Source organism: Chrysemys picta, chromosome 18 (assembly GCF_011386835.1).
Source record: "Chrysemys picta bellii isolate R12L10 chromosome 18, ASM1138683v2, whole genome shotgun sequence".
Classification (NCBI taxonomy): domain Eukaryota; kingdom Metazoa; phylum Chordata; order Testudines; family Emydidae; genus Chrysemys; species Chrysemys picta.
This window is the reverse complement of record NC_088808.1, coordinates 16,735,729-16,962,810: the sequence shown is the minus strand read 5'-3', so window position 1 is coordinate 16,962,810 and position 227,082 is coordinate 16,735,729. Positions and strand designations below refer to the sequence as shown.

Below are 227,082 nucleotides of genomic sequence, written 5' to 3'. Positions count from 1 at the left end.
ACTCAGGTCTTGGATGTGCTGTGAAGCCCGGTGGGTTGGCCTGAAACGCACGGCTGTGCTTAGAACGCTGGTTATTTCGTTGTAGCTGTGACTCAAGATTCCCCACCCCCGTCCCCCTGATCTCATAACCCCATGCAGTTTGGAGACCTGGTTGGGTAACTGGATCCCTTCCTCAAGAGGAGCCATGTTATGAGATAAGAGCAACTTACATGTTGACCCCAGTCTGGGGCCTCTCAGACCCCTTCTCACAGGGATGAGCCTAGATTCTCAGGGATCTTGTGAGGAAAGACCTGCAGGGCTCTGCCCAGTTTCCTCCAGGCCTGTGATTAAGCTCTCCCCTCAAACTCCACATACCTATGAAACCTCCTTGGCCTCCACCCAAGAACAAAGGCTTTAGGGAAGTGTAGAAGCCAGGAGCACAACACGCAAAGCGGGGATGGGAACCAGTTTGGAAAAGGTCCCCTGCACTCATTGCATGGAATGGAGGCCGAACAGGAATCAGGGAATGCAGGATACGGAGGAAATGGTCAGTGTCATTAGAGCTGTCTACTGTTTGGCGACAGGGAGCAGTGCCTGGCCCTACCCCAGGTATACTGTTACCCTAGGTGAAGAATAGCTGTGGTATCTCAGCCCCCAACCCAACAAGTTCTATCTCCTCCCCCTTTCCCAGGTCACCTTCCATTTCTTCCCTTCCGTTTCTGCCAGCTGGCCTCATTCCACCACCCATGCTCCTAGAGATGTGCTCCGAGACTTCTGGGCATGGGGAGGCTTCTGGGTGAGGCGGACCCTTCTCCTGTTGCATTTGATCTGCAGCTGAGCTCTCAGTGCATCTTTCTGCAGTGAGTAAAGGAACAGAAGTGGAATCTTCTGGCCACATTGCTGCTTTCAGTAGTGGAACCCCTGAGTGTCATAGTACCCCTAAAAGGTGTTTCTCTAGAGGCTGCCTGTCCAGCCTGTGCCTAAGTCAGCCTTGTATGATATGAGACTCTAAGATATACAGGGCTCATGTGACCACATAATTAGCATAAATGTAGGGCTGCCATTGCTTACTCCAGTCTAACAACTCTTCAGTTATCCAGTCAGCTCAGTGATCCCAGGGCTCCTGCCGTCACCATGTACCCTAGGGTACAAGGCAAAAGAAATGACTGAAGCGGGTGAGTGGCTCTTTGGTTCGAAGGAAAGAAGTTGTCTGCAGAGGCAGGGATTCAGGAGAGGAGATACCGGCCCCCTCCCCCAAGCAGCGACTCTGCCATCCCATGGAAATCAGTGATAACAATGGAAATGTCCCAGACACAGCAGCTGTTGTTTGCTAGCGCTTGGAAGAACCAGCTGTCTGATTTGTTTTTATGAGTGGTTTTACAGGTGCTCTTGGTGTAGCTTCTATTCAGGCCACGCCAGCATTGCAGTGACCAGCTCTGCCCGTAACTCAGTCCTAAACACCTGCTGCCACAGAGCATAAGGACGGGAAGTTGGGAGTGGGAAGCAGTTGAGAGGTTCAGATACCTGGGAACTCGTTACATATTTTTTTATTGATTTTAGGGGTGCAAAATAAACAAACAAATCACAATCAATATTTGGATTCTTGGCAGCACTTCTAGTAATATTAAAATGACTTTTTACCCTGCAGAGAGGCGGGGGCGGGGGAGTGCACGCGCTGTGTGTCCCTGTGTATGTGTGAGTTTGTGTGCGTCCCATTCGTAATCCTGAGAGTGATTCCTCAGCCCCATTTCCCCCCACTTGTTTATACCCAACCTTTGAAGCCCTGCCATTGACCTGGATCCTAACTTGAGCTGTGATCTATTAAAAGAGTTGACGAGTCTCTCTCAGTGTATTACCTGCTGATGGTAACTGTACTCTGCCGATATGTGGCTCTCTGTATGTATCACGCTGTGAACAGGACCAAAACCTGACCCAAGCGTTCTTTGCTGGTCTGCGTGTGGGCTCTGAGTAGAGGACGCTCTGTAGCAGCTGAGTGTGTCTTAGCCACTAGGTTATGCTGGCTAAGGCACACTTATACTTTTCAGGTACCTAAAAGGGTGTCCTAAGGAGGAGGGAGAAAACTTGTTCACCTTAGCCTCTAAGGATAGAACAAGAAGCAATGGGATTAAACTACAGCAAGGGAGGTCTAGGTTGGACATTAGGAAAAAGTTCCTAACTGTCAGGGTGGTTAAACACTGGAATAAACTGCCTAGGGAGGTTGTGGAATCTCCATCTCTGGAGATATTTAAGAGTAGGTTAGATAAATGTCTATCCGGGATGGTCTAGACAGTATTTGGTCCTGCCATGCGGGCAGGGGACTGGTCTCGATGACCTCTCGAGGTCCCTTCCAGTCCTAGAATCTATGAATTTCCCCCCTAAGTGACACTTCAGTCCATGGTGTGGACTAGGCCCCTGTGATATTTAAGAGAGAGACTAGTAAATCAGACAGGCTATTGCAAATCCAGAGCTGGGCATGGCCAAACCTTTCTTGAAATGGGTGTCTTTAGTTCACAGAGCGTTGTGATAGTCTACCTCTACCTGAGAAGAAACATAGCGTTTATCTGGGAAATCTAACAGGCCTGTACAGGTTGTTACAGTCTGGTTTATTACAGTAAAAATATACATTACAATAAGTATAAATACATATGTAAATGTACACGCAAAGGAGGGGAGAGTGTTTTGAGTCACTAGATTGCATGTTAGTGGAAAGTAGCCTAGAGCCAGCACAAACACGGAGGCATTTATGCTTCACATCCTGGGCCAGAGCCATTTGGATTTACACTGGGGTAACTGAGAGCAGGATTTGGCCCTTTTCCTCCTGGCAGTAAATGAATTCTCCACTTGCATCATGTCTTTCCTATCTGTAGGAGAGTCACTGCAGGGCTTTTGTTTCATTCATCAGTGCTGGGGTAAAGAGAGGGACAAAGGAACCGATGCTGCATCCCAGCGACAGGCTAAACACAGTGATGTCACTGTTGGACACAGTGTCCGAGGCTGACTTGGTTGGGGCTTCATTGCCCCTCTCATTTAAAGGCACTTCTCTCCCTAACATAGCACTTTGCCCTTCTCTAGTGTCTTCCAGCTGAGGATCTCGAAGCACTTGACAAACCTGGTACATTAATCTTTATGACACCCCAGTGAGGTGAAGTATCATCTCCATTTTACAGATGGGGAAACTGAGTCAGAGGGAGGGGAAGTGCCCTGCCTAAGGTCACATAGTCAGGATGTAGCAGCACCAAGGAGAGAACCCATGGCTCTTGTTCTCAGCCCTGTGCTTTAACCGCTTGACCAGAGAGAGAAGGAAATACACCTCTACCCCGATATAATGCTGTCCTCGGGAGCCAAAAAATCTTACTGTGTTATAGGTGAAACCGCGTTATATCGAACTTGCTTTGATCCGCCGGAGTGTGCAGCCCCGCCCCCCCGGAGCACTGCTTTACCGCGTTCTATCCGAATTCATGTTATATCAGGTCACGTTATATCGGAGTAGAGGTGTATTGCTACTTTGCCTTGCTAATACTTGTAGGGTACTCACATACTAATGTGATGGGTGCAAGATGGATAGATCAGCTTCTTCTTTTATAAGAGTGACAGGGAAACAAAATTCCCCGTGGTCCTGAATACCACGTAGCTCAGAAGTCCACGTAGGTAGCCAGGTGGTACTAATATGGGCATGTAGGGTCTGATTTTTTACTGCCCTGCCCTCCAACTCTATTGTAAGATAAACGTGCAGTGCTACATATTTTTCACCTGATAACAAAAAGACTCCTGTTGAAAGAATGTGAGTCTAGGTGTATGTGCCCCAAATTTATGCCCTCTATGGGAACCCTGTCTTAGCTGAGCGGAGCTCATTGAATGCAAATTATTTGCATGCCCAGGCCTTATCTTCCTAACCATCGAAGTAGAGCGTGATTAGGGAGCCTGGCACAGATCGCTAGTCAGTTGGTGTCATCAACCCAGGAGTCCCTCTGTGTCGCCAGGGGATGAGATTAGCCCGATCCTGCACTCATTGTAAATCCAGAGTAATGACAACTCCAGGGGATTTACACTGGAGTAACTGAGATCAGAGCCTGGCCCAATGCCTGTGATAAAACCAGACAGTGAGTGATCCCGGCAGTGCCATTCTTGGTCACGCACAGGGGGATGTGGGGTAACACCAGGGAAGATAGTATCAGAGGGATAGCCGTGTTAGTCTGGATCTGTAAAAAGCAAGAGAGAGTCCTGTGGCACCTTTAAGACTAACAGATGTATTGGAGCATAAGCTTTCGTGGGTGAATGCCCACTTCGTCGGATGCAGGGAAGATGACGTTGCTGTGCCAGTCCCACAGGGAATCCGGGCAGAGATAAGCATTTAACAAAGTGGGTGCCCCAAGCCAAGCAGAGGGAGAAACGAGGCCAGAATACTGGTGGGATTCCATGTGGCTGGGAGTGGGGGCTCCAGGACAGAGCTGGGGGTGTGCTCTCACTTCAAGCTGTGCTGGGTCTCCCTGTGCCGCCGCAGGTCCACCTTGCGCTGGAAGCCCTTGGCGCAGAGTTCACAGCTGAAGGGCTTGAAGCCGGTGTGCTTGCGGCTGTGGGTGATGAGATTGGAGCTCTGGCTGAAGGCTTTGCCGCACACTTGGCACTTGTGGGGCTTCTCCCCTGTGGGACAGAAACAAACCATCACGGATCCAAACTGAGGCAGCTGTTTGTGCTGGGCCGACGGGCTTGGGCAGTGCGGGTCTGTTAGCCACACACTGCCCTGCTGATGTGCCACCACGCGGCCCTGGAGGGAACACCTGTAGGGCTGAGAGGGGAGCTCGGCCTGCAAAGCCCATTTAGTCCCTGGCCTCTCTGCCGCGGCTGCTCAGTCAGTGCCCCCTCTGCTCTTTTTCACCCTCTTTTTGTCACTGCATCTTTTTTCTCGTTCCCTGTCTCTGATCCCTGCACCCCTTCCCCAACTCTCCCATGCAGAACACAAACTCAAGCCCTCTACACTAGGGAAATTGGGCTCATCCCTCCCTCTTGGCATTATGGACTGGGTCACCAAGGGGAACATACAACCCCTCCAGGGGGCCAGTGGGACTTCATTGGTGCCGAGACCTTGTGCTGCCCCCCCTGCACAGGTGTGACTGCATCGATCAGACCCTCTGGCATACATGCAACATTAAAAACACATATGCTGAGCCCACAATTGGGCTCACCATCAGCATCTTCCTGTACATCATCTCGGTGCATTTGCACAAGTGTGTGCATGAACACCGGGCTCACGTGTCTGTGTGCGTGTGTGCACATGTGTGGGCATGAATGTTGTGGGCTCAGGGGCACATGTACACGTGTGCGTGTTAGTGTTGTCAGCTCAGGTGCATGTATGCATGCATATGTGTGACTGGTGTGTGTGTGAGTGCATCTGTATGCATGACTGCTGTGGGCTCAGGGGTGTGTGTGTGTGTTTCGTGTCAGAAAGGTTTCTCACCGGTATGAATGTAGGTGTGTTTCTTCATGTCTGATTTCTGGTGGAAGCGCTTGCCGCAGTACTGGCAGGGGTAGGGCCGCGTGTCTGAATGGATCAGGAGGTGGGTGGACAATGTGGACGAGCGCTTAAAAGTCTTTCCACACATCTTACACTCAAAGCTTCTCTCCTGTTGGGGGAAATGAAATTTTGGGGATCAGATTTGTCATTCACAGGTGAAGTGATGGAGTCCAAAGCTAGTAGAAAACTAGGCAGGCTAGCAAGTTAAACAAGACAAATCAGGTAATCCTCTCCTAGGAATACTATTATTATTATTCATTTGTATTGCAGTAGCACACAGGAGCAACTAGTCATGGACCAGGAGGACCCCATTGTACTAGGTGCTGTCCAAACACAGGATAAAAAAGTCTCTGCCCCAAACAGCTTACAGGAGTCTGAGCCACTAGATTGTGTCATGCAGGAGGAGGTGAATCACAGGAGGAAACTATTGCAAATGAACCTCTGACATGTAGAGGGATTTACCAAGGAGAGCATTGAGATTTGTGAGAACAGAGAGCCAAGAATGAGGTCCATTGTCCTCAGTCCTCCAGGCCGTTGTGGCTATATAAATGTACTTGGCACTGGTGTTGCTCTGTTGGTGTGTCTGCAGGAAGGCTGTTGCGTTTCCCTGTCGGGGATTCCCTCTTTGTTATAACAGATGGATGTCAGCCAAATCCCTGTATCCAAATACTCTCAAACTCTGGGGAGGCTCAGACCTGAATGTCACAGGGCGCCCGTCTTGCTATAGTGGACTGAGCCAAACCCCTGGTTATCCAGACAACCCCTTAACTCTTAGGACATTTGGATCTGGCTCCAGATCTGAATGTTGTGGCTCAGGCCCATCTCTAGTTATGTCTCTTCCCTCCCAAACTCCCTGCTATTTTTCAGGAGGGCCTGCCAATTAAAATCCAGCAAATCGTATCACGTCACGTGAGGTGTACCACCTAACCTAACAAGGAGGACTCAGCACGAGCTGTGATTTGCCCAGACTCTGCTTCGAGGTATCAGAGGAGCCAACCCCCGTGGGAATTCAGTGCCACGGGTGACTCTGCAATTCCATCGGCTCCCTGTTGGCTACCAACCTGGGAGTGGACGTTCGTGTGCTGCTCCAGGCTCACAGCATGGCCAAAGGTTTTGCCGCACACATCACAAGCAAAGGGCCGCGTCCCACTGTGAGATCTTCGGACATGGACCTCCAGCCCATGTGGGGTGGAGAATACCTAGAAGAGGAAATCTGCCAATGAGGATCCCGGGAGCCAGCCATGTCTCCAACTCTATTTTCCAGTTCCCTCTCTTTGTCAGATGTTTCCCTCCAGCTGCCCATATTAGCTGAGCCCAATCACAGAACTATTTCCCCAGCCAGGAGAGTGAATGGCCGGCTGTCTCTGCTAGTTCTACTTCTGGGCTAGTCAAAATGAGGTGCTCTTATTTACCAGCAGAGAGGGGCTCAAACCAAACCCCTACACGCCCGCTCTTCCCAAACTTTCACGCTGGCTCTGAACATGGCAGCTAGCCTTACTCTCCCAGTGGGCTGAGCCAAAACTCTAGATCCAAACTCTGATGATGTTCAGATTCAGATCCATATCCAACTCTGTGGCTTATGCCAATCTCTGCTCAGCAGAGCCAGGTTCTTGTTTACAGAGACCTTCTGCTATCATCTTGATAGTGGTTGGTAGTGTAGGTACCAGTGCAGGCGCTATATTTTTGGTGTGGCATGGGTGGGGGAGCACTGAGCACCAAGTACATATATTGCCTGCATAGGCTCCCGGTGCCCTTGGCCATATCGGACCCCTGGTATCCATCCTCCAGCTGGGTCCCTTGTACCTTAAATCAAGCCTGTGGGACACTGGTGTATGTATGTGATGAAAATCACCCCAGACTCCTCCCCAGCCCTATGGCTTCAGTGGGTGATGCACCTTGTTGCACTTCACACAGTGGTACGTCTCCATGTCCGGTGAGTAACGCATGCTGTAATCAATAGGCGGCTCAGAGCCTGGCAGGAGGTGGCTGCCATACAGACTAACTGAGCGCTCCAGGAGGGCTGACTGCATGCTGGAAGACATCTGTCTGTAGCTGTATGGAGAATGGAAGGCGTCCCAAGAGAAACTGGGCTTGTAGAAGGTGGGGGTGCTTGTGGAATTGCTGCAGCCCTTAACTTGCAGAGCTGGGACGGATGTCTCTGAGGTGGCAAAGGAGAAGGAGAACAGATTGGCAGGCTGTCTGCTTTGCCTGGGTACTCATGCAAATGCTCCCAGACCTGCTCAGCACAGTCATTTTATTACTGCTTCATATCTGTAATGAGAATACCTGACTCAGGAAAGCTACAGGGAAAGATGAGTAACCAGTGCGCTGCATTTCAAACGCTGATCTCATCTACAGATGGGCCTAAGCCACAGGACTCAGTCCCTTTCATGGATGCCCAGGCCAGGCCAGGGCTTTGGGGGAACCAGTGCAACGACACCAGTGCAGTCTGGGAGCAAGAGCCTCAGAGAGAACTGCGGGATGTGGCTGTGCCTCGGTCATAAGTCCCCTTTGCATTGGTCACTGTCTCTTCTCTCTTGTGGGGGAAACTACAGAACAAGCTCACGGTTAGGAGGGTTTGACACGTTTCTAGTCTCAGTCTGAAATTTATGGCCGTGCTGTCGGGCATGAAACACGTCTATCCCAGAAGCGCAGAGGGAAATGCTGCCTGTGGGAAATACAATAAAGCCTTCTCATAACTCTGGTAGGTGGGCAGGGCTGTCTTACTTCTGCTGTATGTGGTCTAGAAGCCACCCTAGACACAAATCTGTCCCAGCATACTCTGGCTGGATTAGCTTCATGTTGCTGATACTCCAGGCAGGGCAGTTAGTACTTCCCAACAGTTCAGCTTGTACTTCCTAGTTTGGTGCAGTGCCTGTCAATGGCCTGCTACGTACAAGCAGACTGGGCAACCTACCGCAGACCGAGAACAAAGTAGTTCGGGTACTAGTGGAGACTGTCATCATGTGGTGCTGTAAGAGTGTGGTGGTATGGACGTGTGTGCACATGTGGGGCCATATACAACCATGACAGTAATAACCTCGGTCTATCTCTCAATCACCAACATCTCTAAGGTGCCCATACTGTAGTAACCATATGCCAAGCTCATCAGATTTAAAGGCCACCAGGGCCTGTGAGCTAGGGAAGAGATGCTTCCAGCACTCATGTGACCTTGGCTGATATGAGACTTCCCTTTAACATGGGGCTAGTGGTGCTGGTGCTGATGGGCCATGACATTCCTACATTCAGATGTTGGCTGTGAAGGCGAGCTAGTGGCTGAAACCCTCTCAGAATCACTAGGCCTTTAATTGGCCAATACCTCCTATAATGTGGAAGAATATCTCTTGATCCCTATTTATTCTGAGGGCCTCGTTACCAAAGCAACAACCATCATACAATTCTTCGATTCATGAACCATTTAGGGCCAGGTTTTCAAAAGGGCTCAGCTCTGCCATAAACAGTGTGATCAGAGGTGTCACAAGGGGAGCCAGCTGGGCACTGAAGTCTTTTGAAAATCTGGCCCCAATTGTAGGTGCCGAGCATGTGACAATCAGGCCCCGAGCTCTTTGGAGAGCCTGGCCTTGTATAGCTAACCTTGAGCTGGAGGCCCTGACAATGTCCTGTTCAGATACAGGGCAGGCGCACCTTCTTCCTTCAGTCCAGCATGGTCCTTTTCTTGTTTTGGAACAAGGCATTCTGGGTACTCACTTTTGAACTCTGCGCTGAAGGGCCTGACTTCTTCTGACGACTTGTCACATGGGGCTGTGATCAGAATGGCATCAGGGTTAATTTAGTCTAGCTGGCAAAATATCAATATTGTAATGAGTTAGCGAGTGTGTATGAATGAGTGTGTCTGTGTATGTGCATGTGCAACATTGCCCTCTGGTGGATGGAATCAGAACTGCTTAACTGTGTGTCATAAGCCCTGTAGTGCTAATGGCTAATGGAGATTATTCTTAGCTTCAGAGTCAGGGCCTGTGCATGCTGGAGAAGAAGAATCTGAATTCTATCATTGCCTTGACGGTCCAAGTGGTAAACCATGGACTGGGAAGAGGGAAGCAGGGAGGAAGGAGTGGGGCACTTGGTATGCAGCAGGCTGACAGCCATGAAATCCTAAGTGCCCAGAGGTTTGTTACAGTAAGTTGCACATAAATAACATCTTTCATCCACATGCTTAACAATCATTAACAAATTCAGCCTCGCCACCCTTCCTGCAGAGAGTTCAGGATTATTATTCCCATTTTCTAGGCAGATAAACTGAGGTTAAAGGGCTTGTCACATTGTGGCAGAGCTGGAAACAGAGCCCAGAAGTCTCCTCCCTACTCCAGTGTTTAGTGACCCTCACATTTCTCTACACCTGGCCAGGCCATCTCTAAAACAGATCCACCACCTTTTGCTGGTTAGCAATAGGAGATGTAATGGGCCTGTTCCAAGTGTCTGAATTGGTCTGAAGCCCAGTATTGGTTTCACCTCTCTCCTTGCTCAGCAGTGTGTTGACCTTGGAAATGGGAGGAGTTGGACTATCTGAAAAGGGAGAGTGTCGTAGATTTCAGAAAGGGCTGGGGTTTCTTGAGGGTAATAGACATCAGAGAAAGGGCCGAACCCTTCCTTGGTACTGAACTGGACAATACGACTCTCCAAAGGATGGGGATTTACCATGCTGTCTCTTTACTTCTTCCCGTGAGGGTATGACAGGGCTAGACTATAGTTTCACAGACATGGCCAAAACAAACTGTAAATTGAGCCTGAATTTGAATAAAGTAAATTTGAATGGTGCCTGAGGGGTGCAGATAACTGCCCCATCTGTCCTGCTCCAGTGACAGCTGTAGGAGAATGCATGAGGGTGGGGATGGGTTGGTAGGAGCGGGAAATCCATCCACAAAAGAAGGCTGGGTTAAGTGCAGGCAACACACATCAGCTTGCCCCTCGAGTTCCCCACTGTGAAATAGTCAGGGGGCAATTCCTTTCACAGTCATGACTACACTGGTATCCTGTCACCCCTCCATCCTGCTGTGAAATTCCTTGCAACTCACCAGCAGTTGGTAACACACAGACAGTGGGGTATAGACATAGGGTACACTGAAGCTGGGGGTGTGATTTGCAGCTCAGGTAGACATATCTGTGCTCACTGCACCCTAGCTTAGAAGTGAGGATGCTGTGAGGCAGGCCTCAGCACCACCAGTGCAAGCTAGTGTGCACCTCAACGTGTACCTAGTCCCCACGGAAGCCCATGCCATAGTGTCCTTGCTTCTATTTTTAGTGAGCTAGCTAGTGCGGGTATATCTACTAGACATGCCCACTGCGACAGTGTATGCATGGGGCATAGACAAAGAGTGTATGTGTGGCAAATAGGTATCCAGGCAGCATGGTTAGGAGCCAAGGAAAATTCAGCCACCACCTCCAAACATTTCTGATCGCTAGTGGATGTTTGCTGGAGTCAGCTGCCTTTGCTGAACATAAGTGCAGCGAGAGCCACACCGGTTTCATTGCATGTACTAAAACTGCCCTCTGGGGGAAAATGGGAATAAATATTTATATTTAAAATGAAAGAAAGCAGAAGAAGGGAGGGTTTTTTGCAGTGATTCCCAGGCAAGCAAGGCAGAGATCTGGAAATCAATAGAAACACATTTATTCAAACTTTTAAATTCATATGTGTGAGCAAAGCCCTCCAATATAATCTAGTGTCTCTGCACTGCCCCTGGAATCACTAAACCATGAAGCCAAAGGGGAGATACAGACAGAGGCCAAATGCAGTTTCTGGGGGAAAAAAGGTGCAATTCCATTTTCAACAGGGTTGTACCTATTTATGCCAGCAGCAGATTTGGTCTAGAGGGAGTGCAAGAGAGAAAGCGTGCAGAGGGGAAGCCAATGTCTTTGTATTGGGGCCCTTCACTCACTGTTTAATCAGTTCAAACTCACTATTTACTCACGCTAAACTCCCATTCACTTCAATAGGCAAGCTACTTAAAGAGGTCCCAGCTGGTTATCACAGCTCTGTGTTATATTGCCAGCCTGGCTTTCCGACTGCTGTTTGCCTTGGTGTACTTCAGCGAGCCCAGAGGATGGATCTGACTCACCAAGGCAGAGTGATGGTATGGGATCCCATGTGGAAACAGGCAGGTTCTCTTCCACAGAGTGGTGCTGGTGGTAGGTATGGGCCTTCTTACTCTTCACCAAAAAAGAACGTGGCATTTTCCAGGCACTTCCTGGGCAGAAACACTGAAGGATGGGATAAATAATGGTGAGGGACAGAAATGTTTTCTATCACTCCCCACTTTACTACCCCCCAGCTCCTGGTGCTTTGATGACTAGAAATAAAACCCATATGTCATGTTTATGGATGAGCAAACTATACTGAGACAGAGCATTCGGTTGAAAGATTCTGCTCCCCCTATCCCTAGCCAGTCAAAGAGGAGTGGCTGCAGGGAATTAGGAGCTGGGATGGATTCCTCAACTCCAGGGCAGGAGACTGAAACCCATGGACAGGGCAAGAGGAGCACCATGTCATTTTCAGACACTGTTTGTCACTGGCTGCAGAGATGACAGCAAATCTCAAAGTGCTTTAATATAGATTTAAGGTTTATAAGCCCCTTCCTCAACCCCGCCCCCCCAAGGCAAAGAAATATTGTTATCTTTATTTTACAGAGGGAGAACGTTGAGGTTAAATGATTTGCCCAAGGCCACACAGTGAGTCAGTGGCAAAGTCAGGAACTGACCGCAGAACTCCTACTCCCCAGCTCTAGCCACTAAACAATGCTGCATCTCTGATTCTATTCTTTTGAATGTACAATGAAGTGGGAGAGCTGGCAGGAAAACATTTCTTTGGGCCAGGGGCTGGCTTTCTGTTCTGTGTCTCTACAGTGCCTAGCACAATGGGGTCCTATTCCATGACGGGACTCCTAGGTGCTGCCACAATACAAACGCTAATGATGATAATAACAACAAAACGACGTGAAAGACATTATGAATAATGGCAGAGAGGGAGCCTTGATCTGATGTGGGGTGAAGCTCTTTAATGTACATGAAATTTCTTTAACAGCGCTGCATGATGATTTGGCTTTTTAGCTGACAAATGACAGTCAAAGCAATGGCATAGCAGAAGTGCTGAGTGGGAAAGGGTTACACGCTGTCTCTGAAACAAACACTATGAGGCTGTTGAAATGCATGCGTTAGAAACAAACATAAAATGCTGAAATTTAATCATATGAAATTCCCTTGCAATGCATCTGTTATCTTTAGTACCCAGGCCTACTCCCTCCCCACTTCCCAAGGGCTAATAACCGGCCTTGTGCTAGAGAACACGGGAAAGTGTTCAACGTTAGACACTACAAGGAGATCAGCTGATCTCTTATTTGCATGCACATTTGCATTTTTTCCCTATACTTGTTCAGTACAGTGGCAGTAAAAGCAAAGCCTGGTATATTTTACCCTGGAAAGCTTGTAGTAAATCCTGGGTCTATGTTGACAGGGAAGTGTTCCTCTCCCGCTTTCCCTCTCACCCCACCCCCGCAGGAGAACAGTTGAAGCGTAATGTACATATTTACTAAAAAAAGAAAAAAGCCCAGCACCTGTAGAGCAAGAATGACCTGAAATGTCTCAGTGAGGCAGCATAAGGCAGCCAGGGAAAGTTGTGAATGGATCATGGAAACACAGCAACTAGAGATGGGAAAGATCTCTGAGTTCAGCTAGTCCATTCTCCAGGGCCCAGTGCAGAAACTGACCTTGAGTATTCGAAATACAATTGTATAGGCTAGTGCTTTGTCCAGTGTTGTCTTAAGTGTCCCAAGGGACAGGGGAACAGATTTCCAAAAGCATTTAGGTGCCAGAAGATGCAAATAGAGCGTCTAGTGTGATTTACAAAAGTGCCTATGTAGGTTAGGTGCCTACGTCCCATTTAAGTCAATGAGAGTTAGGCACCTAACTAGTTTAGGTGCTTTTGTAAATCATATTAGTCACCCCATCCTCATCTTTAGGCACCTAAATACCTTTGTAAATCTGGCCCAGGGCTCCTATCACTTGATAATCCATCTTTGGGCCAAATCTTGAACTCCCTAGTCAGGTTTTACTCTGAAATAGGTTCATCTGGTTTTCTTCATATTTTACCAAGAAAATTGCAAGTGACTTGCGATTAACATGTGAAAGTTTGTGTCACAAAGAGAATTTTTTTTATGTTAGAAAGTTAGAAGGGGGCCCAATATAGGGCTGAAAATGGACAGCGTGTTTGCAAGCAATGACTCCATATTACCTAGTTCTATTTACTTTCCCGTAACTCCCTACTGAGGCTTCTTTTAAGCACCACAATGTTACAGGGCCCAATCCTGCAAGTCAGTGTGTGTAGAACTTCCACTGAAGTCAATAGGAGTTTCCAGGTGGGGTGTTTGCCGGATTGGGCCCACAGTGTTTCATTTAGATACACTGGGCCAAATTCTGCTCTCAGTTCACTAGAGTAAATCTGGAATAGCTCCAGAGAAATCAATGGAATTACTCCAGATTTACACCAGTATAACTGACAGCCAAATTTGGCTCCGTGTCTCTATGGCAGATAATGGCCTGTGCCTAGTTCAACGATCTTTGATGCACTACTGAACGTTGCAAAAGGAAGTCCCCCTCCCCCCCCCACCCCACATTACAGAGAAAACAGGAACTGGGAACCCAGAGTGTAGTTAATTAACTGCATCAGATTATATTTGTGATTCACACGACCAAATGTGAGGAAAGCTGGAAGCACAGATTGTGAGAGAAAAATATTATCTCCCTCTGAAACAGAGATTATCAGTAGCAAGCGGTCAACTGCTACTAATATCTAACCATGATATCAAGGGAAACCAGCACTACGGACCCCACCTTTAACAGACAACACCTTGTCTTATTTTATAGAATTGCCAGCCCTCCAGGATTGTCCTGGAGTCGCCAGGAATCGAAGATTAATTTTTAATTAAAGATTGTCATTTGATGAATCCCCCAGGCATATGTACAACCAAAATTGGCAGCCCTATGTCTTAAGCAACCACTGAGTCTTCCAGACAGTTTTGTTCAACCTTTAGTTTAAAATCCATCTTTTAGGGAGCCGGTTTTTGCTGGTCTCTTTGGTGACAATCCCTTCCTTGGATGGTGATCATATAAGAAAGGTTTCACTGATTAGCCAAGGATGATTACCCAAAATGTGGCTGTTTTGGCTTCTTCTTGGTTCAAAAGAGAATGTAAAATTCAAAGTCAGACTCATCAGAGTTACTTGTTTACTGCTCAGTTACAGAACGTGCAACTGGCTACTATATTTTCCAGGCAGCCAGAGGAAGCCCCAGGGAGAGTGGCCAAGTTACAGTTTTGGCTTTCAGCATGGAAAAAATATTCTTAGATTTTTCAAAAGTGGCTAGTGATGTAGTGATTTTGGACTTTTTGATTTTTGGGTGCCTAACTGAAGACCCCTTAAAGGTCCTGATTTACAAAGGGTGGATGGTCAGCAATGTCTGAAAATCAGGCCCCGTTAATGCATCTTTGGTGCCCGCAAAACTGAGGCACCCAAAGTTACTAGCCCCTTTTGAAAATCTAGGCCAATGTTCACAATAATATCTTTGCAGCGCACCTTCCATCCCAAAGGTTCCTAGATCCTTTAGGACACTGTTGATAGGAGGTCAATAGAATGTATAGGGAACATCTCATCAAAAATGTGTAAGATGTACTACAGTCACATTGTTACACTCAATGTACAAGAACTTCTATTAGAATGTCTTATTTTCAGGGGTTTCTGGCTTCTGTTTGAGCTGAGACATAGGGCCTGATCCTGCATTCCTTGTGCATCCCTGACATGCACTGAAATGAATGGGAGTTTGCAGTGCACAAAAAATGCAGGATCAGGCCCTTTGTTGGTGCTGTAAAGGGCTCCTGTGCTTGTCAGAAGATTGCTGTTATGGAGAGACGAATATAGTCTTTATAGCTTAGACCCTGATCCTGCAAACACTTACTACCGAGTGAAGCACTTACATCTGTGAGTAGTTCCATTGACTTCAATGGGAATACTCACAACAATAAGCAAATATTTGATAGCAGGTGTTTGCAGGATTGCACCCTACGGACCTAATCCGGAACACCGTCCAGAATCAGGTCTTAAATTTGTAACATATGTTCCATTATAAGACAGACTTTCATCCCCTTGTAACTCCTGAAATTCAAATCTCTCTATCTCCGAATTTGGAAAGTGAACTCTCAAGATGAAGGAAGCTTTTTTCACTAGGTTTGAAGGAAATTCACAACAGACTTTCAGAGTTACAAATAAAATACATTTTCAGATGGGTTGATCACTGTACGAGGGCTCAGCCAGGGGGAAATATTTTCTTCTTCCTACAAACTTTATTTGCTATTATAATTTTTTTCCCAGTATTCCCGTGCAAAACAAAACAAAAACAAAAAACAAACAATCAAAACCAAACCAAAGCACAAACCTTCTAAAAATAAAGAACTCTCTGTCTTACAGAAGATTCTACATTATGAAAAAACCTCACTACCATCCGCATGTATTTTAATTTTTTTGAGTGCTAACAAAATAAGAGGTTTTACAGACTCCTGACACTGGATCTAAAGTAGCATTCAAAAAGACTTTCAGTCTTTTAAACCAAAATTTAAACTCACTAGTCCAGCCTTATAAAATTCTACTCACCAGGGATAAGTAATTTGTACTTGTTTTTAGTGGAGAGGTAAACATATAATTAGTTCTTCATTATCATGGTAAGGTTGGGCAAATGGATGTTGTGCCAGGGCTGGCAATTTTTTATCATAATTTTGCCCATGATGTGGATGGAAATACTTGCCCATCTGGAATAAATACATTTTTAAAAAATAAAGTGATTTAAAAAGTGATTTCAGGATTGTTCATTAGGAGCCGGATTCATTGACTTCAATGGGCACTGGATCGGGTGACAAAGGATAAATAGCTTTGACAAGGTACTGTAAAACAAATCCTATATTCCTTTAATTTACAGGCTCACCCATCGTGTGGGCTTGTCATTTGTCCATTCACCTGCCCAGTGCATTGAACCGATCTGGCTGTATGTCAGGCGGGAGTTCAGACTTATTCCATATGCTAAAAATTAGGCCACATTAATCAGCATATTTAAGAGGGGGGAAAACAAGTTAAATCAACTGATAAACTGGAGCCAAAAATACTAAATAATATGGGCCAAATCCTCAACTGGTGTAAACTGGCATTGCTTCATTGAAGTGAATGGAGCTTTGCAAATGTACTTAAGGTGAAGATCTGGCCCCATGAAAATATCAATTAAAAGAAAAAATATAATATGTCCTCATTGCCGAGATACAAAGGGGCACATCTGGAAATTAGTTCTGCTTATAGGTACTTGTTGTGACCTAGGTGTTGAAGGGCATAGTAATATCTTATCTGTACCTTTTTTTGCTGTTATCATTCTCTGTTACTACTTACTTTAGTGTGTGTGCATGCACATGCCCGTGTGCACGTGTTTAAGTTAAATAAATGTACAGTTTTTAAAAGGTTTGATCATTTTATCTAAGCACCTTATTATACTAAAACAATCCCCAGCACATGTAACTGACTTGTGTGGTGGAATATATCTGCAAACGCAAGAAAAGAAAAAAGAAAAGCTTATGAAGACACATCATAGGAATGAATTCAACAAAGTTAGTAAATGTGTAAAAAAAATCACCTGTTTTGGGGACTGTGGTTTGCAGGAATCAAGCTCTGCCTTGAAATCTCCCCAGACAAACCCCCCAGCAAGAGGTCTTCTCTTTCTCTTTCTGTGGCTCTTTCTTCCACTTTTTCACTTGGTAGCTGTCTTCTGAAATAGATACTTCTCCTTTTTTCTTTCTGTTTTTTGCCCCTGTTCCCCTCCCTGATTTTTCAATCAGATTATTTGTGTCAAAATCTGGCGGTGAAGAAACAACCAATGGAGAAGCAGAGCCTGGACAGTATTTGCTTATCAAAACTTTCCAGGACTTTGAAAAGTTGAAGAGAATTCATGTTGCTCAACTATGCTCCGTAGAAGCAGTGCCCTTAACACAGTGGGGCTTTCTGCTGGAATAGTCTTTTGTGATACTGACAAAGTGCATGACACAGGGAAATAATGTACCAAACAGACTTTACAAAAAAAGAAATGGCTGTTAAGGAAGCTGTATTTGTACACACACTCATTTACACATCACAGCTCTCACAGACATCTCACCACTCTCTCTCATGCACACACTCACACACTTCAGTCTCATGCACAAAACCATTTAATGCACATACACAAGATTTTTTTTATTTCAAAGTGTATTTTTACCTCTGCAGTCTACATGGAAAAAAGGATTAGATACTTCCATCTAATAGCTGCAAAAGATGCTTGTTAATGATCTTGTATTTTTGCCAAATGTATGCATGTAATGTATATACTTATTTATTTTTGTTGCATGTATGTCCAACTATAAATATGTATATAAATGCAGATTTTTGTATATGCGTGTACACAGACTTCATCATTAATGTATGTATTATATAAATATATATTTAGAAAAATGCAAGTTAATTAATAGACATCTTTCCAATATGCTTTTCAAGAGTAAAGATAAGAATTTATACTTCTGTAGCTTCCTTCACCCAAGAATCACAAAGGAATTTACCAATATGAAACAACTGAACATCACAACACCTTTGTGAGGCACTTTGCAAATGGGGAAATCTAGTCACATAGAGGTAAACTGACTTGCCCAAAACCCCACAGTGAGTCTGTAGAGAGCTGGGAACAGAATCTATGAGTTTTGAACACCAGCAACTTGCAATAATCACTAGACAGTGCTCTCACTTGCTGCACTGATAGTAATGTGATCTCCCCAAATGACATGCCAATAAAAACTTGCCCTCCACTTTCTCCTGTTCTCTCTGATCTTCCCTATCCAAGACACACTCGTATTATGGCATGTGCAAAGTGTTGTGCTCTATCAGCATGCTCAGCAATGTACAGAGCATGGAGTAGACAAGGTGTCTGCCCAAGGAGTTTACAATTTAAGAAGTGTAATCTTAGATCAGATACATAGCCATGTGTGGAGTACAGAACATGCTCATGGATGCCATCAAAGAAATGCTTTCACTTAGTGGAGTTTTGCTGCTCAGTAGGAACCTTTTCAAATATACTTTATTTTTTGGAGAACCAGTGGAGTTATACCAGGAATTAACTTGTCCCTTTGTCCTATACAGTTTGTGGTGCAGGTATAAGGAAGCAATACCATTTCTTTTGCAGTTAAATGAGATCCTGTTGCAATGTTGCAATCATCCTGAAGAAGTAAAACTACTACATACATATAAGTGACAGGTATTTTATACTCTACTCATAATATGCAGTGTTGTTATAGCCATAGTGGTCCCAGGGTATTCGAGAGACAAGATGGGTGAAGTAATATATTTTATTGGGACAACTTTTGTTGGTGCGAGAAACAAACTTTCAAGCGACACAGAGGAAGAGCTCTGTGTCGCTTGAAAACTTGTCTCTCCCACCAACAGAAGTTCCACTGAAAGATAATGTTTTCACCCCTCTGGTCACTACTACACTTGATCTTAGCTCATAGAGAGCCAACCTCATCCACCTTGTCTCTTTAGTAATGACAGTTCTTGTGAGGTTTTCTGTTTATGGTGCCACCTACTGGTGCTATCTCAAATCACAATACACAGCCAGCCCCCAGCCCTTCAGACTCCTTACTTCCCCACGATACTAGACAAGGTTAGGGCCGTTGCTACAGGTTTTGTTGCACCATTTAGCTCTAGATCTAGACTTCTCCAAAGTTCCGAAAGGTTCAGATCTTAAGTTTTTGATTCTGTCACATCTGTGATTTTGTTGAATGATAATTAACTCTTGTTGTTTATAGAAGCAGCATCTCCTCTACCTCCTCCCTCCTATTCCCCCTTTGATTTTTATTTATCTAGCAGAGTTTTGCATGAAAGAAACTGTTCACAAAGCATTGTGCTGGAAAACTGATTTGCATCCTCTTAAACACAGACATTTGTGGGATTATATTTCCCCCTACACAAACATGCATTGTGAAAGAAAACCAATAAGTGAACTGGAACTTCAGGGGTTTTATGTGAAGAAAATTGCAGAAATTAAACAAAAGGGAAAGATGACAGGCTAGTGAAAGGGCTGACATGTTATTTCATGAAACACTTGGGGCCAGAATCTGGTTCTGGGACTGCAGTTGGAGAAAAGAGCCACCCAATTGGGCCTGACTCTATTAGGCTTTGTTTGCTGGGCAAACTGTGTAGGGAACCCAACAATGTACTCAATAAAATCTCACCAAACCCAGCTGGCTGAATCAGGTGTCACAGGCTCCAAAGGGTGTAGTGCCCAGGTCTCACTAGAAGGATGACAATTAGATTTCTGGGCCTCAGTGACCAATGGGGAGGAGCACAGCTGGAAATATGACATTTATACCAGCCAATCCACTGGTATATCCAGTTTGCCATAATCTCCCAAAGCAGAGATGTCCTTGCACACAATCGGATCATTAACATAATAGGTACAGTTGTTTTATTAATTATTATTTGTAGCCCAATACAGCCTAGAGACCCCAACCAAGATCAGGGCCCCATTGTGCTAGGCACGGTACATCCAATCTAAATAGACAACACAGACAAAGGGCAGGAGGAAGGAAGGATGATTATTATCCCTATTACACCACATGGGAAGTTGAGGATCAGACCGTGACTATTACCACCTTTCCTTCGATGGAGCCACAGCTGTCTTTACTGCATAGTAACTCAAGTTTATGTACACTTGCGTTAGTCCCCCTGAGTTAGCCAACCTTGAGTGAGAGCGGTCACGCTGAAATAACACTTGAGCTGCTGTGTCCACACTAGAGCTCAATTCACTTGTGTGTGGCACTAAGAGTTCAGGGGGCACATCCCATGGGTTTTAGTGCTGCATTAAGCTGAGGCACACTATGAATTCTTTCCTTGTGAAGTATGAGAGTTGTCTGTCCTTTCTGGACACACAGGGCATTGTGGCAAGACATTGGGAGATGAGAAGCACTCAAGTGGCACTAGCCTGTGTCCATCCTACAGAGTGGTTGTGTCAGTAGCTGACGAGTTGTGATCACTTGGGTTTTACCCTATACGCTAGGGTGACCAGATGTCCCGATTTTATAGGGACAGTCTGGATTTTGGGGTCTGTTTCTTATATAGGCTCCTATTACCCCCCCCACTCCCATCCCGATTTTTCACATTTGCTGTCTGGTCACCCTACTATATGCCCTGATGGGCTGCACAACTTGTGTTGAAGGATTTTGTGCGTGGATAGGACAACTCTCCTGTCATAACTCCAGTTAACCTTGCAGTGAAGAGAAGCCCATTGAGAGAGCTCCCACAGCAGCAGCTGCCCCAGAGACACACCCTTTGCGGGGGATCCCCTCTGTGGATCAAGTTGGGGCTGTATTTTCTTTCTGCCCTGATCTCCACTGGGCTGCTGTGGGCACAATACATATCCGTCTGGCCCTGCCTCCAGCTGATTCACTCCCCATCTCATCTGTTCCCCCTTGAAATTTCCAGGATGAGTAGAGCACCCTCTGCAGGACCTAGGAGGAAGGAAGAAAGACTGCCATGGAGGGCTTAAGTGGGACTGCTTAGGCGTGTGCTGGCTCCTTGCACAAGGATGAATTTCACCCATGGTGCACAGGGAGCATACTGGAGGCAGAGCTATTTGTGCTGTCTACTGAGGACAATTTAATTCCATGTATTGCCACCTGCTCTTAATACACCTCAGATGCCTCATTAAATAAATCATTGAAGTATGTAGGTAAATAAGAATAAACAAGGTTAATTATATCACACAAAAGCCACTTTTTACGCACTATTCTTTCCTTTTTGTGTCTATCCAGCAATAAGAATCATGTGCAAACCCCTCCCAGCTTGTCTGGGTTTCCTTTTGTGCTTGTAGTACTATGGTAATTAAGTCAACGCGGAATAACACCACTAATTGCTTCCATTTCTTTTCTGAAACTCAGCCTAATTTGAGATCTTTTTTCGAGGAAGATTAAATAAACATGTCCCCAGCTCAGCAGGGAGAAAAAAAGCCCACTCAGCCCAGACTGAAATAAAAATTAATTGTAATGCACAAAGCAGGACTAGAGATGTGCTCACATCAAGAAACTCTTTCTCACCTTATAATAGGATGACCTGTTACAGGTGCAACATCAAGGGAAACAAGCTCTGAGGGATCTCAGTTCCACAGGGAGAGCGATCAGAGCTGTGACATATGCCAGCTAGTGCTGAAGTAGTTAAAGAGCCACTGATACCTCACTGGTAGCATTTTAATCCTGCTTTTATTTTCTTTGAACCTAGGCTCTATCTTGCCATCCTTATGAGAAAATTCTCATTAGCTTCAAAGGGACTATTAGTATGAGTTGCAGAATCAGGTCAGAGGTTCACAATCTGTAGCCTGTGGCTCACCAGAGAGCCACAGAACTCTTCCTGCTAGCCCACAGAATGAAAAATTTTTGAGAACCAACCTGTATAGAGACTGGGGTGTGGGAACAAGAGATGGTTGGTGAGAGGTCCATGAATGGTCTACAAAATTAAAAGGCAGGAGAACCCCATCTTATATACTTTCATTCTTCCTCAAATTCTTCTTGCACTTTTAACTGGCTAATATATACTTAATCTCCAAACCTAAAGGGGTGAAATGTTATGCATCTTCCCACAGTTGCTGCATTTCAGCAAGGGGTGAAGTGATCCCTGTGCAAGGTTTGTACATCAGCTCATGAAGAATTTTGCAATCCATCACTATATAAATAGATCATTAAAAATATAAAGAATGGCATGAGCTTTTGCAACACCCACACACCCTGGTCCTCAGCAGGCAGGATCAAACTTGGGACCTCTGGAGCTTAGTGTATGAGCCTCTACCACATGAGCAAAAAACCACCAGGCTGTTAGCTAAGGCTGGAGAGCTGACTCATTTTCTCTCTCTAAGTGGTCTCAGTGCCACTAGATGGGCCAGAACACCACCCCCAAGAGGTGTGTGGGTTACACTTTGCTAACTCAAAGTAAAAAGTAGATCACATTTTGAGTGTACCAGACTTCAGAGTTTTCCTGTAAAGTTTCTGCAACAATGCTGCATGCCTCCATACTGTCTTGTAAATATTATTTCACATAAACGTAAATCAGTTATCCTCAGTCATTTTTTTCATGCTGTTTGGCACAACCCTGAGCCTAGAAACTTTTTTAAAATGAAAGCTTAGATTCTCACAGCATCCCATGACTCTGGCTACCGTGGCACTAATCACGTGTCTATTGTATCTTTGCCTTAATCTGGCCTGTGCAAGGATGTATCACTGCTGGTGGGGAGCTGAACTTGAGGAGTCCAGTTGAACCCATGTGATCACATTTTGAACATCTGCACAATCTGCTATGAGTCTAATCTCATTCTGGTATCTTGAGTGGGCAGAGCTTGGTGTGGCAGAACTTGATGGGACCACCACTGTTCCCACCTCCTGCAATTCAAATCCGGAGCTTGTATAACTCTGGTGAAGGCAGTGGAGTTACAGCAGTGTGGAACTTGGCCAGCTTTGTAAGGATGTTTATTTTCAGATATGCAGTACTATTATTTTTACACATGGTGGTGCTGCAACACATTTTTGGTCCCAGGTTAAAAGTACACTGACAACCTTAGTCTATAAGGTGCCACAGGACTCTTTGCTTTTTACAGATCCAGACTAACACGGCTACCCCTCTGATACTGACAACCACAGCAATCGATAGCCTAAAAGAACTGAATATTTTGATAGCTGTATGTCAGTTTTCAATAGTGCCCTCTGACATGCAGCCATATGCTTTCTTACACCTTCCACGTACTTTTACAAGTAAGGTAATTATGTTCTTTGTGCGCTATTAAGGGGCTTGTTCATTATAATGTAAATTTGAAATGGCACTCTTTCTGATAGATTCTAGGACAGCCCATTTTGTACATTTGCAATGGTAAGATTAAAAATTACAGAGCTAATTAGCTATGGCTAAAAAAAATTTCAGGAGTTTCCAGAAATGAAGTTCACCATGGCTTAGATAAGACAAAAGGAGGACAAAAATGGGGCTCTATTAGATCCCTGTTTTAAACTGGTAACAGTATGATTTGTGGATAAATGGAAAGTGCATAGGTGCGTTACACAAGAAAACTCAGAGATGTGCTGCTTGTTCGAGCAGTACTTCACCAAAACAGTACTGCCAACCTCAAGCATTCAAAAATCATGAGTCAGGGCCCCCTAAAACCACAAGTGGCAAAAATCTTCAGATTTTTAAAAATAAATAATAGTGCTGAGGTTCTTTTCATTTACTTTTCAGTTTCTGAGCCTTGCTTCATGTTTTCAAGCTTTCCTCTGCAAGCACGAGGATTAGAAATTTCCTTTTTTTAAAATGACGTCTGAGAGCCAATTGATTCCAGGAGCTGGGGCTTTCCAAAAAAGCACATATATTGCGAGACTTGTGATAAAATCTTGAGAGTTGGCAACACTGCATAGGAGCACATCCTGGTTGAGAGGATCAGGGGGAGGTCCACATGGGTCACATTTATATCTAGTGTAACTGCACTGATTTCAGTGGCATCACCATCTTATGTCACCCTGGCAACATAGTGTCAGAGTATTGCATTGAGGTGCTGCAATATTGCCGTGGTGTCGCTGGGGCTTGTCATTGCAGATGTCAACGCGAAGGTGGCTTCATGGCATGTTGCTTGGAGTAACTGTGTGTCCACCATGGCATCACGTTGCATGTCACCATGGTGGTGCCACAACCAGCTGCCGAGTGCCACTCTGTGTGGCACCTCCTGTGTGCGGCTGCGTGTGTCAGCATGCTGCACCCTTGGCAGTGTAACATGACAGCCAGACAGCCTGCCTGGGAAGCTGCCTGAGCTCAGCACTCAGACTCCCCCGGGGTGCTAGGCGCTGAGGCTGCAGCAGGTCCAGGCCCACTACAAGAGCCAGCCTGCCTCGCCCCCAGAGGCAGCAGGCCTTGTTTACCTCCCAGCCTGCCTCGCCCCGCCCACTCCCTCCCGGAGACTCCAAATCACGTGATCCTCAGCCGGCGCTTCTTGCGGCCCTCTCCAGAATCACGAGACCGCTCTGGAGCCGCATCGCTCCCGCTTGAGATAGCTCCGCGCCACTCCGGCGCGGGGCATCCCAAGCCTGGAACGCGGACCGCCGAGAGACAGAGGCCGCTCAGAGGAAACAGCGAGGACGGGGCGCGGGCAGGCGGCGGCGTATCGCGCAGACGGGGCTGGTCCCGCGCACTACTTTCTTCAGCGGAGGGATTCGAGGAGTCGCTGGTTGGACTGGAGGTGGAGAGGGGAGGAGGGAGGCAGGGCCAAGATGGCGGCGCCCTGTGGGCTAGAGGAGCCCCGAGTGGTAAACAGCTGAGTTGGAGAGAAGGAGGGGTGAGTATCCCGGACCCCCACGTATGAGGGAGATGGGGAAGAGTGAGAGAGAGAAAGGAGGGGGAGAGGATAGAAAGAAAAGGGCGTCGGGGAAACCAGGAGTGAGGAGGGGGAGTAAGAGGAGGAGGGAATAGATGGGGGAGGGGGAAGAAGGGGATGGGAGATGTTAGGAGTGAGGAGGGGGAGTGAAGAGAAGAGGGAATAGATGGGGGAGAGGAGGGGAAAGAAGGCGATGGGAGATTTAGGAGTGAGGAGGGGGAGTGAGGAGAAGAGGGAATAGATGGGGGAGAGGGAAGAAGGGGATGGGAGATTTAGGAGGGGGAGTGAGGAGAAGAGGGAATAGATGGGGGAGAGGGAAGAAGGGGATGGGAGATTTAGGAGTGAGGAGGGGGAGTGAGGAGAAGAGGGAATAGATGGGGGAGAGGAGATGAGGAGAGGGAAGAAGGGGATGGGAGATTTAGGAATGGGGAGGGAAGAGAAGAGGGAATAGATGGGGGAGAGGAGATGAGGGGGAAGAAGGGGATGGGAGATTTAGGAATGAGGAGGGGGAGTGAGGAGAAGAGAGGGAATAGATGGAGGAGAGGGAAAAGGAGGAGGAGAGGGAGGAAAGAAGCTGTGAGAGGGGAAAGAGAGAGGCTGAATAATGTGTAAACCTTCCCCCCCCCCAGTTGTTTGTGTCCCCCAGTTAAACCTGGTCTTTGTCAGCAGCTCCCCCATATGACTCTGCCCAGACATAGCTCCTCTGGGCATCTCCTTTAAGATGGTTTCTCTCTTTATTTTATTTTAATAATCTGGTGCATTGACTGTGGAAGCAGACTCTGCACCTTCCTTTCAAATGCTGAGTGTCAATTTCCAGACCTGACCCCAAGGTCTCTCTCTCATTTGCAAGGGGGATGCGTTTATTTGAAATTAATTTTAAAGCAGTTTTTAAAAGTCTCTCCCTCTGGTGATAAAGGATTTTCTCTTTCTCTTTTGGAACGGCAGTTGTGTCAAGTCAATGGAAAAATTGCTTGGATACTATTAACTTTTTTTAAAAATTACATTTTTGCTTGAAAATATTTTGTTAGTGTTACAAGTAACATCTGAAAGGACTATATATAAGAGGGCAGAGACACACATTATTTTTTTCTTTCTGTCTTTGTTTACTTTGTATGTAATTTGTACTGGGGAAGCAGAGTAATACAGTCAGTCTCTTTCTCTTACTGTTTGTGAGAGTCTCATACAAGTCAACAAGGGAGAGAAACACAGGTCTGTAAGGAGCATGTGGCTCTGAAATCACACAAATTGGTAGGGAGACTTGGGAGCAGCTGTAGCATCTAAAACCACTTCTCACTCTTGAAATTGGATGCTGAGCGCCTCCTAGTAGATGCTAGAATTGAAGATTTTCAGGATGCCATAGGATCAGACTGACAATTGTTATAACTTATCTTCTGTACAAGTCACTGTAAGCTTGTCAAAATGGAAGTGGTATTATAGTGACAATGTTAGATCAAATAACTCTTTTCAATTAGTTTGTTACTAACAATATTTTAGACATTTGAAAACAAAGAACTAAAAATTAGATCTTCCACAGTGTATGCAGTTTGTTCTTCTTTTTGTTGTGATAAGTAAGAATACACACTTTTTTTTTTGTTGTACACTAGTACAAGGCTCAGGTGTTGCATTGTAAACACTGCAGGGTAATGTTTAAATGCACACTAAAATCATTAATTAAAAAAATCTTTAAAAGAGATATATTTAGTTTTGTAACTTTTTAAACAAAACCTGCTTTCTCAATGAAGTTGTGTGGATCTCCTTGGTGGTTCAAACTAAAATATGATGGTTACACCATCTGATTTAGATAAGGTAAAATCACTTAAATTAAAGCAAATCTTAATTCTGTCTTTTTTTGACAAGGTGTCTTACACTTGAGTATAAAAACTCAGGGTTATATTGACTAAAACTATTTTGTTCTTTGTTAAAGGGCTTTAATTTGAGGTTTGTTGTCCAACTACAGATATTTTGGGTTTAATAAACAATCTTTTGGTTTCTATAGTGACTTCTGGATTAAAAACATACATATGTGATCTAGAATTTATGCTGATTAGTAGGATGCTGGTTTTTTTTTTTAATCTAACCCCAGCAGTCTTACACTATCAAAGATCTCGTTTACCTCATGTTGCAAGTGGAGTATCTGATCACTGACACTGGTCTTTACAGGAACTGAATGTTCTGCCATACAAAACAATAAGAAAATATGCCTTCAACAATGACAAGTCAGCAAGTCAAATGAGTAAACAAAACATCCTCTAATGGTGTCCTTGGGGGACTGTGGGATTTGTATGGTATGTAGCAGCCAGGTGTATGGTTTTTTTTAAAGGGGTATTATAATGGCTTAGGATAGAATTCACAATGTAGTGGCCACAAACTAGGTCATTTAGTTTAATATAGTCAGTGGGATTACCGGAACCAGAACAGCTGCATTTAGAAAGGCAAATGTTTGCCTTCAGTATGCCTTGTGCATCTGCACTGTTTTCTTTCTTACTCTCTGGGTTGCATGTTAAGGTATCCAGTATTTTCCTTAATTTCTATGGGAGTTAAAATGCTTAGTCTAACCAGACCAGTCTTGCACTATATTCAAGAGCCGCATAATTGCAGCCCAGTTCAGTGAACATTTGCCAAGAGTACTATTGTTGATAGAAATTTGTTCTCAAGATTTAGGAGAGGCTTGATGCTCATATATCGCTGTGGAGTGTAGAGCCCTTCCCTTGCCTGTTAGCTTACCTAAGAGATCTGACTACTATTTTTATTGAACAGTAAATACCTTTAGTCAAATGGATCACTCTGTTCTTCTTTTTCAGAGTAGCAGCCGTGTTAGTCTGTATCCGAAGAAGTGGGCTGTAGTCCACGAAAGCTTATGCTCTAATAAATTTGTTAGTCTCTAAGGTGCCACAAGTCCTTCTGTTCTTTTTATTACTAATCTGTTTTGAGTCTTGTAAGCAGAGCTAAAATAAAAAATTCTTTCAGGTTAGTAATGGCTTATTAGCAATAAGTCCATGGCTTCTATCAAAGGGCCAAAGAGTATCAGCCCTACCAAGCTTCATTCTCCCCCCTCCCCTTTCCTGATGTGCTTTTTAACTTTCTTCTGTCGGGTATTTGTAGGGAAGCAATTAGCATAGTATCTTGGCACAAAACACAATTTCAAGAGAAGCATAAAAAACACTGAATTGGACTCTGCTCTTACCATCCTAGGATTTGTCTGTTTAACCTTGATTTTTTTTTTCCCTTCCTTTCGGTTAAGGGTAACCTTCTGCAAAAAGGTAGATGAAAATGGACAGGCTAGGCAACTATGATTTTTAGCTCAGCAGTTAGTAACTAGGTTTAGAATTGGCAGCTTACATTGGACTTGGAAGTGAACAGGGCAGAGGAGATGTGTGATGTGTTACTAGTGGCTAAATCTATTGAAATGCAGGCTGCCATATATTAGAACATGCTGGAGTTATTGTTTGTACTGTTGTAATCCCAGCTACATAGTGGTGTTGGTTAAGACTAGACAAATGTGTACATCATAGTTGCTAGGTCTGAGAGGAAACAGTTGCTAAGTCTGGCAGTGGAAGGACATTTCTTGCTACTTTCTGCAGCCAGAGAGAAAAGATTAACTTTGTATAGCCTTAGGGTAATTACTGTTTTGACAATTGGAGAGCAGGTGTATTTTGTCGAGAGTGCGGTCAGTGCTTTGTTAGCTGTTCAGTGTTTCCCTCTCCATACAAGCATTACTCTCTTCTGAGTTGAGAGTTACTGTTTTTCATTGTCACTTATTTAATCCATTACCTTTGTGGTGGTGGTGATCGTCTTACCTGAGAAGGAAGTGTACAACTGGGCACTGTTGGCATATTTGATGGCAGTAGAGCCCATGGCGACACATAGGCTCTCTCAGAAGTCTTGTATCTCAAGTGAGAGGAGACACGATTGATCCTTTCAGGACTGTATGTGAGGACTCCTGAGGATGAGGAGCAACTGCTTATCAATGTCTGAATTCTCATTGAAAGGAATGATTACACCACCATTCACTCCTACTATGTCCAGTAATGCTGGTTAACCAGCATCTTGAGGTGTCTCCCTAAAATACTAGTTCGGTGGAGTAGTATGAGCCTTAAGATTTGTATTACCATAGCCACGTCTATTTCCTGATTGTGAAGAGTCCAGGATGTTAGTGGAGGTCATGTGCTGTTGAAGCGTATCTGTGTTTGGTAACTTAAAACATTTCCTCTCACTTATGGGGTGCATCTTGAAACAATTTGTTAGCCTCGCCTCTTCTCCCTCCCTCCCCTGCCAAACTTAAAATCATTGCAAGTGGGGTGAAATACTGATGTCAGCAATGGAAAAAGTGCCTCACTTGCTATAGTAATAGATTTAGACAAGTGGTAATACCTTTATGGAAGGAATGTGTTCCTTTCTTCTGATTGGGATAAAAGTTCACAACAGAAGGCAATATTCTCTTGACAAAAATGTGTGTGGAAGTCCTATACCTGTGAGATCCCATTATCTCTTTCACTGTGCAGATGCTTTATTTACTCTTTCCCTTCTGGCCTCAGTCTATTGTTCCTTGACTGGTTACAGTGCCTTGTAGGCAAACTGCACCTTGAAAAGAACACATCTTTTTATAGGTTCCATAATTGAGGTTTTCTGGCTTCTCTATTCTTCTCTGTGGGCCAATTCTTTAGCCCTACTGCTTTGACTCATTTAATAAGATTCTCTTTTGTGAAAGGTTTCAGAGTAGCAGCCGTGTTAGTCTGCATCCTCAAAAAGAACAGGAGTACTTGTGGCATCTTAGAGACTAACAAATTTATTAGAGCATAAGCTTTCGTGGGCTACAACCCAATGCTCTAATAAATTTGTTAGTCTCTAAGGTGCCACAAGTACTCCTGTTCTTTTGTGAAAGCTCCTGATTGTAAGATTAGGATAATTGGCTATAGCTATTTCTAATTTTTCAATGGGAGGGGATGAACTTGTGTGTGTGTGTGTGTATAAACACTTAAACAAGCTCACTTTTTCTTCTTCTTTTTTTTTTAAAATACCCAACCAAGGGGTCTTGACTTTTTTCTTGTAGAAGATATTAAAATTAGCCACAAAAAAGATATAAATCATTAGAGGCTAAAATACCTAGTGATAAACTGGAGGAAAAGTTGTTGATTCACCATTTTCATCCTGCCAACTCCAAGCATTGACAGTATCTTGCTGAATTTACTGTCGCTAATGGGACTGAGAGCATGCAAATTGGAAAATAAGGAATTTTGTTTAAAGTCTTTAAAGTCTGTCTTGTGCACAATGTAAATGGGGATGAAAGAAGTGACTGTGCTTCACGTTAGGCAAGGGTCAGATGGTTTATTACTGACAATATTCCAAATCTTAGGTGGATATAATAATATCAAACAGCTATGATATTCTTCATCTGAAGATTTCTGTGTTTTACATAATAGGGTAAGTATCTGTATTCCCCACCTTACAGAAGAGAAACTCAAGTGTTGTATGTGGGTTTTTTGGAGAAGATTATACAAGTTAAATACTTTTCCAAAATTGGCTTTAAAATGGATTTAGTTATTAGAGGACAATTTGTAGCTTAGTCTTCAAGAGTGGTGCTCTAATATGAATTCCTTCATCTTACAGTGAGCATCATAGACCAGGTTCATCAGAGAGCCACAATTGACAGCTTAAGACTAATATCGACAAATAATTCAATTTAAACCCTGTGTTGGCAAAAGTATTTAATTTGCCGTAACCGTTTTTAGTTCATGGCATTGCATTGCTCTTTTCATTTAACTTCAGCAGTATATCAAATGGGGTTGCAAGATGCTGTACAGTATAAATTTGAAACTTATGTAGAATGTTTTTACAAATGTTTCAAAAACCAGCTTATTGGAGTGAAGATGGTTAGTACTTCTATAAAAATAGAGCAGTAATAGTGTACAATCCACTGGCCACTGACTGACATGTCCTTTAGGAATATTCTGCATTTACTGGCACAAGGTCACTCCAGGTTTTAATTAGTTAGGGAACCTGAGTAAATTTTTTAGATAACTACATCTCTAATAGAACAGCCATGTTCTTTACTATCATCCTCATCTTTGTCAGCCTAAAGTTTGACATTCACTTATCTACAGAACAGGTACATCACCAGCAGTGCTTCCCCACACTCCTGTCACGTGTTGTGGAACCTTATGCTTGTGAGACTTATCTGCTTTTTCTACATGGGCATTTTTCTTAATTTCCCAGTGCTACACTAACACCAATATAGCTTCACGTGCTCTAACGATAGCAAGCACACTAGTGAAGAGCTGATGTTGGTGTTTTTACCACTGTCATCTAGACCTATTCTAAGCATTTATAGAGGATGCTTTTTTTGTTTTGTTTTTTAAATGAAAGCCTGTACTCTTGTCTACAGTAGTGTTTCCACTACTGTAGGTGCACCTGCCTTGGTGGTGTGACAGAGGGAGATCTGAAGAAAAAGGACAATGTAGACAGGTCTATAGTAGAGTAAAAGAGTAGGCTAGCACTTACGCCTCTTCTGTTTTTGGCCTCGGTCTCAAAATAGGTTTCACTTGTCACTGGTTTGATGTGGATATGTGCCCTAGTAACTAGACTTAGATCACCAATTCTGTTTGTTTAGGCAACTAAACAGTTGTGAAATTATAATAACTTTACTTCACTATTGTTCTGGAATGGATTCACCAGCATCCTATGTTTGGCAGACTCCATATCCCAAAAAACAATTGAGGCATCTTGCTCTCTAACTCTATTATATAATCTTGCAGATTGTGTCCAGGGAAATCAAGGAACAGACTGCTTGCTCGTAGACAGTGTTGCTTGCAGGCAAGCAATTTTCTCCTATACTGTTCTGCCAATGTACCTCAATCCTGATGTGTAGCATGCCTGTTAAAAATGTGGATGTCTCAGGTGAAGGTTTTAACAGACAAACTTAGAGGTGTAGATATAGTCAGAGGGCAGTTTGAGACCAACCCACTAGTCAATTTGTGATCTATTCAGGGTTTGAATGCGGTTGCTAGAGTGAAAGGCCAGTGCATTAACTCTCTGAACGTAGGCTAGAGAGAGGGCTAGCTGTTTCTTTGTTTTGCTTTTTATAAAGGATTGTGTGTTTTATTCCTTTCTCTCCTTCATATCTCAGTTGCCTTCATAAAATGCAGTCCCTTTCCCAAAGGGCTCACATTTTAACTTTGGAAAGTGTCTGGCACACTCTGGATGCTCGTGTGGTCCAATCCATATAAAAATAATGAACCACCCATCTCCTTTGGAAAACACTTGAAAACAAACTGCTGATGAGAATTTGAAACAGTTGTTAATAGTCTCCTGTTAAGTATCTTCCATAGGAAGTCTTGCTATTGATCCCAGTTGGAATTGTCAGTCAGAGCCTAACAATCAGACTGTGTGAAGGGATAGCCTTTACATTTGAAACATTTGACTATTGAAGGACTCTGACAATAACACTGCTTGTTTATAAATGGACTGTGAAATTTCACTTTGACTGTCCAGCCATGACGGCTGAAAACTGAATTAGTCTTATTGCTAAGGGGAAGAACAAAATGTCTATGCTCTAGCCATCCTAGTAACATAGGTTATTGGGAACATTGTTGGATAGTTTGTTGCGAAAGATATACCTCTTGTAAATACAACTAAGTTGCCAACTTTGAACTTGCAACCATTTTCCACACTTATTTGCTTCTGTTGGGAATGCTGGACAGCTATCACTTGGTGTAATCTTGTCTTTGTTCCTACACACGAATGTGTATTTTTCCTCACTGTCCATCCTGAGAATGACAGGCGTAAACTAAAGGAGTAATGAGACTCACTGGAAGAAGAAATGCTATTTCCAGGCCAGTTAATTGGAAAACTGAAATACAGCATACGTTAACCTACATCATTTCTACTGTATAAATTGCTCTATAAGTGCTAAGAAATAACCTCTCACCTCCCCATACAAAATCAATGCCATATGCATAATAACTTTCAAAAGCACCTCTTTGGAAGGTGTTTAAATATAACTTCTCGGCTGCCACTCTACCCAGTTAAACCAAAAACCTTTTTCTTCAGGCGTCAGCAGAGGAGCCGCCAGCCCGAGCCCTAGGGAGAGTGGGGCCGGGCAATTGGGGCCGGCAGCCCGAGCCCCAGGGAAAGCGGAACCAGGCAGTTGGAACTGGCAGCCCGAGCCTGCCCCCCGTCAGCAGGGGGGCTGGCAGCCCGAACCCCAGCACTCCGCATGGGGCTGGCAGCCTGAGCCCCAGGGAGAGCGGGGCTGGGCAGTTGGGGCCGGCAGCCCGAGTCCTGCCCCCGTCAGCGGGGGAGCCGGCAGCCCGAACCCCAGTGCTCTGTGCGGGACTGGCAGCCTGAGCCCCAGGGAAAGCAGGGCCAGGCAGTAGGGGCTGGCAGCCCGAGCCCCGCCCCCGTCAGCGGGGGAGCCGGCAGCCCAAACCCCAGCCCGAGCCCCAGGAATTTGCCAAATCTCCTCTAAAGCCAGAACCACGGCTCTCCTTGTTACCACCAGCCACAACCTCACCCGAAACTAGAGGTGGGTGAAAAATACCAAGCATTTTTCACAGAAAGTTTTGAATTTTTTTTCACATTTTTCAAAATTCCCCAAGAAAATTTTACAAAAAACTGAAACGGAAAAATGGTTCATTTTCAAAAACTGTTTTCATGAAACATTTTCTGATTTTTGAAAACCAAAAATGAATTTTTATTTTTATTAAAAACCCTTTTTTTAAAACAAAAGCCAAAAAACATTTTACAGAAACATTTTTGGTCTCTAGTTTTTCTATGTTCGTTAAAAAAAGTTTCAATTAAAAATATTTTTCAGAGGTTCATAGATTCCGGGGCCCGGCAGTTGGGGCATCCATCACACTGAGGAAATTTAAACTTAAATCCCTGAAAATATTCATTTTTAGGAGGGGGTTCATGAGATTTCACAATTTAGTGAAAGGGATTCACGGGCTGTTAAAGTTTGGGAACCACAGCTCTAGGGGAATGTTTAAATCCAAAAATCTGTGTTAATTTTTTAGTTTATATTTTTTAATTTTAATAATCTTCATAGCAGGTTTTGTAAATTCATATCATTAAGCAAAAATATGAATGTGGAGGCCAACATTTTGTTGATTCTCTTGTGCCTTTAGCCTATCAAGAACCAGAAGAAGTAACCATGCAACTTTTTTGGTTGTTACTCAAACTGGGGGCTGATGTAATGCAGGAACTACAAAACTGCAGAGAAACATAACAGCAGGCTTTTTCCACTGCTTTATAACAGTGTTAATGGTAGCATATGCTAACCTCTCTGTTCTTTTTTTCTTCTTCAAATCAGTGATCATGAAAGGTGCCAGATTGACAGCACTGGAAACTGAAGTCCTACTTGTCCACAGAACAGGTACAGCATACCCAATAGCAGTTAAGTTTCCCCTGCACACTCTGTTGTTGTATTTCAATCCTGATTTTGAGGGATGACTTCTGGGGAGGGGGGAGAATAGTTCAGGACTTGTAAAATTTATCCAAAACCTACTAGCCAGAGTTAAATACAAAGGGTAGGGCGTTCACCAGTGAGTTATTGGAGTGGGGGAAAGCCTAGTGAGAAGCCAAGGCCCTTCTACCACATCAGCTGCTGGTAAGTGTGCTGTCCCTGGACACTGCTGGAAGGAGGGAAACTCCATTATTTGCATCAGGTTGCGGCTAGTAAGCATCTTACCTGAAGCCCTTCCCTAGCTGCTAGAAGGGAGGAGTTTTCTGTCTTGTCTTCCTATTGCTGAGTTCCTGGCTGCTGTGAAAGCAGGGGTGTCACCACTGTTTCTCAACCTTTGTTTTTTCATTCCTTCTTGAATAACTCCAGTGCCTGTCTCTGTTCATAGCTTTCCCAAGCAGCGTTAGGAGTGTGAAAGTGATTTAATTCTGGATTGCTGCTCACAGCATTCTGAATATTGGCACTGAAACTGTCCAGAGTTTTGTTATCTTCGTACTGTTTCTTGGTAAAGCTATGAACAACAGTAGACACCGGAGCCATCCCAGCAGGTTTGGGAAGATGGCACTACAGCTGGTCTTATTTGCAAACATAAGAGCTAGGAATTTAACTTTTTAAAAATGAAAGCCTGCAATCTGCAGAAATTGTTGGCTTAAGCCCTTCTCTTTCCACCCTGAGGGGTTCTCGGAATTCCTGTTGAAGCTCCGAGTGTCAATCCATTTCCCCCCATGCCCTTTCCAAACACCTTTCAAAGTCCATTGTTTTTTGCCTTACTTCTGGCAAAGGATGTAGAGAGCCTGTTAGCTTCTCCTTATGCAGTCAGAGGTTGCTGTTGAGTGATGCCAAACTAGAAAGCGGGAGACTGGATCAGAAACTGAATTACACATTGCAGAACAGAACATGACTTGTTAAATAACATGCCTTTAGGCCGAGAAAATCTTTTTTTAAACTTTAAAAAGTTTGTGTGGTGGTGAAGTAATGTATTGGAATCATTCAGTTTCCATGAATCTAGGACTTTTCAAATATGAAAGTTTAAGCCTGTGTGACTGTCTTTCTGGAGCTTGGAGAGTTTGGTTTTGCTGGTTCCTGACCAATTTTTACAATGTCTATATAGCAGCACCTACCATAATGGGGGTTGTAGGCTTTACTGTATTACTATACTATATGGTGGATTGTGTTCATGTCTTGAAATTGGCATTAATATTTTTCTTTTCAGAAGAGCAGGCATAACACTGTATTGCTTGTTCCCAATGCTGGGAGCAAAGAGTGAAGAAAGATGCAACAGCAGCAGTTTGGACTTCATCCTGTTGCTGTAGACCCATGCACTCTCTCATTACCTTTGTATTTGGGAATGAGACCGGATTAAATGTTTAAGATACAGTCATTTTCCCGATGAATGTTGGAGGATTTGAATCAAAATGAAGATGACTTTGGTCTCCTTGTTCCAGTTCGTATACACTTGTGATACTTGCAGTGTAAGCCCCAGTTTTCAGACGCACTCTTTTTTACAAAAGCAAATGCACTTAATTTTCAGAATCTCTTTTAATGCAATACGATGAGTGAAACTTTAAATGCACAAATCAGGAAATTCAAGGCTATGGTTCCCACAGTGACCAGAATTCTGCTATCCTGTACTTAGTATTACTGTATGCTGTTAAATTTGTGTTTTAAAACATGCAACGTGGTCACATAGCAGCTGTTGTCAGGAAATTCAGTTGTGGTTAATACAGCTGCTGCTACTTGGCTTCATTGCACATAGTAAGTCACAGCCCAACTTAATACAAATACAGGCAGGCCAGGGAGGTTCTGGTTACTGTGGGAACCATAATTTAGGATTTTCTGATTTGTGCATTGAGTTTCACTCACAGTATTTCATTAAAGCATTTTTTTTTAAATGAAGTTTGCCTACCCTTGCTGCAAGGTAATGGTTGTATCTTTTTGTTTTTCATTGAACATATTTGAGTTAAGAATATTAGAATAATAGGTGATTAGAGGAGCTCACTGTCAGACAAGTTATTTACTTGAAAGAGATTGGAAAGTTAGTTTTCTTTATACAATGTTAGAGACTAATAAAAAATGCACATAGAAGGCTTTTATTGGGAGCTGTTTACCAAACTTTTATCAAGTTGTATTTGTCACAATTGATAACTCTGGATGCGACCCTGTTTCTTTACAATTTGAGATGTTTGCTATCCTGCCTATGTGCAGAAGATTTAAATAGTTGACACCTGTTATAACAGACACACACGGCAGGTAGACTCTAGTGCAGTGGTTCCCCAACTGGGGTTCGTGACCCCCTGGGGGTTCATGAAATGTTACTGGAGGTTCTGGGGGGAAAAATTCCATAATGGCGGACAGAGCTGTTGCTAGGGACCCTAGGCAGCACGGGGCCAGCAGCCCGGAGCCCCTGGACTTCCAAGAGCTAAGCAGATCAAAGCAAGCATAGCTATCACACTGAGGTGATTTAAACTTCAAAACTCCTTATAAGAAATGGAAAGGGAGGTGGATATTTTTTTGCTGTTTTTAAAATTAAATAGGCAGCTAGTATTTTTTAAAATTATGAAGAACAAGTTTAAGCTTTGTTGTAATGTGCATTGTTTGCCTGGACTGCTCAAGACCTGAATGCTTGTGTAGGAGGAACTCTTTGAGTTGGCTTCTTAAATACCTTCATGATCTTTCACATCTGATACTCCTTGATGAAACATAGGAGCCTTGTCTTATAACAGGCTTATTCAAAATGATACAAGCTACGAAAGTGAGATCTTGGAAGAGTGGTGCCATTTTCATAATGTAATAAAAATGCTATAATGATAAATAATAATAGTGTATAATATGCATGTCATAAAAACCAATTTTATATTTCCCAGATCACTGTTTTTATAATTTATACTCAATAAAGGAGAAAATCCCTGGAAATATTCATTTTTAGGAGGGGATTCGCGAGACTTGACTTTCTAGTGAAAGGGGTTCACAGGTTGTTGAAGTTTGGGAACCACTGCTCTAGAGTCAAATTAAGCCTCATCCTGTCTTTTTTTTTTTTTTTTTTTTTTTTTAATGGACAAACACTCCAATGTGAATGAGAGTTTTCTGTGCATACCTAGGTTAGATCAATAAGACATTGCCCTTCTTAGTTATTTGCCGAGCTGCCTCTTCACTAAATTGCATTTGTCTCTACTTTTCCGTTGACTAGCTGTTATGCATTTTTAAAAATCATTTGGTTATTCCTTTCGTGTGCTACTAGCACAACTCTTCTCAAATTAGAAATTGTACTAAATAAGTTTTCTTCTAAATAAGAAGAAATTAAGCTTTCTAAGAATGTAATGTTACTAAGCAAACATTTTCTTCAGACTTTACATTCTTTAAGGAACCTTTCACTCCTGATCTGTGTACTGAGCTTCAGGCTCTTTAAATGACATGCTCTCTAATACAGTTCAGTACCTCGGGGGAGAGCCATATCCGAGTGGTAGTATGAAGATACTTTTTTAGATCACTTCAGCTTAAACAGGAGAAGTCCTTTGCCTCCTCTGATATTGTTGTCCTTAATGTGCTATAGAGGGAGGGGATTAACCATCATTTACTTAGAGCTGCCCCTCTTATCTACACTAGCTAAAGCTCATGGAGTGTTTCAGCAAATTATCTTTGCATCTGCAAAGGCTGACCCTTTCTGATTTGAGTTAACCTTGTCTTTATTGGGCAACTAGCCCTTGTTCTAAAATAATCAAGCTAATCCATTTTAACGCTTTAATAGTGATTCTTGGAAAAAAGTACAATTTAAATAGTCTTATTTCTCTGCTCCAGATTAACCAGGTGATTTCCATGTTTGCTTTATTTTATATTAATGATATGGTATGTGATATATTCCTTGTTTAGCACAGTTCTAACTCTTATCTACTGGGATTTATTTTCTAGATTGTTCATGCTGTAAAATCAGTACAGTAGTTGCCTTTCTAATTTGGGTGTAAAAGTAGATTATAGAACTTCTAAAGTGAGACTTGTTAACACTGGTTCTCACTTGGAATTAGAAAGTTGTGATGTTTGCATTCAAAATGTCAAGCTGTCAGCACTGCAGTGTAAAGCTGACATCAGAACCAGACAATGATGGCAAGTGTCCAGTTTACTTGGCTACAGCCAAGGTAACTGGTTTCAACTATTCAGCCTAGATTTCCGTATTTTCAGAATAGAGATTATTGTAGTAAGCATAAAACTAGGCTCTCTGTGGTTACCTGATAAAGGCTTGTCTTTCTATCACAGAAAGAGATTTTAATTGGTAATAGTTGCTTATTCAGCAAGGACTGATCTGAGATTTGGTGATCTAGTAAATGTTTTAAATGGCTTTATACCATATTTTTCCTTGAAGGACCAGAAAGGAGATTGCCCAGAAGCTTGAATAACTGAAATGAAAACTTCAAGAGTTTAGTCCTTCAATGTAGAAAAAGAGGGGAGACTTGTAACTTTAAAGTTTACGTACTGCTGCTGATTTAGCATGTTGCTTGATTCACAAGTGAGATTAAAGGGACCTTCTACAGATTTTCTTTAAGAATACCTTACGCTAGAAGGCAGAGGGTGTGGGTTTTTTTGTTTTGTCCCCCGTCCCCCCCCCAAAGTGTTATGAAGCACTGCAGTTGCAAGTAGGATGTAGAGCGTATGGCCTTGTATATTTTGCATGGCGTGCTTCTGTATGAAAGATTCAAAATGTAATACAGCATTTTTCTAACTCACAGGCTTGCCCTCTATATTAAACTGAAGTAGTTTATCTTTCCTGCTTTGACTGAATCGTCTCTATTTCAGTCCTTGTTTAGAAAAACATCTCAATACATGTGAAAAGGCTAACTGTGGGTGTGAATCTGAACACTGTATCCCACCCAGTTTCTTAATCCTGGGTATTAAAGTCCTGATAAAGTTGACACTGACTGATTCTACAGCTAAACAGTCTAACAGATAAACTACAGCATCCCATTCTGCTTGACCCATAATAGGCTGTGGTCTTCTCGTTGCTGTTGATTTGGCTCTTGACTTCAAGATAACAGAACAAGGTACTTTCAGTTTGACTCATGTTAGAATTAAATGTTTCACCTTATGATGTTAGGAACTGAGATTTAACTATTTCTCAAGTGACTGGTTTGTTTTCTTGTGTTCACTTTTTCCTTTCCCATTATGCTAAATGCTTAGCCTGCTATTGTCTAGCTAAATATGAACGATGACTTTGAGGGTTCCAAACACAAGATGACTCTTTTGCTTTAGGAAAATCCTAACACAGTCTGCCATTCTTGGTGTATTCATGAGATTGTGATTTCTGCTAGTTGGGTAATAAACCAGGATCCCAGCACTATTTATTGTGCACTCGGAGCAGGGCGGTATATGTGTAAATCTGTGCTTTGACTCCTAATCTATTCAAGTTTATTTTTGCTCATTTCACTTCCTGTTTGTGATGTACTGTTAATTTTTTAAAGGGAACAAGTACAGTTAAGTGGGCAGGCTGTAGACTACTAAAGAATGTGACTTGCCATATTTTTCAGAATTTTACCTATATAGGTGATAAAATTATCCTCCCTGTAATTCATTTATCTTGTTTCATGAAACCAAGCAAGTAGTCAGAAATGTCACTGTGCTGGTTTCTGCTAGTCTAACATTTTTGTATACCTTTTGGGTAAATAAAATCACCCTGTCCCATTTAGTAAGAATTTACATGTTTTAATATGGATGTAGAATAACTGCCTAAACTTGTCAGTTTGCTGGCATTATCTGGGGAGGTTGATATTGGTTTAGATTTCCTTTGGGTAAAATAAAGAATAGAACAGTAAATTATGGAATTTTGGCTACTAGTTATGAACTCAGCAGTGGCTTATGCATCCATGTATTAAAAATAGGAATCTGAAAGGTTAATGTAGTAAAACATTACTGTCATAAAAACTGATCTGAATGCAGTTTAGTTTTGCCCTCTGTATATTAATACAAATGTGCCACTCCATATTTAGGCATCTATATGTGAACAAGATTCTGCCTATCTCAGCAAAATTATCAAAATTCTTGTCAGCAGCTGACCTGGTATACCATTTTTTGCTAATATGGTAAATATTTCTCCCTACCCCACAGAAACTACAAATTGCTAGTTTAGTCACAGGAAACCTAATGCAATTAGGCTGCAGATCATCCCTTTCCAGGTTCTAATCCAACTCCATACTACTTTTATTGGGGTCCCCTTACAGTGAATTGACAGATACCACCATGTTTCTTGGGTCATACTCTAGCACAGTTACCTTCATCTATACTTTATTACCTTTTCCCCCTCTCATTTTCCTTTCTCTACCCCTTCCCACACCAACCTTTCCACTCAGAGTTGCTCTCATTCACTAAAGGGCTATGAGCAGCTGGAAGACTGAGGAAGGGCTGTAAGTAACTCTCTGGAATGAGGCTGGATTGCAGCTGACCTGAAAATATAGGAGTAGGAAAGAGATCTTGAGCATGTAGGCTACTTCCTGAGTGTAGCCTAGTATGTGTGAACTGTTCTGAAGCCTGGCTGCATTAGGGGCCACCATGGAAGAAGGAGCATTGGTGCTTTCAGGGAGCTATTGCCACTTCGTTCACAACTGCTTTCTCTTGTCGTCATAACTGGCTGACCAGATCTACGCTGAAGATTCATAACACTCTGAGACGGGCATAATCCAGGTGTCTCAGCCGACGTATTCTCAACAAAACAGCATCTAATGTTCAAGGTTGCATATAATTTATTGGTTTTATTGAGAGTGAAGGGAAGGTTATAAACTTTCTCCCATGCATATGCATCCCTCATAGGTAAAATATCCCTAATAGCCTCTTCCATTTAACATTACAGCAGAGTGAGAGCTCTGCTATAGTTAAGATTAAGACCAATTTTTTCTGTTTAAAGCTCAATTCTAAGTGCTCTGAAATCTACATGGTTACATGGATTGACTTGAAAGTTGGCATGCCTCTTGAGGGCTTGGGTTATTTTAGTGATCCAAATTTGGGGGCATTTGACAAAAGGGTTCCAGAAATACAGCACCTAGGGAAAAAGAAGTTTTGGTTGAAATTGACAGGTTCTGGCAACCTATCTTTGCTCACTGATAGAGCTCAAACCAGGGCTCAGCTCATTGCACTGTGACCTCAAAGGTTATCCTAATAGAATGCATGGCACCCATCAGCCGTTTGGGGAACATCCAATTAAAATCTTTTTTCAAAAGGAGTTTGCTTCTCCAGTTATCAGGCACACAAACAGATGTACATGCTCACTGTAATCTATCTGGAAAACTAACCTGTGTCACAGGGGCTGGGGGCTCTGAGGATGTTTTAAGTTCATTGAGTCTGAGCACCATCCAAGGCACTGAGGGGTCAAATCCAAGCCAGGGCAGAAAAGTAGGTATGCTGCTCCAGTCTGCCTCTCTCGGGGGGCTTTGGGGGGTATTTTGGAGAAATGTAATCTGACTACAGCAGAATATTCAGAAAGTGCTGAAACTATTTTAAAACAAGAAAACGATGCAAGCAAATGCTTACTGGGAGGGGAGCGTGATTGGGTGGAAGAGTAGGTGAAGGGGGAGAGAGGAGAGTGGGAAGGGGGACAAGGGAGCGAGTGCCCGGAGAGCTGGGAGAGAATAGGGGCAGGGGCACGTCAGCCCCATATTCCCCTGCTCTGTGTTACTCCTGAGGGCATTCTGTGCCTAAAAATTCTACAACTTTTATTTGTCAAATAAATGTGGAGGCTCCAGCATGGCATTGGGGAGCACAGGCCACTGGCTGCACAGAAGTGCGAGATCATTGTGCAGCTCCCCTTTGCCCCCCCAGGACCCAGACTCAGCAGCGAGGCCGCAACCAATCCTGACACAGTGCAAGGACGACCTGCCCCAGAAACACCCCAGGGCCCTGCCTTTCTGTGCCAGGTATGAGCAGGCAGGCTCAGCAAGGCAGGATCCAAGTGTGGAGGAGCTTAGAGAGGGGGGGGGAATCTAGATGTGGGTTGAGAGGGTTCAATGGGGGGGGAGCTAGATGCACAGGGGCTTGTTGGGGGGATTCTGGGTGCAGTGGTAATGGGACTCTGCAGGGGGGTCCAGGTGAAGGTGGTTAGGGCTCAGGGGGGAAAGGGGGTCTGGGTGTGGGGAGGATAGAGCTTGGCAGAGGGCTATGGGTGTGTGTGCTGTGCTGGGAAAGAGGAAGTCCTGTCCTCCCCCACCCAGTTGGAACTAGCAACTGAGCCCGGCACCGGATAGGAGCCACCAGCTGAGTCTTTTCCCAGTCCCACCCCACAGCGATTTATCTCTCTGCCGGCTGCCTTGGACACCCGAAACGTATTGCTGGGGAGGATCGCATGACTGCTCATGTGGTTTCCCGTGGCTTCCCTGTCAAAGTCATTTTTCTGTGGGGAAGCAAAGAAAACTGCGGGGGACATAAATTCTGCATGTGCACAGTGGTGCAGAATTCCCCCAGGAGAGAGTGCATGTGTGTGCGCGCGCTGTCCTCTGGTCTGCAGTCCATCTACAGATCGCATGGTATTTGACCCCCTCCCATATGAGCCAGGTTTTGGAGGAGGCTTGCCTATAGGGGAATGTCTGAGCCCCTGCTTCCTGCCCCTTGTCTGTGCCATGCTTGGGGGGGTGGGGCTGCCCATCTATGGCAGTCTGTTCCCCGCTTCATGTGAGCCAGGTTCTGCAGGCTCCTGAGCCCCGATCTGAGATCTGCGGGGGTCCCTGCTCTGCTCCTTGCCCCATATGTGAGCTGGGATCTGGGGGACCCGTGCCCATATATGAGCTATGACTCCCCATCTCCCCCCCCCCCCCGTGAGCCAGATTCTTTGGGAGGACTTGCTTTTCTTTGGGGGGGGTCTGAGCCCCACTCCCTACACCTTATGTGAGCTAGGGGCTAGAGGCCCATGCCCTCTGGGGTTGTCTGAGCCTTCTCTCTGCCCCCCTCCCCATGCGTATGCCAGGATCTGGGGACCCCTATCCATCTATGAGGGGGCTGACCCTATCCCTGCTCCCCTTCATATGAGCCAGGTTCTGGGTGGGGCTTCCCTTGGTGGGAGTGTCTGAGCTCCTCTCCATATCCCCCTTGTGAGCCAGTATCTGGGGAAGCCCTCTATCTCTGGTTGGGGAGCTTAGAACAGACATGCTCAGAGCATGCACCAAGAACACGCTGCTGGGGTGAGGAACTGAGAGTGGGTATGCTTGGCACACATCTGGAACTTGCCAGCAGTGGGGAAGGTAGAAAGGGAACGCTCACTGATGTGAATGCAGCAGCTCTCAGTCTGAGTTATTGTTTCAGGCTGTATTCATTTCCATTAGGTACTCTCAGCTGAGAACATCTTGTTGAGATGAATGGGCCAATTAATAGCTCTGTCTATGCTACTACCTATGTTGGCAAAACTTACGTCACTCAGGGGTATGACTATTCCACCCTCTGAGCGACATAAGTTACACCTACATAAGCGCTAGTGTGCACAGTGCAATGTTGGCAGGAGAGCTTCTCCCTGCTGACAGTTTGTCGTTCACAGGCTTGTTTTTTTTAATGCCAATGGGAGAGCTCTCCCCCATTGGCGTAAAGCGTCTTCACCAGACACACTGCAGTGATGCACCTGTAGTACTGTATGTGTGGACATGGCCTAAGTTTGAAACCCACCCTGGGCAGAAATCTGAGTTTGACAGATTGCCCCCTTTCAAGGTGCCACTTGATGTGCTGATACACCACTGAGCCCACCTGTTCTGCCAGCATGGGCCCCCTTTAACCTGTCTTGCTGAGCCCGACTCTTAAGCCTTCTCTAGCACACGCACACAGGCAGGGCCACACCCCGCTGCAGACACAGACTGAAGTCAGTGCTGTGTGAGAGGATTCACCCAGCACTCACGTGTACACCCCTTTTGGAGAATAAACCCCAAATAATACTGTCTTGCGCTGTAGGGAAATGTATACAATGAGCTCATAAATTCCACCTCCCTCAATGTGGAGGAAGATCTGCACAACTTCTCCCCCCCCCCCACCCGTTAGAAATTGCACAAATGGGGTTTAATAATAAACCAAACAAATTTATTAACTATAAAAGGTGGATTTTTAAAGTGATACAGGGATAGTAAACAGAACAAAGCAGATTACTAAGCAAATAAAACAAAACATGCAAACTAAACTTGATTCACTAAAGAAATGGGTTACAAAATGTAATTTCTTGCCTTAAATGTTGAGTTAGGCAGGATGCAGAGTTTGTGTAGCTCAGAGTTCCAGATATTTCTTCTTACAGACTGGACCCCCGTCTCAGTCTTTCCCTAGAAAGTTGAATAGAAAATAAATTACACGTGTGAATGCTCACTGAAAGGGGAGGGGTAAAAGAGTAGGTGGTCGTAGGAGAGAGGATTTAGGCCTGAAGTGAGGGATAGGGGTATTATGGGGAGAAGAATAAATGGAAATGAGAGGTTGGGGAGAGAAGAGGGGTTGGGGAGGGCTCATGTTAAGGGGGAAGAAGTAGGGATTAGGAATAGGTTGGAGAATGAGGAGTAGCAGAGGAATTTGGGAGGGAGGGGGGACGGTCAGCCCTGAATTTTCCTCTTCGGTATGTGTACTTTAGGATGTAGGGAACCTCTACCCCCCTGCAGGGGTCTGAGCCCCTCACCTTGCCCCTCCATATGAGGTGTGGGGACTGAAGGTAATACATGTTTAAACATCTGAAAACACCAGAAAATAAATAGTTAAGATGCACATCATCCATGTGGGGTCAGAGGGAGCTGATCAGAATGTGTGGGGGAGGTGCTAGGTTTGGAGGAAGGGCAGATTAGGTGAATTTGCGGCCTGGGAGGGGAAGACTGGCTGAAGCAGAAGTCCCAGCTGGTAATGGGAGTGAGGGGCCCAGCTCTGTGCAGCTTGTCTACATATACAAGGCAGTTTGCCGCCCTTCAGTAAGATGCTGTCTGTGATACATGTATGCAGCAGCATACAGCAGGAGAGAGCAAGGAACGATTTTTCGTATGTATTAATGGCTTCTACAGTGTCAACTAATGGCTTAATAGGATGGGAAAGGGAGGGGGAGCTGGAAATGTTGGCGGGGGGCTACGTGTTGTGGGGGAATAATGGACCAGGGTGTGGAGAAGGAAAGAGAGAGACATCTTCTCTCAGTACTTAAAGTTACTGTAACAACCATGTAATAAAACTGTCAAGGTTTTGGGGCATAGACCATGGATGAGATTTCTCTCACCAGCTCTGTTAGCAACTATACACTGGATATATTTCAAAGCATGATCATTATCCCCATTCCACTATCACAAAATATACAGGATGAGAGAGGAGCACTGAAAAATCACATAGCAGCTATGCGGCTTCATGGAAAGACCGCTTGACTGGGACTATTCCTAGCTCTGCTATTGGCCTGCTGGATGACCTTGGGCAAGTCATTTTACCCCTCCGTGCCTCAGTTTCCCATCTGTAAAATGAGGATAATGTTGTAAAGTTGAGATTTTCTGGTGAAATACAGTATATAAAAGCTAGGGATATGTTTACGCTTAAACCACTACAGTGGTGCAGCTGCGCTGCTGTAACACTTCAGTGTTGACACTACCTATGCTGATGGGCGGAGTCTTCCATCGGTATAGTTAATCCACCTCCACAAGTGGTGATAGCTAAGTCAACAGAAGATGGCGCTAGGTTGACAGTAGAATTCTATACCTGGGGTTAGATTGGCATAGTTACGTCTCTCAGTGGTTTGTATTTTTCACACCTATGAGGGACGTACCTATGGTGATGTAAGTTCCCAGTGTAGCCCAGCCAAGGGTCTTTTGATTATTCCATAGTTACAGCAGCATATCATCTGCAAACCGTGTGAGAACTATAACTGTCTAAATGACCACTATCGCCTACCAACAAATGTTTTTCTTTCTGTTTAAAATCTTGGAAACTAAATGGCAAAAAATGTCATTAATGCAAAGTTAATGTTGCCTGGGGGTAGCTTGTGCCCTTTGAGAAAATTAAATTCAGCAAAACTCAGACTTGTGAAAACCAGGAAATATAGAGTCATGGTAAATTCCAATGCAACTTTAACTTTGCCGTCTTTCAGCGATGCAGCAATACACCCATGATACACACATTCTCATTCAGTCCACGTTACAGTGAAAAGACAATCTGCCCTTGCCCTGTGCTCAAACACTGAGCCTCTTCTCCCAACACAATATCACACTTAAAATATTTAACAACGATTTCATACCCTTTTATAATTCCTGCACTCTTGAATTCAGGACACCCCCCTAAATTTATCCTTTCCTGTACCCATCATTAAATCCACAGACTGATCTCGTATCCCACTTCACTACTAGCGGTAACCATGGCAAAGAGACCCCAGTGCCCTGCCACTGATACAACCGACACAATTCTGTATTTGAAATAATGTAGACTGAAGCTTCATGGTACATATGCACCTCTTTCCTTTGATAATATACATAGGGGACTCAGGCCCAGATCTCCTCAATCACAGCTCTCCCAAACTGCTCCAGTATATTCCTCCACCATTCAATACAGCTATACTTAACACTGTGACTAGAGGTGGAGTGCCTGCATATAATTCCCATTGGCTGTTGCCAGCTCTAGTGGGGCAGAGTTAAGGTTGCCTGAGCATTTACTTTAACTCTGTATTTCCTGATTTTCAGAAGTTTGAGTTCTGCTGAACTCCATGTTCTGGAAGGGTACAAGCTATCACTGGTCAGCCTTAACTCTGCACTAACAAACTTTTTTGGCATTTAACTGTCAAAAAGGGTAATATTGCAGCTACCAGTAGAGCAGTGATGAGGTCTTTGAGATGAGAGAGAATGAGGGAGATATGTTCTGTTATCTGTACTCTGCTCTGTCTTTCCAGTCTGGTAGGGGCACCAATGAGGAACCTGAAGAAGTTTTAACTTGCACATTCACATAACACGTGCATAAGCCTATAGTAGTAAACAGAATGGCCCAGCAAGCAAATATTGGTGAGCTCTTCTCTATGTTGGATTCTTCAGTTCTGCTTGTCCAGGAAGATATAACAGCTGTCTTCAAAGATAACCTCAACTCTGGTATGTGCCTCTTAGATGTTAAACTGGAGGGTTGGAAGAAGCTTTGTATAGAAATAAGCAAAAAGTTGGACGTTCCCTATCAAATCTACTCATTAGCTCCTGCAAATGTGACTTACTTTGAAGAAACCCTCTATGTCAGAGGCAGTGATTGCATCAAGGATTAATGCTCCTTATGTTCCTCTGGTTAAAAGAGACACTTCTTGGAAGGTCTGATAAACTGTAACTCCTGGTTCCTTGCGACTGTCTTCTTGACCCTTTTATAAGGTTACTAGGGTTTTGTGGTGTACTAAAGTAAATATGCACACCCTGGTTGTAAGTAGATATCACGCTCCCTTCCTACCAAGTATGTCCAAAAAGTGAAAGTGTTTCATCCACTTTACTCATTTCAGACAATGACTTCCTCTTGTGAAATGCCATTCTTCATTTTGCTTTAGGAATGCTTTCTGCTACCACCAAGAGCATTCCTAAGGCTATTAGTGGACCCATTTTAGTGTGGAACAGCATCATTACTCCCCTTGCCCCTAAACTTGCTTCATGTGGAGAACGGAGGAGGGAATCGAACTGATTGCCAGACTCCACCCAGCAGCGTGGAACGCTGGATGTAGACTCTCTACGAAAGTTTAGTCAGTGTCACACATCTAATCATTTAGTTTGGGACACTTTAGGAAATCCTGTTGTCAGTTTTTAGAAAGGTCTGCTTCCTCTCTCTCACCAAGCTAGACAATCAGAAAGACACTTGGGGATGGGAGAATGTAATTGGGAGGTCTCATTTTTAAAAACCTGGGTAACTTCCTAGAGGCACTTGTAAGAATGTTGTTCAATTCTGCAATTATTTTAATCTTTTACAATAGAAAATTTTTGTTCATTATAACCTGTCCTATTCCTTTTTGTTGCTGACAACAAACTGATAGACCGTGGACCGGTGCTTGTGAATATGCTAGTAGATTACTACTTGGAAAACCATTCTCAGCAGGCATTGCAGATCCTGTCCACACTGCAAGAGCCTCATGACAAGGTAAAATAACTTACAGTTTTTGGAGAACATGGAGCATGGCAGATGTTACTCTAGTATTAGAGAAGCTTCTAAATAGAAGGCCAGTTAAAATTCTTCTTTTCCCTTGATGTAGAATCAATTGATGTGTTTTATCTGTGTAGTAAGAGTAGGTTAGTTTAAAAAAAAAAAAATCTCAAACACAAAACTTCATTTTGTTTCATGGATTACTTAAACTGGGTTCATGACTGCAATCAACTTTACACCTTGATCACAAGAGATGAAATTACAAAGCTCATAGAAGATCTTTCATACAGATATTTAATATCTTTTACTTGTAATGTAATTGCTTTACAGCTCGCGGCAGCAGCTGCTTATTACTGTTACTAGATTTGTTACCCATTGAAGGGAGGGGGAAGCGCAGCTGCACAAGAATATACAGGGATTCTGCAGGCACTTGGGAATTTTTTAAATGAACACTTGGCAAAACTAACAGCTGTTTTTTCTGCAATGGCTGAATACTTTGGAGCAGAATGTGTTTCCAAGCACAATGACAAATTCTGTTTTGAACAACATTTTGTTGTCAGTATCACCACAGAGAGACTTAATCTGTATCCCTGTGTTGTACTCACAGGGTTGTATTCAATCTGGCTCCCTAGACACTTGTAAAACACATTTAATTCCTATAACTGAGAAGAGCAACTTATCAAACATACAGATTGGTGTCCTTTCCTGTTCATCAGGTACCTGTAAATATTCTGTAACATTTCATTTCATTTTCTACTCCTCTGCCCCCTCCCCCAAATTCGGTTTCAGCACCTACTGGACAAAATTAATGAATATATGGGCAAAGCTGCTACCCGTTTACATACTCTCTCACTGCTGGGTCATGTGATAAGACGACAGCCATCTTGGAAACATAAACTTTCTCAAGCACCTCTCCTGCTTTCTTTACTTAAGTGTCTTAAGGTAAGAACTATGTCAACACTGAGTATTTATTGTATGTGTTATAAGGGGTCCTTGCTGTAATATCTGGGTGCCATTTGCATAAATTGGTTAGGGGAAAGGAAAATTTTGACAAAATAGTGAGTACGTACTCCATTTCCATTGAAGCACACTGGTGGAGGAAGCTTACACTGTCACTTCCCACATAGTAGATGTTCTGTGGATCCCTGACAACCCTAGGTCTGACTGTTTCTTGTTTTATAAGCACTGAATTTCCCTAAATTGTACAACTTTGTATCCTTAGCTTTATGAAAACATGTAAAACATTAAGACACTAAAGTTAATATAGGGAGAAAACAGTGTTTTGTGATTAGCAGGAAGACTGCAAGTCAATACTCCTAGTTTCTTTTCCTTCCTGTGCCACTAACTTGCTGAGAGAACGTGAGCAAGTCACTTAACTGTCCTGTACTTTTGTTTCCCCATCTGATAAATTAGTAATTATATACCCTGTGTGTATCTCACGTGAGTGTTATGAGAATAGATTGAAGTTTGCAAAGATACATGAATACAAGGTACAGAAATTTGCATAATTAGTTATAATAGCAGATTAGCATTAGTAGAGTCACTATTCATAAAGCTTTTTTTTTTTTTTTCTTTTAAATTGGAGGCATCAGGCAGACAGAATTTACAGTTTGGGACCTCTTCAGTTACCTTAGATTTACCATGCAACAGTACCTTCAGCTAACATCAGTATTTTGTTTCAGCAGTGCTCAGTTTTTTGATGTGTATTTCAGCAATCTGACAAACTGATTGTAGCTAACCTCAAGTTTTAATACTGAAGCTTTAAACTCAAGATACAGATTATTATACTCTGGTCCAAATGGTTTCATTTTTATCATGTATTTGGCCTTGTTACTATAACAGATTTACTATTTAACTTGTGTGGCTGCACACACAGAGGCTTGTACGCATTTAAGAGATGTTAACATGAGGACAGCTGGGGCCTAGTTTTAGTCGTCTGCCAGCTATGTGGGGTTCCCATATCAAATTTCAAATCTCTTGGGCTCTGGAGTCAGAGCATGTTTAGTTCTAAACAGGCAGAGGTAGGTATATCGGTAGTGGTTCTCTCCATTCAGATAAGGAACAGGTATAAAGACTGCCTTTGAAGGAAGTCAACAAATTCTTAGGCAGCAGGTCAGTCGTTGGAAGACAGGATAGTAGCTGGAATCCCTGACTTTCTCTTGGGGATCTGCAAGATTAAAGGGGCAGGTGTGATAGTGAGCCAAAGTTTGGTAGGTTTAGATTAGGCATCCTTAAAGTAAGGAGCCTTGTCAGAGTGTAAATATGTGATGTCCATTGTGTACTAGTGCTGCGTCATGAAAAAATGACACTTCTCCATTTGAATTCTGACTAATATGACTTTTCTTCATTGCAGACTGACACAGATGTAGTAGTACTCACCACTGGTGTCCTAGTGTTAATAACCATGCTGCCAATGATTCCACAGTCTGGCAAAATGTACCTTCATGATTTCTTTGGTATATTTGGCCGTCTCTCATCCTGGTGCTTGAAGAATCCAGGTGAGAGATGTGACTTTGTTGCAAGTATGATTCAGTAGCACCATTTCTCTGACTGCTGGCGAGCACTCTATCTTGGGAGACTAGTGGTGGGCTGCAGTTCTGACTCTTGGGGTTAGTTAAATGGGGAAAATTAGATACTAAACGCAAAAGCTATTCCTTTTCTTTGACAGTTAATGTCTGGGTTTTGCTCTTGTACCATGGCGCTTATTGGTACAACACTCTGAAATGAGGGATTCTGTGATGCTTTAAGTTCAACAGTCCTGCTGCTGCCCCTACATGGCAGGAATGCAACTCTTAGCGCTCTAAGGATATGGCTGGACAGTTAGGTCTAGTAGATGGAAAGGTGAGGGAGAAAACAACTAGCTTGAACCAGGTGCCAGTTTGAAGGTTCTCAGTTATGAGTGTTAGCTATGGATGCAGGAATTTCTGACAATGCTTCTGAACCAGTAATCACTAAAGTACTGGTAGTATTCGACTTTTCATTTTAACATTGATTGGTCTTAGTCCATTCTGACAATCCATAAGCCATTTTGGGGCACAACTCTAGAAGTTGTATGTCTTCTGTCTGTGTGACCCTGTGAACAAACGCCATAGTTGAGTATATAGAGGTGTGATTTAGAAGGCCATTTTGGCATTGACTCATATCATAGCTGCTCCTACAGGCCGGAAAGACAAGCCAGTAGTTACACAATTCAAAGTTGTGATATTTTTTTCCCCTGTGGTTATCAGATTTTTATTTGACTTTGAGCTGAAAGGGGTGTCCTTATTGATTTGCTTAGTGTTCAGTCAGTCATGCAAACTACAATTGTTGAAAAATTAACTCTTCTGCAAAGGAGCCAATCTGAATAGTAAGGATTTGTTTTAAGGATTATTTATGATGTGTATTGCTGTAGCACCTAGGCTCCCTAGTTGAGGACCTTAGGTACTGTACAAACACAGGATAAAAGAGAGCCTGAATGAATACTCCATACCTGATTTTACTGTTTAGTTCAGAGCTGATTGACACTTGTGACGTGCAAGTGCGGCCTCTCCTTTCACACAGCTGATGGTCTTAAGCATTGCTAAGCTTTGGTACTTCCAAACTTTCATTTGTCTTGAATCATTACAGGCATTCTTAAAGCACTATCTCTTAACTTCTGACACTCAATTTTCTTTGAGCTCATCAGCAGAATTTCTCTTCTTTCTCTCCTCCAATTCAATCGTGTAAAAAGGCTCCAACTATTTTCCTCAGGTCATGTGGCAGAGATCTATCTCGTCCATCTCCATGCCAGTGTTTATGCTCTCTTTCACCGCCTTTATGGAATGTATCCTTGCAACTTTGTCTCCTTTCTACGCTCTCACTACAGTATGAAGGAAAACTTGGAGACTTTTGAAGAGGTGGTCAAGGTAAAATATAGCTTATGTTCATATCAGTTAAGAAAAATGTGTAGTTTATAGCTGCAAGATTGTAGTTATCTGCCAAACAGCGCTACTGCATTGATATAATTGGATTGAATACTGTGCAGTGAAACAGGATCATGACAGATTACTGGCAGAATGGAACCTTAGTGGAAGCAAGAACAGCTTTCTAAATACAAGCAAGTCTGAACAATTAATCTAGCTGTCACACTTGTGTAACTGTCCTCTAAACTTTTAGCCCTGGCCTATTGGAACTACTTGTTGGTGTTCCATTTTTTGGAGTTTAATATGGTGCAAAGCTTTTCCAGATGCACTAAATACATATTTATCTATTTTGTCCCCACTTTTCCAGCCAATGATGGAACATGTACGAATTCATCCAGAATTAGTGACTGGATCCAAGGACCATGAACTGGACCCACGAAGGTATATAAATTCACTCCTCTATTAGGAAAGGCTGTGAATGAGCAGTCTTTAGATGGTCTTTTTCAGGAGGCTCACAACAGAAATTTGTGCCTGTCAACAGAAAAGTCCTATGCCAGTGATACTCTGCAATCAATACTCTAAGGTACCCCAGATAAAACGTAAGGTTTCTGCATCCAAGGTTACAGTTGGGGGTGGGGACACACAAATTGTTGGAATAGGTCATTTTCCAGTGGTTTGTTTGGGGGTTGAACTTCATTTTGTATCTGGTGGGTGGATAATTACAATACCCAAGGAAGATATTTTAGTTATGGTAGAAACCAGTTAGTACTTCTGTGATGTAACAATGCTATCTACAACTAATTTGCTCTTTTTCCTTAACAAAATAAAGAGGAATCTGCAGTCTCACTATGAGCGTTTTGATTTGACATAAGTTACTCATGTCTGTTTTACTGGGTCAAGTTTTAAGATTGTGGTTTTTTTCCTTTGATTCATTGAAAGTGCTTGATAGGATTTAAGTATTTAAAATGGCTTCAGTGTATCTGATTTGGTGCCTAGAAAATTTGATTCGGTTAACAGATCAATTCTTTTAACAGGTGTGTTTTTATGTGGCCACAGCTGTACTAGCTTTTTTAGAAATAGGCCCATTTGCCTGCAGCAGCACCACTTGCTGCTTTTCTCTTGTCTCCACAGGCCCAGCAACTGAAGAGGAGAAATTGACTCTTGTTCCTGCATAATAGTGCTCTTCCCCTGCTTTCAGAGCCACTAGGAAAACACTACTAAATGGGAACCCATTGACTATCACAATGATCAATTTTGCAGGCTTCTCCCAGCTGTGTTTGGGTGGGGGGGCAGCATCTCTAAAGAGTTAGATTGGCACAGAATTGTCAGTTAAAGCCCTTTGGGTTAGTATCTTGCATAAACTGTCTTGCTTGAAATTTTATCTTCTGGCCAAAAGCAAAGCAGCTTCTAAATGGATAGCTTCCCGTTTTTTCTTACTATACTTTAACATGCAACGAACTTCCATCCTCTGAGGTCTTGGCCTGTTCTGATTTGACTGCTGAGTTTAGTTACTCAGTTATACAGAGAAGAGGTGTACAGAGTGAAAGAAAGAAATTAGAATATTTATGCCCAAAACTTAAAACAAGTAAAACTCCTTAATTGGCATACCAGATAGCAACTTGTAAAATAGTTTCAGATTCTGCACTGCTGGTTTGTCTAAATTTGGACTCCCAACATCTGAGGGTAGCTGATCTGATCTCTCCATGTGTTGAAGCTCAGGACCATTCAAGACTTCGTATGCTGCTCCTCCTTTCCAGAGTGCTCCACAGAAGACCCTGCTGGGTTCAAATAGATCTGTTTCAAAGCTGCTATGTTTCCAAATTGGAGTCACCTTTTATGAGTCATCTAGTTGCAATTTCTTTGTAAACTGTCTAAAACATTGCAAGGTACTCAATTGTATGGTGCCTCATCGTGTTTCAGCTGGGATTGTGCAAAGCTGGCAGGAACACAAATGAGCCATCCGACAAATCAGTCCCTAATATGTCCAGGAACCTTGATTTATAATCATAATTAGCTTATTTAAGACTAACTTACTCTTTTGGCTCCAAAAACTGTCTACAGGTGGAAAAGACTAGAAACTCATGATGTTGTGATAGAATGTGCCAAAATCTCCCTGGACCCAAAAGAAGCCTCATATGAAGACAGCTATTACTCTGTGTCACAGTCAGTCAGCATATGCTTGCAGCCTCGTCAAATTGACCCCAATGCCAGTCCTTATATTGACACACACAGCAGCTACGGTAAGAGCTAATTGGCACTTTTAATATCCACTGGAAGCAGACCAGCTATGTTACAAAAAAATCACAGTTCTTACTAATGTACCCTTCTTGGAGTCCAGTTCTATAAGGCTACTTTTGCAAAAAGAAAAGTTGTTTTTTCCCCTATTCTGTACACGCATATGAAGTCCTGATATTACTGTTCTCTAGCAATGTCACAAAGCTGTGACTATTTTTTTTTTCCTTGAATGATGAGCTAATACCATTCCTGTTGCCTGGTCTGTCATTTACTCAGAATTGACAGTAGTGATTAGCTGGTCAAGTGTTCAGCACTTTCTGAGAATAAGGCCTCTTTAAGGTTGCACACTCAAATACTGAGACACCCCAAATCATTAGCCAGTTAAAATTGTTGTTATATATTTTGCATGGATGGAAAAGGATAAATCTGCTCTCCAATAGCCAGATTGTGTATAGGAACAGATGAGTGGATTTGATTTTTTTTTTAAATAAAAACTGTTAAATATCTGCAAGAAGGACCATCAAGACCTAAATCAGATTTGATAAACTAACATGAATGTTCCTTTTTTTTAAACTCCAGGAACTTCCACTTCTACCCCTTATTCCACTCCTAGGCTAACCCTATCACAAATGCAAGGGCAGCTACCTCAGATTCTGAGCCCACAGTCTACGCGGCTGTCAACTGAGCCACAGCAGGTAACGCATCTAACCATGGCACACCAGCATGCTATTACAAAGATGTTCATTCTTCACTCCTTAAATTGGCTTCTCATTGGATTTGAATATTTTAGAAATAGGTGCATTTGCTTTCAGTTGAGCAATCATTGCAGCTTCCTAGTATAACTTCTGTACCTAGTATAGTAAAGAATTAAATGTAATCCTCATTGATACCTTTTTGGTTTTGACATTGGGCATGGGCCAGATGTTTGTATTTCATATAGGTTTTTATTAGATATTCCTAATTGATTTGCTTATATTGTGACACAGGTTACCATCTGGAGCCCCTCTGCAATTTGTGGTATGACCACTCCACCAACCTCTCCAGGAATTGTCTCGTCTGAGTCCTCACAAACTTCATCACAGCCTTATAGCAAATATTTTAGCACACCTGGTATGTACTGCATTTCAGAGTTAGCATTTTAATGGGTTTTTTAACTTGGTCTAGAAGTGATACTTTGTTAAAAAATATCTGTGTAGATACTTAGGTTTGCATACAGGCTCTTTAAAGAAGTTCCAAATACACTTAGATTCACCTTTAAACTGCTTTTCCCCTAAAAATTCTCTTACGTAGTTTGCTGTTCGTAAGTTTTGACGTCTTTAACTATATCATTACTCCACACTTGAATGGAGCATACAATTTTTTGAATGGGCATCTTAAATGGGAACAGCCAATTCTGCATTTGAGTTCTCCAAATCAGCATTTAGACATCCAAGTACTCATTTTACACAGCTAAGTTCTAATATGAACACTGATACAGAGAACTGGGTACCCCGAGTTAAGTACTGAAGTTTGAAAACTGGATGTCCCATATGAAACTGAAAATTGTGAGGTTTGAATGGCAGATCATTTGAAGTGTGTATCACTTGAACTTTATGAATGTGAAATTAACTCAGATTAAGAAGGATATGGAGTTTTAATGGTGATTAAACTTTTCTTTGCCTTTTGAGCAGGTGGAAAAGGAACCCCTCTAGGAACACCAGCCACCTCCCCTCCTCCACCCTGCATTTCAGATGACTTTGTGCATGTTTCACTCCCTTCAGCTGCTGCCACACCTCCGAAGAAGGTAAAGGCAAAATGTAACTGCCAGGCAAAACTGGCTTCAGTCTCTGGGTTAACTTTTCATGAGAACCTGTTTTTCAGTCGTGGTTGTCTGTGTGTAAATCAAAAGTATTTAATTATGAAAAGTATAGTTTGGGCCTTAACACAAACTAACAAATTGCCTGTAATTTCAGGCAATTTATATTTGGGTTAGCCTATCTCCGAAGTCCTTTATTGATGTACCACTTAAGTCATCTGTCTGGAAAAATTCCCTCTCGCTGAACATGTACTAGAGGCTGCTTTGTGATAGATGTCTGTTGCAAAGAATCCTTATTTTCTTCCAGGAGGACAAACCGGATCCCGGGAGGCCTTCGCTGTCCCGACAGCAAAATGTCATAAACAGCGAGAAAGCATTGGGTAAACTACATCCTCTTCTCCCAGCTCTCAATAGTCTTACCCCAAAGCAGTGATCTCATTTGTGGATAAATGTTTCCAGTTACAAATGACTTCTCCCCTGCCCTTTCTCCATTTTTTCCCCATCCATTCCATAGTGGTTCCAGAATCCCACTCTAATGCTACCATTCAGCTTAACGTCACACGATAAAAACTTTTGATTTGTTTCCTGTTAACTATTCACTTCCAGAAATGCTTTGCATGGACTGCCTTCTTAGCTGCCCCTTAACCCCACCCCAGTGTTCCACAATTTAAATATTTAATGTTTGGAACACAGAATTAAGTGAAGGTTGCAAAAGATTAAAAAGGAGAAACTCAAGCTTTGAGGATGATCTTTGGAAGCTCTCTTATGTTTAGATTCCTCAACTTCAAAATGACTTGCAGTGTTATGCATCTATAAGGCTGCCCATGCGTGTTCTTTCACTGTGTCAGCAGTTCAGGATAGACTCTTTCCCCTCAAATGCTTCTGGAAGCAGAACTTGGTATTTTTTCATACTCCTGCAGTGTTACTATATCACTGCATTTGAGAGAACCCTTTCTAGTTCCACGTGGAGTAGTAAAATCTGTAGAGAATGTTTGAGAAAAAAACGTATCTTCTTGGAAATGGAATTTATACTTGCATTTCCTCTATTCCCCCACCCACACATCTCTGGAAGGGGTGGGAAAGGACTTTGATGGTACCACATTTAAGGTACTAAAGAACTGCTGTAGAAATGTCTTCAGGGTGGAGAAGATACTGGAATTTAAAACTGGCTTTCCACAATGGAGTTGTCCTGCAACGCTGGTATCTGAACTTTTTGGTATTTGGCTTTTGTGCTAGACTTTCCATTGGATTCCCAACTTGTGACTGGGCTGTGAAGCTAAGGTTTCTATCCCTGCATTGCTTAGTATGTGCATCTCTGTCGTCTGTCTCAGACTTTTGATCTGTTCCTCAGTCACATATGGTTTAGTTTGTACTGCATTCATTCAGTTAAACTTTTTTTGTAGGTAAGTACTGTTCGTTGGAGCAAGATCAGTGTTTTAAGGGAGTTTAGAGCTGGCCTGGAAATCTAGCAGTGCAAACATATTTGAGACTTAAGCTTTGTCCTTCCTTTTCATGGGTAGGAGAACTGCAGACAACATACTTCTCTTCTGTGGAGGAGACTACCTCATCTCACTCTGCAGTAGCACTTCTTGTCATTTCAAAATCACATTGGCTGTCTCTGGAGGGACCAGTGACCTAACACTTCAGGACTCTTTGATTTGCGGGTGGAGCAGAAATGGGGTACGCTCCTGTTTTGGGGAGGATCTAGAGGGATGGAGAATGTTGTTTGAAGACTATTTCAGCAGAAGTGGAAGATATCGTATTGTTAAATCTTATGATGACATATAGCATCTGTACAATTACTTTTTTTTTTTTTTTTTTCTTCAGAAGTGCCTGGCAGTAAAAGTTCTGTAAATTTAAGTGATCTTCCAGAATTTTTAGGTTGCCTGGCCTCTGATGAAGATAGTGTTGAGAAGGACAGAGAAGAAGGTAATGTCTCTTGGTATCCTTATGTAGGTTTTATATGCATTTAGACCTCGAGCTAGTATGGTACTGAGTTTGATTCAGACGTTTTAATTTTATCAAGCCAGACATAAATGAGTTTTACTAATTACTGCAGACAGAAGAAAATGTGTGGATTCAGGAAACCTATCGGGAATACCAGCTTCTTCCTGATAAGTGTTCCAAAAGTGGCATAAATGTATAGTTAGTTAATTTCACCTTGCTTCTTATCAACTCTTCCCACATAAATGAAGAGACTTCATGTTGGATGTACAGCAACTCTGCACATATTTTGGATGAGAATGAAATATCCTTAATTCCTGAAAGAAATTTTTGCTGTCAAGGTATACTGAACCACACTGCCCTGCTTAATTGTTGTAACCCTCCCTATTGGCTTTGTCTTCCTGGTCCATTTAAACATTGTTCTATTTTTGAAATCTACTCCTTTTATGCAAGAATCCTGTTAGTGATCCTTATCATTTACATATGTATCAATGTAAAAATCAGATTATTTCAGGAGTAAATGAAATACATAAATAATAGTAAACCCTTCTTTACGTGACTAGTGTTAAGGCTGTATTTCCTCTTTTTAATCTGGGAAGAATTTCTGACTTTGAGACAACCAATAAGTCCCTAGTTGACTCTTTTCTGCATTGGTTTAAAAAAAAAAAAAAACATTTACAGCCAAGTGGAAAATGTATTTATTTTAATATCAGGGATCAAACGATCTTAATTTTAGGACGTTACCATTTACATTTGGAAAGAATGAATTACTTCTGCGCACCCACCCCTGAAATACATGATGATTACATAGTCCCTTTATAAAATTTTCTGATCAAGATAATTTTGAAATAAAACTTTATAATGTTCCTTAATTAGCATGCCAGGATAGATGGCACTATTCTAGATTTTCTTCTAGTGACTTTATTTGGGGCCTGAGCCAAAGTCTGTTGAAGTCAATGGAGTGACTCCACTGACTTCAATGGATTTTAGATCAGGCACTTAAAGGAGAGTGAAAAGAGATACTATAAGATTTTATTCCAAAAATTTATATAGTTTTTAATATCTACGGGTTAACTTGCATTTTTTCCATCCCTGTTCTGTTAGTTTTCTGATATTCTGTAAAACAGCATAATATCTGTATTTTTTAGATCCATAAACAGGGATAGCCATTATTTCAAAAAAAAAAAATTGTTGCCATACCCCTAACTATTCCTTTGAAACATTATTCCATCCTAAAGTCTGTCCTCCTTATTTCAGTATTCACAACAGCCTTCTTTCCCCACAAGTAAAAATCCAGATTGTTTATTAGGAAGTAGTTAGCAGAAAAGGAAAAGGACTTCTTTCTGCTAAAATTTCTAAAAACAAACTTATAGGAGGATAAGCAAATACTTGCTTTTTGTATAAAAACAGACCCCTACTTGCTATGCGGAAAATTCACCCTTATGCAGAGGACTATTGCAAGGTTTATGTATCACTTAAAACCCTATTTTGAGTAAGACAGTGGTCCGTTTCAATGCGTCTTAACACGCATTGTGTTAATAGGGTGTCTTTCAATATTTTCTTCATATTAGCGCTTTAAGGGACGATATAGCACTTTATCCATGTTTAGTATAGTCAGTCTCCCTTTTTCTACAGATGTATATGACTTTTTAATTCAGAGGCTTTTTTTCTACGGATAAACTGAACAATATATTTACAAATTTATCGATCTTCTTTGAAACTTTAATTGACAAAGACTCAAATAAAAAAAAAATGCTAGAAACAAAGCAAATTGATTTAAATCACCAGTTTTGATCATGACTTAAATAAGGTTTCCTGCTTGCTGGATATATATAATTCATCTTTATACTTTTTAATTACTTTCCTAATGAAAGGTTGATTCTCATTGGTTGGCAGCCATTAAAACATGTTGATTTGTAACTAAATATAGTCTTTTTACATGGATTTTGGTGCTTCTTTTTGATAACCAGGAGGATACACTATATCTATATACCTATGTAGCTTAACTTACCTTTATTTGGTTTCTGAATTTTCACATTTTTTATTGTTAAAAAATGGTGAATGATGCATTTTTTTATTTACTGAATTGATTTCTTTTATTTGTGATTTGTGTAAAGCACTATTTGGATAGAAATTCAAATTCAGTTAAAATGCACAAAAATAACATTAAATTTTTTTATTCAATAAAACTACCTTAAATGTGCTGCATACATTTAAAAAAAACCTTATCAAAACATGCTTTGCATTTAAAACTAACAGTTTTATTAAATGAAGTATTATCTGTGGTTAATGAATTGAACTGATGATTTCTGGTCAGAATGTCTTTCAAGATTTTAGAATTAATAGATCTCGTTTTTTCATACCTAGTTTTTATTCATAGATTGGAAGAGGAAAACAAGCTTTCCTGCTTTATTCAACTAGTTCATTTCAGTGTTAAGAAACTGATTGGAAGCTGAAAAACTGAAATGAAGAAAAGATTCTCTCTGCTCCTGCAAAAGAGGCTACTGCTGTCAAAAGCTGGTTTAGCACTTTCACAAACTCTGGTTCCAAGTGTTTATCCAGTGACTTTCACTATTATTCAGGGGTTTGACTTCTACCTAAAACTTAGCAACAAATATGAACTGCTGAATATTTTTTGTAGTTGATTAAAGTGATTGTAATTTGTAATAAGTTTTTAGGCCTTAAAATAAGTTATCAATTTGAAATTTAATTTTAAGTATTTAAATTTAAAAAAACATCTGATTTAAATAAACCAATTTTTAAATGTATTTAATTGGTGTTTTTATCCACCCGGTATAGAAAGGCAGGTTTATTTTATTTGCTTTATTTCTAGCTTTACCCACAAGCTAGCTTTTCCAATTTAATAAAATCTACTCTTATTTGTATTATCTTAATAGTGGTAAATACTTTACATCCTATTGTGCATATTCCCAAATACTTTGTCTGGTCCATTTCAATTTGAAAAATCTTCCCAAAGTTTTAAGAACTCAAATTACACTTTGGAAAAATTCATCTCTCTGTCATAAAGCAATGAGTTAATTTGCATCCCTCAGTTTTGAAATTGTACCCTGTTCTAATTTTACATTAAGAAAGTTTACAGGATTTGTATCCCAGGTTACAAAGAGCAAGCCTGAGTGTGTAGCAGGTAAACGGATGTCTAAATGTTCACAGGAGTTGGTTTTGGGGGGGTGTTGTATAGGGGGTAAAAGGTGGATTGTCTTAACACAGCACCAAACTTATTTTTTAAAGCTTATTTGCCTACTAACTGCCTTTTCTTTTTTTCTTAGATGCAATATCAAAAGAGATCTCTGAGATCACTACAGCAGATGCTGAGCCTGTGGTGCCTAGAGGAGGATTTGACTCTCCTTTTTACCGCACAAGTGAGAGTTTACCAGCCTCTCAAAGGAAGCCCCATTCAGTAGCCTCCAGTGTTCAAGGACACAGTCTGAGCTCTGAACCGTTAGCCTCGTCTCTGGACAAATCTGGGCCTGAGGGTGCACGAGACACACCTAAACAAGCATTTACTCCCATTGACAGGCCCTGTGTAGCCTCTGATGAAAGCCCTGCTGGTAACAGGGTAGGCCAATCCTCTATGGAGACCAGTATCCTCACTCCCAGCCCTTGCAAAGTACCAGCAAAGAGAAGAATGGGGTTTGGGAGCGGGCAGCCTCCCTCATATGAGCACCTTTTTGAGGTTGCATTACCAAAGACTGCCTACCTCTTTGTTAGCAAGAAGACTGAGGAGCTGCTAAAGAAAGTCAAGGGAAACCAGGATGAAGACTGCACATCTTCCACCTCTCCAATGGAAGTACTGGATAGACTGATACAGCAAGGAGCAGATGCACATACCAAGGAGCTCAACAAGTAAGTGTCTGCAGACCTTGCTCTGCAAACACTTCGTTACCACTTTCCTTGTCAGTCCATATATCAGTAGCAGTGCCTGAAAGGCTGCTTTGCTTGGAAACCAAGAAGCTCTGCAGACATGGCTCTGTAGTCCTTATATTGAAAGTGCATAATTGCTTCATGTTAAGTCATCTCTTCAGGGGTTCCTAGCTGGACATGCATGAGTTCTTGAAAGTGAACTTTCTAGCCAGAATGGTAGCTTAACATTTAGCTGCATAAGTAAAATGTCTTTATGAAGGTAGAATTTACCACATCTGAGGTGGAAGTCAAACTCAAACAGTTTAATGGGACTAAATCAGGCAGCCCAGATAATCTCCATCCTAGAATATTAAAGGAACTGACACATGAAATTACAAGCTCAATAACAAGGATTTTTAATGAATTTGTAAACTCGGGGGTCATACTCTATGACTGGAGAATTGCTAATATAGTTCCTATTTTTAATAAAGGAAAAAAAGTGATCCAGGAAACTACAGGCCTGTTAGTTTGACCTCAATTGTATGCAAGGTCTTGTAACAAATTTTGAAAGAGAAAGTAATTAAGGACATAGAGGTGAATGGCAATTGGGATAAAATACAATATGATTATACAAAAGGTAGATCATGCCAAACTAACCTTATCTCCTCCTTTGAGAAGATAACTGAACTTTTAGACAAAGGAAATGCAGTAGATCTAATCTACCTGGATTTCTGTAGGGCATTTGATACAGTTCCACATGGGAAATTATTAGCCAAATTGGAGCAGATGGGGGTTAATTTGAGAATTGAAAGGTGGATAAAGAATTGGTTAAAAGGATGACTACAGCGGGTCATACTGGAAGGTGAACTGTCGGGATTGGTCTTGGAATCAATTTTATTAAACATTTTTATTGCTGTCTTTGGTACAAAAAGTGAGTGTGCGCTAATAAAATTTGTGGATGATACAAAGTTGGGAGGTATTGCCAATACTGAGGAGGACCCAAAATATCGTACAAAATCTGGATAATTTTGTAAACTGGAGTAATAGAAATTGGATGAAATTTAATAGAGCAAAATGCAAGGTAATGCATTTAGGGACCAACAACAAGAATTTTTGCTATAAGCTGGGGACTTATCAGTTCAAAGTGACAGAGGAAGAGAGAGACCTGGGTGTATTGATCACAGGATGACTATGAGCTGTCAGTGTGATACAGTTTTAAAAAAGGCTAATGCAGTCCTAGGATGCATAGGGCAAGGTATTTCCAGTGGAGACAGGGAAGTGTTAGTACCATTATACCAGGCACTGGTCAGATCTCATCTGGAATACTGTGTGCAATTCTAGTGTCCCATGTTTAAGAAAGATTAATTCAAATTGGAACAGGTTCAGAGAGAGGTTACTAGGATGATCTGAGGAATGGAAAACCTACCTTATAAAAGGAGACTCAAAGAGCTTGGCTTGTTTAGCCTAACCAAAAGAAGGCTGAGGGGAGATATGATTGCTCTCTATAAATACATCAGAATAATAAATATCAGGAAAGGAGAGGAGTTATTTAAGTTAAGCACCAATGTGGACACAAGAACAAATGGCTATAACCTGGCCATCAACAAGTTTTGGCTCAAAATTAGGCAAAGGTTTCTAATCATCAGAGGAGTCAAGTTCTGGAACGCTGCTGGGCAAAAAACCTACCTGGCTTCAAGACTGAGCTTGATAAAGTTTATGAAGGGGATGATATGAGGAGATTGCCTACAATGGCATGTGGCCCATTGGCTACTGACAGTAGCAAAAAACAAAAACAAAACCCCAACTGGTGGAGATGGGACACTAGATGGGGAGAGCTCTGAGTTACTACAGAGAATTCTTTCCCAGATATCTGCCTGGCGGGTCTTGCCCACATGCTCAGGGTCTAACTGATCGCCATATATGGGGTTGGGAGGTATTTCTCCCTGGGTCAGATTGGCAGAGACCCTGGGGGTTTTCTCCTTCCCCTGCAGCATGAGGCATAAGGCACTTGCTGGTTTTAAACACGTTTAAATGGTAAATTCTCTGTAACGTAAAACCATGATTTGAGGACTTCAGTAACTCAGCCAGAAGTTCTGGGTCTATTTCAGGAGGTCAGACTAGATGATCACAATGGTTCCTTCTGACTTTTAAAGTCTGAGTCTGTGAGTAACCTAAGGACTCTTGCTGCCTTTGCTGATGGAGCTCAGCTGTGTTGTTAAACCTGATGGTGAGGAAGTGGGGGCCATTGGCTGCCTGTCTCTAATGTGGCTTGGATACTTGTCTGAGTTCTGGTGGCTTGGATGCTTGTCTGAGACACAGTTAGGTCGAGATAAGTCAGCTTAGGTCGACCTAATTATATCAGTGTACACACTACAGCCTTGTCCCGCCGATATAAAAGTGCCCGTCGACACCGACATAACTCACCCTATGCCTCTCGTGGAGGTGTTTTGCCGTGTAGTTAGGGCAACACAGTGTCTGTGTAGACACTGTTATTGGCTGTCTTGTCAATTTCAGGGCTCCATGTTGGAGCCCTGAAATTGACAAGGAAGCCAGGCTGCCCATGCCTGGCTCCCCACTTAGGGAGCTGAGAAGCCCGAGCAGCTGCCCCCACTCGCAGCAGAGAGTCAAGAATCCTAGGGGGTGGCTGGTCCCCCTGCTCCTGGTGGGGAGCTGCATGGAGCTGAGAGCTTTGGCTCTCAGCCCCCGTGCCTGTCTCCCACACACTACCTTCAGTCAGTGGAAGCACTTCAGAGGAGGATGTGCACCACTGACAGAAGGAGGGTAGTGTGGACATGTGTCAATTTAAAGTCTGTAGTATAGATGTGCCCTTATATAAAGTTGTTCATGAGGGCAGAGTTAGGTGTCCAGTAACGGGGCGAAGTCTAGTGGCCAGGAGAAGCATAGCAATTCCTTCCCCCAGTATGAAAGTCAGGAACTGGAAAAACTTGTTTGGGCCAAGGTGTAAGAAGGGAGAGTCGTATATGGATACATCCATGTCTGTTTTTATTTCCTATTATGCACTCCCTTCATCTCCTTATCCTACTTCCTGCTTCTCCCCTTTCTCAAGCTGCTTTTTACACTTGGGACAGTTTCTCCCTTTCTGTCTACCAAGCACCCTTGCTGTCTTTCAAATTCCTCCTTAAAGCCCACTTTTTGTAGTGATCTTTACACCCTCTCACCTGAATTATTCTCTAGTATGATGTTTCATTTGTTAGATTACAAAGCCTTAGGGACAGGGACTGTATTTCAGTCTGTCTTGTAAAGTGTTCACTTACAATGTGTAAACTGTTAATACTGTGTTTTTATTTCTAGATTGCCTCTGCCAAGCAAATCTGCTGACTGGACTCACTTTGGAGGTAAACAAGTTTTTCTTGGTTTAGGACCATAAATGTAGTCCACAATCAGTAAAAAATGCATTTCTTTGTATCTTCTTCTACTTGGTTTACTTAAATGATGAACTGCATATTTGGCTTCTTTCTTTTCACACGCTGAAGTTGGATGGTGACCGACATTAAGATGTAGTTTATCTGTTCAGGAGATGATGCACCTTTCTGTTTCAACATTACAAGTTTTTTTTCTTTGGAAAGTGATAATTACCTTTCCTACAGAACCAAGAATATTACTATGTGCTTTTCCCCCCACTAAATTGCAGTGGTACTCATGCCCATTATCAAATCTACAGTTGCATGTACTGGCCTCCTTCAAAGGGACATTTATTCTCTTTTATGGTTTTGTTTTTATGGCCACCTATGTAGAAACGAATACTCCTGAGGTGAATGACCCTTCAGTTTTAAAGCTGAATTCCACCTGGTTTAAAGAACTATTTAAATATTCCCCCCTCTCCACCCCGAACTGATCATAACTCAGAGAGCCTAAAACTGAAATCTTTCCTCACCATTTAACATATATCTCACAGTTTTGTCATCTTAGGCTTCCTTTTAACTTCCGTGTTGGTGATCTTTACGCCTCTGGGGAGATTTAAAAAAATTAGCCAGTTTAAAAATCCATATAACTAGGAGGCAGAGGGGTTTTAGGACAGAAGTCATTTTTGGACACATTGGTCTGGTTCCCTTAATTCAAATATGTCCCTTCTCTTTCTTCACCTGAAGCATCTGGAAGCTCCACTTAAGTCATAACTGACTTAAGCACAGTTTTGTCAATCAAAAACCTACCCTGTACACTGTTAGAAAACTTTTAAATGTTGTCTGTGCTTAGGAATGCTTTTAGATAAATTTGTCTTACTAAGGTAGGATGGTGAAATAACAAAGGAGTGTGAAATTGGTCTGTCTAAAATCTTTCCAATGGCGCTTTGGAAGACATCCTCTCCTGAATATTTAAAATTGACATTTTTAAATGGCTTGAGGCTAATCCCAAACTTATCACTTTTAGCTGATGCAGTAAAAGCCATGTCCTACAATTTCTCATTACTCTTTTCCAAAAATAATCATGTAAGCCACAAGACAGCCCTCATGAGCAGGTTGCTCGTGACAAAAACATGTAATGTAGGAGAAAATGTTGGCAGGGAAACAGACTTCAGTTTCAGGCTTCAAATGGGTTGTTGTATTTTTTTTATAATTATGAAGGCTGTGTAGGTTGGAGGAATGAGCCACAGGCTTAGAAATTGGAAGGTCCTAAATTCTAATTTTAATGCTGGTTCTGTCACTGATTTGCTGTGTAACTTTGTGGAAACTAGTTCTTTCAAATTCTGTGGGTAAAACTTTCAAAAGTGTCTTAGGTAGCACTGGAAGTCAGTGGCACTTAGGTAGCTTAGGCTAGGTCTACACTGCAAAGAAAAAAACGTGGAGCCCAGTCTCAGAACCCAGGTCAGTTGGCTTGGGTTGCAGGATTAAAAATAGCAGTATAGACATTTACCCCTCAGGCTAGAGCCTGGGCTCTGAAATCTGCCTGGGGGGGGGGGGGTCTTAGAGCCTAGGCTTCAGCCTGAGTGGGTCTACACTGCAATTTTTAGTCCGGCAGCCTGAGTCCTGCAAGCCCAAGTCAGTTGACCCAGGCTCTGAGACCTGGTGCCGTGAGTGGTTTTTTTTTGTTTGTTTTTTTACTTTGTAGTGTAGACATAATCTCGGTCACATTTTCTAAAGTTTCTAAGGGTATGTCTACACTACCTGCTGGATCGGCGGGCAGAGATCGATCCAGCGGGAGTCGATTTATCGCGTCTAGTCTAGACATGATAAATGGACCCCCGAGCGCTCTCCCGTCAACTCCTGTACACCACCGCGAGAGGTGCAGGCAGAATCGATGGGGGAGCGGCAGCAGTCGACTCACCGTGATGAAGACACCACGGTAAGTCGATCTAAATACGATCTTATTCACGTAACTGAAGTTGCGTAACTTAGATCAATCCCCTTCTCTCCCCCCGCCCCCATAGACCAGGGCTAAGCCATCTAAGCATTCTAGAAAATTTTACCCCCATCTGTAAAAGGTAAATACTAAATTGGTACCTATGAACTGTGGGTATGATGAGGATTCAAGACTGTATAAAGCTTTGAACATGTAAAGTTTTGATACCTTTTATTTAAATTCCTAATTTTTTCCATTCAGTTTTGCAGTTAAAAAATAACCCTGGAAAAGTAGAGGGGGCTAGAATGAGGATGTAAATGTGAATGTATGTAATAGAATCAAATATATTTAACAGTAACCTTTGCTCTGTCATTTAACTCTGTCTAGGTTCTCCCCCTTCAGATGAGATTCACACCCTGCGTAACCAGCTGCTTTTGCTACACAACCAGTTATTGTATGAGCGCTTCAAAAGGCAACAACATGCCCTTCGGAACCGGCGACTCCTGCGGAAAGTGATCAAAGCAACAGCACTGGAGGAACATAATGCTGCCATGGTGAGCAAGGATTTAAGAGCTGTGCATGCCAAGAAGTGCTACCAATACATCACTATCAAATCTATGAATACCAGCCCCAGACAACATCTACTATAGTATCATAGAACTTTAAAATCTTTTAAAGTATTTATTATTGAAGTTTTTTTGTTGTTTTTAAAGTAACCTTCGAACACTCCAATTTTTGTGGAATGGATTGTGGATAATTTTGATGCATTGTGATTAGTTGAAACTGGAAATTTACTGTAAAGGGCATTGAACTGAACACATACATGAAGAAGCCAACTGGCTTAAATAACTGCCAAACTTAGCTTAGAAAGATGTTGTGATTTAACAGTTAATGTTGTGCTTGCTTAACATTTGGGCAGTCTTAACATTAGGCTAGTAACCTTGTTAAGTTTCCTGAAGAGGTACATGCTTTCCATTTGAGGAGGAGGAATGCTGGCGGAAAGCTAAGTATTTCAAGTGTGTTCTCTCTTTCAGAGTCTCTGAATTGGCCCTGATTAGTGATGAAAACTTAGTGGTGTGGAGTCCATGTGAAATAACTTTAATCTTGTTTGAATTCTTATGTCCACATTATAAAAGCTGTCATGTAAATTGGGATCTTTGTTGCAGTCACAGCAAAGAGGCTAAGAACGAAGTAATTATTGGAAATGGAACTACCCTCTCTTCCTTGAGGCTGTCCCTTTAGGTCACCACTGGAGCACAGGGTGATGTGGAGGAACATACATAACTGCTGACCATATTTTGTGGATGTAATTTCAGTTTCCAGTATGTTCAGCCTGGCACCTTTAACCATTTCTTTAAAAAACCAAAAAAACACTTTTTATATGAGGAACATACTAAAGTGCTGTAACATAGCCAAGTTTGAAGACTGTACTATTAGTGGGTTTTGTTTTTGATCCTTTATTTGGTGGTTGACTTGGGGTAGGGGTCTCTGATGTACTAGCTGAAATAGCAAATTTGGTCATCTGACTTTTGGTATATGGTTCCGGACAGAAAGATCAGCTGAAACTACAGGAGAAAGATATCCACTCCTTGAAGCTTAGTCTGCAGAAAGAGCAGGCCAGATACCACCAATTTCAGGAAGAGCATGATAATATAGTGGCTCAGCTTCACAGCCAGATCCGACAGCTGCAACATGACAGGGAAGAATTCTACAACCAGAGCCAGGAATTGCAGGTATGAAACATAGCATTGAAAAGCTATAGTGAACAGATAACGTAGCTTTAAAAATAACCCCCCTAATGATCTGGCACGAAATGGCTCTTAAGTATATTAAACCTCTCACTTCAATCCAGATAAGACAACATGCAGTTAAAAATTCATCTAAGTTGATTCCATTCTTTGTGGCTTTGTTTTATTTTGCTTTGAAATGGCAAATTGCATGCCTTTAACTAGTCCGTAGATGATGATCATTTTTAGTGTTTACTCTGTAACAGCTGATTATGCTGTGTGGGAGGAATGCTGGCCATCCTGCCAAATGTGTATTTTGCTAGGTTTGTAGTACAGTTTCAGAACCTTAAGCCTCTTGCTCTCTATTTGAACAGACCAAGCTGAAGGACTGTAGGAATATGATTGCAGATTTGAGGTTAGAATTAAAGAAAGCCAACAACAAGGTGTGTCACACAGAGTTGCTTCTCAGCCAAGTTTCTCAGAAGGTATGATTCCCTTTGTGGCCCTTTTGTTATGTCCTCTTTTTGCTAGTACCCATTTTCAAATTTCATTGTTCCTCATAAGGCCTTTATCACTTTGGGTAAGCTGCTCCTCATTCCACACTCAGTTCCATGGTATTGATTTTAAATGAGTGAGAACACAGAGTATGAAGAATTTTATGCTGAAGAAATTAAATTTGCTTGGTCCTAATACTTCTGAAATCTTGCTCCTCATTTTGGGTCTCTGGCCCACATTTGGAATTTCACAGATTGAGCAATATTACTCCAATATTACATTCTGTGCCAAAAAAATTAAAAATTCTGCACCAGAAATATAAAAACTCTGCACACAGTACTTTAAAATTCTGCAAATTTTATTTGTCAAATAAATGTGGAGGTTCCAGCTTGGCATTGGGGAGCACAGGCCACTGGCTGCAGAGAGGTGGGAGATCACTGTGCACCCTCCCCATGCCCCTCCGGGACACGGACTCAGCGGTGAGGCTGCACCTAACCCTGACACAGCGCAAGGACTGGGCCTGTCCCAGAAACACTCCAGGCCCCTGCCCCTCCATGCCAGGTGCACCAGGTGTGGGCAGACTGGCTCAGGAAGGCAGGACCCAAGTGTGGAGAGGCTTAATGTGGGGAGAGCCAGATGTGGGTTGAGAGGGTTCTCTGTGGGGCAATCTGGGTGCAGGTGGCTCAGTGGGAGATCTGGGTGGAGGGGAGATCTGGGTGCACAGGGGCTTGTTGGGAGGTGGATGCAACAGTTCTGGATGCAACAGTAATGGGACTCTGCAGGGGGGTCCAGGTGAAGGTGGTGGGGGTGGGGGTCCAGATGCTGGGGGAGTGGGCTCAGTGGGGTGGGGATCCAGGTGCAGCTGCTTGGGCATTGGTAGGGTGGGGATCTGGGTGCAGGTGGCTTGTCAGGGTGGTCCAGGTTCAGGGAGAGTGGGGCTCAGCAGGCAGGTTCTGAGTACGAGCAGGTGAGACTAGGCAGGAGGGTCTGGGTGTGAGGGGGATCTGGATGCACGGGGGTTGGGTGGATGGGGGAGCAGCTCCCTGTACAGCGATTCCTTCCCCTGCAGCTGAGGAGAGATGGTTGTAGGAAGTGGTGGGTGGGGGGAGAAGTTTGCAGAGCTTCCTGCAACTGGGGAAGAAATCTGGGGGTGGGTCTGAGCCAACCTAGGATGCCATGCAGAGGAAAAGGAAGTTCCATCCTCCCCAGTCCAGCCGGAAATAGCAGCTGAGCCTGGCGCAAAGTAGGAGCCACCAGCCAGGACTTCCCCAGTCCTGCCCCATGCCCCACAGTGATTTACCTCTCTGCCGGCCACCCTGGGCACTCAAAACATACTGCTGGGGAGGGTCTCATGACCCCTCTTGTGGCTTCCCTATGCTTCCCCATCAGAAAGGCATTTTACTGCAGGGAAGTAAAAAAATCTGCGGGGGACATAAATTGTTCGCATGCACAGTGGCACAGAATTCCCCCAGGAGTAATTCATAATGTGCTTGGATTAAAGCGCTCCTTGTATTTTACTGTCTGTTAAAGAGCCCCTGTCAGAAACTAAAGGGACTTCACATACAAATGGAGAAGCAGTTACCTTATTTGAAGCAAACTGAGTGGTTAAGCTAATTAAATGCTACATTTGTCTCATGGGATGCCACAATTTACCTGCAGCAACTCTGAGTAACATCCATTCACTGGATTGTCATAATTGCCTGCTACTTTCCCTAGGCATCATGGTTTGATTTTTCTTGTTCTTTACAGTAAAAAAATAACACCCAGATGTAGTGTAGGTCAGGTGTGACACTTAGATTAAACTGTTCACTGCTGACTCTGCTTTTTTTTTTTTAAAGCTTTCCAACAGCGAGTCAGTCCAGCAGCAGATGGAGTTCTTGAATAGGCAGCTTCTGGTTCTTGGGGAGGTCAATGAGCTGTACTTGGAACAGCTGCAGCACAAGCATGCAGACACTACAAAGGTACAGTATGTGGGTCACATGCAAGGCCTTTCTGGAAAGATTTGCCTTAGGATCATCATCAAGTTCAGTAGTGGCTTTTCAGTGAAGAAGGAAACTCTTTATAAATCATCAAACAAACTGACATAAATGTTTGCATCCAATTTCAAAGCAAATGAAGGAATAGTTTTCAACTAGCAATAATCACACCTCAGATTAACCTCATTGGCTATGATACTGCACTGTGTTAGTCATGCCAGGCTATCCAGTCTGTCTTCAAATAGCTTCTTGGATGGCATAGTTTGTACTAGGTAAAATGATGGTTTTTACTGCCCCAGGAAAAACTAGTTCATCACAGTTTAAGGCATTTTCTATTTTAAAAATTGTTTAATTAATGCACACCACATTACACTTAGGTTTAGTTATGCATTCAGATTGTTGTTACATAATGCAGTAAATACATAGATTAATTTAGAGTTGCACAAATATAAAGTAAAAGTGTAGTGGGTGTAATATTAATATATGTAATTATACTGAACTTTGGAATGACTGCATTTTGGTTTGGTATTTTCTCAAGGAAGTTATTCATGTCATGACTCATTTCAGTTTTCAATATTATATAAATAAAAGTCAAAAACATTCTATGAAAATGACAGTAATGCAGAGTTGTAGGCTTGAAGCATTGAGCAATCAGAAGCATGCAGAGTTGCAAGTTACCAGTCCATTTGGCCATGCAGCAAAAGACCAACTTTGATTTAGTGGATAGACCGAACTTATTCCTCAGTTTTGAATGGGTGTATTCAAAGGTTGAAAAGATTTGTTCTATGCTTGCTGAATTTACTGGACGCTGATGCAGTTATTTTTTTCAGTTTAAACTGGTTTTAACCTGGTATTTACCAGCGCCCTGGCATAAACTAGCTTTTCCTGGAAAATTGCCTACCCTTAATAGGTTCAGTAACCTTGGAAACTTACATTTGTATCACCCTGGAGCAGAAATCCATATCACATATAATTTTCTATATGAAGATAAAAAAAGAATCTGCTGCTTGAGATATTGCATGGGAAGGCGCTTAGTGTTAATACAGTAGGTCTTGCACCATGCAGAAGTAGTGCCATGTCACTTCAACAGTTGTCACTAAGAGTGCTTATCTCTTGCAACCACACATACATCTCATGTTTTTTTTTTTGTAAAACTTCTAAGGACCACATGATTTTATTACCCTGCTCAGGGAAACATTTTTGTACCAATAGGGCAAGTGACACTTAAAGACAGTGTACCTGCTTTTACATGAGAGACAGCAACCAGTAAAAGTGAACTGTAAAGCCAAAAAAAGTGCCTTTTTTAGCACTTTGAGGGCCACATTTCAAAGAAATTGAAAATTATCCATTCTAATCTGATACAAGACTGACAAGCCTTACCCCTATTGGAAAGGGCTTAAGTAAGGAACACTGATGTGCTAATAAATTCCAGTCATGTGGAGCTATATTCATGGTAATTTAGTATCCCTGATACATTTACAAGTTCTCCAGTTCTGCATCTCTTTTTTTGGACGTTTGCTTTGTTTCATCTTACATAGAAATTATGCGATCTGTAACTGTATGCACACGTATAAATACTACAAGCATTTAGGAATCCTGTCCCTATTAAAGTGCTCTTTAAAACCGTAACCCTTTCTTCCCCAGTGAAATCCTGAGAAAACAGATTTAAACTCTTCAAAGCAAAGGGGCATAGGATGGGTCCAGTGTTGTAGATGTTTTACTGTATCTGACCAAAGTTTAGCCTTTTACTTGTGTGACACTAAATGGTGTATTTCTCAGTAACGGAGAGTACCCCTCTTTTTCAGGAAGTGGAAATGATGCAGGCTGCCTTTCGGAAAGAACTGGAGAAAGCAAAATTCTGTGTTCAACAGCAAAGCCAGAGGCTTGATGCCTCCCAGAAGCGGATAGTTGAACTGGAGTCTCAGCTTTCTAAGAAAGATCACCTGTTACTGGAGCAAAAGAAATATCTGGAGGATGTCAAAATCCAAGCAAGGTTGGGATTTCACTTCAGTAACTAATACTAACTTACACTATAGATAAAGCTGTTTGCCATGTTGTTGTAGCTGTGTCGGTCCCAGGATATTAGAGAAACAAGGTGGGTGAGGTAATATCTTTTATTGGACCAACTTCTGTTGGTGCAAGAGACAAGTTGACATGGAGCTCTTCTTCAGGACCTGAAGAAGTATGTGTAAGCTCAGAAGAAAGCTCGTCTCTTTCACCAATAGAAGTTATTTTGTTATAAATAAAGTTTAAAAAAAAATGTATTGGCAGATGGGTTATACTTTGAAAAATTTTAAATTAATAGTACTGTGTTCTTTGTATGTTCAGAGACCAGCTGCAAGCGGTAGAGAGCAGATACAAAGCCCAGAAAAGAATTACACAAGCCTTTGAGCTGGAGATTTTAGATCTGTACGGCCGATGGGAGAAGGATAGCCTATTGAAAAAACTTGACGATGAAAAAACAGAAGCAGCTGAAGCAGCAGAAGAAAGGTAAGGACAATATTACAAAACTTGATGAGCTACTTGCAAGCTGCTTGAGGTAAACCTCCCGAAGTAATGTTTAGCATTCAGTGTCTGCCATCCTTAAGTATCCAAAGTACTTTACTCACCTTTGTGAAGCATCAGCTTTTCTCATTCTTGCAGGTGGTGAAACTGAGATGAGTGGCTTGTCCAAGTCACCCAGTGAGTCAATAACAGAGTTGAGAATAAACTGTAAAGGAGCTCTTTAGTAACTAAAATACTATGCAAATCAGCTACAGGTGAAAACCATTCTAGTAAAACCCTCTTTATTTCCTCTCTGAAGAATTTGAGCTCCAGTAGCTCACATCCAGGACCTGTCATTTTAATATACAACAAAACAGAATTTTCTTAACTATTTTAATTGCTGCATAATGAATCTAGTTTAGCTTGTCTGATTGGGCAGCTCTACCCTTTGTAACAATTAGTTGACTGACTGGTAGGACCTAGTGTAGGCAATGTAGACAATACAGTCTATTTAAATGGGATGTTCTCCAGGGAAATAGTTTACTCCATTGGCACTTTGTTCCTGTTGTGTTAAATAAGGACCTTTAGGTTTGCTAATATCCAAAATTGGATGTTGAGATCTAATCCAAACTGTTGCATTTACCATGAAAATTGCTGAACCTTCATTATGACTACAAAAGTCTCAGGAATTGACCATCTTTTCCGGTCTGAAACATGGTCAGTTATGAGGCATTGTTTCTCACAACTTATCTGGATTTACCATCATCACCAGCCAAAACTTGTTGGGCATAAATGGCTTGAGTAGAATATGTCCGAGGCATCCCTTTTATGCAAACGTCGTACATTTGAATTGAAGTTGGCTATCTGGAAGTCAAAGAAAAGCTGTCTATTTTATTGCTTTCATTGAAGTCTTGAGACTTCTATCTGAGTTTAAAAAGGGATTCTCCACTGGGGGAGGAAATACTAACCTTGTTTATACTCAGTTACCTTTGCCCTCTTAGGAATTTGTCTGTTCTGCTGATTAGCATCCACATATATATGATTTAAATAAATCCTTCCTACTCATGAAATGCTTCCTGCTCCTAGCTCTGTAGTAATTTCAGAATGGCTACAAAAAACAATTGATATAGTAAGAGCAGGTATTGTTCAGGCAACGGCAGGCAAAGGATAGATCTACAAATCCGTGTGGGATCTTTCCTAAAGCAGTGAGGATGCAGGTACATCCTACCCTTTGGATCTCTGCCAGTCTTGAACCTACATCCACCACTAAATCCGTGATGTTGGTTATCTTTCTGGCTACAGTATATTCAATGGTTTATGCTTTGCTGCAGGATTGATTGAAAGGAGAAACTGGTGACGGCATGTTTTAGCACATCTGTAATGGTAGACATAGAAACTAATCAAAGTAAACTGCCTTTTTCTCCAACAAGTTAATCTCTTCATGGTGTACCATTGCTACCATCATTTTGACTCTTTCTGTCTCTCATTCCAGGCTGGATTGTAGTAATGAAGGTTTTGCAGACTCTGTGGCAGGATACAGTGAAGAAGCAATTGGTAGAAATGGAGAGACCAAACCTCCGAGCACCCGGGGTAGTAGTAGCAGTAAAGGCAGCAGCAGTGAGCTGTCCACCCCAGAAAAATCCCAGAACCAGAGGATGGGTCAGTTCAGCAGTCACTGGGAAGCATCCATGTTGTTGGAGCCTTCCACTAGCGTCCCACTAACTGTAGGCTCACTCCCCAGCTCCAAGAGCTTTCTTGGAATGAAAGTGCGTGAATTATTCCGCAACAAGAGCGAGAGCCAGTGTGATGAGGAGGGTATGACCATCAACAGTCTTTCTGACACTCTAAAGAGTGAACTATGTAAAGATCCAAGCATGGTGGAGGCAAAGGCTCCTTCAAGCCCCGACAACCCCAGCCCCTCGCCCATGAACCAGGAAAGCAGTGTTGGACAGCTTCATATCATGGACTACAATGAAACTCATCATGACCACAGTTAAAAAGGAAGATAGTCAATCAGTGTTATTTTCATATTCTTGGCATAGAACAGGAGGCGCGAATGCAAGTTTAACTAAAAGCTTTTATGTTTCATTGGTCTGAGCAGCTAGCTCGAGCAGTGGAAACAGGAGTGATGTCTTTTTACATAAGATGACTGCTGAATGAATGCAAAATGGATTTAGGGTCTGGAATGGTAATGCCCAACCTAACTTTCTTCTGCTTCTCCTCTCTCAAATCCCATCATTAGCAGTGTGTACTAATTTGAAGGGGCAACTGTTAGCATTTATAAGTATTTTTTCCCTTCTCCCCTCCCCAATGAGTGGTTGCATCCTATGAACTTGAGTGCAATATGAGGCCAAATTAACCTTTGTGAATCTACCTATGAATGCTTAGTGCTTTACTTAGCTGAAATTTCTCAGCAAGCTTCCAATTTAGAACAGTTAATTGTGTTGCCCTTGCAGGTGATTTTGGTTATGTTCTTCTGGAAAAAAGCAAAACCAGAGTTTCTAGTGCATTCATCTGAAGGTCTTTATTTTGCCTGTTTGTTTTCCCCCAACTCTGGTCTTCGTAGATTGGACTATGGTCAAGTGACTGAATGGTAAAGAACAACACACATCTGCAAACTGATGTTGCATTCACCCCAATTCATAATCATTGTTTCTTTTGTCCTTAACATTTCCTGGAAAATTATATGTGAACAAACATTGTCCTTCCCCAAGGAACTGCAAACTATTTGCTGAGGTCTCGTTAAAATACTTGCTTCTGATTTTTTTTTTTTTTTTCCTCCCCTTGGGTGGGTAAGGGGGATGTTCATTGTTTGTTTGACAAACTGGTACTTGTCTGACCTTAAATTGTTGCGTGAGTGGAGGTGATGAGAACTGAATACTGAGTGCAGGGAGATCCAGACAAGGACAGTATGTAGAGATTTTGTGTAAAGTGGCGGGTTCACCAAAACTTCCAAGTGAGCATTTTGAAGAAGATTCTGCAAATGTTTCTCTAAGCTGGGAGACAATTGTGCTGCCTGGACTCTTCTTTTTTTCATTGTGATCTTTGTCCAGGCTAACCAAGACAGTCTCATTCTGGGTTGAAGAATCTCAAACATTCTTCTTCCCAGGAATAGTTTATAAGATTCCAGGCTTGAATCAAGAATCATTGGATAAACTCCCAAAGGAAGTCCTCCCCCTAATGCTATTGCTCTCTTGGATACAGAGGTCATGGCAGTTCAATTTGTGGCTACCTAGTTTTCTCTCTCTCTCTCTCTCCTTCCCCTCCATTCCACTCTCCCAAGCAGCTGAGCTTGCTGTTGGGCCAGTGTATGTAGCTCAAAATGATATACAGGACCCAATCCTGCAGCCTTCCCATCTTTATTATTCCCATTGAAGTCAATGGGGAGTCTTGCATGCTGAAGGACTTTGGGATCAGGATTTATGTCGGTCATCAAACTCTGGTTTCTTTCCTGTCAGAACAGAGCTCCATTATTAGGAAAGAGAGAGACGTTCACGTCTGTGAGATTCTGATATGTCTGGGTCCAGGATCACTTAGTCTGTAATATGACCTTTTAAAGCGTCAGAGCCACGCTGCCCCAGTGTTCATTTTGTTCCTACTTTTACAGATGTCGTCTTTTTTTTTTTCCCTTAAACAGTCTACAGGGGTGGTGGTAAGAATCTTCCGAAAGGTAACTACACTTGTACTCTGTTTTTCTAGCTTGACCTAATCTAAGTAGGGATAGAACTGATCAAAGCAGGCTGGCATTCTGCTAACCTGACAAATAGAGCTGCTGTGATTTCCTCCCCTTCCAACTCCCCCATACCCCCTGTTGCCCAACCAGACAATACCTTCCCTTCCATTCCACCTCTCCCATAACACCTATGGTCTGTATACATTTCTGCCTGTCAGCCAGTCCTGACTCTGAAAGTAAAGGTGAATTTTGGTGTTTTTTTCAAAGCTTGAACCTGCACAGAATAGGAAATAGTGTCACAAGTGACATTGACTGGTTTTGTTGACACGTCTGTAGGTTTTCTAAGACTTGGTGGTAGTTGCAATAGCAAATGAGTGAAGACTCAACGGCTTCATATCCCACTCACCCAGAAGTGAACAGTTTGCACATTGCCCCTAACAGGGCTAACTCAGCTATTGGATACAGTTCTGTTATGGGAATCAGATAGACCCTCCCTTCAGTTTGGCAATTCCTAACAGACTATCCTGCCACATGGTGACTCACTTCTTTTAGTGGAGGGACTTTTGTTGTTGTTGTTAGTAGCAAAAATGCTCTGGAGCTAATCAGAGCTCATCAGTGGGTGGCCTTTTCTCTTTTAAAAGGATGTTAGCACTGGGATGGAATCAGAAACCACTTTAGACGGTTTATCTATGGACCACAAAGATTATGGAGGAACAAATTTTGCCATTGTTCTTGTAAATCTCTAAAATTATGGATCTACTGTATGTAGTAACTTGCATTTTGTTTAAAGGGATCCCATCAATGAAGTGGAGACAGATATTTTTAACTGACTGCTTTTAGTTAAATCTAAAAACGCTGTCTTTGTCAAAAGTTAATCTGTTCCCTGCCTCGCTCTTTGTAAGCATGTTAAACAATCCACATTAAATGCCATAAATATGAAATACAAGGAAAAATGGTACAATCTAAGCTAAAGAGAACTTTAAACCAAAAGGAGGTTTTGCTGTCCTTATTAGAATGTTCTAAAATGTCAAGGCAGTTGCTTGTGTTTAACTGTGAACAAATAAACATGTATTGTTTTGCACTACTTTGCGTTGAGCTCTCTGCAAGCTGCGCCCTCAGGGTGAAGGATCTGTGCTGGTAACCTATACTGACTAAACGTGAGCTTTGCAGAAACAAGATTAGCATTAAAGCACTTTCAGAGGTCCAAGTGTTTAATAGTATTGGGTATGTTACAAAACAGATAAATGTCCTGCCCTTCTGATGTCCTGCCATTTTTATAGATAGCATGAGCAATTTTTCCCTCTTTGCAAAATAGCTTTGATGTTGTCATAGGTATGTATAATCCAGTAATTTAACTGCACATGTAGTTTTCAGTGTTTAATTCTGTGCCAGTCCTACTACACCTCTACCCCGATATAACGCTGTTCTCGGGAGCCAAAAAATCTTACCGCGTTATGGGTGAAACCATGTTGTATCGAACTTGCCTTGATCCGCATGAGTGCGCATCTCCCCACCCACCCTGGAGCACGTTATATCCAAATTTGTGTTATATCAGGGTAGAGGTGTACTTATGGTATCCAAGCATACCTACATACCCAGAGATATCTGCAAGTAGTCTGGATATTTGACTCGTCTTCTACATAGCATTGCTTGCTGGTCTGGACGGTAGGACTATGATCAGAATGCTGCTGTTCATCTTCTACCAGCAACCAATGATAGCTGAACATCACAGTGGTACAGTGAGCTATCCTTTCCAAAAAGAAAGCATTTACTGTTGTGACTTTATTCCAGATGTCAGCTTCAGATACCATACCTGAAGTTCCCAAAGAGAAGTTGTGTGTTTGAAGTCCCCCAAAGACAGCAGAAAAGTGTCTAGTTCTTGGAACACATTTACATCTACTGCAGATGGCCCAGTTAGAATCATCTTAAAGGTCTGATTTGTATTAGAATCTTGCCAGCTAGTTTTACTCTGATTAAGGTTGTGTCTACATAACAAATTCCACTTTGGGACTTTTTACATAGGAATGTATGCACAGCCTAGGGAATTGTATGCACTGAAGGACCGATCGACCCATAGAACGACTTCTCAAATGCAATGGGACAGCCATTCTTAATTACAAATTAGCAAAAGGATGTTTCAGAAGCTGACCTGTGCTCTTACAACAATTGGAATCAGAATGAAAATCTGAAAGAGCACAAATGCAACTCTTTTTAAAGTGGCTCATGAAGCATGAATATCAATGGTGCAGTTAAAGTACTTTGAGCATAAAAATTAACACTTTTAAATGCATGAACCAACTTGGACTGTTTGATGCTGTCAGAGAGATCATATTTTTGCACAGATCAACTACTTGTATGGGGACTTCATCCCCATAACGGAGGATTTATGCACACTTTAATCCCTTACTGTGAGGGTCAGGTGATGTGGGAAGTCTTGTTTGGACCCTCTGACTTGGGAGAATTTTTCCTATAGGATGTAAATGGCAGAAAAACAGCAGAAACAGAATCTTGACTTTCTTTTATTGTTACATATCTCAATACAAGTTTAACATTCAAAAACTGCTCTTACCAGCATACAAATAATTCAATATATATTTTCACAAAAGTAGAGAAATAAAGAATCTGCTTTATTTTCTAATGCTCATAAACACAACCATAAATAAGAATCATCCTTCCAGCAGCCATGGCTTTCCTCCCAGTTCTACTGCCACATAACAGACTGAAAAGCCAACTCTCCTTTTGACCTTGTTGCGTTCTTTAGTACTGCTTCCTAGACCTGACCACTAGAGGCCTCCATGACTCTGCCAGCTCACTCAGAACTAATCTTTTGAGCTGCTGAACTTCCACCACGCTCCCTGTTGTGGTTCCCTGCAAGACTTTTCAGGTCTAGCCGAATCCCTGACTTTCTAATTGCTGACTTGATCCCAGCTCTCTTCTGAATGGCCTATAAGCAGCATCCTGTTGGCTACGGTGTCTCCAGACTTAAACTTAAAAAAAAAAAAAAAAAATCTTTAACCTAAGGATATTTTGGATTTGATACAGGTTTTTGACTGATGCCATCCCCTGTCTAAATTGGACCAGAACTACAGAAGTAGTATGTAGCATACAGACAGCTGGATTTTGTTGGGATCCTGTATACTCTGCTTGTATCTGTATTTGTCTTCAGAAGAAAAAGCGGGTGATCAAGGAGACTTGAGGAACACAAAGTAAGCTAGTTTGGCTGCTTCCCAGGTTTCTTGTGTTTGTGTGTGAACTTGGAAAACAAAGTTAAAGCAAAGTTTTATTACAGAGCTATGTTTGGATAATTACATTCCAACTACCTCAATTTCTACTCAGTGTCAACTGGATTTATGGCAAGATGGTACTCTTTCCAACATTGCCACTAGGTTGCTGTTGGAAAGCTGATACTTGTCTCTTCCTACCCTACCAACCTTCTAAATTTCTCTCAAACTTCGCTCTATCTGAAGTGGTGGTCATCCACTGTGTAGAGGAAAACTTGTATAGAAACTAAAGTAATTTGGACAAACTGTTTTTGCAACTTATCTTTGAAAAAATCTTCCAAAAGACCATTGTCATGTAATTGAAAAACTATAGTTTCCCAAGAAACTTGCAATTTTTCCATTCAAGAGTCCTTGAGGAAATTTAGTGAGCAGGACTGGGTGAGAGGACTGGGGCAGTTACTTTTGGAATTATTCAGTAGTTTGCGACAGTTTAGGAACTCTTGGGTAAGACATGAGCAACAGCTGTTAGCTTGTTGGGTGGCAGGGTTGTGATATTTAATACACAAAACTGAAAGTGAACCGATACTACGTTAACCTCAAAGTTAATACAGTAGTTTGATCTGATCAGAATCCAAGTATTCCAGCTTACACTATATAAAGAATGATGTTAAAATTGGATTTTCAGATCTATACTAGTGCAATAAGACCAGGTCTGTGCACAGGACTGGGAGTCAAAGTTGGGATTAGAAATCAGGAGTTCCCACCACTTGGACTTTGGCCTTGGGCAAGTCACTTGACCCCTCACTGTGCCTCAGTTTTCCCATCTGTAAAATGGGAGACTATTTTCCCATCTCACAAAGTTGTGAATGACTTAATGTTTGTAAAATGCTTGATAGATGACACATGCCTTTCTGCCCACCCTGCAATTTTTGTTTTGTTTTTGGGAGATTCTTTGCGCTTTTCCTCTTCAGGAGTCACTTAGCTCACCTAGCATAGCAGAGATTCTTTTTTCAGACTTATATAGCCACTGGAACAACGTATTGATCAACATATGAAAATGCACAAACAAATGCTAGGACATTTATCTTCCATATAGCATAACTTTTGATTGGACTAGCAGACATTTACAGTAAGTGCAAATTCCTTATTTTCATGCTATTTTTTATTTAAATATAGATCAGAACATATGGTCATGTAACCACTATTCTCAGAAATCCTAAACTGCACTCGTTTTATGTAGCAAGAACAGATAAGTGATAAGTAACTGCTTGCCTTTGACATTTAAAATAGAAGTATTTAAAGAGATTATAACTGAATATCTGTTTTGACAATTGAATTTTTTAATTGCCATTTTAGTCACACTTATGGGCCTTTTAAAACTAAATTTAGATGGTGATTTCTGATCAACTTGTATTGCAGTAAAAAGAGTTGGTGATTTTAATGAATGGGAAATACTCTTGCTAGCTTTTCCCCCTTGCCCCCCATCAATTCTGCTGTGTAGCATAATCATAGGCAAAATAATGGAATCCTGTTACGATGAGAGTAATTAACCATTGGAACAACTTAACAAGGGTTGTGGTGGATTCTCCACCACTGGAACTGTTTAAAATCAAGATTGGATGTTTTTCTAGAAGATCTGTTCTAGTTCAACCACAGTTATTGGACTTGAAGCAGGAATTTATTCAGGGAAGTCCTGTGTTAGGTGCAGCTGTGGAAGTTCAGACTGGCTGACACACTGATACTGAAGAAGGGTTGTTTCTAACTCGCTAACACAGGTCCTGATTCTTCTCTCACTGAAATCAGTGTCAATGTTCCCTTTGACTTAAATGGCAGAAGGATGGGGTCCCTAGTTTTGCAAACTCCCTTAAAATGCCAACTCAGACATCCCCCAATGTTTGTTGTGTATGTGGATCTGGAGACACTCAGGATATTTGTTGCAGATTTACTTTCAGGGCTCTGCAAGTCTCAAATTGGGCATGCTCAACCAGCCGTCTCCACAGGGGGAGTGATATCCCTCTGGGGGTTTTCCTTTGCTGCTTGTAGGACTTACACCCACTCCCTGGGCTGACATAGCAAGGGGCTTAGAGAAACTGATTTTTAGTGGGTAAAAATTACCCTTGTTATAGCCCCTTCCATCTAAGAATTTTAAAAGGTGCTTTTACAGACAATAAGCTTCCCAGCCTCTCTGCTATGCAGTAGGTATCCTCCCCATTTTCAGATTGGGAAATTAAGCCACAGAGGTTAGATGACCTTTTATCTAAGGTTATTAAATAAGTCAGTAGCAGAGCTGGAAATAGGACCTGGAAGTTGTAACCTTCAGGCCCATGGTCTAACCAATAGCCCTCATTTCCTGCTTAACAGTTCCTGTCCCAGAGAGCATTTTATCTGTTACTTGTCTGTATGGTGCCTAGCACAATCAGGCCTGAAACTTGAAGTATTTAGATGCTATTAGTGACTTTAATTTTTCTCTGTAAAGCCACCTCCATGATACAGCTATTAAATAAAGCCTTCCACAGGAAGGGTGGCTTTTCTGCTACCCAAAATCCTGCTAGCAACTATGTCTGTTAAATAGCCCAACAATCTTAAATCTGTTTGAATTCCCCAGTAGTTTCAATTGAATAGGATCACTTAAAAATAATTATGAAGTTTACTGAAGAAATCATGTCTATCCCAGAGCTGAGGGTTAGTGCAATGATTCCTATACATCCTATGGAGACGTGTATGAGCGGTGTGGGAAGAGAATGGGAACAAATACACAGAGGGGGTAAAAGAAGGGGTGAAAGTTCACCTGTAAATACTTCCTATCCTTCTGAACTGCCATTCCCTTCTGCACTTCCTTGTTTGCGCAACTCTCCCATCTTAGTTGATACTTGTTTCAAAAACCTGGTCACCTTAAGGTAATAGCACCCCCATAATTTTAGCAAACACAGCCATGCATGCACGGGAAACATTTATTCAGGAGTGTCTTCAGGCAGGAGGCAAAAGAACAGGAGCTAACTTGCCTGTGGGAGGGGAAAAGAGCAATCAGATAAAGGGAAATACATCAGACAATCAAGATCTTGTTAAGAGCTTCCATAAAGCATCCATAAATTATACAAATCAGTTCTAAGTGATAAATATGGGAAGCGAGCCTACAGGTGGACTGGCTTTCATAACCCAGTCCTGGAAAGCTAGCTAGCTGGCTTCAGAGACTCTATAGGAAGGCAATGATTTAAAAATACGTTGCACTTTTCTATGCATGCTCCATCAGCTGATCTCAGATGCCTTACAACTGTTAATGACCTAAGCATCAAACACTTCTGTAAGGTAGGTAAGATGTACCCAAGGGAAAGCAGAGGCGTAGAGACCTTAAAGTGCAATTCTACTTTGAAAAGAGGCTGTGTCTGAAAATGGTCACCTCTTCCTCAGTAGATCTGCTCCCTGGATTGGAGTCTTGCACCCTAATAGTGGTCAGAAATAACTTTTTCCTTTTGTTAGCCCTGCAGAGCCAAAACAGCTCTGGGAGAGTGAGCTGGATTATTTTATGGGCCACACCCACCGTCAATTAAATTTCAACTACAGGACCAAATTCTGTCCTCACTTACACCTGTGCAACCCCATGGGAAGTGAAGGGGTTGAACAGCTATAAATGAAGACAGATTTTTGGCTCAGTCTTTATTACTGGTATTGGTGTAGGATGCAGTGCACCCATCTTAGATTTCAGATAGCAGGCTATTTACAGCAGTAAATTTGAGCAACCTATAACCTGAAAAAATCAGATAGGAAGTCATAGAATTGGACTTCAAGTGACTTGCCCAAGACACAGCATTGGTGAGAGACCAGAATCTGATTGGTCCTAACTCCATCTGCTGCCCTCACCACTAGACCTGTCAAGGAGGAATACATGTGACATACACTACCCGTTTCAACTCTTTTTCTGGATCTCAGTAGAAAGTTGTCTGATAAGATCTAGGTTTATCTGCTCTTGGAGACTTACAAGACTACATATATTCAGAACTTGGGTGAAGACGGGAGGGAACAACTGCAGTGAATACTGGAGACCATATTTAATAACCAGTCACATCTATGCAAAAGATGTATGAGCTTTGGTCCTTCTAAAAGGAGGGTTTCCCAGGTGGTTTCCAGGGACCATTGAGATATTTCCAAGTGTTTCTCCCTGTGCCATTCAGGTGCTCTTTTTTACCATGCTTACGGTTCTGCTCTCCTGAATAGTCTTTATAACTAACCAAGGTCTGAGTAGCAGTAGTGAGGATAGCAGGACGTGGGCCTAGGGGAGCAGATGCCTTTGCTGACACATCCTGCTGTGTTCTCTTCTGAGAGTCAGCACTTCCATCACTCACGTTATGCAGGAAGTTCCGAGGCAGCTTCTCACTGTGGGCCACCCATGCTTTCATGCAGTCCAGCACTATGGGTATGAGGCTCACCACACCTCCATAGTGGTTCTTTGCTTCATCGCAACTCAGGTGATTTACCACATCATGAGGGTACCTGTGTGGGGGTCAGGGGGAAGCAGTTATTTACCAGATGGTAAATCAAACACATGGAACCCCAAAATGCCACTTTTAGAGTCGCTGCTACAAGTACATAGGCACTTTCAATTACTTTCTCAAGACAAAGGGTCAGTGATGGTCAGAACTAGACTGTGTGGCTGAAATCGTTCCTGCCCAATAACATTCCTCACCACTGGGCCCAAATCTGGTTGCCCCCAGATTTAATTTCAATAGCATGTAAAAAATACATCTCTCCTCTGCCCAGTTGAAATAAACCATTGACAGTATGGGGTGGGGAAACCTGTACTGCCGTTGCATGTGACTTCAGTGTACTAGGCTGCCCATATGTTACATTTCACTAGCACTGAAATTCACAAACTTAAAAAAAAAAAATCTAACCATTTGTGAGTGGGGAGTGAATAGTATTGGGGGAAATTCTCCAAAGACCAATGGGATTACTGGGGCACCCTTGCTCTTTCATTGGAATTAGAAGACAGTCACATGGCTCTAATAGATCTGTGTGGTGGTCTGGAGTACAAATTTCGCTTACATCAGCAGAGAACCATGCCCCTCTCTTTCCCAGCTTTATAAATTGCTTAAGTGATGTTTGCTTTTTTTACAATGAGAAATGTATAAAAGTGAGCTGCTGATAGACGTACTTGGCTCGGATGGTGCTCAGGTCGTTGCTGGGGCTAACGAGCAGCTTGCATTTCTCCAAAATATTGTTCGTTACACTGGTACCGGGATGCAGGGCTTCTAGCTTTTGGCAGAGTTTGTTCAGTTCACTACAGATGCTCAAGAACATGAGGAGGATGCGTCTGTCGGTAGTGTTGTTACAGTGATGATCCATGTATGCCTGCACCTATGTAGTGCAACATGTGCAAGGAAGGGCAATATTTAAACTGCAGTGAAACTAGTTCAAACAAGCTGGTGCAGTTTTTATTGCTTTACGTACAAAGGGCCGTTTCGATGCAGTTTGTGTTACACTGCAGAGAAACTGCCCTCTCAGCCATGGCTCTGAAGGAAGCAATGTGCAGGGGAACCTATATGCAATAGGATTTCTGGAGCCTGCCTGGGTAAAAAGCTTCCTCCTTTCCCGTGCAATAGGATTTGGAGAGGTATGGTTGGTGGTATCCACTGATATTTGCAAATCCACAGCCGTTCTTCCCCCCTCCCCTGCTGGAACAGGAGTGCTGATGTGCTACTTCAGCCACGGGGCCAGTGTGGCTCCATTACTGCGATCTGAGGGTGCAGAAGAGGGTGCTTCCTGTCACCCTTTTTTTATACTAGTGAGTGGTGGATCAAAATTAGACAGATGAAATGGCTAGGTATAGGGTCTTCCTGCCAAGTGGCAGGAGGTGGATTAGTTTGAACCTTGGTCATTGACATTATAATAATTACCACTTACAAAGCATCTGTATTGCTCAGTTTATTATTTAATAAAATTAAGACTAAATCTCAATGCTAATTCCTGGTAGAAACTGACATTAATTCATAACACAATCTATCCAGATACTCTTCCGAATAGCGAACAAAGCCCTTGCATTATTAAAGTAGAAAAATTAAATCCTAATGAACCCTGATTTTAATGACACATGCGGTCTCCACATGTAAAGGGATTGCTCTCAGCACATCCATAATTGTCATTTTATTTAGATTTTTTTTCCCAGTGTCTCTTCCAGGCTCTGAGTTCTTCACATTATTTAAAATATTCAATATTTTTGAAAGTTCCAAGACAATTCACATACCAACTCAGAACCCCCTACTCTATAGGGACATTCAGCCCTCATTCCACCTTTGTAACAGCCATTATTTTTAATAAACACTACAGAAAAATACAGTAGCTCCAATACCGGGGGGGAGTGGCAAGTAAGCTGCTTACTACAACAAGTTAAGGTTTACAGATTCCATGTGTGACGGGGGAAGGTGGGTATGTTTGTCTTGTACTGTATATTTGTGGTTAGGAGTGTGGTAGGGAAATGGGATTGTTAGGCTAAGTTGTCTAAAGTGGTACTAAGCAGTATAGCGTTTGTATAAATGGGTAAATCATAATGTAGATACTTCTGTATCTATTTGATAATCCATTGTAGCATATAATATTGTTAATAAACAGATCTTACTAGAGGGGTTTGTATATAGCTTCCCCTAGTACAGTTATTCGCCATTGAAATATACACAAGTGCATGACAGCATTATGCTGTCCCCATCACTGCTGGCAGAGATCTTTGTGCTGATTTCTTTGTTACCTGTCCAATACTTGCTATAGGCCTGATCTTGTCATGTGCATCCTCTCGGGTGCGGTCCAGTGCTGCAATAAATGTAAACTGCTGTTGCTGGAAGATCTTGTAAGTCTGTTCTATGTTTCTCAGACATTCTTTTACCTCGTTCATTTTCCCCCCCTCCTGGATTTTGAAAAAGGAGAGGGAGGAAGTTAATTTTTTAAAGTGATACCATTTTACATGTGCAACTTTATTTTCATCTACAGCTGTAACCAGATGGGTTGAATTGCCCCCCAAAAATGAAAAAAATCAAGAAGCTGGGGAAATATATTGTGTTAAGGCTCTGCAGTCCCACAGCCCCAAACAGTAAGTCAATGAGGTAGTAATGATGCTACAGACAGAGGTAGAGAACCCAGAGGGGACCACTGACAATCAGATGCCATAAACCCTAGTGGATCTATTGTAAACATAATGTAGTAATGCATCAAACACAATGCTGTGAGAGGACCAAAGGGAGAAATATCTTCTCTTATCCAGTGTAAAGCTATTGCCCAAGCGGCTGAAAACTGTCTTCTAACATTAAATGAAGGCCAGCTTGAGAGGCAGTGTGCAGTAAAGTGCGATGGAACAAGGGAGACCTGGACTTGAGGTTAACCTCTGGCTCTTTCACAGCGAGATGAGGGCCTGGCAAGGGGTGCTGATTTCCAGTGCTGGTCTTGTCCGAATGTAGAGGCAGTGTGAGCACTGCCTAGGGCTACCAGTTTCTATACTCCCCCACCTCCCTAGTTTCACCTTAACTTGCCTTGCCCCTACCCCAGAGAAGCTCCGACTATTCTTGTCCTTTTGATCCTCCAGTTTAAAAAAAAAAAATGCATTACTATTGCTCCTAGCCCCAGCAATCTAGATGCTAAAGGGGCACTGTGGGCACCACCACCCTTTGCATATCCTTGGTTAAATCTGGCTCTCAAGTTCTGGGGTCAGAAGAAGGATTGTTATAGTGCCCATAAGTGCACACACCACTCAGCTGGGAATGGTATTAATGCTCTGAGTAGACAGTGCAGAGCCAGAAGGTGACCCAGAATGAACGGGAAAACTGTCCATGGTTCCAAATTCCATGGCTGGATTTGTCAAGTGTATAGTTACTTTTGGGTGCCTTCTCCATCAACAGATTGTGAGGCTTTCCCCTCTTACAGACAGAGCATAGGCCACCTCGTAGTTGCTAAAATCCCCCGTCTCTACACTTCTGATGATGCCCATTAGTAACAAGCATCCTGATGTCCCTATCTTCCCCCAGTACTAGTTTAAAATCTTCCTGTATCCCCATACCGATCTGTCCTACCCAGCTGCTAAACCCTCCCACTCCCAAATATGCGGTGGAGTTTATGGATGTATGCCTGAGGCCCCACGCATCCCCACATAAAAACTATAGCCGGCCCTCAGAAGCCCTCACGTTGAAGGGAAGTGAAATCTACGTTGGCACATACTCTGGGATGGGTGAGGATGGGAAACTCACTTGGGTGGGCTTAGGTTTGTCCCTCTACCAAGATCAAAATTGATCACAAAGAAGCTATTTACACTTTCTGCATGTTTAATAACTAAGTAGCAATTTGGCATTGAAAGCCACAATGTAAAAGTCTCTAATGGAGAAAATGTATTTTTTTACCCCAATCCTACTAGTTTGACACAGCAAACATTTACATTTCTGCAATAAAAAATGTTTACAATTAGAGATTAGATCAGAAATATAACAAATCTAAATGAAATACAAAATGCATGTGACTTTCCATAATAAATGGGTAATATAATGTCTTGATTCTTCCCAAAGATATTGAGCACCAGCAGCTCCCATTTGAATTCAGTGGGAGTTGGATTGCATAGCTCCTCTAAAAATCAAAGCACAGATATTCTGTCAAATGAATTTATTTGCAGGTGTCATAAATAGGCTGCAACTTTGTTAGGGAAAAAAATGTCTAAAGTGTACAAAAAAAAGTATAGGTCTGCAATGGAGTTCAGAAACAGAGCAAGTAACAGGTCTGGCTATTGACTTTTTAAAAATATAGCTTGTACTTACAAGCAAAATAATTAATTACAAGATCTATTAATGGATGTTTTTATAAGATAGTAAATAGGTTTAACCAAAATGTATATTCTTGTCTAAAGTAGCTCCCATTCCTTACCATGTGAATTGGACTGAGCCATAAAGTCTTGCACTTCATGGGAAAGTTTGAAAAACTTTTGAGATACCTTGCCTTTAAAACCACCCTCTCTAACTCTCCTATTATGATTGATTGATTTTTATGAGCAAGTTTTCATTAAAGTGGAAACTCTAGCAGCTTAGAAGATACAATAGGCCCTCAAATTGCCTTTAAGGTTTCAATGGGGGCATATAGGGCACCCAGCACTTCCCAGAATCAGTCATGTGGCAATCACTTGTTCCTGTTGCTTATTCATCATCTCTAAAGTCCTGCTTCTCCGTGACATCAAAACAGTTTGACTGTCACAAAAGTGAGACTAAACTAAGAACAGACATTAAAACTCTCAATCCCATTTTCATCCAGTAGTAAACAGACAGGAGGATGGATGGGATTTTCCTAGGAATGAGGTGACCTCACAGTTAAATTCAATTAGGCTCTTCTGAACACTCCCTGTTGCTGTGTAAAGTGCTTTTAAGTCTTTAGCAGAAAGGCCTTACACAGCCCGCAGATTGGTGAGTCCGTGTGGTCAGTCTGGACTCGGAGCTCCACTCACCTGTGTCTCCTGTCCCACTCCTGCATGTCCCGGACCTCCTGCCCCCGACACCGCCTGCTCCCCGCAGCCCTGCGGCCGCCAGCCCCAGCTGCGAGCTCCCCGCAGGGCAATTGTTACAACCGTCTCCCTAGGTAACGGTGACGTAGGGTATCCACGCCTCCTCCTGCCATAGGGCCACAGAGACCAGCGGGCGGGGGAGAGTCAGTTTGGGTCGAGTAGGAGGAGTAGACCCTGAGCTGGGCAGCATTGGCGGGGGCATTGTTGGTGGGGAGCACTGGCAGGGGCAGTGTGGGAGGGGGCAGGGGGCACTGGCATGAGGCTGTATGTGAGGGGGCAGGGGCCCTGTAGGGGAGGGGTAGGGGGATGTGTGGGAGAGGACCAGGGGATACTGGCAGGAGGCTGTATGTGAGGGGGCAGGGGCCCTGTAGGGGAGGGGCAGGGGGATGTGTGGGAGAGGACCAGGGGATACTGGCAGGAGGCTGTATGTGAGGGGGCAGGGGCCCTGTAGGGGAGGGGCAGGGGGATGTGTGGGAGGGGGCAGGGGATACTGGCAGGAGGCTGTATGGAGGGGGCAGGGGCCCTGTAGGGGAGGGGCAGGGGGATGTGTGGGAGGGGGCAGGGGATACTGGCAGGAGGCTGTATGTGAGGGGGCAGGGGCCCTGTAGGGGAGGGGTAGGGGGATGTGTGGGAGAGGACCAGGGGATACTGGCAGGAGGCTGTATGTGAGGGGGCAGGGGCCCTGTAGGGAAGGGGCAGGGGGATGTGTGGGAGGGTGCAGGGGATACTGGCAGGAGGCTGTATGTGAGGGGGCAGGGGCCCTGTAGGGGAGGGGCAGGGGGATGTGTGGGAGGGGGCAGGGGATACTGGCAGGAGGCTGTATGTGAGGGGGCAGGGGCCCTGTAGGGGAGGGGTAGGGCACAGATGGGGGCTGTTGGGACGGGTCCTGGGGTGGGGAATTGGAAAGCGCGAAGATCTGATTCAGCTTTTTTCTCCCCCGCCAGGACACTTGCCGCTCCCCCCACGTCCAGACAGCCGGGGCTGTAACGCGAAGGACTCGTGCCCACGCCCTTGGGTGAGAGGCAGAAAGGGGGGGTGTCATTGACTCGCCGGGGCACGGACAAGCCGGGCGCAGTTATTGCCCCTTTAAAGGAGTCTGTCGCTGTTTGATGAGGTCACACGCCCCATTCCGAGCCCCGGGAAGGGCGGGTCCCTGAGATGCTGATTCAGGGGTGGGCGGGGCCTCCTGCGTCGCGTGGTGATAACGTAAGCGCCTTAGCGACGAGCGGTTGCTAAGGGTGCGATGGACGCTACCTCCCGGCCGCTCCGTGTGCCCCCGGAGATAGGCATTTATGCGGAAAAGCACGAGCTCTTCCAGCTCCTGCAGGTGAGGGGCGGGGCGGGGAGGCCGCAAGTCCCTTCGCCCGCTGGTGATACTGAGGGAATAACAGTGCTCCCCCCAAGCCAGAAGTGAAGGGAGGGGGGGTGGGGGTAACAACTATAGTTCCCAGCATGCACTAGCATTGGTTGGAGGGGGGCCCCCTGTAAAGAGGACTGCCCTCAGCAGGCATTGGGGTGCCCAAGCGCATGTGGGGTGGGGTGGTACTTACAATTCCCAGCATTGGTTGGACTGCACGCACCCGGCATATGGTGGGTCCTGCCCCATGTGTGTGGGTTTAACAGTTGCTCCCACCATACGCTGGTATATTTGGACATATTGATGATTCCTAGCACACACTGGGTAACCCTGCTCCAGGCCTGGGGTTACCCAGTGCAGACTGTTCCTGAGTACCAACATGCCACAGTATATTTGAGGGCATGGAGTGTAATGACTGTTCCCAACGTGTAGTAGGGTGCTCAGAAGAGGTGTATAAACCATTCCCAGCATACAATGGGGTACCCTGAGGGTGGGGGAAAGTGTCATGACCATTCCCAGCAAGCAGTTGAGAGCTATTGGGTGGATGGGTTCAGAACCATGAAGAGTGATGCTAGCACTTGCTGGGGTGCACCTGGCAAAAAAAGAAGCAATGATTCCTAGGGTACATCGGGGCACCTCTGATATGCAGTTGGGCACTTTTGGTGCAGGCAGCACTTACAACACAAGGTATCTTACCACATCTTTCAAGATATATTTATGCCTGTATTTGTAATTTTCACTCCATGCATCTGAAGAAGTGGGTTTTTTACCCATGAAAGCTTATGCCCAAATAAATCTGTTAGTCTTTAAGGTGCCGCTGGACTTCTCATTATCTTTCACGATGGAGCACTGTTTATGTCTGCAGCATGAGGTGTTGTCAAATTAAACACAAGGAAATACTAATCTCTTTGTATCCCTCATGTATCTAGGTGTATCATTATTTATTTAAGCACTATGATTCTTTACTTTTCAAACACTATCTTTGGGCTTGCTACTCTGGAAAACTTAGATGACACTGTCCCTGTCTCAAGGAAATTGGACAAGCTATATGCTAGAAAAACATAATGCACTGGCTATCAACCAGGTTTCATTGCAATATATAATTCTGCAAAAATGTTGACTGTCTGTGGAAGAAAGGTGTTCAGTCGATCAAATGCAAAGCAGGCCTGATAAGTATGATACTTTGTGGATTAGGATGGGAAGTAGTAGGGTGGAGCAGTAGTAGAGAAACCTGTATTTAAAAATTATGTGGCGGTAACTGCTCTTTTTGAGACTAGGCTAATGAATTAATGCATAATCTAATGTATGTTTTTTTGGGGGGGGGGGGGGGAGCATTGTCTATTTTGTGTTGTTTCATCAAACATTTATGCTCTTGTTGTGCCTTTTTATGCACATGTACAACTAATGTGAAACCAATAAAAACACAGTTACAAAGAAGCCTTGTTATTTTAGTAAAGAATGAGATTGACTTTCTAGCCAAAAAGGAGGTTGTGAGTTTCTACAGTCTGTTCCTTAGGTCTAATTTACTTATATTGGGCATTGAAAAGTTTGTTGAGGGAAAAGAGTTCTAATATTGTGATGAGCATTGTTATAGTTTGTTAGAAAAAGTGGCCATAACACATACCAGTGTTAACATTTTTCACATCCTTATTTTGTGTGTTATGAAGACTGTCTCTTCTCATATCTTACCCAAAAACATACTTTTTCTCTGTCTCTGCTATTATTTGTTAGCTCTGTAACTTAACCATGTTATTCAGTGAGAATTTTGAGATCCACTTAGTATGAGCAATGCTGTATAAAATTTGTTCTTCAAAGCAAAACTTCATTCTGCATGCCAGAGAGGTGAAAAACACCAGCATGACCACACACATCTCACAGAAAATCCTTCTTGGACTGCTAAGAGTGAATCTGGATCTGCTCAGATCACAGCTTTGTTAGCCATCTGAGGGCACAAACAAACACACCTGTAAATAATAGCCCCAAGTCTTCAACATTTATGCATCTACCTAACCTTAAACATGTGAGTAAAATTAAGTTTGTGCTTAAGTGATTGCAGCACCGAGGCATAGAATCATAGAAGTAACAATCATCAACAGCTCAAAGAACCATGTGTCATTATAACTTTGCAAGTTTTCTGGGTTTGTTATTTATAATCCTTAAAGAATCACTATCAGGTAAACTTAGGTACCAAATTCGGTTTTTTTAAATAATTGTTGAAAAACGTATATTTTTCATGTATTTATACTGTAATACCAATGAAAACAATTTTATTTCCTGAGATTTAAATATTTTCCCTGTGGTGTTTGTTACTCAGACATTGCAGCATGAGAACTTGCAAGTGAAACTGGTTAGTTTATTTTCATTGTCCAAACTAGATAAAATACAAAAGGTAAACTGCATAAATAGTGAAAAGTCAGGCAAATATGCTGTAGATTCCTTTTCCCTTACACACTCAGTTTATCGAAATGGAACAGGAGATGTGGAATTTATTTGGCTAAATGGGGTTTTGGATATGAGTGTAACTGAGGCTCATTATGTTTCCTACTTTTAGATAGGAAGGTTTTGGATGTGAGATTTTTATTAGTGTAGAAATGAGTTGCACACGGAACTTTGGGAGATAAGGATTAATTGGTGGATAATACCAAGCTTGGGGGTGAGGGGTTGCAAGTGCTTTGAAGGATAGGATTATAATTCAAAATTATCTGGACAAACTGGAGAAATGGTCTGAAGTAAATAGGATGAAATTCAATAAGGACAAATGCCAAGTACTCCATTACGAAGGAACAATCAGTTGTACACACACAAAATGGGAAATGACAGCCTAAGAAGGAGTACTGCGGAAAGGGATCTGGGGGGTCATAGTGGACCACAAGCTAAATATGAGTCAACAGCGTAATGCTGTAGCAAAAAAGTGAACATAATTCTAGGATGTATTAGCAGGAGTGTTGTAAGCAAGTCATGAGAAGTAATTCTTCCGCTTTACTCCGTGCTGATTAGGCCTCAATTGGAGTATTGTGTCTAGTTCTGGGTGCCACATTTCAGAAAAGATGTGGACAAATTGGAGAAAGTCCAGAGAAGAGCAACAAAAATGATTAAAGGTCTAGAAAACACGACCTATGAGGGAAGATTGAAAAAAAAATGGGTTTGTTTAGTCAGGAAAAAAGAAGACTGAGAGGGGACATAAGTTTTCAAGTACATAGAAGGTTGTTACAAAGGAGAGAGAGGAATTGTTGTTCTTAACCTCTGAGGATAGGACAAGCTGCAATTTAAGTTCATTGCTTCAAGGGAAGTTTAGGTTGGACATTAGGAAAAACTTCCTAACTGTCAGGGTGGTTAAGCACTGGAATAAATTACCTAGGGAGGTTGTGGAATCTCCAACATTGGAGACTTTTAAGAGCAGGTTAGATAAACACTGGTCAGAAATGGTGTAGATAATACTTAATCCTGCCATGAGTGCAGGGGACTGGACTAGATGACCTCTCGAGGTCCCTTCCAGTCCTATGATTCTATGATAAGTTCCCATCATGCAACTTTCTCCATCCCATAATGCCATCCCTATGACATAATTTTCAGACCTTTTGTTAAAATCCCATAAACCCACATGGCACTTGTCGCTGCCTGCTATCTCTGACAGAAGCGTGGCGCCCGCACAGCTCTGCACTATTGTCATGAACATTGCAAACATAGGACATATGATCCTCAGGTAATTGCAGAGCCGCAGGAAGTACGGCAACTGTGGGGGACAGGATGATTTCTTTGAGGAGGGAGTGCTAATGGGCATAGCAAAACCAATTCAAGGTTGATGGTGTTCACAGAGCAGCTGCAGGTGGTGGATCACTGCTTCAGGGTCAGAGAAATGAGCACTGACTGGTGGGATCACATCACAATGCAGGTTGGGAATCACGAGCAGTGGCTGCAGAACTTCCAGATGCAAAAAGCCACATTCCTGGATCTGTCTGCCGAGCTCACACCAGCCCTCCAGAGCTTGGATACCAGAATGAGAGCTGAATTGACATTTGAGAAACGAATGGTGGTTGCACTGTGCATGCTTGCAACACTGGATTGCTACTGCTTAGTGGGAAATAATTTTGGAGTTGGTTAATTGACTATGCAGGACTGTGATTCTCAGCAATGTGCACAACATCGTGGATGGATTTGCAGCTATGGGGTGGGGTGAGAGATGGCATGCACATCCATATTTTGGCCCCATCCCACCTTGCAACACAGTACATCAGCAAAAGAGCTACTTTTCTATGGTTATGCAAGCATTGGTGAGTCACCGGGGATGCTTCTCTGATATCAGTATGGGCTGGTCAGGGAAGGTGCAGTCCTTAAAGATCCAAGCGTCATGCACCTTCCCTGACCAGCCCATACTGATATCAAAGAACACAGGACTGTTCAGAAAGCTGCAAGCAGGGACATTCTTTCTTGACTGGCAGATTACCATTTGTGGTGATGAAATGCCAATAGTGATCCTGAGGAACGCATTTCATGAAGCCTTACACTAGCCAGCTTGACAGTTCCAAGGAAAGATTCAACTACCAGCTCAGCAGGTGCAGACTGATAATTGAATGTGGTTTTGGTGGATTGAAGGGACACTGGTGATGTTTACTCACTAAATTAGCTCTCAGTGAGAAAAATATCCCAATGTTATAGCTGCCTGTTTGTCCTGCATACTATCTGTGAGGGAAAGGGGAAAGGTAGAGGTGGAGCATCTGTCTGCTGACTTTAAATTGCCAGACACCAGGGCTATACAAGAGCTCAATAGGGAGCTATGCAGCTGAAGGAGGCCTTGAAGAGCACTTTAGCAGTCAGCAAATGTTAATATGCTGTGCTGGACTGTGCTCTGTCTGGCCCTGATGTTTTGGGGGGTGTTTGCAATTGTAGAGTACATTTATGAATATCACACTGGTTACTGGACATTTATAATTATTACACTGAACCTATGAATTCTGTGATCCTGTTCAACTACAATTTGTGTGCTTCTGATAGCACTAGGTATTCTGCTGTATATGTTATGAAATAACATTAATTTATTTCCAAAAAATAAAAATGTATTGTGTAACAAAAACAGTGGAAAGAGTAATGTGCAGTTAAAAAGCAATACAGTGCAAACTTATAAAATAAATAAACAGAATAGGGCTTTAAAATTAGAAAGACATGAATGTTTTCTAGCAATTTCAATTCATTTCTGCCAAACATACATCAACCATGGTTCTCACAGGTCAGTATGTGTGACGCTGTGGTTTTTGTTATTGTCCCGGCACAGAGTGGTAATGATAGAGATGTGGCCCATGAATCATGCCATGGGGGGCGTAGGGAACTGGTGAAATGGAGCTCTCCATTGATTGCAGGGGGAGGCAAGTACTTGATTGTTGGACCTGTAGGACAACAGGAGTCTGCAGTATTTGCATTTGCTGCCTGAGATGCCCTATTCTAGCCTGGGGATCTCCCTCTCCTAGGCCTTTCTCCTGTCTGCTCTTTCCTTCTCCAGGCTGACTTCTATATTCACCCGCCAAACCCTCTGCTCGTGCTCCAAGACAGCACTGGCTTGCAGGATCTCACTGAACATGGCCTCCCAAGTCTGCTTCTTTCTTCTCATCAGGGTCAGGCATTCTGTAGGTGTGAATGGGGCACCCTTCAAGGCTGCCGTGGCAGCAGCTACGGATAAAACAGACAGGTGTATCATTGTGTTTACAGTCACAAAGGAAAGCAAAAGATAAGTTTCAGAACGCCTTTCCCCTATTCCCATAAAAGTTTTAAATCAGATACGCCTCAATCAAGACACCTCCAGCTTTGGTGCACCTCTGCACAACGCCACTGTCTAGCTGCAGCCATAGTGAGTCTGGCTTGCTGAGGGTGAGGAGAGGGTAGGGTGAAGAGTGAGTCGTTTGGTTAAGTAAACCAAAAAAAATTCAACCCCTGTTTCCACGGGTATGAGTACAGGGCAATGGCACTGTGTACAGGTGCTATTTTCCTCAGGCGGTGGTGATTTTAGCTGTTATCTCACTCCTGAGGCTAACAAAGGTACAGAGAGCACAGCTGCTGTTGGTGTCCTGAAGCTGCCCAGGCCCTTATCCTGCTAGCCTGTTTACCACAGTGGTGCCTGCTGAAGTCATTGCAGAGTGGTATAGGAAAGTGTCCTACTGAGGAGGGAGAAATAAAGCAGCCTTTCCTCATATTCTTTGGGAAAGGATTCCAGAGTACTTCCATGGAAGTTTCATTGAGATCCCTCAGAAGGGTATAAGGGACATCCCTGTATACATAAACAAACTGCTCAGCATGCCATTCCACCCCACCCAACCTAACAATACAAGGGAATGAAAAGCAGATAACTCTACCTCTGTTTGTTGTACCTCTGGGTCTTTTCGTAGGAGTGAAACAGTGAAAAGCAGATACCTGTGTCCTGCTAACTTGGGTTTGTGCTGGGTACCATCTTCACATATAAACTTTTTATGGGGGAATACATGCATGTGCTTATCCTGGTTTCTTCCCCCAGATCCGTCTTGGCTGGCAGGACTGGCTAGACTGCGGTAGAGTCTTGAATAGATCTTGGCTCACTCATAGCTGGACTCCCCCCACCATGGGACACCCCCCCCCCCTTGTTCACAGGCTTGGTCTCGGGCTCCACTGAGGAACCCAGGATGCTCTGTGGGGTGCTGGTGGGGTTTCTGCCAGGTATGGCATGCAGCTCCCTGTAAAAGCAGCAGGTCTGAAGCTCAGCACCGGATTGACTGTTGGCCTCCCTGGCCTTACGATATGCCTGTTGCAGTTCCTTTACCTCTACATGTCACTGCTGCTGATCCCTGTCATACCCTTTTGCTTTCGTCCCCTGTGCAATCTTTCTGTAGATGTCCATGTTTATACAAGTGATTTCTAGCTGTGATTGCATAGCCCCTTCTCTCCTCAAGCCCAAGAGATCCAGTACCTCCTGGATACTGGCGACACGGAGCATGTCTATAACGTATAACCAGCAGGGTCGGATGGAAAGTTGCACGCAACAAGGGAGAACTACTAGGTGTGTCTCGCCAAGCTGGCAGTCAGGAAATGGCATTTAAAAAATACGCAGAGATTGGGGGGGGTAGGGACTGGCTTCTGGTCTCCATGACCTGGGCAGTGGAGTTCACAACTGTGATCAGAGCGATCACTGTCAGGCATTGTGCGACAGCTGCTGGGGGAGTGGTAAGGTTGACATATGTCATACAATGTCTACTTTGTATTGTGTTGACCATGGTACATCAACATGAATCAATGCTATTTGGGGAGGTGGTGTTCCTGCTTCTCAAGAACGGGGTGCTTGCATCAGCGGGAGACACATTGAGTGTAGACACATGAATAAATAGTTGACGCAAGGCAACTTATGTCAAACTAACTTTGTAGGATAGACCAGTCCTTAGGCATCACAGAAAATGGAAGGAGGTTTTATTGAGTTAGGTCCTATATTCCTACAGGCTAACCTCCTGAGCGTTGTTGCCTGCTACCAGAAAAAATATGCACTATAGCACTGTAAAATTCCAGCACTGAAAAAACTAAGGAGTAATATTAGAAACATTTTTCACATGTAGGTCCAGTTATGGACTTATCTGCTGTGATGGAGTGGGGCTGTGTAGTTACAGTAAGAGTGTCTGAAAGTTAGGATTCCTGGATCTTATTCCGAAGTCAGTGGAAAGATATCCATTGATTTCAATGGGAATTGGATCAGATCCTGTATAAACCTGAGTAATGGACCTGCAAGGTGGTGTGTGTGGTGGAAAGAAGTTTGTGCTCTTTTTTTTTTTTTTTGGTTCTTTATGATGTATGAAGAAGACCTGAAAAAACATTTTTTCAAGGCAGGGTTTTTTACAACAGAAATTCAGGTCTTGTCTACCCTCGAAGCCTTATAGGCTACTGGAGAACTAATAGGATTATGACTGAAAGAGGACGTGAAAACTGATCAAAAGAGAAAGTTATTTTTATTTATATTAGTCGCAATTCCTTATTTTTTAATTTGTTTGTGTTAACACTGCCTTGACTTGGCTGTGAAACATTTGGGAGAAAGGATGTCTTTAAGCTTCAACATCCTGCCCTTTCAATGAAGGTCTGAGAGAGCTCACAATCCACATTTCTATGTTCTCCAAGAAGCCTTCCAGCAAGAACAGTGAAGATTGTGTGAAATTCTTGATACTTTTAAGGTAAATCAAGTAAGGGTGGGGTGGGAGTTTATAAATAAAATAAATAACATCCCCCAAATCTTTCAGGCCTTCTTGCTGCATCAGAAATAATAAAAGGGACCCACATCCATTTATTTTCCTTAGCAAATCATCTTTAACCTCTATGTACTTAGTTTGGCCCTCTCTAAAATGCTCTTCATATTTCCTTACCTCACAGGAACTTATGAAGATGAATGAATATCAATCTCTTTGAGGTCCTCATGTGAAAGATTGCTATAGAAATGCAAAGTATTATCATCATCATCATCGTTATTATTATTAATTTGTTATTATTACTGTGGCTGTGTTAAATTTCCTGCTGAGTCTGTCCTATTTATTTTCAGAATATGCTTGAAGGGTTGTTAATCCATAAACCTGATGAACCCATTGAGTATATGATAAGCCACTTAAAGCAAGACAATGATCATGGTAAGTGAAAATGAGAGACCATATGTAGTTCAACTTGTGATTTATAAACCATTGTTGTGAAGCTCTACTTCAGTTGGCAAATGGTGGATAAAAGTTTTCAGCCTGTCTCTCAAATGTTTTTAAGCGATTTGGAATAGTTATTGGTAAGATATTTTTAATTTCTTTTCTAGTGGATAATCTAATAAAAATGCACTTGAACAGTTATAAAAATGAAATCCTCTAAGGGAATAACAAAGAGTTCTAGTGTATCAATTATTAATGCTTTCTGTGCCCCATCTGATATTTCCTGTTGTCTTTAAACTCGCTAATTACCCCTTTTGTCAGGTGTAAAATTGGTTTCCCATTCTACCTGGGCTGGCAGCGTCTTTGTTTTTTTGAGTACTTAGTTACTTGCTACGGTTAATGAGTTCCACTGCTCAGTGGCATCTCAGCTGAAGGAACAGCAAGCATGCCTACCCATGTGTATAACAAAACCTGATAAATTGAATAGGAAGTATGTATTCTGCACAATAAAAGCATGTACACTCAATCAAATTATTTGATTTACAAACTGTTCACCCTTAGGCAGATTATATTTGGAGATGCACAACTGAACTATAATTTTGTTCCGCATGAGCTGTCAGGAGTAGCTGGTGTCATGTTGCTTTGATGTTTCTTTAAAACCATAGTAAACCATTATGAAAGTTCTGCTGCAGCATCAATGAAATCATTATCACAAGAGATGCTAAGAGCTCTTCCTACTTAGTGATCAGATGGATGTCGATTGAAATGAGGCTAAATAGCAAAAATCAAATCCTGCGAATTGTGTCCAGCCTGTTTTGATGTGGGCAGCATGAGAAATCTGATCTGTTTTACAGCCCCGTTGAAAGTACCCAGTTGAGGAGTTTCATGGGATTTTATAGAATGCTGATAAATCTCCATCACACTGAGCTAAGGCTTGTTCTTTAACCCCACGGTATTATTTGAACAGAATCAAGCAGGTTGCCATTCATGACTTCAGTAAAATAAGAGGCTAAAGATAGAACCACAGCAATTGTTTGTCAAATGAAAAACTGCTATCTGTTTGTGGTTTGAAAGAATCTATTAAGACGTGGAAGGAACTCCAATTAAAATTAAAGCCTAAATGTTGTTTTAAAAGTAAATTTTATGGAAAACAATGTAAGAGAAATCTGTAGTAGAGCTGATATTTACTTTTTGATCATGGTGGAAGGTGCTGACTCTTTAGAAGAAAAAACCCTTATTAGAGCCATCAGTAAAGTGATGAATTTTCATGATCTTGCCTTGCTAGACAGTTTTAGCCCCAGAGAAATTTTCAAACAGAGATGTGGAAAAAAGATATTGCAGCTACCCCAGGTGTGAAGTCAGAAAATCTTTTTAATTAATAGTGGGATTTAAAGCACTCTTTAAAAAATACAAACAAACCTAATGATTATAACTTACAACAATCCTGATGAAGCTCTTGGGCCAAATATTAGGTGACTGGGCTCTCATATTCAAGGCTATGTGGTATTGTTCTTTCATGTGGTTGTTCTAAAAAGCTAGAACAATGTGATGACTAAGCTATTTTTAATGCAAAGATGTCAGTTTTGTACATTTTATCTGGGTTTGTGCTAATAAAAGGTTTCCAAAATCCAAGTAACTTTTTTTTTCTGGTGAGTACTTCCTATATAACCATGCCCATGATGAAATTTACAAAATTCTGGAAAAATGTTAGTCTTGTACTGTATACTTCTTCAGTTCGATAGAGGAGTTGCCTTATAAGCTAAGTGATTTTTTTTGCATTAATATTAATCACAGAATCATTTGGACTTGAAGGGACCCCTACTGAGTCCAGCCCATCCTTTTGCATTGTGCCAGGAATAATTCAGTTCCCCCTAAAACTGTACCTGAATGCGAAATGTTAAGACTGCTTGGAAAAGTAAATTCTGTCACATCTCAAGATTCAACACTGAGATGTGGTTTATTACCAAAGAAAAAGGTGTTGTGTAGATTTCTTGGTGTTCATTTAGCTGCCTGTGTAGACCTCAAGCATTTAATACTCACTGTGTGCTGATTTGAGGGGTTAAACGTTACATACAGTGATGCTCTGGTTGTGCCCTTGTGTCATATGTTTAGGGAAAAATGCCTTAGAAGAGTCTTACAAGTGTGCAAATGAGTAAATCAGTGCATTACACTGCCTCATCTGCTGCCAGCCACTAAGCAGAGAGAAAACCAGATTTAGTACAAAGTGAGCATTTACAGTAGCCCTGGGCAATATTAAAGCATGATATGGTGTATATAATGGTACGTTTCGTTTTTCATCAAACGTTTGTCCAAGAAAGTTGTGTATTAAAGCTTCAATACCTAAGGGTTTTCTTGTGAATTTTAAATCATGCTCCTAGTTAAACCTCAAAAGGATCTGTGGATGGAAAGGTTTTTTGATTTTCTTTGAAGTGGTTTGAAGAAGTTGATTAGTGTTGGCACCCGAGCACTCTTTTATGACGCTGTTTATAAATAATTCCTCAGTACCGGGCTGGAGTTTCAAGGTGTTAGATTTTAAGAAACTAGGATTTAATCACATTACATTTGAAAGAAATTATGTGATAAAAACAGCCGATGTATCCTTTTAAAGTATTTTTCGACATTGTGTACTAGTTCTGTTGCGCTTGCAAGAACCAATACGGGGGGAGTTTTCCTTAAACCTTCCCAGTCAAATAACTTTGTAAAGATGAAGCTGTAATTTGGGTTTTATGAATGTTTAAAAATTGCACCTGCCCAGCTGCTCCTAAGTGTTTGGAAGGTCTTTATAAAATTACATTTCCAATCCTTTCCTGTCTGCCGAGATCAGAGAGTATATTCCTTTTGGTTGTCATGACCTGGAGAGGTTTTTGGCTGGATAGATCCCCTAACTCATCATCTTTGACCCATACTACTGCCAATAAATACCTATCAGTCACTGTTCTCAAGCCTGATTCCTTCTCCCCCCACAATGGAAAGTGGGAAGAAAAACCCAAGATGTTAATGTAGCAATTCAAGGGATCACAGCCCAAAATGCACGCATGCAAAAAAGCCTCAAATCTTTCTCAAGCGATATTTCCCCTTTCTCCTTGTTTTTTGACACCGCTGATCTTTCCCTACATCACCGTAGAATGAGAATAATCATTGTGTTGTCTATATGATTGTAAATTTCTTGGGACCGGGACCTTATCCATTTTTTTTTTTTTATTCTTTAGGTCGCCCTGTACAGCTATGGCGCTATAAGAATAATAAAAACCAAACTAATAAATACTAGTAGAGATGAGACAGGAACTTGTGTGCTAAGGGAAAAGAGGTTGCTGCCATGGCAAGTAACTTTTTTTCCTTCCTTTCATCTTGCATCCCCTCCGCATGGAAGGGACACTGACATGCAGCAGATAAACACAGAAGGAGAAAAAAATGGAACTTAATGCTGACTAGAGAAATGAAGGGCAGCGGATAAAAGGATAGAGGAGAAATGTGGAGTAGCCCATTTTCTCCTGTGACTGGGAAAAATGTTAGTGTCCCACAGGCAATCTGAGAAATGTTCCGTATACATTTTTTCCCCTATTTCTACCCACGAGGTAGCTATCTGCAATAGCAAAGAAAAGTGCCCATTTTGCAATGTATAAACCTTCTTGATCCATGACATAACCTATCTAGAGAAAGGTGTGAGTTGAAATTATATTACTCATGTTTCATTTTCTAAAAATGAAAAGGAAATGCATTATTAGTACAAAGTAGTAAAATAAGAAACTATACACTTTGAAATTGGCCATCATGCTGCATATACAAAATTAAAATACTGTAAGATGCATCAGATCGAAACCATTTAACATGTTGGGAATAAAAAGCAAAGTTAGAAACATAAGTATTCAGTATTTATGCCCTGTTTATGTGAGTTGCAAATAAGCTGTCTGTGCTTAAAGCTAGATATGGGCTAAGTGCCTTGCCAAATCAGAGTCTTAAATGTGTTAACTATGGAAATTAAATTAAGACATAGTCATGACTAGCTTGGTCCCCCAATCCTGCAGTCCTTACTCAAGCAGAACTCCCAGTGAAGTAACTGTATCACAGTATAATTACATATGCTGTATATTATGTAATATGAAGAAACAATAACGGTGTCTTGCCTTTCTGTATCTTGACATTCATGTATATTTATTTTATAGTTCCAAGAATTTGTATACTTGGTCCACCCGCCTCTGGAAAAACCACTATTGTAAGTATATTACCTTAAGTGTTATAACACTGCACTGCCATATGTTTGCAAATTAGAACTTCTTGTTCAGTTATGCTAGAATAATTATGTATTTAGAAGTCAAAAGTCTTGTGACAATAGAATAAAAATAACTTTTATTCCTGTTTTGTGGGCCATAGTTTTGGCCTGTGCCTAGATACCACGGTGATAGACTGACTAGATTAGATTAGACAGAAGCACTGGCACCTTAGAACAGAGGAACTGAAAAATGTGAGAAACGAGGGGTGTTTACACAAAACAACCTGGCAGGCTTGTTACATTTATGGATTTGAGACATTTAGGTTCAAATTTTCAGAAGTGTTTTTTAAGTTTTGGGTGTACAACTTTAGATGTTCTGGGCTTGATTTTCAGAGGTGAGGGCCACCCACAGCTCCCAATTAAGTTGGAGTTCTGGGTGCTCAGCACTTCTGAAAATCAGGCTTGAGGGGTATGATTTTCATAGTGCTTATGTGACTTAGGAGCACAAATACTATTAAGAGTTACAGAGTAGCAGCCGTGTTAGTCTGAATCCGCAAAAAGAACAGGAGTACTTGTGGCACCTTAGAGACTAACAAATTTATTTGAGCATTATTAAAAGTTAGTGTTCCTTAATCACCTAGGCACTTCTGAAAATTCTACCCTGAGTGTCTAAAGTTGGGCACTCAAACTTAGAGGCCACTTTTGAAAGTGTGGTTCTTAGTATACTGCTACGTGTGTGTGTGTGTGTGTGTGTGTGTATGTATGTGTGTGTGGTGGGTGGGAGGGGATAAAGGGGGTTGAACCACATAGAATTTAAAATGTGTTAATTGCCACAACTGCTTTTGACCTAAAAGTTTTACAGTTTATAGGACTGTATAACAGTGTATTTTCAAAAAAAAATAGTTATGGCTTTTTATGCTTTCAGAATTAACATCCATTTATATTTTACGTTTTTAGAAACTTTTTTTCAGATGCAGTTAAGACTTGCCAGAGAAATGGTCTATGTACAGCTAGCACCTTTCTCAACAGCTTCCATTCTCTGTGTGTATTTAAAATCACATTTGCAAATTTCAGGGACAAAAATAAGTTTCTACCGTTTATTCCGCCCCCCTCCTTTTGGCAGTGCAGAAACAGTGCAGTTGTGAGATAGGGAGCTGGATTCTGATCTGGTTTGTGCATCATTAAGAAAATTGTTAACTGGTTCAGTCCCAGGGCCAATACTACTCATTTATGCTGGTACAAAGCCGCTGAAAATAATGAAATTGCACTGGTATTTATTTTCCATGTAATATAAATATATATTTCCATTATATGGCAGGGTACTGGTAATAATAATAATAATAATAAACTGGTATCTTCCCTTGACAAGATTATAAGAGTTTATGAAATTCCCAGCCAAAAAAACTTTGTGAAAATGGTGTTATACTTGTAAATACGTATTAAAAATGTAAAATAGGGAGGAAATAAACTTTTAAAGAACTCTGGAATTTCAAAGAAAACATTGAAAAGCTAGGAAATTAAGTTAAATTAAAATTTTAAACAATACTATGTAATTAGAGAATTAAAGTACCATACATTATCTATATTCTGTCCTGATATCCCCACCATCCAGTGCACCCTACCTGAAAGATAGGTACTTGCTCGACAGGTATTGTATATTACAGCCAGCTGCCCTATTCAACCCCATATATGCCTTTGTGGTTGGCTCCTGACCCCTGATGTCTGGGGGACATCTTAAATCCTATGTAGTCAGTGGGAGTTGGAGATGCTCAGTACTTCTCAGGTTCAGTCTTATAATTTGGTGGTTCATCTAAGAAGTCTGTAACTCCAGACACCTTTTACAAAATTCCCCCCGGAATGATATACCATGGTTTGCATAGTTGAATTGCAAGTGTATATAGGAAACAATATTGGGAAAGTGAGAAAGAGGTTAGGTGAGTTGTTCGGGCCTAGTCCAAAACCTGCTGAAGTCACTGGAAGCACTCTCTTTGATTTCAGTGGGCCTTGGATTGGAACCTTTGTGCTTATGAAGTGTAAAAGGTAAGTGTTTGGTGTTGCCATGTTGTGAATGGACAGTCTGTGACCATGGAATGGGTGGGTATTGCACAAATTATGCTGAGTATGGTCACAGCGTAATGGAAGTATTTGACTCATTTTTCAATGTCTATCTATGGTATTAGAAACCTATATAATTACTTTCTAAGCCAGGAAAGATGTCATGCAGGCATAAGGCTGTGTCATTAATTTGGATGGAGGGTTAGAGGCATGGATACAGAGTTAAGGTTGCTTTTGTGTTTCTTAACAATGCATATTCATATTTGTCTGCTTCTTTTAAGTTTTACCTTAAATTCAAATTTCTTGGCTGTTCAATATATATAGTTTTGAAAACTTCAGCATTCTTTTATTTCCCCTTAAGTTACTGATATATATTCACAACCTTAATTGCATATTAACAAAGCATCTGTTCTGCAATGTGAGTACTTATGAAGCTTACAGTTATGGATTATTTGTCTAAATTGGAGGCTAGGAAAATACTGACTTGTTTTGCTTTCTGTGGGGCTTCTGAAAACATATTTTATTTGCACCCATCTTTTTTTCCTCCCATTTCTTTCCCCAGGCAACATGGCTTTGTAAACAATTGAATACCCCTTGTATCACTCAGGAGACTTTATTGGAAGAAACATTAGAGCTGACAAAAGAAGTAAAGGCATTTCAAGAGAGAGGACAGGTACGTAGGGAGAGGTAACAGTACCAGCTCAGTGTGCTATGGAAGACAAATTATATGACACTGCCATGATTTCAAATGGTGGACAACTTGATCAGATTAAAGTACAAAGTTTTGCATCAATGGTGGTTTGAACATGGGTGTATGAATTTGTAGGTGCAGGGGTTTCCATAGGGAGAAAATAACCTTTTTGCTACATATAATAATATGAACAGAGATAAAAATATACTATGACACAGACAGGGATGGGAGAGACAGGGATTGGCAATGATTGAAAACCTTAACATTAGATTCTTCTTAGATACTAGAAATACATTTCTGGGTATGCACAGTACTGTTTAAAGAGTTATACGGTTTCACAAGAGAAAGCCTGTTCTGTTTTAGCATGTTTGATGATCTCCATTAAGTAAGCACTATTCTCTGGGGTCTGTTTCACTACAAAATACTTCCAGAAGATATGTTCCTGGAGAACACTTCTTTGATGTGACAGAGCTACTTAGCGACGTAGGGTTGATTTTTCTGTAGCATGACACAAATACGGTTCTTGGTGCACTAACTCAGAGTAGTGTGCCAATCCAGTCATGTGGTGAGTGCAAACCCAAGAGGCGCTCAGGCTGAGGAGGCAGCAGCAGGATCAGGAGGACTTTGAGGGTATGTTTATACTGCAGCGTAAGCCCAGGGTTCGAACTCAGGCTCAAGCCTAACACCCCTTCTGTCTAAACACAAATCATGCTACCCCAGGGCTCAAACCCAGGGTCCCAGGACTCCAGGAGAGTGGAATCTCTGATCCAGGACCCAGGATTCCAGCCCTATTGCTTTGTAGTGAAGATGCAGCTAGACTGGATTCACTCTCAGAGTCCACCAAAAGTATTCCACAATCCCATGGGCCGACTTTCTTTGTCCTCTGTACAGTCAAGTTTGGTGGACAGTCAAGTTTTCCCACACTGGACCTGAACAAAGAGCTAGAGTGGCCACATTTTGGGAAGGCGTTAGGAAGTCTGGGATAGGGGTGGTTGGACTCAGGTCTACATAATGCAGCGTAGACGCTGGGGTCCCAGATTGGGACCCAGGGTTCAACAGTTCCTAAACTGGGGTTACAGTTGAATGTAGTTGCTGAAGCCCTTAGTTAACAAACCCAGGATCTGGTAGGTTACTAACTCAAGTTCTACTAACCTGGGGCTTACATAGCAGTGTAGACATACCCAGTTCCTAGGCTAGCCACATTTAAATGCTTCAACCAACCTTCAGAAGAGCATTTGTTTCACTACTCGCTCTGAATTAATTAATCCTTCCACCCCTCATCTATGGCCAGTACTCTGGAGCCATTCTTTTCCCCTCCCTAACATCTTATGGAAATTTTTTTGAAATAAGTTGTTCAATGAGCATTTTTGCCAGTTGACTTGAGGTATGGTATTGACATGAGAGTTACTTGCCTTATAGGTCAGTGAAGTAAGTCCTACAGAGTTGACAGCTAGTGAAGATAGAAGAGAATGAAATGGGGGAAGGATGTCCTGAATAAATCGGGTCAGCACCCCCCTTTACCCTCCCCTCCACAAAAAAATAAAAATAAGACCCTATATTCATTACATTGAATCAAAGAATAAGGTTTGGAGATGCCTTGAGTTGAACTCCTGGTCTGAAGATTTGTGAGGAAAAAGTCCATCAAAATCACTGAGACTACCTGCAAAACATCTGCTTTTGACTGGGATGGAATAGGTTGGCGTAAAAATGGCTTTTATTGAAAAAATGAACTTTAATAATTTGAGTGAAGGATTTTTTTTTAAGATTATTTTACTAGATTCATGAAACTCAATTTAGAGAGGGGGAAATTTAAAACAAAAATTCCCTTTGGTTTAATTACTCTAATTATTAACATATTTCAGACTGAAGAGAAGCACTTTCAAGGGTGTCCTTTTGGGCTTACTTGATTTAAAAACACTGATGGTGTAGAAGATGAAAGCCAAAGATGTCAGGGCTAATCAGGTGGCAAAGAGCATCTGAAAGCTGAAATTGGTGGTGTTTTAGTGTTGTGCTGTTTATACCTTTGTTTGTAGGATGTTAGCTACTAGAGGGATGACTTTCATAAATCATTTTTCCAATTCCCTTGCATGATTTTGACTCTTCATATATGACTGTTATGACTAAGGATGAAATTCTGGCTCTATGGAAGTCAATGGGAGCTTTGCCACTGATTTAATTGTAGCCAGGACATCACCCTCAAATATATATATATATATATATATTTTTTTTTTTTTAATTTTTTTCTCCTTGTTTGCTCCTTCTTTCCATGGGTTAAACCCACTTTTGGCATAAGTGGCCATAATTCCAGTGGTGAATTTGATCTCATATGCACCCATTAGCACTAAGAGGAAAAGGGTGGGTATGCAGAGACTAGAATACAGAACGGTTCATATAGTTCAATATACAACTGGGCACTAAAAAAACTGCAGTCCTCTCCAAAGCAGTTTAATACATGAAATGAGCTTGTGTTTTGTAAAGTCCACCTTGAAGATCATTCATTGCAATTTAATTTATTTAGATGATCATTTCACTTCATGTGTATGAGGTAACCAGGGCTAAATTAACCCAAAGGCCAAAAAGCTCAGGTATTCATTAACTCAATCTACCTACGTATTGTTACTAGAGCACATACTGCAAAAAAAATTCCACAAATATTTATTCAAACTTTTTGATTAGTTCACTTTGGCCCCATTTGCTTCCTGTGAAAATTTGAGCATTTGAGTTTTACTGGCCCAGGAGTTAATGGAATGGGGATTTTAAATGTATGATTATTCTCAGAAACTAAATTTTATATTTGCACATGCAAGCATTTGCTGACCCATGGTCTGGCACTAACTAATAAGCTCAAATAGTGACAGCCAACTATCATCAATCCACATTTACAAATATTCAAAGAAGAAGTCAAATATTTTTGAATATTGGATAAATTTGAGGGAATCATGATCTGCTAACAAATATTCCATGAACGGAAGTAGAGGCTCAATTTTTAGATAAATCATTGCAAATTATTTCCTCATCTCTAGTTAGAACAATGTTAATACAGTAGAAACCATCTTCAGGTTATTCCTCTAGTGAAGTTTAATGATTAAAGCAACAGAGGGTCCTGTGGCACCTTTAAGACTAACAGAAGTATTGGGAGCATAAGCTTTCGTGGGTAAGAACCTCACTTCTTCAGATGCAAGTAATGGAAATTTCCAGACGCAGGTATAAATCAGTATGGAGATAACGAGGTTAGTTCAATCAAGGAGGGTGAGGTGCTCTGCTAGCAGTTGAGGTGTGAACACCAAGGGAGGAAAAACTGCTTCTGTAGTTGGATAGCCATTCACGGTGTTTGTTTAATCCTGATCTGATGATGTCAAATTTGCAAATGAACTGGAGCTCAGCAGTTTCTCTTTGGAGTCTGGTCCTGAAGTTTTTTTGCTGTAAGATGGCTACCTTTACATCTGCTATTGTGTGGCCAGGGAGGTTGAAGTGTTCTCCTACAGGTTTTTGTATATTGCCATTCCTGATATCTGACTTGTGTCCGTTTATCCTCTTGCGTAGTGACTGTCCAGTTTGGCCAATGTACATAGCAGAGGGGCATTGCTGGCACATGATGGCATATATAACATTGGTGGACATGCAGGTGAATGAGCCGGTGATGTTGTAGCTGATCTGGTTAGGTCTTGTGATGGTGTTGCTGGTGTAGATATGTGGGCAGAGTTGGCATCGAGGTTTGTTGCATGGGTTGGTTCCTGAGTTAGAGTTGTTATGGTGCGGTGTGTGGTTGCTGGTGAGAATATGCTTAAGGTTGGCGCGTTGTCTGTGGGCGAGGACTGGCCTGCCTCCCAAGGTCTGTGAAAGTGAGGGATCATTATCCAGGATGGGTTGTAGATCACTGATGATGCGTTGGAGAGGTTTAAGCTGAGGACTGTAGGTGATGGCCAGTGGAGTTCTGTTGGTTTCTTTTTTGGGCCTGTCTTGTAGCAGGAGGTTTCTGGGTACACGTCTGGCTCTGTTGATTTGTTTCTTTATTTCCTTGTGTGGGTATCGTAGTTTTGAGAATGCTTGGTGAAGATCTTGTAGGTGTTGGTCTCTGTCTGAGGGGTTGGAGCAGATGCGGTTGTACCTCAGCGCTTGGCTGTAGACGATGGATCGTGTGGTGTGTCCGGGGTGGAAGCTGGAGGCATGAAGGTAGGCATAGCGGTTGGTGGGTTTTCGGTATAGGGTGGTGTTAACGTGGCCATCGCTTATTTGTACTGTGGTGTCTAGGAAGTGGACCTCCCGTGTAGATTGGTCCAGGCTGAGGTTGATGGTGGGGTGGAAGTTGTTGAAATCATGGTGGAATTCTTCCAGGGTCTCCTTCCCATGGGTCCAGATGATGAAGATGTCATCAATGTAGCGTAGGTAGAGAAGGGGCGTGAGTGGACGAGAGCTGAGGAAGCGTTGTTCCAGGTCAGCCATAAAAATGTTGGCATATTGTGGGGCCATGCGGGTGCCCATAGCGGTGCCACTGGTCTGGAGGTATATATTGTCACCAAATTTGAAATAATGTGCGTGAGGATAATGTCACAGAGCTCAGCCACAAGTTGTGCTGTGTCATCATCAGGATACTGTTCCTGATGTTACAGTTTCTCCTCCCTTGGTGTTCACACCTCAACTGCTAGCAGAGCACCTCACCCTCCTTGATTGAACTAACCTCGTTATCTCCATACTGATTTATATCTGCCTCTGGAAATTTCCATTACTTGCATCTGAAGAAGTGAGGTTCTTACCCACGAAAGCTTATGCTCCCAATACTTCTGTTAGTCTTAAAGGTGCCACAGGACCCTCTGTTGCTTTTTACAGATTCAGACTAACATGGCTACCCCTCTGATATTTAATGATTAAGTATTTAAAGATTTACTTCTTTTGTCAACTGGCTAACCCAAGAAGTTGAAACAACTATTGGCTTGTGAAGGTTTGTTCTTTGGACTGTAGCAAATTGTAGTGCAGATATTTGCATACTATGTAGTTACTTAAAACTGCTCTGCTGTTGTGAGTCAGCACCGGCATAGTTTCCCTGTACTTTTAAAGAAAAAATAGAGAAGAGAAGAAAAACAGAGGCATCCTTATCTTTGCATGCCCAGTGATCTGATCTGTTCCAGGACAAGGCACTACAAAAGAACAAATAGAAAATGTTTTAATCTTTGTATGTATGTGTCGTGTGGTATGCACACCCCATCCTCCTTTGGAACAGGGTGGGGTTGTGATACCACCATGGTTACAGTCTACCTGACAGTCTTTAGGCTGAAAGTGGCACGGTCCAGAGGTCAGAGACAATATGGCTGCCCTTGGAGTCAGGGCAGTGCAGCCTGGTGGCCAGTGTCAATTACAGCGGCCCTTGCATTCAGGGCAGCACGGCCTAGTGACCAGAATCAATTACAATGGCCCTTGCATTCAGGGCAGCACGGCCTAGTGACCAGAGTCAATTACAATGGCCCTTGCATTCAGGGCAGCGCGGCCTAGCGGCCAGAGTCCATTACAGTAGCCATTGTAGTCAGGGCAATGTGACCTATCAGCCAGTACCTGGATAGGGGGGCCCGGGTGCACCTGACTCCACCGGGCCCCAACAGTGGTGGAGTGGTCCACTACTGGGTCAGCAGGGAATCCCATCAAATCACGCAGCTGTCACTCAAGTAGGAGATACCACTCGTGCACCCACCCTGGGTCATTTCCTACTGTGCTTCCAGAAGCTGCAATCCCTGGGGCATCAGGGTCTCTGGGCTCCTCAGCATGGAGGATTCCCTGGGGCTCCTTTGGCCATAGACCTCCAGTCCGACTCTCAGGATCTCCAGGTCCCGCAGGCAAGGGATGTGACGGCTCTTCAGCTGGAGTCTCTGCCAAAAGTCCTTCCCCTCCACGGCATTCAGCCTAGAATGAGCTGGGCTGCTCCCTTTTATACTGAGGCAGCAGTTGGAGCATGCCCAGAATGGTCTGAGTGGTGGGACTCCCGTGCCCATAGCATGGGATTGACCCTCTCTTGTCCTGTGTGTGATATGCACACCCCGTCACAGTGTGTAAAAACATCTGTATGTGTCTGTGTAAGGGAGAGAGAGAACAAGCTGAATTGAAACTTTTATGACTCCTAAAATACTAAATCAGTTTTCTTCAAACTTGAATGCTTTTCTTTCCTCAGGGAGAACTATAAAACAAGCCAAGTTTGAAGTTTCTAGATGCAGACATTTTTGCAATAAGAAAGCGAAGAAACTCCATTTGGAACATATGGGGAACATCCCTGTCCCCTCACTATAATCAAAAAGCATTTGTAAGGATTTTACTCAAATGCTTTTGCGGGAAGATTGTGCACAGAGTATGCATTATGATGTCATTGGACTAACATAATACTTGAAATTCATCATGAATGAGTGCAATGTATCATTAACAAGGTAGAATCATGAATAGAACTGATCAAATCCATGTATACATAATTTTTTTTTGTCTTTTAAAGGCAAAAACCACATCACAGTTTTAGGAAAGTCTAACATTCCAAATAGTGGGTTTGTCCATTGACCTCAATAGATTTTGGATCAGGCTCAGAGTGCCGTAGCAGGTAGGAATACAGATTCCCAGTTACCAACCACGCATGTGCACTAATGTCTGAGATCACATATCAGTGGGAGGATGTTTAACAACATAACAGACTTGGGGCTTTTTTTGTAATAACACCAGAGTGTTAGCTCCTACTGTAATTTTGCTGTGATGGGGCAAGGAATTGCTCTAAATAGCTATGTTCTATCGGATGCTGTCTATCAGATTTGGCCATTTTTAGTGTAGTGATCTGGTCTCAAGTGATTGAATATGCCTTATTAAAACATTAAGCAGAGTGGTGATTTTGTAGACTACTGCTTAGGGAAAACTTCACTGACCAGGAAACTAAACTGGAATTGAGCCTTTTAGTCTTCAGAAAGATCTGGCTTGAGTGCTGATAAAGTGCAGCACCCATACATATGCCCTTGATTATTTTTCTCCAGCAAATTCTGGTCAAAAGAGAGGGCTAAGATTACCACTGCAGTGAAAGAAGTTAGAATAATTTTGGTTTAAATTGGTTTGGCAGGGCTTAGCAGAGTGGACCCCCTGGCAGTTGCTAGCCTCTCTTGACGTGACACATCAAAGAAGTCAGTAAGACACTAGCTGTTTCTGATAGCAGCATGACGCACCTTTGGAAGGTGACAGACTCAAAGCCACAGACCCAGGCTCCAACAGTGAAAGGCTGCGGGAGGCTTTGACGCACCACCCTATGGGACCTGCCGACTTTCAAGAAACAGAGCAATTTCTTTCACTTTTTCTCTTTTACCTGCTTGAATGCTGCTTTGTGAATGGCTGATATTAGGAAAATGATTGAGAACTGGAGACATTAGAGATAACAAAGACCTAATTGGGTCATCTTGGCTATTCCCCAGCCAGGGCAGCATTGTTCTCTGTGGTATATTCTTAAATGCTTTGTCCATCTAATTTTAAATGTCTTGCATGATGGAGCTTTCACCATTTCCTTTGGGAATTTTTCCATGATCTAACAGAGATCATCTTTAGGGAATCTTTCCTGATGTTCAGCCAAATTTTCTGTTGTTCACTTTCATCTAGTTATACCCATTATGTCATCCTAAACCAGAAGGACAAAAAAAACCACCCCAAAACTAAACCTTCTTCAGGTTTACACCCATCAGATTGTGTGGTGAAAGCAAGGAATGGGGAAACCCACAGGTGATGTAAATGTTTGTTTGGAACAACAAACATCGAATGTACATAATCAAAGAGTTTCCTGAGTTAGGTGGAAGATAACTTTGAGTCAGAAAGTAGAATATCCAACTAGAGAAGTAATCCTGGATTTAGTTCTTATCAATAATGGGGAACTTAATGAGATTGTGAAAATTAATAGGGGAGCTTGGTACCATGGACCATGAGCTACTTCAATTTAGCAGAGTAATTAATGGTTTTGCTGAGCAGTAGAGGGTTTTAGACTTCTGCAAGGTACATTTTGGAAAACTGCAAAATTAAGGTACTTATCCTGCAATGAACTCTGTGTGAGCCTTTGGGGGTCTGCCTGTGTAAAGCTCATTGTAGGATCAGGCCCCTAGTGAATAAGAAGTGGTAGAAAGGGATTTTAAGATCCACCAGTCTGGATGACCTAAATAAGGCTTAATATGTTACTTTCCAAAGAAAAAGAAATACCCAATGTACAGTGCCTTCATGAGGATACTCAGTCCGCTAAGACTTTTAAGTAAAAAGAAAAAGAGCAATTGCCCTAGTAATTTAATAATTAATAGTTATCTTAACATTGATAGAATGATACTCGTTTATGGTGTCAGAGTAATTAGCTAATGAACTTACCAAACCATTATTCATTATTTTTGAAAAGCTACGGAGAAATGGGAGGCACTAAAATAATGGAGAAATACAGCTGTGGTACAAGCCTTCAGAAAAAGAAAGAAGGGTGTTTCTGACAATAGCTGCCCAGTAAACCTAGTAAAACAATGGAACAAATATTAGGAAAAAAAATCACTAAACATCTAGAATGATATAATCTCTTCTGCTATCGGACGTGGAAGATATTTTCTTATGAAATATTGCCAGAAAGTAAAGATACTGACAAGTTGGATAGAGTACAGAAAAGAGTAACTGAAAGGAATAGGAGGCTGAAGGGCTTTAATTATGAGGAAAGATGAAAAGCTTTTGTTAATGTTTAATTTGTCTGACTAACAACTAGAGCTTTGTGGGGTGGGACATGATAACTGTCTGCCGATATGTGGCGTACACACCACAAATTATTTAGGGAGATACAAAGAGTTATTAATTAGGAGTATTGTGATAAAATAAAGAAAGGGAAATTCTAATTGATTATCAAGAAAACTTTCCTGACAGCAAGAGGTACAAGACTGTGGAATATTCTCCTAAGGGAAGTTGTGGAACCCATATTGCTCAGAACATTAAAAATTACACTGAGTTAAGCTCTAGACAAAATATGGTAGGGAACAGTCTTGTCTTACCAGAGGATGCACTAGGTGGCCTAATAGATATTTTTTTCTATATCCAATTTCTTTGAGTAAAGGATCCTGCATTATGTTTTCCCTCTAAGTTTTAACATTTAATTGAAGAAAGCAACCATGTTTGTGTGGCATGATTTGTTTTTTATAAACCCATGCTAGTTATTGCTTGAAGTTCCATCATCCTGTAGGTGTTTACAGATTATTTTCCTCTTTGAGAGTTGTTTGGTTATTTGAACAGTGATTTAAGTTAGGTTTTTCAGTGAATAATTACCAGGATTGTCCTTTCCTCTTTTTTGGGAAAGTTAGTGTCCTATTTGTGTCCCCCAATACTCAGGTGTTTCTCCAGTTTTCCTTGGCTTCGTAACAATATCAGTAGCTCAGTACATTTGTTAGCAAATAATTCATTTAGTAATCCGCGTTGCAGACCATCCAGACCCATTGAATTGGTATAGATCATTTTTTTTAAAAGCATTCTTAATTTTTTTCTTACTGTCTGTACACTTTTCATCTTTTTTCCTTGTTATTAAAAAAATGTTCAGTAGCTTTTTAGAATCATTGTCAATTTCCTGTCTCCCACTTCTCTTATTAATGAACCTATGGTATTTGTATTTGTTTTCCTCTGATATATTTGTAAATTGTTTCCCTTAATTTAAAAGGAGAAATGCTTTGGGGAAAAATATAAAAGACTGTTTTAAGAACCCAGGAAATTAGCAGGGTATATATGTAAAAAATGCAGAGATATAAGATTATAAAACACAATATTTGAAAATCAGGTTCTCCCTGATTGCCAGTGCTGAGTTCAGGGTTCTTCGTGTCCCATATTACAGCTGATAACATCACATGCCACAGATCTTGTCCTGTAAAGCAGCACGTAGACCAGAATTCTACTGAAGTCAGTGAGACTTCTCATGAGCGTAAGGTTTTTCTTTAGTTGCAGGATTGTGGCCTAACACAATAGTAGAAGTGTGGATCTCGGGGCTGTTTACATGTTCGTGACATGTTTAAGCCTGGTAGTGGAAATGCAGATCCATGAACTCAGAGCTTGGCAAGTAAAAAGTCATTTCGTTTATTTTTAAAATTAATTTCTCTGTTCTTTTTAACTCAACATATATGTTGTGTTAATGATTTGGGGGTCTCAGTTTGATTGATTTATTTATTTTAAGAAGGCATTTCAGTCCACCTTTAGCCAGAGTGCCTTCATGATAAAATTCCTTTTGAACTCCATTGTGAATATTCAGCCTTTCTTTTTTGTTTTGTTTTTTGTTTTTTGTTCTTTCTTTAGAAAATTCCCAATGCACTGTGGGCCAATCTGATCCAGGAGCGTCTGTCAAACGTGGACTGCATCAAACAAGTAAGAATTGCTCCTCGGAGGGCCAGTGGATAAGCACTTACACGACTCGCACACAGTAGTTAGCATTCCAAGTCCTGAGCAGAGGAGGGAATGGGGGCAAATCAACAGGGGCTCGGGAGCAGATTGCTTTCTTGAACATCCATGGAGGGAGTTTGGAGCTTTACTAACAGGATAAAGGGGAGGATGAGAGTATGCATATGCTAATCGTATAGCAGCGAGATGATCAAAGGCTGAACAAGCATAGCTTTGTTGATTGCCTGGGGCAACTGGCAGAGTTATAGTGGGCAAAACAGATAAACAGAAAATACATAAAAATCAATATATTGATTTCGATTTTTAACTCCCCTTGAAGGTGAGGGAAAAGAGCCCTAATGTTTATCAGTTCATTTCAATCTCCTCTGTTTCTCATCATATCTTTTTTCCCCCTCCATGCTAGGAAATGGTGTATTTGAACATACACTCTTCTAGGTAATAATTAATAAGTTCGTTATTAGGTTGCAGAAATGGGCAAGTGAATAGGCTTGAATATGCCCATGGGTGCAAGGAATTCTTTTCTGTGGGCTTTGCATAAATGTAAGTAGGGTGTCCTAAACTGGAACTTCTGAAGTAGATTAATACTGGGTAAACTAAGTGGTTTGAATCTGGACTAAAGGAAAGCCCAATGCCCTCTTGTGTATTTCCTTTAGATCAGCAGAAGCTGTTATGGTTTAATGAGTCAATAATCAGTCCATTATTAAGATTGTTAGAGCCATAACAGTCTGTTGGGTATAAACCCTCTTTCTAAGTTATGCCATAACACAGACTATGCAGTATATGGTGCACTTTTCTAAAATGAGTGTACAAACCACAGTCTACATTAGATTCATGCCGTCTGTGGTGTATCAGCTGAACTGTGCCTCAGTTTAACCACCTGCAGATGGCACTTCCTGCCATCACAGGGATGTTGAGGTTTGCCATTTAATAAAACCTTGTCCCTTTTTGACATCACTGCCTGGCTTGTTCATTGAGTAAAGCAAAGACAGCCACTAATGTTGGGATAATGTCTTATTGAAATACTGAAAAACCCTCTCCTAAAACAGCATTAACATCAGGGACAGGAGATAATTGCAGGTGCCAAAAATGTCATGTAGCCCATGCTTCCATAGTGTTTCCATGATTTGTACTGCATTATGCAATGTTCTGCAAATTCTAGGCTTTTGTTTTAAAAGGAAAAATAGAGGCCTTGTTTATTTTACAAAACCAACCACATTTAAACACCTGGGGCTAGAATATGATTATAACATATCATGGTCCCATCGTCACAGGTGAGACCAAACCATGGGTACCACATATTTGGGCCACTACCTTGTGCTTTAAGATAGTAGATTTTTGTGGCAGAGATGGTGTTAACTTTTCTATCTATTTTTGTTGCAAATATATAGCTATGACCATGTAAGTGGTATGGTACTGTCCTGTGGCAGAAAATGCTCTCCAGCCAAGCAACAGCTAAAGTGTGCGCGGTCCCATTGGTCACCCCATTACCACTATGAAGTCTGAATTTAAGTGTTTACATACAACCATTTAAATGGTAATGTGGAAATTAAAAAAAACAAAACAAAAAGGAAATCAAATGCAAAAAATGACATTAATGCACTCTGGTTACGTATTTGCAGTTCACAAAAGGCCACATGGTGGTACCATTAATTGCATTGTGCTGTATCTTATTCCTTAAGTAATTCCATTCAAATGTAAAGAGAAGGCATCAAAGGAATAAACAGAGCATAATCTGTAATTTCCTACGTGGGGAAAAATATTTAAGAAAGCACTTTTCAATCTAATGGATAAAGATATGACACAGTCCAATGACTGGAAGTTGAAGCTAGACAAATTCAGACTGGAAAGAAGGTGTATATTTTTAACAGTGAGGGTAATTAACCACTGGAACAATTTATCAAGGGTCGTTGTGAATTCTCCACGATTGGCAATTTTAAAATCAAGATTGGATGTTTTTCTAAAAGGTGTTCAAATGGAATTATTTTGGGGAAGTTCTATGGCCTGTTATATGAGGTCAGACTAGATCAGTGTTTCCCAAACTTGGGACGCCGCTTGTGTAGGGAAAGCCCCTGGCGGGCCGGGCTGGTTCATTTACCTGCCCCGTCCGCAGATCCGGCCGATCGCAGCTCCCACTGGCCGCGGTTCGCTGCTCCAGACCAATGGGAGCTGCTGAAAGCGACACGGGGGACCGAGGGACGTACTGGCCGCCGCTTTACTCCAGATTTATGCCAGTGTAACTCCCTTGAAATCAATGGGGTTACAGCTGCATAAAACTGGAGTAGCATAATGATGAATCAGGCCCCAGATATCTAAATTAAATCATCTATAATGAAAGTCACAACTTTATGAATTCAAGCTAAATCTAGATGTTATTTCCCCTTTGAACCCTCATGCTATAGTGATATGAGTCCAGGACAGAAAAAACTATGGAATAGCTTTTCAGTTCATTATGTATAAGACTTCCCCTCCCCCGTCTTTTTTTAAATGGCCCATTTTCTTTGCCTTTTAGAATGTCATGGCACACTCTCCAACTCTCAACCACTGGGAGATGTGAAACAATCATTCTGAATAGTTAGAAAGAAATTAGTAAAGAGATTGGGAAAAAAACCTAAATGTCTGGGAAGTGGTTGTCAGTTTTCCTGTACAAAATACTGTATGCCTTAATCCATAATTTATCTGTTCATTTTGAATTTGCAAAGTAGAATTAAACTTCTGCATTGCAAATCATTATGCTTGAATTATTTGGGTCTGCCTAGTTTCTCTTAGAGCTTTTTTTAAGATGATCTGCCTTTTTTTTTAATGGTGATAGATGTTTATCCCTTCAGGCCAAATATCTGGTGGTATTTACTGTATCTGCATAAATGGACTAAATACACTCTGGAATTAAGCCTTTCTGTGTAGCTGTAGAATGTGTTTAAAAACCCAACTATAGAGTACGTTTATATGGTATTTTGAATTAAATAATTTAACTGCTGAACTCAAGTGAAACCAATATTGTCAGCTGTGGGTATAATTGAAACTGAGCAGAATGGGGGAATAGAAACAACCAAAATTTTATATTGAGGTAGTGCTATGAGACTGTCAAATATCTGGCAATTCTATGGCAAGGAATGATTCAGTTTATTGTACGATTGTTGTCCCCACGATTGGATATGAACTTTTTAATATTTCTCTAGTTGAGTAAAATCAGCATGCTTATCATGTCACTTAATAATAGTGACGCAATTCTGACTTGGAAAGCAGGGAGTGTGATCTAATGGCTAGACCAGGAGACTGGGAGGTAAGACGCCTGATGGCTATAAAGTGCTAGATGGAACTGCTTGCTTGTTCTCAGAGGCCAAACCCATTGAAATAAAAATAATTACAAAACACAGCAAAGCCCAGAATGAAACCAGGAGTTCTGAGTGCTAGCCACTATACACACTGTCCTTTCATTATCAAAGAAAGGAGTGTCTATACTAGGTTTTAATTTTTACTCAGATTTGCTACCATAACTACCACTAGTGCAACTCCACTGGTGATGGAAGCGATGGGTTTGCTAGTGTAGACAAAGTTACAGGCTGCCACTAGCGTTTTAAAAAGCATGTTGTTTAACCATGGTCAATCAGACCTACTGAAATGATAGCTGCTGGTGCATTGTGTACACTAGTGCTTCCACTGTTGTCACCACTGTGGAGGTGATTGGTGGAAGAAATGGTGGGAAATTTTAGAGAAAGAGGGTGTATGCAGACAAGACCTTCAAAGCAGATTCTGTTTACTGGTGAATAATTCTTCAGTTTAGGAGTTTTTGAAAAACACCAGGGTATTTCTAAACCCGTTGTAATGTGCTCCCATCCCTCACAGAAATCATATTCTCTCTTGCTGAAGCACACGTTTTTAACAGATAAGTTTCTTACATGTTTATTGTGGTGCTATTAAGATAAGTGTTGACATTCTTCAATATGCAGACAAATTCCAATCTTCTCTACAGGTCCTGTTCACACTACACTTTTTTGCCCCATATTTTCCACAGTTGCTAATGCTGTTTAAGCTCCACTGGTGGTGGCAAAGATCGGCGCTTGAGTCAAGAAAAGGCACTTCCAGCTGCTGACTTTTAAGCATGTAGACCTGCTCCGAGTAGGACATCATGACGCTTAAAATGCCAGCAACTGCCTGGAACCCTGTCACTCCCATTGTTGTTACTGCCGGTAGAACCGAACCAGTGCTTGCAGTGATGGGACATTTGGGGCAATAAAAACTTACAGACATCTCCAAAAAAGCCAAGTTGAGCAAAAAGGGAGTGCTTGCTACTAGTTCAGTTAGATGTGAATAAGTTCACTGAGCTCTAGAAAGAATGTATAATGGTGCTGTAATCAACAGCCACTACATGTAAGGCTGTCCTCTTCTTGTGCATGCTTAATTTCCATATGAAAGAGGATCCGTGCATTTTTATTACTCTTTTTAAGTGAAATCTAATACAATTAATACTGTGGACTGTAGATTTTTGAATTCTTTGTCTAGATTTATGGTATATTGCTCATAACACAAGTCAGTATTTTATACTGAAAATGTTACTAGATTGTAGGAGCGGTGTGCTGGACCATAGTACCACCAGCTGTTTGTTTTATTTCTCCTTGTGGTGTCATTGGGCTGGCATTAATTGCACAGCTTTCATCCCACTGACAGTAGGAATACAGAATTTTTTGTGCCATTGTTTTGACACTCACAGGTTTATAGATGTCACAGGCATCCTCTAAGGAGTACAATTTTATTGATCAACAGCTCTGCTGAGACTGTGTGTTGTGTGTTGCTCTAATACAAATGTAGTTAGGACTGCAAGGGATCAGGCGGGTAGGTCTTACAGCATACACAGAAAACTTATTGCAAGCATTATGTTAGAACCAGGGACTTGTGAAGCTGATATGAGGATGTTTCATCTTATAGGGTTAGTACATGGTGTCTAAAGCTCCACTGGCTATTACCTAATTCTTGGTGCTGTTGGGATGTAATGTTGTGGAATGAATTTATAGAACTGGAGAAGTCTAGTGTAGAGGTTGCTAGGTGGCGAATCTGCACCCTTAGGAATGGCTGTCTGAGAGAGGGGCAGTTGAACCTTATGCACCAGTCTCAAGATCATTTGGGAACTAAGCCTTTGCCAGTGATTAACTTGAGTAATTGGAGTATTTCACTTGTTGAAACTAAGCAGTTCAGAAGACTGGAAGAGGCTTTCATTGATGCGAAAGAAAAGATTGCTGGTGTTTGGGTGTAAAAAGTGATGAACTCACACTTGCATTGGCTACAGGATCTTTCTTTGGTTGTTGTTTGGTGGATGAGATCATGTAATCAGTGGGCCAAATCCTGCCTCCAGTTTCATCTGTGCAACCCCATGCAAGTTGATAGTGTACTGTGTTAGACAAGTGTAACGGAGGGGAGAATTTGGCCCATTAACGTCAATTTATTTGTCTACACAGGACACGGCTTCTTATTCAGTACTGAAGCTACCAAAATGCTTTTTATGTGGGAAAAGAGTTTCCTTTCCAATAAAGAGATTGACAAAGTGTGACCTCTTCCAACCTTTAGTCCTCCTTGTGACAGGTTGCCCCCTCCCCCACCTGATGTACAGGAGTGCCACTGAGTCTGCCTGTTCCACGAGCCTGGGCTTCCTTACACTGCCCTGCTGAACCAGGCCCTCAAGCCTCCTCCAGCCCACACACAGGTAGGGACACACCCAGCTGCAGAAAGACACAGACACTGAAATCAGCTCTGCATGGGAAGGCTTCCGCTAAGGAATTGCCCAGCACTCAAGTACACACCCCCTCTGAACTGTAAACCCAAAATTGTATCGTCTTGCTCTGCACAAAGAACTGTACAGCGTAAGCTCATAAAATTCACCCCCCCCTCAATGTGGAGGAAGATCTGCACAGCTTTTTGCCCCCCCAGTTATGAATTCCACAAACTGGTTTTAGAAAAAACAAAACCAAGTTTATTAGATTTTAAAAAGATAGATTTTAAGTGATAAGGGATCGCAAACAGATCAAAGCAGATTACTGAGCAAATAAAACAAACACACAAACTAAGCTTTAATACACGAAAGAAACTGGTTACAGGTAGTAATTTCTCATCCTAAATGTTGTTTTAGGCATTTCTTTCATAGGCCAGACACCTTTTCTAGCCTGGGCTCAGCTCTTCTTCCCCCCGCCCCCCATTTCGTCGTTGTTTCTAAGACGTTTTCAGCAGTCATCCTGGGCAGGGATTCCGTGAAGAATGAACCCTGATTAACTCACTTTCCTGCCTTAAGTAGGATTTACATACGGCGGGGTTTACTTTGTTTTTCAGTGGGATTCCCACTCCCCTTAGTGGAAAATACTGGTATTCTATGATGGAGTCCAGTACCAGGTGACATGATCACGTGACCCTGCAGTGTCAAAGCAGCCATGAGTCAAAGGCCATTTGTAGCATTCCAGGAAGCTTCTCAGGAAGGTGGGAGATATCTTCAAAGTCCTATTGTTTTCCCTAATGGCCCATCCAGACTGACTGCATTCTGTCTTCTGGGCGTTCCCCAGGTACAAACACTTTTATAATTGATACATAGTCAATATTCCTAACTTCAGATACAGAAATGATACATGCATAAAAATAGGATAATCATATTCAGCAAATCATAATCTTTCCAATGATATCTCACAAGACCCATCTTGCATAAAACACATCTTAGTTATGCCATATTCATATCATAACAATATCTCTATGAAGACTATGGAGTGTAGTGTCACACTCCTAATACCAACAAATTGCAGGAATCAGCTTGTCAGTAGATACTTTCACATATACTGCCTTCCGCATAGTGATTATTGTGGCATCTTTGCTAGGTGTGTCCTCCCCTGATTCCCTTTGCTCTTGTTCCCCCTAGTTCATAGGAATGGAGAAAGAGGATGGGCACAGTACAGAATAAAGGATGGGCACAGTAAATAAAGGAGTAGATCACTGCAGAAAATATTGTGCAATGCAAGCTTATAGAGATAGCATCAAAAGGCCTGAGACAGTACATTGTATTTGCAAGAGGTAGCTCCAGTCATGGGAGAGTTTCAGTCGACAAAGGTCATGCAGCCTACATCAGTCTCGATGCTCCAATTCTTGTAAGAATTATTATGTCACCTTTAAGTCTGTCTGCTTATCTCAGTATTTATTCTGCACTCCTTGCCCCGGTATCTGACAGTCTTAGAGAACGACTTGGGTCCACAGTGGACTTTAATCATTGATAATTTTTTGTTGTTTGGTTACCTCTCCTTTCTTTGGATGGCATATAATTTTTTTTAAAAATCTGAATGTTGTGGGAAAACAGTGGTGAAGACATAAGCAGAACATAGCAGAATATACATTTTGTTCTGAAGGCAGCAAGATTGGTGATCTTTCTAATCTTTTGTGAAAGTGAATGCCAAAGCTGTAGGCCTGTGGCTGAGAATTCTTTCTCAAGTCTAATGTGACTGAGTGTTGATTTTCTTCATTTCTTCACTCTTTGCCTTGTTCTAACCCAATCTGTGTCAATAGCTTTCTATTTCTGTAATAAGTTTTGAGGATGCTCAGGCCAAACAGTAACAAAAGAAAGCCGAGTATCAGTGTAACTATTATTTGGGTGGAAGGTGTCAGTCACTGATAGGTTGATAGCAATACTGCACTGCAGCAAAGGACACCCATGTTTGAGAAATGACCTTGGGTTTCTTCCGCTCCAGATTCCTTGAATTTGAAGGAGTGAGGTGATATCCGTACAAATACCTCATTGCTGCTGATTTACACAGTGAGGTAGGTGTCCAAGGAGGACTTTACCTGATCTTAAGGCAAGAGCTGAATGCCGCCTTTATCACTGTCTTGAAGTTGGAGGGGATTTGAGGGGCCAGTTGTGGGGAGTAGATGATGGCCCCAGAATGAAGCATTATGGAATCCTCAGGACCTAGCTTTTATTCATGGCTAGACGTGAGGATATGCTGTCTATGCTTGGATTGCCTGGAGGTTATTGTTATCGAGAAGAGAAAATTGATGATTTCATAAAGAAACATATTCTTATCAAGTGAAGTTACTAATTACGCTTTAATGATAGTCAGGAGGGCAGAAAAGACCAGTGTTTGCATAAAGCATGATAGGCATATTTTAAGTCAGGTCTTGCTCTGCTGTATGTTGCTACCTCTTGCTTAGTTCCCAAGCCACACTCCCTTTTTACTGTCTTTTTTTTTTTTTTTTTTTTTATCTGTGACATCTGCTTGGAGCTTGTCCCTCCTGTGATACCATACTACTTGCAGCTGTTCAGACCTCCAGCTCTGAGCTGTGCATGGGGTGCCCTGAGCATACGGCCTTTTTGATGTGTGATAAAACAGAACCAAGCCACTGGGGGTATGGAGAGGGAATGCATCAGAATATCAATAAACCTGCTCTGAACAAAGCTGCAACTCTGTGGTAGAATAGACATTTCACTGAAGTGTCAAGTAGATGGATAATGTATTCTAATTAGGGACTACTGGTACCTCGGAATTCAGAGACCTTGGAAATAAGATCCAAAAGGCTAACTATTTATATAGGGTTTATTTATTATGTATTTGTTTAGTGCCTTAAAATATATTTGTTATAAGCAGCTATTCCCTGAGCTATGATTTCTTACTTGAACTTTTAGCCATTAAATTGTATGCTATCTGCTTTAAGGGACTTTGGCATATGTATAATTGTATGTGACTCTTATAAAGTGTGTTGCATCTTGTTAAAAAGATCATCCTCTATCTCTTGTTCATAGCCGAGTATTTGCTTTTGAGCTGTAATGCTTCTAAACTGCCCCGGCACCAGAAATCTTGTAATATGTTGTTTAGTTTAGATTCCAAAGAATATGGAACGGAGCTAGGGGGTCAGGTCCTCAACTGGTGAGAATTGGCATAGCTGTATTGATGTCAGAGATGCTATGCTTATTTACACCATCCTAGGATCTGGCCCACAGTGGGTACAGGACTCCGTTTCACATGTATGGCTGAGCAGAGCGCATTTCCAATACAATGCCTAGGTTCCTAACACACTGATAAAACACGGTGGAACCTATTTCTGTTCTCTCTTCTCTGTAACTCTCAAGGGAAAAATTGATTTTTTAGCACCTGTGTGACCTTATTCAGTAGTTCATCCTAATTTGATAAAGCAAACACTGGGAGTGGCAAAAATGGCTTGCAGTTATTGGAGTCTTCTTTTAATTGCCCTCAGATAACTGCAGGATGGCATGTTAGTGATATCGGGCTAATTAGGGAATTTTAAGTAGTCTACTCTATTTTCTTGTGTAATTGGAATGCCCTGATTTCCTCCTACAAAAATCACTGAGTTATGTTTCCCTGAAATAATTCTAAAATCTTTGTACCCCATAGTGATAGAGCTCAGATTTATCTGGGAGATGATGATGGTTGCTAGCTAATGCAATACAGTATTAAACTGTCTTTTTTTCATACAAAGATATGTTCTTTCAGCTTCCTTAGCACTTCAGAGAGTTGTTGGGAGTCCAGTGACAAGGACTTGTTCAGCTAAACAACTAACAAAGAGAAATTGAGACAAAGTTTAGCAGATTTAGACTCTGGAGCCATAAGAGAGGTAGATTTCAGATACTGCATCACATAGAAATTGAGTAATGCTGCAGCACTTCTGTGGTATTTCATAGATCTGTAAATGCTGCTTTTTTTAAGATGTTCAGTCCAACACTTATCTGGCTATAACAAGGACTTAAGGGAGCAAAAGGATTTTCTTTCTTTCTTTTGCTCTGTTGCTTCATTAGCTCTGGGAAGTAGGGTTCCATTACTATGAGTTTTCCTGTATAATTTAAGAAAATAATGAAAGAGTGCATATTTTCCTTCAGTGCTCATTGCTCTTTAGATTTGTTTAGTTTCTCTTTTTTTTAATCCATGGTGTGGCTTGGTATTCTTTTGAATATTTCAAAATTGTAGAAATAGTGGTGGGTTTGTGCTGTTCGGGGGTATTTTGGCCTTTTGTTTTGTTTTTCAAGAAAGAAGACATTTGTTTGTATCCTTTGAGGGGTTTTTAGATTAAAACTTTAAAAATAAATCATTAGTAGAATATGTAAGTGTCCATTTTATTGTGGTGATGTTATTAGTGCATGTTGCTTTCAGACACATTCAACACTGGAAATGGTCAGTTTCTTTTCTCCCAAACATCCACAGTAGAACACATCTTATGCTCTAGTTCATTGAGATGTTTTTTTCCTGCTGGATGAAATTCATTTTTGGTACTGAGGACCCAAACAAGATCTCATGCTGAGGCAAAATTTTATGTGTGCAGGCAAAGGGGCATCACATCTGTATTGTGGATGGGGTGGACTGCCCTCTGCAGAAAGCTGGAATAACTACTTTAGAGGGACTGCATTGCAACACCATGGTCTGCCTGCAGTTTGGGATGTGTAAATGGTATATCTCCTTAATGCCTGTTTAATGGTTCACATCAAATCTGATTTCTTGGGCTTTGGGTGGGTGTGGGTGTGAGTTTTACCCTAAATAAGGGAGAAGAGATGATATTGTAGCTAAAGCACAGGACAAGAAGTGAAGAGATCTGGTTCCTGTTACCTCCTCTGATTCCCAGTCTGAACTTGAGCAAGTCACTTCACTGCTCTGTTCCTCAGTTTCCCTGTCTGGCAAATGGGGATAATAATCTGACCTGTCTGGTTTCACTGTCCAAGCTGAGTGTTTCTCATGTACCAAAAACTTCAATAAATGTAATAATTTTTTTAAATTATCCAAAATTAGGGAAAAAGTTAATCACATAAATAATCTAAAATATGGCAAAATATAAATAAATTTGGATACATTCATTTGCATTTAGCAAGTCTCCAGCTCACTGCAACTAAACTTTATGTATCCTATAGAAATGTTAAGAGATCAGCTTTCTAGAAAAAGAGGAACCACCAGTCAATAAGAACTATGCATTTAGGGCCAGACCTTTGCCCATGCTATGCTTTGCCCATTGTACAACTCTACCGGCATAAAGGGGTCATAAAGCTGCCCTAAGATGACATCTGAAGATTCCCCCAGCAAAGAGGAATTCCAGACTGGTTTACAACTAGTCTGTTCTAACCTCACCCCCAACTAGGGGTTACGCCGGGGCAGTGCGCTTGGAAAGAACATGGTATACTCCAAATATCCCCATCTGGCATTTACCATAAACTAGAGCAGCGCTGAGGCTGCTCTGACACATGCAGAGGATGAACTGGCCCCCAGCTGCCTCTCCACCTTCTCGTGTCCTGTGTTGAGCATATCTCCGTCAGATCCAAGGATCCAGGCTTTATCCAGATAAATATTCAGGAGGTAAAAACTTGATGTAACTAGCAATATTACCAAAAACTCAATCCTGGGGGAGGTGTGTGTGTGTGTGCTATGTCCTTAAATCCCATTGACTAGAATGGAATGAGAATCAAGTGCTCTTGACACCTTACAGAATTGGGTCTCCAATGATCTGTAGATTGTAATTAAATCTTCTCGACACTCAAAAATCTCAAAAGTGCCCAGTACTGAAACTACCGAGCTTTCAAAACATTAAACTACCCTCCTCTCATTGCATGTGATTATGATATTCCATAGAGGAGCTCAGTGTGGAAGAGTCTTCATCAGTCATTCATTTCAGAGGTTTGTATGGATTGTACTAAACAATTTCTTGGAAGAGTACTCTGAATATGTTTTAGGGTCAGTATAAGATTATGATCCTAAATCTCTTCTAAAAAAAATTTCATAGGTTGAACTTGTCCACTAGGAAAGAATGAAATGAGGTTACAATTGTTTTTGTATGAGCAGGTGAGATAACTCAGTGTTTCAAAGAGGTAGAAGGAGATTCAAATGTTAACTGATGTTTTAGTCTGGGAAATGGGTACATTTTCTGGAAATATTTGGGAAGCCCTGGTCTAAATGCATGACTTATTCCTGATTTACACTGATATGAGATCAGAATCAGATAGTCTGTGTTCAACAAATGGGATTTTTAGTCCTAGGATTTAATTGTTAAGATTCCCTCGGTTTAGATCAATAATTCTTTCATGTTTTTTGTGCAATAGGGTTGGATTTTGGAAGGTTTTCCTGAAAACCGGGATCAAGCATGGATGCTGCAGTCAGCTGGCATCACTCCGAGACATGTTGGTAAGAAAGACAAGATTGTTTGTGTGCCAGCGGTGAAAGCCATTAGTGACCTAAACAAAAACACCTTGAAATGTTAAAACCAGTATTTCTTAAATGCGTATAACATGCCCAAGATATCAGAGCAAATCAGAAACAGTCACTGGACTGGAGGAAATGGCTAAATGGGGCCCAGGCCCTCCAAAACTTTGGGGCAGTCTGTTGAACTATTTACTTAGATGAACCTTTGTCTTCTTACCACTTCAGAGCCCACTACCTTCCTCTAGTCCAGCAAATTCAAGCCTCTTCTAGCAAGTGACTGCAAACAGCTGTGCCTCTCTGCCTCACCAGTGAGTCCAAACCTCCTCTGACCTCAGGACCCAAATCTCAAGGATTCTACTTTAATTGATCCCTGGGAGCAAAAAGGATCTAAAAGAGCCCCCAAGCATTCCCTCTGTATGATAAAATAATAAATACAATTTACTCAATACACACAAATGAAATGGATACATCCAGGCCTTAAGCCTGACCTTTCATGCCGCAGGTGGAATCTTGTGTAAGTCAAAGCAAAGATAATTCTATAGTGGCAGGGCCTTGAAGGACAAGACCCTTGCACCTGCCCTCCCCACCTTAGGACTGTCTGCATTTCCAAGTCATTATTAGATAGGGACCTATCCAAAATGCATGAGAAAAATGAAAATTGGGGTGGGGGTGGGGCAGGTGAAAATGATTTAAAAACTGCACAGCTCAAGTGTGAGTAATAAACCACCCCCAGTTGTAGTCAGCAGGGACAGGATAATTTGCTACTTTGGATTTGATTTGTACACAATTCCGCTGTTAGTAAAGGAATTCAGAATCACTGTGATAGTGTTCAGAAATATATATATATATTGGATAGTACTTGTATGTAGTGCATGTGTTTTAAATGGTCATTTCTGAAGGTAGCTAACAATATTGAAGGTCAAATTCTTCCCTCAATTTGTATCTGTATAACCAAGAACAAAACAGCACCCTTAATTAGAATATAAATGATGAAGAACCTTGCAAGATTGAATGCACATGCCTAAATTATTGAATTTAATAAGTAAATGACCATAAAAGAAGCAAGATTATTGTATCACAGAATATACTAAATTGAGCTATGTATTTATCACAAAATATATTTCTTCCTAAAAGTGCCATCTGACTGATAGTTTTGGCCAAAATTTCCCCCCAAAATCAAATGTTCATAGGTAAAATACAGGGAAATAAGGAAAAATATTACAAATGGGGAAGATGGCTAGATGTACATGAACTGCATCGATCCATCCTTACTTGCAGAGCGCACTTGGAAGCATCTCCAAGAAATGAAATCAGTAACTAACTGAAAATGCATTTCTATTCTGTTTCTTCTATGCTTAGTTGTGCTGTATGCTCCAGACATGGTGCTTATTGAGAGGAACCTTGGGAAAAGGATTGATCCATCCACGAAAGGTGTAGTATGCTTTTGTTACTGATCCCTTCTAGGAGAACGTTTTTATGTCAACCCAAGAGACACTGAAGTGTTGATGCTTTTAAAGTTGATTTGTAATGCTGTCCCTTTACGATGTGAGTAGGCAATGTAATTCTGAATCAGATTTATTTTAATTTGTTTTAAATTCAAAGTGTATCGTTTTCTGCACCAATTTAGTGGGGAATGTATTTTTTTGTGGCAAGCAGTACTGCTCTATTACAACACAGGTCACCCTAATGTGTGTAGTCATACCATAAGAATTTTACTATTTATCATGGCATCTTTGATAGACTTTGAATGTTTGCCTCTCCATAAAAGGCAGTAACACCTTTGGATAACCTCCACTGTGTGTGATGCCAAGTAGGAGAGCCAACAGGAAATGGCAATGTTGCAGATGGCACACGTTGGGTATTCCACAGGAACCCATGTCAATTGTTTTAGGAGTAGCATTGGGAAGGACATGCTGAATTAAAGAGATGGCTTTTATTGGCTTTTCTACAGAGGCCTTGGTTAAAGTTGAGGGTAGGAGCCAGGAAATCTAAGTCTTGTTCCCAGCTCTGCCACAGACTTCTTGTGTAACCGTGGGCAACCATTCTGTGCCGTCTCCCCATTTGGAAAACAGGGATAATACCCTACCTTACAGCTGTGCTATAGGAATCAATATTTTAATGCTTAAAAAGTGTTTAGAGATCATTAGGTGGAAGGTGCTAGGGAAGTGCAAAGTATTATTCTTATTCTTAATTAAAGGATTGATGGTACCAGATAGGCATAGATCTGTTCTGGAGATCCCCGTGTGTAGTGGTAGCAGGCACACTGCTGCACCCGACTAAGGGACACAAACATACCTACCCCCCACTGTCACATGGCTGGCTAGTTCTCTCTGCCACTATCTGTCTTCCTTGTGGAGCTATACGGTAGTAGTTAGGAAGGAATCACTGTGCTTCCCCTCTCCTTATGCCCCAACCTAAGGTCTTGCTACAATCTAGACCTTGATTATGGTGAGGAACCTTTTTGCAAGCTGAACAAGTTCTATCAAATTCTTTTTCCTACTGGGTCCTAATTACTGTTTAACTTCTAGAGGTGTACCATACCACCTTTGACTGGCCAAGCGACCCTCTGGTGCAACAGCGTTTGGTGGAGGCGGAAGGCATATCTGAACAGGAAACAGCAAAGCACCTGCTGGAATATCATAGAAACTTTCCCAGAGTTTTCCAGATCTATCAGCAAATATTAAAATCGATCAATGCCGACCAACCTTGTGCAGACGTCTTCTCCCAGGGTAAATATCGATTGTATACAGTTGGAAGGAAATTTGATAGCTGACAAATTCTCATCTGAAAGAGTGATTCCCAACATTTAGAGACAACTGTGCCAAGTTATAGGACTAAGATCTCACCTGTATCAGTCAATGTTGACTTGTCTCTAATTTGATTGTGTTCCCTGTGGCCTGCTGAGCTTGGGCTGTTCCAGACAGCTTCTTTGCTGGTTAGAACAGGCATGGTTGAATGGGAGGTCATCTTGATTCTGCAACCCTTACTCACAATGAAAAGCACTTCCTCATAAGAGTGGTCCCATTGGGGACGCAATGTGAGTAAGGGTTACAGAATCATTTCCTAAGTGATGGAGAAGCCTAGAACTGCAGTTATAAAAGCCTGCAGTATCAATATTGGTATACATACTGGAACCACTGCTAGTCTCCTGTACAGGTACTACCTGCACAAGTCTATTAACAAGTAGTAGTAGTTCAAGGCGGGTTGTATTTCATTATATACAAGTTGCCTGCACTGAAAGGTTTGCTACGTGGTAATCCTTTGTTTGCTTTTGTTCAACTTTGATGCATTCTGATGTTGCATGTTGATTCTTCATGGAAAAAAATGAGGAAACTGTCGGGAAGACCAAGTGATAATGTACTTTGTATCTGTCAGCCTGTTGATGGTCTATTATAGCCCTGTAATTTTGCATCTCAAAAAGGTCTTTTTTAATGACAAGAGCTGCACTTTTAAGATAAACAACTAGGAAGTTTATATTCGGAATTTACACATTAATTACCTCTAAATTACTTAATTAAATTTAAAAGTTCATATCATAATTCATAAAGAATTCATGCCTTGAATTGTAAATAAAAATGTGAGTGCCTGAATATTAATTATTATTAATTAATAATGTAGTGAGATAAATTGAAAATTGGAATGAAAAAAAAATCCTCTCTAGATCTTTTTCTGCAGTGCATCAAGCAGCCAGATATTTTTTTAAGGAATAATTAGATGTGGAGACTGTCTGGGGGATCATTACTCCTAATTAACTTGGTTATTTACTGCAAATTAAGCATCATTTGTAAGCAGGGTGGTTTGCCAGTAATGTTTGTGCTTTTGGATACCCTGGTTGTGGAAAGTGCTTAGAATAACTAGAGCCCTCCTTGGTTAGCTGACATTTGTTTTTGGATAAATTATATGATAGATTATGATTTTCAAGATTTGTATGTTTAATTTGTATGTTTAATGACAGATGTGGGTGAGAAAGGGAGTCAAGAAATTGCAACTTGATTAGATTTTTTGGAACTGAGGGTCTGATTCTGATCCCTCGCCAATTAAACACTAGTGCAACTCCAATGACTTAATTGGAATTGCTCCTGATTTACTCTGGTGTGAGATCAGACTCATATCCAATATATTCAAAGATCTCAGCTGTACAGCATTCACCATGGTTTGGGAGCAAGGAATGTATCCCATGCACTTGCAGTATGATTCAAGTGCTCCTTAGCAACTACTCCCAGTTCAGGAGCTAGAAATGTCAGAACTGGAATGTGCTATTCTGTCTTTTTTCGACAGTAGGAGGTACAAGGATCTGGAAATCAGACACAAAGGGGGATTGTGACAGGGTCGGTAGCTCACCGCTGTGGCGCCTCCTCCTGGCCGCTTCGGGGAATTAGTTTTGCGCCAGTAGAGCGCCCTCTTTGGGTGGCGTTCCGTCTGTCGTCTCGCCTCTGTGGGGTGCACGGTCTGGTGTTGCTCCCGACGTCGGCGTCCTCTTCTGGAGCACTGCCCTCCGGCAGTGTCCCTCTGTCCAACCACACCCCCTTCCGGGGGGGGGGTAAACAACAGCCCCACACCTTCAAGTCCGATCCTCTCCGTCTAGGATCCGGTGTGGTTCTGACCGGCCGCTCCCTGCGGCCCGTGGCTGTGCGTGGGGTAGCACAGCAAACAAAGGGGGAAAAAGGGGGGGGGGGACTCAGGCCCGCCCACTACTCTGAGTCCCGGTCCAGAGGCCCTCGAGTGACAGTCTCACTGTCCTCCTTCTCCTTACTCCTCTGACTATCCCTCTGGACCGCTTCCCCCAACAGCCCTTCACTACGCTAGGCCTCCTCCTCCCAGGCCTGCCGCCTAGCAGGCTATGGAGTAGGGCCTTCTCCCACTCTCTGGCTGGACTGGCCTGCACTGCGCTGTCCGAGGTGCTGGCCTCCCAGCTCTGGAGACAGACCTTCCCCTCTGAAGGCCTGGGACAGACTGACTGCTCCTGCTCTGGGCAGTCTCTTATATGGCTGAGGCGGGCCCTGATTGGCTGGCCCCAATCTGTGTTCTGATTGGCCCTCTGTAAGCCCTTCCCTGATTGGTTGGGCGGCTGCGCAGGCGCCTAGACCTGCTGTAGCCCACCCTCTCTGAGTGTGGGCAATCGCCCCACCACACACCCTCCCCCTTAAGAACCTTCCCGGGGGGGGGGTATCCTAGTCGGCCTAAGGTTCAGGAGCTCGGAACTTAGCCTTTATCCCACAGTGTCTCGGCTTACCGGCTCACAGTCCAGAAACATAGCCCTTGTCACGGAAATTAGTCTTTGCTACCAGGCAACCCGGCTTATCCGCTGCCTCAGCGGGGGGATCCCACCGAAACACGCTGAGGCTTACCAGGTCCGACGTACCAGTCTGTCGATTCCCTGAAGCTGTCTCTTATCCGTTCAGCTGTCGGAGTGTCCCACGGGTCCCCTGATTCTCCACGGGTCTCGTGGTCCACCGCCTCGGCTGGTCCCTCCCACAGTGAGGCTCCCTCTCGACCTGGAGAAGTCACAGTCCCTAGCGGTTCCAGGAGTGTGGGCTGGTCCTCCACCGGGGCTTCCCGCAAAGGTTCTTCTCCCACGACCGTCTGCCTAGGCTGGGGTATGCTCCCTCTTTTCACGCTCTCCGTGCATTTGGGACACACCCCGTACGACCGTGACGGATCCTCTGCCGTCAGGGCTGACTGTCTAGGACCTCGGCAGTTGGATGGGGGCTTGGCTGCCCCCTCGCAGACCACCCCCTTCGCTACAGATACCCCTCCCTGATCCGATTCTTCGCCCTCCTCCCCTAGCCTGGAGAAGAAATCGGCATTAGTATGGGCCTTACCCGGTCGGTGGAGCACCTGGAAGTCGTAAGGCTGAAGGGCGAGGTACCACCGCATAATTCTAGCATTTGTGTCTTTCATGCTGTGGATCCATCGCAAAGGGGCGTGATCTGTGATTAATTTAAAACTATTCCCTAGCAGATAGTAACGGAGGGCGTCGATAGCCCACCGCACCGCCAGGGCCTCTTTCTCTATTGTTGAGAAGTGTCTTTCTCGGGGGAACAGCTTCCGACTCAAATACAGTACGGGGTGTTCCTCCCCGTCTACTTCCTGGGAGAGTACTGCACCTAGGCCGACTTCTGAAGCGTCTGTTTGTAGAATAAACTCCTTCGTGAAGTCGGGGTGCCGTAGTACTGGTTCTTGAGTGAGCCGTTCCTTGAGCGTGTTAAAGGCTCGCTCGCACTGCGTAGTCCACTGTACCTGTCGAGGCTGGGAGTTCTTCGTTAGGTCTGACAGGGGGGCGGCTATAGATGCAAAGTCTGGTACGAAACGACGATAGTACCCAGCTAATCCCAAGAACTGACGCACTTGTTTCTTCGTCGTGGGGGTGGGTACATCTCTGAGGGCTTGTACCTTGCTAATCAGGGGTGTTAGTTTCCCCCCTCCTACTGTGTATCCCAGGTAGGTCACTTCTTCTTGGCCTAAGTGACATTTCGCCGGGTTAGCTGTCAGGCCGGCCGCTCTGAGGGCTTGTAGCACTGCTGCCAGGTGGTGTAAATGGCTCTCCCAGTCAAGGCTATAAACCACGATATCGTCGATGTACGCCGCCGCGTATTGGTCGTGGGGCTGGAGTACCTTGTTCATCAGACGTTGGAACGTGGCTGCTGCTCCGTGCAAGCCGAACGGCATGGTTACGAACTGGAAGAGGCCGAAGGGCGTAGGGAAGGCCGTCTTCGCTCGGGAGTTTGGCGTCAGTGGGATCTGCCAATATCCTTTAGTTAAATCTAAAGTTGACAGGTACTTGGCTCCTCCGAGGCGCTCTAACAGTTCATCCACTCTCGGCATTGGATAGGCATCAAAACGAGAGATAGCGTTGACCTTTCTGAAGTCTATGCAAAACCGGGTCGCCCCATCTGGCTTCGGTACTAAGACGATAGGGCTTCGCCACTCGCTCGTCGATTCTTCTACCACTCCCATCTCCAACATCGTCTCCACCTCCCGCCGGACGGTGTCCCACATTTTCTTGGGTAACGGTCGATGGTTGTCCGTCACTCTCTTCCCGGGGTCTGTGGCAATATGATGACTCATTAGGGTCGTCCGGCCCGGGCGGGCCGATAAGACATCTGAAAACTTCTCCAGCATCTGTTGCAGTTGCCCTCTCTGTCTGGGGTCGAGGCCTGACCCCACCACAGCCGGTCCGGGGTCGGGAAGATCTCCTGCTAGGGGTCCAAGTTCCGACTCTGGGGTGGACGGGCCGATGAACATGGCTTCCCGGGCCTTCCAGGCCTTTAGGAGATTAATATGGTAAATACGGGTCTCTTTGCGTCGACCAGGCAGTCTGACCTCGTAATCGACTGGTCCCACTCGTCGGATCACTTCGTAGGGACCCTGCCATTTGGCCAGGAGCTTCGACTCGGACGAGGGCAGCAGCAGCAACACCCTATCGCCTGGGGCGAACTTCCTCCCTCTGGCCCTTCGATTATAGAGGCGCTCCTGACCTGCCTGGGCCCGTTCCAGGTTTTCACGGGCGAAGGCCCCTAACGTTTGGAGTCGCTCCCGGAGCTGTAGTACGTAGTGTGTGGTCCCAAGTACCCGTGTTTCCTGTGCTTCCCACTCCTCTTTCAGGAGGTCCAGTATTCCTCTGGGCTGCCTGCCGTATAGGAGCTCGAAGGGCGAGAACCCCGTCGAGGCCTGTGGTACCTCTCTTATTGCGAACAACAGGGCCGGCAACAAGGTGTCCCAATGTGAGGGGTCCTCCTCCACAAACTTCCGCAACATGGCTTTTAGTGTACCGTTGAACCGCTCTACCAAGCCATCGGTCTGCGGGTGGTACACCGATGTCCGGAGGGTCCGGATATGGAGGAGGCGACATAGCTCAGCTATTAACTTGGAGGACACATTGGTGCCCTGGTCTGTCAATATTTCACCGGGTATCCCCACCCGGGCGAAAATCTTTACCAGTTCACCCGCAATGGTCGGTGCCGTCGCTGTCTTTAGGGGGACGGCTTCGGGATAGCGTGTGGCGTAGTCCACGACTACTAGTATAAAGCGGTTCCCTGTCTTGCTTCGCTCAAGGGGGCCGACGAGGTCCATCCCGATCCGTTCAAAGGGTACCCCCACGACTGGCATGGGTACCAGGGGTGCAGGAGCTACCCCTTTCGGTCCGGCTCGCTGGCATTCTGGGCACGAGGCGCAAAAGTCTGCCACTTCCCGGTGGATGCCTGGCCAGAAAAACCGGCGGGCCACCCTCTGTAGGGTCTTCTCGCGTCCGAGGTGTCCAGCCCAAGGGTTCGCGTGGGCTAAGTGGAGGAGACCGGCTCGCAGTCTCCGGGGGACCAACAGCTGACGGAACGTCTCCCGGGTCTGGGGTTCCTGCGCTATTCGGTACAGGCGATCCTGCCATACCTCAAAGCGGGGGCCCTGCGGAATCCGTTGCGTCCCGTCCCCCTCAATGACCGGGTTGGTGGCTTGCTCCCAGGCTCGGCTTAAGGTTGGGTCTTCCCGTTGCTCACGTAAGAAGTCCCCGTCGCGCTCTAACTCTACCCGGGCGTCCTCCACCGAACGGGGTCTGTCTCCCGGACAACTCGCAGGGGTCTCCGCCGTCGAGGAGGTCCCCTCGCCGGGGTCATCGCTTAGCCTGCTCCCAAGCAGCCCCGTTCCCGGTGCTATAGTCCTATCCGGTCGGGGCTTGGGTTGGGAGGCCTCGGACGCCCATGGCTGTGGCCTGCCAGTGGTTCGGAGGCTCCCGCCCCACGAGAGTTTACCTTCTCTGCACCGCCCTTGCGACCAAGGCTTCCAGCCGCTCGGGGTGGCGCCTCCGCCCCCTCTGCCGACAAGTAATCCTCCATTAAGGCCACTGCTGCGGGGAGGGTGGCCGGTCGATGCCGTCGCACCCAGGCCCTCCCTCCCGGGGGTAGGATCTGGGTGAACTGCTCTAAGGCTACCAGCTCCGCCACCTGGGGTCCCGTCAGGCCCTCTGGGTCCAACCATCTCCAGCAGTGGTCCCGGATGCGTTGGGCCACGGCGCGGGGTCGGGCTCCCGGAGGATATTGTTCTTTACGGAGACGCTGTCGGTAGGTCTCTGGGCTAATGCCGGTATGGTCTAGGATGGCCGCCTTGACTCGGGCATACTCGAGTGCTTCCCGGGGGTCGAGGCTCCGATATGCGGCCTGAGCCTGCCCCGTCAAATAAGGGGCTAGTAACGTGGCCCAATGTTCTGAGGGCCACCGGGCAGCAGTCGCCACCCGCTCGAATGTGACCAGATAGGCCTCTGGGTCATCCTCGGGCCCCATCTTGGTGAGGCGTATTGGTAGGGCCTCTGGGGTATCCCCCAGTCCGGTTCCCATGGGGGCGGCAGGGGTGCCTCCTGCCGGCCGTAACAGTGCGGCCATCTGTTGCACCAAATGTTCCTGCTGCACCCACTGCTGGGTGGCCAACTCTCGGAGGAGCTGCTGCTGATTCTCTTGGTGCTGAGTCATCAGCAGCTGCTGCTGAGTGGTCATCTGTTGCAGCATTTGCATCTGCTGCTGGTGCTGCTGGGCCGACTGCTCTTGCTGCTTCTCTAGCAGCCATTTTAATAACTTCTCAGCCTCCATGTTGGGGTTCAGCGGGTTACTCCCGGTTCAATCCCCTCACTCTGGACCCCTTTGGTGGGTCCGGGTCTGTACCCACAATCTGGGTCGACCGTCTGTCTGCGCAAGACACTGCTCTGGGCAATAGTCCGCAGTCTTGGCGCTGGCCCCTCGTATCAGGGGCGGACCGCTATGCCCGCATTCTCCACCACGTGTGACAGGGTCGGTAGCTCACCGCTGTGGCGCCTCCTCCTGGCCGCTTCGGGGAATTAGTTTTGCGCCAGTAGAGCGCCCTCTTTGGGTGGCGTTCCGTCTGTCGTCTCGCCTCTGTGGGGTGCACGGTCTGGTGTTGCTCCCGACGTCGGCGTCCTCTTCTGGAGCACTGCCCTCCGGCAGTGTCCCTCTGTCCAACCACACCCCCTTCCGGGGGGGGGTAAACAACAGCCCCACACCTTCAAGTCCGATCCTCTCCGTCTAGGATCCGGTGTGGTTCTGACCGGCCGCTCCCTGCGGCCCGTGGCTGTGCGTGGGGTAGCACAGCAAACAAAGGGGGAAAAAGGGGGGGGGGGACTCAGGCCCGCCCACTACTCTGAGTCCCGGTCCAGAGGCCCTCGAGTGACAGTCTCACTGTCCTCCTTCTCCTTACTCCTCTGACTATCCCTCTGGACCGCTTCCCCCAACAGCCCTTCACTACGCTAGGCCTCCTCCTCCCAGGCCTGCCGCCTAGCAGGCTATGGAGTAGGGCCTTCTCCCACTCTCTGGCTGGACTGGCCTGCACTGCGCTGTCCGAGGTGCTGGCCTCCCAGCTCTGGAGACAGACCTTCCCCTCTGAAGGCCTGGGACAGACTGACTGCTCCTGCTCTGGGCAGTCTCTTATATGGCTGAGGCGGGCCCTGATTGGCTGGCCCCAATCTGTGTTCTGATTGGCCCTCTGTAAGCCCTTCCCTGATTGGTTGGGCGGCTGCGCAGGCGCCTAGACCTGCTGTAGCCCACCCTCTCTGAGTGTGGGCAATCGCCCCACCACAGGGATCATTAAACAAGTGTAAGTTAGTGTCTCAAAAACGTGTAAAATGCTAGATTAAAGCACAAATCCCCTAAGTGCCAACTGAAGTGAAGGAGATCTTGTTTAGACTATGGGATTATTCTTAAAGGGAAAATCAGTGTCTAAGATTTGGATTCTTGTACCCATTTTAATAGATTTAAATGTAGTGTGTATCACAGAGACTCCATTGCATCTTCATAGAATCTATATGAATTTAAGGTTGTCTGGACTGAAATAGTCATTAAGATATTCAGTTGTGTCTTCCATAGAACATACGGTATTGTGTAACATGGGAAATTTAGAGTCTTGCTTAAGTGTCTCTATTTCTCTTTAGAGAGACAAGATAGGAGAGGTAATATCTTACCTCTCTTATATCCTGGGACTAACACGACTACAATAACACTGCATATCTACTTCTTCTTGTTCATCAAGGGCCTGATCCTGAAAGGAGTATGGGAGTTGAAGGTCTCAACACGTTGGCAGACTGTGTTCCAAATATTCTGATGATAAAATATTTTCATTATCAAGCTAAACCTTACTGTACCTTCTTGCAGACCTATCTTATAAACTCTTCTTCTAGGACTGCAGCAAAGTTGGGATCACTTGTAATGCAACAATTTGAATTATTCTTTACAAGGTCTATGGTCTTTTCAAAGTTCCCAGGAGATGGGCCCCTAGACTGATATAAAATTAATAGTTTCCTACCCAATACAAAGCAAGATTGACAAAAACAAAGCGATACCCAACAGGGAGAGTGGAGCTGGGCTGAAAATATCAAGTTGTCTTTACCCTTCATGCAAAAATGATGTGCACAAGAATAAAATCACATGTAATTATATGGCATCAATGCTATATTGTGTCGTGACTTACACTAGTGCCACAAAAATTTAAAACATACTAAATAGGAGGGCATTAATCACATATGAAGCTGGGGAAGTGTCATGACAAATTGACATCCTGCCTCTTTCATAATTACTATATCTATTTGTTTAGAAACTACCATAACTATTAAATGTAATGATAATCCCCCTGCAGCTTGCATGGTAAGTGTAGCTAAAAAGCAAAGCTGGTTTCTGTTAAAAATTACATGGTACAAGTGCAGTTAATAATTGAATCTCTCTGTTAAAGTGCTTTGAGATCCACTGATGAAAGGCACAATAAGAGTGCTAAGTATAATTTAACTATAGGTTTCCTAAAATGCCTGTCACCATAGTATGGTAAGTTACAGATAGAGTATGTCAGTTATGTTGGAGCCCTGATCTCAATTCATGTAATACAAATAAATGATGATAATGTCATAGTCATAAATAAAGAAATTAATCAATTATTGTTTCTGTTACGAAAGCAAAAGTAAATGGATTTTAACTCTTTTTATCGACATCTGACTTTCTTATCCTTCTGTTCTCTTTCTAGCTCTGACCTATGTCCAAACCTGGTGCCGATCAGCTGCCCCCTTTACACCACGGATTCTCTTTTGTGGACCCCCAGGCAGTGGGAAGAGCCTGCAGGCAGCACTAATAGCTCAGAAATACAGCATTGTCAACAGTAAGTTCTCAGTAAATATGCACTTTGCTCCATTCCCTCTTTCTCTCCTTTTGATCATTTATCTTTTGCTGTCTTTCTTTCTTACTTGCTCGTAAAATTTCTCTGTTAGTCCATCACTGTGGATGTCAAACTTTTTGCAGGGGGGGGCTGGAAAATCTTGCAATAAAAAAATATTAACCAATAAAAACATATATCCTGTGCCAAACTAGCTCCAACATTTTTTTTAGTCATCATTTTTTATACCCTTTAGATCAGTTGTTTTTCACGTCTTATACACCAGAGGTACTCCTGTGAACAGTCTGTAGTGCTCTGAATTCTCCATCGCATCAGTGGGTCTTGCATAATGACTTTGCACTTTCACATGTCTACTCAGTATTGGGAGGCTTTTAAAAGAAAAGTGGTTCTGAAATGGGAAGAAGACTCTTAGTTTTTATGCATTTCAAATATATAATTTTAAAAAAGGGAACAAATATCAAAATGATCTTTCTCTGCCTTTTATAAGGGAGCCCCAGAAAACATCACATGCAGCTTGTTCTGGTACATGTTCATAGTATCAAGTGCATCAAAGTAGGCTAAAGTAGACCACAACTGGCAATGTAGTCAATGTAATTTGCAATCACATTGTGTAATATTATGTAATACTGGAAAAACTGCCGATATTTTGGAATTGTCACTCTAAAATTGCATAGCTGATCAGCTCTTTTCCTTCAAGTAATATTTAAGCAGATTTCATTAGTGTGCTTTAAACACACAAAACTCTACAATAATAACCAGAAATAATAAGTTTTAGGGAAAAAAGACAGCAGTAGGCCTGATCCTGTCTCCTATATTGATGTGACGAGTCCTATGGACTTAATTGAACACTTGCTGAAGTCAACAGAAAGAATTCAATGAGAGCTGGATCAGGCCCTCAGCGAAGCAATCCCGTGAGATTACTCTTGTGAATAAGAACTGATTGATCTTACCCATGTTATTACGGATCAGAAAATGCGGGGGTGTCATTAAAAATTTTGATGAAAACAAAAAAACATGTCTGTCTACATTGATGTGGAAAATTTTGGCTTTTTGTCAAAAAACAAACAAACCAACATTTTAGACAGAAAACAAATACGTTTTAGATTTTGATTTTTTTTTGACAAAAACTCAAAATGTTCTGCAGAAGGCAGACACCTTTTGCAAAAAAAAAATTATTTTGTTGAAAAACCCACTTTTCTGTCAAAACTGTTTTGACAGAAAATTTTTGACCAGCCCTACATTTACACTAGTCCTAGCCATGGGCCAATCCTGTAAGAGCTATGTGCTCAGAACCTGCAATGAGTCCGGTGTGAGTTCCCTGTATGGATTACAAGAGTGGGCTCATACGTTCCTTAAGATCATTGCAACTAAAGGAAAACATTCTCAGTCCAGATCTTTAGCAGTTATAAATTGGTGTAGCTCCATTGAAGTCGTGAAGCTATGTTGAAATTATACCAGTTGGGGATCTGGCCCTTGTATTTTTTATTTTGAACAATTATCATTTTACTTAAATGTGTCTGAAAATACACTACAAATAATTAACAAACATTATCTAATAAAATTAAAAAAGATAAGAATCCTTATTTTTTAAATCTCTATAATAAAAAAATTAAATCTGCAAATAGAATTAGTAAAACCTTACTGTACCTTGAAGTATGTTAATTCCATTATAAATTAATGGAGATATCCTGTCTCCTAGAACTGGAAGGGACTCTGAAAGGTCATCGAGTCCAGCCTCCTGCCTTCACTAGCAGGACCAAGTACTGATTTTGCCCCAGATCCCTAAGTGGTCCCCTCAAAGATTGAACTCACAACCCTGGGTTTAGCAGGCCAATGCTCAAACCACTGAGCTATCCCTCCCCCGTTACATTGTATCTTTATTTTTAAAATATTTTATTAATTTTAACAAAAGCTTTATCCTTTAATGCAGTAATGACTGTCATTTGACTAATCAAAAATAAAATTGATTATAATAATAATTAATACTTATCTAACTCCTGTAAGGGTAATGAGGTTTAATTAATTTGCTTGGATGAAATGTGCCATACAGGTACAAAGTATTGTTATTTAATATGCAGTGGTCCTGATTTGGTACCTTAATTCTAAATTTCATGATGTTCTGCTTATCTGAACTCTGAACCATCATATTGCATTAGCACAGTTTCATGAATATAATTCTTACATGATTGTTAAATGATCCAGGGGGCCACTTTCTTGAACTGCATATTATCCTGTACCTCCAGCAGAGCGGTTCAGCAAGTGTAACTTTATTCAGTAATTATAAGTTTATAAAAAGTGAAAACCCCACCAGCTATCCCTTGAGTTATTATTTTAGTAACGTATTTGATTAGTATCTTTCTCTCTGCCTCCGTTTTTAATATGTTCCTTGTCAAATGTATTCTTTTTTATTCAGTATTCTCCCTTGCTCAATCTCTTTGCTTTTGGGTTTGCTTGGCCACAAAAAAAAACCAACCCCAAAAATCCCACAACTTTTATTTTATTCAGTGACCTTTTTCCAATATGCAGCTTCTTGGGTTTTTTTCCCTTTCTTTCTTGCTTCCTTTTTAAAATTTAACCTTGTGTCTTTTTGTTCCTCCTTCCTCTCAGTTTGCTGCGGGCAACTGCTAAAGGAAGCTGTTGCAGACAAGACAAAACTTGGAGAACTCATTAAGCCTTATTTTGACAGTGGATGGCCAGGTAGGGCATGTTGTTGTCTTACTGCACTGTAGTTACAAGTTCGTGGGAGAAAATAATCTGTGGGAGAAATTCATACAGCCACTGGTTTAAATATGAAGTTACTTCATTGATGCAGTTTAGTTATTCCAGATTTACACTGGAGTGTAACTGAGATCAGAATTTTCAGTTGGTAAATCTCTTCAGGGTAACTGAGACTGACTACCTATGTGAATGAAGCCCAGACTCTTTACTTCCAGATCCCATATTTGAATTCTAATTGTTGTCCCTGAATTAAAATTAGGAATCTGGTATTATTTTTTGTCATTGGTAGTTTGTAAAACACAACAACCTTTTGATTTTCATTTGAAGCATGCTCTGATGGAGATTGTCTGTCTGGTTTGACACAAGTATTTTAACTTATGAGAAATGCTACTGTAAGATTTGTCCCATAGGATTTTTTGATGAGGGGGCACCATAAGAACTTAGCAGTTTTGCTTTTGGAAGGCTGACGAGTGATTATATTGAGAAAAATGGTAAAGATTGTAAGTTTCTCAGGGTAGCAGCCTAGTCTTATTCGGACGTTAATTGCCTTGCACACTATATATATGCAGGGCTGGCGCAACCCATTAGGTTCCCTAGGCGGTTGCCTAGGGCGCTACAATTTGGGGGGTGGTGACCGCGGCGGTATTTCGGCGGCGGGACCTTCCGCCGCCTCTGTGGGAGGCGGCATTTCGGGGCAGGACCTTCCGCCGCCTAGGGCGGCAGAAAAGCTGGCAGCACTCCTGTATATATGGCCATAACTGTGCAAGGCAATTAACAGCCGAATAAGGGTAGGCTGCTGCCCTGAGAAGCTTACAGTCTTTACCATTTATTCTTATAGATATGAAAAAGACCCCACAATTCCAAAGGGTAAGTTGTATATCAATGTGGTGCTTGTATTTTGGCGAGTATAAGAACCTAGATACTATAGGAACCTCCAGTCCTTTTTCTGGCACCATGCCAAATAGTTACCAGAGGAACAAGTATTACAGGGAAAGTCTTGCTGAAGATGGAGAAATCTCAGTTAAGCTTCAGTATTAATGGAGTTTTGAACAAACCCCCTCTGAGTGCAGGGAAATCTGCATTGTCTTTTATTTTCGGCAAGGAAAGCCATTTGGTGAATTGGAAAGCCCAGCAAGTCCCCTCTTTCATACAATAGCTTAATTCTGAGATTGAATTACATAGATCCGAAACGTGAGCCTATAAAATTAACTGATGTTCCCCAGATACCATGTCAGGAGACTCAGTACTTTTTGAAGCATTTCAAAAAGGCCTCTGGCAGCCTCCAGCTTTGGGTATTCTATCCTCTGTCAATTTGTCAAACCACATGATCATAGTTTTTAACACTTAACTTCAGCTCCACTGAATGGGTCATGTTCATTGCTGGTGCAATAACTCCGTCTGGTTCAAGATATGTAATACAGTGTGACAGTCACCATCTTGGCTGACATCAGGGATTGAACTAGGGACCTCCAGAGCAGGAAAGTATGAGCTTTTACAAGTTGAGCTGAAGAGGGTAGGTTGTATAAATGGGGTTTGCAACAGACTCATATCCTCAGTTGATCCAGCAGTGAGGGGGACACGCAAAGGACACTGACCAATTGGGTTACAATAACTTTCACACGCCTATCACCACCACCACCCTTTGGCTTGTAGCTGCCATTTTTAAGAGAAGGTTCTATACAGATCGAGTGTTAAGGTATTTTCAGTACTAAACTTGGTGGTCATATAACTCAAGGGTAGGAGACCTATGTGGGTTATTAGTAAAAAAAAAAAATCATAGATAAGACATTTATGTATGGGATTAACTTTATGCATGCAAGCAGTCCCATTGAACTCAATGGGACTCCTCATGTCTGAAGTTACTAATGCCTAAATGGTTGCAGGATCAGGGCCCGTGTATCTTTCACAGTTTATAATACTTTTAGAGACTCTTATGCATACTCCATTTTCACTTTCTCCTCAACCCACTAAACTGAAGAACAAGTGTTGTAAAGACATGCCTTCCTAAATTTCAATTATAGCTGTGTTGGGAGCCTGGGTGAATTATATCCTTATAGGATAAGCCCTTTAAGAGCTTTACCATGAATGCTTCATGTGTATTTTACAAACTTCTCCTTAACCATTAAGGTTTCTTTAATGAAGATGTTGGGAGCATTCCCAATACGTTAAAATAATTGGAAGGATATTAATAACCTAGCCAGTCCAAAAAATATGTCCTTCTTTAGTCCAAGTGAGCTGCTTTCACTTCAGCAAAATGAAATTAGAATTATAACGTCCCCAGAAAATTAGGAATTATTTCATACTATGAACATATTTTTATTGTAACATGCAAGAATGCAGCTGTCCAATTCTTATTGATGTTAATGGGAGCCATGACGATTTCTGTGCATTGTGCTAAAAAAATTTCCCATAGTTTTTGCTTATATATATTGTTCGTTTGTTTTTGTTTGTTGGTGGGGCGTACTACAGAATTAAGTACTGAATAACAATAAATATTATATAGCAGTACCAGGAATAATAAGTTCTGTCATGTCACTAATCCTTCTCTCCCAGGGATAACGAAGAATGAATTTACATTAGTAAACACTAACAAGAATTCATTAGTGCCCTCACAAAGGCCTTGAGAAAATGAAAGAGCATAGCATACTGAGGAGGGAAGATGGCAAAGAATTCCATTTAGAATGGTGCAAAAATGCAACCAGGTTAAAACAGGAGAGTAACATACATAATACTTGACCGAATTTGGTCTCGAGGTCACATGTCAACTGATTACTTAATTAGCCAGCAACTGGCAGTGTTTAAAATATGAAAGGCAATTAATATTTGACTGAACTTTTCATGGCATCCCTAGCCCTCTGAGCCAATAAACCCCACAAGATATAGACAAAGGGGCCCTATTCCTCCTTCCAAGCAAGGACTCATAAATGACATCAGCCACTACGGGGAAACCAAAGATAGCCCTCATGAAACCTAACCCCCAAGTTATTATCTCTCAGAATCACAATAGTCTTAACACGATGTGACTTCTCTGAAACTCTCATATAAAGCCAAGTTTTGAGACTGGCCTGAACCCAGCCACTCTTTTTGTGGGCACAAGTAATTGCACACATAATTAATGTCATTTAGACATTGAAGTACCAGATTGTGCCGGTAAATGAGACATTTCAATGTCTCACATTAACTGTACCCACAATATTGTACTTTCAAATTATGGGCATGAAACTGGAGGTCAGCTTTTAAAAATCTGACCCCAATACATAAACGCTGCAGCAATGTATGACAGTTTGGCACATGCCAATAAATTAACTAGCCCAGACACAGAGCATAAAAATGTAATGAAAATGCTTAAGGAAGCCAGTAACAAGCAGTAGTACTAAGATCTAAATTTAATAGTTTTATCACAGTAAGTGGAATAGCCCTGTTAAGGCATCATTGCTCCTGTTGCCTATTCAAGATTGTTCTATTATAGTACAATCCTTCAGTATTTTGTCCAACAGAGCTTCCACCACTTCCCTTGGGAAACTTTACAAAGGCCGTAAGTAGCATTATCCGTATTTTACAGATGGGGAACCGGAGATGCAGGGAGATGATGTGACTTGCCCAAGGTCACTCTGCAGTCCAGTGGCAAAGCTGGGAATAGTGCAAACTCTGGAACTTTAACTGTGCCCATAGCATCCACACTGGGGAGTTACAGTGCAACACTTTGGTGCACACTGCTGTTCACAGTCTGAACTGAGGGGCAGGGTAGACATGCCCGACAGCACTGTGGGGTTGTTTATGTTATGGCAGCCTGCCCCTGGCTGCCTATGGACAGCAACACTGCCCAGAATCTTCACAGTTGTAGGTGCTGTAGCTCCATTCTTAACACCCCCCTCCAGACCCACCCTGGCAAACCCTTTATGTCAGACCTTGCGAAAAGTCCTCAGAAGACAGACTGTGGCTGTCTTCTTCACTTCCTGTGCCAGAGGAATTCTCTCCCAAACAGTCAGGCCTTTTTGAGCCCCTTTGCATTGCTCCGGCCGTTTTACTGATGTGAAGGGGTCAGAGTGGGGGTGAGACACTCTATGCATTACGTGGTAAATTTGAGCCCTAAATCATATAGTTATGTACTACCAGAAGAATCTTGACACTCTCCTTTCCAGCAATATAGTGGCATTTATCTGGGTTCATACCAGTTCTTAAGTTCTGGTAGATAAGCACAGTTTCTCTGTTAGCTTTTAAAGATTCAAAAACAATCAGAATTATTCTTGGTATTGCCGGGGGATGTTTTCCCTGTGATTGTCCTTTCAATATATTACATGTACTACAAGAGGACCCCAATCTTCTATTCAAACAATTCTATTATTCAAGCCACTAGCAAACTCTCTACATTTCTATTCTGTGCATTTGCTTACAGTCACACTCTCCTGAAGTTCCTAACTCCTTGCTTTATCAGCCTCATCCAGGTTGTTCATGGTGACTTATTTGGCTTAATGAAGGCAGCATAAATGTCTTTGAGTCCATGAATTTGTAATTTTCCAGGACACTTATCCTACACTTTGTGCCCATTGGATAATTAAAAAATGTATTTTCACTCAAAAGTTCAGCATCCAAATTCTTTCTGGCTGTCATGTCCATAGAGTCATCCTTTGGATAACCATTCTGAAATGCACTGACTGTTCCTTAGGGGTTCTTTGATCTTGTGTTTTCACCAAGTGTTAAACATGAATTATTGCTAAATTTACTCTTGACTATGTGTGAAAAGTGACAGTATTAGAGTTTGATCCCAGTTTTCTGTAGCTAAATCCAGTTAGTCTAATTCTCCATTCCCTCTTTTAGTTAACTGTGTAACTGGGTATTAGTGGTACGGTAATGCTGACCATTCTCACTCTTTGCATGGATATCTTTGGAGGACACATTTTTTGAGCCAGATTTGCTTGCTCCATGCATTGGCTCATGCCAGAAAGCCCATAGCCAACAACAACAGCACAAGGCCCACATTAATCCAATCTATTTGATTCCCTCCAAAATATTATGGAGAGGCTGTTCTGCAGACCACCTCTCTCCCACATCCTTTTGGGATGTAGTCAAGGAATCTACGTGCATAGGGACCATTCATATACTCTCTTGACCTTTATGAACAGCTACCACCTCCTTCCTGGATTATTATTATTAGTAGTAGGGCTAGATTGCACATGGAGCAGATCTCTGCCACAATACAGGTGCACAGTGATGCTGCTTTTGCAGCATATATGTTCACCATTTTTCAGATGCCTGTCAGAATAGGATACCTTGGGAGGACATTAAAAACTGCAAAAAAGTGTATCCGATTTTTCAGTTGAAATCCTTGCTGTTTGGTAAGTGAGGAGTGTGTTTTTATTAACAAAAATAAAAGCAATAATTTCCTGGGATGTGAGGTCATCACGAGAACACCAGGGTTAATCTTCAGATGAGAAGGAATTCATGTGTCATTCTTTACCTTTCAAACATTTGCATGTGTTTATCAGAGAGATGGGATGGAAGAATCACTGCTAATTCATATACCTGTTTGGAATACTGCAATAAGCCGAGCCCAGAAAAATTAAACAGAACCATGCAAAGCAAGCACCAAAATGTAAAAAACTAGATGCCGCTTTTCAGCTGGGAAAAGTGCTGTTAGTTTGGATAATGGCTTTTCCACCAAAAGGGAAGATTCAGATGGTAAAGATAGCTAATTCGTGGAAGATAGAAAACATCCTACTGTTTGCAGCCTGTTAGAGTCAAACACAAACAATCTGTGTTGCTTTCCTCCCCCGCTTACTTTTTCTATTTATAAAATGGTAATATCTGAAGCTGTCTCCAATAGCATTCTCCATGTGGGGGAATAAAATATGGGATTCCCTAATTTCTGAAATTACAAATACAAAGTATTGCTATACAAATGTAGCTTTTTTTTTAATCGGCACGATTTTAAAGGGGTGCTTTTGGTGCAGTCTGTGAAAGTTGGGGTCCCCTGGCGATGGTGATCAGAGCCTCCCTGAAGCACTTCATTTCTTTTGACAGTAAATTAATATTCTCACCACTAAGTGTGAGCTAAAGATTTGACAATAGAACAGCTTCCTCTTTTGTTAAAAACTTGCAAAGAGCTTGAGAGTTGAAAGGAGAAGTAAATCTTGATATCTGAGGAGGTAAGCTTAGTGTTATTTCTTGTTTTTAACAGTGTTGTACTGGCAAGCTGCAAGCTGTCTGAACATTGGAGAGAGACCCTTTGGGAGCTCCATTGGTTTTCAGCAAGTCTTTGCATGCAGTGTGTTTGTACTAGCTGAAGACAGCGCATGGCTCTCTAAATAATTTACAAGTTGATTAATAGACTCACATGGGTATAATTAGAAGAGGGAGAGACAGCAGCTACAGTAACGGGTACAGTGCTTGGGGGAACTAGAGACTTTATTTTTTTTAAAGAAACTTTCTAGGGTGCTGGGCGTTTGAAGATAAGTTGGGAAGAGCTCAGTGCCTCTTCTCTTTTGAAGTGGAAATAGGACAGTTTGAATCCGTCGAGTTTAATTTTTCACAAGCTTTAGGGGCCCTGCAGTGCAACTCCCTTTTTATTATTGAAAAAAACTCTCCATTTTTCTTTCATTTTTCACACACACACACATACACATACAGTCCAAGCAGTCACTAATAAACAGATTGATTTCCTATTTTATTAAAGTTCTGTTTATACCCAGGCTGTACATTCATCCGGACCGTCTGTACACACATCTATATCACAAACAGACAGTATAAAGTTATAGAGATATTTATTAACACACCACACTTTAATTTATACATTTTTAAGAACCCTTCACCTCTGCTTGACAATGCTTTTGAAGTAGCTCCATTTTTCAAGTCAAACTTTTGACTTTTCCACTGGGACTGCTACAAAGATTTCTTTATGGAAAATAGGTAGGAGCCTTTTTTTTCCACTAGCAGAAAATTGGTGGTCAGAAGAACAAAATAACATTTTAAAATATAGATATTTTCCTTTTTAAATGCTAATGTTTCAATAAAAGAGGAGAGGTTATAGACTAGCGAGTTGTACATCAATATATGTGGGCTATAAGTTGTCCCTCTGCTTGTCTGAGTTTTGCTGTTATTTTTTTTCCTTATGTGTTTGAATTGTCTCAGTGATGAGAAATTAGTGTCCACTTTTCTTTTAATTTAATATCCTGGAATCTATTGGCTCTATTTCTGCTCAGCACAGACCAGCTAAAATTGACAAATACTGTTACCAAATATTCAGATCAGAAACGGGCCGTGGTGAGAATCACTCGGCAAAGAAATAAAAATCCGAAAGATCATCCTGTTAAAATGAAGATCGCACCTTGGAACCCAGATCAGAGGAAATAGATACTAGTGAGGGTATTTTCCAATGCAGATGTGAGCATTAATTAGTTAATGGGCCTGCTCTGATTGACATAAATGAAAGTTTTGCCATTGGCTTCAGTGAAAGTACAATCATGGCCTCAGGTCCTGATCCTCAACCTTTATTTAAAATTGTTATTTGTATTTTGGTAGCATCTATTAATGGTCCTTACTTAGATGAGAAGTGCTATCAAATTAATGGAACTATTCACATAAATAAGGGGTGCAGGATAGGACGCATGTTACAAGGTGATGAGTGTCTACAACTCCCATTGATACCAATCTGCAATTTGCTGAGTGCCCTAAATCTTGACTGACGTCAGTAAGAACTGAAGGTGCTGAGCACTTCATAGGACGGAGCCCTGTGTTCATAAAGAGCTTTGAAGAGGCTAAGTGCTATGTGTTAATCATGTAAAATTTATTTGACTCCTTCTTGTTTACAAGAATTCTTGAGAAGCTGACAAATATCTTCTTTCCCTTCCCACTACTCTCCATCCTGCCCAGCTGATTAAACCAGTAGCTCACGAGCACTAGACTGCTAACTTGGTTTCTGTTCTGTTTTTGTTTTTAATACCAAATCGTATTTTCTGGGAGGGGTTAAGTCATCACATCAATTTATAAGACCCCTATGAAGGGGAAAGCATATCACATTTTGGCAGCCACCATTTTTATTCTGTAAATGTTAAAAATGAAATTCTGTGGGTATGTTTCATTAGGAGCCATGTATATAGAATCAGGCCTTAATGCGAAACTGAAATGCCTTTTTTTTTTTTAAAGAGGTTTAAAAAACATAGTTAGCTCTTACATAACACTGTATATTTTGAAAGCATTGTATTAACATGAACAAGCCATTCTGTTCTCCAAGTGACCGTAAAAATGGCCTGGTGGGGTTCCAGATTTATTGCATTAATGACCCCTTATCTAGCTTGTTCAGTTTAGAAGTCAAAAGATAGTTTTTGCAAGTGCTGGCCTAGGTTCTTTCCTTCCTGCACATCAGCAGCAGCAGGAAAGATTCTGCAGGCCAAATTCTTCCTTCAGTTACAAACGCTATGATCTTCAGTAAGACTGCCCAGGTGTAAATGGGGAAGAATTTGTGTCTTTGGTTGGAACTGGAAAAATTCAAATAATATTTTAAAGAGAAACAGTAGCTTTTTATGTACCAGCCCTTGAGTTTGGATTTCTCTGTTTCTCCTGCGATAGCTAAGGATATCACTATTAGCTACATCAGGATAGGGAGCTGTCTTTCTTAGTTCTTCAAGCGTGAAGAATATCATAACATGTAATGGGGCAAACAAAGACTCCCAAAACTCATGCTTGGCAGCTGAGAAAAAGAATGGTTAACTCCTTTTATTTAAAATATATGTCCTGTAATTTTTAATTCTACACATGATTTTAAGATCTTAAATGTCTTTTATAAATATTTTCACTTCAACTCTAATATAGCTGCTTTCTATTTAAAAAAACCCAAAAATTAAAGCCCAAATTTATATCATATTATCTCTGTAAAACCTTAGGAATCTAAAAGCTCCACATTTGTCCCAAGAGGTAAAAAGTTGAGACTGCAGAATGGAAATATTTAGATTATTATATTTTATTTTATTATATACAAATAATTATTCTAATTCTGATGACAAGTCCTACATCAGCATAGCTAGGGATAGTGAATATGAGCATACAGTAAGAGTGTTTCTTGTTTTTTTAAAATTTTGTTTATGTTGCACAGTGCTTTGAAAATCTACATAAACACTGGTCATTATTTATTAAATTTTCTCTTAACCAGATTAAAAGTGGTTTCAGAATGAATAAATAGAAATGCTTCTAAGATCTTTGCCCTTAAAGGAGGCTAACAGAGCTATTGAGAAGTATCTCTGACAGTTCCTGTAAATTAGCCAAAATTCCATGCTGTTGATAGGCATATAATACTGTGGGACTTTATTGTCGGTTGCGGTTGTGGACAAATAAGAGTCAGTTCTATGGCAAGTCGTGTTTTCTTGTTCCAGCCTTAACCTGATGAGATTCTGCAGAAATGCATAATTTAAACTTCCACACAGGGTCGTCTCCATTTCATAATTTAACTTGCCTTTTCCCATACCTTGTCTAGAGTGATTAGCTTGTGTTGCAGTAATCTCGTTTTACCAGCAGGTGGCAGTAAATAACAAACAACAGGATAGAAAAAATCCTTGCCTAATGTGATCGCTGTTCTGTTTATTACTATCATAGGCATCTACAGTAGTCATGATTTCTGGTAATATCAGTGAGGAGCTTATGAAAGCACCAATTGAGGGGGCTCAAAACCATAAATGCAGCTTCAGTGTTAAGGAAATAACGGTTGTTTCGCTACCACCATACTATGTGTTAGCTGCCACTTGAAAAGTCCAAAGCTTAGTTTCCAATGGAAAGCCTAATTTATATAATCCTCCTTGCAATATATTGTGGCCTTTATACTGAATGTAGCTTTGGGAGTCATCTTCAAAGCTTCTTGAGTTTTCTAGAGAGTCATATCTGAGTCCATTCACATACCCCGGGAGTCGAGGTAGGCTGTATATGAGCCTCTGAATTAATAAATTCACATTCAAAGGAACAGAAGACTAGATGACTGCTGTTCACTGATGTCTGATGCCCTGTGCCCCCTGTGAGTGCAGGGAACTGAACATGTGTTACTCACCCATGTGTTCCTGCTCAGTGCTCCAGGAGAAGGTGAAAACTCCCCAATACTGGTGCGGGGAGGAAATTCCTTCTATGAACAACTCTGTGCATGTGAACAAAAATCATCCCTTGCTCCCACAGCTATTCCTTTTTGTACTGAGTTACCATTGGAATCCTGAAGAATGATATTTATTTGTATGTATTTCATTAGGTTTTCAGGGGGAGGGATAGCTCAGTGGTTTGAGAATTGGCCTGCTAAACCCAGGGTTGTGAGTTCAGTCCTTGAGGGGGCTGTATAGGGAACTGGGGTAAAAATCTGTCTGGGGATTGGTCCTGTTTTGAGCAAGGGGTTGAAACTAGATGATCTCCTGAGGTCCCTTCCAACCCTGATATTCTACGAGGTGAAACACAGCGCATAATATATGGTGAGAAAATCCTTTTAACATCATAAATCTGGTGCATTGGCAAGGCTGAATGAAGGTATTGGTCAGCCTACACCACAGTAAATAAATCACTGTTTAAATCTCTCTTTAGCACATTTAAAAAAACCCCAAATGAATATGAACTCTAACAACCCTGAGGTCAGTGAAAAAACTGAAGGCTTCCCACAAAGAACCAAATAAAATTATCCAGTGTGGGTAATCTGATGCTCTTGGAACAATACGATATTCATATCTCACACTTTGCTAAATTTACAGTTGACAGGACAATCCAAGGAAGTAGCCCTTGGCAGTGGTTTATACTCAGGGCAAGATGTTAACTGTCAAACATTGAGATCAGGCCTCAGGCATCTGAATTAACAGTGAAAGACTTTAGACCTAACTGAAAAATCTCTGTCTAAGGAAATGATAAAGGCTATATGGACAGTATTATCAAAGGGACTTTAAACTTTCTGCTGCTGCACAAAACTGACAGGACACATTCCTGCCAATGTATTTGTACTGTACTTGGAATCAATGAGTTGTAGGTTTGGAGAAGTGAGTCAGTATCTTTCAACATTGCGTTTTAAAGGAAAAGATATTGGGGAGGTATCATTTGAAATATGAGGTGTTCAGCTTGGAACATGTGAATTTTACCAGTTCTACAAAAGTATCCTTTGTGGATCCAGAGTCTTGGCTTATGCGCACCCTCTAATGCAGTGGTTTTCAACCTATTTATCATTGTGGCCCACAATGTGTTACCTGGGCTGCAGGTTGAGAACCACAGTGTCCCTGTCCCCCCTGAACCTCACAGACCTCTATGCCCAGCGCCTCCCACCCAGAGACCCCTCCACAGAGTGGGGCCATGAGTGGAACCATGGGTGGCGGGCCGGGTGGCAGGGGCCCCAGATCCCGCTGTGCAGGGCTGGCTGACAGCCCTGGCCCCGGACCCTGCCGTGCCAGGCAACCCAACGGCCTCTAGCACACAGCTAGTTGAGTTGAGTTGAGAACTACTGCTCTAGTGTTTCACTCTGGAGCTGACTGGCAAGGTGATTTAATAAAGTTTACTGTATCTCTGAAGAAGCACTTGAACTTGAATGCATAGAGGGTTAGCACTTGAATGCAGCCTCCCAAGTAATATATTTCCTTCCTTCCTGATGTGCATGAGAAATGCTTGATTGCACTGCTCCTCTGTAGGTCTTCATGAGAGAAACCTTCCACCACAACTTCACTTGCACAGCCTCTACTGAACCTCGGTGCCTCTGTCTGTGTGTTCCACTCTATGCATCTGAAGAAGTGAGCTGTACCCCATGAAAGCTTATGCTGAAATAAATTTGTTAGTCTCTAAGGTGCCACAAGTACTCCTGTTCTTTCTGTCCTTAATGTACCCCTTCTTCTTTGCTATCATAGAATATCAGGTTTGGAAGGGACCCCAGGAGGTCATCTAGTCCAACCCCCTGCTCAAAGCAGGACCAATCCCCAGACAGATTTTTGCCCCAGATCCCTAAATGGCCCCCTCAAGGATTGAATGCACAACCCTGGGTTTAGCAGGCCAATGCTCAAACCACTGAACTATCCCTCCCTCCTTTTACCTTTAGCAGCCAATAAAGATAAAATTTTGTTAACTGATCCGCACTTCTGTTCTCTTTTTGTGTGTGAAGGGAGCAAGCTTATAGGCCACGTTCCGAGGAGTTTCATCAGTGGGGACTTTGTGGGAAAGTCTGCAGTCCTTTGGGATGAATGGCAGGCTCATGACTTCCCTTGTATACCCATCAACTTTTCCTACTGTTTTGGCTACTTTATAGCAGACTGCTGCAAGTGTATGTGGTGACATGCATTAAACTTTCTATATTATGTTCTGATCATGAGTGTCTGCGCTGTACTCTAATGTCTGAAAACTAGTACTCATGAAAAGTGCTGATTGACTATCCTAGAGACTGAAGTTCTCTTGTTATTCACAGAATGGTTACAGCACAAAGAGCAGCAGTTCACACTTTACCCACACCACCCTGCCAACATGCCTCATCCTTCAATTGATTGGATCACCTGTTAGGTCAAGAGGCTGATTCAGTCTTTATGTCTAATTCAAGGAGTTCAGCTGTATGACACAGGTCATGTGTCCTCTGTGTCAATGACTGTGAGATAATGGAGACATGCTAAGTTTTCTGGCATGAAGCATTGATCCTGATTTGGCGGGAATGCACAGCAAAGCAAAGAGCATACTTCCTTAGCTAAACATCACAGGATAATGCAGATAATGCAATGTATGGTTCCGAGATGAGGGACTCCCATTGGTACTTATCATACATATCACCATATTCATAGGTTCCAAGGCCAGAAGGGACCACTGTGATCATCTAGTGTGACCTCCTGGGTAACACAGACCAAAGACCTTCCCCCAAATAATTCCTAGAGCAGATCTTTTAGAAAAAAAAATCCAATCTTGATTTTTAAATGGCCAGTGATGGAGAATCCACCACGACCCATAGTAAGTTGTTTCAATGGTTAATTACTCTCTCTCTCTCAAAAATGTATGCTTTATTTCCAGTCTGAGTTTGTCTAGCTTCAACTTCCAGCCATTGCTGGAGATCTTCTACATATGCTTTGTTGGAAGATATTAGGGATATTCCTCTATTCTTTCTTCAGGATCAGTATAAATTCTTGATCTTTGCACTTCTGTGTGGGGCCAGCCCAGCTCTGCCACGTATACAGATTATGGAGCACCCTTGGTTCCTTTTCCACAGCTACTTACCCCTGTCCCAGTGTAGAGACATCATTGTGATTCTGCTGCCTTGCAGATTCTGTGCTAGTGGCTGAACTTCATCTCTGTGTCTTGATCTCACTAGCTAATGGAGATATGTTTCCACGATACTTAATAGGGACATCCTTCTTGGCTAACAATCTCCACAAGTGGAAATCTCTAAAAGTCTCGTATATTTGAACTTCTGTAAAGATAAGAAACCTCTCTAGAGCCGCATTCGCCCAATTCTCAGAGACAGAGTTGGAAACTCACACAAGTTTAGGTTGGGGGAAAAAAAAGATTATTCAAAGCTCATGTGCTTCATAATCCCCCTAAAGCATGTAGATTGACTGCCTCATCAGAACGGCTCTAAATTCTACTTTGCTAGCAAGCGCTCTTGGTCATACGCTTGAGGCCAGCGGATCCAAGGCTAGTTATCTAGAGACTGTGTATCACTCCAATTACAGGTTAGTAATTTCCCTCGCAATCACCAGAGAGTTCCACATGAGTGAAAAGGAATTCCATACCCCACAGTTCTTCATTATCTACTACTCTGTTTGTACCACAGGGAAGTAAGAATAATATGGATTTCTTTTTCTTTCTTTTTTTTTTTTTTTGTCTGCCAAGGATGTTACAGTTTTAAAGCAGGTGCCTTAACTGTGACCATTTGTGTTCAAGGGTGGCTGATGTACTTTGTAATGCCGTTGAACAGCCCATAAGCTATCTTCCCCTAATGTATAAAAGTGATAGTTATGTTTTCTAATCAGGAGTAGAGCCTGCTGTCTGACTTCTTTATGCTTCATTTCTCACCATCAAACTTAGAGACACAAGAAAACATGTAAACATATATACTGGGGTGTGTTTATGTACATATGTACTGTACTGAATATATAAAGTGATTCATGGCTATCCATTTGTATTGCTGTTATCTAGTGACACGGCATTGAAATTAGCAATGTTTCACGATATACTTGATATATTCTTTATCATTGCAGATATGTCTAGTACATTGCACAAAAGTCCCACCATTAACTGATGGATTGTTGGTTCACCCTACAGTAGAATTTTCCCTTTTTATCTTATGGCTGCTACACTCTGGCCAAAAGAAACCATCACCTAAGAATTGGAATCTGATCATTCGCTCAAATTAAAGACTTGCGGAAGGTGGCCAGGGCCAGGAATAATTCCACAATGTTCCCTTCACAGTTTCTTTTGGATTTTTGCTTTAGGGCTTGGGGATTTTCCCTCCCACTATGCAAGAAGCAAAGACTTGGCACCTTAAATCTGAGGATCCCTGAGATCTGCTGGAGGGCTGGGGATGCTGTGTACCAGCCTGTTCCTCTGTACCATCTCCCAGGCCTTATGCTGCTCCCTCTTTTTCCCTAGTCACCTTATTGGAGCCAGCGACAGCGCTTGCCAGCTGCCGCCTCTGGAATCCTGCATGAAAGGGTGTTCTACATCAGTAATGGGGCTCTCATGAAGAGTGATACAGTATGACTTAATTCCTTTATGAAGTAGTGGTGAAACATTTTAAGGAATCTTTAAAAATTTCCATTGATATGAATTGGGCATCTGTGTAAACCCATTTTGAAGATGATTACTGCAGGCGTCATGAATATCAAGACAAAGTCCAGTCCTCGAGCCAGAGATGCAGGGAACAGGAGGAAATTTCCATCGCTTCTCTTTAGCTGATTTCTTAATTTTTGTCCTGGGCTTTTTCAGTTTTGTGTTAATCTGTAAAACTCCTGGAAAAAATAAAGAATTTACCTTTATTTCCTCCCCCCCAAAAAAGCCAACCAGTGTCTATTCCTTGTGTCTCTGGATGCAGCTCTGATCGTCCTCTTGTTATATATATCGTCAGTCTGACAATATGGCGGCTGCTTTCTTCATTCTGGCATTTTACAGAAGTACCTCTTGTGATTTTTGTCATTTTACATGGGATCAGGTGACTGGAAAATATTATATTCCATTGCAGTTTTCTTTTAGCAGATGCTTTTTAGAGAAGAGTACTATCCTTAACTTGTTAGTGTGAAGTGCGTATCCTCAATTAATACACTAATCAGTTTTCTAATTAATTCCCTGTGGTTTTCTTTCATTTTTGCTGGTACATTGAAGCCTGAGAGCAATTCTGTAAACTCAATGATTCAATTCCAAAAGGAAAAGTGGTGAATTTCATGGCTGAGGGTTGAAGACTCTGAAAAATGAGAGAATCAGCATGTACTGGTGCTGGAAATGGAGTGGCAGCTATCATAGATTTACAAGAGTCAATAGAAACAAGACTTCCCAACAACTGGGACTGAATGGATTTTTCCCTTGTGGATGATGTTGAAGTTTTGGGAATAGAAAGTGGGATGCAATGGAGATTCCGTTCTTTAAAAATTGCTAGAAACAGGGACTATTCAGTGTGTCCTGCAGTACCCAGCACTTTTGATATTATCGTGTCAATGGTAACGTACCCAACTGAAATACAGGTGTGCACCTGTCCATTTGCTGCAAAGGTGAGTCCCAGCATTACAGATCTGAAACACATACTCTGGTATGAAAACTTCCCACTGTACTGTTGTATGCAAATGCTATGGCAGGATGAATAATAAAATATCTATGTTCCATGTTATGGATTTATGTGGCAATCCATTATTCTTCTTTGTTTCCGATAGGAGCCACCCCTAATGCACTAGACACTGTGCAAATACAAGAGGAGGCACTGTCTCTGCTTTTTAAAAATTGTTTTAGATGTTTGCCCATGAAATGACTCCTAATAGGTGTTTCTGATCATGCTCCCCTCCCTAACCACTTTCATGGGGCTAGTTGGGTTATTTGCTTCTAAACCTAATACATCAGATCAGCCCTTGGAAGTTTGGCAATAGTCCTTGTTCAGCCCACTAATTTAATTCTTCAATAAATCAGTAGGAATAAGCAATGGTAATGGAGTATCTTGATTGAAGTAGTTTAGATTATGAAGGGTATAGTGAAAACTGAGCCATCCCTCCATTCTCCTCTGTCCTATAAAATTAAAACGAAGGTTTACTTTGGGTTCACAACTGCTGTTATTTAACAATCAGAGCCTTGTAAACAAAAACAGCAACAGAGGCGCTAGAACTCTGCAAGCTGAGGAAGACAACACTGCAACAGTTTACAGTTGTATCACATTTGGAAATTTATCTTTCGGTCAAAGACTAGAAAATAATAATTATTTTTACAGGAAAGCTTAAGGCCAGAATATACACTAGGCACTGCTGTAGAGGAGCCACTATGATCTGCTATGTTAAATATGTTCAAATACTATTTTTACAAAGTAGGTATTTAATCCAATTTACATCATTGCCTATGCAGGTCTTATGTGGTCATGTCACACAGTAGAAAGCTAAAATATGGATAATCTAGATATCCATAGCTAACTGTTTATAAGAAAAATTACTCTGCATGCTTATGTAGGCAGTATTTATTATTTAGATTGTGATTGTCCTGAAGCCCTCAACAAGTTTGAAGCCCCATTGTGGCACTGTACACACACAGTAAATGATTGTCCCTACTCAAAAGCTTACAGCTTTCAAACATTAATAACTTTTTTGTATCTAAATTCACTTCATAGGCTAACAAGAAGCATTCTGCTGTGTGCTTAGCGCTGAGATTTGACAAACAAAATAAGTGGTGTTTTTTTTTTTTTTTTAATCCTCTCCAGTCCCAGACAACATCGTTTTAAAGTTACTGGCAGATCGTCTCAACAGATTAGACTGCATGACTGACGGTTGGGTGCTACATGGTTTCCCAAAAGATTTGGATCAGGCAGAACAGATGGAAAGAGCAGGAATTATTCCAAACAGGTAAGACTTTAAAAAACAACATATAAACAATATGTGTTCTTGTTTATTTGTTGTTCTTACCTACCTTAAACAAATATGAGAGAGAAAAAAGTCTGATTCTCATAGACGCATTTGATTCCTTTTATCCGTTTTTTCTTGGCTCATTGAAGAGTCAGTTTTTGTATGGGTAAACGCTCCTTTAGATGATCCACTTTTTTGATTGAGCCAGGAGTCTAAGGGAAGGATTTTCAAAAGAACTCAGGTCCCACTGAAGTCAATAGGAGGAGTTTTACCATTGATTTCAGTGGGAGCAGAGTTAGGCCAATGATGAGGGCTTCAGAAAATCCCACCCTGCAAGTTTAGAGAAGATACTTATACTTAGAACTAGGTGCGTCATTATTACTTTGAGAACTTTAAACCACAGAGTCTGGCTATTATGCTCATTATAACAGACCCTAGGACTTTGTACAGGAATGAGGGCTCCCCTTTTGAGTCATCCCAAAGACAGGTGCTTGAACCCTGCATAAAGATGCAGGATAATTACTGTGGAATCTTAGTGACAGATGAATGTTGTTAACTCCAGCCAGAGTTATAAAAAGGGTTTGGAGCTTCTCTGTTAGAGAGAGAGAGGCTAGAACAGAGATGTCCTACAGGGAAACCCTGGGGACAGCCAAACTTGGGGAGCTAGCTGAGGTTGAGATTTGTTTTGTGATGGTTTATCATTCAAGCCAGACCCCAAGAAGGGGTTAAATTTGGACTATATGCAGGGCGTTTATTTTGTTAGAGCTGGATGTAAATTGCAGCTGCTTACATCTGTGTAAGTGTGATCTCCTAGAATTATATTAGTATGGCTGGGACCTCACTGTGAGATCAGTGTCTTTTTGTTTTATGTGGAATAATGAAAGACAATGTGATGTTTGTATTTGATTTTAGGTTATTAAAATAATGTTCAGGAACATAGCATAAGGGACATGAGTTCTTGGGGCAGAAACTACTCAAACATCATAAAAGAACTGTTATAACCTCTTGGGAAAATAATATATGGCACTCTCTGGGCCTGGTCCACAAAGGATGGGAGTCTGTTCCAGCTCTCAGCTAGAGTTCCTGGCTATTCAGTTCGAGCTGTTAAGATTCCTGCTTTCACCTCAGGAGGTCCATGGTTCCAGTACTTCGGTATTGACCAAGATGGTGGCCATCATAAAAGCACGTTAGAAATTCTTAGCTCCTACACTTCCAGAGCTAACCTTGAAAAAGGAAATTCACATGCAAAAATGTTTAACACAACACGAAACTGGCAAAATCTCTCCTTCCCCCAGCTGTTTTTCCATATGGCTGCTATCCAAGGCTACAGTGGAAGGAGGTGAAAGGGTAGGATTGAGTTGGGAGAGGAGGTATTGTGGATGTGGCAAGGAAAGAGAAGGGAGTGTGTTGTTTTCATATAAAGTCTTTGGTATAGAAAAATTATTGAAAACAAATATTTTTAAAGAGAAACCAGTTTCCTGATGATTTGAGATAAAGAGGAGAAGATGCTTAAACCTGTGTCAGATTAGGTTAAATAATAGCATTTCCTGGAAGGTGCATTCATAAACAAAAACAATTAAGGGACTGAGTCTGTATACATGACCATAAGTAAGGCTACAATTTAATCCTGAGTATTTTTAGTAAAAGTCATGGACAGGTCATGGGCAAGAAACAAAAATTCACGGGCTGTGACCTGTCCATGGCTTGTACTATATACCCCTGACTAAATCTTAGCTGGTAGGTGGGGTGGGGGGTAGTACTGCTCTTGGGGGCCGGGGGAGGGAGGGCTCCGCTTTGGGGGGGCCAGGGCGGCTGCTGCTCGGGGGGGGGGGGGGTTTGGTGGCCAGCATCACCAACTGCTGGAGGCCACCGAGCAGCAGCTGCTACGGCTGACCCCGGGGCTGCCCACCTGCCACTGCTCCTGTCGCCCCCAGGACCACTACTCAGCTGGACCTTGGGGCCAACTGCACAGGCCACTGCTCGGGCGGTCCCCAGGGCCAGCTGCCTGGGTCCGCCCCCTGATGCTGCTCCAGCCACCCCCCCGACCGCTGTCCCGGGGCCACTCCAGCAGCATCTTCCAGCAGCAGTTGGTGTGGCTGTCCCCGGGGCTGCCTGGGCCAGCTGCTTGGGCAGCCCTGGAGTCAGTCACGCTGACTGCTGCAGAAGTCACGGAGGTAGTGGAAAGTCACGGAATCCATGACTTCCGCGATCTCCATGACAGACACAGAGCCCTACTTATAAGTAGATGTATGCATGTGAATATTCCCATTTAATTCACTGTGCATGTTTGCAGAATCAGGGCCTAATAATGCACATAACAGTGGCTGGTGTATAAAGGCTTAGATATGAAAATTCCACTCTGATCCATGCACTCAACTCCCATCGGCTTTAATAGAAGCTGCATGTATGTATTTCAGTACAGACTTTGGCCTTTTACTGTTTTATACAAGGGTTGAAGTAAGGGACAAAAACAGATATCATGCTAACCTGATTGATTTTGGAGTTGATTTTTTTCCATGAAACTGAAGTACCAGGTATATACAGAGAGAAAGAGAGATTATAAACAAAGGACATATAGCAGCACGCAATAGAAGGGCTGTAATTTAGTTTCTCTTGTGATGCTAGTTATAAAACACTATCTGCAGTGGTGGTGTTTTTGACATCAGTAGAAAATCCGGATAGAATTATAGCCTTGAAATCAATCTGGGAATAGAATGCAGAAATCTATAAATCAGACACAAAACAACCTACAAAGTCTCATTTTAGGAGGGCTCTGTAGATGAAATTAAATTAAAATAAATTTACATATATATCAAGTTTATTATTAAAATCTAGTCACATCAGTAAACAAAATTATTTGTGAAAGGGTATGTTACTCTGTGTTTTGAACTCAAAGTAGACCTCTTTGGCTGATCAGAAAACAGAGTTATTGTCTGGTTGTCAAGTCGTAAATCTGTTCCTTAGAGCTAATAAATGGTTAGTGTTCAAATACTATGTTTTATCAGACTCCCACCACATAAACCTAGTGCACATAATACTAAATTATACACCATTGAGCGGCATCAGTCTCCTGACTCCTCCATCTTATGGAAAGAGAAACAAACCTAGTAATTGATGGAAAAAAAGAAAGAAAATAAAGTTATTTGAAAACAAACAAAATGGGCTATAAAGTTTGTTAAAATGTAATAATAAAAAAAGTGCATACAGCATCAGCCACTGCATCCAAAGAACTGCCCTAGAACAAGGAGGGAAATCATTCATTTTCACATTGCAAATCTAAGGTATTAGATTTTTTTAAAAAATTAGTATTTACCATAGAGCAAGACTAGCCTGCAGACTGGTGCAGGGAAACCTGTATTCTATCAGACAGAAATGTCCTCCTGTAGCACCAGTCTTTCTGTACTCGGAGAACACATGCGTTGCCTTCTACATTCCTCCTTATGATGCAGTTATAGCTTAAGTGGACAGGATCCTAATCGTGTTGAACTGTGGCAGCCTTTAGGGCAAATAAGAAGCTGAATCTATTAGTGGTCTCTCAGCCTCCTGGTAAAGGAAGACTGTTAACCCCTTAGAGTCTGCAGTAAATGAGAGTCCAGATATAGTTACAGGTTAGCATCAGATGCTCAGGACTGCTGGTGTTAAGGGTTCAGTGTAGTCCTTTATCAAAGCAGGTGCAAATGTCAGTTCTAGCTCTTGTTCTTTTATTACTCGAGCTAAAATAGAAAGTAGATTGTACAACTCTGGATGTTTCTAAGATACAGTAAAACCTCTATGAACTAGGTCTGGGGGGGGGGGGATTGTTCTCCAAACAATCTAGAGAAAACCACAGGCCAAATGAAAATATCAAGTTTGGATTTTCTACAAAAGTACACATTGAGTAAATCAGAGCTACAACTCTTTGCCGAACTTACAGCTGAAATAAAGTTCAATTACTGTTCTATATCTCCTGTTATTAACTTCAGCTCCCAACTGGTGCACAGCTTGTCTCAGTCAATTCTAAATATAATGACAGTGATCACAGTCACATCAACTGAGTGTATGAGAGCACATTTGTCTGTGCTTGCTAAGGAATAGAACTTCCCGTTTCACTGAAGGTGCACTGAAAAATTGCTTTGCGTCATGAATATCGTATATTGATTCAGTGTGTATGGACTCAAAAAGAAGTAGCATAAGACCCTTTAGCTCAAGACCCGATAAGCCTGTATTATATGCCTGTTATCAATGCCTTTTCCCCCACCCTTCAAAGCTGGTAAAAACAACCCCTCTTTTTGTTACCTTATTGTTATTGATCATACTGTAAATATTGAGGTGGTAAGTCAAAACCCCTGTATTCTACCATTCATAACTTTCCTAATAATTTATTTTTAGACTATATCTTTCCATGCATGGACTCAATCCAAAAATGTCTGTTTTTATTTATTTAAGTTTGAGTATAATCCATAATCCATTTGATTGATCTGAGCAAGAGGAAACAAATTTTCTGCATTAAACGCCATGCTATTTTTATGCTAAAACATGACTCCTGCTACAGTTCCTATTGGCATGTTAGCATCCTTCATTAAAGATGTGGCTTCCCTTTCATTTCTGCTGTGGATTCTGTAGGAAGCATGCAGGCCAAGCCAGGTGTAGGAATGCTCTAAATCCTGCAGCTCCTAGATTCCCTGGCCATGCCCAGCTCCCTAGTCTGGGCTGCTCACTTTTTGTGAGCTCTAGCTCTTTGTAAGTCCCTGAGAGAAAGGAGGTTGTGATCACCTTGTGCCACCGCATCCTCCCTCTGGTGGACTTTCTACCACTGGTGATCCTGTGGTCTGGTTTATGTTGGCAGTTTGTTAAAGTGGCTGAGAATGTGTGTGCCTTGATACAGTCTCTCTCTTTCTCATGCTTCCACCACCAAGATCATTTGATTCAACATACAACCTCCTTCGCTAGCATTCTCTACCTTCTCACTAGTTCTGTGATGTGGTATCTTGGACAGGAAGAAAGCTCAAACAGGTTTTCCTATCTGTCATATCCAGAGCATTCAAGAGAGAATCTGGATCTTCTAGGGAACCTGAAGAAGACCATCAAAAACGTAACTTAAAAGCACAGTATTGGATTCACATCTTTAAAATTCTGTAATCATAAGGTGTGCCAAGGAGTAAACAAACCTGCCCTAATAGATCAGCAACATTCATGCACAAGAGTTGATTGTTCTCTTTCAAACATGTTTGTTTTAAAAAGTTATCAGAGACCCACATATTCTTGTAAAAAAATTATGTAACTATACAGTACTGTAGTCTACTCACAGGCAGCAAAAGCACAGACAACCTTGTTTGTTGACCATAGTAGCCTTTGTCAAAGGACAGTTCCTCAGGAGTTCAAGTTGCTGGAGTTAATTATTGTTATTTATAGAAGTGTCCATAAAGGGCCTCTCGAATAAACAGGCAAACTGGCAGGTGGTTGAAGAGGTCTGAGTACAGAGGCAAGTTGCTGTTCTCACAGATATTGGCCAGGAGCATGATGGAAGCCCCCTCATGGCAAATATGGGGCGTTGCTGTGTTACTAAGTATTGGCAGCCATGGCAACAAGTTGCATGTAAAGTCCCGGTAACAATGTGCATAGTTTCGTTAAGTTCTGCATCAACCAGGCTCGTGTGAGATGAGTGACACCAGACAGGAGCACAGTACTCTGCCACTGAATAGCAGAGGGCAAGGGCTGATATTCTAAGCATCCAGGTGGAGCCAGCCAGTTTTCCGAGCAAATTGTTCTGAATGCTAACTTTGGCTGCTGTCTTCTTAAAGTGGTTGCGGTACATCAAATACCTATCCAATGTCATGCTGAGGTAACCCAGGTTTGGGTTGTGCTGCAAGTGTTGGCCATTTAAGAAAATATGTAACATTGTGGCTTGCGCTTACATTATGCAGATGAAATACATTAGAAACCATCTTGGAAAAGTTAGCTGCAGGTGCCATCGACTACAATAGTCTGCCATGAGCTTCATATCATCATTCAGGACCTTGTCAATTTCTGAGAAGGACTGAGCTTGCTAGCTGCAGCAGATGTTGTTGGCATAGGTAAACTTGCGCGAGAGTGTTTCTGGCAAGTCGTTGATGTACACATTGAACAGTAGGGGTGAAAGAACTGAACCTTGAGGGAGACCGTTAATCTGACACTTCCAGGAACTGCAGTGGTCACCCACGTTTACTCTGAACTGCTTGTTTTGGAGGAAGAGCTCTGCTACTTCGACCACCCAACACAGGGCAACTCCAGAGAGTTTACACAGAAAACTTCTGTGCCAAACCATGTCATAAGCAGCGGTCAAATCCGGGAAGACTGATCCTGTCTTTAGATTTTGTTGAAAACTGTTTTCGATAAAGGTGGTCAACGCCAAGATTTGATCACAGGTGCTATGTCCTTTTCTGAACCTTGCCTGCTCAATCTGCAAGATATCATCCAACTCTAGAGTAATTTGTTGGAAGATCAATTGGTCAAACACCTTAAAACACACTGACAGAAGGATATTGGGCGGTAACTCACCATGTTGTGGGGGGTCCTTGCCCGGCTTGAGAATGGTAATAATCTTTGCTTGACACCAAGTGTGTGGTAGCTTCTTTTCATTAATGACCCGTATATAGAAATTAGTGAGCCACTGTGACACCATTGGTCCAAGGTGCTTAAGGAATTCCAGCAAGATGTTATCATACACTGCTGTTGTTCCTGGTTTGCTGGAGTTAAGGGCCTTATCTAACTCAATTACTGTAAATGGTTCTGGTTGACTTCTGCCCACATTCTGACATTGAAGATGATCCCATTTGACATATACTTTGTGTCTAAATCGCTTCTCCAGAGGAACCTTTGCTACCTGCAGTAGATGACTTGCAACCTCATTGGGCTTAACCAGTGGGTGATTTTGGCCTGGAGGTCATTGGGCAGCACCCAGACAGCTGATCAGGTTCCAGCAATTCCAGCTGGCATAAGTGAAGTCAAGCTTCACCAGAAATTCCTTCCCCCGAGTGCGCCTGGCAGTGTCCAGAGACTCAATCAGATGGTCTGCAATGTCTGGGTTGCCAGATAATTCAAATTTCCTGAGCAAGGCTTGGTAATTGGCACTCAGGCAGGGAGTGTAAATTGGTCGACAGCCCCATGGTATGACTGAAAATGCGGCTTTGTAAATGGCTCCTTGGAATTGGCAGTAGGCTTCATCAACTGGGATACAATGTGACGGAATGGTAACCACACTACGTTCCAAAGCATTGGAAAACTTTTCCTAAAATGCCTTACGAAAATTCCGCTGATGCTTGATTGAACGATGGGTAGCTGGAGCCTGACATGGATGAGTGACTGTCTATGTTGGCTGTGAGGAAAGTTATCAACTACTATATGACTCACTGGTTGTGGATGGCCAACTAGTGAACTAACCCAACAAAGATCGGGTGAGTACTCTTTCGAGAGAAATGTGCCACGTTGTTTTGCATCGTGAATCAACACAAAGTTGCTAATCTCCCAGTTCATCAACCGTTTACCGTCGTCATCCAAATCAGCATACTCCCACTCAGAGTGGTGACTGTTGAAATCTCTAATGAGGATTGCTGGATGATCAAGTGTCGGGAGGTCCCAGTGCAAAGTTGGTGACTCATATATGTTGCCAATCCAAAAGCCACCAACCTGGATCACATGATAAAAACTGGAGGAAGATAGTGGAATAGCATCAGATATGTTGGAACGCACATATGTTGCATAGCCAGGTTTAACATCCGAGAAATGTGAAATGATGTTAAAGCCATCAATACATAACGTTCTGCTACACTGATAGCTGATAAATGACCTTTATGGTCACTTATGCCACCACAGGATATGACGGTGGAATCTGCTTGGCATAACAAGTGGTCTGCGTCCACAGTCATTAATCACTGTCTTGTCACCAACCCAACCATCTGCCCACCAGGTTTTGACCTGTCAAGGCACCTGTGGTTATCTCTGAACTGGTTTCGAACAGGACACAGCAATTGTGTGGCCAATCTCTTCTAATGGGGTTTCTTTAATGACCCATGATGTAGATGCGGTCAACTTAAGACTATGTTGCATATCCTTGATGGGTGCCAGCTGACTTACTTTGACAGCGGGCTACTGGCTCTTTACCTGGCTGCTGCTGCTGCTATCAAATGGCTGGGCACACTGCGCATACACACAGAGAGAGATTTATATTGCTATTCTATTTATCTGAATCAAAGATCAGAGCCCCATTGTACTACACAAGTAACAAAGTTGACCGTCCCAGTCCCTGCCCCAGAAAGGACACAATAGATGAACAAAATAGACACATGAATTGGGTGAGTTGAGAGGAGGAGCTAACAATAAAATGAATGAGGTTTATGGTATACTTCACCAAATTCCCAGTTGTCAAATCCCAAAGTTTCTTTACCAGTTCAGAAAATACTTTAAAGATGACACTAGAGAGTTTATTTTGGAGATCATATTGCTTCTTGATTGGACTTCAAAAGGATGTGGCTGTATCTCCAATTAAATCACTTTTATCTAATATTTTTAAACTTCTTTTTCATCTGATTAATAATGGCCTGTATGCCAATAACTTAGAACAAGGATAATGTTGTACTTATTTCCTAAAACAGAATCTGGGAATATATTAAGAACAAAAGAAAAAAAATAGAATGCAAAACAGGGATTTTTTTTTTTATCATTTGGTCTTTACATGGAGCTTTCATATTTCTGCAGCTGATCCCAATGTGGATTAGGGATAATAAACAGCCTATTAATGGAGGCCTGAACTAGGAAATGGAGTTTGAATCAGCAGCAAAATTCAATGGCTGGCGAAGGTTAATAACTCCATTACTACCAGCTCTATTTTTTAGCCGTTTGAAGAGCTAGGTGTTAGCCTTATCTTACTCCTCGTTAATTGAGCTAATAGAATCCCTGTGACCCTACCATGCTGCCATTATCTGAGAGTTTACCAGACATGGACTAGAATACTTATCACTGAATATGTATTCCACAGATGCATTTTCTTTATCAGAAGAAATATTTTTGTTAAAGATCAGAACTTCAAATTCTTTTTTTCTCAACATTTCCTTGCTACCCTCTGTAGTTGACATAGATATGGAAATGAAGGTAAATGACTTAATATCTTGCTTTGTTAATGAAGAAAAAGGTAAGTCCCAAAATAGCTGTATCGAGAATCCATATAATGACCCAATTATTCTGGCATGGAAAGTGTTACAAGGGCATTTTTAAAAACTTGGGTCTAATTTAAATGCTGGATTATATGTGTTTACAATAGGCATGCTTTTAAACTGATGATATACAAAAATCTGCGATGAATGACTGAGAGGTAAATGTTATAATTTCTCTTCCGATTTGCTCCTCATTTTCACAAGAAAAACACAGGAAAAAAAAATAAAAAGTTTGGTGATCAAGACATTTAAACCAATATAATAATCTTCACCAACATCAGGAATACAGAGAGAGAGAGATTGTGAGCAGGCACCTTTCCCAAACTACGTTTATAAACTCAGCCAACATAGTATACAAAGTCCAAACAGATCACTTTACTGGGCTTTGGCTTCGTTAGTAAAAAAAACCAACAATAAGAATGATAAAGATTAGCACAACCCTTTCCCCAAGTTTGGCTGCTTCCAGGGTTCCGTACTCAGCCCACACTCTAGATCCTCTTTTCCTAGAAATCTGCTTCCTCTTCCTTTATATCTGTGTTAGAGATTGAGGCATCTGTCCCACTGAGTCAGCAGACCCCGCGTAATTCTTTTCTCAGCAAGATCAACAGCTGCTGTGCGTGATATTTCAAGCAAACACCGCCAGCCTGTTACAGATATATGTAACGTATTTATATATTACTGTATACATTGCTGTCACATTCCTTTAGATAAACAGACCACGTGCGTTCACAGAGGCAGCTCAGCTGGATACTTTTTGGCACCAACTAATCCCCTATCTAGGGCCCTACCAAATTCACAGTGGATTGTGGTCAATTTCACGGTCATAGGATTTTTAAAATCATAAATTTCATGATTTCAGATATTTAAATATGAAATTTCACGGTATTGTAACTATAGGGGTCCTGACCCAAAAGGGAGTAGTGGGGGCGTCATAAGGTTATTGTAGGGAAGTCATGGTATTGCCAACCTTACTTCTGCGCTGCTGCTGGTGGCGGCGCTGCCTTCAGAGCTGGGTGGCTGGAGAGTGGCAGCTGCTGGCTGGGAGTCCAGCTCTGAAGGCAGCGCCACCGCCAGCAGCAGCGCAGCAGTAAGGATGGCATGGTATGGTACTGCTACCCTTACTTCTGTACTGCTGCCTTCAGAGCTGGGCCCTTGGCCAGCAACCATCATTCTCTGGCCGCCCATTGCCATCCTTACTTCTGCACTGCTGGTGGTGGTGGTGCTGCCTTCAGAACTGGATGCCTGGCCAACAGCTGCTGCTTTCTGGCCATCCGGGTCTGAAGGCAGTGCAGAAGTAAGGATGGCAATACCACGACCCCCCTACAATAACCTTTCAACCCCCCAGCAACCTCCTTTTGGGTCGGGACCCTCCAGTTTGAGAAACGCTGGTCTTCCCTGTGAAATCTGTATAGTATAAGGTAAAAGTACACAGAAGACCAGATTTCATGGTGGAGACCAGATTTCACGGACCATGACGTGTTTTTCACAGCCGTGAATTTGGTAGGGTTCTACCTGTATTTAGTGTGGAGAACTGCACCCAAACCCCTTAACTGGCAGAAGCCGCTCCTTGCCCAGAAAGGTGTGGATATCTGTGGCCTGGATAGCAGAGGGGAATCTTTTTTTTCCACTCCTCATCTCGCCCTGGCTTCCTGCAGACTTGGCCACCTTAGCAGGAGACAAGAGTGTGGCAAGAGTGATGCCTCACACTCCCAGTAGCAATGAGGAACACTGTCATAAAATCATGGAATTTAAGGCCTGAAAGCACCACCATATTATCTAGTCCGACGTGCTGTGTATCACAGGCCACCAGTAGCACATTAGACTAAGGTATTGCAGTCCCCAGGAGACTGTTATTTTGTGTCACAGGGAGAGAATAGGAGGGACCTAGTTACACCAATGTCTGAGGCCCCTGCAATAGCAGGGAAATATTAAATGAGATATACCCAGATGATCCTGGCAAGTGATCTGCATCTCATGCTGTAGAGGAAGGCAAAAATCCTACCAAGTCACTGCCAATCTTATGTTGGGGAAAATTACTTCCTGAGCCCACATATGGCAATCTGCTAGACCCTCAGCATGTGAGCAAGTGCCAGGCAGCCAAGCACCCGGGAGAGAGAGAATGCTCGGTGCCACCTCAGCCCACCTGCCCACCTCATCCAGTGTCCGAGGGATCTTTATTACAACAGAGATGCATGTACTTAAATGAGATGATGATGCCTTCTCTGCACCTCTAGACCTGACAAACCCCACTTTGCTTTTGACCTTTCCTTCCTTCCTCTTTCCCCATACACCGCCAAGGATCATCCTTCTTCACCAGAGAACATTTGGAATTGTCTCCCATCCTCCACAGCGTTTCCTCCTAAGAAAAAACAACAGACAAAGAGAGAGAAAGGCAGCAAGGGTAGGAAACCAGTCAGAAAGATAATGCCTCCATTCTCATAGGAAGGTAAAGTCTCCTCCTCCTCTTTGGTTCCTCTAGAGACTGCGAGACTCTTTGACTCAGGTGACTTGGACAACCTGATTTTGAAGATTGCTAAAATGCTGGAGATTGAGGAGACAAATAGCAAGTCACTTGATACTCCCCAGAGAGACCCCCCTCTAAATGAAAAAGCATAAGGGAAAACAATCGGTTCTAATTCCTGAATCTTTAAAAGATAATGTAGATTCTAAATGGTTCTCCTCAGGGAAGAAGAGACCTGCTAGCAAACTTTTCTGAAACTTTATGAAGTCACAAAGGATAAAAGGATTAAATTTTGTTCTATTGCTAAAGTAGATTCTATCACCTCTTTCCTTGGTAGAATAACACTAATCCCAGTTGAAGCTATTTCTCCTAAGGGAACCAGTGGATAAAAAAAATCTGAGCATTCCCCCCAAAAGAGATTGATGCCTTTTCTGCAGCTCTTGGTGCAGCTACTGTATGACCTGTTGTAACGGGGCTGGCGCCCAGCCCACCTCTTGCAGGTGCCTGCTCTCTGGCTGATATGTGCCTGCAATCACTCAGTCTTGAATGGGGTGGCACCCCCCTCTCGCAAGCGCCCTCCTCAAGGCCGATGGTTCTCCGGCCGAGTCACACACCCTGTCCTCTGTTCTGGGGTGTGCAGTCTGTAGTTCTTGTTCCATGGCCCTGGTATGGGGCTGTAGTGCCAAGGCTTCCTCTCCAGAGGCACTGCCTTCTTTAACAACCCAACAGGGGCTCATCTTGGTACACTCGGTTGATGTCCTTTCAGCAGCCCTTGCCTGGGCTCAGTCTTCAACCAGACCAGCAGGGCCATCATGGTACCCTCACCTGGTCTGGCTAGGATCTGGGCTCAGTCCCCTGGGCTCAGCCAGCCGCACTGACCTGTCCATGGTCCTGCTGCTCTTCTAGCTAGCCAGTCCCCCAGTCCTCCATTTTTGAGCTCCATGCAGCAACTGACTCCTCTGTCTCTGCTGCCTGGTTCCTTTTATATGGTCCATCTGGCCTCTGATTGGTCTCTCCTGCAGCCACTCTAGGCTACCTCGAGGACTTCTCCTCTGCTCTTTTCTGGGGCAAGGGTGAGGCAGGGCCAAGGAGACTCCAGACCTAACCCACCATGTCACACCTGTGCTGTCACCTTCAGGGCCTCTCTATCCTGGGATAAAGCCATTAATATGTGTTCAGAATCTAGAACCAAGCATAACAAAATCAGTAGAGAGTCCCTGAATCTTCATAATGCCCTTTCACTTTTGGAGGATGCTGCACATGTTATCACGAGATTCACCTCTTGTTCTAGGCTCTGTTCCAGTGTGGCTAGGGGACATAACTGGCTTTGGTCCTGGGAGGCAGATGCTGTTTTTGGAAACTCATCTGATACAGGCTCCCTTTGATGGTAATGGAAAAGCAATGTATTCTTATTCAACTAGTCTAATCATCTGATTTATACTTTTCCTCCCTTAACTCTCCGTGCTTAGGTCACCAGAAAATAAGGACAGACAGAGCCAGCAAGTGTACTCCTAATAGCTCCTTACCAACCCCACAGAACTTGGTTCACCAAAGTCTCCCAGTTTGCTCCACATTAATTTTAGTCTCAGTGACTTTTTGACTCAGAATCCAACGAGACGCCAGTATCCCAAGATGTTATTTTAGGCATTGTCATTTGAAACAGTAAGTCCAGGCTGCAAATTTCAGCTGAGCTTACTTGCTACTTTTAACTAGCCAGTCTCAGTTAAGTTTGCTGTATGCCCAATGTTGTCATGTAGCATCGCTCCATTTCCTGAAATGTAGCATTGCTAGAACTGACCAAGTAACATAAGATGTACTGAAGTCTTCTACTGTGACAGATCTGATCATTTCTTCTTAGAAAAACTAGGCCAGCAATTTTTAAGATTAATTTCCTCATTCCTCTAGAGTTAACAAAAATATCTGATATTTGCTAGTCTAATTGTAGATGTTTTAGGAAGCTTTCATAAGGATGCAACTGGAGGCAAGAATTGACTGAGACCAGAAATTTTTTTGGCAAATAATAATTGGGATAGAGAAACATCAAGTGTATTATGATGTAGCATTCTAATCTTCTGGGGACTGATCCTGCAAGAGACCAAATGCTCATTGACTAAGTTGATGGGAGTTTTGTCTCTGTAAGAACAGTGGGATGAAGCCCATAGTAACTGAGAAACAGTAGTAGAACAAGGAAGGCTATTCCATTAGTTTAGTATATTGGACTGTTGACATTTTACCTTTTATCTCCAGTGTTTGTGCTAGAAAAAGTCTGGTGAATATTATTCTGAGTAAATGTGGAAAGGTCATCCTTGCTTCTGGGTGGGTTAAAACTTAGTTTATGAAAGTCTGTTACTACGTTTGCTGTCTGCCTTTGAGGGCACAAGGGCAATTACTTTTGAAGCAACTACATCAAAAATGTACATTACCTTTTGAACCTCATGGCTGCCAGCTCCCAGAACTTTGGGAATAAAAACATAGGGTCAGATTCTGCCAACTGTACTTATCTTGAGTAGGACCTCGAATACTCCTTTGTAATCAGTAGGACTACTCCTAGAGGAAGGCACTACTCAAAGCGAGTAGTGCTGACAGAATCTGGGCCATAGTGAAATCCACAGACAGAGCAGGGAATTCGCTGCTTTTACTTAGGATCCTAAATTCGTCTGTTTAGAGCTGAAAATTTGGAAAGATGAATGCATCCTTCTGCAGCAAATACAATTCAGATGGGATGGTTAAAACTGTCAGGTGATACTGCATGTTGAACGGAAACTAGTTTGTTATTACCATGAGGATTAACAAGTCTAATCCACATTAAAACACCAATGGATTTACTGATGTTTGCCTTGCAACAAGATATTTGCTCAGTATTTTCTAGAAGGTAAGTGCAGGATAATTTAAGACTGAGGTCAGAAATGTAATATCGTTACAGCTATTATTGGGGGGAAGATATTGTTGGAGCATTTTTTCCCTTCTTACAGCCTCTGACTCTTGACTACTTTGCATCTCATGCGGTCATTTACACATGTAAACTGCCACCATTCTAATTTGGTACCATTTCACACACACTTTGCATAGGTGATGCAAGATTGTGGTATGTAAGTCTCAGCTTTTCTGTCCTTAAATGCATTATATTTACAAGTTCTCTATTAATGCTGTTTTTCTCTCTTAGTATGGCATAGGCTGAATTTTGAACCAGGCTTGCTTCTTTTCCATATAGACCTACTATGATCCCAATTTTTTTCTAAAACTATTTGTTTCCGAGAAGCTTATGGGCTTCTTAAAAGCAGTGTTACACATTGCACAGATCAGCAAAACAGAGATAATTAAATTACCTTTGGATTCTAATTCTTATAATATGAACTTTGATAAATATCCCACTAATGTGTGTGCTTGTAGTCTTGTTGTAGCCTTTTTGGTCCCAGGATATGAGACGGACAAGGTACGTAAGATAATATCTTTCATTGGACATACACGGACCTGAAAAAGAACTTTGTGTGTAGTTTGAAAACTTGTACTTTCCACCAACAAAAATTGGTCCAATAAAAGATATTACTTTACAAAACTTGTCCCACTGATATGTACTGAATTAATGAGTCTGAGACATCTCATGGGACATCGGGTTAATGTTTTTAGCAGAGAGAAAACCACAAAATACTTGGCATTTGATTTAAGTATTGATGAATAAATGTCACCAGTTTTAGTAAATCTAAGACTGAACAGTTAAACTAATTTCCAGGCTAAGGACAAAGGACCAACTTCCTCCCTAGTGTAACTGCAGTGAAGTCAGTGGAGTTGCAGTAGACATGAATTCAGCCCCAAAGGTTCAAAAAACAAAGAACTTAAAAGAACTGTATTTTTCCTCAACCATATCATACTTTGGGAGTCTTCAGATTTCACTTCAATTATCTATCTTTCTTAGTGCTATGTAATAAAGCACTGAAATGTTGAAGCCTGCATTACACTTAAGAATTTATGAGGTCAAATACAAGTTGCAGGTGTTTGAAAGCTTTTAGAGATTTTTTTTTTAATGCTCTTTCCCCTTCCAAAAAAAGGCAATTTTAGGACAGAATTCTTTCTCCAGTTACACCTGTGTAACCTCTGTAACCAGGGCTGCATAGACATAACTGGAGCAGAATTTAGTCATTAGTTTTTATAGCTTCGTCACAAATGTAAATACAGCTTGAAAACGCACTGTCCAGTTTTTTTAACTTCAGTTTGAGAACATTACTAGAAGTCCAATTATAGTGACATCAAAGAGCATGATGGTTTGAATTCCTGCATGTGGTATTGAGTTTTATTTATTTAAAAAAAAGAAATTGTAAATATATTTCTGGAATGCATCTTGCTCACTAGCTTTTAAAGAGCATTTTATTCTGTTAGACATGCTATCTTATACGCTGAGTCTGCAATCCTTACTATTGTTGAGTAGCAGTTACTCAGGTGAATAGTCTCATAAAAGTCAAAGGAACTTGCCTGAGTTAAGGTTCCAGAATTGGGCCCCTAAACATTTTGACATGAGAATTTTTGGACCAAATCCGTTTTCAATCTCTCTTTTGTGCACCCTATTTCCATACATTTGCATTACAAACCTGTGGTGTTAAAAGGTCCAGCTTTCAAACCCTCCTTTCTAGGAGTACCTCATGTTAATTTCCTATGGTTTGTTATGCATCATGTTATTGTGTTGTTAGGGTATGAGAGCTCTATCTTTAAGCAGAATGATAATTTAAATTACTGCCTCATGGACAATTTCTGCAGCAGTTCCTATGTTTCTCATAGTGATATCTTCCTTTCCCCCCACCTGACCCTGCTATAGATTTCAACTGTTGTTTAACCTTGTTGATGTTTTGTCTATATTTGCTTTAACCAGATGCCCCTCTTTGCTTGCAGCACTGGGACTTGTCCCCTCTCTCCTATCAACAATAATTAGCCTTGTAAGACTAATGGAAGAAATCGTGTCTAATTACCCTGTTGAAGGCCCAATTATGTTATTAACATTCGTGGGCTATAAGCTAATGATGAAGAGAGCCTCTCATTTGCATAGCATTAAGGTAATTGAGCTGGAAGCTATGGGGCAGATAGTGGTGATGATAGCAGGATTCTGTTACAGAATGGATAATGATGACCGGAGCAGGACGATTCACCTGACAGGTTTATTAATTAACAGCTATCTGATTACCTAGAAGGAATGGCAAGTGGCAGCCCTTCTGAAAGGCTTGCTTTCTATTTTTTTAATGAAGGATGCTGTATCAGTGCTAATATTCTAGTGTAATTTATGGTAACGACAGAGCAAGCCCTTTATTTGAGGCCTGTATAGAAACCCATTCTGGGACCAACCAGCCCTAGCAAAAATGGCTTATGATTTTTCAGTCCTTCTAAACATACTTTATTCTGCACAAACAAATACAATGCCAGTGACGTTGCTTAAGCTATAGACCTTGGCTACACTGGCAATTCACAGCGCTGCACTTGCTGCGCTCAGGGGTGTGAAAAAACACACACACCCCCGAGCGCAGCGAGTGCAGCGCTGTAAAGCGCCAGTGTAATCAGCGCCTGCAGCACTGCACTCTACTCCCCTCGGAGAGGTGGAGCTCTCACAGCGCTGCACGCTACTCCCCTCGGAGAGGTGGAGCTCTCACAGCGCTGCGAGGGAGCTCTCGCAGTGCCGGCGGCGCGACTACACTCGTGCTTCACAGCGCTGCCGCGGCAGCGCTGTGAATCCGCAAGTGTAGCCAAGGCCTTAAAAGTGCGCAGTGCCTGTAGAATATTTAACAATTCAGTATTTTCTGGGAGTTTTACCTTTGTAAAGACTGAAGGATTTGGCTCTGTAAAAGTGTTGCCTTGATCATTGGTTTCAGAGAGAGAATTCTTGTGATTGAATTATTGTAAACCTGAGGCTCTGTGGATTGTCCTGCTTTGTATAAATTGGGAGAGGAGATGACCTTATCCTACATTTAACCATAGATACAAATGGTTTCGCAAAGATGCTGAGGCTTTAAAGCATGTGGATTTTCTCTCTTTAGAACATTATTCAGGGTGAAAATCTGCCTTTTTATTTTTTTCAGTAACTTTCAAATTCTATCCAAACATAGATTCAAAGGCCAAAAGGGATCATTTTTATCATCTAGGCTGACCTCCTGTATAACACGCAGGGCCGCCCAGAGGGGAGAGCAAGTGAGGCAATTTCCCCCAGGCCCTGGGCCCTGCAGGGCCCCCACGGAAATATGGTATTGCAACTTTTTTTTATGGAAGGGGCCCCTGACATTGCTTTGCCCAGGCCCCCTGAATCCTCTGGGCGGCCCTGATAACACAGGCCATAGAACTTCCCCAAAATAATTCCTTGAGCAGACCTTTTAAACACACATCCAATCTTGATTTAAAAATTGTTGGTGATGGAGAATCCACCATGACTCTTGGTAAATTGTTCCAGTGGTTAATTACTCTCAACTTTACAAATTTACAACTTGAATTTCCAGTCTGAATTTGGTCTAGCTTCATCATCCAGCCATTGGCTTGTGTTATACTTTTCTGTGCTAGATTGAAGAGCCTATTATTAAATATTTGTTCCCCATATAGATATTATAGGCTGTAATCAAGTCACCCATTAACCTTCCCTTTGTTAAGCTAACATAATGTCACTCGCAATAAGGACTGGAGGTAGACCAAAGAAGTAGTACTGACCACCACTAAATTAGATGGGAACTCGGAGGGCGTCCATTTTAGACTTTTTTAAAAGGAGCTGTATTCTCTAAACACAAACATTGCTCCAGATTTAAAGTTAGTCTTGTTATAGCTCTGTCTTTTATCACAACCGTATTTTCTACTTTTACCAATTGATCCCTTCCAGAGGAAGTCTTCTAATTCTCCATCTTCCCGAATGGAAAATATAAGAACCAGCCCAAACCTAACTTCAAATACCAAGTGTTCTTCTATCTGAAAACAAGATCGGTTCTGCAACCAACCAGTCCCCTATCTTTGCTGCTAGCCTTTAAAAATTAATGATGGGATCTTGTTAGTCTCCATTGGGTAGCTGATGTCTTTAAACCTGGTGAGCTCCAGGCCTTCCCCAGTGGCTGAGTTACACAATGCATCCTGAACAGCCTCTGACTGGACAAGTTTCAGAGAAGATTGAAGATTTTAAACTTTAAGCTCCAAAAAGTCCTTTTATCAGTGAAGATGGCAGTAAACTAAGACATTATATGAGGCCTGATGATTTGGGTCTCAGTAGTAATAGGATTAGGAAGAGCAGGAGATGTATTGACAAAGTATCTTCTCCTTTATTTTACTACTGCAGAACATTCTTAAATCAGAAATTATCCTTGGATTCTGGTTATGAGATTTGTTTTTGTTTGGTAAAAGGGAAACAAAAATATCCAACCATATAAATCCAATTTGGAGTAACACTGGACTTTCAAACTCATCAGGGCTGGTTCTGACATTATAAATGACCACCGAGGCTGACTAACTGGTCCACTAGATGCCTCTGTAATGGGTCTAAATCATTAGAGGAGCTCATGATGAAAAGGAGGAAAGGAAAATGCCTGGATAACTAAAGAGGAAACAAATGAGCTTGCAAAGAGCTCTTAGAAATGGCCAACAGCCTGATCATTTTATCAGTGGTTATGACCAGCAGCTGCAAGCCCAGAATAAAAGATCCAACTGTTAAAATGCATTGGGAGAAAATCCCTTTCTGTAGCTGTGCACATGTGTGGAAGATGTGAATTAAGTGTGTATGTAACATTTACAAGGTGTTTTCTCCATCTCCTCTTGCTGGCATGTGACCGTACAAATCCAAATGTCCATATTGGTGTGTAAATTACATAAAATGGTTGTTCAAGGATCACAATATAATGAGCGAGTAGTGGCTTAGCCTGAATTTAAACCCAGAATCTCTCTAGTTCTCATTGTCTTGCTTTAATCACTAACCTGCACAGCCAGTGTTGGATAGAAATATCTTTATTATATAAATTAGTTTTCTTATAAGGCATTCTGTAGCTCACTACAATGGCTTACTGTATAATGTAGACAAACATAGCATCAAGCCAAGATTTGATAGATCAGGAATTATGTATTTAATTCAGAGTTGTGTACAGAGTGCTCATAAAACCTTGATCATGATAGAGGGGCCAATAAACATTTGGGAACATAAATATTTCTGTAGGAAATGGCTTTGTGAAACATTTAGTTGTTGAGTAATAAGAAGAACAGAGAAAATCAGATGAGTAGAAATCTCTAGGTACTAATCTGATGGGTTATATATGTTGCAATGATAATAATATTGAGAGAGAAATTTTATGGGACTAGAGGCATCAAATACATAGAGCCCTGCACTTCTTACTAATCTTCATCTCCCTGAGCTTCACCCCATGTACAAGAATAGCCCTCATTGCTGCCCCAAAATTTGTCTTTAAAGGCAGGATGGTAAAGGATAAGGTGGGAGTGCTAACTAGTCACTGCTGTTTACATGACCTGGGGCAGAAAATCTGGAGTGAGGACAAAAGCCCTGTGAAAAATCTGAGCTGCCTCTGGTATTTGCACGAAGACGGGCACAGCCCTGATATCTTAGACAGGGGAAGGAAGAAGTCATGATCCAGAAATGCTGTCCTCAGTGACTGGTGAATTAAAGAACCCTCTCCTCCTCCTGACTGACATAGTTAAACTGACCTAATTTTCTAATGTAGACTAGGACTTATTCCCATAAGGGAAAGGAAATGAGCTCCACTGGTATAAGGGAGAACAGCAAAATAGAGACAATGGATTTCAGGAAGGTGGATTTTGGTAAGCTCAGAGAGCTGATAGGTAAGGTCCCATGGGAATCAAGACTGAGGGGAAAAACAACTGAGGAGAGTTGGCAGTTTTTCAAAGGGACACTATTAAGGGCCCAAAAGCAAGCTATTCCGCTGGTTAGGAAAGACAGAAAATGTGGCAAAAGACCACCTTGGCTTAACCACGAGATCTTGCATGATCTAAAAAATAAAAAGGAGTCATATAAAAAATGGAAACTAGGAGAGATTACAAAGGATGAATATAGGCAAACAACACCGGAATGCAGGGGCAAGATTAGAAAGGCAAAGGCACAAAATGAGCTCAAACTAGCTACTGGAATAAAGGGAAACAAGAAGACTTTTTAATCAATACATTAGAAGCAAGAGGAAGACCAAAGACAGGGTAGGCCCACTACTCAGTGAAGAGGGAGAAACAGTAACAGGAAACTTGGAAATGGCAGAGATGCTTAACGATTTCTTTGTTTCGGTCTTCACCGAGAAGTCTGAAGGAATGCCTAACATAGTGAATGCTAATGGGAAGGGGGTAGGTTTAGCAGATAAAATAAAAAAAGAACTAGTTAAAAATCACTTAGAAAAGTTAGATGCCTGCAAGTCACCAGGGCCTGATGAAATGCATCCTAGAATACTCAAGGAGCTAATAGAGGAGGTATCTGAGCCTCTAGCTATTATCTTTGGAAAATCATGGGAGACGGGAGAGATTCCAGAAGACTGGAAAAGGGCAAATATAGTGCCCAGCTATAAAAAGGGAAATAAAAACAACTCAGGAAACTACAGACCAGTTAGTTTAACTTCTGTGCCAGGGAAGATAATGGAGCAAGTAATTAAGGAAATCAGCTGCAAACACTTGGAAGGCGGTAAGCTGATAGGGAATAGCCAGCATGGATTTGTAAAGAACAAATCGTGTCAAACCAATCTGATAGCTTTCTTTGATAGGATAACGAGTCTTGTGGATAAGGGAGAAGCTGTGGATGTGATATACCTAGACTTTAGTAAGGCATTTGATACGGTCTCACATGATATTCTTATCGATACACTATACAAATACAATTTAGATGGGGCTACTATAAGGTGGATGCATAACTGGCTGGATAACCATACTCAGAGAGTTGTTATTAATGGTTCCCAATCCCGCTGGAAAGGCATAACAAGTGGGGTTCCGCAGGGGTCTGTTTTGGGACCGGCTCTGTTCAATATCTTCATTAACAACTTAGATATTGGCATAGAAAGTACGCTTATTAAGTTTGCGGATTATACCAAACTGGGAGGGATTGCAACTGCTTTGGAGGACAGGGTCATAATTCAAAATGATCTGGACAAATTGGAGAAATGGTCTGAGTTAAACAGGATGAAGTTTAACAAAGACAAATGCAAAGTGCTCCACTTAGGAAGAAAAAATCAGTTTCACAAATACAGAATGGGAAGAGACTGTCTAGGAAGGAGTACGGCAGAAAGGGATCTAGGGGTTATAGTGGACCACAAGCTAAATATGAGTCAACAGTGTGATGCTGTTGCAAAAAAAGCAAACACGATTCTGGGATGTATTAACAGGTGTGTTCTGAGCAAGACACGAGAAGTCATTCTTCCGCTCTACTCTGCGCTGGTTAGGCCTCAGCTGCAGTATTGTGTCCAGTTCTGGGCACCGCATTTCAAGAAAGATGTGGAGAAATTGGAGAGGGTCCAGAGAAGAGCAACAAGAATGATTAAAGGTCTTGAGAACATAACCTATGAAGGAAGGCTGAAAGAATTGGGTTTGTTTAGTTTGGAAAAGAGAAGACTGAGAGGGGACACGATGGCAGTTTTCAGGTATCTAAAAGGGTGTCATCATGAGGAGGGAGAAAACTTGTTCACCTTAGCCTCTAAGGATAGAACAAGAAGCAATGGGCTTAAACTGCAGCAAGGAAGGTCTAGGTTGGACATTAGGAAAAAGTTCCTAACTGTCAGGGTGGTTAAACACTGGAATAAATTGCCTAGGGAGGTTGTGGAATCTCCATCTCTGGAGATATTTAAGAGTAGATTAGATAAATGTCTATCGGGGATGGTCTAGACAGTATTTGGTCCTGCCATGCGGGCAGGGGACTGGACTCGATGACCTCTCGAGGTCCCTTCCAGTCCTAGAATCTATGAATAAGGCTTCTTTATGCTGGTATAAGTGCACCCACAGAAGGGCTTGTACCAGTATAATTATTTAAGTAAGGAAATCACACCCCTAACTGAAATAGTTATAACGGTACAAATACTGTGTATCATTGAGGTATAATAAATAATCCAAAATAGAAACAATGGAGGCAAAATACGGATATAGATTTGTATCTGCTGCTCATAAGAAAATCTTTTTCTTTTCTAGGAGAAATATTTCAGTGTGTATGGTTTCCTGCAATACAGCCAGATAGCAGAATATACTAGATCAGAAATAGTAAATTCCCCAGGATCCAGGCCATGAGGTGAAGTGAGTGAATTAGGATTTGGAATGAGACCTCCATCCATTAGGTGGTGCGGTGACACTGGTAGATGATATGAAGGTTCCCATGATAGAGACAGGAGAGCTGTGTATCAGTATAACCTGATCTTTCTGATTCCTAATGGAAGAAAAAGAATAAAAGGGGACGCAGACATGATCTTGTCACACTAGGGTAGCAATCTCCTCTATAATTTCTCACTATTCCATGACTTCCATTGGTGATTAGAAAGATCAGATAAGCCTAGACTAAGGTGATTTTGATCTCTCCAGGTTGGGCCAAGCAATGCTTCCAAGAAAAATTGCCCAACTCCCTCAACCCCATCCACCTCAAACTGGAAAAGGCCTGGGGCCCCAACTCGTGTTCATGGGTAACAGTCCCTTTAGTGAGGAGTCTGTCATTCTTTCTGAATTTCCTTGCTCCCAAGAGGAGGATCTAGGCTCCCTCAAGGGCTGGATATGCCTTTGAATTTCATCTCCAGTTACATACAGGACAACAAAGGTGGCACACATCAGAGCGGTGTAAGTCTCAAAAAGGAGCACTGTGTGGAAAGAGGGACCGATCCCTCCCACGGATTGGGAGGTATTATGCACAGCAGTAACCGTTCCCTAATAAAGGGACCTGAAGAAAATAACAAATGAGATTTGACTTGGCAAAATACAAGTTAATGCATGTGGGGGAAAATAATGTGAACTCCTTAGTGAGGCAAACTCTGACCGATGTCAGGCATTTGAACTATTCCGCTAGGAGACTAGCTGGCATTGCAGGGCTTCAGTTAAAGAACTGATTCTGAGTACACTGTGGAAGGCAATCTACAAACATCAGGCAGTATTTGTTACAGGGGAAGGTCTGCATGGTAAAATAATAAACACATGAGAATTTCAGGAGAAATGCTGCTTTGTCTTTCTCTCTTTCCCCTTTCTCTCAGCTTTTCTAGAATGTCCATTATGCTTGTGTATAGGTACCAATCCAGCTAAGCAACACTGAGAAAGATATTTTAAAAGAATCACTTTTAAATATTTTAAATGACCAAATCGGAGAACGAAACATTCTGGCAACACAACTAGCACTCCTGTCAGTATGTAGGCTGAAAAATAAGAAAAGAGCCAGTAATAAAACCTCAAGTTGGGAATAGCTCATTGGGATAGAAGTAATGATTTGGTTTCAGATTTTTCAGGGCTGTAGAGAAAAATAGAATAAGATTAGAAAATATTTGTCCATCTTGTCTGACAGATGTGGGGGGAAACGCGGTCGTTTGTTACATTTCTTTTTTCCTCCTAAAACAGCAGCAGGAGTGAGCTGGCAGGCACAGAGAAATGCAGTTAGCAAGAATAATGGGAGTTGAAAGCTTGACCTTTGGTGATGGAAATTTGATATGAAAAAAGGGCTTTTGATAATTTCCCCATCCAATCAGAGAAGGGTGACATCTTGATCCTGTTTCCTTATTTGCATGCTGACTGATCTCATTTGAAAACCCAATCATTCAGAAATATTGGGAAGTCAACAGAAGTGTTACAAGTAAGGAGCTGTTTTATCTGAAAGGTCTGCAGGGTGTCATCTTCTGTTTTTCACTCCAGCGGGCTGATCTCTTCTTCTTGGTTCCATGTTTTTATTGGCAGGATGAGTCGAACATATTGAAATGCAAATACCTATTTCCATACTGACCCAAAATATGGGATGTTTTTTTATGATTGATTGTATCGAGGGCACTTCAAAAACAACAAAGAAAATAATTTCTGCAGTGCTTCTGATTTCATGGCACTGTCGTATTCTGATGTCTCCTGTCAGCAATCATTGGCAGAGAGCAGTTTCTGTGTGTGTCCCACTTCCATCTTTCCCTGCTTAGGTAGGAATCTCCAGGGCTACGTGTTGATGCAGTTTCCCATTTCTGGGAATGGTGTGTCAGGTCATTTAGCTTATGTCTAAAGAGTCTTGGAAGTTCCCTTCCTTGGATGTCATAAGGCATTGAAAGAGTAAAATTGATATTTAATGTATCTTGGCAAGTTGCAGATCTGATTACCCCAGTAATGGGTTTAGTTCCAAACCTACCCATACAGCTCCTAGGTTTTATATTGTGTACTTAACTAGCCAGCTGATTACCTAGCAATTCAGATTTCAAATCTTAGGCACTGCCCACTTAAGGGAGTTTAACCCCACCTTTGTTCTCCCAAATAAACAGTTGAACCATGCATATTTTCCTAAACAGGCTATTGAATTTCCATTCTACTCAACTAGGCAATGGGGTTAATGGCAAACTTTCCTGTTGTGTAACTGGTGTCATCATTCCTTACTCCAGAGCCCACCTGCTTAGTTAATGACTTAAACCTAGGGCTTAACTTGCATCATTCGACTCACTTGAGGATAAAGTAACCACTTCGACATTGGCCTGTATTTAAATATCTCTGACTAAAACAAATGGTCTAAAGTTTTCTTTGACATATAGCCTTGCTAACTTCAGTGAGGCTATGGGTGTGCAAGCCAGCACAGAATTTGGCCCTATATACTTAAAAGAAAAGTCAGCTGTTATATTAAAGTCTGCCCTGCAGTTATTTAAATCAAAGCAGCAAATGAAATCACTAGAAGGGACACCAAACATATCTATTACAAAACAGGAGAGCTCTGTCCTTTGTCTAGTCAATGGGTTTGATTTGAGACCTCCAGATTCTAATAGGTTTCAGAGTAGCAGCCGTGTTAGTCTGTATCCGCAAAAAGAAGAACAGGAGTACTTGTGGCACCTTAGAGACTAACACATTTAAATTTGTTAGTCTCTAAGGTGCCACAAGTACTCCTGTTCTTCTTTTTCCAGATTCTAATAGCAGGTTTGCCCACAAATCCATCTGACTAAATAGTGAGTGTACAGCCCTTCCTCTCCAAACACTGATTCTGAGTGCTGCCTGCACACATCAGAACATGAATCTGGTTCGCTTTATTAATGAAGGGCTCAACATTCCACTTTTCTGAGTTGCTTTAAAAACGTATGATTTATCCAGTTGTTTTTCTGCCAGGATCTTGTTCCACCCTCTCTTACTCTTGCAGGGCCTCTTTTGAAATGCCCCTGTACGTGAGTTCTGCTTTGCCCTGCCGTGTTGGACTAGAGTCCTTTTGATTAAATAATCCATCCTGAAATACAGCTCTTGCATTTTCAATTGCAAATGTAAACTCCTGAATTCACTGGTTTTTGGCTGCTCCCCATTTCTCTAGCCCCTCTGACACTTTGATTTGTCTCTCCGTAATAGTATCTCCCTGGGGCTGGGTAATGGTTAGTGAAAATGCTTTGTAGTTTCATTGGCAAGGGGAATGAGACATTAACCCAGGAGTTCTCTATCATCCCACCCTTGCATATTTTGGCCAATATTTTGGCTTTCCAGTAGGAACATGTTCAGATCCCTCTACCAAACTCCACTGGGTGTCCTGTGTCTTGTGCCAAAGACTTAAATCCCATTTACACTGCAAAATAACCATGTTTAAACATGCTTGTGGCCAAATTGTTACAAATTTTACTTCTTTTAAGAATTAGACTAGAAATTTACAAGGGTTATAACATAATTTTTTCTGTCTGCACAAGCAAGGAAAAAGCATATTATAGCATGTCTTGGACAAAACCATGTTTAGAGGGTATTTTTGTAATATAGATGGCGCATAAGGTAGAACCTCCATCCCTATGTAGCCAGTAAAGGTAACCCGTACAGTTGGAGGAGTATCCTGAGGAATTGCAGCATTGCATTTCCCATCTCCAGCCAGCTTGGGGCGTGAAGGATTCAGTTAATGTCAAAGTCAAATTCCACCAGACATGGTATTACATTGTACAACTGCTAGACCACCAAGCAAGTCTGAGTTCATTATATCGAACACTGCATACTATGGGTCCTAGATTGATGTGACCAGATTGTAATCCCAGCAAGAACCATCATATTCTGGTGCTTTGAGCATTGGTCAGGAAACCAGGAACTCCTGTGTTCTAATCAGGCTGTGCCTCCGACTCACTGGGTAGACATGAGAAAGTCACTTAAACTCTCTTAACCATTGGTTTTTGAACTATTAAGGGCTGCGAGGTAGGGCGCAGAGCTGCGGTGCACTAGGGCAGGGCACTAGTGGAGAGAGCACACAGGGAGTACCTGAGGTGGGTGGGGGAACACAGCCCACTCAGCCCTGCCCCACCACAGCAGCAGCTTGGTCCCCTCCTGCTCTACCTCTTACAGACTGCTGGGAACTCCCTGCATGCTCTCCCTGTTGCTGCCCTGCCCAGGGCACCTGGCCAGCTGCAGCCCCGTGTATTTTAAACTCCCTGGAGCCTGCAGGAGAGAGAGACTCTCGGTGAGGTGAGGGAGGGAGAGGATCCCTGATCTGCTCTGAGCCACCCTGCCTTTGGGCTCCAGCTGGGGTCCCGTTGCGACCCCGGGTGTGAGCCACCTAGGGCCTTTAATGAGTCACTTTCTGCCTCAGACAGGCGGGAGTTGAGGGGCACAGCAAAGAAAAGGTTTGGGAACCTCTGTTCTAGACCTAATCCCAAGGTGATGTTTAAGGCAGTGTAATTTATGTTCCCTTACATTCCCTTGCAGAGCTGGCTGGCCTTGCAGGGACCAGGATCCAACCTTTCATGAGAAACTCCCTCTGCTCCACAAGATGTCTCCTCAGTGAATGGATGCAGAGGGTCTTTCTCCATTCTCTCATATACTGAATCAGTCTTCTGTTCTGTCTTTATTCACAGACAGGGCGATCCCGTCTTTTATAATGTTCTTTTCTACCTCCATGTGATGTCGATTGTTTGTAGTTGGCTTTGATGGTTTTCCATGGACTATTCTGGGATGGGGCAAGGGTAGGCAGTTGAATAATACATTACATATTCAGCTAGAGAGGGAGGGGGTGACGACTCCCTCCCACTTCAACAGGTCTCACTGAGACATGAGATTCCCTGCTAACTAACTTATACTCCAAGACCATAAAGGCATAATTTTCAATATAGGTACATTATTCCTTAAATATTACCCATAAACACATCTCACAATGATTACAGGTATTAATAAGTTACAAGCTTTCAGTAGAGACCTCACAAGTTACCCTTCATGGATAATACCAAGAAAATGCTGTATTCAGTGTAGTGAGTTCGTCAGGTCTGAGACAAGAGTTGCTTGTAGAGAACAACGATTCCTTTGCCTATTGGTACCAACAATGGGGATCTGTGTCACGGGTTGGGGTGGGGGTTGAGAGAGACCCACACTCATCTGGACATAGCAGAATGTTAGAGGAGGAGTCAGTAAGGGCTCTCTCTTGTGGGTTTGTCTGTGGGAGGAGATAATCCAGACCATAGTAGCTCACAGCGGGGTTGTAAAAATCATGTAGTTAATGTTTGCACAGCATTTTGAAAATATAAGACATTGAGAGTATGTCTATGCTACAAACCTAAGTCGACCTATATTAGGTCGACTTATAGCCACTGCAGTAATTACTGTGACATTGGGCCCATGGTTTTGAGTCCGGTGTGTGCATTTGTGTGAGAGAGTAATTACTGCGGTGGTGCATGTCCACACTACCCTCCTTGGGTCAGTGGTGCACATCCTCACCAGGAGCGCTTCCATCGACCTGAGAGAGACAGTGCAGGGAGCTGACATGCTCCTGGCAGGCTCCCGCCCCCCGCCTTCCCATTCCCCACAGGGAGCGGAGGAAGCTGCCTGAGGCTTCTCCCCTACCTGTTCCCCGCCAGAAGCCCGGGGAAGCCGCCAGGGGCTTCTCGCCCCCGGGGAGCAGGGTCCAGCTGCCCCAGCTTCTTCCGCCCACCCCCCGCTCCTGCCATGAAGTTGACAAGACAGCTCAGATGTAAGGGATGCAGGGTCTGCACAGACACTGGGTTGCCCTAACTACACCAACATAAGCCTTATGCCTCTTGTGGAGGTGGAGTTATGATGTTGGTGTAGTAGGGTACTTATATCAGTGGGAGGAAGGTTGTAATGCAGACACTGACATAATTAGGTCAACATAAACTGCCTTATGACAATCTTCCTGATTAGGGAACAGTTGACGTTAGCAATCCTTGTTATCTACTTACAATTTTGCTTATGTATTTACCTGGCGTTTTATTTAGTGGCATCAGTTAGTACCAATGATTTCCAGGCCTAGACAGCAATATAAAGTGTGTGAGATCCCAGGCTGAATGGGCAAGGGGGTGACAACGGTGACATTGGGCCCATGGTTTTGAGTCCGGTGTGTGCATTTGTGTGAGAGAGTTCCTTGACTTGCCACTTCCTTGTCTGTGATTTTATGTCCATTAACCAGAAGGATTTAAGATGGTAACCACTAATAGCTTCAGGAATATAGGGTGTATGTGTGTTTGTTGTTTTGGTTTTGTACTTTTCATTTTATCAGAGAAACGTGCCTGGTTTTGATAGAGAGAGAGAGAGAGAGTGTGTGTGTGCACGCGCACGCGTGTGCGCGCTTTGTAACAGCAGAATTGGTAAATTCCCCCTCCTTGCAGAGTAATAAACTGAAGTTGTTGGTATGACTAGCTAGCAGGACTCAGCAGCTCTCTAAATTAGACATAGAACATTCTCCCAGATGGGAAATCAGCCTCCTTCATCGCCCATGTATTTCAGAATACAGAACCATGTAAGTTAAAACATGATGTATATTATCTGTGATAACCATAGCAATTCAACTCTTTCCTGCTGGACCTTTCTTATTTATTTATTTATTTTTAAATCAAACCCTCCCTCACCCCCCAATAAATAAAAAGGATTCAAGTGTTTAGTTTCCTAATATTTTGTCTGCAGTGAAGTCAGCATAGAAAATTAGTGTCCAAAAAGTTGTAAAACAAAAGACTATCCTATGTTTCGCCTTTTAATCATGTAATTGCTGAGTGACATTTAACTCTAAGGCTTTAAATTACTCCTTTGTCAGCCAGCCTTCTCCTTCTGCCCTTTCTCATCCCTCCCACCCCCAATCAGACGGCTTTTGCGGAGTAGTGCTTTAACTACACTGAAGTTTGGCTGGGCTTCTACATATTACAGCAGCGACACGAAAGCAAACAATTGAAGTATTTGAGAACAATGAAATATGCATGGCTATCTGTGACAGCCCTATAAAGCAGGGCAATTAGCCGCGTAATCCCAGAAAGCCAAGGCGACCGGCAGCCCACGGTTCCCTATTAGTTAAATGCTTTTTGTACGTCCTCATCCCATCAAATCAACTAACACTTCCTTTAATTGGTTCATGAATTATACAGCTCTGCCGCATTATAATTTAATCACCAGTAAACATTCCTGGGGCCCACTGTAAAGTGTATAGCGCTCATTAATTCGTTAATTTCAGCAGATGGAAGGGGAGATTGGATGAACGGTGGCAGTACAGAGCGCCTTGGGCAATGGAAGAAGGAAAAAAAGGTGGGGGGCCGTTTAGGTTTTTTAAGGGCTGTCAGAAACTCAATCTGTGAGCTGTCAGCAGCTTGGACCTATTTCTTCCCCCTCCTTCCCATCCCTTCACCCCACCTACTGCTGAAAGTGACTGACGGATTCATATGGAGGCTTGTCAACCCGTCTTTAAACATCAAGCCAGCGGGTAAACCGAGCCCAATGTAAATTAATTCTTGTCTTACGGGCCCCCCTTTCTCTGTCCCCATGAATATTTCATGGCGGGAAGCATAAATATTAATTCTAATAGCTCTGCACAGTGGTTATTATTTCTGTTTTATGACAAATATTCATAAAATATTCAGGACCCTTTTTTAGAACATTTACACACTTGATTGTGAAATTTTCCAGCTTCCTGGGGACACAGTAAACATATTGGGGTTCTCTTGATGGACCTTTTTCCCTCTTAATTAATACTACTTGATATTAATATTTAATCAGATTTAGTTTTTCTTTTCCCCAGAAGTGAACCCTATTAGATTTGAGGGTTTATCTGACAGTATTTAAACAGAGAATTTTTATTCCCTACTATGAAATTAGTTTCCTTTGACACATATATAAAATGACACATGATAATCCACTCTTTTATTTTTCCCAGTACACTTTTTGGTGTCAATTCTTTTGTATTTATTTATTTAATAACTAAATACCCTACCAATAACAAAAGTTAATGTTTAATGCTCCCTCCCTTCCCCCCCCCCAAAAAATCATTCAATGTAATATTGCATAGTAGCAACAAGGCTAAAACATTATTTGTAGTAAATTTGATTGTTTAAGGGGGGGGGGGGAATATAGCTTTTCTTTGTTAAGCACAGGTGGTGCTAGTGAAAAAGGGGGAGACAAGTAACCAGGACATCAATTGTGATATGAGTTTGTTAGTCCTTAACCCTGGAATTCTTGCACTGCTCAAAATTTGCTCTGCAGAATCTAATTATTGGAGGGGAGCACGGTAAGCTTCTAAGGAAACATTAAGATTGCATTTTTGGGAATGGATTCAGATTCCTGACCTCAGGCCTTGAGGAAGCAGAGGCTTTAGAATATCTGAGAGGGGATTTGATTAACCTTACAGGTAGGGGAAACTGTGCCAGCTACACATTACTCTGAAGCAGCCCTGCTGCCATCTTACTCTGTGATTCATAAAGCACCACAGGAATGAGCTCCAGAGGGAATGCAGAGATGCTAGAATAATAGCTGAGAGTAAGGAGGAGGCAAAGAATAAAAATGAGGGGAAAATGTAAAGCAGTTTTGGATGGAGCTACTAATGCGTCCAAACCCCCTGCCTATTAAGTGTAGAAAGGGTTAAAACTGACTTCTCAAAAGAAGCTTTAAAAAGGTATTGAAGACCCCAGAATGGAAACGTTTCCTCTGTGTTTGTGAGCGCTGCTCAATGTGTGTATGGAACATTTACACAACAGATCATTCTTCAGACCACTTTTGAATTGAGTAGCTTTTCCTGATACAATCAATGGGACCAGAACCTCAGCTGGTGTAAACTGATGCAGCTCTGCTGAGTGGAGATACACCGATTTATACCAGCTGAAGATCCAACTCACTGCGTTTGTAAAATAAATCAGCACTGATGGTAATTACATAGGAAAGCTATATTATTCTCTGTATGAAAAGATGGTTTTGGTACCCACTATCAGTGATGCTGAGATAACAGAGTGGTGTGCTGTGATGTGGGTGGGACAGTGACATTTTGACTCCCTGGGCTGCTGGAGAGTGAGCACGGCTCAGAAGTGATGCTCTTGGTCTAGGAGAGGGAGAGCCATCTGACTCCGTCATGGCTCTGCCCTACTGATTCATATATAGAGCAGCATGACTGCAGCCAGAGAGAAAGTTGTTCATCTTGCGCTCCTGGCCAGAGGCCAGATACTGGGAATAGTGACCCACTTAGCTTCCTTTTGTAGCTATTTGACAGAAACGTAGCTGTTGAAAAAGTAGAACCTAGTGTCTGGAAATAGCTTGACACCAAACGAATTATTATTGATAGCTTCATTTTCGTTGATTAACCTGTGGCTTAGACGTTATACAATGTATTCTTCCCCTATGGTTAAAGCCTAGAGGCTAAGATTGCTTCCCATAATAATACCCCACATCTTTCATTGAAGGATCTGAAGGCATTAATTAATTAAACCTCACAACAGCCCTCTTACATAAGTAAGGGATAAATACTTCACCCATCACTGAGCAGGGATGCAGAAGCGACACTTAGGACAGGAAGTAAACAATACAGTATCCAGTCAGTGGTGCAAGCACATTAAAAGATGGGTTGGATGTTTAGCAGTAGTGGAAATATGTACAGCTCAACTAAGGGGAACATAAGCAAGACAGAAAAAATGGGGGGAGGGGAACATATCCCTCTTGTTCCTCCTAGCGGGTGCACCTAAGTATCCAATTGAACTTTCAGAGGAAATTTAGGGATGCAGAACGTATAAAAACTGAAATATGGCCAGCCTACTTGAGCTAGCACCCTGACTCTTGGGGATAAAAGCATCATCTGACCATTAATGACCACAAGTGGTCAGGACTTTTATATCTCAACCAGAAGATGGCATCCCATTCCAGACTACTTACTTAGCCAGACCCTACGTAGCTTCTTAGGCCTGACATGACACAACGTGGGGTGGTATGGCTGTAGGCACTTCCCACAGTTATTTCACAGTATATATTTCAAAGATCTCCTTTGAAACTTTCTTCAACTAGAAAATTAGGTCACTGGGCATTCAATTTAGCCAAATCCAGCAAAGATGGCGCAGGGAGAGAGAAAGTACATCACCCAGGGCCAACTGAGCCTATATAGCTCCAGGGTTTTTTCACCACTTTGGCTGGCCTATGGTGTTTCCATTTCTGCCCTTCAGAAATTTGTGTGAGTGCCATATCGGAGTTTTGCTGGTGGGAACTTCTTCAAAGAGCGGCTGAATCAGCACACTTTCCAATAGCCCAGCTTCACCTACTTTTTAGCCAGCACTGCCTCTTATCTGAGTGAATGGAACTGTGGCCATTACACTTCTGGAGCCACGTCCTGCAGCAGAGTTCCTATCCCCAGGGAATTCTGCCACAGCTAAAGCCAGTGTAAGCTGCTAGTGAATTTAGTCTTTGTATGTCTATCTGCATGTCCCATAAGATGTATAGTACTTCGCTAATGTCTTCCTTTTCTAACTTCCCAACACTGATTTTGACAGGCTCTATTTGTCTGACTGCCTTGGAAAAGTTGGTAAGGTTTGTTTGTTTTTCTCTGTCCTGAAGGTGCATTTCAGACTCAACTCGAGGTGTTTAAATATCTGATAGTAAAGTTTGCTATAACTTTAAGATCACACAGGAATTTGATCCTTGCATCCTCCTCCTTAAAACAGACTGATGTGGTGCATTGTAAATTGCCAGGAGCGCTTGCTAATTTAGTAGTTAATGACAGTCATAGAGAGTGTTTTTCTTGCCCCTGGAGAGGTTTTAGACACAGCTGGGGTAGATTTGCCACTATCAATTATGCACAGTTTTAAACAAGAAATGGCCAGCAGGGGCCTCTTTTTTGTGTGGAGTGCAGAGCATGCAGAATGGGAATATTGCAGCTGCTACCTGTGTGCAAGAGGGAAGATGTATAGGATTTAAAAAAAAACAAGACCAAGACGAATAGCCTGCTATTTTTAAAGTTGCTGTTTCAACTTAAAAGTTAAAATGCTGCATTAAAAGTGGCAAAGAATTTTTTAAAATCTAGGCTTTCCAACTTCATTGCAGGAGAACTTGGTCCATCACCAAGGTTGTCACAAGAACACCAATGGTCTTGTGTCATTGGTCCTAGCCTGTCTGTAAATGGTACCCAGAAAGGTAGCATTCTGCATGGATCTTTCTATCTGAGATCTTTCTTTTTATTTCTTAATAATGAAAAGTTATTTATTTATTTATTTAGATCTGTTTTTAATGTGCTGATCAACACACTCCCAGACAGTAATTAAACAAAATGGGACAGATTTGGTCTCAATTACACTGGGGTAAATCTGAAGTAACTCCATTAAAGTCAATGCATTTACACCACTGTAACAGAGATCAGAATCAGACCCATGATATATAAAATGGCACAATGCCAATAGTGGGTTCTCCAAGCCATCAGCTCCAGAACCCCATTCAACCCCTTTGTCCCAGGAAAGCCTGGTAGAACAACTAGACTTAAATCCCAGAGCCAAAGACTGCTGACTGAGGACACATTGCCAGCAGCTCCCTCTTATTTTAAAATAGGGGACTATTAGTCTCAGTGCCTCAGTTGACTGCAATGCACCATGGTATCACTCAAGAAGAGAGATGGTCTCTAGATAGGCAGGCCCAAGCTATTTAGTGTTCTGTAGGTTGAAACCAGCACTTTAAACTTCCCCCAAACACTAATTGTTAGTTAGGAAGACAGGTGTAATGTGTTCTTTGTAGGAAACACCGCTTAGCAAGCAGGCAGCTGCATTCTGCACTAGTTGCCCTTTCCAAGTGGCCTTACGAGGTAGCTTCGTGTAAACACATCACAGTCATTCAGTCCTGACTGTATCCAGGAAGAGGGAAAGGTTGCAACCTTCTTTTCAAGTCCAAGTGAAAAAAAACTTTCTTGGTAGCTGCTACTGCCTGATCATCCATCCCCAGAGAGGGATCCATCCACAGTTGGAGAGCCAACAAGATCATCAGGTTGCAAAGCTTCATAGCAAATTGGGGGGAAATCTCCTATTAGGGAGTGCTAGTAACAACTCTGTTTCCTCAGATATAAAGGAGTGGAGCAACTCAGACTATCTTCCTTTGTGAGGGTTCATAGACAAATCAGTAACACGTCATGCTCAGTAGTACTGATGGGAGTTGTTGCTAGTGCTGTGGAGTGTCACTAGTGCTGCAGTGTTGTTAATGCTGCTAGAGCTGCTGTTGTTGGAGCTCTGATGTTAGCTGCACTAGCAGAGAGTGCAGCATGTTGATTCATCATCCCTCAATGTTACTCATAAAGAAAAACCACAGGCTTGGTTTGGTGGAGAAGGCACTCGGCCAGGTTTATCATCGACAAAGCATGGTAGTAGTGCCCTGGCTCATTGGTACACTGAACACATGTATGCCCGTGACAAGGTAGAACCTCAATCAACATAACATAATGCTGTTCCGTGGGCCAATACAAAGATGCCCCTCCTTCGACTCTCCTTTTATTCATTGATACAAACAAGTTACGCGTTCCATATGTTTTTCATTATTATCCTGTACCTTGTACCTGCTAATCTGAAATAAAGTCCTCAACCATTATCCTGTCATTCCATCCTTATCTTATGAGGGGTCAGTGTGTTCCTGTACCCTCTTTTGGGAATTTGTTTACGTAGTTACTTGAGAACTCTGGGTGTTCTTGTTCCAGCCTCTCAGGTCAGGAACGTGTTTACTTGGTTAGCTAATACATGGTGTGTTACTATTCTGCTAAGGCCAGGTCTACTTTGATTCACCCTGCCAGCTATGCCTAGGGCTCCAGCAACACCTACAGTAGTTGGCAGTTAAGACAAATTTGACATGATGACCTCATTTTTGTCAGTCACCAAGAGAAGATCTACCAGCACAACCAGTGAGCCTCTAACATATGCCTAGCCTAAAACGAAAGTGACTGGGGCAAGAAGATCTGAGGACCCTAGAGGCTGCTGGAGATGTTCTGAAACGATCTTCTCAATAATCTTCCCAAAAAGAGAAGGTTTCAGACAGAACAATAATTGGAGAGAACTTCCATGTCAAGAGATATTTCCTTGAGCAAGTGATTAACCACTTATTTAAAAGAAGCCACTGGCATCTTGCCTCCTGAAGACGAGATATTCACTGTCTATACCAACGATGGTCCTATTGCTTCTCCATTTGCCTTCACTAGCTGAGAGGAACATAGATCTAACTCACAAGTTACAGCATACAGCGCCCACAGCAGATCAGCAAGTAACTCCAGTCACAATTCAAGTATAGAACATGTTTGTTTTGCCACCAGTCGTGATTGTACCATTCTAGAAACAGTTTGCTTTGGCACAGTGCAGTTTTATCCACAAAACAGCACAAAAATTCCTCATGATGAGAAAAATTTAACACCGTCACTAGATGCAAATAACTTGAATTAACCAGGTTGTTCACCAGCCAAAACAGGTGTGTTGATCACAGTGAGGTGGATGCCATGGCGGATGTACAGAAACCTTCCTTTGCCTACTGCCTGGCTATGGCACATGTTTCCAGAAATGCTTTGTCACAGTTGATCTGGTTTGGAATGAAAATTCTGTCCCCAATGCCCTTGCCAGGTTCCTTCTTACTCCATGAGTCACCATGAAGCCGTCAAAATACCATGGTGACTTATAAGGATTCAGACAGCAAAGAGGCTGTACCAATAGCAAGAGCAAAAGATGACTGTAAGAGTCCTATCAGACAATCTATAGTAGTCTGTCACCAAAGCAGCATTCTTCCCCAGAGCCTCTGCAAAACCAATAGGTTCCCTCAATGTCCCAGAATGGAGCAACAAAAAACTCCTTTGCCTTGACAGGCAATGATGGTCACCATCCATCTTATCAGTCTGTGGGACTTAACCTTACTGCTGTGCCCTAATGCTCTAAGAGATTAGATTGGTAATGTCAGATACGGTGAGGAAGAGACAGGGTTCTGATATCTCTCTCACCTTGTTCCTTTTAACCATTTTATTTATTATTTCATTACTTGGGAAAGCTGCTAGATTGACAGCACTGGAGCCTGAAGTCTTCCTACAGTCAGTGGCATACGTACTTCCCTAATATTGCCTGCTAACATGCTTGAACTCTGACATAAGGGACCACCACTAGAGGAGAGAGAATAGTGTGGTATCCATGACCCACTCGATCCTTGGCCTGTCCACTGAGACTGCCAACAAGACTGCCAGCCAGTGGTGGTGATATGTTTGCACTGGGAACTGAACCGAGACCCTGCAAAGTTCCGTCACGTAGGACACCAGACAGCAATCGATGCTAATAACGTTTGGTCACTACTGAGCTGGATGAGATCTGAATCAATGATGTAGAGGTGAAAGATCCTATGTGCTGCTCCCCCCAAGCCATCCAATCTTCTATTAGACATCTTATGCCATCACTGTTTGATATTTTTCAATGACATACAGTTGCATAGTTAAACTAGCAGCTTGCCAGCTCTGAAATAGAAGCTGTACCGGATGCTAATCCATCACTATAATGTATTATTATTCTTTGATATTAAGCTACTTTTCCTTGCCTTCCTGCCTACCAACCACAGGGCAGATTTCCCATGGATAGTAGATACAACACATTGCAACACACACAGACATGATGATTCCTAAGGAGAGTGTATGTATAAAAGATATTACATTCTTCAAGGGTAAGGGGCCAAGGAATGGGCCCAATCCAGTGTCCATTGGGAGTCTTTCCATTGATGTCAATGAATGCTGGATCAAACGCTGTGCTTTTAATAATCTAAGGAGGACACAATGTTGTATCTGTGAAGTATTCCAGACAGAAATCTTACCAAAATATCACTCAAACAGTTGGTGGGCTTAGTTAAATTACCTAACCAAAATCATAGCCTCTTGAAGAAACTGACGCAGGGCTGGAGGTTGGTGGTGTTTTCCAGAAACACTTTCCTGAATAGAAAGAGAATGATTACACTGCTCTACAGCCAAAATGCTTCTGAAATAAATGTAGTCAAACTTTACTAATTCTGGGTCACTGACAACGAAAATGATGTTTAAAATTGTTGATTGGCTCTAGTTTTCAAGATATGCTATTGGGTCAGTATATACGACCCTTGACTTGGGAATGGCGGAGGATAAGTGAGTTATAAAGGGAAGGGATCTCAATTTAAACCAGAAATGACTAAAATACATCTTTGACTGGATCTATGAATAAATCTATGACTGGGTTTGGACAGTACTTGCTTTTTAGGCAAAACAATGAATGATGCAATCTGAAGCTGGTATTGTGTCACACATGATATGAATTGCATAATGTTATTCCTAGAAGTCATGGATGATGCAATCATAACGAAGCTTACATCACTCTGCTGAACAAATTGCCCTATACTAGAAATCATAGTGTCGTACTCTCTTATTTGTCAGTGTTCGATTTTGCAAAGGGACACATTTCTGTTTAGCCAAAGTGAGCAGAGATGCCTCGTACTTGTGTGAACAGTGCAGATAACTTCTGCTATGTTTGTGGTGAAGTGACTTTTGTATCACAAAAGCGCAGTATAACCACTATGGTTAAGAAAGCCTATCACCTTTATTTTGGCTGCAAAATTGGAGTTCAGGACAAGAAGTGGGCCCCACACATATGCTGCAACACTTGTGCAACAAATCTTTGCCAGTGGTGGAACAGGAAAAGGAAATCTATGCCTTTTGCAATGCCAATGATTTGGAGAGAGCCAACAGATCATACCAGCAATTGTTACTTCTGCATGGTGCCTCCAGTTGGGAAAGGTGTGTCAAAGAAGAAAAAGTGGACTGTGCATTATCCAAACATTCCATCAGCTATACGCCCAGTACCCCACGGAGAAGGACTGCCGGTGCCTGATGCACAAGAATCATTCTCACTTGAGTCAGACGAGGAAGAGGATGAAACTTTTGGTCCTGAACCATCAATGTCACAGGACCCACATTTTCTCCCATCCTCCTCCTCTGAACCACACCTCATAACACAAGGTGAACTGAATGACCTTGTCAGGGATTTGGAACTACCCAAGAGTAAGGCAGAGCTGTTGGGCTCCAGACTACAGCAGTGGAATCTCCTGGCAGGTGATGTTAGGGTTTCCATGTTCCGTGACCGTCAAAAGGATCTTGTCCCATTCTTCTTCATGGAAGGTGATCTTGTAGTCTGCAACAACATCGATGGTGTGATGGCAGCCCTCAACATCATTCACGATCCAAATGAGTGGAGACTGTTCATTGATTCATCGAAGACGAGTCTTAAAGCTGTTTTACTGCATAATGGCAATGTTTTGCCATCAATTCCAGTTGGTCATGCAGTCCATATGAAGGAAACCTATGACAACATGAAACAACTTTTGAGGTGCGTAAACTATGACCAACATCAGTGGCAGCTTTGTGGCGATTTGAAGGTTGTTGCTCTCTTGCTTGGTCTGCAGACTGGATACACAAAGTATTGCTGTTTTCTCTGCGAATGGGATAGTCATGCAAGAGATTCCCACTACATCAAGAAAGATTGGCCACTCTGACAGTCATTGGAGCCTGGGAGGAAAAGTTCAGCATCCACCACTTGTTGAATCAAGGAATATTTTGTTACCACCCTTACACATCAAGCTGGGTCTGATGAAGAACTTTGTCAAGGCCATTGACAAAACACAAGCAGTTTTCAAGTACCTCCATGGAAAATTTCCAAGGTTAAGTGAAGCTCAGATAAAGGAAGGTGTCTTTGTTGGTCCTCAGATTCGTGAACTTCTTCGAGAGGATGCATTTGACCATGCACTGCGTGGCAAGGAAAAGACGGCATGGAAAGCCTTCCAGTTAGTGGCAATAAATTTTCTCGGAAACAACAAGGCAGACAACTACAGGTTGTTGGTGGAAAACCTCCTCAAGGCATACAAAAGCCTTGGTTGCAACATGTCACTAAAGATACATTTTTTGCACTCTCATCTAGATTTTTTTCCACCGAACTGCGGAGCAGTGAGCGACGAGCACGGCGAGCAATTTCACCAGGACATTGCAACAATGGAGAAATGCTATCAGGGCAAATGGAGCCCATCAATGCTCGCAGACTATTGCTGGACAGTGACAAGAGATGCTCCATTTAATGAATACAAGAGACAAGCCAAGAAGCGCCGAGTAGACACTGAATAGGACTAAACTGTGTACATAATAGTTTTTTGCCTTTTGTTTCATAATAAATTTTATTTATATAACCCTTTTGCTGATTTTTAAATTGTTACATAAACAGGACAGGTGAAATATTATCATGTAAAGCAACCATAAACACATGAAAAGACCTAGGTTTACAATTTATGATTAAAACTCTACTATCTACACAATATACATAGACATAAAATGTAAAAACTTAAATATCTTAGAAACAGCAGCCAATCAGTTGTTTTGTCATATTTGAATTCAGCACATCAAAATACATACTAAATAGCACATTTTATCTCTGAAGCAGACGACTTCTCAAAAATTGTAGACCAGTGTTATGTGCCCAAGATGTGCATTATACAGTGGGTTTATTTAAAAAGTCTCTCCCGTATTCCCCATTAATGGGCTAGGTTGGACAGCCCTTAATCACATGAGTAAGCCCCATTAGGTTGCACAGGAAGACCCTGTGTGTATTGGAAATATCTCTCAAACTGGTATAATCTTTCTAGTTAGAAGCATTTTAACTGCAGTCACTAGCTGTATATATTTTCTCTTTTACATTTTTCCATTGAATATATTGCTCATGAGTGATGAGGACTAGAGATTAATATACTCCTTATCCACAGAACATGTACGGTATGTACAGTTTGGGCAGGGCAGTGCAAGCTTCTCCATACCACATGTAGGCCTAACCCCTGTTCTGAAAAGGCCATCAGATTTGATTCTGTGATGTTGTTGGGGGGAAAAACACATCTTAGAAAAGATGTCTCTAGTCTCCTACATCTTCCCCCTACACTTTTCTTTAATGGTGACACCAGACTGGATAATAAGAAGCATCTTGTATAAAAAAGATGAGTCTCAGACAAGGCTTTCAGAGTTCATTTTGTTAGCAGCTTTTTAAGTACAGTTTTTAGGCTCTTCTGTTTCAAATACTATAATATTTTTTGAGTTAGTAACTATGAATTGCGACAAGCTTTCTTGATATGCCAGGTTATAATCCTTTAACGGTTCTGTTTATTTCAGAATATAATAGGGAGCCGTATCAATTATCAGGGCTGTATAAACATTGTTCCACTCTACTAGAATATTCATCTCGAGATATATCATCAGATGTTACCTATTCTGACAATCATGTTTTTGTGCCATTGTTGGGCAACAGAAACAAAGAAAAACAAAATGTTAGAGTGTAAGGGATAAAAGAATGTTGGAACTGTGATTCTTTTCCTGTCTTTAGAATCTCGGAGATCTTGAATGTTTTATTCCAGCCTGTTATTTTGTTACCACAACGTGAATAGAAGTCATTATCTGTAAACATTTGAAGAGAGAAATGATTTTCATAACTTTAAGTCCTACAAAGGATTCTAGTAATCTGTTATATGCATGCCAAGGTAAAGCTCAGCCTTTCATCTGGTCTGATCCCACCCAGTCAGTGTAAAATGTTTCTTTGGTGAATGTCTAAAGCATACAGTGTCTTTTGTGAGGCAGACAAAAATGAAACTAGGAAGTCTGCCCTTGAAGGCAGAAGAAGTTGTTGTATTGCAAATAAATCCACATTTGAAAGCCCACAATTTTTTTTTTTTTTTTTTTTTTTAAGTTTAGTTCCACGAGTTTGGAAGGAATTTTTTTTTGTTCTTTTAAAAAATCATTAAATGTGACCCATATGAAAGATTTCCCTTTATGTGACATCAGCACAGTCTGTGGAATGTCCCACAGCCTAGTGATTTATCTCTACTCTTCATAAACCTATTTGTGAGAATTTTCTGCTTAAGAGTTTATGAGCTTGAATATAAAATTAATAAAAAAATTACATTGAGGTTAACTGATTTAGGAAGATTATTGTACGGCCGGGGCAACTGTATTTGTTTCTTTCAGTTGATCCTACAGTGTAGCTCAGGGGGTTGGTATTAGGAGCACGCCTACCAGATTGGGCCCCAGAGGTGAGATAGCTGCTCCTCCACCTATTCATGAATCACATCAGGACTTAGGCAGAAGATGGATGTCCAGGATGTCCAGAGCGAGGCAGCACTGCACGTGCCCAGAGATAGAAACTTAGGTGCCTAGGGAACTTTGACAGAGATAATTTAGATGTCAAGTGAGTTTAGGTGACCACCAAACAGAGGTTTTGTGGATCACGGTGGTGCCTAAAAGGGACTACGTTCCAAAGTCTGGGGTTTAGGTGCCTAAGTACCTTTGTGAATCTGGATCTAAGGTCCGATTTTTACAAGTGCTGAGCAACTACCTCTCCAGTTATAGTTAATGGGAGCTGCAGGTGCTCACCCTCTGAAAATCAAGCCCTCATTGTCTGCCAGGTTGGCAGTCTCAACAGAGGAACCAAGTGTTGAATGCACCATGGCAACCAAACTCCCCATAGCAGTGGTCCCTCTGGGTCAAGTCCAAGAGAAAGGACAATTCTATGCTGGCACCAAACAGTGATAATTAGTACGTGATGGATATACTGCTACAGAAGGATGGCTGTGGGAGTGGAGTAGGGAGTGGGATGTAGGGGGACTTGAATGCTGGGGCACTGTGGTTGGAAGTAGCCACACTGTGATGAACACAAAGGGAGAAAAAGACAACCTGGGCTCTACTTAAGATGTCCACTGGGACAAGCACTAACAGTCATACAATGTTGCTGGGGGGTTTTACGGAAGAAGAAAAATTGTAGAATAAGGGAGCAAACTCCATCCTGCAACTGGAGACGCTGTTACAAGCCAAGCTATTTCTCTGACCTTGAGATTCCACTGAAAGGCTAGCCATTGGAATGATCTTCCATCTGGCTCTTGCAGAATATTAATATGACTTGAACTGTGAATTGGGTTTAGTGAGTGGATTCTGAGAAAGTCCAGAGGTAGCACTGACTATTGGATGGCAAATGAAATGTGAAACCCCCAACTGATATATGCTCAGCCTGTGGAAATCAAGTATGAGTCTGCACTATATTATTTGTTATACACTGGCAATATGCTTGGTCTTGTACAGGACACGTATCAAACAGTCCGCAGCCCAAGGAGTTTATACAAGTAAGACCAAGATGCAATGGGCGAACCGAAGAAAAGTTTCTTTAAATGCATTATGCTTTTTGACATTGACCTCTGGGTTGTTCAAAATCACTTCCTTTGTCATTGTGTGTGCATTCCTGTAGTGTAAATATTAATTCATACTGTGAGTTACTATTCTGAGGATGTTAATGCTGTTCCTTACTGTTTGTCTACAAATAGGATATTTTTCCTGAATCTCCCATCTGAATCAGTCATGGAACGTCTGGCTCAGCGGATGATTGATCCAGTCACAGGAGAAAGGTTAGCACTAATGTCTCGTGTTTAACAATTTGTAAGGCTGACCAGGTGGGCGAGGTAATAACTTTTACTGGACCAATTTCGGTAACTTTGTAGGGCTGTCAGCAAGACAAAAGCTTCTGACCGGCTTTGTAGAAAACTAAAGAAAATCAAGTAGACTGTGTCTGTGCTCTTGCTTAAGGATTCCTGAAAAGGAAAAGGTCATTCATAGCCCCTCAGATACCAGCACTCCATGCAGGAAGTTCCAGACTTCAGCTCAGTGCAGTTTTAAATCTCTGATATCAAAATCCAGAGCAGCAGTTGATCTAACTTTTACATAGTCCATGAAAACTAAAATGGGTGGCCAAATGTTTAGCGATGATCATGCTGTAAACCAGATTGGAATCATGGAAGGCTTTCTGACAGAGGTACCTGGAGATCTGGCCGCATTTGATTTCCCCAGTCCCACTGGTGGCTCCTTGTGTTGTGAAATATTAATGCATTTGTGCCTCAATAGATCAAGCTTTTATCTGAGCCACTGGATATGAGCTCAAGTTTCATATGTGACAGCTCTTCGTAATGGCAGTCACTCCAGCTTGCTGGGGTCAGCGATCTTCAGGCTCTACTGATTGATCCATCCGAACTGTTCTAGGAATAAAGTAACAAGGAAAACTCCTAAATTCCTTCCAGAGCGGTGCTTGAATTGCACCTTACATTTGTGCTTTATTTTTGTAACTGGCACATCAATTTGTGAGCAATATTAAACCCCCATGCTGAGAAACAGCAAAACCATATTTTACAATCCAAATCTATTGGGAAAGTATGTCTTACTGCCTTCCCAACACTGAATCAATGACAAATGCTGGGAATCTTTTAAATCCTAGTCCTAAAGGGTTAAAGGCATAAATACTGTATTTATGTCAAATTGGTACACTATTATTCAGACATTTCACTCTAGGTGCAACATGTAATTTGCTGTAATTATTCTCCCTCCTTTTGTTCTGGTAATAAGTGACACAGTTGTTCAGCAGAAGTTAATGCTATGAAGCAAATCATTCCCACATCTTTGCATTTCTTATCATTAGGATTAGTCTGTACCGTATCTGCTCTAGTTAACACGCTTTCAGGCTTTGAGTCTTGGGTTTTAGTCTTTCCAAATTCATTGTGAATTGATGGAAATATGTTTTAGATGCTACATCTAATCCTGGGCATTATGCTAGTGCAGCACTAGATCCAATGCAGGGAAGGGAGTAGGCTAGCCCTCCATTGTATTCTAACTCGTAGGAACGTAGGATGAACACACTAGATCCAAGACAGTATCTTAACTAGACTCTGCTTTTCTTCTTGGTTTAGTATTTATCCAATCATCTTATCTACATGTAAGTCTTTTGCACATAAGACTTGCTTTCAGGGTGACACAGTGAGAGGGATGAAGTTAATTCATCTGAAATAGGACTGTGGCATCAGTTCTGAGGACCTGTTTACAAAGCAGTTTTTGTGATCTTCAGAAGGTTGCATCATAACTTTGGCAACATGGGTAAAGCACATTTTGGTTCCAGCTATACAGGCAACCCAAACTACTACAGCATTGCTCGGGGGCTCAGGTTATAAACACGTTCCTCTGACTTAATACAATTGTGGGGTAGATGATTGGGCTTTTGCTATTAATGCCAGAAAGTCAAAATCCTGTGCCTTTGGAAGGCATCGTTAGAAATATCCATAATCCAGCTCAGAAATGGGCTGACCGTCTTCCTCTCCCCTTCCCATACAAACATACGCTCTTCGAAGACAGATTGATGGTGATCCTAGAAAATCCTAACAGGATTGAATATGTTCTACGTGGTATCCTCCAGGAGAGACAGGGTCAGGAGAAGGGTGGCTTGTGTCTTCTTTAGCTCAGTGGTTATGGGCCTTGGGCCAGCAGCATTCTGTAGAGCTCTTTCCAGCACATTGTAAACTTGAAACCCTTTGAGAACCAAGCAGCAGAGTACGAGAGCATCAGATCCCAGACCTGAGCCGGCTCTTGTAGGTGACAAATCTGAGGAATTCTCACAGATTGAAGTGTCACGAGAGGAGGTTTTAGAATTAATTGATAAACTTAACAGTAACAAGTCACCGGGACCAGATGGCGTTCACCCTAGAGTTCTGAAAGAACTCAAATGTGAAATTGAGGAACTACTAACTATGGTTTGTAACCTGTCCTTTAAATCGGCTTCTGTACCCAATGACTGGAAGATAGCTAATGTAACGCCAATATTTAAAAAGGGCTCTAGAGGTGATCCCGGCAATTACAGACCGGTAAGTCTAATGTCAGTACTGGGGAAATTAGTTGAAACAATTGTAAAGAATAAAATTGTCAGACACATAGAAGAACATAAATTGTTGGGCAAAAGTCAACATGGTTTCTGTAAAGGGAAATCATGTCTTACTAATCTATTAGAGTTCATTGAAGGAGTCAACAAACATGTGGACAAGGGGGATCCAGTGGACATAGTGTACTTAGATTTCCAGAAAGCCTTTGACCTAGTACGGCCATTCTTATGTTCTTATTAGGCTCTGCAACAGGCCAAGCTCGGTATGTCCTTGAAGTCTTCATAAAAATTCAAATTCCTGCTAACAGAGCCCTCAAATGGGAGCATCTCCCTCAAATGGGAGACTCCTGTTCAGTCACCTATGGGATTGATTGTGCCAAATCAGTATTTAGGACTAGATCACTTCAAGAAAAACTTGTATCATCAAGTGTCTAGGATCCTTGACAGCAATTATATCAAATAAATCAGAAATACCAACTTGTCCTGAACTTTTCCAACATCTTTTTGACAGAGCCTAACTGCCAACTTAGTTGCCCAGCAGGGGACAGCTACTTGGATAAGCAAAAACAAACTATGTATTTAGTAACATCTGTCACGTCCCAGATTTTCATTATGAACTGAAGTGGGGTTTGTGTCTTATCTCTAGATATCACGCCATGTACAAACCAGCTCCATTACCAGATGTCCAAGCCCGTCTCATGCAGAACCCTAAAGACACTGAAGAAAATATCAGGATTTGCCTGGAGACCTATTACAGGCATGCTGGCGACTTGGAGGAGTTTTATGGAGATGCCTTCTACATCAATGCTGACCAAGACCCTTATGTTGTCTTTGAGTATATAGAAAGCTGTATTGTTAAGCCCCTTCCACATAAGTCCTGACATATTAAAAACAGCAGTTCCAGCTAGTCCAAAATGCTAGCAGGCAATGTCAATTAGTTGGTGACTTAAGACACAAATTTATTTGGCTAAATTTTTTTGCAAAAGTTAATATTAATGAAAGGGATGATTTCCCAACACCTTGTAAAATGAAAAGCTTGTTTGGATTTAAACTTTCCCCTGCAGTGCTTGCAACCCACTCAAATGGACTGGCATTGTCTGAAGTGAGTGAAGTGCAGAGAGTAAACAAACAACATAAATGGTGAAAAGTTTAGATGGTTTGAGCTCTTTGTTTTAATAATCCCAGAGGATTACAGAGGAAGGAAGTTCATTTTTTAGAAATGATGTTTAAACTGCCTCTCCTTTTCCAGGTGGGTGATTCAGTGAAAAGTGTGAAAACGTTTTCAGGAAATATGTTAGCGGCAGCTTTGTCTCATGTATCTAACACACACGTAGCATGCATGTTTGGAATATTAAACCTATTTGAAGTGTACTTGTCTGGAGTCATACTCACTGCCTCCAAACTGCAGCTAGACCACGTGTGCTCTGCGCAGCTGCAGTTCACTGTACGGCGTACAGATAGGATGATGATGTTTATCATCATGCTATTCTAGGATTTAAAAAACAGGGCACTAGGGCTTTGAAAATTAGAATCCGTGGTAGCAATCGCAGAGTCTGAAGTGTTGACAGGATGCAAGCACGGTTACCCCCATGTCACTTAAGCTTGCTCCGAGTAAGTGCAGATGAGATAGCAGTAAGAACACCTGCACGTTGTCTGCACCATAGCCTCTACTACTGCAGTGTTATAGGTCCTAAGAGAGTGACTGGCACAGGCTTCCCAAGGGATGCAGCAAGTGAAGCTAAAACAAAAGCATCTATTAACACACCCACCAAATGGGTTGCAGATTCCACTGTTTCAGAATTAAATTAAACAGATTATCTCCAGCCATTGAGACATGTACTAGAGCCCTCCTTCCTCGTGGAGTGAAAAGCCAGGCTTCTGTCCAGCAGACTTATCCTGCCCCATTCCTTGATGCCTGAGTGCAGCACCTGTGACTGCCTTAAATTAGCCACAGCTGAACTGCCAGAGCCTAATAGGAGCCATTTATCAGGAAGTAGCAGGTAATGATTCACAGCCACTCTCTTTCTGGAGCAAACTAGAGCCAAGGAGCAGCCATGCCAGGTAAGTTTGTCTTCAGTAGAAGACGCTAGACTTTAGCCAACACTAACCACACTGCACTACTGTTAACTAGATCACTCCATATCTAAGGCAACACGGATTCCCTCCTGATCCTGGAAAAGGGTTGGAGAAGCAGCAGTCTGCAGGGATTGGGGAAAAGATAGGAGGAGAGTTAGACCCTTTATCTACCATCCCTATGTGTTCTCAGTGCAGAGGAGGCACTAAAAAATGAAAGGGGAGCTTCCTCAGGGTCTTGAAGGGAGGCTCCTACCTTCTCCTTCAGGAGCTGTGTGTTCCCTACCATGCAGTCCCCCAAGAACTCCTAGTCTCCAAACAACTTCTGCCTGGTCCAGATCCAGTGCTTAATTTGCAATGAAAGAGGTGCCAGGGCTCAAGCAATTTTTTTACTTTCATAACTGATGCCCCAAGCCAAAGGTGCCAGCGCTCAACCCTAGAAAGCCCTGGCACAAATTAAGTACTAGCCAGATCACGGTAAATAAGTTTCTATGCTTGTGGCCGTCATGATCATGTTTGTCCAAGGTTACAGACCAATCCGCAGGAAAGCTCCTGTAAAATCCTCTCCCTGCAGATAGGTGAGCTTCTCCGTTAGCCAGAGGGCCCAGGGAACACTGCAATGTTTGGGTATCTGGGGTTCAGATAATCAGCCTTTAAAGCGGAGATTTTTTTTCAAAGCTTCCTAAAAGATTAAAAAATGAGACTCGGGTGTGCAAATGCCGTAGGCAATTTAGAAAATCTCAGCTTAAGTGTCTGTGTTGAAATCTAAGGGAATAAGGCTACTGGCACCAGCAGCGTGAATCACTAATGAATTTTGTGCCAAGAAATTCCAACCCACAGCACCAGGGGGCTAATGGTGAATGTGGTTTACACAGGGCTGGGGCCTGACTGCAATACACTCTCACGAGGCTGGGCTAGTGCATTTGTAACAGTCCCCCAGTTACAAATGTGCTGTTCGGTAACCAAGTTGGACAGCTGTTTTTCCCTCAATGGATAGAAAGACATGCTGTAGCCTCTATGTGTAATTGGGAGCCCTTCTATTAATAATACATAGAAGCTCATCTTGCTAATATTGCCTCCGTTTGAGTTTCCTGCTAAATATTTTGATAGTTGAAATGGATCAAGAATGCATTTAAATACTGTTTGCGCTGCAAGTAGGGTACAAAAGGGACAGTGCATCTTTAATTAGACAGGTACATCTGCTTAATTAATTTAGCTGTAAAGCTCTTTTTCCTCTCCATTCTTTCATCTACATGCAAACGCTATATTAGTTCCACTCTGCTGGTTCCATAGAAACTGAGAAAAAGAGCTCGTCTCATTGAGATGCACTTGGCATGTCTGTGCATGGAGTCTCAGGTCAATGGTCAGCCCCCAAGGGTTTGCAGCAGGCCTGAAGTGCAGCACACAAGGGTTAGCAGAACATGCTAATACTCTTGTAGAACTCTCCCTCAGAAACAACTAAAACAATTGACATTCATTTAATTACTGTAAATGAAACAGCCCCTTGCATCACTTTGCATAGTAAAGCCTGTTAATACCAAAAAGGTTCAGTGGATGGAAGAAGGAATTAGGCTTTTATAATTGGAATACGGCATTTTAAAACTCGGCTTGATTTTTATTAGCATCTTATTCTGGCCAAACAAACATTAAGCAACAAGAAAAACAAGGCAAAGAGGAGAAGGTAGCAGCACAGCAGGGAAAGAACTTCTTACTCCTTTTGCAATACTTGTCTAGCTCTAACACATACAGCTTGGATCTTCCCACTGTGCTGCAAAGCCGCTTTGCAGAGAGGGGTGTTCGGAGGTTGTATTGCACAGTGCATGTTACACTGGTAATTGTGGAGCGTGGCAAAGAATGAAGTAGTCCAATTGGTGCATAAACTTCCACATGCACCTGTTGAAAAAAGGAAGTATTTCTTCACACAACGCTTAGGCAACCCGTGGAACTCTTTGCAGAGGATGTTGTGAAGGCCAAGATAACAGGGTTAAAAAAAAAATTAGATCCATTGAGGGCTATTAGCCAGGATGGGCAGGGATGGTGTCCCTCACTTCTGTTTGCCAAAAGCTGGGAATGGGCGACGGGATAGATCGCTTGATGATTGCCTGTTTTGTTCATTCCCTCCGGGGCACCTGGCATTGGCCACTGTCTGAAGACAGGATACTAGGCTAGATGGACCTTTGGTCTGACCCAGTATGTCCATTTTTATGTTCTTATAAAATGACAGATCCTGGAGCAAATCACCCTGTAGGATGAAGTTTGAATGGCTAAAGGCAGGAATCTTGTCCATTTGATACTGTGTCAGCAGTGGACCCCCACCTCTCTTGTAAATGTGAAACTAAACCTGGAGGAGGTGGAAGGTACTTATCCCCACTAGAGGAATACCAACAGTGAATCTGCAGTGATGGGTGTCAGTGAAAACCGTAAAATAGGTAGACGTACCTTCAGAAGTAAGATGCTATGGAAGTAAGAAGATCAATGGGTGGAGGGAGAGAGACAAATGTAGTTCAAGAGATCAAATATAAACCAAAAAGCTCCCAGGAATCCTCCTGCGCTCTGAAAGCCTTGTTAGGATAGAACTTGCATGTAGTTCAATGTGTTGAGACTATACATTCTGTCTTGATACCATTTCTTGCACCCCAGGCCTGCTTCCCCTAGATGCCGCTGGAGATGGGTTAGTCTCAAGTAGGAACAAACTGAGGTCATGACCATGAATTGCCTCTGGCTGCATGGATGCAGCTACAGATACAGGGCCTAAGAGGTAATTTTTTCCTCAGTTGTAGTTTTTTTTTTTTTTTTTAATGCTGAAATTGTTTCCCATCTAGAACATGACTTGGGTTCCTCTCCCCACTCTATAGGAGAGGCAGTTTGATTGGGATGGGGTGGGTAGGAAAGAGAAACATGCATCAGCTCACTTCACTTGTATACAGAAAGGTGGTGCCTTGGTGTAACGGCTATCACTTCCTCTGCCTTCGCTTCTCCATGCAGGGATAACGGTAATTTAACCCTCAGAACCCCGCTGAGGTTGGTGCCATTTGCAAAGCATTGTAGATATGTAGATGGAAGAGTTACACAAACGTTTATTTTAAAGAATAAGTGCACCTATAAAAGGCTTTGGTGACAATAACTAGTTTTGGAGTGTTCTCTGCAGGTAGAGTTTAAGATTTCCACTAAATGGTCGGAAGTGTTCTGTTGTTTTTCTTACGTTAATTTTGTCAGAACCAAGTTGAGGGCACTGGAATTCTTTGTATTGCATCCTAGCTGTGTGATCATCCTGAGGCAGTAGCAACACCACAGAATGTGTTTGCTGTCGAGCAACTAGATGTGTTCTGAAGAAGCCCATAACCAAGAACATGGATCTAACATTCAAAAGCAGCATTTACCAGTGCAAAGAAATTCTCTCTCACATAAGGTCTTGCACCTGAGTGATCCAATCAGAGCCCCTCATCCTACAATCCGCTCAACTAGCATGGACCCCATAGCTAAGCAATGACCACACACTTACACTGTGATGAAACCAATATAGCAACCTTACTTCCATTCCTTTTTTACTTCAGTGGGGCCCCAGAACCAGAGCATGTACTCGAAGGACTGGTGATAGTGAATGAAAAGATAAGATTACAGGCTTAACTTTTTATAGAGTAAATTCTATACATAATAAAACCTAAATCCCTGCTTTAACTTAAAAAAAAATCCCCCAGTGCAACCTATAAAGCTGCTAAGAAAACCTCCATAACCATCACGTTTGTATATTTGGAAGTGGATCAAGCATAATTCATTTATATTTACTAGTTCTAGAGTTGTTAGTTCTTTATCAGTTTTAACGTGCAAACCTGCGTCCTACTCTTCTCCCCTGCCCCGCACACCCCTATTGGACCAATATGGACGTAAACCTTTCAGCAATGAGTTTTACCAAGAGGAGAATAAATATAAATCAAAGAGCACGAGTATGCTTCGCACACATGACGTGTCAACCTCAAAGCAGGTATTTACTGAGTTAGGCACAGGAAAGACGGCCAAGATTGAAGGTGGTAACATGAAGGCCTGTTTTCTTGTTGATATTCAAACTGTCTGTATATTTCAATTATTGTCACGATGACAGAATATAAAATCCAGCCATTGTTAACCATGAAGCCCCTCTGAAGAGCTATCTTCTTTAATCCCCCCCACACACGTCCCCCTCGAATCTTGGGAACCCACGTTTCTCCCCTAAAGCCATCCCCTTATAATGCACACATAATACAAGAACTAATCTGTTGATTTGGCATAAAAAAAGAGAAGGTGGGATTACAATGCTACTGTTGCAGTGTACAAAACACATCATTCAAGTTTGCTTCACATTTACAAAAAGTGCCATATATACAGCATCAATATTCACAGCAACTTTGTCAGGCTCTCTTATGAGCTGAATTTGAAATACAAGGGAAATCCAGGAATTGAAGACAGTAAATAAATAACCTTCCATTCAGCCTGGGAACTGAGTGGCCTGCCAGCTAAAATGTTCCCACCCCAGAATGCATTTCAGTGGCCTTTAGGCCTGAAAAGATCAGTGAATAAATGTAACTTCCAGCTTCATCAGTAGGTCAAAAATGCATCAAAACTTGAGAACTCCTCTTTGAACCCTTCCATAGCCCTCAACTTTTCCCTTTGCGCAGGGCCAGTTAACTGCCGTAATATTAAATAAAGAAAACACCACAGGATTGAACATGGCACCATCTGTAAGAGAGACAGCAGTGTTTTAATTCCTCTATGAAGAGGAAACTCCAATGCCATCATCTACCTTCTGGCTTATCCCACTGAAATCTAGGATAGCATAGAGAAAACCTTCACTTCTAGCCTTGACCTGCAGAGTAGTTAGCACTAGTAAGTAACCCAGGTACCACCCAAGAGGTGGCTGCATTCAGCAATGGAAGCAACACCCACTGTGTACACACAGTCAGATGCCACATCAAGGGCAGTAAGTAGATCACACATACAAAATCTACAGCAGCAGGGGCTCCGGATCTTTTGAATTAAGAGTAGAAGTTTTAGTTTTTAACGCTATAAGTAAAAATTTCCACTTGAGAATAAGAGAATGATGTACAACCGGATGCTGAGGGTCTGGGAGCATTTCCAGTGTAAAAATATTCACACCCTTTGTACAATTTAAAGCCGAACACAGAGTTTAGGAGAGGTGTTAATTTTAATTAAAACGTTTACACATAGCCCTGCTTCACTACAGTTTAATGCAGACCCCGGGTCACTGGGTATATATTAGTTTCTATGATGCATGAAAGGAACTAGCCAGGCTTGAGGTTTACACAGACTACATTCCAGACGCACTCTGTATTACAGCAGGGAACTTAGCTGAAACTTTTACTGGAAAATGCCAATTCATCAAAACCGAAATGTTGTGGAGACATACCCGTTTTGATCAAACTTTCATTAGGTCTGATATAGGCAGAGCATGGACTTGAACCTGGCTCTCCCATAGCCTAACCATTAGGGTATTGCTTGTTCTGTAGCGTCTCTGTTTGCCAGGTCAGGTATAGCATTTCTAGTCAAACAAGAGTTTGATGAAAATCAGTAGAGGGGTCTGCTGCCTGAATTCAACCCTGGCTCTTCCACATCCCAGGAGCGTACCCTAGCCACTGGGCTATAGAGTCCGTCTCTTTCTGGCCCAGTGACTAATTAGTCCATATGAAGTGGAACAGTTTCAACAGGAGATTGTGTGAGCGAGACAGACTCTCTATCTCAGTGATGAGAGCACACACCTGGGATGTGGGAAGCCCAGGATCTAGTCCCTTCTCTGAATCGGGCAAAGCAGGGCCTACAACTTTGGTCTCCCACATCCCTGGTGAGTGCACTGGACTATTGGCTATACGGCGGGGAGGGGGGGAGGGAGGGAGATCTCGTTTTCCGTGAAAAGCTTCACAAGAGCTAGATTTCATTCCCACAGGAATGAACATTCCAAACCCTCGGCTTTTCACAACATGGAAATCTTGTTTTCTTGTCAGCCCTACTCTGCATTCCAACTGGACTCTTGCATCCTTAATGGAACGTTAGATTCCTAGACTACACAGAGCTGACGGAGGCCCTATCTACACATATAAGCTGTGCTTGTTTACGTAAAATCAGAGCAACTTTACCTGTTAATGTACCAGTGTAAACCTACCAATGCAAGTTAAACCATTGGTCTGCAGCAGTTCAGCAGCATCAGTTTTTAAACTGATTCGATTAAACTGGTGCAATTTGTATGTTTCGATCAGGCCTGAAAGGGAGACTTCTTGAGATGCTTTAGAATGGGAATTTTAAAGGGTAGAAATGGGGGTGGAAAAGAAATCCAATCGCTACTCAGACCATTTCATTTTTATTAACCAAATACCTACAACTTTACATCTATTTTACTTCTAAATTATTATTTAGGTCTTACCTCTAAATCGGACTCTGAGGGTTAAAAGGATGAGTACGTTATTCCCATTCCCAGCTGCAAAAAGATAATACAAACCAGATTTAGTGCTTGAATCTAGCAAGGTTTGCATGTTTACTACCTTCCAGGAAAGATCTGACCTTTTAAAGCAGAGGGTGGCTATCAGAATGAATGGACAATTGAAACTCATAATGAAGACAGCGAAGGCTGGCAGGTAAAACAAACTAGCAGCTGTTTCTCGATTCATTACAGCAAGCACAGGCATATGGCATTGTTCCACTGAAACGCCTGGCTGCTCCAGTCACAAAAGGTCACAGGATAGTGTGGTTAGGAATGCCCTGCTCTCTGACTAAGAAGCTGACCCACACATAATTACGAGACTTGGGTTTGCTTTAGTAGACTTGCTTATAGCGTTTTTTTCTGTGCCTCTACAAGATGCAGGATTGAAGTATTGGAGCCTAAAAATCCCACTTATTGACATAAGAGCAGTAGTTAGTGCCAGTTTCCCCACCCAAAAGGATAAGGAATCCTCTTATGAAGAGAAAGGGGAGTTCACCTTCCCTGACCTTTCTGCAGAGGCTACACACAAGGGTGTCAACTGAGGATTGTACCTATAAGGAATTGAACTGTTCTTCTTCGAGTGCTTGCTCATATCCATTCCATTAGGTGTGTGCGCGCCGCGTGCACGATCGTCGGAAGATTTTTACCCTAGCAACACCGGCGGGTCGGCTGTGGAGCCCCCTAGAGTGGCGCCTTCATGGCGCTGAATATATACCCCAGCCGACCCGGCGCCCCCTCAGTTCCTTCTTACCGCCCCTGACGGTCGTTGGAACTGTGGAGCGCTGCTTAGCTGTTCTCCACTTTCCCTAGCTTTCTTGTTGTATCATAGTTGTAGTTATAGTTATAGTCTTAGAGTTTGTTGTAAGTTAGTTAAGTAGTTTTAAAGTTGTTCTAAATAGTCCAGGGGGTTAAGGGGGTCGTCTCCCCCCTTTTCTCCCCCGGCCGCGGGGCCGGGCTCATGCCCAACGCTCCCGGCTTCAAGCTGTGCGCCTCCTGCGCTAAACCTATGCCCACGAGCGACCCGCACGAATCTTGTCTGAAGTGCCTGGGAGAGTCACACCAGACAGACAAGTGTAAAATCTGTAAGGCCTTTCGTCCGAGAACGAAGAAGGAGCGGGACTTTCGGCTCAGGCAACTTCTGATGGAGGCGGCTCTTAGCCCGGACGCTCCTTCCACGAGCAAGGCCCCGGCACCTAGCACCTCGGTGCGCAGTGCCCCGGCGGCACCGGCTGCGACGACCACGCGAGTGGCGTCAGACAAGCCTCCCCGGCACCGGACCTCGTCGGCACCGCAGACACAGCAAGTGCCTCGGCGCCGGTCCTTATCCCCAGGGCATAAAAAAGCCCATAAGACGGGGACATCAGTGCCGAAGACGCCAGCTCCCCCAGTGTCGGGGGTAGAGCCGCGTCCACCGGTGGAGCAACGGAAACAGTTGCCTCCGGCACCGTCGACTCCGGCGCCGAGGCCGTTGAGTCCGGTGCAAATAGCGTCTCCCCCCAGGCCGGCGGTGATACAGTGCCTCCCGTCGACTCCAGAGACCTTCGCGGCGGCGAGAGACTTAATAGCTCTCACGGAGCCGGCACCGCCTCAGCCACCGGCACCGACTGCACCGTTGACTCGCCCGGTCCAGTCGAGGGGGAAACCTGCTTTGATGCGCCCACCATCACAAGGGCTGGAACCTCGGCACCGGTCCAGGTCCCGAAGCAGGTCCCCACGCCGCTCGCAGTCCCGGCGCCGAATATCGTCTCGGCACCGGTCGTACTCGCGGCCAAGATCTACTTCGCGGCACCGTTCTACGTCTCGGCACCGCTATGATCGTCGGCACCGATCAACGTCGAGACGTAGTTCTCGGCACCGCTACGGTCGGCGCTCGACGTCGAGGGGTCGCTCCCGGCACCGGGCATACTCCAGGTCCTCGTCGAGGTCCAGATCTGACTCCCGGCACCGACGAGGTCATCGGCACCGGTCGCGGTCCCGGCACCGATCGCCGGCACCGCGCAGAGATAGATCATCTCCGGACCGGCACCGTGCGGCACCGCAGCCCACCGGGATGGTTTCATCTCTCTCGGCACCGCCATGGCCGTCTAGATCGGTGTCCCGCTCCTCGGAGGACTTGTCGAGATCGGCATACCCCCCTCAAGGGCGCGCCGATGAACAAAATTTCGGCCACTGGCAGGAGATGGCAGAGGACCAATCTCATGGACCATCTCACTGGTCGTTTTGGACCCCGTGGGCATACCACCAAGAACAAGGGGCTCCAATACCATCGACCTCTCGCTCGGGTCACTCGGTTAGAAGGGCCCCAGAATCCACCATCTCTCGGCCTCCGCCAGGAGGCATGGAGGCTTCGGTGTCCACGCCACCCGACACCAGGGACCCAAGTGCAGGTGATGCCCCGGCCCAAGAGCAAAGGGATCAGGACCCCCCCTTGGATCCGGTACCACCGGAGGCATCCTCTTCCTCCTCTCCGGACGAGGCAGTGGCGGGCACTTCATGTACGGGTCCCCCTCCGATAGATCTTCGGGCTCACCAGGATCTCCTGCGTAGGATGGCCCGTAATATGGACCTGCAGGCGGAGGAGATAGTGGAGGTGCACGACCCGATCGTGAACATCCTTGGAGCAGATGTCCCATCGAGGGTGGCGTTACCTCTGATCCGCACGATCCAATCGAATGCGGATACGATATGGCAAACTCCTGCCTCCATTCCACCCACAGCGAGAGGGGTGGAAAGAAAATACTTTGTCCCCTCTAAGGACTATGGGTACTTGTACACCCACCCCCAACCGTGCTCACTGGTGGTGGAATCAGTGAATGCACGAGAGCGCCACGGCCAGCAGGCTGCAGCGCCTAAATCAAAAGAGGCTAAGCGGCTCGACCTGTTTGGCCGTAAGGTCTACTCAGCCGGAGGGCTACAACTGAGAGCGGCGAACCAACAGGCGTTACTGAGCCGCTACAATTTCAACTCCTGGAACTCTATGGGGAAGTTTAAGGAGTTGATTCCCCAAGAGTCCAGGGAAGAGTTTGGAGCCATGGTAGAGGAGGGCAAGAAGGTGGCTCGGACCTCCTTGCAGGCCTCCTTGGACATTGCAGACTCAGCGGCGAGGACCCTGGCTTCGGGCATCGCTATGCGCAGGATCTCCTGGCTTCAGGTTTCGGGTTTGCCTCCGGAGCTGCAGCAAACCCTACAAGATCTGCCTTTTGAGGGGCATGGATTGTTCTCGGATAAGACGGACTCCCGCCTGCAGAGCCTCAAGGACTCGAGAACAATCATGCGCTCCCTGGGGATGCATGTTGTGGGCCCCCAGCGCAGGCCATTTAGGCCGCAACCTCAGCGCTTCTACCCCCCCCCCCGCCTCGTCAGAGACAAGACTCGGCCCGGAGGCGAGGGCGAGGTGGTAGAAGAAGGTGGACCGGCCCTCAACCCGGCCAGAACCAGGGGCCACCTCGACCACCTTCAGGCCCCAGGCAGAACTTTTGAAGGTGCGGTCGAGGACGGCGCCCCAGTCATCCCCCAGGATCCAGCCCCCTCCTTTCGGGATCGCCTCTCCCACTTCCACCGTGCTTGGTCCCTTATAACTTCGGACCGTTGGGTCCTCCGCACGGTGGAGAGGGGATACGCTATCCAGTTTTCTTCTATCCCCCCCTCCTCCCCCCCTTCCCCGTCCCTCTTCAGGGACCCTTCTCACGAGCAACTTCTTATACAGGAAGTTTCTACGCTCCTCGCTATGGGGGCCATAGAGGAGGTTCCAGTGGAATTAAGGGGCAGGGGATTCTACTCCCGTTATTTCCTCATCCCCAAGTCCAAAGGAGGTCTGCGACCCATCTTGGACTTGCGCGGACTCAACAAATTCGTAGTAAAGTTGAAGTTCCGCATGGTCTCTCTGGGGGCCATTATCCCTTCCCTCGATCCTGGAGACTGGTTTGCCGCCCTCGACATGAAAGACGCATACTTTCACATTGCTATTTTCCCGCCTCACAGACGCTTCCTCCGATTCGTGGTAAACAGGGTGCACTACCAATTTGCAGTCCTTCCCTTCGGACTATCTTCGGCCCCACGGGTCTTCACGAAATGTATGGCTGTCGTGGCAGCGTACCTTCGTCGGCAAGGGATACAGGTGTTCCCGTACCTAGACGACTGGCTGGTACGCGGTCGCACCAAGGAACAAGTTCGCGATCACGTCCACATAATAGTGCGCACATTCAACAAGTTGGGTATCCTACTCAACAAGGACAAATCCACTCTAGAACCTACCCAGAGAATAGAATTCATCGGTGCGGTTCTAGACTCCAGACGCGCACAAGCCATCCTGCCAGACAATCGCTTTTGCACCATCACGAGCCTCATACAGGGACTCAAGGCCTTCCCAACTACCACGGTGAGGTCGTGCCTTACCCTCCTGGGTCACATGGCTTCATGCACGTACGTAACCAGGCATGCCAGACTTCGGCTTCGCCCACTCCAGACCTGGGTGTCATCAATATACCGCCCACATCGGGACAGCCTGAATATGGTGGTCACAATCCCGAACTCGGTCCTGACCTCCCTCACATGGTGGCTAGATCACAATGTGGTTTGCGAGGGGATGCCGTTTCACGCCCCACAACCCTCTCTGCACCTGGTCACAGACGCTTCATCTCTGGGTTGGGGCGCCCATCTCAACGAGCACCATACCCAGGGCCTGTGGACTGCACCTCAGCTAGCCCTGCACATCAATGTTCGGGAACTGATGGCGGTGCGCCTGGCGTGCCAGGCATTTCTCAATCTCCTACGTGGCCGCTGTGTGTTAGTTCTCACCGACAACACCACGGCCATGTTTTACATCAACAAGCAGGGAGGAGCACGTTCGTCAATTCTATGCCAAGAGACCATTCGCCTGTGGGACTTCTGCATCGCCCACTCAATCCATCTCACGGCATCGTTCCTCCCTGGAGTCCAGAATACTCTGGCGGACCGGCTCAGCAGGTCCTTTCAAACGCACGAGTGGTCTATCCGTCCGGACATTATACATTCCGTCTTCCAGAAGTGGGGGTTTCCCCACATAGACCTGTTTGCATCTCGAGACAACAGGAAGTGCCACGTGTTCTGCTCCCTGCAAGGTCGAGCTCCGGGCTCCCTCTCGGATGCGTTTCTCCTTCCCTGGAAAGACCACCTGTTTTATGCCTTCCCTCCGTTTCCTCTGGTCCACAAGGTACTGCTCAAATTGCGCAGAGACCAGGCACAGGTAATTCTGATCGCTCCAGCGTGGCCGAGACAACATTGGTACACCACGCTGTTGGAACTCTCGGTTCGGACACCGATCCCGCTTCCGTTGTATCCGGATCTCATCACGCAGAACCACGGCCGGCTGCGTCACCCCGACCTGCAATCACTCCACCTCACGGCGTGGCTGCTCCATGGTTCACCCAGGCAGAGCAACAGTGTTCTCACTCTGTCCAACAGATTCTGCTGAGCAGTAGGAAGCCCTCAACACGGACCACATACTTGGCCAAGTGGAAGCGGTTCTCCTGTTGGTGCGAACAGCGAGCCACGTCCCCGTTGCACGCACCTATCCCTCTCATTTTGGAATATCTCCTATCCCTAAAACAGCAAGGGTTGGCGATATCTTCAATTAAAGTTCACCTGGCCGCTATATCGGCCTTCCATCCAGGGGAACTCGCGTCCTCGGTATTCTCTAACCCGATGGTCGTTAGATTCCTCAAGGGCTTAGACCGGACGTACCCACAACAACGTCAGCCCGTTCCGACGTGGGACCTCAACCTGGTTCTCTCCAAGCTCACAGGTCCTCCATTCGAGCCACTGGCCACCTGTTCACTTCTGTACCTGTCCTGGAAGACAGCCTTCCTCGTAGCCATCACCTCAGCAAGGCGCGTTTCTGAACTCAGGGCGCTTACATCCGAGCCCCCTTACACAGTTTTCCACAAGGATAAAGTGCAGCTTCGTCCACATCCTGCCTTTCTCCCTAAGGTGGTTTCTCCTTTTCATATCAACCAGGATATATTTCTCCCGGTCTTTCATCCTAAACCACATGCTACTCGCCAGGATCAACGTTTGCATTCTCTGGACGTACGCAGGGCCCTGGCTTTCTATATTGACCGCACAAGGCACTTTAGAAAGACGACGCAACTCTTCGTTGCAGTGGCCGACCGAATGAAAGGCTCACCGGTCTCCTCACAACGCCTATCCTCCTGGATTACGTCTTGCATCCGGACTTGCTATGACCTGGCAGGTGTCTCAGCACCGCACCTCACCGCCCACTCCACGAGGGCCCAAGCTTCCTCGACGGCTTTCCTGGCGCAAGTTCCGATACAGGACATTTGTAGAGCTGCGGTTTGGTCGTCAGTCCACACATTTACAGAACACTATGCACTAGTGCAGCAGTCCAGGGACGATGCTGCCTTCGGATCAGCAGTTTTGCACACAGCAATGTCTCACTCCGACCCCACCACCTGAGTTGGGCTTGGGAGTCACCTAATGGAATGGATATGAGCAAGCACTCGAAGAAGAAAAGACGGTTACTCACCGTTGTAACTGTTGTTCTTCGAGATGTGTTGCTCATATCCATTCCAAACCCGCCCTCCGTCCCCACTGTCGGAGTAGCCGGCAAGAAGGAACTGAGGGGGCGCCGGGTCGGCTGGGGTATATATTCAGCGCCATGAAGGCGCCACTCTAGGGGGCTCCACAGCCGACCCGCCGGTGTTGCTAGGGTAAAAATCTTCCGACGATCGTGCACGCGGCGCGCACACACCTAATGGAATGGATATGAGCAACACATCTCGAAGAACAACAGTTACAACGGTGAGTAACCGTCTTTTTTATAAACTGCTGAACAGCGGACAGAGGAAGGACTGTGTGTTTAGCATGTTACTAATCTCTTGCACTAACTAGCCCTCAATTTTATTTTGGGGCATAAGGGCAGCACAAAACAGATCTGAAATTTGTAGAGGTATATAAATGAAGATGACTATCATCTAGGACCATCAAAATTTACATTGAACTCTTCTCTCAAGGAATCCTTAGCAGTAATGACAAAATAAATGGGTATCAACACACTGAGCGTAAAGTCACTCTATGACACATGAGCCACTAGGGACATTCACATTATATTCTGAGAAACTCAAGGAAATGTTTTTGTTAGAAATGAATGAACAAGCACTATCATCACCTCTGGAAAAACCAGTGCTGTACAGCACAACTGGCAGCCTGGAAGGGGGCATTTAAAAACAGGCTCTTTCTAGAATATTTTTTTATTTATATTCAATTACTATTAAATTTAAGGAAACAATGGAGAGAAGAATTAATTCTCAACCACTGGATGGGGTTGGTGTAAAAATAAGTGCTTTCCATTGCTACTGAGCCTGACATCCAAGGAGTGGTTGGCGCACTGGAGCCAGTCATTGCCACTCCAGATTTCCACCACGACCTGAGTGATGGTGCTTTGACAGCTACAAGAGAAGAAGTTTAAGCACCAAATCATCACAAATCCAGACAGTCAGTGCCTTTCCAGAGCCTGTTTGTTAATCCATCATAGCAGTTTGGATTTCTTAGCTAGCACCAATAGAAGAGGATTTAGCCACTCTGTATGCTCCCGTTAGCCTTACCACAATAAGAATACATTGTTCAATATTTAATTAGCCTTTTACACTGTTTTAATCCAATTAACCCAGTGTACTGTCTGGTATGTATTAAACTCACAGTACAACATGAATAGCCTCAAACTACAGGCAAGGCTTGGGGAAAAAGTTACACTAGTAACCACTAGCTTCTTCAGCAGTTCCAATAATTTCCAACAGTAAGAACACCTCAGTATCCTGGCATACACATCAGTTAGGTAGGAATTGCTTGAGGTCAGGATGGAAGACTGATGTCCATATGAAACTTAGTTCTTAGAGACATAAGAAGCTATTCCTTTTCAAGGATCATGACAGCTTAACTTCAGGCAGAGAGTAGGTGATATATATGTGGCTATCAATCCCCAAACACAACAGCACACAACTTAAATCTGCCTGTGCACCACCTTCTGTATTGTATTTTAAGTGCAATGCAGTAACTCTGGCTTATAGTATCTTGGCTGGTCCTGAAATATTATTTAATCCGTTTTAGATGATGGCAAGATGTATTTGAAATAGGCCTCTCAATTATAAGTCAGATTTGGGAGCTCCAAGTTTAGTGTCTTTGTAACAAACAACTGAGAGAGTCTACTAGAACCTTCAAGCATCCACTTTCATTGCAAAGGCAGATCCTCGCTTCAGCATTAGAGGTACAAATTTCAAAAGAACCTCCGCCCGTTAACTTTCAAAGGGGCTTAGGTGCTTTTCCAAATGTTAGCTTAGGACACCAAGTTTCTCTCACAACAAAAATTGGGTGCTAATACCAGACTTTACCTTTAAGGCAGTGGTTTTCAACCTGTAGTCCGCAGACATCTGGGGGGGTCTGCAGACTATCAAAGATTTCCAAAGGGGTCCACACCTCCAGCGAAAATTTTTTTTAGAGGCTAGCAAATGAAAAAAGGGTTGAAAACCACTGCTTTAAGGAACCACAGATTAGTTTAAAAAACCGAAGCCCCAAAGATAAAGCAGAATCTGTTTTGTAGAGTGGAACTACCAGCCTCATACACAATTCTGCCACGAGGAGGCAAATCCTGCCTCCCACCCTGCAAGAGAACAAGATGAGGGGATCTCTGCAAAGACACCTCGATTTCCCCCGCCCCCTCCTCCCCACAGCTTGTATAGCATTTCCTTCCCAGGAAGGACCAAGCTAGCCTTGTGAATCTACCACACTCATAACCGTGGTATCTGGGTGCTAGTCCCATGGAGTTTCTACTACATTTCATTCCACTGGTAGTTAAAGAGCTGGGTGAGTGAGTGCTGATCACTTCAGGCATGTTTCCCCACAGTCAGACTACCATGATTTCATACTCCAGCACATTTGCTCTGCTGCATACAGGTTCGTCGCATCTTACGCTGGGGTTACGTTCCGCAGTCAACGCATAAAGCGAAAATCACGTATAGTCAAAATTCCATTGAGTGTAATGGCGGGCGGAATCGCCCGCACTACAGGTACATTTTTTTTATTAGTATTAAAGTATTAACATTCTCTTTTTTGTTTTTGTTTTTGCCGACCGTGTAAAGCTGAAATTGCGCATGTTAAATGCGTGTAAGATGCGACAGACCTGTACACATGCTTTAATCACAGAATGGTTCCGGAGGAATCCTCTAGGACAACACAAGCCACAGCAAAGTGCCCCAGCCAGGGGTACAAGCCCCACACTGCTGACTGTATTTGCTACATTTCAGCACAATCACAGTATGGAGCAGAGAGATACATATGGCCTCTCCCAAGCCCCAGCTGCTTGCTCTCATCTTGCAGACTCCCAGGAAGGGCTCCTCAGACTATCGTTGAGACCATGACTGTTCCATTTTCCTGGGTCTCATTTTGGAATTCTGTAGTGCTCCCAAGAGCTGCTGGGGACAATTCCAGGTACCCTCCCAGAGGAGAGCAGCTCTTGGGCAAGACTGTTCCCTATTGAACTGGTACTCTGTCCAGTCTACTGTTAAACGTTCCAGGGAGAGAGACTATTCCACAATAACGTATTTAGGAAGAGCAATGCTTGGGCTGTTGATGTAGGTTCTGCAGCACGTTTCAATGCTCTAGAGAAACAGGACTAAACTGATTCCTAGAACGGCAAGTGATGGGCACTACTCAACAGCTACACGTTATTTCACTAGAGGGAAGTTCTGAGAAGGTAAGTGGGGGAGGGAGGAAAAAAACCCAGTGGGACTCTACTTGTCTGAAACTTGCTATTTTATTCCGCGCTCAACTAATTGCTAAAAAAATGCAATGGCTTTAAAACCCACTGTACCTCTTGACCCGTAGCAATAAGAAACAAAAGTTGTTTCCATAAGGAAATCGGAGACTCTCAGCTATTCAGTGGCATGTAAACTGCATGTTGGGGGAAGACTTTAAAATCTCATCATCCCATCTGCCACCATAGACCACCACCAAGTTAAACTAATTTGAGTGTCCGCTACCTTGACAACTTCTGAAGCTAAACAGCAATGCTGAAAGCGGCTTGGACTCTTACCTTGCAAGTGTATAAAGCATTAGGCTCTAGCTAGGGCAGTTTGAGAGAACAGCTGCTAAAATGATACCATAATGAAAGCAAGTCGGCAATCAGAATAATGAGTTTAGGTCTAATACCTTCTGGTCTGCCAGACCTAGAACCACGTCAGTGGCCCAGTAGATTTTACCACCACTAAGCCTGAAACAGATACAAAAACAAGTTTATCAGAAAAATTAATTTCATTTATAAAGCTCCTCTAACCCTCCCCAAGATTAGAATTATTTCAGAAGGGCAACAGAATATTTGACGAGGACCAGTTGATGGGGACTGTTTTTACAAGAGCCTCTAAAGCTTTACTTTGCAAGTCCATTACCCACCACCAATCCTGGACTATCCCGGCATTCAGATTGGATTAAAAAGGACATTTGTTTCCCCAGAGAAGGGAGAGTTAGGTAGCATCTGAGAAGGGAGAGGAATCCTACCGGGAATAGCGAGTTCAATCCTTGAAGGGGTCATTTAGGGCAGAAATCTGTCTGGGGATTGGTCCTGCTCTGAGCAGGGGGTTGGACTAGATGACCTCCTGAGGACCCTTCCACCCCTGAGATTCTATGATTCTAACCTTGGTACTTGCCTCAAACTGAGCATACAATAGATGTCAGTGCAACGCTGAGCATTCCAACTGACAATGGTTTTCCATTGCTTGCTTTGCTAGCTGACACTGGGAGCTACAAACGCTGTTTGCAAATATACCACAAAGTTTATTTCAGTTTGTAATGCACACCAAAAAAACCCCTAAACATTTAATACAATTACAGTAATAAATAATAAAAAATATATGGAGATATACCTCTCTCATAGAACTGGAAGGGACCTCAAATGGTCATCGAGTCCATCCCCCTACCTTCACTAGCAGGACCAAGTACTGA

The 227,082-nt window shown here is 42.6% G+C and overlaps 4 protein-coding genes, 1 long non-coding RNA gene and 1 pseudogene across 37 annotated transcripts; 2 read left to right on the top strand and 4 right to left on the bottom strand.

The window, feature by feature from the left end:
- Positions 1–2,563: 2,563 nt before the first annotated feature.
- On the bottom strand, positions 2,564–17,309 carry GFI1B (growth factor independent 1B transcriptional repressor). Of its 3 annotated transcripts, XM_008169118.4 has the most exons (8): positions 17,167–17,307; positions 11,569–11,710; positions 9,086–9,253; positions 8,058–8,159; positions 7,387–7,649; positions 6,553–6,690; positions 5,435–5,600; positions 2,564–4,620 (listed from the first exon to the last, which is right to left on the bottom strand). In XM_008169118.4, the coding sequence occupies exons 2-8, from the start codon at positions 11,681–11,683 to the stop codon at positions 4,442–4,444; spliced, it is 1,131 nt and encodes a 376-aa protein (XP_008167340.2). In that variant the 5' UTR covers positions 11,684–11,710; positions 17,167–17,307; the 3' UTR covers positions 2,564–4,441. The 3 variants fall into 3 exon arrangements, with proteins under 3 accessions (XP_008167340.2, XP_008167341.1, XP_065428346.1); XM_008169119.4 differs by lacking the exon at positions 8,058–8,159 and having other exon boundaries at positions 17,167–17,309; XM_065572274.1 differs by lacking the exon at positions 5,435–5,600.
- Positions 17,310–24,631: 7,322 nt separating this feature from the next.
- TSC1 (TSC complex subunit 1) lies at positions 24,632–78,895 on the top strand. Of its 18 annotated transcripts, none has more exons than XM_065571940.1 (26): positions 24,632–24,906; positions 34,253–34,315; positions 35,616–35,874; positions 39,188–39,432; positions 47,232–47,424; positions 48,336–48,439; positions 49,232–49,384; positions 50,796–50,940; positions 52,172–52,326; positions 52,691–52,764; positions 54,385–54,563; positions 55,138–55,253; positions 55,545–55,668; positions 56,229–56,341; positions 56,661–56,733; positions 58,181–58,282; positions 58,549–58,638; positions 61,585–62,161; positions 65,471–65,514; positions 67,844–68,010; positions 69,007–69,189; positions 69,558–69,668; positions 71,517–71,639; positions 73,460–73,647; positions 73,983–74,144; positions 75,631–78,895. In XM_065571940.1, the coding sequence occupies exons 5-26, from the start codon at positions 47,319–47,321 to the stop codon at positions 76,133–76,135; spliced, it is 3,594 nt and encodes a 1,197-aa protein (XP_065428012.1). In that variant the 5' UTR covers positions 24,632–24,906; positions 34,253–34,315; positions 35,616–35,874; positions 39,188–39,432; positions 47,232–47,318; the 3' UTR covers positions 76,136–78,895. The 18 variants fall into 18 exon arrangements, with proteins under 18 accessions (XP_065428012.1, XP_065428008.1, XP_065428021.1 ...); XM_065571936.1 differs by having other exon boundaries at positions 56,226–56,341; XM_065571937.1 differs by lacking the exon at positions 35,616–35,874 and having other exon boundaries at positions 24,768–24,906; positions 39,376–39,432.
- Positions 71,737–71,864, bottom strand: LOC112059680 (U4 spliceosomal RNA; annotated as a pseudogene).
- Positions 78,896–80,314: 1,419 nt separating the features above from the next.
- SPACA9 (sperm acrosome associated 9) lies at positions 80,315–90,620 on the bottom strand. 2 transcript variants are annotated; one of them, XM_005293288.4, is made up of 5 exons: positions 90,490–90,620; positions 87,769–87,924; positions 86,182–86,384; positions 85,373–85,520; positions 80,315–84,034 (listed from the first exon to the last, which is right to left on the bottom strand). In XM_005293288.4, the coding sequence occupies exons 2-5, from the start codon at positions 87,910–87,912 to the stop codon at positions 84,026–84,028; spliced, it is 504 nt and encodes a 167-aa protein (XP_005293345.1). In that variant the 5' UTR covers positions 87,913–87,924; positions 90,490–90,620; the 3' UTR covers positions 80,315–84,025. The 2 variants fall into 2 exon arrangements, with proteins under 2 accessions (XP_005293345.1, XP_005293344.1); XM_005293287.4 differs by having other exon boundaries at positions 80,315–85,520.
- Positions 80,885–208,925, top strand: AK8 (adenylate kinase 8). Of its 13 annotated transcripts, XM_065571950.1 has the most exons (15): positions 80,885–81,017; positions 88,008–88,107; positions 91,491–91,561; positions 100,437–100,521; positions 104,688–104,737; positions 107,352–107,462; positions 117,768–117,836; positions 129,919–130,000; positions 131,378–131,449; positions 132,547–132,747; positions 142,025–142,156; positions 144,779–144,868; positions 161,742–161,883; positions 205,186–205,266; positions 208,201–208,925. In XM_065571950.1, exons 2-15 carry the CDS (start codon positions 88,041–88,043, stop codon positions 208,433–208,435), a joined length of 1,488 nt encoding a protein of 495 aa, XP_065428022.1. In that variant the 5' UTR covers positions 80,885–81,017; positions 88,008–88,040; the 3' UTR covers positions 208,436–208,925. The 13 variants fall into 13 exon arrangements, with proteins under 13 accessions (XP_065428022.1, XP_065428026.1, XP_065428024.1 ...); XM_065571954.1 differs by lacking the exon at positions 144,779–144,868; XM_065571952.1 differs by lacking the exon at positions 80,885–81,017 and having other exon boundaries at positions 91,491–91,873.
- A 5,292-nt stretch (positions 208,926–214,217) lies between these two features.
- Positions 214,218–226,427, bottom strand: LOC135976450 (uncharacterized). Its single transcript, XR_010593561.1, has 3 exons — positions 226,294–226,427; positions 216,037–216,090; positions 214,218–214,340 (listed from the first exon to the last, which is right to left on the bottom strand). It is a non-coding gene; the product is annotated as an uncharacterized LOC135976450 (long non-coding RNA).
- Positions 226,428–227,082: the final 655 nt, after the last annotated feature.

Coding starts and splice junctions, on each gene's coding strand:
- GFI1B (XM_008169118.4), bottom strand. CDS start 11,683: ATGCCACGTTCTTTTTTGGTGAAGAGTAAGAAGGCCCATACCTACCAC. Junction 5,601..6,552: donor ACACGAACGTCCACTCCCAG/GTTGGTAGCCAA, acceptor TTCCCCCAACAG/GAGAGAAGCTTTGAGTGTAA. Junction 4,621..5,434: donor ACACACCTACATTCATACCG/GTGAGAAACCTT, acceptor TCTGTCCCACAG/GGGAGAAGCCCCACAAGTGC.
- TSC1 (XM_065571936.1), top strand. CDS start 47,319: ATGGCCCAGCAAGCAAATATTGGTGAGCTCTTCTCTATGTTGGATTCT. Junction 49,385..50,795: donor CTTTACTTAAGTGTCTTAAG/GTAAGAACTATG, acceptor TCTTCATTGCAG/ACTGACACAGATGTAGTAGT. Junction 73,648..73,982: donor GATGTCAAAATCCAAGCAAG/GTTGGGATTTCA, acceptor TTGTATGTTCAG/AGACCAGCTGCAAGCGGTAG.
- SPACA9 (XM_005293287.4), bottom strand. CDS start 87,912: ATGAACGAGGTAAAAGAATGTCTGAGAAACATAGAACAGACTTACAAG. Junction 86,385..87,768: donor CTATAGCAAGTATTGGACAG/GTAACAAAGAAA, acceptor TGCACTACATAG/GTGCAGGCATACATGGATCA. Junction 85,521..86,181: donor CTGAGCACCATCCGAGCCAA/GTACGTCTATCA, acceptor ACCCCCACACAG/GTACCCTCATGATGTGGTAA.
- AK8 (XM_065571950.1), top strand. CDS start 88,041: ATGAAAAAAATCAAGAAGCTGGGGAAATATATTGTGTTAAGGCTCTGC. Junction 91,562..100,436: donor ACTCGTGCCCACGCCCTTGG/GTGAGAGGCAGA, acceptor ATTTATTTTCAG/AATATGCTTGAAGGGTTGTT. Junction 131,450..132,546: donor GATTGATCCATCCACGAAAG/GTGTAGTATGCT, acceptor TTTAACTTCTAG/AGGTGTACCATACCACCTTT.